We start from the raw sequence: 225,133 nt of genomic DNA, 5'->3' as shown, positions 1-225,133 counted from the left end.
TTAAAAAAAAATACCAAGAGTATTTTTCTCAGAACAAGAAGAAATAATCCCACAATTTGTATAGAAACACAAAAGACCCCAAATAGCCAAAACAATCTTGAGAAAGAAGAATAGAGCTGGAGGTATTACACTCCCTGACTTCAGACTATACTACAGTATACTACTAAAGCTACAGTAATCAAAACAGTATGATACTGGCACAGAAACAGACACATAGCTCAATGGAACAGAATAGAGAGCCCAGAAATAAACCTATGCACTTATGGTCATTTAATCTACGACAAAGGAGACAAGAATATTCAGTTGAAAAGAGACAGTCTCTTCAATAAGTGATGCTGGGAAATCTGGATAGCTACATGTAAAAGAATGAAATTAGAACACCATACACAAAAATAAACTCAAAATGGATTAAAGACCTAAATATATGAGGAAAACATGCAGAACACTCTTTGATATAAATTGTAGCAATATTTTTGGGGATCTGTCTCCTAAAGCAAAGGAAATAAAAGCAAAAATAAACAAACGGGACCTAATTAGACTTAAAAGCTTTTGTACAGCAAAGGAAACCATTCACAAAAAGAAAAGACAATCTACAGACTAGGAGAAAATATTTGCTAATGATATGACCAATAAGGGATTAATATCCAGCATATATAAACAACTTATATAACTCAAGAAAACAAACAACCTGAATTTTAAAAAATGGGCAGAAGACTTGAATAGATGTTTTTCCAAAGAATACAATGCTCAACATTGCTAATCATCAGGGAAATGCAAATCAAAACCACAATGAGATGTTACCTCACACCTGTCAGAATGGCCATCATCAAAAGAACATAAATAACAAAGGTTGGCAAGGATGTGGAAAAAAGGGAACACTTGCACACTGTTGGTGGGAATGTAGATTGGTGCAGCCACTGTGGAAAACAGTATGGAGGTTTCTCAAAAAACTAAAAATAGAATTGCTATATGACCCAGCAATTCCACTCCTTGGTATTCAAAAACAAACCCCCAAAACCTTCATTCAGAAAGATACATGCACCCCAGTGTTCGTGGCAGCATTATTTACAATTGCCAACATATGGAAGCAACCTAAGTGTCCATCAAAAGATGAATGGATAAAGAAGATGTAGTATAAATAAATACACTATAATACTACTCAGCCATAAAAAGGAATGAAATATTTCCATTTGCAACAACATGGATGGACTTGGAGGATATTATGTTAAGTGAAATAAGTCAGAGAAAGACAAATACTGTATGATTATCACTTATATGTGGAATGTAAAAAATAAAACTAGTGAATGTAACAATAAAGAAACAGAATCACAGATACAGAGAACAAACTAATGACTACCAGTGGGGAGAGGAAAGGAGGAAGGGGCAAGATAGGGGTAGGGGATTAAGAGTTACAAACTAGTATGTATAAAATAAATAAGCCACAACAATATATTGTACAACATGGGTAATATAGCCAATATTTTATAATAACTGTAAATGGAATATAGTCTTTAAAAATTGTGGATTACTACCTTGTACACCTGAAACTTATGTAATATTGTACATGACCTACACCTCAATTTAAAAAACCATATACATACTTAGATTAGGTCCTTGATAGATATTGTTATCGCAAATTTCTGAACTTTTATTTTTGTTGTCATGGTTGTTCCTCTGCTTTGCTGGTGCCCTGAGGACAGTTTTGTCTGCAGTCGAGTAATGGAACTTATATTTGAGCTGTTTGGTTAACAATTACACCAAGGTCATTGTCCCCATAGCCTGTCACCATGGCAGGGTAACTAGATAAGGGAAGGTTTGCTGCCTCAGCTACACAAGGCCTCACATCTTCCTGTAATTTGAATCCAGAATAAATGTAGTCTAATGTAGATAGTGTCCTATCTCTCTCTGGAGCTCCCCAGAATGGCTCCAACATACACCTGGTTGAACGGGTGTGTTTATTAACAGCCTCCCATTTCATTCTCAAAAGTGTCTTGGTTTGGATAATAGGTCATCTTAAAAGCCACCTCAGCTGTGGGTTTGAAGTCCCATGAGCAAGGAAACCCTTCAGTCCTGGACAAATCATGATAGTTGGTCTCCACTTATACAGCAGTAACAAAGACCACCTGGGTCCTGGTGCTGGGTCCAGCCCATCTTCATTCCTGGTCAGCTCCTGGTCACCTTGGGAGGCTATGGTGTCTTTTCTACCCAGCCCTCAATCAGGATTACCCTTATCCATCATAAAGCTTCTAACACTGCTGGCTCTCAAGGAGGCAGGGCCAGAGTCTCCATCCTCCTCTCCCCGGTGCATGTGGCCTCTTTGAAAAGTTTCTACCAGGTCCTGTGAAGGGCAAGCTGGGTCAGACAGAAAAACAGTCCTTCTATTCCCTTCCCTCAGGGCAATGGGAGCCTACCCACTTCATGTGTATCCACTCTGAGGGGGTAAGCAGTGATCCTTCTGAAAGTCAAATTATGACCTGTGGTGACCCTCTCTTTCCCACACTAGATATAGAAGGAGCCAGCTCCTTTTTCAAAATGAATAGATGAACCAATATATAAATAGTTTACATTCCTTCTAACCTGATGCTGCACTATATACAAAACTGTGCCTTTTGTCTTATTTTTATCTGCTTTGTGTCTGTCTCTCGATCCCCCAACTTGAATGTGAGTTCCTTGAGTGCAAAGACTGCCTTGTTCACTGCTGTGCTGAGTGTGACCCACTGTCCTGATTTGCCTGAGGCCAAGCAGTTTCCCAGGACATGGGATTTCAGTGCTAAAACCAGGACAGTTCCAGGTAGACCTCGGCAGTTGTAACTAACTGTATCCCCAATCCAAAAGCGATGGCCAGTATGTAGCAGGTGTTCAATAAACAATAACTATGATCTAACTTTATCTTATATATTTGGCTTATTTTCAGTCATTTTACCACGTTTCCCATTTATTTCAATCTTCTCTGCTATTCTGAGCACCAGCATGCCTTTCTCTCTCTTAATTTCCTCTGAGGAACCATTCTGCCACTTCAGTGCTCTAAATAAAAAGCTGAGATGTCCTCAAAGTTCAAAGTTGCATCACGGGCATAATTCTCCTTGTAGTATAGCTATGTAATCAAATTGTTCCTTTACCAACATGGATCAGATTTCATAGTTTAGCATACACAGGCTGAAACTCTTTAGTTTCCTGCATTTATTAAAACCAGAAATTAAAATATCTATTATTTTTTAATGAGAATGCTAAAATTATCTGGCTGACATGTTAAAATACCCAGGACACACTTCATTCATGGGGGGTACAATATCCATTTCCCTAATGCCGAGGCTGAAAACTGGTGTCACCTTTGGGTCATCTTTTTCAACCCCTCGTATTCAATCACCAAATGCTACAGAGCTAAAGAAAGTATTTAAAAAAGCAACCTCTACGTCTGTACTCTCACTGGCCTAGTCCTCAAAGCATCCAAGATGGGAGCATAGATTCACTTGCTTCTAACTCATCCTACAACTGCCCTTGGATCTACTTTCCTAATAACTACTTTCTGAGTAATAAAATTGTTAGGTATTTTTCTGATCATCTCACTTAATCCTTCAACTATAAACAGCACAGGTAATGACTATTAAATGGTTACCAGTTGCCTGACACTCCTCTAAGGCTTTACATGTTTTATTCATTAAACCTTTTAAAAATCTTAGAAAGTAGGAATTGTTACTATTCTTACCTTACATGTGAGGAAACAGGCACAGGGTGATTAAGTAACTTTCCCAATGCTCCCCACACCTTCTAGGTAGCAAAACCAGGATTTGGACTCAGATGTTTGACTGTAGAGCACACACTCTTTACCTCAACATCCTACTGCCCCCCCATGGAGTCATGTTTTTTCCCCACTCAACAGATAATGAAGTGGGCTTTCAGCAGGTAGGAAACCTTCCTGAAGTTCCATGTGTAAGAGCCACTGCAGCACACTGCCTTTCTTCTATGGTACTCCCCAGGTCAGAAATTTTCATTAGAAAAAATTATTTCCTATGGCAATGTTTCCCAAAGTGCATCTTCCAATTATCATAGACATTACGGAAAATGTGGATTTTGTGGATAAACTGGATTTGGAAACTTTACACTCTTTAATCCCCTTTTGGAAATACAGATATCATTCAATGCAGCATATTAAAGGTTCTGAGAAAATCAGGAACGAAGAAGCCTACTGAATTTAGTTTAAACCACTGTTTCTCAAACTAGTTTGACTGTGAAATTACATCTTTATGTATCCTCTATTAGCATACGTCTCAAAACATACTGTGGAAAATGGTGTGCAATAGATTCACATCTAAACACCTTGGCTTCATTTTCAAAGTCTTACATAGTGTACTCCCTTCTTCACCTGTCCGAAGTCACTTCTCATTTGAGAATCAAAAATAAATGTAATTCAATATATCAACAAGTTAAAGAAGAAAAATTATGTGACCATATTGATGGACACAGAAAAATCATTTGATAAAAAAATGTAACACCCACCCACAATAAAAGCCATGAGTTAGAAATGGAGGGGAATTACCTCAACTTGATCAAGATCATCTGCAAAGAACCCGTAGCCAGGACTGAATGCTCTCCTCTTAAGACTGGGGAAAAAGTAAGGAGGTCTGCTTGAACCATTGCTGTACAACATAGTACTAGATGTTCCAGCCACTGTAATAAAGCAAGAAAAAGAAATAAAAGGCATACAGATAGGGAAGGAAGACATAAAACTAGGCCAAACTGCAGAGGACATGATTGTTTATGTAGCAAACTCAAGAAATCTACAAAATCTTCTAGAACTAATAAGTGAGTTCAGTAAGTTTGCAGTATACAAGATCAACACCCCAAAATCAACTGTATTTCTATATACTAATAATAATCATAGGGAAACTAAAATTTAAAACATAATACCATTTATAATCACTCCAAATAAAATAAAAGACTTAGGTGTCTGGTATATTTCTACCATGGGATACTACTCAACAATAAAAAAGATCAAACTATTGATATATGCAAAAACTTGGATAAATCTGCAGGGAATCATGCTGAGTAAAAAAAAGCCAGTCTCAAAGGTTTCATAGTGAATGTATTCCATTTATACAACATTCTTGAAATGACAAAATTTTTTAAATTTAGAAATTTTAGAAAAGATTAGAAGTTGCCAGGGGTTAAAAATGGGGAGTGATGTGGGAAAGAAATATTTGTCATAACAGGCAACACAAAGGATCCTCACGATGTTGGAACTGTTTTGTATCTTGACTGTGGTGGGAGATATGCAGATTTACACAGGGCACAACACTGTAGAGATCTTAATATAATTAATGCAATTATTCTTGTATTAACATGATATACTTATGCATCTTATACAGCTTAATACACTAGAACTTAAAACACACATGCACCCACACACAAATGAGTACAAGTAAAACTGGGGAAAGCTGAATACTGTAGGTGGATTGCACCAATGTCAATGTCCTGGCTGTGATATTGTACTCTATTTTGTAAGATGATACCATTGGGGGAAACTGGGTAAAAATATATGGAGTCTCTCTGTATTATTTCTTACAATTGCATGTGAATCTACAATTATCTCAATGAAATTTCAATGAAAATAAAGAGAGAAGGCAATAACATAACATTTATGGTTCTTTGGTGCCCCACTGCCAGGAATCTTCTGTGAAGAGTCAGAACTGGGGACTCATTCACCTTTTAGGTGCCATCAAGAAGGGTATTTAGATTGGTTCAAGATGGCAGAGTAGAAGGACGTGCTCTCACTCCCTCTTGCGAAAGCACCGGAATCAAAACTAACTGCTGAACAATCATAGACAGGAAGACACTGGAACTCACCAAAGAAGATACACCACATCCAAAGACAAAGGAGAACTCACGATGAGATGGTAGGAGGGGCGCAATCACAATAAAATCAAATCCCATAACTGCTGAGTGGGTGACTCACAAACTGGAGAAAACGTATACCACAGAAGTCCACCCACTGGAGTGAAGCCCCACTTCAGGCTTCCCAACCTGGGGGTCTGGCAAAAGGGAGGAGGAATTCCTGGAAAATAAGACTTTGAAGGCTAGCTGGATTTGACTGCAGGACTTTGACAGGACTGGGGGAAACAGAGACTCCATTCTTGGAGGGCACACACAAAGTAGTGTGCGCATCAGGACCCAGGGGAAGGAGCAGCTACCCCCACAGGAGACAGAACCAGACTTACCTGCTAGTGTTGGAGGGTCTCCAGCAGAGGCAGGGGTTGGCTGTGTCTCACCGTGAGGACAAGGACACTGGCAGCAGAAATTCTGGGAAGTACTCTTTGGCATGAGTCCTCCCAGAGTCCACCATTAGCCCCCAAAACAGCTTGTAGGCTCCAGTGCTGGGTTGCCTCAGGTGAAACAACAAACAGGGAGGGAACCCAGCGCCACCAATCAGCACACAAGTGGATTAAAGTTTTACTGAGCTCTGTCCAGCAGAGAAACACCTAGTTCTATCCACAACCAGTCCCTCCCATCAGGAAGCTTGCACAAGCCTCTTAGATAGCCTCATTTACCAGAGGGCAGACAGCAGAAGCAAGAAGAACAACAATCCTGCAGCCTCTGGAACAAAAACCACATTCATAGAAAGATAGACGAGATGAAAAGGCAGAGGGCTATGTACCAGATGAAGGAACAAGATAAAACCCCAGAAAAACAACTAAATGAAGTGGAGATACGCAACTTTCCAGAAAGAGAATTCAGAATAACGATAGTGAAGATGATCCAGGACCTAGGAAATAGAATGGAGACAAAGATCGAGAAGATGCAAGAAATGTTTAACAAAGACCTAGAAGAATTAAAGAACAAACAAACAGAGATGAACAATACAATGACTGAAATAAAAAATACATTAGAAGGAATCAATAGCAGAATAACTGAGGCAGAAGAACGGATAAGTGACCTGGAAGACAGAATGGTGGAATTCACTGCAGTGGAACAGACTAAAGAAAAAAGAATGAAAAGAAATGAAGACAGCCTAAGAGACCACTGGGACAACATTAAATGCAACAACATTCACATTATAGGGGTCCCAGAAGGAGGAGGAGGAGAGAGAGAGAAAGGACTCAAGAAAATATTTGAAGAGATTATAGTTGAAAACTTTCCTAACATGGGAAAGGAAATAGCCAGCCAAGTACAGGAAGCACAGAGAGTCCCATACAGGATAAACCCAAGAGGAAACATGCTAAGACACATAGTAATCAAACTGGCAAAAATTAAAGACAAAGAAAAATTATTGAAAGCAGCAAGGGAAAAATGACAAATAACATACAAGGGAACTCCCATAAGGTTAACAGCTGATTTCTCAGCAGAAACTCTACAAGCCAGAAGGGAGTGGCAGGACATATTTAAAGTGATGAAAGGGAAGAACCTACAGCCAAGATTACTCTACCAAGCAAGGATTACTCTACCAATCTCATTCAGATTCAATGCAGAAATCAGAAGCATTACAGACAAGCAAAAGCTAAGAGAATTCAGCACCACCAAACCAGCTCTATAACAAATGCTAAAAGAACTTCTCTAAGTGGGAAACACAAGAGAAGAAAAGGACCTACAAAAACAAACCCAAAACAATTAAGAAAATGGTCATAGGAACATACATATCAATAATTACCTTAAATGTGAATGGATTAAATGCTCCAACCAAAAGACACAGGCTTGCTGAATGGATATAAAAACAAGACACATATATAGGCTGTCTACAAGAGACCCACTTCAAACCTAGGGACACATATAGACTGAAAGTGAGGGGATGGAAAAAGATGTTCCATGCAAATGGAAATCAAAAGAAAGCTGGAGTAGCAATACTCATATCAGATAAAATAGACTTTAAAATAAAGAATGTTACAAGAGACAAGGAAGGACACTGCACAATGATCAAGGGATCAATCCAAGAAGAAGATATAACAATTATAAATATATATGCACCCGACATAGGAGCACCTCAATACATAAGGCAACTGCTAACAGCACTAAAAGAGGAAATCGACAGTAACACAATAATAGTGGGGGACTTTAACACCTCACTTACACTAATGGACAGATCATCCAAACAGAAAATTAATAAGGAAACACAAGCTTTAAATGACACAATAGACCAGATAGATTTAATTGATATTTATAGGACATTTGATCCAAAAACAGCAGCTTACACTTTCTTCTCAAGTACGCACGGAACATTCTACAGGATAGATCACATCTTGGGTCACAAATCAAACCTCAGTAAATTTAAGAAAATTGAAATCAAATCAAGCATCTTTTCTGACCAAAACGCTATGAAATTAGAAATCAATTACAGGGGAAAAAACGTAAAGAACACAAACACAGTGAGGAAAGACAATACATTACAAAATAACCAAGAGATCACTGAAGAAATCAAAGAGGAAATCAAAAAATACCTAGACACAAATGACAATGAAAACACGACAATCCAAAACCTATCAGATGCAGCAAAAGCAGCTCTAAGAGGGAAGTTTATAGCAATACAATCCTACCTCAAGAAACAACAAACATCTCAAATAAACAATCTAACCTTAAACCTCAAAGAAGTAGAGAAAGAAGAACAAACAAAACTCAAAGTTACTAAAAGGAGGGAAATCAGAAAGATCAAAGCAGAAATAAATGAAATAGAAACGAAGAAAACAATAGCAAAGATGAATAAAACTAAAATCTGGTTCTTTGAGAAGATAAACAAAATTGATAAACCATTATCCAGACTCATCATAAAAAACAAGGAGAGGACTCAAATCAATGAAAGCAGAAATGAAAAAGAAGTTGCAACAGACACCACAGAAATAGGAAGCATCCTAACAGACTACTACAAGCAACTCTATGCTAATAAAATGGACAACCTGGAAGAAGTGGACAAATTCTTAGAAATGTATAGGCTTCCAAAGACTGAACCAGGCAGAAATAGAAAACATCAACAGACCAATCACAAGTAAGGAAATTGAAATTGTGATTAGAAATCGTCCAACAAACAAATATCCAGGACTAGATGCCTTCACAGGTGAATTCTATCAAACATTTAGAGAAGAGCTAAAACTCATCCTTCTCAAAGTCTTCCAAAAAATTGCAGAGGAAGGAATAGTCCCAAACTCACTCCATGAGGCCACCATCACCCTGATACCAAAGCCAGACAAAGATACTACAAAAAAAGAAAATTACACACCAGTATCACTGATGAATATAGGTGCAAAAATCCTCAGCAAAATACTAGGAAACAGAATCCATCAACACATTAAAAGATCATACACCATGATCAAGTGGGATTTATCCCAGGGATGAAAGGATTCTTCAATATACGCAAATCAATCAATGTGATACACCATATTAACAAATTGAAGAATAAAAACCATATGATCATCTCAATAGATGCAGAAAAAGCTTTTGACAGAATTCAACACCAATTTATGATAAAAACTCTCCAGAAAGTGGGCATAGAGGGAACCTACCTCAACATAATAAAGGTCACATAGGACAAACCCACAGCAAACATCATTCTCAATAGTGAAAAACTGAAAGCATTTCCTCTAAGATCAGGAGCAAGACAAAGATGTCCACTCTCACCACTATTATTCAACATAGTTTTGGAAGTCCTAGCCATGGCAATCAGACAAGAAAAAGAAAAAAAAGGAATAGAAATTGGAAGAGAAGTGAAATTGTCACTGTTTGCAGAGGACATGATACTATGCATAGAGAATCCTAAAGATGACACCAGAAAACTACTAGAGCTAATCTATGAATTTGGTAAAGTTGCAGGATACAAAATTAATGCACAGAAATCTCTTGCATTCCTATACACTAACGATGAAAAATCTGAAAGTGAAATCAAGAAAACACTCCCATTTACCATTGCAACAAAAAGAATAAAATACCTAGGAATAAACCTACCTAGGGAGACAAAAGACCTGTAGGCAGAAAACTATAAGACACTGATGAAAGAAATTAAAGAAGATACAAACAGATGGAGAGATATACCATGTTCTTGGAGTGGAAGAATCAATATTGTGAAAATGACTATACTACCCAAAGCAATCTACAGATTCAATGCAATCCCTATCAAATTACCAATGGCATTTTTTACAGAACTAGAACAAAAAATCTTAAAATTTGTATGGAGACACAAAAGACCCTGAATAGCCAAAGCAGTCTTGAGGGGAAAAAAAAGGAGCTGGAGGAATCAGACTCCCTGACTTCAGACTATATGACAAAGCTACAGTAATCAAGAAAATATGGTACTGGCACAAAAACAGAAGTATAGATCAATGGCACAGAATAGAAAGCCCAGAGATAAACCCATGCACCTATGGTCAACTAATCTATGACAAAGGAGGCAAGGATATACAATGGAGAAAAGACAGTCTCTTCAATAAGTGGTGCTGGAAAAACTGGACAGCTACATGGAAAAGTATGATATTAGAACACTCCCTAACACCATACACAAAAATAACTCACAATGGATTAGAGACCTAAATGTAAGACCAGACACTATAAAACTCTTAGAGGAAAACATAGGAAGGACACTCTTTGACATAAATCACAGCAAGATCTTTTTTGATCCACCTCCTAGAGTAATGGAAATAAAAACAAAAATAAACAAATGGGACCTAATGAAACTTAAAAAGCTTTTGCACAGCAAAGGAAACCATAAACAAGATGAAAAGACAACCCTCAGAATGGGAGAAAATATTTGGAAGTGAATCAACGGACAAAGGATTAATCTCCAAAATATATACACAGCTCATGAAGTTCAATATTAAAAAAACAAACCACCCAATGCAAAAAGGGCAGAAGACCTAAATAGACATTTCTCCAAAGAAGATATACAGATGGCCAAGAAGCACATGAAAAACTGCTCAACATCACTAATTATTAGAGAAATACAAATCAAAACTACAATGAGGTTTCACCTCACACCAGTTAGAATGGGCATCACCACAAAATCTACAAACAACAAATGCTGGAGAGGGTGTGGAGAAAAGGGAACCCTCTTGCACTGTTGGTGGGAATGTAAATTGATACAACCACTATAGAGAACATATGGAGGTTCCTTAAAAAACTAAAAATAGAATTACCATATGACCCAGCAATCCCATCACTGGGCATTTACCCAGAGAAAACCATAATTCAAAAAAACACAAGCACCTCAATGTTCATTGCAGCACTATTTACAATGTCCAGGTCATGGAAGCAACCTAAATGCCCATCGGCAGATGAATGGATAAAGAAGATGTGGTATATATATGCAGTGGACTATTACTCAGCCATAAAAAGGAACGAAATTGGGTCATTTGTAGAGGCGTGGATGGATCTAGAGACTGTCATACAGAGTGAAGTAAGTCAGAAAAAGAAAACCAAATATTGTATATTAAAGCATATATGTGGAATCTAGAAAAATGGTACAGATGAACTGGTTTGCAGGGCAGAAATTGAGACATAGATGCATAGAACAAACATATGGACACCAAAGGGGAAAAGCAGCGGGGTGGTGGTGGTGGTGTGATGAGTTAGGTGGTTGGGATTGACATGTATACACTGATGTGTATAAAACTGATGACTAATAAGAACCTGCTGTATAAAAAAACAAATAATATAAAATTTTTTAAAAAAAGGGTATTTAACTTGGGTTTTTGACAGTTACAATTCATGCACTGCCTGTGATTTTCCCCCCTCTAACAGACTGTGATATAGATATAAAGTAGCATAGGAAATACTAAACATTGCAGTTCCCTCTTCCCCATAACTTTAAGGTAAGTAGGGGAATTATCTAGGCAGCATACAGGAGCTTAGGTAATACTAACAGGTGAAAGAAGACGCCACACCAGGTTGTAAAACAGTGGCAAGGGTCTAATTTTCTTCCTTTATGCTTAGAAAGAATAGAGTAGGAGGGAGAACAGGAGTGATATTTTCTTTTTTCTCTACCATATGAGCATGGTTTCATTTGATAAAGGAGGAATTATTTTTTTAATGAATGTGCCATTGTTCCTGTCACTAGGGAATTACTTTATTGGGGGATTAAATAAATGAAAATGATACCACAGTGTAAATGGCAGTGGTTATATGGGTTGGTGCCTTAAAGGCAATCTTTATATTTTTATTCATGAACCTCTTTATTTTACATATTTCATATGAAAACGTATTATTATTATCAGACAAGAACGTTTTAAATGAAAAAGGCAATGAATGATTATTTATTGAATGGATTAATAAGTGCTGCAGTCAAACCTTGTATAAGCTACTACAGTAAAACAATCCACGAAAATATGGACAAACTCTTCAATAAGTATTGATTGACCTGAATATGTTCTGAATGAAAATAGGTGAGCACAAAAAAGTATATGAATGTGCTTGATTCTTAGGAAGAGAAAGTCATTGTTAAAGTCAATTTGAGAGAGATAAAAATGCATTGAAAGCAGTTTATTTAGACCACGGGACTCTGAACACAGGTCCCACACAGAGCAGACACTCTCATTTGAGTCTGTGCTCTGCAAATGGCGTACGGTGTCGTTCACAATTTGTCCACAATGGATCTTTATGAATTTCCAAATTACACACTCCAGTCACATTCATAGCAGTTAATTTCAAGCTGTTCTTCAAACAAAGCATTCTCTTTCAACCTCTGTGCTTTTACATTGAAACGGGCCTCCCCTCTGGGTTTAGTGAACTGCTTCTCCCTCAGGATGAGGAGAGAGACACAGGTGCTGGAAGTGGGCAGCTGTCAGTGACCTGGAAACTGTCTATCGCAGCTACAGGACTCAGGGGAGCTGGGGGAATGTGGGCCAGAAGTTAGGCATCTCCTACAGCAGCTCTGGGGAGAAAGGCCTCACATACACTCCTGGGACCGGTGGGGTGGGGCGGAGGACAAGGCGGTACCCCAACAAAGGAATTTAGAAGGAGCCAACAAACTGTGTCTGCATTTACGCTTTGATCTGGAAATTCTACTTCTAGGAGTTTGCTCTGAACAGACACCTCTACAAGTACAAAACAACATAGGAACAGCTTTTTAATAATTGTGGCATTATTCATAATAGCAAAACATCGGGAACAACTTGATACTCATTCACGAGAAACTGGTTGAATCAAGTATGGTACATCTATATACTGGAGTACCAAGAATGAGGAAGAGCCCTCTGAACTCATGCAGAATGACTTCCAGGATACATTTTAAGTGAAAAAAAAGTACAAAAGAGTGTGTATAGCATGCTGTCCTTTCTGTAAGAAAGAAGGAATAATTTTATATATATATATATATATATATATATACTGCAAAAAGAAATACAGAAGGGATAAGTTATAAACCAGGGATGACAGTTATATGTAGGGTTGGTGGGAAGCAGCTGGAGGCAAATGGATAGGAATGAGACCTCTCTGGCTCTTCCTCTTTATATGATTTTGACTTTTGAGTTATGTATGCTTTACATATTCCAAAGAAAACAATTAAATGAAAGGATTAAAAAAATCGAACTAAAATTGACTACAAAAAAATTAACCTAAGTGTACTTCTAATATATAACCACACAGAAGAAGAAGAATTAATTCCAGCCACTTTGGAACTCAGTTCTCTGACTATAAACTTTAATACTAAGGCTATATTCTAAACACAAAATAATTGCAGTTGCAAAAAAAACCCCAAAATATTTGAACTTTACTAAGCAGTAAAGTAGGACCAACTTGTTGCTGGTGGTATCACTCATGTAGTGATTCTGAAACTATTTTGCTGGGGTTGGAGGATAGAGGAACTGAGTAGATATATTCATTCTGATGTTGTAGGGAACCAGGGTTCTCACTGTGAAAAAGAGATATACAAATATGGAATGGGAAAAGGAGAACAACTCTGTGTTCCTAAGTTAATATTAAAGTTATCAGTGTAAACTCATGAAATTTAAAAATAAGTTTTCTGGCTCTGTCCACCGAAAGGGTCTAGAAGCAGTGACAGCTGATTGGCCAAGCACAAGCCTATCTACCCCCGTCAGCTTGGTTTCTAGATCTCATTCCCTATAGTATTTTGGACAGCTATGAATATACTAGCAACATTATAGATCTGATGACACAATTGGGCACTGAGGCGCCTTTTATTTTAGCCACCAGCAGAATGAGGTCAGGTCAGTTTTCTGAATCTAATGATCTAAGGCCCTTGAAGAGGAAGCGGGAGTGGAAAGTAAAGAAGGGACCACTTCTGAGAGTGTTGTAGGTGGAGCCATCACAAAGCACACTCAGTTATGCTGTAATTTTGACAAGGTCAGTGGATATGAAAGAGCAAAACCGTAGTCTGTTGAAAATTTGGAAACATTTTTAGAAGAGATAAACATGAGCTTCTAGTAGGATATTTTATTCTTTTTCAAAGCCAATCATTTATCTCTTTATTATTCCTTAATTACCATACTTATAAAATTTTTTGTATAAGAACACCAAAAATTTCCCCATATGACCTTGCACGATCCTCTGCGGTCTGCACATGTCCTGCCGAGACTGTCAATATCCTTGGTTGTGTGACTGCTGTCATGTCAGCTTGAACAAACTGCAGTTACAGTGACAAAGAGGAACTGTTAACCACCGGATGATTCCACAATGTAGTGCATGGAATGTGGAGGAAACTTTAATTCCTCTTGGACAGGCGGCCACTTAGATCTAAAAGGACCTGAGAAATCAGGCCGATAGGGAGGCATATGGATAGTGAGAAGGAACAGTAAGAGTGAGACGAGGGTTTACAAGCAGAGCCAGGGTCTTCCCAGCAGAGGTAATAACTGAAGTTAGAGGGGTGATATGACATCTTGGGGAAAGTACACAGGAGAAAGAGCTGAAGAATGTTTATAGTAAAACTAAAGCAAAAATAACACCAATCAAACCCTAAACCTTACATTTCTAAAGGGTCCTTGAAAGATCAGAAGACAGATTTTATTGTGGGTTCAAATTCTCAGAAGTGAGAACTAGCTCATCACTGAGTAGAGGTAAAAGTGAAACATAAGTCCTTGCCACAAGTGTTTTCAACTTAGTGATCATCCTATAGCTAACAATAAATAATAACATTTCTATTCTATAAAATAGAGCACCAACAAGGTGTGCTAAATAAGAAGGAGGTCTGAAGACTAAATAAGAAAAGTTTAGCCATCTTAAGATGCTAGAAGGAGAATATTAGGGGTCCCCAAGACACACGCACACATACTGAATTCAGATATATGAAATGTCGTACCTACTAATCGAGCAGAGGGAAGGAAATTAGTGGCTGTTGCCCGAGAACTTGGGATACACGATTCTCTAAGTATGGAATAAAAGCAGACTAGCAGTTGTTTTCTTTTCAATTTAACAAGTGTATTAAACTGATCTGTGCTTGTATCAGCTCTAAGCAGAGAGGAGACAGACCTTTAACTTCACTGGATTGGAGAACGATAGCACATAATTCACATGCTTCAGGGAGTGAGGCTGGTGACCACTGTTTGGCATCCAAATGTAAAATTAGGTGAAGGATCACTGTATAGTCAGAAATACCCATGTGTGGGAGCCAGTGGACGTTCAGGCTGGAGGTGGGTGGAGCACCGCGCAGAGCAAGGTGACAGGACCCGAGATCAGGGCAGCCCTCCCGTGGCCTTGGAGCCCGAGCCCCGTGGGGTAGCTTTGGCACAGCAACACAGCCCCGCCCAGCACAGGGCATCCAAGCCCAAGCAACGCTGGAGCCTGAACGGGGTGTTCAGTAGTCAATTGGAAGATGTTTGTGTTGCTTGGTGTCACTCTCTCTCTGTTTCTAGGTATCTTCTCCAAACTCTAATATATATGCCCATGATGTGTGTGTGTGTGTGTGTGTGTGTGTGTGTGTGTGTGTGTGTGTTGTGTTGTGTTGTGTTGTGCAAGGCAGAGCTCTACTTTCTCCTGCCCTAGAGGATACTGGGGGTCAAATCCACATATTTCCAAGTCCATCCAGAGCAAACCTCTCCTTTGGGATTGAAGTACTTTTAGGACTTTTGTGGATTGTGTCTGAATACGAGTTCAAATTATACTACTTTTCTAATTTCAGAAGTAACCAGAAGGCAACCATGAGCTGAGCTAGTTTTAAGATGCCCCACGAGATCAGCACTGACTATAAGTGCCATCTTCAGCACCAGTGGTCTGGGGCAGGTGAAGTTAGCTGCCTCATCGGCTGGACTCTAGGAGCACCGTGCTCTTATTTGGTCATGTCACCTGGCAGTTCATGTGTGTATATGTTTGTCTCTGCCCTGAGGGCTGGGAGCTGCTTAACCAGAAGCTCTGTGTTTCATATCAGGGTATCCAGGCCTGGAACATAGTAAGTGTTGGATAAATGTGAGTTAAGACAAGTCTACACCGGGGGAAATGTACAGTGGCCTAGTACATAGCATTTTTCTTTTTTGAGATTTTAGATAATGATGCTCAGAAATCCAGGTATGCTTTCATGACAGCGAAATCTGAGAGGTTCTTTCTAAATTACGGCAATAGGTTAAAGGCATTTTTAAACTTTTCAATTAAAAAATGTTGGCAATTAGAGCCCTTCTTTAAGAAGCATACAGTTTCCATTTTTCTTGTTCTACCAATTTATTTCTCAGTTTGTTTCCAAGTCCTGCATCAAATAACGCTTTTCTCCTATGTTATTCATACATAACCAGAATAAGAGATAGAGCAGTCTTAAGTTGAATAGTATACCAAACAGACTTGCAAAACATATGAATGTGTATTATCAAGTTTCGTTCTGTGCATTTGTGACATGAACTTTTAAAAACCCATCATACAACATTATATAGCTTGAAACGTAAACTGAGGGATCGATTCTACAAAATCAATGAAATAAAAAGCTCCAAGTGACTACTTTTACAGTTGACAGTTTAAAAGAATAAGAAAAACTTCCACTCTCAGTGCACACATCAAATCTCACCCCAAAATCCTGGGCAGCCCATGTGGAGAAGGGGAAGGGGTACATGATCAGCAAAGTTTGAGTCATGCCTCCTATAACCACCAGAATCAATATTGCTTTCAGCAAAGGAGGTTGGGAAAACTAGATATCCACATGCAAACTATGTTCCCTCTATACTACCTTTGTTGAGTTTTTATCATGAACGGATGCTGGATTTTGCCAAAAGCTTCTTCTGCATCTATTAAGATGATCATGTCATTTTTTTAATCCTTCTTTTCGTTAATGTGTTGTATCATGTTGATTGATTTGCAGATACTAAACCATCATTGCATCCCTGGAATAAATCTCACTTGATCACAATGTACGATCCTTTTAATGTATTGCTGAATTTGGTTTGCTAATATTGTGTTGAAGATTTTCACATCTATGTTCATCAGGGATATTGCCTGTAATTTTCTTCCTTTGTAGTGTCTTTGTCCCGTTTTGGTTTCACGGTTATGCCGGTCTTATATAGAATGAGTCTGGAAATGTTCCCTCCTTTTCAATGTTTTGGAATAGTTTGAGAAGGCTAGGTATTAACTCTTCTTTAAATGTTTGGTAGACTCCCCCTGTGAAGCCATCTGATCCTGGTCTTTCGTTTATGGAAAGTTTTTTGATTAATGATTCAATTTCATTGCTAGTAATTGGTCTGTTTAGATTTTCTATTTCTTCCTGATTCAGTCTTGGAAGATTATATGTTTCTAGGAATTTATTCATTTCTTCTAGGTTGTTCAATTTATTGGCATGTAACTGTTCATAGTATTCTTAAGATTGTATTTCTGTGACACCGGTTGTAACTTCTCTTTCATTTCTAGTTTTATTTATTTGGGCCCCTGTCTCTTTTTTTCTTGATGAGTCTGAGTTAAGGTTTATCAATTTGGTTTATCTTTTAAACAGATCTTTTCATTGACCTTTTCTATTATTATTGATGGTGGTGGTGGTGGTCTCTCATTTATTTCTACTTTCTTTCTTTCCTTCCTTCTGCTAACTTTGGGCTCTGTTTGTTCTTCTTTTTCTAATTCCCTTAGGTGGAAATTTAGGTTGTTTATTTGGGATTTTTCTTGTTTCTTGAGTAGGCTTGTATCACTATAAACCTTCCTTTTAGAATTGCTTTTGCTCTGTCCCATAGATTTTGGAAAGTTACGCTTGTATTTTCATTTGTCTCAAGGTATTTAAAAATTTTTCTCTTTGATTTCTTTGTTGACCCATTGGATTTTTAGTAGCATGTTGGTTAGTCTCCACATGTTTGTGTTTTACTCCAGTGTTCTTCTTGTAATTGATTTCTAGTTTCATACCTTGTGGTCAGAAAATGATACTTGATATAATTTCAATTTTCTCAAATTTATTGAGACTTCTTTTGTGGCCTACCATGTGACCTGGGGAAAGTTCCATGTGCACTTGAAAAGAATGTGTATTGTTTTTGTATGGAATGTTCTGTAACTATCTGTGAATTCTAAATGGTCTAACGTGTCATTTAAGGCCACTCTTTCCTTATTGATTTTCTGTCTGATCTATCAACATTCATTGATGTAAGTAGGGTATTAAAGTCCCCTATTATTAATGTATTACTACCAATCTCTCCCTTTATGTCTGTTAATATTTGCTTTATATATTTAGATGCTCCTATGTTAGGTGCATGTGTTTATGAACATTATATATCTTCTTCTTGCATTGACTCCTTTATCATTATGTAATGCCCTGCTTTGTCTTTTGTCATAGACTTTGTTTTAAAGTCTATTTTGTTTGATAGGAGTATTGCTACCCCAGTTTTCTTTTCATTTCCATTTGCATGGAATATCTTTCTCCATCCTTTCATTTTCATCTGTGTGTATCTCTAGCTCTAAAGTGTGTCTCTTGTAGGCAGCATATATATGGGTCTTGTTCTTGTTTGTTTGTTATTATTCATTCAGTCACTCTACATCTTTTAATTGTAGAGTTACCTTTAAAACGATTTTAAAGGTAAAACGATTTACCTTTAAAACGATTATTGATAAGCATGTACTTATTGTCATTTTGTCACTTATTTTCTGGTTGTTTTGTAGTTCTTTCCTTAAAGTTCTTAATTTTTATATATTAAAATTTATCAATCTTATCATTATATTCAATGCTTTTTAAAATTTAGTCAAAAACAATTTTTCCTAACCATGTTCATGCTTTGGCTTTTACATATTAGTCCTTAATCATTTGGAATTGATTTTTACATATGTTGTGAAGAAGGAATACAACTTCATCTTTTCCCATATGGACAACATTTTCTCTTCTCCTATTAATCAAATTGTCTCTCCCTTCTCCATTATCTGTCATGCCACTTTGGTCATATACCAAACATGTTTTGCTTATCTCTGCACCATGTCAGACAGTTTTAATTACCATAATTTCATAAGAAATCCTGCTGCTTGGTAAGGTAAATCCCCTCCTCCTGCTATCGTTCTTCAAAAATGTCCTGGCTATCTCATTATTGTTTCATGTAGACTTCAGCATAATCTCATCAAATTCTACCAGGAATACCTTGTTGAAATTTTGGGTGGAATTGTATTAAATCTACCCGTTAATTTGAGAAGAACTGACATTTAATGATATAAAACCACCACCATTTTGTTGGTCAGAAATACGTGGGTCAGGATTCCGAGGAAGCACAGCAGAGACGGTTCTTCACCTACCGTGACATCTGGCCTCAGGTGGGAAGATGGAAAGACTGAAGGGGACTCAGTAGCTCACAGCAGGACTCGTCTGAAGGCTCCTTCATTCACATGTCTGGCTGTTGAAGCCAGCTGTCTGCTGGAAACTCAGCTGTGGCTGTCATTCAGAACATCCACTTATGGCCTCTCCATGTGGCTGCCTGGCTTTCTCACAGCACAGTGGCTTGGTTCCCGGAGAACCAAGAGGAAGCTGTATCACCTTTCACGGTCTAACCTGGGAAGTTATGTAGTATCACTTCCAGCCTAGAATCATAAACCCATTTCTGGAGGGAGAAATACCAGTCACTTTCTAAGAAAGTAGATGGGATAGTAAATACTGCTGTGGCTATCTTTGGAAAACACAGTCTGCCGCATAAGTCTCCCTGTCTATTCACATGGTATCGCTCATTTTTATGTGTTTATAATTATGACTTAATAAACATTTCTAATTTTCCCTGTAGAGATAGTGCATGTTTAGCTAGATTTACTACTCAGTACATTATATGCTCCATAACTATTGTTAATGATGGCTTCTTATTAAATGTGTTTTTAGTTGCTTGTGATGTAAAAAATGCAACTGCTTTTGAATCCAGCCACCTTGCTAAACTCCCAACTCCTAAAGTAATTTATTTAAAATTGTTTTGACTTTTTAATGTGATTATATCATCTGCAAATAATGATACTTTTATTTCTCCTTCCTAATCTTTATGATTCCAGTCAGTATTTTTTTTTTTTTTTTTTGCGGTACGCGGGCCTCTCACTGTTGTGGCCTCTCCCATTGCGGAGCACAGGCTCTGGACGTGCAGGCTCAGCGGCCATGGCTCACGGGCCCAGCCGCTCCGCGGTATGTGGGATCTTCCCGGACCGGGGCACGAACCCGTGTCCCCTGCATCGGCAGGCGGACTCTCAACCACTGCGCCACCAGGGAAGCCCAGTCAGTATTTTTTTAACCTCATTACACTGCATAGAACTTCCAATAAAATTTCAGTAGAAGTGATAATAGCAAGCCTCCTTGTGGCATTTTTTAATTGTAAGGGAATAAATACAGTCATCCCTCGATATCCACAGGGTATTGGTTACAGGACCCACACGGATACCAAAAATCCACAGATACACAAGTCTCATATAAAATGGCTTAGTATTTACATATGGACATACTCCCTCACAATTTAAATCATCTCTGGATTACTTATGACATCTAATGCTATGTAAATAACTGTAAATACAATGTAATTAGTTGCTGGTGTGTAGCAAATCAAGTTCTGCTTTTGGAATTTTCTGGAATTCTTTTTCCTAATATTTTTGATCCGCAGTTGGTTGAATCTGAGAACGCAGAACTGCAGATATGGCAGGCCAACTGTACTTCTACTGTTTCCACATTTAGAATGCTGGTGCTCTGGTTTTTAAACATACTCTTTATTGTTTAAGGTATTGCCTTCTACTTCTGATTCACTAAGAGATTTTGACATTAATTAGAATACTATCAAGTACTTTTTCTACATGTACTAAGAGAAACATATAGATATTTTTCTTTTTTTATATACAATGTCTACTTGATTTGCTAGTAACATTGTTTAGGATTTTTGTCTCTGTTCATGAGATAAGTGGCCTATACTTTTCCATTCTCATACTGTTCTGGTTTGGTTTTGGTAGCATAGTTATACTGGCTTTTTAGAATGAATTGGTATTCTTCCTTCTTTTCCTATAACTCTTGCTAAGAGTTTGAATAAAATTGGGATTGTATTGTCCTTAGAATGTTTATTAAAACTTGCCTATAAAACCATTTGTCTCGTGTTTTCTTTGTGGGAAGATGATAATCACTACTTCAGTTTCTTTAATAGCTATAGGGCTCCTAAAGTCTATTATTTTTCAGGTCAATTCTAGTAAATATTTTTCCAAGAATTTGTCCATTTATGCTTTCAAATTTGCTAGCATAGAATTGTTGATCATATTCCAGTAGTAACTCTTTATTCTACTTTATCTGTACTTATGTCCCCCTTTATATTCATTATAGCATTTGTGTTCTTCTGCTCTTTCAGTTGATCATTTATGGCAGAAATTTGTCTACTGTTTCTTTTCAAAGATCCAGTTTTTGCTTTGTTGATTTTCTACATTGTAATACCTTTGATTCTATTTCATTAACTTCTGCTCTTTTTACTATCTCTTCAACTTAATTTAGGTTTATTCTGTCATTATTTTTCTAATTCTTAAGATATACACATGGCTTATTCATTTTGAGGCCTTCTTTTAGACAGATTTAAAGCTAAAAATTTCTCAAGGATTAAAAAAGTGAGAGAACTTTCACTTTTGCTGCATCTCACAGGTCTTTTTGTATAGTTTTCATTATCATTCAGTAACTTTCCATTGGGGTTTCTTTTCATTGTGAGTTATTTAGAAGTTTGTCTTTTAATTTCCAAATACACAAAGATATCCTCCTTGTCTTTTTGTTATTAAATTTTAACTCAATTACACAGTGGCAAGAGTTCCTTCTATATGGACCTATTCTTTGAAATTTATTGGGGCTTTTTCACCTGATACTTGAATCAACTGTAAATACTTCACATGGACTGAGGAAAAAATGTGTCTTTTCTAATTCTTGGTTGCAGAATTCTGTATATATCCATTAGATTAAGGTTATCAATTTTGTTATTCAGATTTTCTATATCTTTTCTGAGTTATTGCCAACTTATCGAAAGTCAAGAGCATGGGTTGAAAGCTACTTCTGCAATACCAGGTAACCATTTTATCCTTACAGTTCTGCCACCTTGGGGTTCAAGTATTTTGAGGTTATTTTGCTAGATACATGTATTAAAATTGCCACATCTTCAGGGTTTCCCCGGTGGTGCAGTGGTTGAGAATCTGCCTGCCAATGCAGGGGACAGGGGTTCGATCCCTGGTCCCAGAAGATCCCACATGCCGCAGAGCAACTAAGCCCGCGTGCCACAACTACTGAGCCTGCGCTCTGGAGCCTGCATTCCCCTCTCAATAACAATATAGCATTCTTCTACTTGCTTTGTTCTTCTCCTCACTAATGTCCATCATGTTGATATTATCTAAACTTCTTTTCTTTCAGGTGTCTTATTGAAGTATAATATACATATAGTAACAGGTACACTTTTAAGGCTTTTTACATATGCATACACCTGTGTTACCACACCCTGGATCAAGGAATAAAATGTTATAGATCAAGACACAGAAGCCAGATGCTTGCTTTGTGCCTTTGCAGTTAACACACCCCAAAAGACTACCGTTATTATAAACTCCTGTCACCAGAGGTTAGTTCTACCTGGTATTTAACTTCATATAAGTGGAATCAACCAGTATGTTCTCTTTTGTGTCAGGCTTCTTTTGCCCAGCTTAACGTTTCTGACGTTTATCCACGATGTTGTGTTTATCAGTATTTTGTTAGTTTTTATTGCTGGGCAATACTTCATTGCATAAATACAGCACAATAGTTTTTAGCTTCTCTTGTTGACGGGCATTTAGGTTGTTTCCAGATTGGGGTTATTATCATTTTTATTGGGTTGTTTGGGGTGTTTTTGTCTTTGATATTCTTAGATTTCTGCAATGAGTGTATATATATATTTTTTCTTCCCTCTCTTCTTTGGCTTTCTATGAGCTGTTTAAGGATAAACTTTATCTTCTCTTTTTAGTATTAGGAAATTTACCGCCACATTTCTTCAAGTACTTATTTTCTTTTTATTCTTTTCCATTTCTGAGACTTCTGCCATCCAGATGTGAGCACTTCTACTTCTATTCTCCTAGTTTTTATATTTCTATTTTGTATTTCCTTACTTACTGTTGTTTTCTTCCTTCTCAAAGATTTCCTCAATCGTGTTTTCTGAGTCATTAATTCATAACTCAGCTGGATCCATTCTACTTGTCCTACCTATTGTTGTCTTTCTTTCAACCTTTATATTTGTTGTACATACTTTTTTGTACATTTTAAATGTTTTCTCATTTGGGTCTTATAGTTTTAATTTCTTTCCTTATCTCTTTAAATTTGGCTAATTTAAAATTCCTGGTTCATCTGTTTTAACATTTCTGCTTCTTTGGAAAATGTATTTCCAGCATGTGATTTTCCTTCTGAAGCGGTCGTATTCCTCTAATGTCTTGTTATTTTGACCAGTGAGCTCACTTCCTGTGGGAATGTCGGACAAGTACCGTGAAAGGTGGTGCGCTCATCTGTAGGGCCCACGTCAGCTCAAGGGGTGGAGAGTGCGGGTCCAGGGCACCCATGGATCAGGCACTTCCACACTCCAAAAACCAACCCCTGCTTGGTGAGAAGCAGCGTTAGGAAGAGACGCTTTTCCGCTGCAGTGCCCAGGCCTGGGGCTCTGAAGCGGCAGGGCACAGCAGGGCCTGATGGAGATCAGTGAGCTCCACCTGTTTTCTCAGCCCCTCGCCACTGCAGGGGTTCTGTGTTGTGGCCTTGAGTTTGCTCATGTGCACCCTAGGCCCAGAGATGTGAACGGAGGGGCAGGCACTGGTTCCCTCAAGGCAATGGCTGGTGGGAGCGAGAACAGACCCCCCATGTGTGCTTTCCCTCACACAGCCCTGCGGGGCTGTCTGCTGCCCATGACCAAAGACACGGCCTCCCCCTACACACAGCAGCTCCAAGAGCTGCCCCGTGACACCAGGGTTTGCTCACCGTTCTCGCTCTCCATCCTGGGAGTGAATTTGGGAGGAGGGACCAGCAGTCCTGATGGTTCAGCATCATTGTTAGTACCAGCCCCCGTCTCCTTGACAACTTCAAATCTTTAAATCAGACAGAGCAAATGCCATATACATTGGATCTACCAGTTCTTTTGTTTTTACGCGGGCCTCTCACTGTTGTGGGCTCTCCCGTTGCGGAGCACAGGCTCCGGACGCGCAGGCTCAGCAGCCATGGCTCATGGGCCCAGCCGCTCCGCAGCACGTGGGATCTTCCCAGACTGGGGCATGAACCCGTGTTCCCTGCATCAGCAGGCGGACTCTCAACCACTGTGCCACCAGCGAAGCCCGGATCTACCAGCTTTGAATCAGACTCTGTACACTTAAAGCTTCCCCGTTTGGGTCAAAACTCAAAATCACTGTGCAGGAGCTGTAGTATTATCCTCACCTTGCAAATGGAACTGTGTATTATCAGCTGTGGATAGGAAATATGCATGAAAAATGTAAAGTGATGCAATCACAGACTTCATTCCCTATTGCAATGGTACCAAGAGATTAAGCATTTTCCCCAATTTTAAGTCAAGTATTGAAAGCTTCCTTTCGGCCTTTACTGCTGCCCCTCCTCTCTTTCTGTGCAAAGTGGTGTCACGTTTATTTTAGTCAGGTTCTCACAGTGCCTGCTGCTGCCAAATGTGGGCACTAAGAAACAGGAACTGGAAGGAAGCTGACAGGTTATCTGTTGATTTGTGCTTTTTACACAGCATGGGTAATGCAAACTGGCTTCTTCTGTTTGTTCCACACTGCTGGGGTTGCAGCTTATATAACTTTCAGAATTTAAGGTTCTATTTGCAAAAAGCTGATACCTACATCCTGCCTCCCAAAAAGAATAGCCCAAATAAGATTCTTAGTAAGCAATGGATCTTGCAAGTTTAGACTAGAATCTTTGTTCCATGTCAGTGCTGGTTATATTTTCAAATCATATCTAAAATATTGAGGTTTTATTCCTACTCTGCTAAACTAAAAAAATATTCTAAGGATTTTAAAGTGTTTTTAAGCAGTGCTTTTTGGTTTCATTCTTTATTTTTAGAACCTAACAAAAATCTATTCTCATAAAAAACTACTTATAGTAGTGGCATTTTGACAGTCTACAGAATTTTAGCCTAATTTACATTATGAAATTCTGTAGCTTTTGTTAATAAAGTATTTTCCATATTCATCCACTCATTCATTCATTCATGTAAATAAATATAAACTGAACACCTGCTTTGTGAGGCATTGTGGGAGGCATGGAGTCACAAGCTGAGTCAGAAGTCCTGTTTTGAAGCAGACAGTGGGAACAATGACTTTATGCAAGTGAGTATAATACAAGGTGAAAAGCACTAAATGATTTAAAACTGAAAAGAAAAAAAAAAAAAAAAATGACTAAAATTGGTGTGGAAACTCAAAGAGTAAAGACTTTCCTGCCAGCTGGGGAACCTGACACAGCTTCACGGGAGACGTGACATTTGATCTTAGCCTTTTAAAGCAGGCAGAAATGGAAACATAAAGGTGGGTGGAGGAAAGTTAGAGAATTCAATCAAAGAGGCAGGAGAAGAAAGGGCACGGATAAACAAGCCAGAGAATGTGAAGAAGGTACAAGGTAAGTTGAGAATAATGTCCAACAAGGACCCATGTCCTTTATCCTCTGGCCTTCTTTGTGTCTAATACAGGGAGCCAGGCAAGGATTAGCCACAAAAACAAACAAGAGGATGTTCAAAGTTTCAAGAAATCTTAGAAGCTCATAGTATAACCTCTCTTTATTGGCCACCAGAGAACGGATTTGCTAAGCTTAAACAATTCTCTCCATTTTCCCAATAAACATACCGGCCAACCAACGCCAGAGCACATGAGCACAGGGGCGAGTGGACCTCCCTCCAGCACAGGCTCCTCTGGCTTCCACTCGGCGAGTTTCATACTGACCAGGATCTGGCTGTACTTGTTCCTAAAACATCTGTACCGCTTGGACTCCTTACTGTAATTATAGAATTTGGTTAAATACTAAGGACAGCGGTAAGATGAAAAATAATTATTTCTATAAGAGCTAAGTTGGATGCTTTGCAAAGAATTAGAAACAAGGAGTCACAAATTGCTATTGAATCTGGTGAGGTGAATTAACTACAAAAGAAAGTCAGAAATAATAGAAATTTGGAAGAATTCTTGGATAAAATGGTAAAGAAAAATCTGGAAGAGGTTGAGGTTTAGATCGCTAAGTGTCTTAGTTTTTGCTCCGCTTCCAGAAACTGAAACTGGAAATTGTCCAGAGATGTGATTTATGCCCCAAAACATAACATCAGTGAAGGAACTACCTTCAAAAAAGGCCTCAGCCCTTATTAAGAGACTGGGTAATGAACACATATTTACATACTTGAAATAAATGGTAAAAGTACATATATTTTTTAATCTTCCAATTAATTTTTTGATTAATTAAACTATCACTGAGAATGCTGGTATCTGCTCAGACCAACTACTCTGTCTTCACAGCCATATTTCTCTACGATAAGCAGTGGGTTCTGACAACTGAAGGCTTTCATGTCATGGGAATAAACCCACACCAGGAAGTGATCTTACTTTATTCTCCGACAGTACTATCTCCAGTTCTAAATGCAACTAGACTTAATCACAAAGTCTAAACGCAGATCGAATAAATTCAGTAAGCATCTAACCTCTTATTTTTAATTTGGGAACATAATACTTTAACTTCTAGTTGTATCATGTTTTTCTCTTAAATCAGCTAGAACGTTGGCCAGTGGGGCAGGGATTGGTGGTTGCCTAACTGAACCCCTTGTTCCTTTCTGCCCGGCAGAGGCCTGTGTTACTAAATGTGCAGTGAGCCCCGCTGAAGGACTACAACCCCTTCGCTTCCGTTGTAGTCAACACACTGTTCTGTCCAAGGACCTAAGGGCAAGTTGTTAGACTGCTCTTTTGGGAAGCCTTCTGAAAGGGGCAATAGACAGCTGGGGGAGTTCTTTTCCTTCCAGATGTCCACGTGGCAACTTGCCGAAGGAAGAATGCATCAAAGAAGGATGGGCACTTGAGCCCCTGAGGACACTGTCAGCCAAGGACTGCACCCCACCCCAGGGTGGCGATGGGGAGCTTGCTGGCTGTGGAAAAAACCAAAAAACAGAAAAAGAAACTCCTCTCTCACTGAAGCCATTATTATTTTGGACTTTCTACTCTGCAATCATGGCTTTTCCTAAGAGATATAAGAGGTAACTTTTAATAAGAGGTATCATATCCATATACTGATTCTTTGCGATCCAATCTTTACAAATAACACCAGAAAACGATTAAAAATAGTTTTCCTCTTTATAATCTGTCTCTTCCCAGGGTAAGCCAAGGGAAGAATGTTCTAACAGAGTATCTGAGGAAGTCATGTTTCCAGAACTGCAAGCAATCTGCTACCAGAACACCAAGCATTGCTGCCCAGATGAATGAACCAAATGGGATGCAGACGCTCCAAAGGCACGGCTGCGGGCACGGGTAAGGCCACAGGGAAAGAGACGTCATTGGAAAAGAAGAAATGCATGAAAGAATTTTTCCCTTGGAGTCTACATTAAAGCACATACATTTCTCTTGGCTTTCATGTGAAATTAGTTAAAAAGAAATTTACTGAACGTTACCATATGGATCTTTTATGAAACACCGGTTTTTAAAAAAAGCAGATTTTTTTTTCTGAAGCAGATTTCCCAAATGCAGAAGGAGCAAATGAAACACAAAGATGAACGTTGTTGGGAACAGTTAAAACAGTATCTTGCCGAGCCCCTCGTGTCTCGCTGCCAAACCTCAGAATCCCAGGTCTTGGCGTGGTCTTCCCTACATCCTGAGCCCATGTATGAGGCTTGTTACCTGAGTTTTATAAGGAATTTCCTTGAGGAATAACTTCAGACTTAAGAAAAATAAGCTCTAAGTTCCCCAAAACTAAGTTTCCTAATTCACAATGGCCTTTTATCATCCATTCCCCTAATTTCCTGGATCACACAGGCCAACAACAGGTGGCAAGAGGAAAAGGTCTGCTCCCAAACTGATGGATTCTGTAAGCTAAGATTTTCTTCCGGCTGCTAAGGTTATAATTTCTTGTATTTTCCATTTTCACAATTCAAATGGAGAAAGGGCAATATTTCACCAACTGACATTCAATCAAGACAACCTGTTGAGCCGAAGAAGAAAAAGCATCAGGTCACCCAGGTGTTTAGAGGTATTTAGCACCTCTACGCAGTGCTTTGCAAGACTTAGATGACTTGCTCTAAGAGGTATTTAGAAGAAGAAAAAGCATCAGGTCACCCAGGTATTTAGAGGTATTTAGCACCTCTATGCAGTGCTTTGCAAGACTTAGATGACTTGCTCTAAGAGGTATTTAGAAGAAGAAAAAGCATCAGGTCACCCAGGTATTTAGAGGTATTTAGCACCTCTATGCAGTGCTTTGCAAGACTTAGACGACTTGCTCAATGTCTGTGCCTTTAGCGACCTCAGGACTGTGGATGTGCACTTCCACCAGAAACGGATGATCTTTTTGGAATGTGGGAGCCTTAGTTCTGACAACAAAACTCACTTTCCAGCACATCCCCCTCCCCAAAGGGAGAGAAGCATTGCAAGGACACAGAAGAGTTAATGCTTTAATAAAAGAGAGATACATTTCTGAGACTGTAAGAATAATCAATCACTGATAACATCTAATAGACAATGAGCTATGTACCAGGTACACAGAGAGGACTGGGCACTCAATCCTCTCCCCAACTTTACAAGGTAGGTATACTTATCCCCAGTGACAGCGGGAGATATGGCCTGGAGGCTGTCCCAGGTCCCTGCAGCTGTGCAGGGTGAGGCCAGGGCTGGCCCCAGGTCCATATGACTCCAGAGCCCTATGCCCTTAACCACTTCGCCACGTTCCCCGAAAGAACTGTGGTCACACCTCGTATGGCAGGAACAGGAATGCCAGTCATTATTCTTACTCATCAATCTGCCGAATTTAAGAAACATCATGGGTCAAGCAGCAGATCCCAGGAAATGGGGGTAGACAAGGTGCAGCCACAAGACTAATGATGGAAAATATACTCATCATCTGTAGTAATTTAACACTACAAAGGAAAACTGGTGGCCTGCAATTAAATGGTCAAATTCTAGTTTTCACTCCATTATTTACAGAATACCAAAGAAAAGTACTTCCAGCTATTCACTTCTGAAAAAGATTTTAGGAAGAGTGGGGAAAGGCTCCAACTAGGTCAGCTAATTATTCTACTTGTTTCCTGTTTTCAAAACCAGGGGCTGCCTCGTCCCCCAGACTGCTCAAGGCCCTAAATACAGACACTTCAGGATCAATGTCTGCCTGCAACCTCAACTTCCCTCTTCATCACCCACAAACGGATCACCTAGCCACTGCACTCACTCACCTCTAACACAGGTACAACGGCAGTATTTTAGAGAAAGACAGATTAAACAATAAATGTTTGGAGAATAGTGCCTGTGACACAGAAAGAGCTCTTTAAACGGAAGTTACAGCGAAATCTGTTCTATCAGTCATCAATGGGGGCTTCAAGGTGATACCAAGAAAATGACATAGAGTACAAGAAACCAGGAAAAAAGGAAGAAACAATTCCTAAGATTCCTGCTCTTAGAATTCTTCAGAATACTGGCATGTCCATTGCTTCAAATTAATTTGGGCTATCCAGAAACTTCTGAACTTCCTAGACCTATTTTTCAGATCTCTAATGAATAACTTTCAGAAACCACCAATTTATCTGCTTCTATTTCAGCATTAACACATATTTTGTCCCCATGCTTCTAGCGTAAATAACATCCCATGGCTTATTTGATTAATGATAGCAATTTGCTAACAGTACTTAATAAAAAAAAGGTTTTTTTTCTTTTTCTTGTTAATCATAGTTTAATTAGAAAACTTGTTCCTAAATATGAGTGTGTATATATGTGTGTGGTGTATGTGTATGTATATGCAGGATCTTAGTTCCCCGATGAGGGACTGAACCTGGGCCACAGCAATGAAAGCGCCAAGTCCTAACCACTGGACCACCAGGGAACTCCCAATCGTAAGTTCTGAGTTCAGAACTACATGTTGGTTAAGAGTTATGTGAGGAGGTCTTGACAGAGTTGTTCCTGCTAGATTTGTCACATTCCTGTTCTTCATGATGTTCTGAGCTGAGACAGAATCTGAACCCAGGCCACGGTACATGACCATAAACACTATTTCTCCCTTTTTTATTACACAACATTTCAGAGGTTGAAAGGTGAAAATAATAAAATATAACACATTTATAAATCATATGGAAAGGAATTACTATCACTAAAATTTGCAAAAAGAAGCTAATCACAAAATTATACACACTTACTACAAATATTCCTTCACTGATGTGTATGCTTTGAAAAATAAGGATTTGTATGGATGAGCCAAATTTCACGTAAAAATTTTTTTAAAAAAGGAAATCAGAGCACAATGTCTTCTTTCCATTCCTAAAATTTATATTCACGAGACTGCCAAAAGCCTGTAAGCAGCAATTATTAGTCAATTTTCAGTTGCTAAAAATATTTTATTTTATTAAATAACTGATAAATAGGATTTTTACAAAACACATTGCATAGAAAAAAAAGAGTTTGTGTTCCCAGGACTCTCTATGCCCTTTGATGCAGAGGCTTAGCACGTCTTCAGGGACAGGTCTACACACAACTTGCTTCAAGGTTGGCTCACCTGTCCGGTGGCCGCTGGCTTCGGGGCAAAGCATCTCAGAGCGCTCATGAAGAGTTAAGTTGCTGCACAAGGTTTTCAAGACATTTCAAATAATAGGCATTTAGAGGAGTTTCTTCTGAGTTTAAGAAAGCTGAGACAGAAAAATGAGAGCACAGAAGAGCAATTTATTAAACTTCAGCACTGCACTGAACAGTAGACACTCACACAAACACACGTGAATAGGATTATCTGTGACAAAGTTCTATTCCAGTTCTTGAGTGCTAGCATTATAAGAATATTTTTTAATATTTAAAATATTAAACATTTTAAAAATTAAGAAGTTACGGAATTTATTACTGGTTTAGCCACAGAGTATAAACAAAAATCAATATGCCTCCATAATGGACACTATTACCTACGATCCCAAATGAATGCCTTGCTCTTTTTACGGACCACCCCTCCTACCACATAAATTCAAACATTCACTGCCTCTAGAAACTCATGGTCATAGCTAGAAACAAACCGAAGGGGGGGGGGGAACCCCAAACCAAACCACTTACAAATAAATTACACTATAAAAACATAAAAATTAATAGCCAACAGACACAGAACAGTACCGGAAAGACACAGTTCAGTACCTTAGCGGAAAAAAGGTTTAGAGAATAATGCTCACTGAAAACTGGTATCACTTAAAATGAAAAATGCACTCTGAGAGGAAAACCCTGCCTCATATCATGGTCACATCACAGGACCGAGTGGATGCAGGGGCAATGGGATCTATTCTTGGAAGACTGTAATTCAACTCCCTGAAGTTAGATCAACATTTTCTGTTCAAGGTCAGTTCTAATTGGGCCTAGTTCTTATCATGTAAGAACATACTTCAGCACAGTGGTGGCCACCGGCAAAAAGAAATGTGATACAAAAAAATGAGTTGGAGGAAGATCACTGACACGTCAAGAAAATACTGTATCTCAAACATTCATCTATTAGAACATTTTATTATTTAAAAAAATGTTACAATGAAAAACATGGACCAAGTACTGGCACACTTTACAATGCCTCAGCACAAAAGCTCCTCAAACTCAGTGTAGAACATCAGTGTAGAAAACTGCCATTTTGCTGTGAACTGTCCAAATGTATCATTAATCAGAGAATTCAGTGAACAGCTTCCAAGTTGAACTATAATCTCTTTAATAATAAAACTTACTTTTCTTTGCTGTGGAATATGCTTCATCCACTCTTCTTTTTATTGATGGATTTTTCAAAGTTGTTTTTGCCTAGGATAATATAGAGCAATCCATCAATTAGATTTATTCCCATGTGTTTAATTACCAGGATAGCACAATACTAAGTCTGCACTTGTTGACTACGCTATTAAACAGGACGCTACAGAAGAGGATAATGTAGCTGGAGATTCTACACTGCTCCAGCCCACTGTGCCACCGCCCACATCCTTCCCTATCTGACTTGATTTTTACTCTACTGTCCCATGTTCTTCCTTCCCTGCCCTTTTCCCCCTTCTCCCCCGATCTCAATTTGCTATTTTAAACTATGCCATCTCAGTTTCAGTATTTCATTATTTCCTCAAACCTCAGATTTCAGATCAAGGATACACAATACTAGCAGTCGGTCAGTTGGTCAACAAGTATTTACTGAGCGATTCCGAAGTGCATAACCCTGTGCTGAGCCCTGGGGGTACAGGGGTGACAGTGACAAGAGCAGCCTCTGTCCTCACAAGTGCTGACACCAGCCAGTGCGCACCAGGGACGGCCAGCTGCATGAGCACCGTTTGGGGATGGCCATCTATCCTAACACTGTCACCTGGCCACTACTCAGCCACTAGGTACATACAGGTATTTCTCTCAGGAGTGAGACATCTGCAATCAAAGAGAAGGCCAGAGGCCAGAGAGAGCAGGTGCAAGTCCCACCTGCTGGCCGTTCCCCTGGGGCCGGCCCTGTGTCACAGCCTTACAAGGACTGAGCTGACTTCAAAGTTCAGTGATGACGTGTCCTAGAGAAAGGCGAATCTCGCAACTGGATAAAACTTCATTGTTCGGCCTGATTTCAAGATGAGTTTTTCCTTGACACGTCTTTTAGAAGAAACAGTTCATACTAGCATTGTACCAATATGGCAAATCAAGTTATATTCACAGGGAGAATTCACTCGAGAGAGAAACACTTGGAACTGAGACACCTCCTATTGAAATGATTACATGAAAGACTTTGACAGATAGTTTACTAATGGTTTGAACGCACAAAGGCAACACTATCTTTGACTCTGATTTTTTCCTTTCTGACAGTCCCCTGACTTCCGGACAGCCTTGGTGTTTGCCCCCTAGGGACAACAACGATTTTAAAAACTGACCTTTTGGTAATTGTGAATCAAAGCCCAAAGCGCAGCTGCTCCAATCCTCTGAGCATTTTGATTCTCACTTTCCAGACAGGAAGCTAGCACACTAATGACTTTTTCTAATAATAAGCACATTAAAAGAAAAAGTTCAGTCCCAGACAATACATTGTATTCATATCTTAGACTGGTCAGATAACCCCTTTTTACCCACCAAACAAATAAAAAGTTGGCAAAAGCAATCTTTTATAACACGTGGTATGTGGGAGAACCACCTGGAAACAAATTGTTTTCACAGCAGGCACAGAACTGTCAGGGAAGCCACGGCTGCTTAACTTTTTAGGCCCTAATTCAACAAAGGCACATTCATTTAAAGACAACGATAGAGCAGAAGTAAGCCACTACACAATGAGTTTATCAATGAGCCGTTCAATCATATCTCACATTTTCACATGCAGGAAAATAGGACTTGCTCTTATGATAAATTATAAAGACATTATACAAACATATCAATAGCATGGGCTACTATATAAAACAATAATCAAGAAATACCATATTAGTTAAGCCTTGTAAAAAAGGACTAAACATTTCAAAGGCATGTTTGTGTGTGTGTGTGAGAGAGAGAGAGAGGAAAATGTTTTTTAAAGGCGTAACAACACACAAGATACAGCCCCTCTGTGCAAAGCTGGCCAGAGGATGAAAGACTTACAAATTATCTGCAGCAGCCTACTCATGTTAAAGTACAGATGTCTAGCCCCAAGGAGATCGTCCAAGTGTTTCAGAACAATACACGAACCTATTTTACTACTTAACTGTATGGATCATTCAATTCTATCCAATTATTTTCCCTCTAAAATGTGTGATTTTAAAAACACGTTGCATTCTTAGGGGTGAAACACTTGTTATTGGGAACTCTCTCTATGCATTATCCCCACCTCAATGAATGCACCTAATGAAACTGTAACCTAGCTGAGGGTACACTCTGTGTGTCTGCTCACTGATGAATATTCACATTGCAAGTTTATTGTAGGGGCTCAAAAAATACTAGTTGGATGAAAGATTCCATAACTAAAGCAAACAAAAATGATTTCAAGTAATCTTATTTAGCATTTTTCAAGAAATTTTAAGAAATTTAAAATCTTTTACAGAAAAAAAAAAAAAGCGGCTCCATAAAGTTAACTGTGCAGCAGAGGGACAGACAGCGTGGAAGTGAGGTGTGGGTGCTGCAACTTTCTGCCGACTACCCCCTCCTGCCTCACCACCTGCTCTGCACTCCCCGCCACCTCTGTGTCATAACCTACCCAGACCCAGGCTATATATATACAACTGTTACCTGATGCAATTCATCATGTGAGGTGATGGGTGGCAGCTGGTACTCTTAGGGACCATCATCAAATGGGAGGGTGATTTCTGTGTTCTCCAGCTGAGTATCATCCAGGCATGTTTCCACACTTTTTATCAGACACTCAGAACATATAACCCATGATCTAAATAAGTTTATATAACTCCTTCAACCAGTTACTATCTCTTAACATTTTTAATAAAGTACTGTATAGGTACTGTATAATGTATGGGTCACTTAATGTAGTGTCCCCTCTGATAATGCAAGTGGATCAATTTTTTTAAAACACATTTTATTGTGAAATATAATTTGTATACAAAAAAGCATGTAAACATGTTTAAGTTTAACAAATAGGTATGAACTGAACTTGCACAGAAACATAGAAATAACCTCGAGAACAGACGTGCATTTATTTTTATTTATCTGCTCGAAATTATCTGAGTCTCCTGAATCTATGGATTAGTGTCTGACGAAAACAGTTCTTAAAATGTTTAGCTGTCCTCGCTTACATTTCCTCTCTTCTCCTCTCCTTTGAGGACTTCAATTAAACATGCAATTAGACTGTCCCAATGTATCTGCTATGTCACTTACCTTTTTTTTAAATTTTTAAACCCTTTATTCTTTTAATCCTTTCTCATCTTTTTTAGCTGTCTGTGCTGCATTCTGGATATTGTTTTTCTGATCTATCTTCTAATGCCTAAGTTTTCTCCTCCACTGCACCTAACTTGCTGCCAGACATGTAAACTGAGTGTTTAATTTTGGCTATTGAAGTTCTAGAATAGTGCTGTCTAATAGCACTTCCTACAGTGATGGAAATATTTATATGTATGTGGTCTAATAAGATAGCCAATAGCCACATGTAGCTAGAACTGAATATCTCATTTACACTTAAACACCTATCAGTGGCCAACTGAGTATCAGACTCAACAGTGAAGCTCTGCTTGGTTCTTTTTCTAAATCTTTCAATTTTTCAGTTTCCTATTCCCAGCAAATACTTTCAAGTTTGTCATTTATTTATCTAAATACTGTATAAATAAAGTCATTTCAAATCTCTGTTTTAGAATTCCAACATCTGAAATCTAGGCAGATAAGTTGGTATTTTTCCCCCTGCTATTTCTCACTCATATTGCCATTTCTCCTGACAAGCTTGGTCATCTTTAACTGTATACTGGCTGATGCTTTTGAAAAATTATTTGTGGAGGTTCCCTGAGGCCTAGTCCAAACTTGTTCTCCATCCATCAGAGGGCAGTTTGCTTCTGCTCAGCCCCCAGCGGCACTGTCAATCGAGGATCAGCTCCAACCAAGGTCATGGGACACTTGTCTATGTGTGTCTGGGGTGCAGAGCTGTGAGGGGCAGTCCGTGGTGCCCATTCTCACACTTGTTTTTCTTTTCTTTCTAGTCGCCTGCATGAGGTCTGGGGCACCAATTTAATTCTGATTCATCCTCTTCTAAGAGGTTAGTTCTTTGGGATTCCAACTCAATACCTGCAGGATGGTCCATAAGACTCCAGAGATTCCTGGCGTCTGTCCCCTCCCCTCTTGGCACTCCTGGACAAAAGCCCCAGCACACAAAGCTGGCAAATGTCCTGGGAGCTAAAGAGCCTTCTACAAACTTCTCGCCTCTCTGGGCACACACTTTCAATCAAAATTGGCCTAGAAGTTTCCCACTATGTTTTCAGTTCTTTCATTTTTTAAGGTGAATTTTAATATATTTTATCTAGCATGTTCTTGTTGTTTTCAGAGAGGAGACCTACCCTGACATGACCAGAAACAAGGAGTACTCTGGATCTGTTTAAACAGCAAAGTCAAGCCCCACTGCCCACTCTACTCCTGGCCATCTAAACTGGATGTTTGGGTGCTACTATCAGAGTTACGCAGCCTTGCTGGGAAGATTTTCAAGCTGCCTGACCCTGCCAAGCATCCCCTCTGGATCCCCAAGTGGAGACGGAGGCAGTGCCTGCGACACATCCATGTAGAAACGGCACAGTTGCTGCTTCCTACCCTGCCTTGAAGGCCCCTGATCTCACATCTGTGGGGCTGGGGAAAGCTACTTCTTTAAGCTAATGAAGGAGAGAGCACATTACTGATACAAGGAAATGTTTAAAAATAAATCCTGAGTGATCCAGCCTTTTGGCTCTCTGAGCAGCACCCCGGCAGTCAGCAGTAGCAAGCATCTTATGAAAGGCAGCAAAAAGGGAGCCAAGAAGAAAGCAGCTGACCAATTTTCTAAGAAAGATTGGTATGATGTGAAAGTACCAGCTATGTTCAATATAAGAGATATTGGGAAAATACTGGTCACGAGAACTCAAGGAACCAAAATCACATCTGATGGCCTCAAGGGTCGTGTGTTTGAAGCGAGCCCTGCTGATCTGCAGAATGATGAAGCTGCATTTAGAAAATTCAAGCTAATTACTGAGGACGTTCAGGGCAAAAACCGCCTGACCCATTTCCACGGCATGGATCTCACGCGTGACAAAATGTGCTCCATGGTCAAAAAATGGCAGACCATGATTGAAGCTCACGTTGATGTCAAGACTACCGACGGTTATTTGCTTCGTCTCTTCTGTGTGGGTTTTACTAAAAAATGTAAATCAGATTCGGGAAGACCTCTTATGCCCGGCACTAGCAAGTCCACCAGATCCACAAGAAGGTGATGGAAATCATGACCGGAGAGGAGCAGACAAATGACTTGAAAAAGGTGGTCAATAAACTGATTCCAGACAGCACTGGAAAAGACACAGAAAAGGTCCATGATGTTTTTGTTAGAAAAGTAAAAATGCTGAAGAAGCCCAAGTTTGAACTGGGAAAACTCACGGAGCTACAGGGTGAAGGTAGTAGTCCTGGAAAAGCTATTGGGGATGAGACAGGTGCTAAAGTTGAATGAGCTAATGGAAATGAGCCACCAGTCTAAGAATCTGTTTAAAATTCAGACTTTTAATGGGGACAAATAAAAGATCTTATTTGTGGAAAAATAAACACAAAACCTTGAGTGATCCAGAAATGGAAAATGCAGACTTTTCCTTCAGCTCCCTAAAGCCTGACCTTTTCCCAACTCTCTCAATAATAAAATTGCAGTTAGCAGTCCCTAAAGAAAACACTTATTCTGAGAAAGGTGAATGCTAACAGGTGATGGCAGGAAGAGGAACAGACGCCTCACACAGGCCGTCTCACTGCCCTCTGAGGTAAGGCCCTAACGTCACCCTCATTTCACAAACGTAAGGACTGAGGGAGACACAGCGAAGGAGGATGGAAACCTGGAAACAAGTCGTTGGAGCCCCCCCCAGCCCCTCCCCCATGGCAGCTACACAGAGTCAGCAGAGGGGCCACGGGAAAGGAGAGCATCGTTCATTTAGGTAAGTTAAAGGCTGGCTGAGCTTCTAAAATCTTCCCCTGCATTTCTAGCAATTCAATAATTATTATCAGAAAAATAGAATCATGACTATACACAACAGAATATAAGCAGAATCCTTTCCACTTGGAAAACTCCGCGTTTCATAGAAAAACACCCCTAAGAAAAGTTTAAGTGAAAAACATGAATGGAAAGAGAATTAATACATCTGGAGCATCTACCATGTACCACAAACAGTGCCAGGCAGTTTATGTGTTAACAACTGATTTCTACCGAAGTCAAGAAAGGAGACACCATTTTCTAGATGAAGAAAGTGGACCCGGAGAAGCCGCCCCAGGCGACGCTGCGGGAGCACACGAGGGCCTGGCATCCGGCACCAGGTACGTGGGAGACTAGAGCCCACTCTTGTCTTTTCATGATAACACAGCTCCTCATAAAACTTGAAATCACACACCCTCACAGGAACAGCACATGGCTGCACAAACAGATGTTGCCACTTCGCTCCTTCTGTTCCAAAATTTTTCTGAATCCTCACCGATCCTCGCCTCCATCTGTCCTGAGATCAGAGAATGGAGTCGCTGTGAAGCTACTGTCACCATGTGCTGTTGGGTCCTGAACTCTGCTGACTACTCAGTGTGGCTCTCAAGCTCACACACCCACTGGGCACCCACTAGTGACGGGCGTGAGTCTAGCTGCTCCAGATAAACGTGAACAAAAGAGGCAGAAACCTCTTGACGTGTAAGAGCTTATGTTCCGGTGCAGGCAGACGAGGAACGCACAGATATACACTGAAAACGCAGTGTAGCAGCTGGTGGTAGTGCTATGGGGAAACGTAAAACAGGGGAGAGGGCAGAGGGTGAGAGGGCGGGGAGGCAGGAGGAAGAGGTGGGGTTACCACGTGGACAGGCTGGTCTGGGCAGGCTCCACGGACAGGGCAGTGCCCGCTCAAAGGCGTGGAGGAGTCAGAGGACCAGGACGAGGGATGGGAGGAGGGAGGTGGGGCCCAGGCCCACCTCGGTGCCACCTCCTGGATCCAGCCTGGCTGTTGTGCGGCGACTTGTTAACCCAGGAGACTCGGTGGCAACTCAGGAGCGGGAATCACACCCGCTTCAATTCGTCCCTACAGCGGCAGCCTCCCACAGTGCCTTGAACGTGGCGCGTGACGAATAAGCACCTGGCACGTTATTTGTAAACTATCCTGTGTTTTCACCTGAATAACCACACGTATAAATGGATGCAGGTGGTGTACAGGCAGAATACTCACCATTAGCCAGGATCTTGGGCTTATTGGCAGGGCTGAAGCAAATGTTATGAAAAATAAGAAGAGGTAAATAAGGGCTGCTCTTATGCTTGAATTTGCTCATCTCTGTAAGTAAGTCTAAACAGCCATCGAGCCTCAGGATCATTTGCTGCCCATCTTCTCCAAACGATATGTTCAGGAGTAACTTCAACCAAAGAATGGTCAGATTACTGAGATGTTTATTTCCTCCTTTTGGCAATGTTAGAGACAGGAAGTTCTGTAAGAAGTTACTCTGTGGATAAAGAGAGAGAATATTATTTTCCTCTTGAGTCTTTTCATTATTTTCCTAGTCCCTCAGAGATCACGTACTAGTATTCTGCTCCTCTTTTCCCCAACTTTAATTTCTCCTTCCTCCCAATACCTTCCAAATACTCCATCTATACTGTTTCCAGGTATAAGTGAAAAGGTTAAGGAGTGCTTAAATTTTAATTTAAATTTCAAGTGCTCAAATTTCAATTCTCACTAATCCTTTCCTGATGATGGATACAGTAACTAGTCAACTCCTAGTTATTTAGGGTCGATCATTCAGTTTGGGGATTATTTCAGGCTTCCTGAGTTTTCTCTTCCTGTCTGCCTTCTGGCAATTTTGCTACCCATTTAAAGCGATCCTACAGGAAAGAAAAAGAAACAAAACCTCAGTCAGTCTTGGACACCAGTTAACAACTGTGGTAGTACCAAGGACAAGTGTTTTTTAAAAAAAACCTGTGGGTACATCTTATATTCACTCTACCCCAGCTGCTCATCGTTACAGATGATTTCTCGTGGCTACATGTCATTCTTGTAAACTTATAGATGAGAAAGCTCCATTACTTAACTGTAAGAGTCATTTCAACCTCCAAATAAAACCCCTTCTATAAAACCACACCGAACCCTGAACTATGTGAAAGACAATAACTTATTGCCTAGAATAATCTGTATGCAAACAAGGACAGAAAGCATAAAAGTATTAGATCGAGAAGCAGCCCAGGACAGCATGGGAACCACAGGCATTTGCATCAGGGCGCAGAAGTACAATCGCTTAACTTTCACAACTCTCCAGAGTAGCTCATCTTTCTTCCCGTTTAACAACCTATTCTGGCTTATTTCTTGGGTTCCCCTACACCTAAATCAAAATGTTGGCTTGAATCTATAAAATAAACTTGGCACTTTTACATAAAAGAACTGAGTACAAGAACGAAACGAGCTACAGGAACATTAGCAACACCACCCAAGCAACAGGTAAACTGCAGACCTGCATCCCACTCTGCCCTGCCCTTGCCATCACTCACATCTCTTCCCACCTCTCAGCCCAAATTAGTGCTTTTTAGATTCATCCCTTGTCTTTCCCATTCAGCTAGATTCTGCCATGATCTTGGAGATCTGGAGTTGACAACAGTGATAAAATATATGATAGTACTTTAAATTGTAAATATGCTCTGGGCAGTCCTTCTTTTTGCTGGGCCTAAAGACGTTTTTAGACGATTTCCTGCACTGGGTAGAATGCAGAGAAATATGCCATGGTAGAGAGAACAGAGGTTATTTTAGAATTGTAGCTGTACAATAGCATCAGCTACATTTTCTAGTAACTACAGATGAGTTATGGGAGGTGTAGCTGAAAGTGTCCAGGGCTCGTTATAACAATGAGCAGAGGAAGGCTCGGAGGATTCCTAATTAGAGCAGAGGAAAAATAACCTGACTGATCTGCACCTGAAATGGAAATCCGATGAAATGGAGTCCGATCACACTTATATCAAAATACGCTTAAGGGGACTTCCCCGGTGGCACAGTGGATAGGACTCTGCGCTTCCAATGCAGGGGGCCTGGGTTCGATCCCTGGTCAGGGAACTAGATCCCACACGCATGCCGCAACTAAGGAGCCCGCCTGCCGCCACTAAGAGCTGGCGCAATCAAATTAATATATATTTTTTTTAAAAAAAGGAGAAAAACAAAATATGCTTAAGTACCTTACCAAAATCATAGATTGGGGGTTGAAATATCTTAGAGATCATTTTGTTTAACCTAAAATTTTTTTGAATAAAGAAACTGAAGCTTAAAAAGAATAAGCGTCAGCTCAGTCACTCATCTGATCCAAGATTAGCATTTATATTCCACTTGGGAATTCCTACTCTGCTTCCTACCAGCGTGCTCTCCATAAGGAAGTGGCAGAAAGCACTGTCCCCCCCACCCCCGCCCAACAAAATCCAGTTGCGGATGACTTCACACACACACACACACACACACACACACACACACACACACACACAGCAAATATCCAGCCATGTGCTGAGGTGAGAGTAGTAGGTTTCTGATGTGCATGGCATGAATATTCCCACCATGGCTGATTTCAAGATACCACCAAGATGTCAGCTGGCTTGCAAAATTCCTGAAAATTAACAAAAACACTCATGAACCAGCGTGAGTTAGCTCCAACATACCACTGAGAAGATCTTTGTTTAGTAAGACTGCTATTTATTTAGAGATTGCACTCAAAGTGTGTTTGTTTTTGGAGCGGGTGGTGGCTGGGGAGATGATACAATAGAGGAAAAGGAGACTCAATTCTTATGAATGTGGTCAACTTTTGCAATTTACCTTGGCCTTCATGTAAATGAAAGGGAAGCATTCAAATTACTATGTACTAGTAAGTAACAGATAATCTGATCATATTCAAATTTTAAGGAATCTTCCAAATTAGGGATCCTGTTTACACGCACCTAAATACAGCCTAAGGGAACACGTGTACTGGGTTTGCTTAAGCCAACTGTCCCTCTTAAAGAGCCCAAGCTGAAACCAGCGGCAGGAAGTCACGTTCTGGCACAGGAGTTTCAGGGACTGAAAAGTCACCTGTGTGCCATGAAGAACTTAGGTCTAACTTGAGGAGGGGCCGTCATTTCAGAAACCATTTGACAATGTAAGTTGAACTAGAATTGTTATGCTCAATTTGGTCTGTTTTTTGTTTGTTTGTTTGTTTAAAGACCAATATATCGCTTTTATGATCTCAAATAAATGTAACACAGCTGTCTTTCTAAAACCGTCATCTTTTTTTTTCTTTTTTTTTGCGGTGCGCAGGCCTCTCACTGTCGTGGCCTCTCCTGTTGCGGAGCACAGGCTCCAGACGCGCAGGCCCAGTGGCCATGGCTCACGGACCCAGCCGCTCTGTGGCATGTGGGATCTTCCCAGACCGGGGCACGAACCCGTGTCCCTTGCATCGGCAGGCAGACTCTCAACCACTGCGCCACCAGGGAAGCCCTAAAACCATCATCTCTGAGAGAGAGAAAATACAGTCCAAAAGCTAAGAAGACAAACTAAAAGGGAATGGTGTGATCATATTCTAGCTTCTGTCACTTTTCATGTATCATCTATCAACAGGCTTTAAACAAAGTGAACCTCCTGATCCTTTTACAATCCTTTAAAATAAAATGCCTTAAAATCAGAATAATTAATCCTAGAAACTGAGTTCTAGACTTTTCACACATGTCCTCGGTTGAAAGGATTATTTTACTGAGTCTCTTTTTTAATGACAGGAAGGAGAGTTTCAGTACTCACTTTTTGAATTACCCCTTTACAGTCATGAGACAAGGCCAGGTTTGAAAGAAACGTGAAAACCATCTGCTGGACTGCAGTATTCTCGAGAGGAACCTGGGAAGCCATCTTCAGGATATACAGCATCAGGGAGCTGCCAGGGGCCCCTCGATGTGCAGTTTGAACAGGATACTGTCCGTAACTTGACCAACAGAGAGAACTGCAACCTTGAAAAACAACAGTCCATCACAACGTCGTCTCAGCTCCACGCTTTAGTTCAACAACCTGAGTGGTAAAGCATGTCTGTCTATCAAAGGACTCGGCCATTAGCCTGTGAACTGCAATGGCACTGAAGGCTGGTGCTGATATGTCTGCATCTGATCTAATGGACTGAGGGCCTAATGACTTCAATGAAGCATTTAAAAACACTGTGGTCTAATGCCTCCATTTTCCAGAAGAAAAAAATGAGGACCACGATAACCCTGGGGTGGGAGGACAGGACAAACGCCACCAGCCATGTACGCTAAATGGCATCTCGGGGCTCAGAGGTGTCAGTGACTTGCTCAAGGTCACACAGCTCACAAGCAGCGAGCACCAGCAGTAGCATCAACTGGTTTTCCAGAGTCCAGTGTTTACTCAGTAATTTAAACAACCATATGGGATTTATCAAAGGAGAAAAATAATCATAAAAGAATTAGAAATGCATTTTACTGTATTGTAACGTAAGCCTAAGGTGTGATTAGCTTGTGAAAGTCCATGCGAGGAGGCCAGCTTAAGTACAACTAGATCTGAATCAAATACATTCTGCAAAATAAACTCATAAAAGTAAACACAAATAAATAGAGTGATCTTTCCTGTATTCACACTACATAGCAGGATCCAAATACCAAGGTTTCCGTTCATGTTACACAAAACTATCACTAAATGATTCAGGTTTGCTTGGAAACAAACAAGACAGGAAAATAAAAAGGTTCTTCCTCAATTAGAACCACATTCTAATATCTGCATCAACTTTAAGTATGTAAGTAACATAGATTACAGTTTCAAAGATTTATCGTAAAGTATTGGGTTGGTCAAAAGTTCGTTTGGGTTTTTCTGTAGCATCTTATGGAACAACCCCAAACTTTTTAGCCAACCCAATATATGTTTCTTTTGCTCAGTATTTTGCAACGGATTCTTTTCTTCCCCTAAGCACACTTCCCTAAACCCTAAATTAAGGAGTGAAGGGTTGGGTAAAGAAGGATGGTGTGCAGAGACCACACTTCAGAGACCGCCGTGCCCCTCCGGTCACACTGCGAGAGGCCGTGAGCTGGGGTGGGGGGCAGTGAGAGCAGAAGTGGGGACGGGAAAGTCAACAGCAGCGGCCTGTAAACAAGGACGACGCTGCCCTGCAGTGCTCTCCATACACCACAGAGCCCGAGGCTCTGTTCCCGCCAGCTCACACGGCCAGAGGCACGCGGAGTGGGCGACAGGACAGGCGGCTCCAGGGTGGAGGAAAAAGCCACCCCCAGCACACAGCAGTGTCAAGATGGCTGTGAAGTGTTCTCAGTTCCGGTCCTTTCTCTGTCTGTCTTTTGATACCGGGAGAATCCAATTGCTACGCTGCTGACTGTTGCTAGAAGAAGCACGAGAACCTTAAACTTGCTGACTGAACCTTAAATCTGTGACCCTAAGTTTACATGGGAAATTCACACTGCCCGCAGTGCCCCCCACTTCCTTCCCCTCAAACAGCTACCTCACACATTCTCCTCTCTTCCCAAGTCACCTCCCCGCTTGCTCTGCTCTCTCTTAGTTGTTGGCCTCTAACAATGCAGGGCCCTGGGAGGCTCTCAATAAAAAGTCTGTCGTATGCAGGAATGAAAGAGGCACCCCAATGATACCAACTGTCGCCAAGCCAACCGAACCCAGAGCTACCTTTCACCACGCCAGCCTCCTGTTCTAGAATCTCTTAAAGTTTTAACCTTAACCTGTTTTTAAGGTCTTCCATCATAATTTTCACTCTCAATTTTCCTCTTAAATTCAACGTTCCGCTGCCATATAATTGCGACAGCTTCTCCCTCTCTATCCCTGAGCTGTCTAGTGACTCTTCTGTCTCATCAAACACATACTAACGTAACCGCTTGTTCTTATAATACCTGTGAGAAAGCATACCTCTAACCAACATACCCTCAAATAAGTGGAAGAAACACTTCAAAATGTATATTCATTTCTCCACTTTAACAACATTACCTAAGATTAGTATTGTAGTATATTTTTGAAAGGCAGTGTTGGGTTCCATTTACCATTTGGAAAATTTGCAGTATAGACACAAAGCAGCTGCAGGGCAGTTTGCATCAGTGAATCATCCATCAAAAGCCAAGGCCAGAGAGAGTGCAAGACAGGGACAAGATGAGCTTCCAGGGCTGCCTCCTGCAGCAGGAAGGAAACAAGGGCAGCATTAGTCTGAATAATGAAGATATAAATTAAAATCAAAGCCAAAAAACTTGTCACCAACATGATACAAAAACTGAATTGATTTTTGTTCTGATTAGAGAAAGGAATCCGATGGACAGATTCAGCACCTTGCAACCCGGACTGCCCTGACCACAAGCCTGACCAGTCTCAGAAGTCCCTGCAACACTGGGGTGACCAGGATACGCAGCTTAGGTCAGAAATGTAGAAAAACAGCTTCTGAACATGTAAATTAAGCAAGACAGTGATATCTTGCAACATTAAATAAACTCTTATAAATGCTATGATATGGTTAAGAAAAGGGATTTTCTGGTTAAGGAAACATTCTGATCAATTCTGAGTTCTCCCCTCCCCACCCCCGTGTGCATGTATATGTATATATATCTAATATGTGTAGCTAGACAGATAGATCAGAAGTAGATTACTGTTTTTAAATAAGTTGAATATGATAAACGTCAGTCAAAATATTATGCTAAATCAATAATTCTTAAGTAACTCAGTTTTTATTACAAAGATCAGCTACCGCTGGGAAAACATTATGGATAAAATATAACTATCGGCAGTAAATGCAACAATTTTTTTAATGAACAGAGTTACTAGGCAATTTGTAGACCCATGTGCACACATGTGGGCCTTCATATAATGCCCTACACAATTTTATGGAGTATCAATACTCCGTAAGAGCGGGCAAGGTTAGAGGGGGTGAATGTGCTGGTGCAGCAAGAGGTGATGAGACCGTAGCCGGGCAGGGAGGGCGGGGAAGGAGGGAGGGGAGCAAATGCGAGAGACTGAGGAGAAAGAAGAGACATGTAGAACGACGTCCAGGCTCAAGTCTACCGCAGGCGAGCCTAGCAGAGCGGCCTGTACTAATACTCCGTAAAGAGAGTGGGCGGGTTATTCCCAATGTTACTCCCCACTCTCCATAGGCTTGGAGCACAGCCCTACGACGGCCGCAGACGACCCTGCTTACTGTTTCACACAGAAGACAGACACGATGAGGTACAGGCTCCTGCTCTACTCCGCCGTTCCGCCCACACGGTTGATCTGTGTATCCCTGCACTTGCCCTTCCTGCCTGGCAGTGAGGAACAGGTGCTCTTTGGGCAGAGACTGATCCACCCATCTGTGTTCTGGAACACAGCCCCGCGTGCCTCCTCAGGGATCTTTACCCATCTATTAGTTCTTCCCTTCCTGTCTCTTTAATAACTAGGCCCCGATTTGCTCATTTCTGTTTATATTTAAGCACTTTACATGTTAGGAGTAAACATACAGACTAGCTTCCTTTGATGCTATATTCCTAAATTATAACTGCTGCTTTTCAGAACCAAGCTTCTAGGAAGAGTACTCCTAATGCTGTCATTTCCCAGCTATTATTTAATCTTCAGCTTTACTTCAATTTCTTTTCTGAACTGATGAGGCTGGTAAAATCGCTCCTACCTTTATGGCTGTCAAACCCGCAGGCACTGTGGCAACTATTAAGGGCTCTTTGTTCTCTGTCTCCATGCAGTCCCTCTATCCTAGATCACCTCCAAACTCTCTCCAGCATTCCCTTCTCAGCTGTTTTCTGTCTCCTCTCCAATAGTTATATTTTCTGAGGACATGACCTAGGCTTTCACTACATGCCCTCTTGGGAAATGTCAACAATAGTCACGGCTACAAACACCTCTATGCACTGCTAGCTCCTAAGATCCCCAGCCTGCACCACCCCTCAGAGTCCCAGAGCCGTGTAATCCGCCGACTACCAGCCATTTCCCACCCCGAGAGCCTGAAGACACTTTACACTGCGATGTGCGAACCCAATGTGAGGATCCCTCACAGCTACAGGCCGCTCTGCTAGGCTCGCCTGCGGTAGACTTGAGCCTGGACGTCGTTCTACATGTCTCTTCTTTCTCCTCAGTCTCTCGCATTTGCTCCCCTCCCTCCTTCCCCGCCCTCCCTGCCCGGCTACGGTCTCATCACCTCTTGCTGCACCAGCACATTCACCCCCTCTAACCTTGCCCGCTCTTCGTTCCATCTACCTCACAGCCCCGGTGACCTTTCCGGTATGGAAACTCCTCCGTGTCATACATATAGACAGCGGGGTGGGGTGGGCGTGGGTGACTTGGTGAATCACCACAAGAGTGACCAACAGTTAGCGATGGGAGTGTGTCACACACCTCAGGTAAGCTGGAACAGGGAAAGAAATTAAGAATCTTTGCCCCCTAGAACTATGTCTATTCTCAAGAGTAATCTAAATATTCTTCTTTGGATTTATTCCTTATTAAACAACTTGGAAATGCAGAAACACGTGACTTATGGAGAGATTACACTTTCATAGTGGGCTGATGTGTTACAAATGTGAACACTACACTTACAACCAGTACTCAGGCGAGCATCTCGGAAATCCACAGGCAGATCCTACTGGGAAAGTGTGCTGGCATGTTGCCTGAGCGAGGTGTCACAGATGCATACTAACTGCACCCAGTCACAAGGACCCTAACAAACTTAGTAAATGACGCCTTTATTTGGAGTAAAAAGTTTGTACCATTGGGAATCTTAATGAAATCTATCAATGCCTAATTCCCATCAAAATTGCTTTGAAATGTAAATTGTTAGTCATGTGTCTTGAACAAATTATTTTACACAGTTTAAGGGATATGTGTTCAAGATGTGCATTTCCTAGATATAGTATATATTTTCCAGTTTTATCACAACTAAAAACAAAAAAGGTAAGAAATTTTTTTAAAAAACAAAACTTCTGTAATTTATCTTCATCTTACTCATTTTCCATAGTAATTCTGTGTGGAAGTTAGTTCTTCAAAAGTGTCGTATCACTATGACCAAGCAAATCAAATTGTTCCAGACACTATATCCTGTATAACAGCACCAATGGCTGTGTTAAATGACAGCATCAATGCTCACAGACAGAGCAAAACAACAGAGGGGCTGCCGCAGAGCTGGGAGTGAAGAACCTCCTGGACGTCAACAGGCCCACACTCGGCAATAGCAGTAAGCGATTTCTCCTCTGAAGTGGGAGACACCCTCATCTTCTTTCCTATGGATGCAGACACCTCTACTTATCCCCTTGGACAGTTGTCTAACAACCACCTTTGAAAAAATTCTGCCTTAAGATACATACATAGCCGTGGGACTTCCCTGGTGGCACAGTGGTTAAGAATCCGCCTGCCAATGCAGGGGACATGGGTTCGAGCCCTGGTCTGGGAAGATTACCACATGCTGTGGAGCAACTAAGCCCGTGCGCCACAACTACTGAGCCCACGCTCTAGAGCCTGCGAGCCACAACTACTGAGCCCACGTGCCACAACTACTGAAGCCCGCATACCTAGAGCCCGTGCTCCGCAACAAAGAGAAGCCACCACAATGAGAAGCCCACACACTGCAACGAAGAGTAGCCTCCGCTCGCCACAACTAGAGAAAAGCCTGCGTGCAGCAACAAAGACCCAACGCAGCCAAAAAAAAAAAAAAAAAGACATACACAGCCATTCATTCCATCTTAGTCAAAAAAAAAAATAAAACAACCGAAATGGCTACCAGTAGAAAAAAAAGAGGCTCAAGTTTGCTTTAGCTGCCTTAAGTTAAAGTTTCAGTGATAAAGTTAAAACGCCAACATAAGAAATGTCATCAGGGTTGAGAAATTATGATAAGATTAGGTGCATCCATTTCTGAGAATGAACACTGAGCTTACAAACCAATCAACCATGCATCAAAAAAAAAAATTCGAAGAGTTTTCCCAAATTATCTCATATAAAATTTAAACTGTTTAATAACAGCACTATCAAAATTTTGAAAAAAAGCTCTACTTACTTTACATTCTTCATTTTGATAAAGACAATTTCTTAGGAGCTGCATGGCAATGCTTAACTCTTTAATAAAACCATCCTCCTGTTTAAACAAAAAGCAGTTGAAAAATGTGAACAACAGCGTATTCCACTTTTTACATACAGTAATTCCTTCTCCCCTGGGTCACATTACAATGCAGCTATGCTCTCACTGAGCCTGGCCACCATAGCTTTGAGGGAACTGACAGGCTAATGATCTCTGAAAGATGACCATATCTCGAGAAGCACATCCACCAAGAAAAAGCTATTTCTGTTCTATCAAGCACAGAGGAACTGAGATATATAATAAGCTCCACGTTTCATCTCGATAAAGTGAAGCAGGTACTGACTGGTTTTCAGTCATATCAGGTGTTGGCTGACACTCTCAATCATGAAGTAAAGGGCCTCTGCCTGAGAGGAAAAAGGAAAAGAGGCAAGAAAAGAAACTGACAAACATATAAGCCCCTGGACCCATGAAATTATCAAATATGGCTTTTTCTTGGTTTCTTATCAAAGGCAGCAGAAACTAGTTATTACACAGACTGCTGTAATAATGGTCTTAGATCTGTGTATATATTATATATATATATATATATAAATATAATAGATATACTTATAAACATATACACATATTCATTTTCTCGATAAGCCTGTGTGGCAGATCTTTTTAACCACAGTTATTAGTATTAACCATTGCTATTATATAAAAACTGTGTTATTTCCAATAGTCCAGATATAGAAGCAACCTAAGTGACCACTGACAGATGAATGGATTAAAAACGTGTATATATCCAATGGAATATCACTCAGACACACACACACACACACACACATAATCCTGCCATTTGCAGTGACACAGATGGACCTTGAGGGCACTATGCTAAGTTAAAGAAGTCAGACAGAGAAAGACAAATGCTGCACGATTACACCCACATGTGCAATATAAAAAACAAACCCCAAATAAATGAACCAACCAAACCAAATAAAAACAAACACGGAGATACGGAGACCAGAGCAGTGGTTACCAAAAAGGGAAGGGGTGAGGAGGAGGCAAAAAAGGGTAAAGGGAGTCAGCTCTACAGTGGCAGATGGAAACTAAACTTGGTGATGAGTATGGTGTAGCGCATACAGAAATAGCAATATAATGTTATAAACCAATGTTATCTCAGTATAAAATATAATTTTTTTAAAAACCTGTGTTACTTCAAGTTTACAGTGAAAATGCAGCTTGAACATGAGTCCAGCAGACTCAACGCTTAAAAGAGACATTCAGAAGTCACGGAAGGAAATAAACACGATTAGGAATACGAGCTCTGCCACCACCCAGATACGGGGCAAACAGTGGCTTTATCCATTATCAGTTATGTGACTGTGGTGTCATGAGTGTGCAGGGGATAATAAATATGAAATGTTTAGAATAGTGCCTACCACATAGAAAACACTTAGGAAGTTATCTCATTCCTAGTGAACCTATGAGAGATTTTCTTTTTGTAGTATAAAAATGTATCATGCACACTCCAAAATGCTTATAACAACAACATATAAATACATGAATCTCATTAAAAGATTTTCAAGTGAGAACTAAGAGACACACACACACACACACACACACACACACACACACACCCCGAACGCAAACCTGCTAATGTAGAAATCCCACTAATTTATTTGGCTGTACCTTTCTTCTAAAACAGACACTCATTTCAACCAAACATTGGTGTCATCTATAAGCACAAGGATACTGGAGGGACGGTCTCTACGTATGGCCACTCCTGCCTCCCAGAATTTGAGAATTCAGTCACCTTTTTCTTCAGTGCTGCCCTCCCAGGCCTCAGAGATTCCAGGTTCAGCTGTGCATGAACGTGCTTCATCTGCTCCACGCAACTGTCTATTAGATGGGCTGAGAGGGAAAATCCAAAACAATCAAAAGGATATTCCATTTCCAAAAAAGTTAAAACTACACATAACAAACTCTCAAAAAAATAACATTTTCTATTTCCAACCAACTTCATTTCTGCACTTTCAGTGAGACGTTAATGAATCAGAGGATAAAAACGTAAGAGAACTAAAATGCTAAAGCCCACTTGTTTTCAATTTAGTATGATACCACCCACGTCTCATTTACGTTGGAGGCGTGCAGAGTTTGTTTCAGTAGCAAAGTCACAACTCAAATTAGTGGGCTCGATGTTGCTGCTTGATGTTCTCTTTCATCTCTAAGACCTGTGTTCCCTGATTCCAGATGAGAAATTATGACACACAAGAGGGGAAATTTCTATGAAAATATAGGATCATCTAATGCAGTTGTTACTACTATCAAAAGTACGTGATTTCTTCACGTGTGCAATACGTGCTTGTAGTTAGTATTATGAAATTGAGTGATGTGCTACTTTGAAAAGCTTCTCTAATATTTAGATATAGATTCTCTGGAGTCAGAATCATTACACAAAAAATAATCTACGTGTGTAATCTTTTTATTTTAAAAGTAATGCATGTTTACTATGTTTCTGTACAGGGAAAATAAAACCTATAATTTTTTAGTGACACTAAAGTCCTTTACACTTTGAGTCCAAAGAAAATTAAAATGAACAGGCAGTAAAATATACGAATTGAAAGCATGCCATAAAAGGAGCTGATGTGCCAGGTGGCTCACCCTTCAGAGCGTGTTTCTGTGCTCTTCTACTGACGGCCAGAAGCGACATCAGTGCATTCACAGCGACTCTTTTCAGGACATCTCTGGAGGATTTTACTTCATAACACTGCAAAGAACATATATCAAACGGCCTTCGAGAAAAACTTAAGCTGGAGCAAAATGGTTGTGAATAAAAGATGCATTCCATTTAAAAGCTATGGTTAGTTTTCAACTATTCCATGAAATTCACTGGAATCTGATAAATTATTAAGATTTGAGAATGCTCTGTGTGGATAAGACTGAATAAGAAATTTATAATATGGAAACGACCAAAAATCATTCTCAAAGACTCATCATCTAAAGAAAAAAGCTACGTTTAGTACTAACACATAGCAAGTTTATACACTTAAATTCACCAGGGAATATATGAACACGTGTAATTTATTTAAAAGGGCCCTTGGAAAACTGGAATTGGAGAACTGTTATCAAATTCCTCCTGTCTTCTCCTTGAGACACATTCCCCTCCCTCAATTTCTACTCAATGCACCCCTGTATCTCAGGTGATTTGGTTCTTTCCATCTTTCATTTTATAGCAACATTAACCTATCGTGTGGCATGTTTTTCAAAAAAAAATTACTTAATTTTTTTACTCTGACATAAATGAAAAAAATCACTTGTACTTTTGAAAATGCTGATATTTTGGTATATTTCCTTTATACATTTGAATTTATGAGTTAAAAATCTTTCATTATAAAAAATTCAAGTATGTGTAAGAGTAGAAAAAACAGGATAACAAACACTCATACTCTTTTAAAACACTTTTGGCTGAAGTATTTTAAAGTAAACAGTAGATATCATAAAATGGCACACTCCAGTATACATAACCATAAACCCATTATCATGCCTAAACTACTTATCAATCATTTCTTGGAATCAGCTAATATGCAGTCAAAATTCAGATTTTCTCTTTTGTCTCAAAAACGTCTTCTCACAGTTGGCTTATTGGAATCGGGACCCAATGGAGCGTTCACATCGTATCTGTACATTATATCTCCTACGATCACCTGCCTCTTCCCCCCACCCCACCCCACCCACCAGGGTTTTTCACTGTTGTTGTTGAGAAGCTGAATAAACCAGATCAGTCATCCTACAGAATGGCTCGCATTATGGAACAGTCTGTTTGCTTCCTTGTAATGTTTTAATTTGTCTTCTCTCCTCTGTTATTTCCCATTTACTGGGTGTTTTAGCTCTAAAGGGTTGACTAGATTCAGCTGAATTTTTCATGGTAAGATTCTCATGTGGATATATGAGTACATTTTTATTACAAGTTCAAGGGGTTCATAAGCTCAAGTTGAAGAATCTAGAAGTTCTTCATTTGGTTTATAAATATTAGATATCATTCAAATTCATAACTTTTCCTTCTACCAGTAATTTAAAAATGATCCAGCCTTACAGTATTATTAAAATTAAGCTTAAATGACATAACTTTACATAAAATACAGCACAGCATAATTATACAGGTACAACTCCATTTACAATTCCAGCCCGGCCTACACTTGGCAGCATAACACTGGAGGAGCCTGCAGAGTTGGGGGGCCTCCCAGCCCTCCCACCAGGGGCAGTGATTCCATCTTAAATATCTCACTGAGGTCGCTGCCTCGAACCAGGCAGGTCCTGTCTGGCCAATGTTAGATATTAAATGGCCAGGCCAGGGATGCTTGATAAAGACCATGCTGAGTGTGACCATGAGAAAGGGGTGAAAAGGCAGTGAAGTGTTATAGGATGATGAATATCTATGGAGTATGATCATTATAGTTAACTATGAGAATCCCAATTTGTCTATAAACAAACTTCACCATTAATAGGAAAACTGCTCTCACAAACACATCCTTATTGAACTTGTACATATTAGTGATTTGAGAAAAACAAAACTGAGCTCACTGAAAAACACTACTCATCTACTATCTGTAGCAATGAGGGAAAAAAGGAGGTAAGACTTCGAGGGAAAGAGTTGTGCACACAGATGTGCCTTTTATTCTCTCGTGAAATCTCATCAAAATGAGAGAAATGGGATTAAACACACACACACGTGCACGTGCAAGTTTGGAAACTAGAAAGTCGATGGATGAATGGCCAATCCATTCGCAGGCTTGAGAATTCTAAGCGGTGAGTGAGAAAAACTGAGTATCACCCCAGTCCATACACTGAATTGACAACGGCTGAGGAAACTTAGTACCATGTACCCCGGGAAGTGAGAGTCAAGGAGGACTGTTTGAAAAATCTCTGAGAAGCAGTTACATGGGACCAGATTCTTCCCATCAGGCTCTGTGCAGCCAAGCCACTCTTCCTCCCCAATCCTTGTAAAAATCTGGAGGTTTAGTCACTGGAGAGGATGAGTTAGAAGGATTCTAAACTGGCAGAGATTTGGCACCTGTGTAGGTGAGGGTGTTCTACTGAAAACAACGAAGGATTAAGTGAAACTGTTCAAATTAAATTCTAAGAGCCCAGCTCTCTCCAACTTTGCTGCAAAACAGTTGGCAGGTGGGTTTTCAACCCCAGGCAGGAGGTCGGAAGATTCTGCTCTCGGGAATGTGACAAGCTCACCGAGACAGGGTCACAAAATGACCCAGCCAGATCCCTCCCGCACAGAGCCTGCAGCTCACCAGCGCCGCTCACAGGCTCAGAGCATCCACCTGCTTTACGTCTCGCAGTTTGAAATATAGCAGACAACCAAGATTACCAGACATCTGACAAAAGCTCCCACAGCAGGGGATAGAAAACAAAATAATGAGAGGAAAAAGAAGAAAAGAGAGATTATGTAGGAAGAAGAAAACAACAAAAGTTCCCAGCACACAGAGCCTATAAAGTGGAGGGAATGTCAATGAAGTAATTAAAAAACAGGAGTTTACAGATGAAAAGAACCCCCGAGAAAGCCCAGCACAACAGAAAAAAGAGATCCACACCTAGGTACTTCATCAGGAAAATGCAGAATATTAGGGACAAAAAAAAAATTCTAAAAACTTCCAGGAGATACCAGGAATCACAATGACTTCAGAATTCTCTACAGTAACATGAAAAGTTAAAGGAAATAGACGAATGCTTTTAAAACTCTGAAGTGAATGTTTTCCAGTCTAGCATTCTCACTTGGCTAAACTATAAATTAAATGGAAGCATGGCTAGATTTCAAAAAAGCCTCCTATGCACCTTTTCTCTGGAAGCTGCTGGAAAAGAGACTCTACCAAAAGAAGGCACGGGGCACAGAGGGTCACAGGAAAAGGCAGAGAGGTGAAGGAATTCCCCAGGAAGGAGGTGAATGGAGACCCCAGGATGACACTGGGCACCAAGCAGGTCAGAAGGAATTGGGAGTGATTTCTTCCAGAAGATGAAGCTGATATAAGTTCTGACATTTCTGAATACACTAGGAAGACATTCAGTGGCTGTCAAAGAACAAGGGGCTTTCCAGTGATAAGAGAAAACTCATCAAATGAAAAATAATACAATTACCTCTAAGGAAAAAGGAAGCTGTGCAGGAAAAGAAAGGTGAACACTGCAACATGGTTCAATTGTGTATAACGTTTTCACAGTTTAACACTACACCCTGCCTAATCCTAGTCAACGTGAAGCTATATAATACTGGGGGAATGAGAGGGGAACTCACTGCAGTTGGGCAGGTAGGTGGGACATGGAAAGAGAGTTAAAAGTCTCATTTTCCACACCAGAAAATCAACAGAGTCCAAAACTGAATAATCAAGATAAAGAAATACAAGCATGTTATTTAGAGACACAGAAGGGAAACTATAAAATAATAAGCTAGGGCTCCCCTGGTGGCGCAGTGGTTGAGAGTCCGCCTGCCGATGCAGGGGACATGGGTTCGTGCCCTGGTCTGGGAAGATCCCACATGCCGCGGAGCGGCTGGGCCCATGAGCCATGGCCGCTGGGCCTGCGCCTCTGGAGCCTGTGCTCTGCAACGGGAGAGGCCACAACAGTGAGAGGCCCGCGTACCGTGCAAAAAAAAAAAAATTAATAATAATAATAAGCTAAAGAGGTACAAGGAGTCACCTCTGAGAAGAAGGAAATGAGAGAAGGTGGCAGAAGTTCCTACTTTGGGTAAAAAACCTTACAAAACTGGCACTCTAAAATGTGTAGGTGGTAAAACTGGTATGAAAACCCAAAACTTAAAAAAAAAAAAGAAAGAAAGAAAGAGAGAACTAACCTCTAGTAAATCCACACACTTTTCAACATAGACCGAAGGCCAGAGCACAGGATTTAATTTGGTCTCCCACTTAGCTCTTACTGCAGACTGACAAGGAGCTGCAGCATCAGAGTAGGACACCCTGTAAGGGTGAGGAGCCGGGCGCAGGAGGGGAGGCTAAGATTCCACATACGACAGGTGAAGCGACAGACGACTAGCTACTGGATGATGCAGACATGCAAAACAAGAGGATACAGAGCGAAACACCATAGGCAGAAAGAAAATAAGGGGACTCAATGTAATTTGTTTAAATGTTACGCAGTTTTTGATATAACTCTTTCTATGTACTAGGTGATCTAGGCTTTTTGCTTTCTTTCCACAAGGTACTAAAGTAGAGAAAAGCCTTTTTAATTACAGTGAACATTCACTGACACAGCAGAATCTCAAATATATAACAAGTCTTCTCTCCAACAGATTTACTGTTGAATTTTACCACTCACTAAGCAGTAGTGCAAAACATAACTCCTAAAATGTGACATAAGAGTTTGCTGTTTCCTTGCATTACTATCCTTAGATATCATATCAAATAAAAAGAGTAAAAATAATCCAACATATCAGTTACAGACAAAACCTATTATAGAGACAGCTTTTACTAATCTTGTTATCTATATGTATTTGCAAATGAAACATACTGAGTATCTCACTAGAGAAGGCAAAATCTCCATTAAGTCAAATGTGTTCAATATTTTATGTTCAAAAGACAGCTAACAGTTTCTGAACCTGAAAGCACCTCAAAACAGAATTACAAAAATTATGGAAAAATAAACATACGTGATTTAAGAGATGAGTACCAAATGCAAACTTTCAACATGTACCACCTGTAGGATACTGCTGTAAAGCAGCCATTACAAAAGATTCTCTGTCAAGACATTTTAATTGAAGTTACAACAATATAATAATTTATCAGGAGATGGAAAATTTTAGAGCCAGCAGAAACTGAGCAATCATGTAATACAATCCAACCATTTGCACTGAAGAACCGAATCAGAAAAGGTTAAGTGATATGCCTACGGTCACACGTCTAATATTTTTTGAGTACAGTTTTACAGAAAATTTAAATACGCCTTTGAAGGGCAATTTCAGAATACTATTTTTTCTGATAATTTAAAGACTATAGTTTACTTTGCTTCATATAATTCCTGGCACAATTCATGGCTCACATGGATATATATTAAGAAACATATGTGATGTATTATAATGTATCGCTGCTTAATGCATTCTAACAATATTTTAATTCACATATCATCTTTATGCAGGCACTGTAAAGAAAACACAGTATCTGCAGCTTAACAAGTTCATTAATAAGTGCCCCATCTCACGTCAGGCATACGTTTTTCTCATAAACTGTCATAGGTACAATTCCTTTCTCTCCTTTGTCTTAAATTTCTGTGCCCTCCTAACAAAAGTCACATATTCATATTCTACTGTTTACATGAGCAAGAAAAGTATGATTTATTAGGAAACACGATTTAAATAACTGGTTAACATATCCATATCCACACAGATCTTATATCTTTTGTAATGTGGAAGAAATGGGGAGGAAAGTTAGCTAATCATCAGGAAAACCACTGAGATACCCTCTGTTTCCCTGAAGAGGAAAACATGTTGGCACGAGCAAAGGCCCCTCGCCCAGGAGAAGAGTGTTCTGCCAAAGCCAAAGTTGGGAAACTAGTAATGATTTCCGATCGGGGCTGGGGAAGAACTTCGGTAAAGTGTAAGTTTTAGTTTACTGCTTATAACACAGTGGTCCTTTGGTATCCACAGAGGATTGGTTCCAGGATCCCCGTGAATCCCCAAATCTGCGGAGGGTCAAGTCCCTCACATGAAATGGCGAAGTATTTGCATATCACCGAGGCACATCCTCCCATTTGCGCTAAGTCATCTCTAGATTACTTCTAATACCTACTACAATGTAAACGCTATGGAAATAGTTGCTGGGCATACAGCAAATTCAAGTTTTGCGTTTTGGAACTTTCTGAAAATTTTTTTAAAAACATTTTCAATCCACATTTGGTTGACTCCACGGAGGCAGGACCCGCAGATACAGAGAGCCAACCATATTCCTTAAAGTGCAAAATCGGACTCAGTTAATCATGGGGGAATAAAGCCTATTGTTGGATGGTGACTGAGACAATCAGAACAGTGTCCAGTTTGGGTTCTAAACTAAGAAAAATCGAGTGGAATGAGTGAGGGAGGAGCTACAGGAAGTGGTGGCTTCCCAAGAATAGGTGTCTTTGAGGAATACTTTGGGGACCTGTCCCCTAGAGCTCCAGCTCCTGAGGAAGCTGCTGAGACAGAAGATGAAGTGTCGGGGAGTCCCTACCAGGCTCCTTCCTGTGCCGTGAAGACCACTAGAGTCCTCTGGGTGAGGGAGACAGAAGTCCCCGTGGAGCCCACGAGCCCCTCCACGGGCAGCTCAGGCGGGGCCAGGGGCTGCCCCTGCCTCGGCCACCTCGGTACCCCAACACAATCAGGCTGTCATGCCAAACACACAAGGGGCCATACCAGAAGAACCTGCGCGACCACAGCCCTCCTGGGCATGGGAGGAGCAAAGATCCCAGAACCCTAGGCCCCAGGGACGGCAGCAAGTGGGCAGAACACACGCTGACTGGGAAACGCGGCTGGCTGCCCGGGAAGCAGGAGCAAAACCTTCAATGCGCCCACCCACCACTGACCCACCTTTCAGTGAGAAGACAAAAATCATAAAACCGTATGATGATTTAATTTTAACTTTATTATAGTTGGTTTATTAAATGTGATTATTAAAAAGGATTCTTAATACTGAAAAATCTAGTAATATTCCTATTTGTAAAAAGCTGTGCAACTCAGGAAACACTTCCCGTTTTTTTTTTAACTGTTAATCTATATATAAAATAACAATACTTCAGCGGCTTTAGAAAGTTTTCAATGAAACAAAATTCTTGGTTCATATTTTAGGATTGCAAAAAATAAGTTTACAAGATAAAGTAGGCAGCAGGGTTTGGAAAGGGGGCATTTTCTCAGAAATATGCCAACCACGTCCACCTACCTCCACGGACATACACCTTAAATATATAGCTCATTTACAGTAGAAGCCAAATGCCATTGAGGTAAAAATATTTTCAAAGATGTAAACATGTCTTGAAAGTGGCGATAAATTATGAATTATAGCTGTATTCCTGAAACGTGATCATTCTGGTCATGATCCGGCAAACTGTTTTGATAAACAGCCAGATTTAAATTACTAATGTTTCATTTTGAATTTTTACATCACGTGTATTAAAGAAACCGGTCAGCATCAGAGGAATGAGACTGGAGAGGAGATGGTTAATTTAACTTTATATATTTTTCTATTATTTAAATGGTCATAATGAGCATTGTTTTTAATTCAAATGATTGAAAAAAATTCTTACGAGACCAAGACTGAAAGTCAATTCATTTAAAAACTAAACCAAATCTTGAAAAATTAAGAAATCACATACCTGAAGAATTACTTCATTAAGTTGTTCTAGAGATTTCTGACTTTCCTGGGTTTTATCAAGAAGTGAAGCCATCATTGGACTGTGGCATAAACTTGTTTTATCCTTATCCTGGAGATACCTTTTTGCTTCTTCAGTCAGGAGAATAGAAAGGAATTGCAGGCTGGCAGTACACAGAGTGGGGCAGGTGCTAGACAAACCCACACATTTGCAGAACATATCTGAAAGAGAGAATAATTCCATATGTAAATGACTGAAAACTTCTTCAAAATTAAAGAAGTTAATCAGATTTATTTGAGTAATGAAGTTTATAGTTTTTTAATTTCTAACGAAGTAAAGCTTATTAGCACACGAATAACCATAGTGTTTAAAGGTAAGTTAAACAGTACTAAGACAACCTACTGATGAAGGAATCTAATTTTCATTTTGTTCTTTTTATATAGGTTCTTTTTTTTTTTTTTTTTTTTTTTTTTTTGCGGTACGCGGGCCTCTCACTGTTGTGGCCTCTCCCGTTGCGGAGCACAGGCTCCAGATGCTCAGGCTCAGCGGCCATGGCTCACGGGTCCAGCCGCTCCGCGGCATATGGGATCTTCCCGGACCGGGGCACGAACCCGTGTCCCCTGCATCGGCAGGCGGACTCTCAACCACTGCGCCACCAGGGAAGCCCTATATAGGTTCTTTTTTATATGAATGTGAGTGTGTGTGTACAAGTGTACATATACACAATATCTGCTAAGATCTAAAATAAGAGGATTATATATAAATGAGTACTGATCCCCTGGGGTCTACTGGGGGACCCAAAAACACTCTAGAGTTTTTGAGTTTTTATTTCAGTGCTAACCTTAAAAAATAGTTAATGTAACTATACTCTGGATTATCTAGATTACTATTTTACAAATAAGTGTGATTGTTTTTCTGTTTTCAAACAAGTTGATGCTAAACAGTACTTAAAACAAGACCCAGTTTGCAGTGTCGGCATAATGTAGGGACAAAGGTTTCAAAGTAGTTCAGAGAGAGAACAAGAGTGATTATGAAGTGATCTGCAAGTATAACAGAGAGGAAAGAATAGGCAAACAAACTCAAAAGAATCTAGACTAAAGCAGTCATTATTAATTTCCTGTTGTGAGCACTGATTTAAATTTAATCAAAAGAATGTCTGCTATATTACATTAATTTTATTAATTTGATTGCACTGGTTTATAATTTTGTTGTGTTTTATTTTTATATTATTTTGGATTTATACTTGTCCAAGAGTTATAACCATAAGAACTTCTACCTAGATTCAGGCTTACAGAAATTCTTATGTTCTTAAGTAACATAAGAAAAGAAATTTAGTCAGCAGGTTTCATGGGAATCATTTAAATGATGTCTAAATATTAGTCAGATTTGAGAAAAAACTGTTATAGATAACTTAAGTTACAAAGTGACTTAATATTTTTAAATGTATATGGGCACGTGGGAAGGAAAATTATAAGAGAAACAGAAAACAGACAAAAACAACCCCTCAGTAAGGAATATCAATGATCATTCTTATTAGTTATATTTTCATCAACACTGCGACTATCAAAGCTAACAGTATATGTAGTATGTTGTTTTTTATTAGCACCATTATTATATAAAACCACGTGTATATTTTGTAGAAAGACTGTGAATTTAACATGTCTTTATTTTATCACTAGGGAAATAGTGTCAGGTACACAGGCTTAAATCACGGGTCAGCAAACTTTTTCTGCAAAGCGTCAAAGGGTAACTAGGTATTTCATGCTTTGCAGGTCATGGGCCTTTGTCACAAATATTCACCTCTCTACCGCTGTAGCAGGAAAGCAGCCACGGGCAATAAGAAAATGAATAAGTGTGGCTGTGTTCCAGTAGGATTTTATTTACCAGATCAGGCAGTGGCCAGATTTGACCAGCTGGCCTAGGTGCCCCATATGAGTGCCATAAAGCATGCTGCTCTGTACTACTGGTGATTCAGATGATAAAGTAGTTTCCCCCCTGCCCCACACCATGGACGCAAGAGGAAAATATTAATCACTCACTTGGTCAATCTCTTTCAATTTTTATTTCTTTTAACAAAATAATAATCCCTAAATGGACATTATTCCCCTTAGGGTAAACTCAGAACTCCTATATCCAGATAACTAACAATTCTGTTTCTTGCTGAACATGTACTTCCCCATAACCTTTCTTCAAAGCTATCACTCTGGTGACAAAATGTACCATACATGTAAGTTTACAGAATGACCAAATGATAAAATGAAATGTGAAAAAATAAGTCAATTGAATTAGTGGAAACTTAAAAGAACTCAATTTTGAATACATTTTAACTGGCTATTTTTAAAAGGTAACAAATGTCATTTATATACATTTACGTTAAAAAAGGCTCTTGCTATGCTAAAATTTAGAAGAGACTTTATGAAAAATTAAAGACAGCAGTAATATTAAAAACAATCATTTGTTTATTGTAGTAGGCAACTACTATATGGAAAACATCTTGCAAAAATAATTAACTACACTATACCCTTGGCTATCAGAAAATCCTCATGTCTCAAGACAAGACACCATTTTTATTATAACTTTCTAAGTTATCATGTAAGCAGGATATTATATAGGCAGCTTTACCCACTCACAATGCATATGTGTGAGAAAAGAGGTGGGCTTCTACATCAACAGAAGAAAATCTATCTCATTGTTTTATAATCACATCATACATGTCTTCATAACGCCACAGGCTTTTCTTACTTGTTTTTATAGTACCTTGACACGTTTCATTTTTTTTTAAATGCATTTTTTGGGTTCCTAAAGAGCATTGCAAATTTCTCAAAGCAAGTACCTTGTTCCTCTTTCATATACCATGCCATAACTACTTAATTTTAGAGAATACATATAAATTATATATAAAATCAGAAATAAGGGATTATCTTAATTTTTATTAGCAGAACAACCCCAAACCCAGCGAGACTATCTTCTTACCGACCATCGTCGCCCAGTACCTGGCCAGACCCATCGTAATAGATGGGAAAGAGGCAGGGCCAGCTTTCCTCAGGAGTGTGGCCAGAAGGTTAAATAAATGTGTCCATGTCTGATAAAAAGCCGATATTAACTCTATATCTATAAAATTAATCAAAACATTTCAAGTTATTAACACAAAGAAGAAAAACCTCACCAACACTTCATTACACATAAAATAAGAGGTATGTATTCATCAAATGAAGACAAATGTAATTCAGCATGATCCAAAATTTATTTCAATTAATTTCTCCTTTTCATTGCTTCTTAAAGATCTCTCTTCCACCCACCCTCCTACAGATAAATGAATACACACTCACACATCCTCCTCTTATTAAAGCATATTCAACAATAAGCAGAAACTGGCAAATTGAATATTAAGCCATAGCCTCAGAACTACATATTGGGCACATCATAAAAACATGTCATTGCTTGTGCTACTTCTATAAAAGTGAAGTTTCTCCTGTTTTCTTTATCCCCTCTAGCAGCTTTGTGTAGGGGTGAAAGGGGAAAACATAATGGCCAAGGTCACAGCAGTAAAGAAAGGAAACTTCTTTGAAGAACAGAAAAGAGTATTTCCCCAAAAGGAAAACTGTGATACAAAAGAGGATTCTGCAGCTTTGCCTATGTATGGCTAAGGGTGCAGCAATTAACCTTCTAGAGGAAAAACAGCTTTTCCCTTCTCTTTACTAGGCAAATGGGAGCTGGAGGGCAGTAGCTACCTTAGGACAGTCATCTGTGGCCACACCACCAGCAGTTATCTGCCAACTGTGTCAAACTCATTACAAGGAACTGAAGGCTCCCCGCTCAAGTGTTCTTCAGCACCCATGAGGCGCTGGGAAAGAGCATCTTCCAGGGAGTTTGGATTGTAGCAACCTTTGGTGTTTCTCAACCTTTTTGTCATTATCAGCTCTATAAATAGGAGTCTTTTTAATCATATGTCACCTTATCACAACCCCCATGAAATATTAACTTCACAGATACCATATATCTGTTTATGTAATATCTATATATTTGTACTTTACACATAAAAAGACTAAATATAAAGCTTGCTAGCTTTATTTAATATAGGCTTAAGATGGTCAAATAAAATATTTAAGTTGAAAGTTAAATTAAAAACTAAAAAGCTATTCACATTTAACTTTATAACTGTGCTTGCTAATTTTAATGTAATTTATTTACACATATAAATTAATATATATAAAATTATATATGAAAATCATCAAATCATACAAATATATACCAGAAGTATAATCAATGTTTTATAAAATCATTCAAAACTGTTATTTTTCCAGGAAAAAAATTTAATTTCTTAAAAATTAATTATTTTAGTTAATGTTTAATGTTTGAAAGATATGAGAAAATAACTTTTAACTTAACCACCTGCTAAATATACATTCAGATATTACTGACATTTTTTCTTTTCAGCACTTGGCGTAATTAATTATGGGTTAAATAACTTTCATACACTTAGATATTAAAATATATACCATTTTTGTTTCATTTTCAAAGCCCCAAATCAAAGCAAGGAAATCAATAAAACATCCACAAGGCAGCTGGTGGCAGCCAAAACATGCAGGCCACCTCTTGTCATGTGACTTTGGGATCAAGCGTTAGATCAAAAGCACTCCAGTCACAGCCATGCTCGCACCAGCTTTTTAGCACTGATCTTGCATATTTCTCATACATGTTCCATGAGCTCAAGGTCAAAGCTTCTCAACTGATACCTAACAAGAGAAACTAAATACTAAGGAATAAGATTTTATTGAGTAGAGTTGAGCTTTTGAGGGCCACAAACCACTCTAACAGCTAAGATTTTTCTCCCCCATCCCTTTCCCTCAAGAATCACTTTTTGCTCCTTGTAGGGAGACATCACCCTCGTAGAGAACGCATGGTGTAACCTAATTAGCTTAGTCAGGACATCACTGCCACTTGTAAAATTTCCACGTAAGTAATTACTGCTGCTCTAGCACTGGGATAACTTAGTACTGATGAGACACTGAGGACCAGCTTTGCTGGGCATCATAAACCACTTCACTTACCAGACCTAAACCTTGCAAATCCATAAATTCAAAGGACTAAATAAGAATGAATTGATGGGCAAAGAGAATTATCACATGATCTACTACTTCATTATAAACTATTTTAGACAATTATCATATCTTAATTTTGACAACGAACCTTGTTGTTTTAATTTTCTCCGCTACTAAGCTCTATGTTCAACGTTTCATCAAAGTATGTTTTTTTAAGAATTCCAGGACTTCCCTTGTGGTACAGTGGTTAAGAATCCACCTGCTAATGCAGGGGACACGGGTTCGAGTCCTGGTCCGGGAAGATCCCACATGCCGTGGAGCAACTAAGCCCGTGTGCCACTACTGAGCCTGTGCTCTAGAGCCCATGAGCCACAACTACCGAGCCCGTGTGCCACAACTACTGAAGCCCGTGTGCCCTAGAGCCAGCACGCCGCAACTACTGAGCCCACGCACCACAACTACTGAGCCCGCGTGCTGCAACTACTGAAGCCCACAGGCCCAGAGCCCGTGCTCTGCAACAAGAGAAGCCACTGCGATGCGAAGCCCGCGCACCGCAACGCAGAGTAGCTCGCGCTCGCTGCAACTAGAGAAAGCCCGCGCACAGCAACAAAGGCCCAACACAGCCAAAAAATAAAAAAAAAATTCCAGACCTTAGGAAATTTCTGATACTGTATTCTAGACTTGCTTAAACTTGTTATTTAGCCATAGACTATAAGAATAATTACTATCTAATACTTAGTGCACTTTCTAACATTTCATAAAGAACTTTACCCTCATTTAAAATGACAGCACAGGGAATGGTCCTTTATTATACTACATAATTGCCTCAAATGGTCTCCTGCAACCACTTAAAATATCCAAACTATAAAACACATTATAAAAGGCTTCCAAAATACTGGCAAAGAACAACCCAAAATGTGACCTTGATCTGAATACCTGGTGCAAGGTAAGATATTCTTCCTCAGTATTATTTACTTTCATCCTAAACTAAAATAATAAAGCTTACCTGATATATCTTTGGTGCATATGGTGAGAACTCTGATGATGTTTGTGATAAGAGGTTTCAGAAGCTCATCCTGAATCACAAGGTCAGGATCTACCAATAAACATGACTGAAGAAGCCTGGACAAAGAGGACAGGTACTCTAGGAGAAAGGATACCTATTCGAAAAAGGATATAAAGTAAGACAAAGCATGTCATATGAAAAGCCCATCTCAGTGATAAAGTATTTTAGTTCTCTATGCATTACAAGAAGTCACTTCTTTGTAACATAAGTTAATAAAAAAGTAATAAAATATTCATCATAATTTAAAGACTACAATGAATACACAGAAAGCATTATTTTTCTCATAAGCTTGTCATTAATGGCCACCTTAACACTGTCAATTATAATAATACCAAACAAAGCAGTATTTCCAAAACCAAATTCTGAATTCTATTTAGAGAAAGAAAGTCTTCATATTTTTCAAGTAGCTAAATTGTAGAATCAATACTCTGGAAGAAGCAAAAATGGCAGTCCAAAATCATAAAATCTATAATTTTGTAAAGAAAGATTATAAAATACTCTTTAAAGTGTACAACTGAGGGGTGGGAAAAGCCAGCTTAATAGCCTAGTTATTGCTACAAATAAAATGCAAACATGTCCAATGTTTGGCCTCAACTATCCTTCAGCATAAAAATACTATTCTTAGTTACAAAAGAAAAATTAAATCTTCCCCCAAATTACCAATAAAAACATCTCTGGAATGTTGCTTGATACATACTAATACCATAAGAAGTATTAACTGGCAAAAGTACTTTAAAAAAATTCTCTGGATATGTAATAATTTAAGAATAAACTGTGAGGGCTCATTTGTCCACTATCCCCAGGCAATGAGACAGCCCATATAAATGAACTTTACAGAGATATTCTGAAGCCTCTGTCTCGTTCTGTACACACGTGTGCACACGCACACACACACACACGCACACACACACACGCACACACACACGCACACGCACACGCACACACACACACACACACACACTCTCACAGTTTTTCCTCCCACCTTATTCGGCTGCTGTTGTGAGAGCAGGGACCATTGGGCGTTTGTGGAGGCATAGTGCCTCTATGGTAAATGGCCTCAGACTATTTCCAAATAGTTCTTCTGTCCTACTGCTCTTGATGAAACGTACTCCCTTTATCTAATCTGCAGATATATTTTACATAAAAGTATAGGTGGTGCTACGCTTTTCCTGTTGGGTAGAACGCAAGCAGTTTGTGAAATTTAATTTCCTTATTGCTGTGAAGTATTTTTTGATCCCTTCATAGACTACACTACTGAAGTTACAGCGAGTCTGCCCTCTCCAGGTATGGTGTAACCATAAATAGATAAACCATGGGAGGTGAGGAAGCATTAGAGAGAGAGAACAACTGAGCTGTCAAAGATTCTTTTGTAAATTACCGTACTGAAGATGTAATCAGCTATTGATATGGTAGTTCACAAAGTAACTCTTTTTTTATGTTTGAAACTCCTTCTTCAAATAAATAGACCAACCAACCGACCCCATGCTTCAGAACCCTCGTACCTTGGCTGCCTGCAGGCTCGCCGTGCAGAGTCCTGCCCACACACTCTGCCCACGACCCACGGCGTGTTTCCTCACCTCCGAGGCATCTGCTCCCATCTCACCTCCAGGAGGCCTTCTCTGACCACCACACAAGAAAAACATCAACCTGTCTCCCCTTTACCCATCCTCATTTATTTTTTCCACACCATCGTCACCATCCGATAAAACAGTTAAATTTTATTTAGTGTTTACTGTCTGTCTCCTGTACCGAGGACACAGACTTCATGTGGGCAGGGGTATGTGTCTGCTTTGTTCACAGATGCGTCACTAGCACCTACAACACAATGTGGCAAAGCATATGCTCCAAAATTTTTCTGGAATGAATGATCTTATATAAGGACAAAAAGGCAAGAACATTTAGTCTACATAAGGCCAGGTAGTGCAACAGTAAGAGCGTGGCTTCTAGAACCAGCCTGCGTGGGCTGGAATCTTGGCTCTGCCCCTTACTGTGTGAGTGACCCTGGGCAAGTTACTCATCTCTGGGCTCCAGTCACTTCCTTTATAAAACAGGGCCGCTAACGGTACTTCATGTGATTGATGTGAGGATTACATAAATTCACACAAACAAGCACACATGAAGGTTTGTTACTGTTATTATTCATTCATTCCACAGGGACTGAATGAGCACCTGCCATGGGAAGGGCACTGTGCCCGACACTCAGGACACAATGGCATGAAACAGGAAGGCCCTGCCTTCATGGAGCCCTGAACCCTCTAGCCCCATCTCCGCCTCGCAGATTCTGCTCTGGCCACTGCTTTCTGCTTCTTGAATAGGCCAGCCCTCAGGGGCCCTGCTATGTCCCATAGGACCAGCTTCCTCACTAAGTTCAGGCCACACGTCACTGTCTGAAAGCCCCTCCCTGACCACCCTATGCGGAAAAGCCCTGCCCCCCCCCCCACTCTGACCTCACTTCCTGTCCCTGCTTTAGTTTTTCTTCTTCGACATCTAAGACATCATCAGGCACATATGTAGTTGCTCACTATCTACTCTCCCAACTTGAGGGAAAGGGTCTTTGCTTTATTCATTTAGGGAAGATCCTGGTGCGCAGTAGGCCCTTAATAAAGATTTGCTGGATGGACAGACAGAAAAATGGAGGCGATGGCCATTATGCAAATAAGCACACTGACAAATGAAAACACTGCAATGGGACAGTGTTTGGAAGATGAGACACAGTGTTACCCAACCTTGTCCTGGGGTCCACCTTATTCAGAAAGCTCAAAGGAGACAGCACGCAGCAACAGAGACTGCTCGTCCACCTGTAATTACCTCTCACCCCAAATAAATCGTGTAGCCCTTCTTACAAAATCTGATTTTACGGTAACGTTTCTATTAGCAGCAACTACACTAAATATCTGTGAAGGAACAAACATAAATTTATTCTTATTAGACTGAGTTTTGAATATGCACAGAATTTAGTCACTAAGTATTTCACAACTTCAATTTAGGTGGATGACAGAGACAGCCTAAAATCACAGAAGGGGAGGGTGGGCTACACAACATCCCCTTTTTCTAATACAGTGCTCAAAGATACCCGGATCCTTGATTAAACATTTCTAGCTGGTTAATGATGGAACCAGGAATACAATCTAGGTCTTCAAATCCCACTGCTCTTTTCTACCATCTATTAAGTAACCTATTTCAAATAACCTCGTCATACCACGTATATCCTGAGAGATTTTCAACCTTCTCCTGTGGTTAGTATAGCAGCAGAATTTACGTTTCTGGCATTTAAGGGTAAACGAACGCACATGCAGACGCAGGCACCTACCTGAGCCTGAGTGTGTTCAACAGGAGGTGACACGGGCAGCAGGGCCTGGAGCTCCTGAACGCTTGTCTCTATGAGGGTGGCATCTGCGATGCTGTGAAGGACAGAGAAGGAACACCCTTCAGATGATCAGTATGCTTATTCCTGAAGACTAATTCGTGAGAATTTAAAGTTCGGATATAACCATGAACAGAATTCAAGAAAAAGGATTTTTATAAAATAACGGAAATAATTGTTTATAAAAAGTTACCCTACAGTATTTCAAAACACAGGAAAAGATCTCATCAGATAAATGTGGGAAACAAGGAATTCTAAGAAAAATATCTAATGAAACCTATTAAAAGCAGAATAAAATATCATAAAGCCCTTTCAGAAGGAAAAGAAACAAGAGCAAGACCTTGGTGGTTACGTGCCTATTTAAAACAGGAAAAACATTTGCCAGGAAATAAGTTCTGATTTAGAAAGTAAAAAATAAAATAATGAAAAACAAACAGGAAAAAAAAATTAAATCAGAAATGAAGAAGAGGGATCGAAATATAAGCCTTTGCCAAGAAAGAGTCTTTAATACCTCTGTGCCCTCAGTGTCACAACAGACTCTTAACTGACTCTGGAGAAGCAAGAATATTCCTAAAGCCCCATTCTGACCCTTTTTGAGGCAGGAAACATTCAAGAAGGAAAGACAATCAACTAGCAGTTTCCTTTTTTCAACTCTAGTAGGCATCAAAGTAGAAAAGATGACAAATGAATGTAAACAGAACAAACTCACACCCTGCTGCTTATTATAAGGGCAGAGTAAAGGAGTAATCACAACTGAGTGAAGGGAAGCAAGGCAGACTTCTTTCTTTTTAGACTGTTCTTATCCCAGAAAGAAAGCGAAAGCATTGTGATTTGGCAAAGAGGAGGAAGACATTTCAGACAGTGAATGTTCAAAGGGCAGAGACAGAGAAATGCAAATGAATATGTGGTGAACAGGAGGTAGGTACACTTGGCTAGAATAAACATATGTGAGGAGAAAAGGAACACTTAAGAGAGTATCCTAGACAACATCACTTTTAATCCTAACAGTAACCCCATTAACTAGGTGTTTATTAATGACACTTCAGAGATTAAAGTTACTTTCCCAAGGCTCGGGAAAGTTACTTTCCCGAGTGAGAGAATGAACTCTAATTAGGACTTAAGTCAGACTGAATTCAATATCCTTGGCCTTTTTAACTATACCATATAGCCAATCAGAAAATCAGAAAAAGCTATGTCAGACACTGATTAATATTAGGTAAATGAAAGAACCAAATCATGATTTCCCTAAATTTTATCAGACTACTTTCTGATAAAACTCTCAGGCTCCCATAACTAAGTAACTCCAAATGAACTTTAAAAATGACTTTTCAAACCAAGGACATTATTCTGATATGACTGCTAGGGAGATGAACCCCAAAACTCCTTCTTCCATTCTGAATGACCAAGGAGACTTGCATCATGTTCCCTGAATGTGGCAGAGGACAAATAAGGTTTCAGAACTTCGGAGTTTAAAAAAAATCAGGACGGGGAGCTGGGGAAGCTTAATAGTCAACATAACAAACCCATCCAAGTGCTTTAACATATCTAAAATAAAAACTGTCGAGACAGTTCTGGCAAAAGCAAAAACCTGCAGTCTACACGCCTCTCTGGGAGTATTTATCTCTTACCTACAAAGAAGCTCTATGAGACGAGCTTGTCGAAAAGCATTTGCAGTGTCGCCTGGAGTCGTTGCCAAGAGGCTGTCTAGGAGGCTGCACATCGCGGAAAGAAGAGGCGGAGTGACAAAAACACACTGTCTGGGCAGAGGAGCAGAAAGGGATGAATCATGAGGAAGCCGTGGAGATGCAGTTTCATGCTGACCTATTATTGAAATAAGTGTGAAAATTATCACCATTTTGTTTACCTTGTGGTTATGTACAATATTCACAAGTTTTGATAATCAGAGGAAGTTCCTAAAATTGCCAAAGAGAGATGGCTGGGAAATTCCCTTAACTGCTCAACACACCTCAACCCCGAGGCCAGGGAGTCAGACGTCCAACTCCTCCAGAGTGTGAGTGTGTGTGTGTGTGTGTGTGTGTGTGTGTGTGTGTGTGTGTGTACCTTGGGTGACAGTGTACTAGCCAAGACAAGAAGGGCAGGGCATGGTTTTGTGTCCCAAGCATTCAGACACTGAGGAACAAACAGATGCTCCACAATCCTTTTTTTTGAAACTCTGGGGGTCAGAAGTGTTTCAGAATTCAAAATATTTTTAGATTTTAGAAAAGTATTAAGGTACATGTACCATATATTAATTAACACTTCCAATGGAATCTTGGGCATCAGCCCATAAGGATAGAAATGTTTCTGCAATGTAGCAGACACGTAATCACAGCAAGCAGGATGAATACATAAGCAAATACAACCTCAAACTAGAATTGGTCAGATTTTGCAGCCAACTATATGCAGGTAAGGGCAAGTTTTCCTGCCACCTGTGATCTGAGAAAACTTTCCATTTTCAGAGATTCTGGATCTTAGAATTGAAGATATGAGGGAACTTTCCTAGAAGACTCAGCAGGGTACTGCTAACAAGAAAGCTTAACCTGCCTCAAGATTCCCTCAGGACCTTCGTTTCTTATTTCTTTTTAAAAGAAATATTATATTTTGAATAAATCAAACTTACGGAAAAGTACAAGAGTACAAAAATTCCCAATATACCTTCACCCAGATCTCTAAATATTAGTATTTTACATTTTATCTACCTACCTACCTACCTTCTTATGAACTGTGAGCTGCACACAAATGCCCCTTTAATCCTAAGTTAACTTCCTAAAAACAGGACTTTGTCTTTTATAACCACAGTACAATTATCAAAACCAGGAAATTAACATTGATGCAGTGGTACTATCTAATCATAGACCTTTTCCAAATTTTGCACTGTCCCACCAACATCCTTTACAGCAAAAGGAAAAAGTTCTTTTTCTTGTTTGGATCCAATTTGAGATCTGCTTTTCCTTTAGTTCTCATGTCTCTGGGTTTTGAACTGGAAGGGTTCCTCAGTCTTGCTTTGTTTTTCAGGACCCAGACATTTTGTGAAGAACACAAGCTAGTTCCCTTGTAGAGTGTCTGATGTTTGATGTTCCCTCATAATTAGATCTTCAGGACATTATATCAGAAGAAACATGATTCCTATTAGGCCCATTATGGGTGGTGTTAACTTTGGCCATTTGATGGATTAAGGTGGTGTCTACTAGGTTTCTCCATTATAAAGTTATAATATTTTCCTTTGTAATTAACTAATTCCTTGGAGGAGGCACTTTGGAACTATTTACTGTCAAGACAGATTTGATATTTTAAACTAAATTGGGAAAATTAAATTTAGGGAATTCCACAGAAATAGTTCAACTGCTTTTAAGGGAAAATTTTATATATTCACAGAAGATGTACTACATGTCTTCAGGACTTCTAGAGCAGCATACAGAAGAAAAGAATACCAATAAAATAGGAGGGGCTTAACATTTAAGAAATTCAAAATCATTCAATATATTTTTTAAAGTTTAGTATTTTATCTGGAGAGAACTATCTCAGTTATTTATATTTGTAATACTCAAATATACTAACATTTTTATTTTGTAATGATTCTTTTCAACTTTGTAGATCAAATGTACGCTTATAGATCATGAGACTCTGTTAAAGCCTTTCTTAAAAGATAAAAGGATTTTTCTTTTACAAAAGTTAGAAGCTAAACTTAGGAATGAGAAGTTGGACATCTAAAGTGGCCCTAATGTACATGATAGGGAAAGTTCTTGTCATCCTGCTCTAAACCACTTTGGGGCACAGTAATTCCCTGGTTAATCACGAATTAACAGAACAAGAAATAAAAGGACTAACCAGCTTCATGGAGAAATCCTTCACTGAGAATTCCAGCTGAGGGAACTATAATCTCATTATCACTAAAAAAATTTTATCTTAACACTAACTATTTTAAAGAGATGGAATTTAGAAAGATATGTAACAACAAAATTGCTTTAGTCTTAAGGCTCACTGACAAAAGATATTTAATGCTTTCCAGTACTATTCAAAGATTCGTTGACAGATTCAACAAAAAGGAGTAAAATACTGTTTTGTCAAATACATACACTGAAGTAATTGGCAAACAGTAAAACTGTGCATGGGGGGCTTCCCTGGTGGCGCAGCGGTTGAGAGTCCGCCTGCCGATGCAGGGGACACGGGCTCGTGCCCCGGTCCGGGAGGATCCCACGTGCCGCGGAGCGGCTGGGCCCGTGAGCCGTGGCCGCTGAGCCTGCGCGTCCGGAGCCTGTGCTCCGCAGCGGGAGAGGCCGCAGCGGTGAGAGGCCCGCGTACCGCAAAAAAAAAAAACTGTGCATGAATATATATTCTAAGCACAATCCTCGAAAATAAATCCAAGTCAAGAATAATGAAATCAAAAAACAAACAGGGCTTCCCTGGTGGCGCAGTGGTTGAGAGTCTGCCTGCCAATGCAGGGGACACGGGTTCAAGCCCTGGTCTGGGAAGATCCCACGTGCCACGGAGCAGCTGGGCCCGTGAGCTACAAATACTGAGCTCTGCGCGTCTGGAGCCTGTGCTCCGCAGCAAGAGAGGCCGCGACAGTGAGAGGCCCGCGCACCGCGATGAAGAGTGACCCCCGCTTGCCACAACTAGAGAAAGCCCTCGCACAGAAACGAAGACCCAACACAGCCAAAAATAAATAAATGAATAAATAAATTAAAAAAAAAAAAAAAAACAAACAAAAACCGCACAACTGTATGTTCACAGAAAAACCTGTATGACTGTTTGCAGCATTATTATTCATAAAAGCCAAAAAGTGGAAAAAAATCCAAATGTCCTTCAACTGATGAATGCGTAAATGAAATGCAGTATATCCATATATATCCATATAGTATATCCACATAGTGGAATATCATTCAGTAATAAAAATTGAATCACTGATACAGACTACGACACGGATGAATCTTAAAAATATTATGCTGAGTGAAAGAAGCCAGACACAAAAGAACACATATCGTATGATTCCATTTTTATGAAATTCCAAAACAGGCAAATCTATAAAGAGGGAAAGTAGATTAGTGATTGCCTCAGGCTGGGGAGAATGGGGGAGATCAGGAGTGATTGCTCATGGGAACAAGGTTTCTTTTTGGGGTGATGAAAATGTTCTAAAACTGACTGTGGTAATGATTGCACAACTCTGTGAATATATTAAAAAACCATGAATTGTACACTTAAAATGGGTGAACTGTATGAATGTGAATTATACCTCAATAAAGCTGTTTTAAAAATAGTAACATAACACACTCTTAGAAATAAATATTCATGAAATTCATTATCAAATTTCATTTCATGCTCTGTGTCCTTAGCTACTTAAAACAACCTGAGTTTGCTCCTTTTGTTCTTAAGAGGATCAAATGAGTACTTTCTATAATTAAACTCTTTTGTATATTGTTAACATAAATTACTAAAAACCAAAACGAGACATTGTTTAGGAAGTTATGGAACAAACACTGTAATGAAAATTCAGAGTAAAGTCTTCCTTAAGCTATTATCTCTAAAGTTTTAGAAAGCATTTTCTCTGCACATGCTTATATTTCAGTGTTTAAAATTACCTTTTTTTTAGGTAGTATATTCCATATAGGTTAGGAATTTAATGCTACCGAATAAAAGGTCTATCTACTGTCTTAGAAGAAACAAAAGTTAGGTTGTAATCTATATAAATATATAAAGCGTAAAGCATAATAAAGTTGGAGGCAGTGCCTAACACAAAGAGCAAAATCGATATATTGTCATTAATAAAAATTAATCCTAGGCTACTCATCACACATTTCTAACAAAATAAAGACTCAAAACACTTTGTGTGCTTTCAAATGAAAGCATAGGCTTTGCAAAATACTTATGACCCCATTCTCATCGCTTTCAAGTGGATTACTGTGGTAAATTGAGGTGTTTTCCCAAAAGGGGAAAAAAATGAAGCTAATTAATATTCATTAGTTCCTCGATTCAAACACCAAATATCTATTCTTACCTAATAGGAAACGATATGGCAATCAGACTGTTTATTTGATGGCCAAATTCCCATTTATTAGTTAAGAGTATTTGTTTTGTTAATTTCTGATATATTTATTCTATCATGTTCTGTGATATTTCGTTTTGTTCTTATCTAGACAGTTTATTCTGTGACTTATTTAATTTGGTTCTTATCTAAACATTTACTTTCAACATATCTGCCTGGACCAACTTATCATTTTTATTTTTGAAAGTAGAATGTCTTCCTAAAAGGATACCTTGAGCCACAAACTGGTCATGTGAGGCTTCAGGGAGAGGCGCCGTGCAGGGCACTAGCGGCTGAAATTCAGCACTTGCCGACGAAGCTGCCACCTGGGGATCAGTAAAGAAAATCATTCTATACTCGGAACAGTCACTCGTTAACATTACTAATTGGAAAATGAAACACGAGCAACATATATACAAGATATCCTTGAACAAAAAGGTATATTACAAAAATACACTAGTTCGCATAACTGGAAAATACTCCATATCTCAAGAGTTAAAACAGTGTTTTGAATGGCATTTTCTACTTCTTCTTATAGGACCTGTTACAGTTTATACAAATCAGTAACTCAAAGGAGCACAGTTTTGATCTGAAGCCCATCTAGAGTTTAAGGTCCTGATAAAGCCTCTTCCCACTTACGCTCAAATGTTGAAAGGCTAAAAAAAAAAACTACTTTATAATTTTTTGTGTCCTTCGAGATATTTTGCACTTCTTAATTCATAATAAAAGGGTTTTTTAAAGTTTCAAATGGCACACACAAATTGTAATAGTGCCTCTAAAAGAATCAGCAGAAGTATTAAAAGATTGTTCTCTACCTCTCCCCATGTCACAAATGAACTGTTTTTAAAAATTAGGCAATATCTGACATTGTTCTTCAGAATACATTTTTTGGAAACATTAGACGTAACAGAAATTCTGTAGAAAACAAACACAATTTCACACACAGGTTTACCAATGAGCAGGCTGTAAAAGCCTTAAAACTGAAAAAGCCCAAACTGATGTCAAGTAACTCATATGTGGAAAATACTGTATCTTCCCATCAATTTTCTTTTCTCTGAGACAGCATGAACTTTCCATACTTGGATAAGCTCCAGGCCCGTGCATGTACACAGGTAAGCTGTCAAAAGAACTTATGAATCAACCCTACCACAAACCCAGATACTGTACAGCTCACGATATTTGCGTATTGATTACATATCTATTCTAACGCTTAAAGTAGGTACCTTAGACTTGATATAACAGGATGAAAACAAAACCCAAGGTTATTTTCATTTGCAGTTTCTGACAGTAAAGAGAATATAAATTTGAAGAAAATGGCACACGAAATTAACATACAGTTTTAAAAAATCCCTCTTTCAACTTAGGACCTCAATCGCCTCCACCACTTCAAATATGACATTACAGTAATAAGAAATAAGTGACAGAAGCTGTAGCCAAAAAAGCAAGCTAAGCACGTGAAGTCATCTAAAAATGAAGGCTGGATAAATTTCAGTCTAAAGAAATCACTCATAAATAAGCATGTATAAAATGCCTTATTTGATATAACATTAGATCTACATAACAGGGAAAAAAACCTAAAGACATTTTAAAAATTATATTTACCTACAATTGGTTATAAGAGATGTGTTTAAAAAAAAAAAACAGTTCCTGTCAATAGACATCCAGATAACTTTTAGCGTGTGAAGCAACAAGCACACACGGAGACTGACATCACAACCATGCAGGAGCTGATGAACGAGCCTGGCTCCTGCCACAAGCTCCCTCGGTTACACAAGAAAATTTAAGAGGACAAGGATGCCGGAATCCTTTATCTTTTCACTGAACACCCTTTCAGTTGGCAAACACTCAAGCAGTCCCCACTACTGATGAAAACAGAGATAGCATTCACTGCAGGAAAAGAGCTTCTGAGGGCCGCTAAATACCTGGCTCATGAGAACGCTAAGCTGCCATTCGTGACCAAGGTCAGGCATTAAACACCATGACCGTCCTCTGTATAGTCCAAGGAAGGGACACACAAAGTTTGAAAATATGGTTTTAGAAAGCATCTAATGGCTGCATTATAACTTACCCCATATGGCTGAGAAAACACAAGAACTTCTTTCTATAGCAATATACTGTGTTTTAAAAATTGATTAGGGGTGATTTATATTTCCACTAGCCTATCTATATTTTTTAAATTTGCTATATTAACATATTACTATTTTAATAAATAAAGGTAAAAAAGTATTAAGCTGACTTGTTCTACTACTATGCTCAAATCCTGTTTGCTTGAAAATAATCTTCAATGGACACTCATTTGATTATATTTAATAATACACATCAATACATAAATGTATTGTCATCCTGTTCTATAAAATAACTTTTAACTACCACCAAATAAATGTAATTCATCTTTCTCTAATGTCCTTTGTAATGCTTCCTGACATTTTACTTTGCTGAAATGTCTTTATATCTTTACAGCTGTTATCTCTTATCTCTTCAAATCCAAAACCGGACTTGGCTCTCCTGGCTAACCCCACCTGGTTACATCAGGAATCAAACTTCAGCCTTCTTCCCACCCTCAAAACAACCCCATCTTGCATCTTCTGAATATCTAAGGCATTCAGTACCACACAGCTTGGCATTCAGCTATTTCCTAATTATGCTTTATGTTCTCAAGTAGACTTTCAAACCTCAGAAGTGGGTACTGAATTCTAAGACATATTTTAGTATCTTTTTAGTTCCTTGCAAATGTGTACATAATACAAAAAAGGGATTGATCCTTTAAAGCCCATTTCAATTGCCACTTCTTACACAAAATCACTGCCTATTTCATCATTCCTTCTAATCTAAGCTCACTGCACCCTGACTGTAACATCTATTTCGGGACTGATCACATCTTGCTCTGTAGTGAAGGAGCAAAACATCATGGCCAACGACCTGGGCCCTAGAGCCAAACACAATTCTGGATTCAAATAACGCTCCACCAGTTAGCAGCGCTGGAACCTTACACAAGACACTTATTCATTCCATGCCTTAATCTCTTCTTCTGTAAAACAGTAAAATGATTATCAATTTTTTAAAGACTAAGAGGACCCATGAGGAAAATTTCTCTATAAATGTTTAAATAAACTTAAAGTAAAATCAGTTTTCCTTAAATTAGTGCTCAAGGAAGTTTGAAAGAATCACATATTTCACAAAGAAAAGCTCAAAAGCAAATGACCCACATTTCCTCTTTTTTGATAACTGATAAAACAGATTTTAAAAAATACAGACATAATTCTGCTCAAGAGCAGCAGAAAAGATCAAATTTTGTTCTTAAAGCTGTTGCTACAAACTGGTTTGTCCTAGGGCGTAAACACCTATCTAGTTTGGGTATTTCTGACAAGTAGAAATGTGATCTCAGGAGGAAAAACAACTGATTCCTGACCCCTCCCCTGGGGAAGGAGACACTGAGTTGAGGGAAGCCATCTCTGAAAAGGCATTTATTTACCAGGGCAACACCCCCAAGGTAACAATGACACTCCTTACTCTACCTATAATTTACAAAACATACAAGTCACAATCAACTAAACTAATATTCATTAGATAACACCATTAAAGTCCCTAATGTGGCATTAACAACGCAGAAAAGATAATGATCCAGCAACAGCACACTGGATGATACGACCCATATCAAAAGACAGTGCTTTCCTCAGAAAGACAAAGTGGAAAGACAAACCAATCAACAAATTGTATCTTTTCTCAATTCTGGGAGACATACAAAATAATGATATTAATAACAAGATAAACTCATTAGCAAGATTTACATCCACTCAACTGATACCTCAATTTGTAACTTCAACATTTTCTTATACCTGAGAAAGTATTAGTTGGTCTGGGTACTGACAGTTTAGGTTTAAAGTAATACTGGTATAAGGGCTTCCCTGGTGGTGCAGTGGTTAAGAATCCGCCTGCCAATGCAGGGGACACAGGTTTGATCCCTGGTCCAGGAAGGTCCCACATGCTGCGGAGCAACTATGCCCATGTGCCACAACTACTGAGCCTGCACTCTAGAGCCCGTGAGCCACAACTACTGGGCCCGCAAGCCACAACTACTGAGCCCGAGCACCACAACTATTGAAGCCCGTGAGCCTAGAGCCCATGCTCCACAACAAGAAAAGCCGCTGCAATGAGAAGCCTGCACACCATGACAAAGAGTAGCCCCCGCTCGCCGCAACTAGGGAAAGCCCGCACACAGCAACAAAGACCCAATGCAGCCAAAAATAAAGAAAGAAAAAAAGAAATTTAAAGTAATGGTATAAGGAATAAACTCTCCATATTTGTCTCCTGCTGGAAAAAAGATACATAGTATATCTGATATGGTAAAGAAAACATGACAATTCGTAGAACTGGGGTAATTAGATTAATTTTTGTGAATAAAAGTCACCAATTCAGTGAGTAATTCACCAATACCAAAACTCTTCTGTTTGGAAACCAAAAAAGAAAGAAAAAAGTTGACTGTAAAAATTCTAACAGGTAATACTAATCTTTTGAGGAACTACAAGAAGGTAAATCTTACATAAGACTATATATATGAATTCTTAAAAAAAAAAAAACAGATTTCACTGGTATGTATTTCTAAAAGTCTATGTGATATCCTAACATAAACAAGTTAAAGACTTTTGCATTAATAGATGTGCTTCTATTTTAATAATGATTATAATAAGTGACATATTTACAAAGTGTTTCTTGGAAAATCTAGTAGCTTAATCTGTAAGGTTTATATATTATTATAAAATAGAGAAATGCAAAAGTTTGATTTGCTTTTGTTTTTTGTACGTAAGTTTCCTTGTATAGAATAAATATAACTTGGGGACTTCCCTGGTGGTGCAGCGGTTAAGGATCCGCCTGCCAATGCAGGGGACATGGGTTTGAGCCCTGGTCCAGGAAGATCCCACATGCCGCGGAGCAACTAAGCCCGTGTGCCACAACTACTGAGCCTGCACTCTAGAGCCCGTAAGCCACAACTACTGAGCCCACGTGCCACAACTACTGAAGCCCGCGCTCCGTAACAAGAGAAGCCACCGCAATGAGAAGCCCACACATTGCAACGAAGGGTAGCTCCCACTCGCCGCAACTAGAGAAAGCCCGCGCGCAGCAACAAAGACCCAACACAGCCAAAAGTTAATTAAAAAATAAATGTAACTTGATATCTACAAAATAGCTAACTCAAAAGTTATTTACAGCAATTACTATTTACTGCATACCTACTATAAGCAAAGAACTGAAGAATGTACAAAGATTTCAAAGTTAGTCTACAGCCCTTTAAACAAACAGGGTAACCTAAGAAGAATTATTTTTAAGCACATATTAATGCTGTACTTCTGTGAACTAAATAACCAATTAATACAATCCCCTTTAGCATTGAATCATATAATTATTTCTCTTATTGAGACAAAGATACACACTATTTCTAGCTTGCAAAAGAAAGCATGACATCTAGTGGAACTGGAGTAATTATTCTGTTTTTCTAAATAAAGGTTCAATTTAGCACTAAACATAAACTCTTCTGAGTCTAGAGGGAAAAAAAAAAAGTCTCTTAAAACTTAGCAAAAAGTACCAGTCTCTTGAGAAACTGTAGGAAGTGAATCTTATTAATGCCTGTTTAATTATTTAATTCTCATATTATTTTTGCTCCTGGAAGCAGTGGGGTCGAGGCTCTGCCTTCCTAATAGGTTCTACAACACAGTATATTGTTCCAAAAATACATTGCAATGCTTTCCAGTTGAGAATGATTTTGTATGCTTATAAAACAAATGAAACCTAGCATGTCATTATTTAGAGATAATTAGTGTCTCAAACTTTTTAGAACAAAGCACCTTATAAATAAAAAAAAAAAGGAAGAAAGGCAGGCAGGTGTACATAAATTTCAGGTATTTCAGATAATCAAGACAAGCTTCTATTTGATGCAAGCATTTAGAAATGTGTTTAAAATCATTAGTGCCACACTGGAATCATCTGAATGGATCAACATTCTTCAAACTGCCTTGTCCTTAAGCAAAATTTCAGGGTAATCAAGCATTACTAATCATACGGGATTTGTTCTCTTTTTCTACTACTACTGATAAACATTTTAAAACTTTTGAACTTCCGGTTCTATCAAAAAAGGTAGGAAAGAGGTTGAAAATTCATCTAAAAGGATATTCAGTGCACTTATTTGAGCAAAACAGACACTAGTTCTGCTATAGACGGCACTTTAAATAAATCACAGTTGTTGTGGTCATAACCTTATATTTCACATCCATTCTTATCCCTCCACTATGTAAATTCAAATTTTTTCAGAAATTCAAAATGCAGCACTTATGCGTTCTTTGGAAGTACCATTGTTTCCAAAGTGGAGAGAGAACTTGGATCTCGATCTTGACTGGACATCCGAGATGGAGCCCTCCAAAACTTGAATGAGTCATCTAAACCTGTGACAACAAGAAAACTGTCAACGTGAATAGCCTTCTGGGCACTGAAACGATTAACAGAAAGAATACTCCTTACATAAAACCAATCCAGAACTAAAGAAGTGTGAAGGAAGTGTGCCTAATTTTTATTATTCTTAATTAATTTATATATACAGCATGCTTCACAAAAAAATTTAAAACAATTAGTTGACTGCGCTTTAGTTTAATCTAACACAATTTAGCAAAAGCACCAGCTCCCAAACTTCAAAGTGCAGAAGAATCATAAAGGGCTTGTTAAAGTGGTTTCCTGAATCCTATTCCCAGAGATTCCATTCCCCAAGTCAAGGTCGGGGGTGGAGTAAATCTGCATTTCTAACAAGCTGGAAGCAGATGTCAGTGCTGCTGGTTCAAGGGCCATGCTTCCAGTAACACAGATACAGAGAAATCCAAACAATTAAAGTGGTCACTTTCCTCACAGGGACATTTGTTTAGAATGTTCAAAAACGTCATTAAATGTCATTCTCCTCTTAATGCCTCCAAGAAGCGAGCAGAAAAGTGAACTAGAAATTTACATTTAAGTATTTCAGGGTAAGGGAACTTCATGTTTGCAGTTTACTCTTAAATGGCTCAGAAAAAAAATGTATATATGCATATAAATAAATATATTTCACATACGCACATACATACACATGGTATAGGAGGGCAAATATAGTAAAATGTTAACATTTGGAAATTCTTTGTTCTATTCTTGTACCTTTTCTGTGGGAAATTATGTCAAGATTTTTTAACATTACTTTAAAAATTTTAAATTTTTATTATATTTATGTTAAAATTATTTTTATTCTATTAAATTATCATTTATTATTATGAGACATAATTATCATTTATATGCGCTAAGATCTTATACTTAGGAAATCCAAGAGAATCTACAAACAAGTAGAAATGAAAAGATTTCAGCATATATTTTGATAAATGAGTAACATTCCAAAAGACAAATAGCTTTTCAATATATTAGCAAAACAAATTAGAAAATTTAGTAGGAAAGGTCTCATTCTTGTTTGCCTGGGAAGAACCTTCCAAAAATAGAGGAAAAAACTGTAAAACTTTACTAAAGGGCATGAAATAACTTATGAAACATTAGTAAGATGTCAAAAACGGTTTCCATGAAGAATTTATAAAATAGAAAAATGTTTAGGCAATGTTTAGTGAAAGGAGGAAATACAAAAATGTACATAAGATATGAACACAATTATGTAAAACAAACAAGAGCTATACAGAGAAAGAAGACTGGAAGAAAATACACTGTAAGGTAACAAAGGCAACCTCTGGGTAATGGGACTAGAGAATGTTTTCCTGTGTACTTTTCATTATTTTTCAAATATTTTGTAACAAACACATAGGTTTTTAACAGTTTAAGAAATGTTACATTTTATTAAAAATATAAATATAATATTCTTACCATTTAAGTCATTGCCTTCAGAAGTTCCATTAAGAGCAGAACAATTCAAATCAAACGTATACCGTCCCAGGTAACAATGTTTTACCATCTGATTCAAATGTTCATAAAAATGGCAGTGGTACAAAAGAGCCTGAAGGGCAGGTTTTCCTATGAGCGACAGGCCAGAGTCCTCATCATGGACACAGGGGCCCTGTAGGAAAAGAGGGGGAGACAGTGATTTATCACTTAATTTCTTCAAAAAGACCCACGTCTCCCCACATTCCCCTCAACGAAACAAATGGGTCCCAGATGTGACCATTCTCCTTTCACCTGCCCGTCTTTCCCCACATATACCAGCCTGACCCAGGCAGAGGATTTCACAGGACTCCAGGTCTCTGCTGCCTAAAAATCCACTGAAGGCAGAAGGCTGATCTAGTCGCTCTCTTGAGGGGCTAGAATGAAAAGCCTGATATCCACAGTAAAATCTGTTTGCCACTTTACTTCCCACTGAATTAACCCTTCTTCCAAGGGAATTCCTTGCATACATGCATGCATGCGTGCAAACACACACACACATACACACCTTCCAGCAGGAGGCTGAGAAGGATCTGCCATTGCAAAATTTTAATCTCTTTGCACTTTTTTTCAAATAATTTTTTGCACTGTCACTACTTTTCCTGGAATATCCAAATGGCAAAAATCAAGCAAGCCATTAAAAGTATGCAAAGGATTGGTTTAAAGTATGCAAATAATCACATCATTAGTTTATAAATATTTCTCTTTTTGGAAAATGATAATCAATATAGTTAAGACTTTTCAAACAGACCATAATAGAGAGAAAAATAAAAGACAGAAAATCGAAATCTAAGTGCCAACAGGAAAGGTCTGGTCAAAGCCTATTCAAAGTTTACCATTAACTGAAATTTGCATACGTGCCCCTTCTCTCATGCCTCCTGGTCACCAAGGAAAGATGGATATTAAAACTTACTATCCAGGAAGATAAAGTAATAGTTAAACGTATAATTACAGTTAAAGATATAATTACATTAAGAAGATTATTTCCATTAACCCTTCTCTTTAAGAATATTATTAAAATTAAATGTCTTACTTCAATATTAAATACTTTTTATTTTTATGAATTTGTTATTGTTGTGTTCTAATAAACCTACCCAACACTGTGAGCTTTACTCTTTACAAATAGAGCAATTTACTTGTCCAAGAAGGAATAAGACTCTTTAATGAGCAGTCACAGACGCTGGTCACCGTGTTAACTTTAAATCCGGAGCTTGAGAAGCGGCAGGCGAAACAGAGAGGAGTACACGAACAGGGTCACGTGGCTCCTGTTTGTGAACCAGGTGCACATTTCAGGCAATGTGGCCCTTTTGTGCATTACTTTATTTAAATATCTAGGACAAAGTAATTCATCCAAAGCCACAGAGCCAATCCTAACATTCAAAATGTTCTATCTTTTAAGCAACTTATAGCATTCATAAATGTAAAAAGCACACGTGAGATCTGCAATAGTTGCTTAACATCACAAATTAAAGCCCCCATTACATTGATTCCAGGAAGGACCAACAACCAAGAGGAGAATTAAAAATAATTCAGCAAAGGTTACTAGCTTAATTGCAGCTGTGTAACATACCCCAATAAATCAATAAAATAAAATTATTAAACAAAGTACCATAAACACTATTTTTTAATTTATTTCATAATAATACTAAGAATAATTTTCAAATATTTTATTATACATATTATATAAAATTATTCAAAATTTTTTCTTGTGCAAAATTGTGTCTATATAATTGTTTCCTGGATGAGTTAACAGCCACAGTCCAAATTAACAAAGGTTTAGCCAAAAATACATGAAGGAATGTAAACTGTATAAACGCTGAAAACAAGTTCCTCAAGAGTTCTTAAATCTGCTGATTCTTTATTCGGTAAAGGCCCACTGAGGCTGATGGTTTCACCACGTGCTAGAAGGAGAAGTGTTACAAACCCACTGTCTTCTAAAATCCATCTTTTCTTTAGTTATAAATATTTTCAAAGTGAGAAATTACACACGTAAATATGATGCAGAACTATAGTAGTTATTCTATAAATATGTATAATTATCATGGTATATAATTGACATAATATTCACCCTTTAATTAATATATTTTAAAAATTCATTTTTTTCTCTAGTTCTTACTAATATAAAAAGAAAAAAGATTTAGAAAATAAAGATAACAAAAGAAGTCATAAAAGACATAAATTTAAATCAACCTAGTAAAGTTTAGAACCTGACTTCTTTTCTTCGCCTATAAGTCACAGTGAAAATTATTTGGCCTACCAAGATTGAAAAAGTTAAACTAATTCTGATATGAACAAAAAAATTAATATCCCAGAATTTAAAGACCAGGAGATAGAAAAGATAAGGAGCAGAATATTAATTCAAGAGGCCTAATATAAGACTCATATAATTTCTAGAAAAATAAAGAAAAAGTCATTTTTAAAATAAATAAATATGAAAAAAATTGTCAGAGCCAAAAGAAATAGAATATCTATGTCTCCAAATTAAGGAGCTTAATAAATATCAAGCAAGAGAAATGAAAAAAAGACATAGAATCATAAAATTCTAGAACATTAAAGACAAAGTGAAGATAGTAAAAGAAAAAGTCATCCATAAAGAGGTAAAAAGAATCAGATGGAAAAATTCTGAAGAGTGCCGGCATGCGCTCCCTCTTTCGTTTTGCCTCGTTGCAGCCGAGAAAGCAACATGGGTCACCAGCAGCTCTACAGGAGCCATCTGAGAAAATTCGGCCAGGGTTCTCACTCTTGCTGCGTTTGCTTAAACTAGCACAGTCTGATCCAGAAACATGGCCTCAATAAGTGCCGCCAGTGTTTCCCAGTATGCGAAGGACATCGGCTTCATTAAGTTGGACTAAGTGTGAACTTCTTGAATGGGGTCATCAAGCATATCTACTTTCCTCAGAAACAATACTAACTCTCTGTATATAAATAAAAATGTTAAAACTTAAAAAAAAAAAAAAGAATCAGATGGGTATCCAACTTCTCATCCGTAGCACGAGATGTTAGAAGACAGTGGAGCAAAATTCTTATGAGGAATGATTTCAGCCTAATACCTAGTAGCCCAAACTATCAATCCAGTGCAATTTAAATACATTTTCAAACAAACAAGAACTCAGAAGTTTGTCACTCATGCATTTGTTTTTAGGTAGGAATACAATTATTTTGAGGATGATTACTAGGAAAGGGGATTCTAACTGAAGAGAAAGGATGATTAAGAGCTTAGAAAAACTTGAGCTATGATACGGACTCACAATGCAAGAAAAAAAATTAACAGAAACTCCAAGGGCAAAAAAATCACCCAACGCCCAAATCAAGTTTTTAAATCACACACACACACACACACACACACACACACACACACACAAATACCAGGAAAGTTTTCCTCTGAGTGCCAGAGGGGTCATAGCCCTGGAAGCATAGATAAGGAAGTGTAACAACAGCCCAACAAATAATGGCTCTGTAGCAAATTACTAGTTTTCACTTTTTAGAATCAACTTATAGATATAAGGAGGCTGTAGAAGAGAATCTAACCATAATCAGCCTTCACAAAGTAAAAGTAGAGATGAAACTAGCAAAGATTGGCAGTAGAAGTGGGGGATGAGATACCAGTAAAAGGAACAACTTAGCCACATCTTACCTTCTAAATGGGGGTGGGCAAGAGATATGACCCATAGGTAAGGAGACCAGAAACAGCAGGGGTGACCAGGGGAGAAACTAAGACCACTAACAGAACTATATTGGCAGGACATTGTTTAAGTGAGCTAAATCCTGGGTATTGACACAGTAAAGGAACAAACATACTGTATTACTGCAAACACACTATTTAGAGACAGGAAGGTAACTACCTGAAGAATTAAAATCAGTAGGAGGTAAAGCTGTCTCTGTGAATGAAGAAGGTAAAGAATTTCAGCATAAGCTGTATTAGCTTTTTTAACCATATATATTCATTACTTGAAAAAAATAATTTCTTCTAAAAATTCAAACATTTCACTCAAAATATTTTTAAATTTCTCAAACAAAACCAGATGATCTGGAATATGTACATATTACATACCATTATTTATTTTTTATTTGATTTATTTTAGCTAAGCATTTAGCCTGAATCCCCAATCTCCACGTGCCAGAGCTTCCTAGTAGCAATGGCACATTATCAACAGAGCTTTAATCACAGCAGTGAAGCCAAGTCCAGCATAAGCACAAAAGATGGTGTGGCTCAGGCTTTCCACACATGACTAATGTACAAGGGCCAGAACAATGAAGCCTTTCACGCATGTACTAGGCTTCGCTCCATAGATTCATCAGTAATTGATGGGGCTGTCTTCTGGTAAAGCGGGGAAATCAGCACAGTCTAATTGCTCTGTCTCAGGACGTCTATATCCTTACCAGCCTTGCCCTCAGGTGAGCGCTCGGGCTGCCAGATCATCTGCAAAATTGCCAGGGAGAGCTGAGAAGGGCAGTATGCAAAGAAAGAAAACTCTTCAAATCACCAAGAGCCATAACAAATAAGTTTGCAAAGAAAACAGCAATTATGTCATAGAATACTCCGATTAATTTGAAAATATTGATCTCAAGGATGCAATAAGCTACAATATTACATTTAAGACATTTTACTCCTAGTGTCACAGTACTAACATACCCATTAGCTATGATTCAAAAGCAAACAAAATTGCATGTAAGAAGAATGGAGAATATTTTCAAGAAGAAAAAGGAATTATTTTGATACATAACAAATTTTTAAAATGCTATAATGTAATGCAGAGACTGAAAAAAATGACCCTAGTAACATAAGAAATCCCTAACTGCATATAAATTATGAATATAGTTAAAATGGTATTGTTTCTCTGACACCAAGTACTTAGCATTTTGTGAAATCAATACTCATAATGATCCATGATGAACACATTAGAAGATGAAAAACATGCATTGATAATTATAACATCACATATGAAAACGATACATACTACAGCTATAAATGAGTCGGCCATCTCTCTACAACACATATAAACACATATGCAGACAGTCTAGCTATGTCCACTGCGAGTGTATAGAAGCAAAGACCCCTCCCTCGGAGCAACGAGCATATCTAGAACTCATTTCTATATACGTTCTCCATTGAAAGAAATCAGGGCTCTTTGAGCAAATATCTGATTCCAGGGTGGTGCTGGGAAAGTCAAGAACATCTTGCTATGCCAGGAAGTAAACAAGTACTCAAAGGTTGATAAAGACATGCTAAAAGGATATAGGAGTCTTTGTGAAGGAAGTCCTCCTAGCCAAATCTGAAACAATTTGAACATCTAAATAAATAATGATAGAAAGAGATCATAATCCATGAAACATACTAAGAATCCTTGAGTCCATACTGGTGTAAATAAATAAGTGAATAAATAAATAAGAAAGGAAGGCTCTTCCCTACAGTAAAATGTAATTAATGTGGAAGAAATAATGGAATTAGAAAATCATCATTTGGCAACCATTCTGTAATAACTGCTTCAGACAAGAAGCACAAATGGAAGTTAAAACTAATAAAAGTTGATGAGAAATAGATATTTTACAGTCTCAAAGCACCTCCTGGCAAAAGGAAAAATTTTAAGTCCACAATGGAGAAAACAGACCAACTCTACCTTAACCAAGTAAGCAAGGTTAATATCACCAGCAATGGGACAAAGAGATAGCCTATCTGCTGATATAATATAAGAAGCACAGAGCACTTCTGTGGCTTTTCTGCCAAAAATGCATAACCTGAATCAAATTCTGAGGAAACAGACAAACCTAATTAAAGAATATTACAAAAACTAAATAGGCTATGCTCTTCAAAAATGCCAAGGTCATAAATGTTAAAGATTTAGGAACTATTTTAGATGAAAGAAACTAAATAGACATGACAGCTATATGCAACATGTATTCCTAAATTGGATCCTAGATCCTGACTGTCTGCTTTTTGTTTGTTTTCTATGAAGGACAGTAGTGGGACAATTGGAAAAATTTGAATACTTTCCACATTTTGGTAATTATTATAGTGATTCTGTAAGAGAATGTCCTTGTTTTTAGGAAACTCACAATTAACTATTTAGGGAAAATAGAAGTATATGTCTGCAACTCTCAAATAGTTCAGAAAAAAGACACTAGGTAGAGCTAAAGCAAATATGTTAAAATTATAACATTTGGGGAATCTGGGTGAAGGGGATATAAAAACTGCTATACTGTTTCTGCAACTTGCATTTAAGTCTAATTTTTTTTCAAAATAAAATTTAAAAAATAAAATAAAATATATGTGCCAACTCCTCTCACAAACATGGAAAGGAATGAAAGCATTAACAAGTGTATTTACACCACAAACTGACATCTCATTATATTACTTAAGTGCATGAAATTACCTTTACATTTAAATCTGTGACACCATTTTCAAGGGAAAGAACAACTTTAATATTGTAAAAAGTACACATAGCTACCATGAGCATATATAAAACACTGTAGTAATGTTCTCTTGGTAGAACACTGTCTTCCCCCCACAGGCCACAAGCCCCAGAGCACTAAGTCAGATCATCTGTGAATCCCCAACATTTAAATACTCAACAAACATTTAGAGAAATGAACTGAAACAAACTACACAGATAATCCCTATCTAACAGATTTCTTGTTATAATCAACTCTAAGATTCCATTCTGGTTGTTAAAGTTGCTGGGATATGGATTTGTGACATTAGTTCTCAAACTGAACCCAGAAACAGAATCTTCCACATCCAGGAATACTAAATCCAAGTCAGACTCTAGGAAACCAGTTTACAAGACGCTGCACAGCTGGGAACACAACATAGTTGAGGGTCCCCTGGACACTAATTCTGTTTTCCCTCCCTAAGAGAGGAATGTAGCCTTGAACAAAGAAAGGCCATTATTATAAACGCTGCTGTTAAAAAACAGAATAGAAAAGGTCTGTGATGCCCCGAGGACCGACGCACCAGGAACGGGGCCCTATGAGGGCTGCTGGGCGCCCGGGGAAGCTGCGCTGAGAGGCTCTTTACCTGTTCCTACTCCTCGTGACCGCCCACTCCCAGTGTGCTTCTGTATCCATGGAAATCCAAATGGGAATTTCACTACAAAAAGTAAGACCTGATTTTCAACTTTATTTACTTAGCAACATCAAGAAGACTAATGGGATAAATGGAATGATTTGCACATCTCTACGCATTAGCAAAGACGGATAGAGGACCACTCTCTGTGGATGGGGCTGGGAGAAACATTTTTTTTTAATATTAAAAACATGGTCCTGAAATACACATTCCACCTAGGAAGATTAAGTTAAATAGTAAGAAATATGCAAGGCAGTAAAGGTAATATATGAGAAGAACCTAATTTAATGGTATAGACATTAAATGCTAGTATCTTTCAGAGAAGAGGAAGATTAAGATGGATTGTAGCAGTTGGTGAAAGTATTTTTTAAAAAATACTTTCTTTAAATTAAAAAAAGTTTTATTGTACAACACACGGAATATAGCCAATATTTTATAATAACTATAAATATAATATAAGCTCTAAAAACTGTGGATTACTATGTTGTACACCTGAAACTTATATTGTATATCAACTATACCTCAATTTAAAAAAAGAAAAAATAGTTTGCAAATGAAGTAAACGTTATCCAAAAGCACCTTGAAAACACTGCTAAATTTTGGTAGCCTTATAAATAGACTAAGAAAAAGAAAAATTATAAGCTAAATCTTAAAACTTAAGGAAGAACTAAATTTTTATAAAATTTATAACTTTAATAAATTAAATATTCCTTTCAAACCCCCCCAAAATGTTTTAAGTGACTTATGCCTTACCTTGTTCCAGAAAAGATTTAAGCCCTATTACAAGGAAAGGTAAATTATAACATGAAAAGTACACCAGAAATGAAAGAAAAACAAAAGGTATGTAAACAGTGGAACCAGCTAAAAAGTATCTACCACATTTGATAAGAGAGCACTAAACTTAACAACAAAAGGAAACCCGGCCAGTTATATAACTCATAATTTATTTATGCAAATGATTCCCACTCAGAAGTACAATTTCAATACTAACATGAAATAGAAATCTAGACCTGCTGTGTGGGGAAAGAATTGGGACAGAGGTAATAATCTTAAAGCAAACACTGCAGAACACCCAGTGGAACAAGAGTGTAAAGGGCATCAACTCAGACTTCAGGCACCAAGACAAAGTGCAAAGCAGTAAAAGCAGTTCTCTTTGTAAAATATTATTAATCAAACATCTACCTCAACCAAAATAAAATATTTACAAAGCTTCTATATACTAGTGCTACTTCCTGCTCTATCCTCCCAAACACTGCAAAACGTACACCAAGGCAAGTAAATGAAACATCTTATTGAATAAGATTATTACTCATCGTTCTACCAAAGACAGTTTTAATTTTAAATTACTGAAAAAGTAGCACCTTCTTTCTGGCTGTAGTAAACTGGCAAAGGTCACAACTTCTTGGAGATCATAAAATTCCATTATCTAGGCTTCCCTGGTGGCGCAGTGGTTGAGAGTCCGCCTGCCGATGCAGGGGACATGGGTTCGTGCCCCGGTCCGGGAAGATCCCACATGCCGCGGAGCGGCTGGGCCCGTGAGCCATGGCCGCTGAGCCTGCACGTCTGGAGCCTGTGCTCCGCAACAGGACAGCCCACAACAGTGAGAGGCCCGTGTACCGCAAAAAAAAAAAAAAAAAATTCCATTATCTATATTTGAAGAATATCTTCCTCCCTTACTAGAGCAGCTGTTTCCACTTTGGGATTTAAAGTACCACTAAACTTTTTAAAAATTGGGGGACATATACTAGATTACCAACTATTTTATACTACCAAGTGAGGTCACTTAAAAAATAATAAGCAAAAACAAATTTAAAAAAGAGAGGAAGAAAATGTGAGTTTATTAAAAATACACAAAAAAATAGACTGACTTCCCTAATTTTGCTTAAGACTAGTAGAAGTTTCATCATCAAGTACTATTTTGGATTAGAGCAGCTCTCAAATATTTTTGATTATGGCCAACATAGGTGAAGCAAAAGACTCTAAAAGCGTACTTAAACCACTGTTTTCAACTTTTTTAGTAGAAAATTAATTCTGTGATGAAGAACTGGAAAATAACAAAATCAAAAAGCTGCACTAAGCATGTCACCAGTAGCAAAAAGGAGCTGTATACTATTTAACTTACTAGAAAAAAATGTGAACTTCTACACATGGTTTTATATTATAATGTCCCAAGAGCTTTAATAGAACCCAGAAAACTTATCACTCTTGCCTTTATATTTATTTCAATAATTTAAAAAAAACTCACTGGCAGTACATCACAAAGGTTATATAGTATACAAATGTCACTACTTCAACAATGGGAGTAGAGATCATTTGCATTTGAGCCAAAAATAACATTTTTAAATGCAGTTATTGGATAACAGGCATCAAAACCACTACACTGTTAATATAAATATTAATCCTGTGTAGACTTTTCTAATTTGTCTCCTATGGTTTTATTACAACACAGACTGTGAATAACAACCATCATCAGAAGGCACGTTAAACAAATTAAAGGAGCCAGTGGACAAGCAGCCTGGGATTTTCAATAATTGGCAGCATTAAACTGGGTTTGCAAAGTTTGGAAAAGTGAAGCTTCCAAGAGATAAATGAGATCCAGGCCTTAACGACCACCAGGATTCAGGCTCTAGGTGACTGCCCCAAAAGCTGCCCTCACTACAGCTCAACTAGATTCAGTAACTCCTCCAAATATATTCTAACGAAAACTTAAAAAGAAACCTTAGATCTTATCTAAGATCCTGGGGGATGAGATGCAACAGTGTGATAAATATGCACGTATAGGATGAGGACATATGGATAAAGACATGGGTAGAAAAAAAGCATGTCTCATTTGCCCCACTTTTCTATCCTCCAAATCACCTAAAAAGCAGTAGGCTATAGAAAAAGGTTAGGTAAAACTATCTACTGACTTGTCGTTCAGAACATGATACAAAAAATTAATCTAATAGAAAGCAAAGAAAGATAAATTATGACTCAGTGTACTTACCCAGAAAAGAAAAAAAGAAGTTAACATCAATGCATATTTAACTACAAACAAATTTGTTTATTATTATTAAATTAGAGAGACAATAAGGTGAGTGCGAAAGGGAAACTGCCTGGACTGAAAGCAAAAGGGTGTGATTTAGGGCCAACTACTTAAACCTGCTGTGCTAAATTTTCTTAATCTAAAAAATGAGGATAATAATGGTTCATAACTCAAACCATTACACAAGCTGATATTTGTTATGTTTCTAGACGAGTGCCTAGTACATAGTAAACATGTCAGTGATTATTATTTCTGTTTAAAATTATTTTTAACACCACAGAGAAGAATTTGTAAATCTGATCAAGCATAAAAAAAAGTCTACATTCTCTTTCAAGAGGTCCTGTTGGCTTGTATAAAGTTTCATCAGTAAGGAAATATATACATATATAAAATATATATATATATGCTGAAACTTTATCATCACTTAATCTCAAATATCTACTAGGTTGATAATTGTTTAAAGTCACCTACCTGCCAAGTATAACCCTTTATGATTTCTGAAGGCATCGGAATTACAAGGAGATTTTGAAAAATAAATGCAGCCTGAAATTAAAGGAAAAAAATGTCAATACTGCCATCTTGTTGTCATGTCTGAAATAACCAATATAGTGTTATTTAATAACAAAAAAGCATATCCCTGGTCAGCTGCACATGCTGAGAGGTCATTATGAGAACTCCCCACTGCCCTTCCTGTTAGGTGATGACATAGCAGTGGGGGAAACTACTTCACCAGGAAAGATATTTTTTCCTATTTCAGAATTTTGTCTTTCCAAAAATGATCTGTAAACCATAAACTGTTCTGGTAGTATTTAAGAAATCTACTTCATGTTTCTATTATCCTCCTACAGATCATATACACACACCTTTCTCCCCATCTCTTTCTTCCTCTCTCATACAAGCTCCTCCCAATAAAAAACTGCTAACTAGAAATACAAACCACAAATGTCCAACTTAACCTCCTAGGTCCTGAAGATGGTCAAATTAAAAAATCATACTAATTATGAACACTGATTATCTATTTAGTGAAAGATTATAACGGGAGAATAACCAGAGTAAGAGAGGGGATCCAAAGGGAGTGAAATTTCCAACCACCTTAACTGGAAGCCAGTAGACAGTCTTTAAAGTTGGTAAATCAAGAGGAAGCTACAAGTTTAAGCATTATTATTAAAAACAAACAAACAAATAATAAGAAAACTACAGCCTTTGGATTTTGAAACTGGAAACTGGCTAATGGTGGGCCCAGGAGCTGCTGTTTTCTTTACAAGCCTCTAAGCATTATTTGATTACTGTTCTTAAAATGGTCTGCATCAATCATCACTTTGATAAAAGCAGCAGTAAAGAAAATAACAAACTATTTAGAAAGAATTAAAATAGCATTTACTTTTCCTCTTACATGTTATATAATAAATACTACAGAGTATTTTGACAGCCCCTTATCTTAAGTAAAGCTTTATAAACTTAAATACTGAGATCATATAAAAGTAATTTCTTTTCCCGTGAACTACTTTTCAATGTGTAATAAAATAGAAGAGTCCATTTAAAATGCACTGAATTCTGCTTTGATCTTTCAGAGTAAAGGACTCCTGTTCTGACTGTGAATCAATACCATTTTGTTCTCTATAACCATTTCATTTCAGTTGTTCGCAGGTCAAAGAGACAACAGTCAGTGGTGAGCCCACGGTGTTGAACAGGGAGTATGGTTCCTAAGAACTACCACAACAGGTCTCTGAGGGAAAACGGGTGGGGCTAAACAGACAGGCCTACCTCCCGGCGTACCATGCTACACTCCGACTGGTCCAGAAGAATGTTCACCACGGTTCCCCAGAGCCCACCAGAAATGTTTTGACAACTGTTTGCTAAGGCCACACAGCCAGTTTCAAGGGTAGTCAGTGCCGATCCTAATCCCAGTGAAGTGAACCTCACCTGTTCAAATTAGAGAAAACGTTGTGAAACCAAAGAACCCGATTTCACAACATGAATTCTCAATTTTTCTGGTACATAAAATATCACATTTGGGCTTCCCTGGTGGCGCAGTGGTTGAGAGTCCGCCTGCCGATGCAGGGGACACGGGTTCGTGCCCCGGTCTGGGAGGATCCCACATGCCGCGGAGCGGCTGGGCCCGTGAGCCATGGCCGCTGAGCCTGCGCGTCCGGAGCCTGTCCTCCGCAACGGGAGAGGCCACAACAGTGAGAGGCCCGCGTAACGCATAAAAAAAAAAAAAAAAAAAAAATCACATTTTTATGACACTGTCTTGACGATCCTGAATTATAAGATACTTAAAGAATACTGTCCTATAAGTTTATAAGCGAATAAAACTCCTATTCCATGATTTAAGAAAAGTAATAATATAGGTTATAAAAGCTAAATAAAAGCAAATGTCACAAAAAGTCAAAACCAGCTATAAGACTAAAAATTATAGTTAGAAAGTCTTTTTCTAGGGAAAGCATAGGGTGCTTACGTATCTTTCATGAACATGATTCTTGTTTATTTCTCATTTTTAAGAGGATACTATTATTTTGTTCCACCTTCCTTAACTTTTCAGTGTTTCTTTCAAACAAATGGTTTTAAATTCTTTGAAACTTCTTTTCAAAGAGAAGTAATTGAATTATCTTTTTATAAGGTACTTAGTATTTTCCCCAAAATTCTTTTAAAAGAAAAATGTTTCAAAAGAGATTGACATGGTGTAATGTTTGCCATAGTACCCCCACTGCTCAAGCTACGTATCGGGTGAACTTGTGAATTTTGATTTCAGAACAGAGTTTCACCCTGTTACCACAGGGTAACAAACAGCAATGCAGTCATAAGGCAGTCAAGCACCAAGTCCAAGTCCAAGTCCAAGTCCAAGTCCAATGTGGCTCGAGAATGTATTTCTAGCTGTTAACAGCACTATATTATATACACAAAAATTTGCTAAGAGGGTAGATCTTATAGTAAGTGTTCGAATCACAAAAACAAGCAGTAAGAGGACAGAAGAAGCTTCTGTAGGTGAAGGATATGTTTATGGCATTCAATCTGGTGATGTATATTTCAGGGCTGTATACTTATCTCCAAATTCATGAAGTTGTACACATTAAATAGGTACAGCTTTTTGTATGTCAATCATATCTCAATAAAGTGGTTTAAAAAAATCAAATCAGTAGACAAACGGCTAAAAGTGGAAAATTCATTAATATAAAATGCTGCACTGAAATGATACTATTCTATTACGTGACACTCAAAAGTCACTCGGCCGCTATCCTTCTAAACTGTTTAAAAATGGCTGGACTTCTCCAGTAATATTTTGCTGTTCTTTATAAAACGGATAGATTCTATAATAGTTCCTTTCTTACTATTTTTAATCTGTACTCTGAATCTGACTGAATAGGGGGTGCCATGAACTGAATTATGTACCCCCAAAATTCATATGTTGAAGCCCTAACTCCTAATGTATTTGAGGAGAGAGCTTTTAGAAGATAATTAAGGTTAAATGAGACCATGAGGATTGGGTCCTAATCTGATAGGATTGGTGGCCTTATAAGAAGAGGAGGAGAGAAAAGGTCATATGAGCATGCAATGAAAAGGGAAACATCTGAAAGCCAGAAAGAGTCCTCACCAAACTTGACCACGTAGGTGGGCACTCTGATCTTCACGTCCAGCCTCCAGACGTGTGAGAAAATAAATTTCTTTGTTCAAGCTGCCTAGTCTATGGTGATTTATTATGTAGCCCAAACTGACCAAGACAGGGGGTAAATATAGCTTAAGGTATAGCACTAAAATAACCTCATTTTGGAAAATATGAACAAGTATATGCATACATGTTTTGTTTCATTTGTTCGTTAATCTACACATAATGGACTCGATTTTCCTTCACACTGACCTCTGGGTCTCGGTCAACCCACAATGGAATCAACCAAGCCAACCCCTGTTGAGTGGTAGCATGTTCTTCACTGTGACTACCCAAAGGCAAGAACCAAAGTGACATCCACTCCTAGAATGAAAAAAAGGGAACAGAAACACATCAGGTACATTTCTAAGGATAAAACAGAGTTCAAAATAACTGAATTTTTAATAATCAAAACAAAGTAAAAATATGCTTAAGACTTGGTTTTAATTCATGCCAACACAAGGCAACCAACAATCTCAGCTCCTCCTTAAAAAGTTATACATAACAATTTTTCTTCAGAACAGCTACTTTCCCCATGATTTAGATAAAGCATAGTTCTCTAGTGCATGCAGATTTCAATCAAAATAAATTTAAAATAAAATTCAGATTTGTGTAATATACAGCTTCTAAGAAACATCTTTGACAAAAATCATTTTTGTCTCCTAAAAAGACAAGTCAAAAGACATTTTCCTAGAGTAAACATATAGGCTTGAAACGTGTTAGACACAGCACATTCCCTTTCTAGCAACTGTGGGAAGACAGACAGCTTTGAAAGCTCTCACCGAGCTCTGGGCCTGGGCCATCATCTCATGGGATAAGTGAAGCAAGCAGAGAACCGTGCTCTTTGTGACACCTTTTCCCATGAAGGACATAGCATTTCCTCCACGCTCCACATAAAAAGAAGTAATGACCTGAAAAACAAATGCAAACAATTTTGTGGCAGCTTTACTCTTAGTGGCTAAATATATACCTTTCTACTGACTTGTCTGAATTGAAACCTAACCACAAAAAGTATATTATAATATTCTTAGTTTATACATTTAAAAGTGGTTAAGAAGGTAAATTTTATGTTATGTGTATTTCACCACAATTAAAACAAACATTCTTAGTTTAAATTGTTTTCCTTTGGAATTTGTACAAAGAATGTGTAGTATCCTCCTAGAAGATTTTGTGATTTAAAATATGCTCGTAACATTCTTCAAATGTTATAGTATCCTTTAAGTAAAAGAGTTTATTTTATAAATACCTTGTTGAAAAGTATACTTAGAAATTGCTAGCTATATAAAACTCTTACTAACTACCAGATTTAGGCTAAGTTTTCTGGAAGTATGGTTTGAATGTAAATGGACATTTACATTTCTAAGCGATCTTAGATTTCTACTCCATATTTAAGCATATATTTATTACTTAAATCATTGCCTGTCAACTTTTTCTCTCCCACATACCTGAGAGCTTTAACACATTTCCATCAGTAACAACAAAAGAACTGTCTCTTATCTGAAGCTATTATGCCCTTATCTGAGAAGCTGAAACAGAATGAACATGGGGAGTTAGGACACAGCAGTTTGAGAAAAAGTCCTTTCACCTGATTTAGAAAATCCTTTAAAATATGTGACAAACTCTTCTGGAAAATTTCTGTGTAGATCACATATTGTCCCCCATATAGGGGTTCAATAAATATTTGTTGACACTGAATAACAAGCATCATTACAGCTTTCAACTCAAAATAAAAAATTTAAAGTGACAAAAGATCACTTTATAATTCACAAAGTTTTAATTAAAAAAAAGAATGCTAACTATATTTAGGTGCCAATACATTATGAAGGAAAAACTTGTGAATCAAAGCGATCAAAACCACATGTTATCTAATACAGCAGAAAGTATTTCAATTCATCCACCCAAGGACTCAATGCTTTTATTCAGCACAGTAAGCCATTTTGTCTTATAACAGAGACTACTTTTTAGTTCGGATTCTTTTTAGCTCATGCAGCAAAGAAGATTAGTCTAAAAAAAATGGCATAAATATAAATCACATTAGGCACATCTTATTTAACAAAAGCAATTTATTCGTAAGATAACTTGGGGATTTTGACTTAAATTAGAATTTTCATAAACCAAATAACTGTATAGTATGTCTGAAAATGAAACAGTTTGGCCAGGGGTTAACAACTACAGGTGACTGCTACAGGAGCCCTGCTCTACTATTCTTTCTGCCTATGTATATGTTTAAGGTTTTTATAATTAAAAGTTTAAAACTTTAAGGGACTATTTTAGAAGAGATCCAAATGATCAAGTCTTTATTATCTTCCTATATGTCACTGGAGAGAGCTATATTGTCATGGTTTAGGTTCTAGCTTAAAAGGGATAAGTCAAGAACGTTGATATTATCTCCTTTCAACTTACCGTCAGATCCCTGGAATTATACTTCATATATAATTTTTAAGGCTTTATTTATCATAGTTTATTCACCTATCATAATGAATCATGCTTAGTCTAAAAGTCTCATTTCCCAACCACAAAAGGCAAATACTGCATTCAAATTTCACTGTGCAGAAACAAAATATCTAATAATGAATTACAACTCCCATCTGAAAAGGAATCAGCTTTAATTACTGAGAAACTATGAAGCAAATCATTTGGACCAACAATGGCTTGTTTCAATGTCCAGTTACATGAGCATTACTTTATTCTCTAAAAGGTCAATTTAGCCAGTAGTAAAATAAAGAAACCTGTTTAAGTAAGCAGAAGGACCCAAGTAAGATTTAATAGGACTCCAACACAATTTCTAAGAAAAGTGAAAGATTTTTTTATATTATTTTCCTGTCATTTAATGTAAAGACATAAAGATTTTCTTCCCAAGATGTTATATGAAGCATAATATGTACTCCTCTGTTTATACCAAATAAAGATTTGTTATCAGGTTTTCGTAACAGTGAAACATTATAAAACAAGCATCACACTTTATATCTATTCCTTAGCTAATAAACTGTATTGATTTTTATTACCTCAAAGACAACTGAGCTTAAAATGACAGTATTGTCTTTTTCCCCCCCGACTTCTTACTGAGAACTAAGCCTTTTTGTTCTCCAATAACATAGAAAGCTCATTTTAATTTCAGGTATTTGAAACACAGGTGTGATCTGAAGTCTCTCCTGTTACACAATTTTACAAACAAAAGTACTTCTGAGGGTTTCTAAATATAAACAATGTAACACTTTTTCAATTACTGCTGTAGTAGGTCCTCACATATCCCTGATCTGAAACAGATAAAAATCACTTAATAGAGGAGATGTGTTCCAAAAGGTTTATAAATGGAGTATTTATAAATCACATTACAAATAATGCTATAAATTAGGTACTTGTAGACTGAATTATATTAAATGCATTGGAGGAGCTTATTTCTTAAAAAACATTATGGTAAGTTTTTAGCTAATACATCTATTCTAAAAAATTCATATTATTTCTGATCATGGACACCTTGAAGCATGAGATAATTAATTTACTGACAGTTTGCTCTTTTTCAGTATTTACAAGTATTCAAGATAAAAAAATATTTCATTAGAGTGACTACACTAAAATTCATATTAAATTTTATAGTACAGCTGAGAGTATTTAGAATTTTTAAATATTTTTTAAAAAACAAGATGTACTTTTGGAAACAAATCCTAGGTAATATCATCTGAAGCATGATTTACAGCTGAATATATAAACATCACCTAAAGTATGATTTAATAATGAAAATACAAAAATTAAACACACATCATTCACTTACATCACATTTCCAGTTATTCAAACTTTATTCTAATTTAAAAATCATAGATAAGATACAACTAAATTATTCACTATCTGTCCACTATGTACAAATCACTGTCCTAGGCCAGTGGGGAGCTGGGGGTAGTGGAAATGGTTGGTCCACAGATGATTCTCACAAGCTCACAGTCTAACAGATCAAAGCATAAAGCAAAATAAAAAAACAATGTATTAAGTGCCATAATAGTGGCATATATAAACTGCTTGAGGTACATAACCTGTAGAAGAGATCAGTCAGTCAAGTAATACTTACTGGGTGACTATGTGTGAAAGAATACAAAAAGGCTTACTAAAGGAAGGCAAATGAACAAGTGAGATCTTCAACTTTGTGTAGAGAGTGCCACCCAAAGAGAAAAGAAGCTATATAAAAGAAAGACATTTTTTTTTTTTTTTTGCGGTACGCGGGCCTCTCACTGTTGTGGCCTTTCCCGTTGCGGAACACAAGCTCTGGACGCGCAGGCTCAGCGGCCATGGCTCACGGGCCCAGCCGCTCCGCGGCACGTGGGATCCTCCCGGACCGGGGCACGAACCCGTGTCCCCTGCATCGGCAGGCGGACTCTCAACCACTGTGCCACCAGGGAGGCCCAAGAAACAGACTTTTTAAGCATGCTTTTTTATATAATGAGAAGAGCCACATATAACTGAAACTTCAAGAGATGTGGGGAAAATTTTAAACAGAGATAAGACTCGAAATGCTAGATTATAATGAGCCTTATGCACTTGAAAAAGGAGATTGGGAGTGAAAGGTTTCTGTTTTGAAGAATGATCTGGTGGTGGGTAGAGACCAGTGGCAAGTAGAAACGTGCAGCACAAAAAGGAATAGGAAGTTACGGACACGATTTGGTCAAAACATTCCATGTCTAGAAAGCCCATCACTTCTGATCAGTTTATTCATCTTCCAAACCTCTCTCTACACTGCTTCCTACAGGAGCCTTGCCTGAATTCCTAACAGTTAAAGATGCCAACCTCTGTAACTGAACCTTTCAAGGCAAGCAATGCTGGCAGACTTGGTCACTAAGCAAACAGTGATCCATTTATAGATCTAGACAGTTTATTACTTACATAAAAAGCATAAGCAAGAGTAGGCAAAGGTGCCAGCTCTCAGTGTCCCTTTTACAGGGTGACACTGAAACAAAGGGGCCAGATGACAGCAGTGCAATGGCAGCGCACTCTTGCTGAGGAGCTCAGGCCAAGCTGCAGCTGAGCCATCTATAGCCTGCTGCCGTACCCCAAGGGAGCGAGGCAGAAAGCCCGCGAGTGCATCAGAACCCAGGAGGTGATAAAAACAGGCCCGTGACACACTTCCTAAGAGAAAGTGAAGTGAATGAGCAACGGCCTTGTAGCAGTTCCTTACAGGCTTCTCACGTTCCAAAAGGATCACAGGAAGTTCTGCCAGAGCTTAGATCAGCCGCACCTAAGCCCTGCCTACGTGGCCCATGTGCAAACACACAAAGCTGCCAGGGTACCGTGGCAAAGCTGTTCTCGTACAGAAACCTATCGCTGCTCTATTCACTGCAACATTCTTAAAATATACTGGACTAAATGATGATGAAAACAAGGCATAAAGTTAAGGCCATGATTGGAAGGTGATTAGAGCTAAAAAGATATTTTTGAGAAAATAAAAAAAAATCAGTGAAATACGGCTCTACCTTAAAAAGGTAGGAAAAAGCCATAAATTAAACCAAAATAAGAAGGATATAAATACAGGCAGAAATTAATAAAAGAGGGAAAAAAACATTAAAGGGGGATAAACAAAGCCAAAGATTCATTCTTTGAAAAGACTAATAAAACATACAAACCACTAGTAAGGCCAATCAACAAAACTGGAGAGAAGGAAAAATCAATGTCTGGAATGAAATGGGACCTCACTACAGATCTGACAGATATTTTAAAAACAAGATGATGTGATGAACAATTTTAGGGCAATGAATTTGAAAATTCAGATAAAATTCAGTAAAACATAGCTTACTAAGATTGACACACAAAAAATACGAAATCTGAGCAATTCTAGATCTACTTTAAAAATTTACTTCATCTATAATCTTCCCAAAAAGAAAATTCCAGTCCCAGATTGCTATACTGTCAACTTAACATTTAAGGAAGAAATAACACCAATTCAAGCCAACTATTCCAAAGAAGAAAAAAGAGGAAGTTACATAAAGGAAAAGAGAAAATTATATAAGGATGGACTTATTTTGATATTAAAAAACTGACAAAAGTTTTATGAGAAAGAAGATAGATATAGTAATTCTAGAAACTTTTTTTGCCAATGAAAATAGGTAGAATAAATCTAAAACATTAACAAACTCAATCTGTTTATATATAAAAAGAATAATACATCACAAACTAGTTGAAATATTTCCAGAAATGTAAGGTTGTTTACCATTTTTAAATCAACCAATGTAATCCATCATCTTATGGAATACAAAAAAAAACCATATGATTATCTTAAAAGATACAGAAAAAGCAATACACACTTATGATTAAAAAAATTGTTAGCAAAGTAAGACTAAAAGAAAATGTCCTTAATCTGACTTTTCTTTAAGTAATTGAAAAAAGACTACCACAAATAGCTTACTAAAAGATAAAACATTAAAGGCCTTTCCTTTGAGTTTGGAAACAAGGACTGCTGGGTACACAATTAACATATAAAAACTGAATATATTTCCATACATCAGCAATAGTTAGAAAATAAAATTTCACAGAAGATATAATATACTCATTTTCAACACAAGTGTACAGTGGCAGTATCTAAAATTGCCCTAAACAGGAAGAAAAAGACAAGCCAAATTGTCCTTCAGCATTGTAGTAGAGAGAATACTACACAAAAATGAAATTAAACTCCACCTACAGGAAGCAAAATGAGTTAACTCTCATAAGCATAATGTTAAAAAGAAATACAATTCCATTTAACAAAATCAAGAGAATGAGAAATTATTGTATATATGGACACATAATTAAGTGGTAAAACCATCAAGAAATGCAAAGAAGTTATTACCATAAAAATCAAAATAACAACTACCTTCAGAGGAGGAGTAGAGACTGGAAGTGGTTATGGTGAAAGCTTCTAGGGTGGTGGCTACTCTCTATTTTAGGATCAGGGTGGTGACATGTGTGTTCATTATGTGATAATCAATGAACTATGTATTTACATTTTGTGTATTTTCTGTATGTGTTGTATTTTACAACAAAAGGGTTAATAAATGCAAAATAAGTTACCCAAATAAAGGGGCTTAATGAAGTGTAAGCCTTACTTTTCTTGAAAATGAGCTTATTCATAAAAGTAATCTTACTTATATATTTGCTAATAAAAATCATTAACACATTTAACCATTAATGAGCCATAAACACTGAATAATAATCTACATTAAATATAATAACACATACAATGCACCTAATATTGTGCCTGGTACACACTGAGTGGTCAGTAAATAGTAAATAGCTATCATTTGGGGGTTTGTAAATAGCTATCATTTAGGGGTTTTATTATTGCTGTTTATAGTTATTGACTATTTTTACTTACTTCGAGGAGACCTGACAAGTACTTCACACAAATTTCTAGTGGCTTTGTGAAAGGAGAGTGTGAGCTCCATCCCGGAAATGCTGTAAGGTGGGCCATCCCTCGTAAGGTCCTCTCAAGGGACGGCAGGCCGTAGAAGCGAGGAGCGTCCGTGACTCTCAGACACTGGAGCAGTTTCAGAGCCAGCTGCGTTTGGAAAACGTAAAGAAGTTCCAAGCATTTCCTATGTATGTAAAGGAGGGGAAAAAATCAACCACGGAACAAACGTAACTGGCTTAATGGGCTTTCTTGGTGGTGGTGGAGGGTTACTAGCAACTTACTGTATCAAAAAAGTATGAACTAGTGGAAATGGCGGGAAATGGCAGAAAATACTCCCTCTTAAAACAAGATTTTTTAAGAAAAACATAGTTAATATACCATCCAGAGTATATGATGTAAAATATAAGTAACAATTACGTTGAAAAATGTATAAATGGGTATTATTATTGCCAACCAATAATGAAATTAGAAGTTAACATAGAGTTACCACACGAACCAGCAATTCCAGTCCTAGGTATATACTCAAGAAATGAAAACATATGTCCACACAGAAATTTGCATATGAATGTTCATAACATCACTCTTCACAACAGTGAAAGGTAGAAACAACTCATATGTCCCCCAACAGATGAATGGATAAGCAAAATGTGGCATATCCATACATGGACTATTATTTAGTCACTGTCATCTGCTACAACATACATGGACCTTGAAAACATGACGTTAAATGAAAACAGCCAGACACAAAAGGTCACATACTGTTTCACTCCATTTATATGAAGTGTCCAGAATACACAAATTCACAGAGAAAGAAAGAAGATTAATGGTTACCAGGGGCTTGGGTAAAGGCCAAATGGGGAGAGACTGCTTAATGGGTACAAAGTTTCTTTTGGGGGTAATGGAAATGTTCTGGAATTAAACAGTGATAGTTGTACAACACTGTATATATACCAAAACCCACTCAACTGTACATTTTAAAATGGTTAAAATTGTGAATTTAAAATTTTTAAGTCAGAGCTACAGATATACAATTGAAAATCATCCATGCAAAAATAGTTGTACAGTCATAGAAATGGGTATGACTGCTCAGGCAGATGTGCAGAAAATTAAGAGAGAACCAAGAACTAAAACCTAGAGACAACAAAATACTGTGTGTGTGTGTGTGTAATTACAATCAGGCTATATCAGAAATTGAACTGAACTAAAAAACAAACCACCACAACTGATTTTTACTGAAGTCTTTTCTCCTCTTAATTTGAAACTAATGAAAAGTAAGACCCTTTAGAAATCAAAAGAAAACTAGGTTCTGTGTGAAGTCCCCAGACCTCCAATAATACAAACGGTACCTGTCGGTAAGTGCCACGGAACCGAGCAGCAGGGTGTTGAAGAGAGCGACCAGTTCTTTCTGGAGCTGCTGCCGGACGGCGGTGCGGATGTCATCTGCTTCCTCTCGCGCCTGGGACTCTGTCAGAAGCAGCAGCTCCAATAGTGGGTTTGGACTCTAAAAAATGGAATTTGTAAAACATATATTTACCCTCTAATGGAGCTGTATGTTGTTTCCCATAAAGGTTTTTCTTGCTAATCACGTTCTGGAGTAACTAAGTTATAGCGCCTAAATCGTAGGTTTCTACGGCATTAGTAGAGATGTTCTCAACTCAAAAGGTGCTTCATATGCTATCTCAAGAAAAGGAAAGCATATCCATTACAGAAAACTGAGGAAAATAGAGAGAAGCACAATGAGAAAAACAAAAACCACCCATAATCACACCTCACAGAGGTAGCTGTTATTAGTATGTTGGTACATACTATTCTTTTTACGTGAGGGCAAACAGAATTATAATTCGATATTTTTAACAAAACTGAGATCAAGTGAAAAAATCCACTACTGTGACCATGTTTTTAAACAATGTTATTACCAATATTTCTTCAAAAACATTACTTTAGTATCTGACTGTTATTCAGCCGTAAGGGTTTACCACAACCACTGGATAATCCGTGATTTCTAGTTTCACTGAGCTGCAGCAGCATGCCCAACTCTGATTATACCCTATGTATGAATTCTAAGCAATGAAATCACTAAATCAAAACATTGTAATAGTTTTAATGCTTTCAATGTATACTGCCAAATTGTCCCTGCAAACAATCTACCAGTACATATGATTAAGGCCCACAGCACCCAAGCCAACGTTGAGTATTATTACTGTTGTAATCTTTGCCAATTTGACAGGCTGATAAACAAAAGAAACTAGTACTACTTAAATTTCAACCGGTTTTCCAACTTAAAAAAAATAGCTAAAGGATGTATTAGATGATTTCTAGTAATATTGAGAGAGCAGAAAATGTTACATTAACCAACAGCATTAAAAATAGATGGAATATTTATCTATCATCTATAATGTCATAGGCACTGTGCTAAAAAAAAAGAGAGAGAGAAAGAAAATAAGATTTTATTTAACTTTTGAGTTAAACTAGAAGATCTGCATTTTCATATTTTATAGATGGGCAAACAGAGGTTCATGAAGAGGGTAGGTAACTTAACTAAAGTCATATGAATGAGCAGAGCAAGAATTCAACCTCAGGACCATCTTACATCAGAGATAGTTAACATTCCACCCCCGGCATTATGTCACATCAATAGTGCATATTACAACGTTCAAAAAGAGATAAAATCAAAATGTAATTAATGTTCTCATGGCATCCTTCACCTAAAGAATTCAATTCAAAAATAACTACATTCTTCTTAAGAAAAAGAAATTTTTTAAATGGGAAGAAAATTCCAAGTTGTTTACATTATGTAGTATGTACAGTATACTTCTACCAGGTACGAAGAATTAAAAATAATCTAATTGAGAGCTTTTGGAAAATACTGAGGAGAGATGCTTTACCTTTAACTTACTTTACTATGTTTCACACCTAAGCAGCACTTTTTTTCAGCTTTTCCTTTCATCTTGAACAAGAAGTGTCTCACTTGGTTCAAGTAAAATTACATAAAAAAAAACTACAATTTCTAAGTTTCATACATGAATAACTAGACACACATTTAATAAAATCATAAAAATATATATTCTATAGTATTCTTAGCCCCAAATAACCAAAGGCTTACACCCACACTCCCTCTAAATCATAAATACTGACTAAATGAGCGAGCTGTTTTTAATGCAAACCCCATCTTGGTAAAATGTAATTTTACCATCAGCAATTATTAATTCTGACATACATATAAAAATTAAGTAGAAGCTACTGATTAACATATTAATATATTGAAGCAGTATGTAAATACCTAAAACTAAGACCCTTCCAAAGAATCTCATCCTATTAATAACTTATTTTTGCAGGTAAATTGCTGAGACTTTTTCCCTTTATAACATATCTTGGATTGACATGTTAACATTAAGATTCAGTGAACCTCAGCAACACCACTTCTAAAATATGGGATTTATTACTATTCCTCAAGTACAAGAGGAAATAGATGTCTCTATTGATGCTTATTGATCTCAAGTACTTAATCATATCTGAAGGTTTTGTCTTTAGACATTAGTATTCAATCCTAATTTTAAACCAACTACGTGGGCCATTACTTCATCAGTGCTGACCTCCAAAAGGCAACAGTTTCTGCAATGATGGTTCATTATCTTTACCTGCAGAGTTACCACTCATCATATCCAATTTTCCATCCATCAGCAACCTACAATAGTAGGATGGACAACACCCTCTGTGAACTCTGAGTGCACATGAGCCAGTGGAAGTCTGACAACAGATAGACACGTGCTGTGTAGTTCTGAATGGTCCCCCCGAAAAAGTATGGCCCCACTTCGATAAACTTCTATCAAAAACTCATTCTGAAAAGAAATGCATTCAAATTCAGCACTTCTCAGTTATTTTATATACTAACAAAATATCAATACACTAAAATATAAATTAGTAGTACAAAAAATTCCTTAAGTACATAAAATGCTTGTAATAAATGAAAGTTTTGATAAAACATGTAGACAAAACTTTCACAAGATAAACTTTCCGTATCTTCCCTTGGTAAGTTAGCTGATTTTTCTTTATATATCTTTTAGGCATTCTTCTGCTTGATCAGGTATTCATTTCTGTCTAATTTTCTTTTTGCCACCATCACTTTTGCACATCTTCATATATTATGTCCATACATTCAAAACAATTCCTTTGGAAATGCTATTTTACTGACCTTCTTAAGCCATTTCTCATTTATTTTACCCATTTCAGATGATAAACTTAGTAAAAGTCACTTTTTGACTTTCTATTTTCATGCTTCTTTTATTTTGAACATTGGTTGTTACATACACTAAATAATTTAATCCTCGTACCATGATATTTAGAGAGTAAACTCTCCTGATAGTGGATGCTTAAGTCCACTTTACTCACCCTTAAAAGTATTACTATTATTTATAACACTAGTGATGATAATATATGAGACAAGGTAAAAGCTCTCCAAAGACAGCTTTGATACCATACAAAGTCAAACAAACTAATTATACCAAAAATCCTTTCCTAAAACTGCATTAAAATTACAGTACAATCATCTAGAGTCCTGTAGAAATTTCATTTTAATTTCAAAACTATGAATAAATTATGCAATATGTATCAGCATTCATGACATACTACAAAATTCATAATCGTTTAAATGTAAAGTTTTAACTACCTATTTATAGTTACACAGTTTAGGTACGCATATTTTAATTTTTCTATTGTTATATACTATTTACAGTCATATGCAAACGTTTAACTATTGCACAGATTTTCAAGAAAAGATTCTAAAACTAAAGCCCACCATATATCTGCTATTTTCACAAACCAAAGCAACCACAGCTCCCAGTGTACAAGAACTCTAAACGAAGAAGGAGACTGTTTTAGAGGTTATTCTTTTTTTAAAATGAGTAAAAAGATTATGAAGTTATAAAAAATTTACAGATCAAAAATCAATTTATCAAAAACCTCATTCAGAGGAAAAGCTTCATGGACATTATTTTAATAATCTTTTAATGTCTAATCTATAAAATATTTAAGCAGGACTAAAAGCTGAAAGAACTATGACAATAGGTTTTCCTGTTCACTTTATTAAAAATATCCAGAAAAAAACTGCCTGAATGCTTCCTTAATTTTTTTAATAATTAAAAAATAAGAGAAAATAGAAGTAAATACAGTACTTTGAAATCATCCTTGGGAAAGTAACAGAAGAGCAAACTTTACTGAACAATAAATCTATGTACCCTGGAAGTGCAATCATCTTAATAAGGACTCAAAAATTATAATTTAAGGAAATTAGTATGTTGTCTCTCATTTGTGTTATAAATAATTTTCTCAGTTTATCATGTCTTTTTAACTATGCTTAAGGTATTTCTTGCCATACATACAGAAACCAATAAAATTCACATATAAATGCCCTCTTACTGGACAAATGTTCTGTCATGTTTCACAAAATGAAAATAGAAGTGAAACAGCCAGAGAGCGCTTCCTTGGTGGCGCAGTGGTTGAGAGTCCGCCTGCCGATGCAGGGGACACGGGTTCGTGCCCTGGTCCGGGAAGATCCCACATGCCTCAGAGCGGCTGGGCCCGTGAGCCATGGCCGCTGAGCCTGTGTGTCCGGAGCCTGTGCTCCGCAACGGGAGAGGCCACAACAGTGAGAGGCCCACACACCGCAAAAAAAAAAAAAAAAAAAAAAAAGCCAGAGAAAAATATAAAAAATAAATTTTATTAAGGAAAAATTTGCTATGATAATTTTAAAATGTAGTTCTTCAGAAAAATACAGGCATATCAAAGGAACATAATACAACATTCAAACAAAGTCATGCATATATAGGAAATCAGTTTCTGGTTTTAAAAAATGGTGCCAATTCAAATCATGGGTAGACATGACATGAGAAAATTGCTAACCATTAAAAAAAAAAATCTACATCATAAGAAATTCCAGATGAATAAAGATGTAAACAAAAATAAAACCTTAAGTATCATAAAAGAAAACATGAGAGTGTTTTCTCAAACTCTGGAAAACAGATCTTTCCAAGAAGACACATAATTTAGAAACTATAAAAAAAACCTATGACTACACAAAAATAACATGGCAGTGAATGAAACAAACAACATAACCTGTCTTCCCACTGCCCACATTCTAGTGGGGTGGGGTGGGGTAGAAAGAAAATGAACAAAGATATTCTGCAAGTGGGAGCGATAAGTACAATGAAGAAATGTAAAATAGGATTAAGAAGGCACAGAGTCAGGCACAGAGAAATGCTACATTATGATGATAAGGATGACTAACATCTGAACAGAGCACTGACTCAAGTGCAGTAGTCAGCTGTATACATATCTAGGGGAAGAACATTCCAGCCAGAGAGAAAAAGAAATGCAAAGGGAGCTATGAGTGCGGTGTTTGAAAAACAACCAGAGGCCAATGTGGCTGGAAAAGAAGGAGTGGAGTACAGTGGTAGGAGGGACGATCAGAAAGATACTCAGAATCAAGCTCAAATAGAGCCTTGTAGCCTATGGAGCTTAATCTGAATGAGAGGAAGCTGGTGGAGGATTTTGAGAACAGGGACATGATGTGACAAGTTTAAGATCCCTGTGGCAGCTGTCTTGAGAACCACAGGCAGCATGGGTGGAGGCTGGAAGACCTAACAATAACCTGGGAGAAGGGCGGTGATGGCTCGGCCTAGAGTGATAACGGTCGAGGTGGTGAGAAGTCAGGTTTTTCACACACACACACACACACACACACACACACACACACCTGTAGCACTATACCTAAATGTGGAAATTATGATTGATCATGGAACACAATTAAGTACTATAAAAGATGAAAAGTAGAAACAACATAACTAACAAAAGCTACGGGATGAAAGGGGTAGACAAAATAGGAAAATAAGTCCAAAATACAGTAAGGTCAGAAGACTAATGACAAAAAAAAACATTTGCAACTCATATCACAGATAAAGGGCTAATCTTTCTAATTTATGAAGGGCTCCTCTGTTACCAAAAAAAAAAGAGAGAGAGAGCGAGCGTGTTTGAGCACACACGTGCGAGAGAAAACTAATAACCCAATTGTGGGGCAAAACTAGCAAGGGCATCAAGGGACAATTCACAGAAAACAAAAAAACCCCAATCATGAAAATCATCGTATCATTCAAAATAAGAGCTACCTATTTAAAAAAAAAAAAAACTCAATACAAACACATATACACATGTATCTCTGCAACTTGTAACTGACTCAGCAATTACAGTTTTAGGAATTTATAGTTTCCATTTGTTGTATTTTAACATGTTACAAAATTAAGGTTATGTGCGTTTCTTGTAATTAACTACATAGCTTCCTTAAAGTGATATGTTTACTAGTGAGTTAATAAATGTTTATTGAGAGCTCACTATGTGCAAGGCACTATGGTAGACGCTGGGTATGCAACGGTGAACGAAACGGTCCCTATTTTCACCAATCCACAATAAGGTAGAAAATAATAAACATCTAAACAAGCTTTATACACATATAAACATTCATATACATATTTTTTAAATCTCTAAATAATTTTAAAAGTATTCTCAATTAGAATTTCTAACTTACATTATATTAGCTCCTTGCATTTTTATAGAAAATCACGTCTTTAAATGAGCTTTGCAAATGTATTAACATATAATGAAATATATTTGTTTTATAAGGTCTATTATCTTCTTTTTCAGTTTAGGCCCTTTTTTCTAATTTTAATGTGTTTTTTTCGTGATTGTTTGTGCGAAGGTTTATCTTTACCAGATTAAGTAAATCCATATAGTATTTGCAAAAAAAAAAAAAAAAATACAGGCCAACGATAAAAAAACAAGCTAGCTTCCTGGGTTCTTGGCAAGTTTCTCAGAACACAGTCAGCTACAAAAAGTAGAGTAGTGGGGGGCAAACACGGGTAAACACTACAGTAAACTTACATGAAGCCTGAGCACAGTCTGACTGAGTCCTTCCAACCTCACCTCACTACCCCTCCACATCCCTACTTGAACTCCCCCACTCCAAGATTCTCACTTAATACAGCTGCTGCTGAAAGCTCACATATACAACAGGTTTCGTTAAACGCCAAGACTGAAGGTTCCATTTAGGCTACGGACTTTTAACTTAAACCTAGTAACAATCACGTCAGGAAGGCATATTGCTAAAAGCCATCTATTACAACATAAGGACTACTTGGCTAAACACGGGCTATGTAAAAATTATACTTTTCCATATTTTCATATACAGTATTAATGATTTTTACAAATATATCATTTGCCAAACCTAAAATTCAAATTCCTTAACAACACTTACATGTCTAAGAAGTAATTCGAGAAGCCAGTTTAGAAGTTCTACGGATACATTTTTTCTTTGTTCCTTCAATAACTTATTTAGAAAATGTATGATATCTATTAGCAGTTTCTCATCTTCGGTGCAAGCAGGAAGTACTTGTAAAAATCTACAATAAAGAAGACAGTAATCATGGTTTCTAGTTCTTTAAAGTAAGTTGCGTGCGGATAAGTATTTAACAACCTGCTGAGAAGTGGGGTGCTGATTTGCTGTGTTTGCCAATTTCCATAGTGTAAATACCCCGCCATGGCTGACTGCAATCCTCCAATCTACCACACAGATGTGGAGACAGGCACTGCAGCACGCCATTATACAGCATTTCCACAGCACAGACAGAATCCATATAAATAACACCGAGAGCACAGATAACAGGAAAATGTTGTAAAATACTTAGGAAGCCATGACTCTGCATAACCATTACCTTTATTTTTAATATAATTTATTTAATTGTAAGTTTACAAAGTTCAATTTTAAGAGTGGTTGTGTTTAACAACTAACTTGCAAAAATCCAGATAATTTAACCATCACCTCTCTTACAGGGCAGTCCTAGCTGGCGACAGCACACCACTGAAAAAGGTGAACTAGATATCCGAATTGTGAGCGCTACACTAAATAAGAGCCCACGTTTTAGAAACTCAGATAACCTTGCATTTTGAAAATGGCACACTTTCCGTTTAATAGAGTTATACATTTTATACTAAAGTCACATGAAGACGAAAATGTAAAACTGCTGGCAACGGCTGCTTATCAGTCTTGTTTCAAAGGCAGCCATCTGCTACCAGTTAAACGTGTTAAATTTACAAGCCAGGGCCTTCCCAAAAACCACTAAAGGACCTCCACATGGCTATCAACTCCATGAAATTCAGAGGAAAAAGAAAAATGAGATAATTTACTTAAGAACAGACCGAAAGAAAGCAAAACAAAACAGCCAGAGTTACCAAGCCTTTAATCAGTTCCCTGATGTCTCAGCTCATTTATTGATATAATATGGACAGGAATAAACATTCAGTTTGTTTACCCATGTCTTACCCTAATCATTTACTTCTGTGAGATAAAAAATATGTTAGGATATAAAAATATAATAATTATAATATTTGTAAAAATTATAACAATTTATTAATAATTCCAAAATGCAGTAATTATGTTAAAATTTTCTCTTTTGCTATTATTAGACCTGTATTACAGATAATAAAAATCCTTAAATTTTTCTTTCTAAAAAGCATTTCTCTCATGATACCAACAATGAGAACACACGCTCCTAACTTCAAACACGTGGAGATGAACCCAAATACAATTCCATCCAGGCCTCTGAAACCAGCAGGCTTGAGCTGATACTGACCTGTTTAGTGTGGTGTGCCAAGACAAGGACTTCAAGGTAATCCCACATGGGCCAGTGCCACCCTTGAAAGACAACCTGTCATTCAGAAGATAAAAACTCATCCTTGTGAGAGCAGCCCTCACGCCCCTGTGGGCTGCAGCCTGAACAATGGAGCGGAGGCAGTCCTTCAGCCCGCTCGCTGTGTGCGTCATCTTCAGAGCAAGGGTGTCCTCAGTGGATAACTTCAATGTATCTAGAAATCTAAACAAGAAGAAAAGAAGAAAGAGCAATACAAAGCTATTAAAGAAAAGCTCACAGTTATTTTTATTATAAACTGTCTCCCCCAAATTCTGTTTTGTTTCCTTTTAAGGGTGACTCACAGCCAAAAGAAAATCTGATGTGTATCTGTCAATATTAGGGTTTCACACCAGCATGGGGATGTTTATATTGACATTTTCCTGCTTACAGAAATATAATTTGCTTTCAAATGAGAAAGTACTGACAGATTAGAATACTGAGGTATTTAAAAGTCATCGTCATCGTCATCACCCCAGTGACGATAACGCAATTCACGTATGTATTTACTAAGCTTCTACCCTAACCCAGAGCACTTTTCCTAGTGAATTACATCTGTTAACTAACCAAACTTTATATAATCTCCAAAACAGCATAGAGCACAATGCTTTTTAATTTAAATTTCTTTGTGTGATAGTTTTTAAAAAGTAATGAACGACATGTAATCTTTAAAACAAAGTAAAAATTATAATCTTCAGTGAGAAAGCAGGGTCAGACGATAAAAAGAAAGCTACTTGACCTAAAGGAAAAATAAGGCCTAGCTAATTAATCATAATTACGTAGATGTGAATGCTTTTCTACTACATGTAACAACTTACTCTTGGATTTTAGTTTCAGAGTTCATTTGCTTCAACAGATTATCACTCCCATGATACCATGATAGGTTCCAAGCTATTCTCAGCATATCTGAGACCGGCTTCAAGGCCAAACACTCAGCAGATAACGGCAAAACTATGGAGTAAGGACTCACAGCATGGTGGCCAAGTACATGTACTGGTAGATGATACCTATAGAAAATGTAGAAAAATAATTACATACTTTTAAATTCTTAAGTGCTACTCAAAAGAATGAGCCACAAATGAGGGCTAGTTCTACGCCTCCCATTCTATAGCAATACAAAGATCTCTCACGCGGTCCCAGTTTTGAACAGTTACCAGGCTTTATTCCTTTGCCATCCTCTAAACTTTCAAAAACACCTGATTAAACTTCTTTCCTGAGGACTTACCATACTCTGTGTTGTATTAGGGTTGTTTGCAGAGATGACTGACGCCCCTTGAAGTCGAGGCCCCCCATGGCTACAGTAACCACACACACAAGGTGTTCAGCCGAAACACAAATGTCTACTTTATGCTACAAACTGTACGTTATCTACCTTTCATTGACAGTTACCTGGCATGGCACCATGAAATCCATTTTACAGATGATCAAAATGAGTCTTAAAGATGCTAAATGAATTGCTTATGTTCACAGGGGTCACTAAGTGACAGAATCACAACTTACTATTTTCACTTGAGAACACAGTTGCACCGTCAATAAGCTCAGTCACTGTGTGTCACCAAGAGAACCCAGAAATACTTTTAGATCTAAGGAAAGATTCAATAGCAGTATCTCTTAAACTAGTTAATGTTCATTTAATAGTGTTTAGCAGGACTGCAATGCCTAGCATCTCAAATGTTAAAGAATGATTTTCCTTATAAAACATATCCCAAACCCCTAATTCATGTATTGGTAACTAATATTAGAGAAACACAATTGGGTAGGATTTTTAAGGGGAAATTTAGTGTGCTTTTGCATTTCATGCATCTCAAAAAAAAGAGGCTAAGGTAGAGTTCTGTATATAAATGAAGCTGAATAATTTTTTAAAAGATAATAAATTTTAAAAATTGGAATTTTCCTTAGAAGTAACCAGGGCTCCTTAGAGAGATGGCTAATGCTAGGTCTGAAATAGGGAAATCAAAGGTGAACTGTGGACATCTCTTCATGCCAGAAAGCAAGAATGTACTAAAAGGCTTGTGAAGCCATGTCAAAATGACACAAGAGCCTCCTTGAAAGGACTCGCACTAAATGAAAAGAGTTAAGGCTGTGAATCAATGGTCAAGCTTTCAATAAGTTATAAAATGTACTGCAAATTACACCTGAAGAACACAGAAGGAAGAAAATAATAAAAAGCAAAGGGTATTACATCAGGACCGGTTTGAGAAACCACTACACATCCACCATGTGGACAATTTTTAAAATGACATTACTATGTGTAAAGAAATTACTGTTGATATTTCTTCTGTATGGACAACCTTGATCTTGAGGTAACTCTCTGACCCTTTTCCCCAGGACAACCAAATAGATACGGAATGTCAACAATTTTACTAAACCGCTTTGCTTATGGCGACAATAACTCCCTGCATCTGGACTGGGAGGTGTGGAAACAACCCACACCTGTGTGCAAATGTACAGTGGGAAGCCACAGCTCTGAGTATCCCTGAGTGCTGTGGCTCTCATACATGATGTGCCTTGCGGGGACCTGGACGTTATGCCCATGGCATGCTTCCTAGAGATCACATTTTCTATTGGGACGTGGGTCTCCTATGCCAAGACAGCCCCCAGCACCCACACAGGTAATCACATTTCAAGCATGACCTACTGTTGTGTGTGTTTTATTATTTAGCCAAACCTAAAGACCATAAAGAATGTGATGTCTACAACTAAAGAATTTCATTCCTAAGGATATATCCAAGAGGAACTATTGGACACATATCCCAGGAGATACATATAATAATGTTTACAGGGATGTATACAGGAGCAAAAACCCAGAATCAACCCAAATACCCCACGACAGGAGAATGAATACTCTGTGGTATCGTCTAACAAGAGTATTACACAGCAGTGAAAATGATTATACTACATGTAATAATATCTAGCAAGCTATAAAATGTTATTTTTAAATTAATCATAGTTTTATTAAGATATAACTTTCTTACCCTTAAAATACACAGATTTTAAGTGTATAGCCTGATGAATTTTTATATATGTGTTCATTTGTGTAACCACCACCCAGAATAAAACACAGAACATTTCCATCCCCTCAGAAAGTTTCTTTGTTCCCTTTTCTTGTCAATTACTCTCCTAGCCCTCCTCCAAGAGGTAACTATTATTGTTACCTATTCTGATTTCTCTCACCAGAGATCAACTTTGTTGGTGAACTTTAAATAAATGGAATATACAGTATATACTCTCTTGTGGCTGTTTTCACATTATGTCTATGATTATGTCATAAACCCTATGTCTATGAGACGCATGTTTTTGTGTAAAAAGTAGTTTTTAAATGTTGTATAGTGTTTCACTGTGTGAGTATAGCACAGGTCATTTATCAATTCTTGCTGTTGGACATTTGGGATGTTTCACGCTTTTGGTTACTATACATAAAGCTGTTATGAACATTCATTCACATATATATGTATATAAAAGGATAGTGGGTGATGTCAATACCAAGAGCTGGAGAGGGTGTGCAGCATCTGGGACCACTACACTGCTGCAGGAATGTAAACCAGTACACCACTCTGGAATACTGCTTGGTAGCATCTACTAAAGCTAAACATATAAATATCCTCTGATCCATATGTGTTCAAGAAGATGCTTAGCGGTCATTATTCATAATAGCCCCGAACAGAAAACAAACCAGATGTCCATCAGTGATAGAATGGTAACTACACGGCTGAATATTCTTACACAGAATACTACACAAAAATGAAAATAAGTCAAATACTGCTAAGGCAACATAATCTGTACCCTGTACCCAAGTTGAGCAAAAGAAGGCAAATGCAAGAATATAAAGTTCAAGAACAATGTATAATAACAGGAATGAAAACTGAATTATCTTTGTGGGCACTGGAAGGTAATAAGGAAGGACACAAGTGGTTTCTGGCATGCTAGTGATATTTTGTACCTTAATCTACATGTTAGTTACATGGGTGTATTTATCTGGAAAAATTCAGGATTTGTAAACTTTATGTATCTTATACTTCAATGAAAACAATTTACTTTTTAAAAAGTCTAGAGAGACATGAAAACCAAATGTAATTCATAACCTTGACTGGATCCTGCATTTAAAAAAAAAATCTATAGAAGATATTTGGGATGTAATTGGAGAAACTGGATCATGTTACAGAATTATTTTTAATTTTCTTAGATGTGACCATTCATGGTACAGTGGTTATGTAGGATAATGTCCTTAATTTAAGGAGGTACATGCTGGAATAATTGGGAGGGAAGTAAAATTATGTCTGAAACTTATATTTAAATGGGTTGGGGATAAAGATTACGTAAAAATAAATAAATGTATTGAGAGAGAGAGAGAAAGACAGAAAAGCAGACCCATGTGTTAACAGTTGCTGAATCTAGGCTGAAGGGTATGCAAGTGTTCACTATATAGTTCTTTCAAGTTTTGTGTAGACTTGAACAATATCAAAACAAAAACTTGGCGACAGGGATGTACACTTACTGAACTTTCAGAAGCACCAGCATGAAGGAAAGATTAAAGCATTACAAGTCATGTGATGAAACGCTAGATGAAAACTTTAACAAATCATTGATTTTGATTTCCCTTTCTGTAACAGTATTCTATCTTTGAGAAAATCAAAGAAATAAATTCTTTACCTTCTAGAAACTGAAACAGGCAAACTGAAGACTGATGGTGAAGAAGGTTTATTGGAAAGATTATCAGACCTATTTCACAAAAGAAACACAAAAGGAAAGAAACAACTGAGCAGAGCATCGTTTTGTCTAAGAAACACAACTTGCTTCGCTTCCTTGACTGAAACTCAAATCAAGAGCTGCATTTGGTTCTATCATTTAGTATAGTTACAACATGGTGCCACTACCCGGATTTGCTTTTGAAGAGAAAATTATGCTTTTCTTTAAGAAGTCCATATAATAAATGACCCATACAATGCAGACACTGTACTGGCAGGTGGCCTCTGTGTCTCTCTCCCACTGATCCTGCTCAGGGTCAGTGTTAAATCAGATATTACATCATAAACATCTTCCCCAAGGTTTTTTAAAATTAAATATTAAAGAAAAAACACACAAAATTGAGTGTATATACCAAAAAACGTATTAATGACAAAACTTATTATAGTAATTATCAAATTTTGTACTTAGTAATGTTGAACAATAAAAGTTCAGGGTGACTTTTTGAGCCAATGTGCATAATTCTGCTACTCAAACCAAAAATCATACCATGTATATCTACCATAGAAAGCAGAAGCTTCCTAAGTCAGAAATGTCCATGCACTGCTATAAGACTGCCTGAGAAACTCAGACAATTCAGAGTAAAAACCTTTTAAAACTCTTATAGCTCACCACATATCCATTCTTGATACTTCATCAAATAACAGAAGACAAAATAATGCTCCAACTTCAGTCACGATGGTACAATCTTCATGAAATATCAAGGAAACTGTAAGTAAAAAGAAGCATAACTTTATAAAATATTTTTACCTCTAGAAAGAATGAACTTCAAATTTAAAATATCTTAACTCGAAAAGAAGAGATGCCATTCTCAGAGAAATGCGATGTTAACCCAGATAAACTGACATCATTAAAACAGTGGCTCTCAACTTTCAAATCTATGCAAATCTCTGCAGGGCTTGTTAAAACAGAGTTTCTGATCTGGTAGGTTTGGAGGATACAGACACTACTGGCCTAGCACATAGTATGCACTCAATAAATGTTTGCTGAGGAATTAATTTTCCTTGTTGAGTACCTAGTTAAAAAACTAACTTTGCCCTAAATTCATTAATGAGAGATATTATAATTCATTTTCAGGCTCACTTAAGTAATTTTTGGAAACATCAATGAGATCGAGAAAGTATTAAAAGGGTACAGATTATGTTAGCTTAGAAAATGCCTTTGAATCTAGTAGGTGCTCATAATTGATTGCTTGAATAATTTAAATCAAAATCATAAATGTAAAGGTAAACTAGGAACTAAATTCTACTGAATGAGGTTAACAGGAAGACAATTATTATTTTTTTTTTTTTTTTAAATAAATTTATTTATTTATTTTTTTTTTTTAAACATCTTTATTGGGGTATAATTGCTTTACAATGGTGTGTTAGTTTCTGCTTTACAACAAAGTGAATCAGCTATACATATACATATGTTCCCATATGTCTTCACTCTTGCGTCTCCCTCCCTCCCACTCTCCCCATCCCACCCTTCCAGGCTGTCACAAAGCACCGAGCTAATATCCCTGTGCCTTGCGGCTGCTTCCCCCCAGCTATCTACCTTACTACGTTTGTTAGTGTGTATATGTCCATGACTCTCTCTCGCCCTGTCAAAACTCACCCTTCCCCCTCCCCATATCCTTAAGTCCGTTCTCCAGTAGGTCTGCGTCTCTATTCCTATCTTACCCCTAGGTTCTTCATGACATTTTTTTCCCTTAAATTCCATATATATGTGTTAGCATACGGTATTTGTCTTTTTCTTTCTGACTTACTTCACTCTGTATGACAGATTCTAGGTCTATCCATCTCATTACAAATAGCTCAATTTCATTTCTTTTTAAGGCTGAGTAATATTCCATTGTGTATATGTGCCACATCTTCTTTATCCATTCATCCAATGATGGGCGCTTAGGTTGTTTCCATGTCCTGGCTATTGTAAATAGAGCTGCAATGAACATTTTGGTACATGACTCTCTTTGAATTTTGGTTTTCTCAGGGTATATTCCAAGTAGTGGGATTGCTGGGTCATATGGTAATTCTATTTGTAGTTTTTTAAGGAACCTCCATACTGTTCTCCACAGTGGCTGAACCAATTCACATTCCCACCAGCAGTGCAAGAGTGTCCCCTTTTCTCCACACCCTCTCCAGCATTTATTGTTTCTAGATTTTTTGATGATGGCCATTCTGACTGGTGTGAGATGATATCTCATTGTAGTTTTGATTTGCATTTCTCTAATGATTAATGATGTTGAGCATTCTTTCATGTGTTTGTTGGCAGTCTGTATATCTTCTTTGGAGAAATGTCTATTTAGGTCTTCTGCCCATTTTTGGATGGGGTTGTTTGTTTTTTTGTTATTGAGCTGCATGAGCTGCTTGTAAATTTTGGAGATTAATCCTTTGTCAGTTGCTTCATTTGCAAATGTTTTCTCCCATTCTGAGGGTTGTCTTTTGGTCTTGGTTATGGTTTCCTTTGCTGTGCAAAAGCTTTGAAGTTTCATTAGGTCCCATTTGTTTATTTTTGTTTTTATTTCCATTACTCTAGGAGGTGGGTCAGAAAGGATCTTGCTGTGATTTATGTCATAGAGTGTTCTTCCTATGTTTTCTTCTAAGAGTTTGATAGTTTCTGGCCTTACATTTAGGTCTTTAATCCATTTTGAGCTTATTTTTGTGTATGGTGTTAGGGAGTGATCTAATCTCATACTTTTACATGTACCTGTCCAGTTTTCCCAGCACCATTTATTGAAGAGGCTGTCCTTTCTCCACTGTACATTCCTGCCTCCTTTATCAAAGATAAGGTGTCCATATGTGCGTGGGTTTATCTCTGGGCTTTCTATCCTGTTCCACTGATCTATCTTTCTGTTTTTGTGCCAGTACCATGGAAGACAATTATTAACAGGATAAAAGAAAACTAGAGATCCATAACTGTTACTCTTGCACATCAATCTATAAAAAAACTTATAAAATTTTACACACTATTCAAAATTTATGAAGCCGAACACATTGACTCTCTTTAGAACTTTACCTGGTTTGAACCTTTATCAATGCTACTTAAACTGTGTCCTATACACTTGGCAAGCAGAAGCCATTAGAAGAGAAGAAAACGCTAAAATAAAATGACTCATAATATTTTGAACATAAATATCATTAATCTCTTACATGCCTGATAATTGACAAGGTTAGGCATATTGAGACATTTGATCAAGATGTCTCTTGTAGAATATTTAAAAGCAATGGCCTACATTTCTAGGAAAGAAAATAGCACAGAATGTTACCAAGCTCTCTATTGAGAACAGTCAGAAAAGAAGAGAAAAAAATAACATGGAATTTTTCCACCTAAATACATTACTCAATTACAACCAAACTGAAAAAGGTTAAAAAAAAAATCACACTTTAGAAAATGTAGTAAGTTAATGTTCAGAGTCATTCAGGATGGTCTAGTTCCCACTCCCCACAAGTTGAGTCTATACACTCTGAATGCCAGTTCAAGGACATAATCAGTTATAACAGCAAAGCATCAGATCTAAAGGCACAAACAAAACAAGAATGAAGAAAACAGACACTGGAAAGAGGCAATAGTGACAGCAGCTGCAGCGCTCTCTCTCTCTCTCTACAGGTAACAACTGACCATCTGAGCACCAAACGACAGCTACATCAAGGTGCAGAGAGTGATCAGAGGCTTCAGCCCTTCTCAGCCCTAAGGTCTACTCTGTAACAGGATTTTAAGAAAATTCCCACAAAAGTGTTAAACGTTTTCCACTGCGATGGGTTTTTTCAGTGGCATATTCACTAATAAACTTTGTTATTGTGTTAGTAAAGCGGAAAGAAAATGTTACCTACAGTTAAAGAATAAACAGTTAAAGCTGAAGATTGCTCTCATTACTGTCAGAATGTATTTTATTTACCTCTGAACAGCAGGGTCAAGAGAGAAGGTTGTTGGGAGAGGGAAACACGCAGGACTGGGTCAGCACAGAGAACCTTCCTCAGGAGCGTGAGGCTTGGCTGTACTAGACACTCTATTACCTGGCCAGCAGGGGAAAACACAGTTATTTATTTTTATCAATTCTAAGGTGAGATAAAATATACTATAACATCGTCTTATTCTAAATGTCATGCTTTTTCATCAAAATCATGTGAAACTAAAATGCAAATATTAAGATTTTCCACTGAAAGTACGTTTTGTATATACTTCTGCTTATACATCTAATAGAAATGTTAAGGTTTTCCTTTAGAGATCTCACTTTTAGAAATTAAAAAAAATGAACAAGGATGTTACTCAAGACTGAAACTCCAAATACTCATCCAAATCCAGCTGAATTCATTTCAAATTTAATTGATAAAAAAAACCAATCTGTAAAAATATGTCTTACCTCTCCATCCTGACTCACACATTTATTTAAATACTCAATTATCTTGTCAGTTAAGCATAATTTTTTCACCACAGCATGCATTTTAATATCTGTAGACCAAAAGAAAAAGTTACTAAAAGTTAAAGAACATTTTCTATAGTTTTAAAAATAGAATAGACAGCCACACAACTTTCAAACTTTTAAAAATAATTACACCTAGTGTTGAAAATTAGAGGATGACACTTTAAACTTTTTACTTTATACACATCTGAACAATTTGAAAACTTTTAAGTAACAAGCACATCTTACTTCTGTAATATAAAAAAAAAAGCTATTTAAGAAGAATAATTAAATGAACTAGCTCAGATTCTGAAAAGGACTAGAATTTTAAATATACAAATGAACACTTTTATTTGTACATGGAAAATTATTTTATGCTCTTTCATGGACATTTCTTCTCTTTTCCAAATCCATCACCTCAAAATGTTTAGAATTCTCCACAAGCTAATATGTAAATATGACTTGCATTTTTCTATCAATATTAATACAAGATCTTTAACCTCAAACTATTAATAGCAAATATAAAAGAAAGGGTCTGTAACACACTCTACACATTTCTAGAGAATATGACCTCTTTTTTTTAATAAACATATACATGCGGGTGTGTGTGTGTGTACACTGCCGCAGTCTAAATGTTTGTCCCCGCAGAACTCACACGCTTGAAACCTAATCCCCAGTGCGGCTGTACGTGGAGGTGGGGCCTTTGGGAGGTGATGAGGTCATGAGGGTGGAGCCCTCCTGAATGAGATCGATGTCCTTATAAAAAGAGGAGAGCTTTGTTGCCCCTTTTTCATGTGAGGACACAGGGAGAAGACAGCCACCTATGAACCAAGAAGCAGGCCCTCGCCAGACACTGAATCTGCGGCACCTTAATCTTGGACTTCAAGCCTCCAGAACTGTGCGAATAAATTTCTGTTGTTTATAAGCCACCCAGTCTATGGTATTCTATTATAGCAGGCCAAACAGACTAGGACACACACACATACAAACACACACACACACACACACACATACTAGCTATCACTAGCACCAAAAACTCTAGTTTCTTATAGATTAGTGACAAGTATTTCACAACTTGCAGACAAATTTTCTTAGTTTGTATTCCTATATTCTCATTGAGAAAGACGTACAAATATAAAGTTGATATTTAATTTGTAGCTTTCACTGTGACTACCTTTAGCTGCCACTTTAAAAAGGTTAGTTTCCACTACCCTCCAATATAGTGCATACCCAAATCATAAGCTTCATTTTTGAAATGTTAAACAATACTGAAAGAATACCCTCTAAAAGTTTTCTTTAATCTTCTTAGCCAAGGCTCTCCACATTTGATTGAGCCTTATTTTCTGTAGTCTCTATTATTGTTATTAAAAGCACAAATATGTTGAATATGATCTTTCAAATTACTCTCTCATCCCAGTTTCCACTAATGTCAGGATGGGAATATCCATCATACCCCCCTTCCAAGTTAAAAAAATATTTTTATGTAAATGCAAAATTACTTCTCTCAAACATTAAATTACATACATCACATATAGGAAAAAATTAAAAACTCAAAGAATAATAACACTACACACAAAGCTAAGAGTAAATTTTACTAGTTATTTTTAAAAATAAACTTTTAAAGAAAATACATAGTTACAGTGCATTATTTTTATCTTACCTACTCACAAAGTACAATTTGATTGATTTCTCTAAGCCAGATGGAACAAACTGAAATATCATATACTAGGTAAACTGAGACAGGAACAAGCAATTTACTGTTAGAATTATATCAACATTTCAGAAGAAAGATAATTTTATCAAATGACATTCCACAGGTCAAACAACAATAATCTAGACCAGGGGTCAGCAAACTTTTGCTTTAAGGAACTAGATAGTAAATGTGTTGGGCTTTGCTGGCCGCATATGGCCTTTGTCGCATATTCTTTGTTAAAAATGTAAAAACCATCCTTAACTTGAAGGCTGCAAAAGAAAAACAGGCCACAGGCCAGACTGGCCTACAAACCATAGTTTGCCAACCCCCAGTACTACTACACACAGCAATCTAAAATTCCATTCTCAGCAGCATTTTCCTTAAAAGACATTACCTTGCATAATCACAGCTAACTGTTCTGCGGCTGACTTTCTCAAAATAAGATCAATATCGTCTGAGATAAAGATGTCATATACCTTTTCAACAGTCTCCAACTGAAAAAAAAAAAATTTTTTTTCATCTACTTCCAATTCTCCAGTAAAAGTCTACAGTTATAAAAACAAAAGCTCGAAGGCCAACTTATTTAAGTAACTGATATATTTACATTTGCAACAATGATGTGCTAGGTCAGAGAGGGAGTTAGGATCTAAAACAAAGATCCATCATGTCAAATAAGCCTCTCCTCTTACCGTACATTTCCGCTAGGAAGCATTCATGACCCATTAACCATCCAAGTTACACAGCATCACTACGGGTAGTTCCAGGCTAGCCTGAGAACAGCAACCCCAGACACGTGACTTGGGATTTCTCTGCTGCTCCCCGAAACCACCAGCTGGAATTCCCTTGGCCCTCTCCACTTCCCCCTCTTAGGGACCCCAAAGCGGACAGCTCTCTGGGGCTTGCTGCCCAGCACTCTGACCAAGCCCCCCACCAGCAGTCCCTGACTGTCACTTCCTGCCGGGACAGTCTGAGGAGGCAAAACACAACAGGAAAGGTGGGGAGAAAAGGACCGAGAGCACACCCCTCCTTTCTCCCCCCCACTGCCACCTGCAGCTCTCATGTGGACTTAGGAAAGAAAGTTCTAGAAACCCACTCCACCTTCCTCCACGTGACACACAGGGCGCAGTAGTGATACCAGTGACTCAGTACGCAGGAATTCCCCAACAGGACGTGGTATGTGGCCCATGGAAGGTTCTCCAATCCTCCTGCCAGGGCCATCAGACGGCCCCGAACACTTAGGTTAGAAGAACACTGAATGTGTTTCCCTGTTTTAAAAAATCCATTGTGTTGCATGTGGCTCTACCACAGGCCTCGGGGTCTGGTCTAAACTTGAAGAAAACTGCCAGACTGCACAGTTGGAGTCACAGGAGAAGCTATAAAACACAGGAATGAAGCAATGAAGATAACGGACAGCTTGCTTTATCTGATCCTACATCAGTCCGCGATGATTTGGGGTGCAGTTCTGGGCAGTCAGGGAGATGAAGGCTACACCTCTTAAAAGGGGGAAAAAGCCAAAGATTTAGAAAAGAGATTAACAAAAAAAATCTCAGAACCACTGTAACATTTAAAAGAAATTGCCCTTGCCTTCTATATTATTTTTCCTGTAATGAAGAGGCTGAAAACTTTTATCATAATATTTTCTGTTTTAGTATTACAGGCAATTTCCAACAGAAGAAAAAGGAGAATAATTTTATGTCAGTGATGTTTGTTTTTAAGAGTCATCAGAGAATTTCTTTCCACTAGATTAGCCTTATGTTGTATTTAAGATACCATTCAAACTAATTTGCATTTCCAGCGTATATTCTGAATGAAAAGGGACACGATGGCTGGCATATAGTAGGCACTCAAGAATTATTTGTTCAATAAATAAATGTATCCAGGAGCCAGAAAAAGCCAGGACACAACTTCACACTAGGCAGGAAAAACCACAGGTGAAGCCACCATTTCTCTCCCTCTCCCGTACATAACACAAATTGAAAAATGTAACATAAGATATATCAAATAACCACACAGTTATGAATAAATAAACTTGAAAGTTATGATCACCTTAATAATCAGCTCTCTTCTGTCATCCAATTTGAGTTCAATAGGCTTTTTCACAATAAATAAATCAGTAACTCTGGAGAGAACTCTGGCATCGATTGAAGGGCGCTTGGTATCCGCCCCCTCTTCCCTTGTAAGGTGACTTGCTAAAAGCTTTAATGCCAGCACCCGGACCCTGAAGAAACAAAGTCTTTAAGTCAACATTTTGTAATATACAAATGTATAGAAATTATAAAGGCCCATAACACAAAGAATTATTACAAATCAACACAATAATTAGCTATGCTCATACTGACGTTACTGATGACATTTTACCTTTTCTATTAAAATACTTAGGGTATAACCACTGTTATTCCTGCATTTTACATTTATGAATAAGCAGCAGAAATAAAGAATTATCAATAATTACAAGGGAAGGTGCAGATTCACTGAGGCTGCAAACTTCACTGTCAATATCACCTCAGCTCCAGTAAATCGGTCTGCAAATTAAAAATCCTAGCTCCTGACTCCAAGTCTAGTGATGTAACTCAATCATAAAAACTATCACAGACCCATGAGCAGAGCCCAAACAACAGGTCGAACCTCCAGGAGAGTAATCACACTAACAGCTAAAGCGAGATATTGGGCGTGAAATAGATGCCCTCAGATATGAAAATACAAATACTTTTGGTTCCCATCAAAATTCTATTTTATCTAGAATGGATTAGCATCAAGGTCAGTTGAGCGCTGAGTGGGGAGGTAGAAGATTTCAAGAAAAGGTTAAATACTGCATGCACGAGACAATGAAATGGAAAAATAGAAAACACCATTGAGTGGACACACAGCAATGAGTTACTGAGACAGGTTCTGGAACTACATGGACACTGGGCAAATTTTAAGCAGTAATGTAAGTTCCAGGTTTTAGGTACTACTTGTGAGACTATGATTAAAACCTGCACACTCGGGGAGGCATCCCTACCACAGCAAAGGCTGTGTCCTGACCCCTGAAGTCCCCCATCATAACACTGATCTCGCTGTATTACAATTAATAATAAAGTATAACTGGTAAGATCTCTCTTCTCAATTACATGCCCAATTCTGGAAGGGCAGCGTCATGTCTGTGTCGTGTGCTGCTAGGTTCCATTGCCCACCACGGTTCTCAAGTGCTTACCAAATCTAGAGAAAGCAGGCATTTAGTGTATTACTAATAGATATCATCTGTGGAGGGCAAATATTTACTCCAACATGGTGTGGGAGTCAGGCAAACCTCCCTCTCCCATCTGCTGTGACCTCATGAAAGCTCAGAACAGCCAGACACCCACACGATGCTCTTCCTTTGTGCCAGCACTCTCTGTATTAACATCTTGGGTCGTCAGTGGAGAGACAGCCACCACCCCCAGGCAAGAGCCCAGAGTGGGGTATGTAAAGCCTGCTGTTCTTAACGCATCTCCTCCTCCGGCAGATAAACTCAGCCGTTTCTCTAGGTTTAGTATGAGCACCATGGTGCGATTATTTCTCTATACTTACTTCTTTCAACAAATACATTTTGAGCATATTTATGCCCAAGGTACTCAATGAAGTTCTGAGGATGTAAAGATTAGCCAATGGATGGGGTTCCTGCCTAATGGAGTTTATGGTCTGGTGAGATGGGGTAGAACTAGTCAAATGATGAAAACAAATATGTAATTTAGACTGCTTTAAGTTCTGTGTAATTGAGAATTACCTTACCCAAAGGGAGGTCTGGCCTTGCCCTTGGCTCCTGGGAGGGGATCTCTAAGTCCTTAGAATGTCCTGCCTGATAAGACTGTTTTTGTTTACCCGGAGACTCTGGGCCCCCAAAGGTGAACCAAACATATACACCTATTGTGTTACATTACCAAATTTGGGGTACGGAATACTACACTAGCACATTAATAAAGACACTGCCGAGGGTCAACGGGAACATTTGCAGAAGCCAATCCCCGAGGAGCACAAACACACTCACCCCATATGCCCCTCTGCTTCCTGCATCACCCACAACTTTCCTCTCTGCACGATGCATGAGCCCTTACAATCTCCTCTGACTTTCCTCTTTCCGTTCTCTTAACGTTTTAGTTTATTTCACCTACTTCCTTAATTTTTAGTCTGATCATCTGTTTATAAATAAGCCACTGCATTATCCTGATGTAAGTATGGGGAAAACAATATTATCCATTGTCAAAAGAACATCTGTCTGTTTCTCCTAGCCTTTCCAACCGACACTTTCTCTTCATCACTGCTTATCCATCTTTACTCTAAGCTTTTTTTCTCTTCTCAGTGAGAGAAAATCTAACCACTGTTACCTAAAGAGAGTAACACAAGATTCATGTTGCACTGACAGAGAGGGAAGGAAGACAATCTTTCTCTCCTTCTTTTCTTTTAGTTAAAATGACACTTACACTAATGGTAGAGGAAAGGACACTTTTTCAGTTTCCCAAAAAAGAGGACAAGCTAAACAAGATTAAAATACATGCATACCCTGGTATGTGAGGCAACTGGTCCACTACACTTTCATGAAAAACTTTAATTTTCAGAACAAGTATTTAATTAGAAAAGGTGCACTCCAGGCGGCTAACAATTTCTAACGAGCAGACAGTGCGAACGCCCTATGGTGTTGGCAATCTGTTTCTCTCCACGGCTCCCCACCCTGCCTGCAGCAGCACTATGAACAGCGCTGAGGGCAGCGATGCCGTAACGTAGGCTGATCTGACAGCAAGGCTGGAGGATGGACAGAGCGTCTTAGAAAGTGTCCAAAAGACCTTTACCGGGTTAGTTTCAGCCATTAGCTCCCCGTCTCTGTCTAGTAAGAGAATCACTTTCCTTAACCTCCTTTGGTTCTATACTGTTTGATACAATCACTACCCTTTCCTAGAACATTCCCGTCATCTTTCACATTCAGTAGACTCTGCTGTACTTACGATGGCTTTTTCACCAGCAGGAGCCGCAGTATGGACTTTAACCAGGTGGTACAGGGGAGCATCCCTTCACCAGCCTCGGAACTCGCTTTGCTTAGGAGGAGAATGCAGTTACCCAAAGGATCCTCTGTGTCAGCATAGCCCTACCAGATTTCATAAAGAGAGAAATGACCATCTGATTGTATGCACATACTGCTTAATTTTTTAACTTGGAATAAGAATTGTGTTGACCTGTCAGGCAACTCACAAATTTCTTTCAATTCAGTTGAATGTGACTTTTCAAAATAACCTACATGAGGTAAGAAGCCTACATACAACTGTATTTGAAAAATAATACTGGAGAACTTCAGGAAAATTTGCCAACCCTCCTGACACTTGCTAATTTTTCTACTTTCCAAGATTCTAGTAGTGGCACTGCCCCTAGATGAGGCCCCTCCCAGATCTTCAGACCTGTGCCCTCACTACAAAGGTGGAGTGCTGCCGGTGCGCCTGCAAGGAACTGAGCTGTGCAAGCGGCAGGGCCTGAGGCCCAGCTCTCTCTTCTAAGAGGACTGTTCCTATGATGGTGTTTCCCATCTCCACCTTCTCATGCAAGGGAGGGAAGGCCCTGCACTTACCTCCCTCCTTACCTAAGCCCAGAAGGACTGCTAAAAAAGCTTTGTTTCTAAGAGTTCATTAATCAAAGTATCAGGCTAATCCATATATGCACAGATAGAACTCATGAAGCCAGTTTCATTACATAAAGTCTGTTTAGAAAGCACTGTTAGCTTTGGCTAAAAGCCTTTATATAAGGCTGAGCTCTATTTTTCACAGTCAATGCTAAATGCCTGCGCCTCACTTCTTAACCTCCCACCCGGTGTACACAGACAAATTCGCTAGCCTGCTTTAACCTTCTGCCAGAAACAAGACAGCCGCCCACTTCCTGTTCCCTTATCCACAGCACCTTCGTGGCTTCACTTCATTTCTCCCACAGCATGATGGTTCTACTGCTTGCGTGCGTTTAACTCAATCACACTCACTAAAGAGAAACGGTAGCGTAAGCAGGTGAGCACAGAGTACCTGTAGCACTGGGATGACAGGACACAGGGACTCGATAAACTTGTTCCAGGTCAGTGCTGTCATCCTCAGTCGCCCCTGCAGCAGATGCATCAGGATGGCCTTGGCAGTGGCATTCACCTGCTCAACAATACGGGGGAAACAATCCAAGAGGAGGTGGCCTGTTAAGTCATCTTACATACCTGTAATACTTCATAAAATCTGGAAAGGTAATTAGCATCTCTTCCTTCAAACGTTCCTATTTCCACAGCATGATCTTACATTCTGTTCTCAACCAGTCCTTCCCCCTTAATGATTTCCTTTTTTTTTTTAACCTTTAAAGTATGTTTTTCCATTGAATAAAAATGTTCCTTAAGGAAATACTCTGCTTATTATAACTACTGCATCATTCCTACACCTAACATGAAAAACTTAAGTTAACAGTTTGATCTGAATTCTCTGAGAACAAGTATGTCCTGTATTTTGAGCCTCATTTTTTTTTAACATTTCTTTTTAGTTAAACAACAACTTAACTGAACCCATACATCAAAGACAAGTTTCTTTTTAGTTTCTCATACTACCTTGTGACATTAGAATATTATCTTGATTTAGCTGAGTATCTAAAGAATCAGAGTAGTCTTTTGTACTTCCTTCTAACATGCCATACCTCATTTTTGGGCTCTTGAATACCAAACGCAGAGATTTCATACAGAACTTTTGGGTGAAGTAGAAAATGAATTCCATTACAAAGGGAAGACACAGGTTTACTGACATTATGGACACCTAAACATTCCTGCAAAATAATACAAAAAGTTTTTAAAAATTAGTGACAGTGATTTTTCCAAAGCATTCCTCTTTCTTCTGTTTATAATTCAAATCCAATTTTAGTACTTATGTCACTGAAACTTTTCTTTAAACCGGCAGAACACAAAAAAAGATTCTCTTAACTAACGGTTTCTGAGTTTGCATGAGATACCTATTACATTTCTTTCAGCCAACAAGAGTGGTGTTGACAAATTAAATAACCAAACTGCTGAGACAACCATAATCTTTTAAAGTTGTTCATAATAACAGACATAAAGGAAATAAACAACACCATAAACTTATCCTAAGGGATCTGTATTTTGCTTACTGAGGTTTGACAAAGAGAAAATTCAAATCAAAACAGACTTAAGTTTCTGGGTGAGGGGGAGGACAACATATATGTGGGATTTTTCTTATCAACGCAGTGATGCACCTGCATATAAGTAATGACTCTGTATCATCTCTTCGACAAAATTAGCACAAATTCCACTCTGGATATGCACCCAAAAAAACTGAAAGTAGAAACTGAAGCAGGTATATTTGTATACCTGAAGCACTGTTCACAGTAGCCAAAAGGTGGAAACAACCCAAATGTCCACTAACACATGAACGGGTAATAAAGTGTGGTATATATACAACAGAACATTATTCATCCTTAAAAAGGAATGCAACTCTGATATAGACTAAACATGGATGCTAAGTGATATAAACCAGACACAAAAAAGACAATTATATGATTCCACAAGTATGAGGTACCTAGAACAGTCAAATTCAGAAAGTAGAATGGCGGTTGTCAGGATCTGGGGGGGTTGGAGGGTAATAGCGAGTTATTTTTTAATGGGTACAGAGTTTCAATTTAGGAAGATGGAAAAGTTCTAGAGATGGATAATGTTGACGATTGCACAATGTGAATGCACTTAATGCCACCAAAAACTTAAAAATGGTTAAAATGGTAAATTTTACGTTATGTGTATTTTACCACAATTTTTAAAAAGCAAATTAGACATCGTTGAGCAAAGAATTAGTGTACTGAATGACAGTACTGAGCAATTCTATCCAAACAGAACAAAAAAAGATCAAATATAAAAGAGGGCTTAAATGACACAAAGGGTAAAATAAGAAGATCTACCATGATCTAATGAGAGTTCCACTTGGAGAGAACAGCAAAGATAAGGGAAACAATAATGACTGAGAATTATCCAGAAGTGAAGGCAGACATGAGTTTTCAAACTGAAGCATGCTAAAAAAGATACATTAAAAAAAAAAAGTGTATACAAAGTTACATTGTAATGAAACTGCAGAACTCCAGAGCTAAGGAAAAGATCTTAAAAGCAACTAGAAGAAAAAAAATACAAAGAAATTATAATTTAACTGACAGCAGCCTTCTCCACAATGATAAAAGCCTACCAAGAGCAAAGTAGTACTGGTGAAGTGCTGAGGAAAAATGGCACTCAATCTAGAACTCTATAGAATTCTACAGAATTCTACAATTCCAGCTAATCTATCATTCAAGAGTAAGGTGAAATCCAGACATCTTCAAACACACGCACTATCAGTTACAGACTGTCATTGAAAATACTGAAAAACGTAGCTCAGCAAAAAGCAGACTGAACCTAAATACTTACCAATAAGTAGAAGAAAGTATATTCAAAGTAAAGAGCAGTTAAGATGAATCCACTAGGTAGATCTTAAACCTTACTATTAAAGGAAAAGAACAGGCAGCAAAAATGTGTACGGTATGAAATTATATACTTTTTTAAAGAGACAAAAACAGTAATGATTTATAGAGATATGCATATATAAAACATATGCATGGGAAGGAAAAACAAAAACTTTGTAAGAGTGGTTATCTTGGTGGCATAAAAAAAGGGAAAGAGAAAAGAAAGAAGCTTCAGTTATAACTAATATTTTTATTTCTCTGAAAAAAAGGATCATAAGTAAAAAATGGCAAAATGTAAACATTATATCTAGATAGTACTTATAAGAGTACTGAATACAAGAGGACATTTCAAGAGTAAACAGGAATATATATATTTTTCTATACTGTCCTATGTACAGTACTCTTTTCAATATTGAAATAGTTAATATTTATGTACTATTCTATGCTGAAATATTTTATAATTTAAAAATGCAGGAAATAAAAGAAGAATATTACTAAGAAAACAGATCTGAAACTATAAAATTTAAGCCATAATAAGCTAAAACTTTTCCTGAGCATAGAAATCACCTTTGAATACTTGATAGAAGTCAACTTTTCCTTACAATTTTTCCATCATTAAATAACACAACATAAATGTAATTCTTATTAAAACTGCTAATAAGGCAATTCAGTCGCTAGACTTACTAAGGGAATTCAATAGTATAAATTTCTTAAGAGTTGACTAATAACTACCATCTATTTTTATGGTAATAACTCTTATATCATATCCAAAAGGTCAAGTAATTTAATTTTGGAGTTATAATCAGAAAATCCACTGTTCATGCTCCCCAAAAAAAACCAAAAAAACCTACCTTAACAATTTCCAGACAACAGTGGTAAGTTTTAACTTTCACTTGTGGCAAAGGGTGAGACAACATACGTAGAAACACCTTCTGACTTTCTCCTTGTAATAACGGACTGGCCTGTGCAGATTTCCAGCTGGTAAAAAGGTAAACATACAAGACATCTAAGGCAAGTAAGGTACTAAACATGAGACTAAAAAGCACAGAGAAAGGGGTTTCTTCCTACTCCAGTTCCTACAACTGAGATCTTGTTTAACCCAGAATTAATATTTACTCAAGCATTTATTTGTTTCAAGGCAGGGAATATTCTCTCTTAAAGAATACAAAACAACAAAATGTCTTTAGAAACCTATATTTAGACTGTAAAATGGTACAACCATTATGGAAAACAGTATGGAGGTTCCTCAAAAAAATAAAAACAGATTTACCATATGACCCAGCAATTCCACTTTTAGGTATGTAACCAAAGAAAATGAAATCAGTACCTCAAACAGATATATGTACTCCCATATTCATTCCAGAATTATTCACAATAGCCAATACATGAAAACAATGTGTCAGTTGATAGATGAATGGATTTTAAAAAATGTGGTATGTATGTGTATGTGTATATATATATATTATATATATATAATATATATATAATGGAATATTATTCAGCCTTAAAAAAGAAGGAAATCTTATCATTTGTGACAATATGGATGAAGCTGAAGGACATGCTAAGTGGCATAAGCCAGGGTACAGAAAAACAAATACTGCATGATCTAACTTATATGTGGAATCTAAAACTCTTAGAAGCAGAGAGCAGAATTGGTGGTTGCCAGGGGCTGGAGGAAATGCAGAGATGTTGGTCAAAGGGTACAAAGTTTCAGTTATGCAGGATAGGTAGTTCTGGTGACTATGGTTAATAATGCTGTACTGTATACTTGATATGTGTTAAGAGAGTAGATCTTCAATGTTCTCACCACAAAAAAAAAGGTAATTATGTGAGATGATTGACAGATAGATAGATAGATAGACAGAAAGAAAAATAAATCCCATATTTAATGGATATTTATCACCATGGAATTTACTCTTTCCAAAAGCAATGAAAATACTAAGTTTTAAAGAAAAATCTGTTCCAATGTCCCCCAAAGAAATTAACCAATGCATGATGCTTTTCAAAAATCCATATAAAAGGTAGGAATAATGAAATTTACATTTAAAAAATCCTCAATTCAAGTTATTAATTAAAATGTTAAAGATAAATAAACAAATGTGCTTGAATACTTGTTTGGAAAGACACCAAAACAAATGTATAAAAATCCAAGGATAATTCTTGTTGATTATAGCCATGACATTTTTAAAGCTTACTCTTGAATAAAACAGTTAACTGTCCTAATGCTACTATATATATACAGTTTAAAGGTCAAAACATATAAAAGCAGTTTAAACTAAAAAATAACAGATTTAAGACAAGTTTCATTTTCATTGCTCCTAAACTTACACACACACACACACACAAAACCTATAATAATATAATCATATTAAGAAAAAAAATATTACATCTTTGAACAAATACAGATGATTTCCTTTATTAGGGGGAAATGCTGATGATAGGAAAAGCTATGTAAGGCTTGGTCTGCCAGCTCCACTAATTCTAAGAGATTCTTCTCTCCCTAAAAAAAGAAGAGAATGGAACAGTAAATGTCAAGGTCATGTACAATAAAATTCTCAACAGCTAACAAAGCAGCTTCAAGAAATTAGATCATCCAGAGGCCCTGAGACTGTTCACATTCGCTTAAGTCAACCTGCTCAACAAGCAAACCAAAAACGTCAGCCTAGGAGGAAAAATGTGGGGAAAATGCCTAACTCAACGCCGCTTAAGACTTTATGTTATTTACCTCTGAGTCGCATGGTTCTTTGACTGCTCAGTTGTGGCCTTATCCCCCTACCAACTGCAGCTCAAGGCAGGACTCATGTATTTTAAGATCCACCTCCCACTTCTAACATCCTGATTGGTTCTAGGGAAAATAGGGGGTGATCAATACCTGGGTGATTAACTGACCATGCAGAATGCCACAGAAATAATTCAAATAAAAGGCAGTTCAAAATTCTATCATGGAGGAGACAAGATACAGTGGCATAAAGATGTGGGGAAAAGAAAATAAAAATAAACAATAGTGGGTAAATAAGGAAAATTTAAAATATGAAGTTCAAAAAACTCCCCTGTAGGGGCCAAATGGAATAAAATTTTGCTCCTAATTTTTCAAGATCTTCAGGACCCATTTTGGTATTTTCAAACAGTAAACAACTATTGTAGTCAATGTCTATTTTAAGACTCATTAACCCTTTAATTGATAACATACTAAATAATATCCTAAAAGGGATAAATAACAAATACATAATTATTGCTATAACATGGTATTGAAAGTCATCCTACTACCTTACAATCTAGTTCATGGCTTTATTTAATAAAAAATCAGGCTCTTTCTGTGAATACATAAAGGTCTATAAAGGGAAAAAATGTGTCTACAAATAAGCACTAAAATGGCCCTTATAATTGTTTACATCAATTGTCACTCTGTTCACCCACAGTAAGCCACTTCAAAGAGGAACTCACTAATAAAGATATTGATAATAATTATTGTTGTTTTTTAAACCACTGGTCTCATGTATACCATTCATTAATCTAAATCTCCATTTTACTTTTATATAAATCATACCCTTACTTTAATCTTATAATTGGGACATTCAGTAACAATGGATCCTACCCCTAAGAATTCAACTGTTAAATGTCCATCAATTTGAAAACTATAGGTTAAATTTTCTAAATATTTTATCAAAGGAATTTTAAAGAGATATTAACAAAACTTTTTACCTCCTTCCCAACATCAGACAGGAAGTTACAGGTACACTCAAGTGAATAAACAGCCTCTGCAGTTCGTTTATAAATACTGTAGTTTTCAGAATTCAGCTGTTCCAAATAGGCCACAACAGCTTCATGAATATTTGGATATTCCAAAGAAACAGGCATGTCCAAAGAAACTAGAAATAATGCTGCTGACATAGGCTCTGGTAAAAAGTGGCTTGCCTTGATAAATTAAAAAAAAAAAATTAACCATTTTTAGATAAATATAGTAAACTATAATATTAATGTAGTTGAACATTTTTAGTAATTCTCTATCACAAAGTCTATGCTTTTCCAAAGAAAATTCTATTCCCCAACACATCATTTATCTACACCTAGGTTCACTGCAATTTTTCTCTGCCCAAAATATCCCAAGTCCAAATTTCAACTCCTTCCCAAAGCCTGGGATTCAGGATACCTCCTCTTCCCCACATCAACACCCAGAACTGCTCTCCCTCTGGGCCCACACCTCGTTTATGCCTCTGCTACTGAACTGAAGGTACCAGGCCTTTTTCTCTAAGTTTTTCGTGCAGGTGCACACAAATCTCCAGAAAAATGCAATAAACCCCTGAGGATACAGCCTAAGGCTTATTAACTACATATTGAATTGAGTATCACTAAATCAAGTACAGCTATAGACTGATTCGAACAGAAATTAATTTTTATTTGGTTTTGTTTGTTTTAGAGGTGAAAGGAGAAATTCAACATATTTAAAATAGTTCTAGAACACTCACAAAAGACTGACCTTTAATTAGTATAAAATCAAGGGGCCCAAATGAAATAGTGTATGTTTTATAACTTAAATCAATTGATTTAAGACTAAAAAAACCCTTTGCTGGGTTTTGTTTCTTTTAATGATTCTAGCTTTGTAATAGGATTTTATGCATGGATTATGAAAATGAAAAGGCCTGAAAATTCAATGTTCAGAGAAAACCATTTGGCAGGGTTTACTACTACGGCTGAAATGCTGCCTTTATTAAAGTAGGTTTGGTCATAATTTTTTCATGGATAACCTATTTTAAGGATAATCATTAACTGCCTGAACGTCTAAGAACTAAATCTGCTAAACAATGCTTTTTTTTTTTTTAGAATTACTGTTCTTTATTATTTTTAATTTATTTTTGGCTGCATTAGGTTTTCTTTGCTGCACGTGGGCTTTCTTTAGTTGCATCAAGCAGGGGCTACTCTTCGTTGCGGTGCACAGGCTTCTCATTGTGGTGGCTTCTCTTGTTGCAAAGCATGGTCTCTAGGCACATGGGTTTCAGCGGTTGTGGCAGGTGGGCTCAGTAGTTGTGGCACACGGACTTAGCTGCTCCCCGGCATGTGGGATCCTCCCAGACCAGGGCTTGAACCCGTGTCCCCTTCACTGGCAGGCGGATTCTTAACCACTGTGCCACCAGGGAAGCCCTAAACAATGCTTTTAAATGAAATACAGTTGCCAAATGAATATCAAAAGCTAAAGGAATCAAAATTTTACGTTACTAAGCATGAAAAAAAAAACAACTATTAAGACAGCAGCTATTATAAAGTCGAGAGAAATTTCTCTTATTCTGTAAAGAACTCTCCTAGTGGGGAAAAAAGAGAGAGCGAGAAACTAAATTACCTAGTCACCAATTCTTTGCTCACTCAGCAAATACTCACTGGGCCCCTACCGTAGGCCAGGCACCATTCCAGATGCTAGGGACACAGCAGGAAATAAAACAGAACCTCTGCCCTCACGAAGTTAACACTCCAGTGGAGAAAGCATAGAGTAAACCATACTTGTCCAGTGTGGCTAGGAGTGCTAAGAAAATTTTAAAAACAGGGGATAGGAAAGATGGAGAAGAATAGAGAAGTTACAGGTGGAAGCAGAGGAAGGCCTCTCTGATAAGGTAACATCTAAGCAGAGAACTGGAGGAGTGGATATCTGAGGGAAAAGCACTCACAGAAGAGGGAACAGCAAGTACAGAGGCTCGGACACAGAGTATATTTGACAGCAAGGAGGCCACTGGAGCTAGTGCTGAGGGATGGAGTCAGGGGGCAGTGGTGCCAGATCAGGTAAGGCCTTGGGTCATTATAAGGACGTGTCCTCAGAAGGAGCATTGGAAGGTTTTGAGCAAGCCTCAGGATGAGTCTGGAGAGAACAGATGGAAAAGAGCAAGGGTGGAAGCTGAGAGACCAAGGAGGAGGTTACTGCAATAATCCAGGCGAGACAGGATGGTGGCTTAAACTCAGGTAGCAGCAGTGGGAGTGGTGAGAAGTGTTCAGGTTCTGGATAGACGTTCAAAGGAGAAATAACACATTTTGCTTAGGGATTGGATCTAAGTGTGTGTGAAAGACAGGAATCAAGGATGACTCTAAGGTTTTTTCCTGATCAACAATCAACTAGAATGAAGGTGCCATTTACTGAGCTAGGGAAGACTAGAGGAAGAACACATTTGTGCAGGGAAGTAAGGCTTGGGGCATGTTCAGTCGGAGATATCAGCTGTCAAGTGAAGATGTCAAAAAGGATATTGGATATATACTTATGAGTTTGTGGTTCAGGTGACACGTGTTGTCTGAAAATATAAGTTTGGGAGGTGTCCGCAAATAGATGGCACTTAAAGACCAAAATGGGATGGTATCTCATGAGGGCCAGGGCCAGTCCTGGGGTTCCACCCCTTTAAGAGGTTAGGAAGATAGAGAGGAATTAGCAAAGGAGACTCAGTGAGTGGGGCTCTGCGCTAAGATAGTAAATCCTAGTGGGTCTAACTCCAAAGGCACTGTGTTTTAGTTTAAAGGCGCTTTCTCTGACTCTAGGCAGAAAAATAAGAATAGCTGATGTGAGGATTAAATAAGCACTGGGCAGATGTCTGGCATATCACATTCAATAAGTACTGATTTCCTTTCTTTCCTCTTTTCATCCCATCATTAAGGAATTCTGACATTTTCACTCTGCATACCTACATCTGAAACTCCTCTCAGCAACTCAAAGCACCAAGGTAAGGTCATACGTTTAATCCTTGCATGGCCAATGGACCCATCACAGTTTACACCCCAGACTGAAGACGGTGGTCCTACATACATAAGCATTAGTCTCGTGTCAGTTGGGACTAAAAGTGATGACATTTCAGTGGAAAGCCATTACCAGTATTAGAAAAGAGTCAACATCGTCATCTCGTGCGTGCTAGAGGAGGAGGGGTATAATACTGTTTCCTCTAAACCTGCCACTCAGAGCAGCCAGGGCGTTATCCTGGCATGGCCTGTCAGAAGTACGGATTCTTAGGCCCTATCCAGACCTTACAGACCAGAACATGCAAGATCGGATTAACAAGATCTCTGAGTGATCTGGGTGCACATTACACTTTGAGAAATGCTGCTCTGAATCAATCAGCTACACCCAATTATTAGATTTTATATACCTCACTAAAAAAGTCAAAATCCTGTGGTATAAATTCTTCCTTACCTTCAGTCTGCTTGGCTGAGAAAGGGTCACAGGGGTTCCTAGGATGCTCTGGGATCTTGCTTCTGGCACAGGACCAGTATTTTTAGCTCTTATTTCCCAGATGGTTCCCCCATATGAAGTTAACTTCATTTGTCTTCCCAATTTGATTTACCCAACCAGAACACTTTTAACTTTAATTTATAACATTGGTAATAACATTTACCAATGCATCATTTTAACCTATACATGGGTATTCTCCAAATTCATTTAAAATCAGCAATTATCAATTTCAGAAAAGGTCTTCAGGGCATTTTGTCAAAACATTCAAATTCAGGAAATCTCTACATAGATTCATACTATATCATTTTCCAACTTCAAAATTACATATTTGGTAGGTGGCAACTCAAACATTTAAAAGCCACTTTTCAGGTAGAAAGTTTCAGAGTCCAAATTCCACTTCTATGTTTGGTGGGCCAGCAACAGGCAGAGGGCAGCATAGCCTTGCATTCATATAAACTGAAGGAAGAGCATGTTTGTTTAGATCTCATTTTAAAGTTCTTAGTTAAGCAATCAAAGCAGTTATAACCATCTATAAGCTGATACCTTAATTACAATCTCTTCCATGAGCCCACTTACTGTTCTAATGAAGTTCCAAGCTACATATTTAAAAGAGCTCCCCAAAATGACAGATACTGATTTGCCTTCAAAAACAAAAAATAGCTACCTTAAAAAAAGACATGGAGAGTTGGCTTTACATTATTCTAACACTAAAGTAAGTCAAATAGAATAAATTATTGGCTTCTATTTTGATTCCTGCCCAAATAAGCATATAGATGAAAAAAACTCTATAATCAAAAAAGCAATAAATAAGCTCTACGGTACAACTGACAAGTAACTTTTCCAAAAATACCTCAACCTATACATAGATTGATCATTTGTAATACTTAGTAACAAGTTATTGTAGCACTACTAATTTTTCAGTTATATAACATTATCATGTAAAGTTGAGACACCTATATTTTAAATGCAATTCCAGTCTTATATGACTGAAATTCTTCAATTTATAATGTTTATGCCTTGGAAAATTATCACTCTTTAACACAGAGTGTTATTCAGAAACATAACAATTAATAAAAAAGTTAAAAATTAAAATTAACAGAAATGTTATTTTCCCTGAAGGAAAATACTATATTTAAAATTTAATGTTCTAGTCTTATTTTTCCAGATGACCTGATACTATTTTGCATATATTGCATATGTGTTATTAAAAACTGGAGTTTAGGGCTTCCCTGGTGGCGCAGTGGTTGAGAGTCTGCCTGCCGATGCAGGGGATATGGGTTCGTGCCCTGGTCCAGGAAGATCCCACATGCCACGGAGGGGCTGGGCCCGTGAGCCATGGCCGCTGAGCCTGCGTGTCCGGAGCCTGTGCTCCGCAACAGGAGAGGCCACAACAGTGAGAGGCCCACGTACCGCAAAAAAAAAAAAAAAATGGAGTTTAGACTACATGCTCTGCAAAATTCTACGGAGCAAAAGGGCAAGTGGCTATAACAAAGGACAACAAAATGCACAGGAAATGGTTCTTTAGCTGCAGTAATTTTTCCCATACCTTCAGTTAAGCACGATGCTACACCTTTCTTTTTGCAATAAGTTCACTACACAACACTTGCATATGAGTCATTTGAGATATTTTTACCACCAACGTTCAAATTCAGAGATATAACCTCCACTTTAAAGTACAGTCAATAAGATGATTTAAAAGAAATGTTTACACCTATTAAAATCACCTTTAACATACAGTCACATAATGGAATAGTATTTTGCAATAAAAATTAACAAACAACTGCTACAAGCAACAACAAAAATGAATCTCAAAAAAAAAAATCTTGAGCAATTACATACTTTATACATCTATTTATATAAAGCTCAAAAACAGAAAAACCCCTCTATGGTGACAGAAGTCAGAAAGGAGTTTAGCTTGCAGGGGTGGGGAGAGGAGAGGTTAAGCAACGGGAAGCGGCCTTGAAAGGCTGGTCATGTTCTACTTCATGTTTTGGGGGGTGGTCACTTTCTAAACACAGATATATTCACTTAGTAAAAATGCACTGAACTGTGCACCTTTCTCAACATATTACACCACAGTTTTTAAAAGTTATCTTAAAAAATTAGTATTTTTTTCTATCATTTGTCAAAACTAATAAAAAATGTTAGCCATTTCTCAATTTCTGCATTTCCAATATAATCTTTGTATACCATGAAATGATCAGAAGGAATTTACAACAGAACAGTGATTGTAACACCCAGTAAACTACAACAAAGCCACGCTACCTGCCTTACCTTTTCAACAGGGAGAAGCGTCTGCAGCAGTCGGACTGCAAACAGCGAAATGCTGACAAAGGCCATCCTGTGGTGCACCAGCACCGCCTCTGGTTGTTCCAAACTGATGTTGCTTTTATGGTAGCACATGCTGTCTCCAAGGGACCCCAACACCATGAGCAGTTTCTTTTTCTGCAAACATTTAAACACAAAACAGAAGAAAACAATCAATTTTAGGGGCTCATATAGAAATATCATGGAGAACAATATAAAATGTTATCATTAAATAATATAAATGTATTCCTCCCTATAAGAATAACCAATACATGCTGAGATACTTTTAACGATAGGAAAGAATGATAAGTATACCTAAATTTTTTAAAAAGCTAACAATTTTTAAGTATTTAATATGAATTCTAACTAATAATAAATAAAAATAAACAAAATACAAAAACTTAATGATCCATTAGTTCCTCCTAGTTTCTAGTGCTTAATTGTTCCAACTTTGAACACTGCATGTAAATCTCTCATCCAATATTTATTGGACTTAGTGTATGCTTAACACAGTGGCAGGTATATGGGGGAAAATGCATTAATTCAAGAGACATGATCCCTGCCCTCAAAGTGATCCCAAAGTTACTAAAGAAATGAAACAGGGGAAGTCAAATAATTAAAAAACAATGCAATATTAAATTGTATAATCTCTCTTCAGGTAATAAGGTGGTTTCAGAGCAAATGTTCCACCATCATGAATTTCTAGATACCTTACTACTTAAATAGAAGTTATATCTTTTAAATTGAAAGGTATGCATAAAACATGAAAACTAAAATACAGTAGACTAACTGGCAAGTAATAACAACATAGACCAAAATATATCCTAGATATGTTGACATAACCCTATAAACTAGCTGCTGAAAGGACAGTATCAGAAAAAGGGTAGAACAAAAAAAGCACTGGGGTTCTCACTCTCAACTTTCCATGGAAAATTTATGAAAATTAAAATGAGAAATTACCAGTAAACTAAAGACAAAAATATAATGTGTGTCAGAAATTTTTTAATTCAAGGATAAACACAAAATAAAACTAAAAGACATGGGGCCTATAAAAGTTACATAAAGTATCAAAGCCACAAGAGATACACTTCACATCCATTAGGATGGACATTATCAAAAATAATAGGAAATAACAAATGTTGACAAGGATGTGGAGAAACTGGAGCACCTGTGCATTGCTGGTGGAAATGTAAAAGGTTCAGTCACTGTGGAAATAGTATGGCAGTTCCTCAAAACATTAAACATAGAATTACCACATGATCCAGCAATGTCACTTCTGAGTATATGGCCAAAAGAATCGAAAGCAGGGATTTCAAACACTTATTTTGTACATCAATGTTCACAGCAACATTATTCACAACAGCCAAAAGGTAGAAATGTGTCTATCAACATATGAATGGATAAACAATATGCAGTAGCTGGTATACATACAATGAAATATTCAGCCTTAAAAGGGAATGACATTTTGACACATGCTACAACAAGATGACTCTTGAAAACATTATGTTAAGTAAAATAAGCCAGATACAAAAAGACAAGTACTGTATGATTCCTCTTATATGAGGCACCTAAAATATACAAATTCATAAAGAAACAAGGTAGAATAGTGGTTATCAGGGACTGGGGGAAGAGGAGAGTGGGGAGTTATTGTTTAGTGGGTGTGGAGTTTCACTCTGAGATGATGAAAAAGTTTTGGAGACCGATAATGGTGACAATTGTACAGCAATGTGAGTGTGCCTAATGCCACTGAATTATACACTCAAAAAGAGTTAAATGGTAAATTTCATGTTATGTATATTTTACAAAATTTAAACAATTATATAAAGGAGTAAACATTTTTTTGTTACTTACATGGATCATTTGAAAAATTTAAAGATAAACACAAATAACATTAAAACTATGATACTTCCCAAATCACTACAGAAGTAAAAGGAAGATAAAAAAATCTATAGAGTAAAAAAAAAAAAGGAAACAAAAGAGGTAGCAAGACTTCTGCATGAAGACCAAGTATAATAACTGTACTAAAAAAGGTTAAATTTCCCTGTACGTGAAATATGATTTCATACTGAAGTAAAAATCAAAAATAATCTACACATACAAAAAAGACATTACCTTTGTATATAAAAGGTTAAAAATTAGTGTAGTGAGAAAAATCTCAAAAAAACAATCTAACCTTACACCTAAAGGAACTAGAGAAAGTACAAACAAAACCCAAAGTTAGTAGAAGGAAAGAAATCATAAAGATCAGAGCAGAAATAAACGAAATAGAAACAAAGAAAACAATAGCAAAGATCAATAAAACTAAAAGTTGGTTCTTTGAGAAGATAAACAAAATTGATAAACCTTTAGCCAGACTCATCAAGAAAAAGAGGGAGAGGACTCAAATCAGTAATATTAGAAATGAAAAAGGAGATGTTACAACAGACACCGCAAAAATACAAAGCATCCTAAGAGACTACTACAAGCACCTCTATCCCAATAAAATGGACAACCTGGAAGAAATGGACAAACTCTTAGAAAGGTAATAACCTTCCAAGACTAAACAGGAAGAAATAGAAAATATGAACAGACCAATCATAAGTAATGAAATCGAAACTGTGATTAAAAATCTTCCAACAAACAAAAAGTCCAGGACCAGATGGCTTCACAGGTGAATTCTATCAAACATTTAGATAAGAGCTAACACCCATCCTTCTAAAACTCTTCCAAAAAATTGCAGAGGAAGGAACACTCCCAAACTCTTTCTATGAGGCCACCATCACCCTGATACCCAAACCAGACAAAGATACTACAAAAAAAGAAAATTACAGACCAATAGCACTGATGAATATAGATGCAAAAATCCTCAACAAAATACTAGCAAACAGAATCCAACAACACATTAAAAGGATCATACACCATGATCAAGTGGGATTTATCCCAGGGATGCAAAGATTCTTCAATATATGCAAGTCAATCAATGTGATACACCATATTAACAAACTGAAGAATAAAAACCATATGATCATCTCAATAGATGTAGAAAAAACTTCTGACAAAATCAACACCCATTTATGATGAAAACTCTCCAGAAAGGGGGTATGGAGGGAACCTACCTCAACAAAATAAAGAACATATACAACAAACCCACAGCAGACATCATCCTCAATGGTGAAAAACTGAAAGCATTTCTTCGAAGATCAGGAATAAGACAAGGATGTCCACTCTCACCACTAATATTCAACATAGTTTTGGAAGTCCTAGTCACAGCAATCAGAGAAGAAAAATAAATAAAAGGTATACAAATTGGAAAAGAAGAAGTAAAACTGTCACTGTTTGCAGATTACATGATACTATACATAGAGAATCCTAAAGATGCTACCAGAAAACTACTAGAGCTAATCAACAAATTTGGTAAAGTTGCAGGATACAAAATTAATGCACAGAAATCTCTTGCATTCCTATACTAATGATGAAAAATGTGAAAGCTAAATTAAGGAAACAATCCCATTCACCACTGCAAAAAAAAGAATAAAACACCTAGGAATAAACCTATCTAAGGAGGTAAAAGACTGTACTCAGAGAACTATAAGACACTGATGAAAGAAACCAAAGATGACACAAACAGATAGAGAGATATACCACGTTCTTGGATTGGAAGAATCAACATTGTGAAAATGACCATACTACCAAAAGCAATCTACAAATTCAGTGCAATCCCTATCACACTACCAATGGCATTTTTTACAGAACTAGAACAAAAAATTTCACAATTTGTATGGAAACACAAAAGATTCCGAATAGCCAAAGCAATCTTGAGAAAGAAAAACAGAGCTGGAGGAATCAGACTCTCTGACTTCAGACTATACTACAAAGCTACAGTAATCAAGAAAATAGGGTACTGGCACAAAAACAGAAATATAGATAAATGGTACAAGATAGAAAGCCTAGAGATAAACGCATGCACCTATGGTCAACTAATCTATGACAAAGGAGGCAAGGATATAAAATGGAGAAAAGACAGTCTCTTCAAGAAGTGGTGCTGGGAAAACTGGACAGCTACATGTAAAAGAATGAAATTAGAACACTCCCTAACACCATACACAAAAATAAACTCAAAAGGATTAAAGACCTAAATGTAAGGCTGGACACTAGAAAAGTCTTAGAGGAAAACATAGGAAGAACACTCTTTGACATAAATCACAGCAAGATCCTTTTTGACCCACCTCCTAGAGTAATGGAAATAAAAACAAAAATAAACAAACAGGACCTAATGAAACTTAAAAGCTTTTGCAAAGCAAAGAAAACTACGAACAAAACGAAAAGACAACCCTCAGAACGGGAGAAAATATTTGCAAATGAATCAACAAAGGATTAATCTCCAAAATATATAAACAGCTCAAGTAGCTCAATATAAAACAAACAACCCAATCCAAAAATGGGCAGAAGACCTAAACAGACATTTCTCCAGAGAAGATATACAGATTGCCAACAAACACATGAAAGGATGCTCAACGTCACTAATTATTAGGGAAGTGCAAATCAAAACTACAATGAGGTATCACCTCACACCAACCAGTGAGAATGGGCATCATCAAAAAATCTACAAACAATAAATGCTGGAGAGGGTGTGGAGAAAAGGGAACCCTCTTGCACTGTTGGTGGGAATGTAAATTGATACAGCCACTATGGAGAACAGTATGGAGGTCCCTTAAAAAACTAAATATAGAATGACCATATGACCCAGCAATCCCACTATGGGGCATATACCCAGAGAAAATCATAATTCAAAAAGACACATGCACCCCAATGTTCACTGCAGTACTGTTTACAATTGCCAGGACATGGAAGCAACCTGAATGCCCATCGACAGACGAATGCATAAAGAAGATGTGGTCCATATATACAATGGAATATTACTCAGCCATAAAAAGGAACGAAATTGGGTCATTTGTAGAGACATGGATGGATCTAGAGACTGTCATACAGAGTGAAGTAAGTCAGAAAGAGAAAAACAAGTATCGTATGTTAGCTCATATATGTGGAACCTAGAAAAATGGTACAGATGAACCAGTTTGCAGGGCAGAAATAGAGACACAGATGTAGAGAACAAACGTATGGACACCAAGGGGGGAAGTGGCGGGGTGGGGGTGGTGGTGGGATGAACTGGGAGATTGGGATTGACATGTATACACTGATGTGTATAAAACTGATGACTAATAAGGACCTGCTGTATAAAAAAATACATAAAATAAAATTCAAAAATTCAAAAAAAACTAGTGTAGTGAAATATGAACAAAAATGTATGAAATATAAATAATGAATAATTCAGAACAAAAAAATTAGATAAATTAGGTAATTTTCTATCGATGAAGTGCATAATAGAGAGTAAAGACCCAACATGAATGAGTCATTGTGGTCTGAATAACATAAATATGAAGCAAAACGTGAAGTTGGATTTAAAGGTTTTAACTCAGTCTTTTTTACCTTAATTAATAAATTAAACAGATATAAACTTTGAACATTTCAAAGACTACAACTCCTCGAGTTTCCAAGGAACACTGACTAAAACTAGCCATTTACTTAATCGCAAAAAATGGTCAATGTATATTTAAGACTATGTTCTTTGAGCCCACGGAAATAAAACTAAAAGTTAAAAATTTCAACCAAACGTAGGGCCACCCTTACAAAATTAAAATAGAAAATTTTAATAGCACTTATATTAATAACCACTGGTCTAGAGAAAACAAATTAGAAACACAGTGACAGTCTTATTACATGGACAGGCAATTTTTCACCCAGTGCTTCTCCATTAAAATACTTTTTTACGTCTACAAACAACATATCTCTGTTATTCAAGACTAACTTTGACAATTTACAATTTAAATCAATGAACACATTTAAGACTTCAGTATTGCAAGGCTTTTTGTAAAAATCTATTTACTTGTGAAATTGTTTCAAATAACCTTGCTAATTCTAATGATGAATTGACGTACTTCTCAAAATAGTATAAAAAGGAAGTATTAAATACTGTAAGAATCAGTCTTGCAGCTTTTACTATTTCCAACACTTCTTCCAAGCCAAAAAAAAAAAAAAGTGTTTTTTTTTTGTTTTTTTTTTTTGCGGTACACGGGCCTCTCACTGTTGTGGCCTCTCCCGTTGCGGAGCACAGGCTCCGGACGCGCAGGCTCGGCAGCCATGGCTCATGGGCCCAGCCGCTCCACGGCATGTGGGATCTTCCCGGACCAGGGCACGAACCTGCATCCCCTGCATCGGCAGGCGGACTCTCAACCAATGCACCACCAGGGAAGCCCAGTGTTTCGTTTTTAATGTTTTAAGAAAAGAAAGGATTTTAAAACAATACTGTCTGGTCCACAGTTTTAATTTGCTGGGCTAAAGATATTTAAACAGCTGTAAAGTAGTTGATGCAGAAAAAAAAAAAAGAGCCAGTTTTCAGAGGATAGTCAAAGCTTTTACAAAATTACAGACTTAAAATATCAGATGAACAAAATATTCTAAATATTCCCAATAAAACAGAATTTATAGTGCAAACACAATATCTCCACTATCTGCACAATATAAAACAGGTTTTGGATTCCGTAAAGCATCTGAAATAAGTGACTCTCCCCCATATGCTCCCAGCCTCACACTCCCCACTCCCCTTCTACAAGGCAGCCAATTACTGTTCTGCATGCAAGTCTCACCAGGCACTTCTATGTTTAAGAGCAAGCTCATCCTGCCTGCAGAATGACAGCCAAACTACTTAGCAGCACGTCAAAAGCCTTCTGTGAGCAGACCCCACCTGAACCCTCCAGCCTCTCTCCCACCACATCCACCTCACGTTTTATGCTCTGGTTGCTTGCACTCCTCCCAATAGCCCTAGCCTTGACCACCAATCAGCACTATTCATTCCTCACCATCATTCTCTTCCCCTCCGCCAGACAAAAAGCCCTACCTTTACTTTCTTAGCCAAATCGTATTCGTAATTTAAACTCAGCTCAGCCACAATTTACACAAAGCCCTCCCCGAGATTCTCGGCTGGGAGTGTTTTCAAAGCACCCTTGGCACATGAGAAGATACTCAACATTACTAGTCAGAGAAATGCAAATCAGAACAACAGTGAGATATCACCTCACACCTATCAGAATGGCTATCAACAAAAAGACCACTAATACAAATGTTGACAAGGATGTGGAGAAAAGGGATCCCCTGTACACTGTTGGTGGGAATGTAAATCGATGCAGCCGCCATAGAAAAAAGCATGGAGATTCCTCAAAAAACTAAAACGAGAATTACTGTATAATCCAACAATTCCACTCCTGGGTTTATATCCAAAAAAAATGAAAACACCAGTTCAAAGAGACGTGCCCCCCAACGTTTAGAGCAGCTCTATTTACAACAGCCAAGATATGGAAACAACCTAAGTGACCATCGACAGACGAATGGATAAAGAAGATGTGGCACATATGTACACAAACACATACACACATATACATACAATGGAATATTAATCAGCCATAAAAAAGAATGAAATATTGCCAGTTGTGACAACACAGATGGACCCAGAAAGTATTATGCTAAGTGAAATAAGGCAGATAAAGACAAAAAACATATGATTTCACTTATATTTGGAATCTAAAAAACAAATGAACAAACTTCAAAACAGAAACAGACTCATAGACACAGAGAACGAACAGGTAGCTGCCAGAGGGGAAGAGGGGGGGGAATGAGTGAAATAGGTGAGAGAGATTAAGAGGTACAAACTGCAAATTTCAAAATAAATGAGGAATGGGGATGAAATGTACAGCATGCGGAATACAGTCAATTTTTTATCTAACTCCCACAAGAGTGAAAAGAATTGCTGCTTATTCATCTTGCGCCCCCAGGGCCCAGGGTTGACTAAAAATTTATTCACAACCTAAAAGTTGAGAGTTATGTTTTATTCAGCAGGAATTTTTAGGACTTCAAGCCCAGGAGGCCACATGTCAAGTAACCCTGAGAGAACTGCTCCATGGAGGCGAGGTGGGGAGCCAGGATACATGGGAGTTTTGTAACAAAGGGCATGGAGTCTGAATGTCAAAAGATTACTGTTAATTAAAGAGAACCAGATATCTCAAGTTAAGGAATTTAGCGTTTTTCTGTGCACGGGAAGATGCAAGAGTCTGGGCTCACTGAAATCATTGCAGTCTGATGGCTGCTAGATGGCAGGTATTCTTTCCCTTCCTGAGTTTCCTCACGGCTCACCAGGTCACCATTGGAGGTGGCTGCAATCACTGATGACTGTGACATCCTTTGTTTACTGATACGGCAGGCAGTATTCCGTTTATCACTAGCATATAATGAGCAATCAAAGAATGTTTGGTGAACTAAAACACCTGTCTCTGGACCGGCGGCAGTAGCAGGAAAAGCATATGCTAGTTAGAGATTCCACTCAGCCAACTATAAATTCACAATCTGGTTCAATTCCCCTTCTTGAGCCCTTACTGGATACCAAGCCCTTCTCTCTAGAAACTTTCATAATCCTCTCCGCTTCACTTGAACTTCAACGAGCAATTCTTCCAACATGCCTGGAAATCTAAGTTACCAGCTCACAGCAGGTCAGATGGGAGTTTAGAAGGAATGAGTCATAAAGAAGGAGAAAACACTGCTTTTCGTGACACTGAGTGACAGCAGTGACAGAAAGAAGAAAGGCAAAAAACGAACAGAAAACAGCCCCAAGAGTCTGGGGTTATCTGGCATGAGGAAAAGAGCCTTACTCCCGTGAACCTAACTTACCATGTGAATAAGGAAAAAACAAACTTAATTTCATAGGTAGGCAAAAAAAGGATGACATACTTCAGGTCATCCTAACTTTTACAAGTGCTTACCAAAAAAATTTTTTATTTTAACAAAATATAATTTCAGTGAAAATATTTTTTCTTTTATTTATTTCGACTGAAATAAAAATATTCCAATTTATGGAGAAAAAATTTCTTTGACTATGCTTACATAAACTGAGTTATGGAATTCCAGACATGAATGCTATTAGCACTATTTGGAAAGATCTAGAGAATTGATTACATATCTACATGCATTTAATTACTGAATTGGTCAACACTTATTACTTCGTTCCTTTAATGACACGACAAAAATATGCTTCTGCCTTCTGTGTAAACCTCATAAAAGTAGGGACATTAAGGAATTCTACTTAATTGTCTGCTTCTATTAATATATAGCCCAAAGGGATGAGATTTTTCCTAGGAAGCATTTATTCTTTTAAATAAGTAAGTCAAATATAATTTCCAGCAGTACTATTTAACATTTCTAACATACCAATTGGCACTTGGACAACAGATTTAACCTTTAAAGTAAAAATAATTCATTGAATCATAAAAGATCAGCAGCCAAAAGTTAAAAATGAATGACTAACTTTTACAGATAAATGTTCTGGCCAAGAAACTTGAGCTATTTTAAGAAGCAACTGATAAAACATTCTTCACACTTCTCAAGGAAAACTCACTTGTTGAAAACCTTCAATATGTGAAAACCTTCTAAAAGTACTACAGAATAATGTGATAACCTTAAGGATGAACAAAAAACTAAGATAAGAACTATTATCCCTATTTTATAAATAAATTGTAGGACTTGAAACAATATATTACACCTACTGTAAAATGTTTCAGTTGTGTTTCTTTTCAAAAGATTTGTGTAGATAAAAAAAATTGGGGGAGGGCTTCCCTGGTGGCACAGGGGTTAAGAATCCGCCTGCCAATGCAGGGGACACAGGTTCAAGCCCTGGTCCGGGAAGATCCCACATGCCACGGAGCAACTAAGCCCGTGCGCCACAACTACTGAGCCTGCACTCTAGAGCCCGCGAACCACAACTACTGAAGCCCACGTGCCACAACTACTGAAGCCTGCACACCATAGAGCCCGTGCTCTGCAACAAGAGAAGCCACCGCAATGAGAAGCCCACACAATGCAACGAAGAGTAGCCCCCGCTCACCACAACTAGAGAAAGCCCGTGCACGGCAACAAAAACCCAACGCAGCCAAAAATAAATTAATTAATTTTAAAAAACGCACATTACTCATTTCACATTTTTGTTAGCAATTATGTCTATCAATGTGTTTATTGAGTGAATAAATACACAGTGAAGCAGTCGCAGCCTGTAAAAAAGAATGAAGATCTTCACATATGAACATGGAATAATCTCCATGCCTACGTTTATATCCATCCATCTATCCAGGATGCATTATTTTCTCTTCCAGTTTTATTGAGATATAGTTGACATATAGCACTGTATAAGTTTAAAGTGCAGAGCTTAACGATTTGACTTACATACATCATGAAATGATGACTACGTTAAGTTTGGTGAACATCCATCATCTCATATAGAAACAAAATTAGAGAGATAGAAAAAGTTTCCTTTCCTTGTGATGAGACCCTCAGGATTCACTCTCTTAGCAACTTTCATACATAACACACAGCAGTTGTGCATTACATCCTAGTACTTATTCATCTTAAAACTGGAAATCTGTACCTTTGATCACCTCCCTTCAATTCCCCCTCTCCCTACTTCCCACCTCTGTTAATCACAAATCTGATCCTTTTTTTCTCTGAGTTCGTTTCTTTGCTTGTTTTTGAAGAATAACTGACTTACACAACATAGTGATTCAATATTTCTATACATAATGGTCACAACAATAAGTCTAATTACTATACAGGATTTACTCTTACGTTGTAAAAACAAGGTATGAAACTGTATATGATATACCACCTTTTATGTAACATGTGAGAGGGGGAATAAGAATCTACGTACTTATTTTCTTACATTTGCAAAAACTAAAATAAAAATGGAAAAAATAAACTAGAAAACTGGATGGCAGGGAGACACCCCTGAGTTACGTTTTTATGAAGAGAAAACAATTCCCAAAAATGAAAACAAATTGAAACAAAAATCTAACTATATACTGAATTGGTAACAGAGAAAATAATTCTTTTGAGTGACTTTAAGGCACAGAATTTTGACTTTATATACTTAGTGAGATTTAGTCTAAGTCAAAAAGAACTGCAAGAAAATCCTGAACTTTATTAGTTATTGACCACAGTGATACTAATACTGCTACTGTGAAATTACTTACTTTATGCTGAAGGTTAAAACTAATAAGCAATTATGTTGATGTTGCTAAGAATCTATGAAGGACAATGAAGTCCAAGCAAAGAAATACAAGTTGAAGCTCAGAAGTAGCAGAGTCTGAATTCATGAGTTTCTTTTAAATACAGATTTCCTAGTTCTATTACTGAAGGGAAAGAATGATATCACTGTAACTACAAGCAGCCCTAATGGCCTGTTTTGGGTCTTGATATACATTTCCCCCATTAGAAGTAACCAGAATCTCTGGAGAAATGGCCTATTCCAGACTATACACAAAATAAGCCTGGGATCTATTGTGTCTAAAACAAAGAAAGTTTTCAAAGACTAATGAGACAATGAAACCAGCTTAAAAGGACCAAGATAAAATAAAATACTAATATTATTACCCACATCCAAGGAAAACCTTGATTCTCACCATATCTATAGCAAAAAGACTGCTGTCATCCCAGATATCTGCTGAAATCGCTTCACCAATAAGTACCATATCCTCTGCAAGCAATTCCAGAACTCTTATTATCATCTGTCTACTACCTAGGAATACAAATAGGAGAGAGAGAGAAGAAAAATAAAGTTAATTCAAATAAAGCTGAATATCATATTGCTCAATCCTCTGGTTAGCTAATGCCCCCAAGTTCCTATTTCTCTTTTTATTTTTTGATGTTTTTAGAATTGTTTAAAAGAGACGAATAGGGAAGTCACAATATACAATCACCATTAGACTTCTGTTTCAATCATAACACTATTTAACTACAAAAAATCAAATGTGCTTTTAAGTGGGAAAGATACTCAGGAAGAGTATAACAATAATCTAACTAAAAGCACTGTGAGATAGATAAAAATAACTTTTCAGATTCAGAGACCATCCATGTTACATGTAATAGGTGACAAAGCACAGGTTTAGTTGAGAAGATGCAGTCTAATAAATTTCCCACTTAGGACTAGAAGGTTTAAGCCTTGTCATGAATTAGTATTTCCTACACAGGAGTTGCCTGGGAAACCTACACTCACCTTAAACTCTAAAAACATTCCGGAGGAAACTGTGCTGTCAGAGTCACACCCACCTGAGCAATCTCCCTTCTCCACAGAGATAGAATAACAAAGGAATTCCACCACCCATAATTCTAAGTAAGGTGAATGTTCAATCAAGACTTTCCTGTCCCACATACCAAAGGTCAATTTCTACTGAATAAAAGTAAAACAAGCTACCAGATCATAAGGGTCTAGATTAATTGTTTCATGAGAACAGCTGGAGCAAATTCTCTTACGACACTGAACAAATGCAAATTATGCAATAATTTTCCACAAAAGGGCAAGAGAACATTTAGAAAATTTTATGTACCATGATACAGCTCTATAATTATCAATCTGACTTTTTACAGCAAATTAAGAAAAGGTTAAATGCAAAATCATTAAATCTAAAACTGTTCTGCTCAGTACACCATGCAGACAAACATATACACTTGATGATGCCAAAGTTCAGATCTTCCTTCATGTCACATTATTAGTACATGAATTAATATGTATTCCTCACTCCTGGAAGCAGAGTTCTTCAGTCAGTGAGAAGTTAAGGTATAGAGTTTTCTTCGGAATAAAAAAAATTGTTCATGTTCCCAAATATACACCTACCTCCGGCCTTCGTCCCTATCACTTCCAAGCAGGCAAAAAATAGCCATAGGACTTAAAGAACCATCAGCATGGGATAGATTTTTTTACTCAGCCAGTATAAACGAAAAAAAGCAAAACCTGTTTATCAAGTTTATCAACTACTTAAAATGTATATATTTAGAGAATAAAAATCATTATTTATTCCAAACCTTTCTCCACCTTGCAAAATGCATGGACTTTGGTCTCAGACCCGTAGTTGAAGCCTCTGTTCTTCACTGTTGGACTTTGGATAAGTTTCTAAAGCACTCTAAACCTCAGCTTCCTCATTGTAAAACAGGGAGAAGAGCAGTAATTACCACTAAGGGATGTATAAAATGGGTTGGTGTGAGGAGCGCATAGAATAATGTGCACACGACCGCATCCGGAAGCCGAGCACAGCAGGTACTCAATGCGTGGTGACTTGTTTGATTACTAGGCTCTGTTGGACACTGGCCATATTGTTATCCTTCTTATCACTCTCCACTAAAATCACAACGACATCCCAGTGTACACTGCAGTACATCTTTGCAAACTTACCCAGCACATTTGAGAGAAAATGTAACTCCAGAACGTTTGGGTTTTCTGAGTTTTGTTTTGTTTTTTAAGAAAAAGAAATCACTGCAAAGGTACAAATCCAGTGTTGGGTCTGTTACGGTTTTTAACATGTTTCATAGCTCAAGTAAAAACTGAGTAGGAGGAGTGAACAACTGAAAGCAACTCAAAAAATTTCTAAAGAGTTTTTTATTCTGGTCTATTCCTGCCAATCCATCTTCTCTAACTTACTCCAGTTGCATTGTTTTTTCAGTGCTTACCTTTAAAATAGCCACACACAAACAGAAGTCTGAGCAATAAAAGGCCAGCAATGGAAGGGGATACTCTATCTGAAAGGTGCTCCATGGCATCCACGTTTAATTAAGGGATAATAAAGACCTTACTAAGTTCTTAGGAATTTGTACCCCAAAAGATAAGTAAATCCAGATTTTAAAGGTCCTAAGACAGATAGAAAGCAAAAACGAGAAAAATTAGAGTCCTAGAAAATAGACAAAACAAACACAAAGTATACAAAAGGAACTCTGACTTCAAGCACAACCAACCTGTTCTTAAGAGAGGAACGGCACACTCCAGGATGGAGACGCAGAGCTGGGGCAGGCTCAGCTGCTGGAACTGCAGCTCTAGCGTGTCCTCAGCCTCCAGCTCTGGCAGGTCCAGGTGCACCATGTCCAAAGGGGAAGGGATGGAGACCCTTGAGTTGACATGAGCGTGACTACTACTTCCACTGTAAAGTAGACAAGGATAATAATAAACCTTGAGTATGGAAACAGCCCACAAGCAGATTTCCTGCAGAGCTGCTGCCTGGAATATTAGGAGACTCATACCGTGCACAATTATATTGCTCCATGAAACAATTCTGGTCAGATTTACAGAAACCTTGACAAATTTATGAGATTAAATTCCATAAAGATGGCTCAAAATTGTAAGTGAAACCAAGAATGTTTTTTTTATATGTTGCTTTTCAAACTGATGTTCTCCAAACCTGTCAACATTCCTATAGCAGCAATCAACATGAACCCTGATAACCCATCCATTTCTAAAGGAAAGCAAACAGATCCACAGCAAAGTTCTTCCGTAACTTATAAAGGCAAAACTAAATAGTTCGTATGGTTTCCTAGATTTTCTGTGATTTTCACCAAATGTTCTAAGTAAGCCAATGTTAGCAACTGAAGAATGCTAGAAAATGCCAGAAAAACACGATGAGAAATGGATTACTTTATTTAGTATAGTCAACATCACATGATTTTGAAAATGTACCCCAAAATGGAACATCCTTTCTTGGCTTACTTTATAAAAAAAATTTTACCTTGGGTGTAAAGGAGTGGGGTGGGGATAAAAGTGCTATAGAAAGGCTTGAACTTCCCATTTACAAAGCACCTCAAAATGTTGACTTTTGATGTTAGCCACAACTGAAGCTGAATCACAGAGATGCACTAACACTACTGAACATGTAAAACTCCCCAATTTTAATACATTTTGTCATTTCTTCAATTCCAATATACCAAGCATCCCAAAATATGGAAATGAGCTGGGCTTCTCTCAAACTCTGAAAGGGCCCAGGAGGACGTTCACTCAGGAGTGAAAATCTACAAGCATGTAGCGCACTAGATATATCTCAGAGAATGAGGTAAAGAGAAAAACCACACCTGATCGACAGCAGCCACCCGGTAAGGACGAGGAGCACAGGCTCCCGGACCATGTACTGCCCACACCCCTGCCCCCCTCTTCACCAACTGTATAAACTGGGGCTTGGCTCCCAGCCTCTCCAAACCTCAGGCTTTTCTATAAATGATGATAATAATACCAATTCTATTATAGGACTGTTACAAGGACTACCGCAGGAGGCAAAGCACATGAAGCACTTGACGTAACACCAAACACACAGCAAGCCTGAGTCAGTGTTAGCCTGGAGCAGCAGTAGCCACGTCACAAGAAAATAATCAAGCCAACAGACGAGTGCTGGTCTCACTGAGCATTTAGCAGAATGACACTAAAGAAAAGACTTAAAAAGAGCTTTTTAAGAGCTTCTCTGGTGGCACAGTGGTTAAGAATCCGCCTGCCAATGCAGGGGAAACGGGTTCCAGCCCTGGTCCGGAAAGATCCCACATGCCGCGAGCAACGAAGCCCATGAGCCACAACTACTGATCCTGCGCTCTAGAGCCCGCAAGCCACAACTACTGAAGACCACACACCTAGAGCCCGTGCTCCAGAATAAGAGAAGCCACCGCGACGAGAAGCCTGCACACCACAAACAAAAAGTAGCCCCTGCTCGCCGCAACTAGAGAAAGCCCACACACAGCAATGAAGACCCAATGCAGCCAAAAATAAATAAAAATAAAATAAATAAATGGAAAAAAAAGAGGTTTTAAGATGCTTCGAGCCTAATGAGGTAACACACAAATACCACGCCAATCCCTTTAAGAAAACTAGATACATAAATATCTTTCTTTACACCAACGAATAAAATACCATAACTGTGCACCTTGAAGGGGACTTTGTTTTATAGATTCTCCAATCATTCCCTTTAATAGTAAACACCAATGCATTTAAATTATGATTAAACTTACAAAAATGGGCTTAAAATGTTATCAAAAAGTATATAGCATTTAAAACTATGCTTTTAAACTAGATAACACTCCATTTGTGGCTGCTAAAAACAATTCAGTGGGTCAGAATCACCATTTTTTTGATGAAACAGAAATGCACTGTGTAACACAGAATGAGAGAACCATTTTGTGAACATTTTTTCAGTGGACACACACAGATGCACACGCACACATACACAGAGTATATGTCTGTGTACTGAGTACCGAGTTGCAGTATAATACTTGTTTCTTACTAGGGGTCACGGTCAAAAAAGTATGAAAGTCACTGGTTTAACACAAGGCCAATACCTGTGTTAATGTTTCAAAAGAAAAGACTAAAGAGTAAAACAACAGCAAAACAACAATCTCCCTCTAAAACTGAAACACACAAACAAGTTAACCTGGCTTTCCTACAGTCACCTGGAAGACACGGCGTCCCAATCCTGGCCGTCTCCTCTGGGTCGCTGGCCTGTGCGTCCCACTACGGAAGGCCGAGGGCTGCTGCTTCCTGGAGAAGGATTCTGGGAATGATGAGTGACTCTTGCTTCATGACAATAAGACAGAGAAGAATTTTGGGAAACTGTATCTGGGGGAAAAACAAAAGAATAAAATTATTCCTTGGTAGAGACAGATTACTGATTATGTAGTTCTTGTCATTCTTCAGGAAAAAAATTAACAAAATTAAGATAGTAGAAATGCTTCTATGAGGTAAAAGTAAAAGTCAACCTTTTCTGCAATACTCCCTTAGCACACTTAAGTTCATGTCTAATTGACCTGATTACACGGAACCTTTTAGCCAACACTGTTCACTTACAACATTAGAGACCGAATCATGCACTCTCCCGCTTAAAACCCTCCCAGAGACCCTACCTCAAACCTTGTGCAAAAATTAATTCAAAATGGATCGACAACCTAAATATGAGTTAAAACTGTAAAGCTCTCAGCAGAAAACATAGGGGTGGGTCATCATGACCTTGGATTCGGCAATGAATTTTTAGATATGACACCAAAAACACAAACCACCAAAGAAAACAGAGATAAATTGGACTTCAACAAAGTTTAAAACTTTCATGCATCAAAGGACATTAACAAGAAAGTAACAACCCGGACTTCCCTGGTGGCCCAGTGGTAAAGAATCTGCCTTATAATGCAGGGGACGCAGGTTCGACCCCTAGTCCAGGAGCTAAGATCCCACATGCCACAGGGCAAATAAGCCCACACGCCACGACTACTGAGCTCACGCCCCTCAACTAGAGAGCCTGCGTGCCGCAAACTACAGAGCCCGCGGGCCCTGGAGCCCACGCACCACTGCTAGAGAGAGAAAACCGGCATGCCACTGCTAGAGGAGAGAAAACCTGCACGCCACAACTAAAGAGAAGCCTGCACGCCACAACAAAAGATCCCGCATGCCTCAACGAAGATCCCATGTGCCGCGACGAAGACCCGACGCACCCAAAAATAAATAAAATAAATAAATAATAAATAGATCTTCAAAAAAAAAAAAAAGTAACAATCTACAGAACGGGAGAAAATATCTGCAAATCATATACCTGATAAGGTTTTAGTATCCAGGATATATAAATAACTCCCAAAACTCAACAAAAACAAGAAGTCAACCATCCCAATTTAACAATGGGCAAAAAACTTTAATAGACATTTCTCCAAAGATATACGAATGGCCAGTTAACACATGAAAAGTCACTAGAGAGTCACTAGTCATTAGGGAAATGCAAATCAAAATCACAATGAGATACCACTTCACACCTACTAGAAGGATTACAGTTAACAAAAAAGAAACAAGTTTTGGTGAGGCTCTGGCGAAACTGGAAGCCTCATACGCTGCTAGTGGGAATGTCAAACGGCGCAGCCGCCGTGGGACATGTTTGGCGGTCCCTCAGAAAGCTAAACGTAGAATCAACGTATGGCCCAGCGGTTCTGCTCTGGTACACACCCAAAGAATCGAAAGCAGGGGCTCGAATGGATATGCCAGCGTTCACCGCAGCATCACTCGTAACAGTCAAAAGGTGAGAACAAGCCCTACGTCCACCAACAGATGAATACATAAATATAATGTGGTGTGTACATACAGTGGAATGTCATTCGGCCATAAAAATGAAGTTATAACACGTGCTACAACATAGGTGAACTCTGAAAACATTACGCTAAGTGAGATAAGCCAGATAAATACTGTACAATCCCGCTCTCAGTCTAGGGACCTAGACAGAAAATAGATGAGAGATTACCAGGGGCTGCAGAGGGAAGGGGAAATGGGGAGAGCTGCTTAATGGTTACAGGGCTTCCACTTAGGATGACAAAGGTTTGGGAACATGTTGGTGAGGGTCGCACAATACTGGGAATATACTGATCAAACCCTTACAAAGGTCTGCCAGTGCCATTGCACCCTGGCCCCGGGCCACCTCTCTGACCTCACCCCATTCCCCTCTCTGTACCCCCAGCCCACTTACTACGCTCCACCCACACCAGCCTGATTTTCGTTCCTCAAGCGTGTGGCCCTCAGGGCTGAGGCCTCTGACCTTCCTGGAGTACTCTTCCTGCCGCTTTTCAAGCAGAGGTTCCTTCTCACCCTTCAGCTTGCCTCCTGTCAGATACCTTCCCTGACCATCCTATCCAAGAAAGCCACATCCCCAGTCACATTCTATCACATCACCCTTCTTATTCCCTTTGAGCACTTCATATCTAAAAACTTGTTTGTTTACTACCTGTCCCAACCTTCTACAATACAAGCTCATAAAGGCGGGAACCTTATCTGTTTTGTTCAGTGTTATACCCCTTAGAGTATCGGTTGGCACAGAGTAGGTGATAAATAAATATTTATTTAATACACGAGTAAGTCTTCTGATTTATCCACTATTTTTACCCACATTATAACTCTTTTTCTGATGAAATATGGGGTACTCACAAGCTCTCAAGAATGTTAATGAGAAAACCCCATGCCCCCTGAGGTCTATAATAAAGCTAACATAAAGGATAAATATTCAAGTAGCACAGGGATCAGTGAAACTCTCAACAAAACAGGGCTTAACTATGAAGCATGATGACAAATCACTATAATTTAATATTCGACTTTCAATATATATTGTATTATATAAGTGCACAGAAATCCTAAATTGTAAATGCTAGTTTGACAAGGCCAGCCTAGTACTCTATTTGGCCATTAGGTGGTGCTTCTTCCCTGAAAAGTCTGGCACTGCTATCACATAATATCTGCCTACATCACAAGTTGCAGAAAAATAGTTTTCATAAAATACAAATAGGTATTTTTCAAACCAAACAATTTCTTAACACAACATATAACCTGCTAAAATGCCCGAAGTCCCACATGAATAGCTGCACTCAGAATCCTGGTCCTCAGCTCCCAACAACACTCAGCATACGTGGGAGAAAAACACCTTGCAAATGTCTCTTATCAAAAAAAAAGAGGATGGGATCATGAGTGCTTCTGTCATTCATACAGTTTGTTTTCAAAGATGATAATTTGATTACAGGCAGGAACGGGGAATTCATGTTGTGAAAATGTATACACAATAACCCTGACAGTAAATATAATGGGGAGTTCTTGGAAGAACCTACAAATACCACCAGTGACCAAGGAATATACAAACATAGTACCTTGTTTACTAGAGAAGAAACTTGGATCTCGGTGAAAGTTAAGTCTGTTTCTTAAATACGTGCACAGCTGCTGCAAGCAGGACACTGACTGCAATGCCAGGCGATGTTTTCCATCTCCTCCAAAGGCCAGTTTCAACAGAGATAAAAGGCTCTGCAATAAAGAAGAGCTATAAAAATTATCGAGGGAACAAAGTGCTCGACTTTCAAAGAAGGATGTGGAGCTTAAGTGAGGTTAAATGAACAGTCAAAGGAATTAAGATAAGGTGCAAATATTTATAAAACATAAGAAACAGAAACAGGCAAAAATGACTTGGCATAAGGCACGAAGATGGGTCAAAGTAAGATAAAATTTGAATACAACAGTCAGCGTTTCTCATATCTGAACTGTTAGTTGAGTACCTATCGTGAAGAACACAGGAATTATTCCCCATTCGGGACACTAAGTTACACAGTACTTTTTAAAAACCACAAGAAGCCTCTTACATCTCAAAGAGCTAAATCATTTTGCATGTTCTGGTAATTTACAGCTTTCCCTCTGCTATCACTCATAGCTGGGACGGTATGAAGTAATAGCTGCCACTCACTGGCACCCATCTCAGCCCCGTGATGGCAGAGCAAGGGTACCAAGCCTTACCAGGTGCCGTGGACACACCCCAATCCCAGCCCGGGATCCCAGTCTCTCTGCTATACACGTATGCAGTAAACTGCACTGCAAAGAATCCACCCACATTGCTCACCTCTGCCGTATTTCCACAGCATCCAGCACCGTGCCTTAAACACCCAGATACCAAAAGTGATGCAATTCTAACTATTAAGATTGGTCACTGCTGCCCAACCTCAGTTTCCCAGGTCTAGTCTCCCCAAGTGATCCACAAATGGTTAAGTTCAAGGTCATCAAACTGGACTGCATGTGTCAAACGAGACTACTTCCTATCAGGAGAACAACCACTATCTAAGTAAGTTAGAGAGTAAGTGGTCTAAATAACCAAATACTTCATTATTTAACTATGGTAGTGCAAATTTCCTTCCCAAGGACTCCTACTTTGCAAAATGTGTTTCATTGCAAAAACTTCCCTGTTTCAAAATCTAAAACTATTACAGAGGAAACGCACCTGAACAATTTTTGGCCTTTGAAGGAAAATCTCAGCAGGAAAATCTTGCATGATAACATCTTTCAACAGCTCACAGGTGTTCCAGATTAAAGTGTGGTTACTACTTCTTAAAGAGCTACAAAATATACAAAATGCAGTATTATTTATTTTTAAGAAGAATTTACCTATACCAGATTCTAAGTAACCTATTCACAATCCTTCAGGTCTCAGCCAAGACACCTTGCCCTGGGAAGCCTTCCCAAATCTCCTCCCTAATCAATGAACAACCCTGGGGTAGGTGTGTTCTTTCATGTGCCCATAACCTGTGCTACGAAACTGCCTGTTGACTTCGTAGCCCCACTAGACCCTCCTCAAGAGCAGGGACTACACAGTATCCACCACTGTATACCCAAAGGCTATCACAATGCCATGAAATGAGATCAATGAAATCTGCTAAATGAATCAGGAAATAAGGCAGAGGAGATCATACTAAGTACAGAGTTAAATTCCAGGAATTAGATTCCTTACTGCTCTTCCCTACTCGAGGGGAATGAAGCTGGTACTCCTCTCTTATCTCATGGAGAGGACACCTCTGAACTTCTCTGACAATATGTGCCCTCCTAGGGATGTCACAGTCGTTCACCTCTCACCCCAAGAAACCAAACCTGCTCTCAGCCCAGCTCCAGTCCACCCACAGTTCACCACCCACAGGCACCCAATGGAGACCATACCTCCTCCTTAGCGACCGACTCAGAAGTGACAGATCAACACCACCCCTGCCCCATCCCCGTGTGCACGCTACCTCTTCAATATGTTATTCCAAGAGAATTTACTGACGCCCATCAGTAAAAAGGGCCATCATCCAAAGCCATTTCATAGCATCCCCCTGTATTGGGCCCTAACTCTAGAAGTTGGTCTTTATTTTTCAGATTCTCACCAAAAAAAGGCAGACAACTCATTTGATGTGGCATTCACTGAAATTACGTTTCAGCAAAAAGTGAAACTAGACATTAAAACAGTCTCCGAACTTCTAGATATTGGCTCTCTACTTTTGGGGGTGATGATCAAATAAAATCCAATACATCAGATCAGATCAGTGGTCCCCAACCTTCTCCTAACAGAGTCCACGTTTTGAAATACATTGTCTACTAAAAAGACTGCATTTATGTTTAATTTCTCCATTTTTATTCACCAAGGGCGTAAGCAATGGCCACCAATCTGGTTGATAAGAGATGACTCATATCACCAAGGAGTGCACAGGATTCTAAGCAGAAAAAAGAAACGACGTGAAGCCTGATTCAGAGGCAAATAGGAATTTTCTGGCTTGTTTTTCGAAATACTGAAAATCATTCATACATTCCCACTGCTACCTATCACAGCCACTCAGGATCTTTTTTCCTGATGAAAATGTACAGTAATAACTCTCAGACTTCAGGGTTATAAATATCAATACCAAAAGCCAAAACACCTGAAATACATCAGGTACCGTACCTTTCATTAGAGGAGAGAACATGCCTATCAGCTGTGGTCAGGGGGAGCCAAGGGAAGGTAGAAAACTTCAAACACTTCGCGGTCCGATTTGCTGCTAACGGAAGAGCAAAACTTAAGGCATCAAAGGAGACAATGCTGACAGATGCACAATGTTCAGAATAAGGCTTCACCTTTAAAACAAGTCCTCAAATAGAGGCGCAGCCTACAGTGCCCTAAATACAGAATAAATAACAGAGCTCTCTTCTCATAATTTAAACAGAACTCATATATTATTATTAGAAGGGTATTAAACACAAACCAATATTGAATGACATTTAGAGCATCAATTAAATTTTCTGTTTCACCATGTGGCTAACCAGAACATAGAACATAAACAAAAAAGGAACTGGCATTTGGAGATCTCTAACTGTAGAAATTAAAAACGATATAAACGTAATCATATACTATATTTAATTAGTCATGTTCAAATATCCTAAATCGTGTTAGATATTTAAACCTCTTTGAAGATGACTTGAAGACCATAAGATTAAAGTTCAAATATCAGTGCTCAGACAAGATTAAAAGATATCTGAGAAACCAAATGCAATTTTATACTACCTTCCTTCAAATTATTTTTAAACCCATAGTGTACAGGTTAAGGTGGCAACACATAAGCCCTTCCAAACGGGCAACAGTCTTTCTGCAAAATGCTCTGAAAAGAGCATGGAGTTGTTAAATTCAGATAATAGTATTATTAAATTCTCAAACATAGCAGTTGCTTCCTTCAAAAGTGCTAACATAAAAGCAGGGTTTACTTTCTAAGGGAAAAACAAGAGGTGGGTGGAGGGAAGGACAGGCTTATACGGCACACATAAAGATGTGTCCAAAATAAGCCACACCATCAATCCACAAACTGCAACTCACATAAAAATGTTACCATCTCAATCTTCCTGAATGTTTCAACCGCTTCACTCAAATACCCATGATTCCCAGCCCTGAAGACCCGCCCTTCAGATGTCTCTCGTTGTCACTCAATTAAGCCTCTCAACCACAAACACAAAGAACTACCATGTCAAAACCAAAGCTCCCGGGGCTTCCCTGGTGGCGCAGTGGTTGAGAATCTGCCTGCTAATGCAGGGGACATAGGTTTGAGCCCTGGTCTAGGAGGATCCCACATGCCACGGAGCAACTAGGCCCGTGAGCCACAACTACTGAGCCTGTGCGTCTGGAGCCTGCGCTCTGCAATAAGGCCGCGATAGTGAGAGGCCCGCGCACCGTGATGAAGAATGGCTTCCGCTTGCCACAACTAGAGAAAGCCCTCGCACAGAAACGAAGACGCAACACAGCAAAAATTAATTAATTAATTAATAAACTCCTACCCCCAACATCTAAAAAAACAAAACAAACAAAAAAAATTGGTTGAAAAAATAAACGCTAAAAAAAAAGACCAAAGCTCCCTATAAGCCTAACAAAACTTTGAAAGGTAAAGTATTTTAACAGCTGAACAAGTTTTCTGTTCTTTCTTATGCTGTACTCAACCTGAGAGTTTCTACGAAATCGTTTTTATAACAGAGGGCCTCCAAACTGAGTTACATTGGATGCTTGACGTCCGCATATATATCCTTGGAAGCAGCCTTTTAATTTCAACCATGCAGGCAGTAAGATGTGAAGTACATGCTTACTTAACCATGCCCTAACTGTGTCACCTAGTACAAAGGTGACTTATCCTTTCTAAGCCCCAGTGTTCTCAACAGTAAGATGGCATTAATAATAATATCAACCTCACTGGGACTCCATGAAGATTCATTCATTCCTTCAAGAAATACATACTGAGTGCCTAATACATTTCTGGCACTGTTCCCCACACCCACACAGGTAAAGCAGTATTTGCAGCTGTCATTAAGCTTATAATGAGGGAGACAAACAGGAAGTAAATGAATACATAATTTAATAAATACATATAGGAAGAAAACCAAATGTAGATAAAGAGTGATCACTCGCTAGAGTCCTCGGGAAGGTCTCTTTGAGGAGGCGGCATATGACTGACCAGAGGCCAGACGCAAAAAGACCTGGATGACATTCCTGAGAGAGGCTCTAAATCAGAACCCTTCAGTCAACTGAACGTTGGAGTAAAGATAAATGAGGAAACAAATTTGATCCTGAGCCTCTGGCTTGAGTCACTGGGTCGACAGTACCGCTTAGTGAGCTGGAGAATTAATGAGGTGGTGTGTACAGTACACAGCTCAGCTCTTGACAAAGACTCCCGGCTCGATAAGCACCAAGTACCACGGCCACCATTACCACCGCCTACAGAGCTGGTCAAAGGCACTTAGAATAATACACAGTTTCACCATTTAGACTCTATATCCTCATCTAACTTGAGGGAACAAACTTTCAGTTTGGTGCTTAAACATTTAAGTCTGACCACAATATGTCTTCACAACAATGAGGGAAAGTACATTAATTTCCAATTTCCCAGGTAGACAGGACCTACGTCCCTGTAGATACACACCCACAGGTCTTGGAGGCACTTCCATCTGCTGGAAAGTACCTTTGTCTTGAGGAAAATATCCCGTTAAGATTTCAGGTTGCTGTGGCAATTCTGAAAAGAAAATATATATTACTGTGTTACTGATGCATTATTTGCTGAAAGTGAAACTTGCTCTTTTCAAATACAAATGGTTTATCTTAAGTTTTTGAATCACTTTAAAAACTAGAAAAATAATCCAGTTATGGTTCTCTGAATAATCTGTCCTCCTAAAGAGGAAAAAAATGTAGATGCCGAGTCAATTTTGAATTGAGGAGTTTTTTTCCTCTCTCTTTTACTGTTATGTAACTACAATTATTTCTTAGAATGAAAACATCCACAATGTACATAAAGAATCTGTTACAAGGTATTTATTCAAGAACTGTTCATCTCAGCTTCTTAGTCCATCTCTCTCTTCTCCCTTACTCTACATATTTCCTGATCACTTCGATCTTCATGTTTTTTAAGAAAAAGTTGTCAAAAGCAAGAGTCAGACACTATCTTTCAAAAACTCTGACGATCCCCTATCATACATGATTACATATTCAGCACTTCAGTTGTCATGAGATTGAGAATGAAGAAAAGGCTAAAACCAAATTTTGTCATTTTCTGTTTGAAGTTTTCATGCCAGTAGTTCTAATGTTAATACAGAAAACTAAAAATTAGCCCTAGACCATACCTCTAAACTCACCTGCAAGGAACTAGGTTGAAAATTCATGATTTAAGATTCTACTTTATTTGTTATAGCTTAGACAGAAATTGCAAAATACACTGTTAAAAATCACAATCACACAAGAAACTCAGTAAATGGCAGCTGCTATTGTTGTTCTTGTTAACAGCAGGACCGAGGGTCACAGCAGTGGCAGTACAGCACTGGCATAGAGAAGAATAGGGTCTAACAGATTAAATGAGCAAAAACAGTTTTTTATACTTTTACTACTCAATCATATAAATTTCAAGAGCATTTTCTTTCCTTCAAATCAATTTAAATGCTTTCCATGAGCAAGGCACTAGACTGGACATCAAATAATAACAAGAACAACAAGTAACAGTAGCAGACAAGGATTCTGTGCTTCATATACACCGGGCCCTATGCTGAGCACCGTCCAGACATTGCCCCACTTAATCCTTACAAAAATCCTATAAGATGTTCTTGCTTATTGTACCAATTTTTGGATGAGAAAACTAAAGCCTGGAGGGATTAAGTACCTTAGCCAAGGTCACCCAACTAGTGGCAGAACTGGGACTTAAATCCATGTCTCTTTGACTCTGATCTTAGCCAGTATACCATGTGTAGCTCATTTTGATTGGACCCCGTAACAAAATCATAAGCAGGGCAGACATCCTCCCTATATGAAGAACACAGCCCCAAAATGCAAGTATAAAATATTTAAAACAACGTCTGGCACATAGTAAAGAGTGCTCAATGAAAATCTGTTGTTATTGCTAAAAAAGATAATCTGTCAAACTAGTCTCACAAAAAGAAAGTCACTTCATCTTTTATGCCCCTTGACCAAAACAAAAACACACAAGTATCCTCCTCTCTGTAACATTAGAGGAGGGGAATTACGATCAAATTCATGTAAGTTAACATAAGAAAAATAAGAGTTGCAGGGGGGGAGAGGAGGAGGATTGTTTGTTTTTTTAATCTAAGGTTCCTTTCCTTAGAATTAACCATTAGAACCAATATATTATATTTTAACAAACTGATTGACTGATCGATTTCATCAGAGTGATTCCAAAGAGTTACCAGTTTGACTGGTTTGGTAAGATGCAGAATGTAGTTCAGGAACTTCTGAAGGAAGAATAAAAAGTCCATCCAGAATGCCATCAATTTCAGCCTGTAGATTCGGCTCCACATTAGAACGAAGTTTAGATAAGAATTCGACTGCACCAAGGTCAACCAAATGCTGGACTGCTGGGGGATACTGAAATAAGAAAAGGAGTGTCTTGAGAACAACTATAAATATCAAAATCTCCAGACTTTATTTTACAGCAATCAAAACATGACATTATTTTTGGTATACCAGGTGTTCATTCTTAAAACATAATTTTTGCGGTGATATACATAAGACGTAGATTTACAGAGACATACGTAAAACATTTAATAACACTTATGAGAGAAAAGCCCAGACACTGAACACTAGAAATGCACACTATCCATTCCTACTTTTATTTATTAAATTGATTATTTCTCTTCCCTGACACTCACTGTATCCTCTTCTACCTCCAGTCACTCAAAGGATGCCAAAGTAATAAGTATCTCCTACAACTGCATAATGATTTACAGTTTGGAAAAGTTAAACCTGCCACTTTGATATCTGACCCTGACAGCTAACTACTCTCAAGACAGACTGAGAAACATAAATCTGAAAAACAGATATGGGAAAAACAGTTTAACACACTTGTGCTGTTTAGTATCATGGTCTGTAACTTTATCTTTAAATGTGTTCTCTTTTATACAAAGACATCTCATTTTAACATGTAAATAACAGAACCATAAGGGAAAACAGAATGACAAGTATTAACCTCCAACGATGATCCCCCAAATCAGAACATACCTGAACTCAGAAACTGTGTTACTTCAGAACACAGCAGAGACAACGTGAGATTCAACATCACAAATAAGAGAAAAGGAGGATGGAGCACTATATACCCAAATGAATTAAAATTCAACGTTCACACGTGTTTTTTAAAAAATTAATAATTTAAATTTTCAACAAATGCTACAATTAAATGACTATGAAATACTCACTTGTTTGATTATTTTATTTCAAAATGATCCTACCTTAACCAATCTGTTCAACAGACTCAGAACCTCTTCTTTCATTGGAACGGACGGGAAATTGAACCATTCCAGCAAATGGAGAAAAAGGAGCCTCTCCTGAACCAGATCAGCACAGCAGATTAAACTGTGCTCAATCTTGCAGAGAATATTCTTGAGAGCGCGTGCCCTGATCTCGGCCAGCTGATGACCTGTCAAAGAAGACAGCACAGAGCTATTTCCCGACTCCAAAGAGACGCCCACAGGGAATTTACCCTAAAACTTCGTTATCTACGCTGGGGGCGGGAACGCGGTGAAGAAGTAAATAAAGAAACCAGCTTTTTCCACACGCAGGACGCTGGTGCATTCACGACGCGAACTGCGGAGTTTACACAAAGTCCGAGGTGGGCCCCCGGGGGCTGCCCTGCCGAAGCCCGGACGAGACAGGAAGCCGTCGCGGGGCGGCCCGGCCTCGGAAACGTGACACAGCCATTCTCAGCAAGCGGCCACGACGGGTGGGCGACCCGGGCGAGGGGCAACTCAGACTGTTACCCAGTTTCCTGATGAGCCCCGTCAGGACCATCTCGTCCCGCTCAACCAGCCGCCGCCGGAAAATTAAACTGCCGCGCCACAGCGTCCGACCACAATTACTGTCCCCCTAGAAACCCGGCAAGTCCGAAAGCGAGTTCCTCAACGCCTGAGCGAAGGACCCAAAGAGTGAGAGGCATTCCGTGAGATGTTCCGGTCCCCGCGCCAACAGAGAAGCTTACAGTCTCGCTATAGTGACTACTATGCAGTTCCTAGACAGCGTACTCCGTCGTAAGAACTGGAAAGAATGAGGAGTCAAGCAGGGATAGAACGCGTTTTGGCCGCCGTGCACGTCGGGAGTTGTAGTCTTCGCCAGTTCGTGCTCTCCTCCCGGAATTCCGGACCCGCCACCGCTCCCGCCTGCCTGGGGTTCCGGCGTCCAAGCGCGGGCTGCGGCGCGGGCTGCAGAGGCTCGCGCAGAAGCCCAAGTCGGCCCTGCACCCTCCAGCTGAGTGGGGTTCGTTTATGACCCTGCCAGTCTGAATTCTCAGCTCCCAGAACTTTACAACTTAGAGTGCAGCGTTTTGTTAGGATGACCTACCGCGTTCCACCCCTACCTCCCTGCCGTTACTAAATGACTTAACCTCTTTAACTGTGAGATGCACCTGCACAGTCATGCAATGACCTTGGATACCTGGGTTCAGAGTAAACAAGCCGAAAAAGAAATGAGAGCGGCGGCGGGGGGCGAGGGGCGGAATAGCTTAACAGGAGAGAAAAGGGGGGCAGTAGAAAGAAAAGGGGGTGAGTAGGAATTTGAATTCGTATTTGAATGCCACTAAAGTTGCCTTGTGCACTGTGATCGGTCTGAACTGATAGAAAAAAATCTAAGCAATGGTAAGAGCAACCACAACAGAACTAAATTTGTAAAGTGATTTGCATTTTAGAGAACATTTTATCTCACGGATTTTTTCATCCCTGGAGAAAGGATGTCAAGGCAGCAATTCCCATTCCTATTTTGCAGAAGAAAAAAAAAGGGGGGGGGGGGACTACGTAAAATCGGAGAAGTACCTGGCCCACAGCAGCTAGTAAGTGGCTGATTGAGGACCCGACCTTATGTTTCTTTGTCCCATTGTTCGGACTTTGCTGCCTCTACAAGTGTGTAGGTAAAAGAGTGGTGACATTTGAGCTAGAGCTTGAGGGATAAGTAGGAGTTTGTTTGCCAGGCAAAGAAATGGAGTAAAGGAATTTCTGCCAAAGAAAACAGTACATGCAAAGGCAAGAATTCGGAGTGAGTCTGTCAAAGTCAGGCAAAATGAGAAAGTCTGTGTGGCCAGATTACCTCTGGGAGGAAGAGAAGAAGGGGAAGGGGCAGCTAGCATGCTGGTTATTCTCCATGTGGCCCTCCAGTGGCTCCTTCCCACTCTGCCAGCCTCTGCAGGTAACTGACTTGTACACAGGAAAAGGCTGCACCACCCAGGCCCTGGCCCTCAGGCATCCAGTTGACTGTGGCTAATGGGAGAAACCAGAAAGAACTCAGACGGGGGAAGAAAGAGACTGTGGATATTTAACCAAGACTCTGACAGCCCATACCTAAGCCTGCCTGGCCAAGAGTGTAACAGGGCTGCCTTGCTCAACCCTAGGACAATAGTTCCTGATGCATAAGTGTCCCAAATGGACCAAAAACTGGAAACTGTGGAGGCACTTATACCAACTGCGAAGTATCTGTAGTTATACAGGTATGAAGGATTTAGCTGTAGATTTGAAATGTCAAGGTCAAAAGGCACAAAACAGTTCAGAGGAATAAGAGAAATAATTTTTCAATGATATTTCTAAGTTGATATTTCTAAGTTGAACAGTCTTAGGTGATAATAAACTGAGGATGTCGGTGGGTATGGGGCGATGATACTGTGGGAGAAAAATAATTTAAAGCAGCCATTTTGTAAGTAAAATGGGGGATCAAACTATGAAATGATATAGTTTACATTGCTTTTATATTCTAACTTATTGTTGAGCATATATTGCTTTTTAATTAGACAAAAATAATTAAGTCCCGCTTATTACATTCAAAGCAAAACAGTTATCCATCATTTTCCTATTAGACTAAGTATTGATTTGCCAATTTTTCCTCAAAATATCAACCTTCAATTTATTAATTCTACTGTTAAAAAAACATGCCTAGGGACTTCCCTGGTTGCCCAGTGGTTAGGACTCTGTGCTTCCACTGCAGGGGCAAGGGTTAGATCCCTGGTCAGGGAACCAAGATCCCGCATGCCAAAAAAAAATATATATATATATCCTAATGTATTAACTGTACTTTTATTTAATATCAGTTACTTTCTCCTTCCTTCCTTAGGTTTGTTTTGCCATTCCTTTTCTAACTTCTTGAGGTTAAGCTTTTGTTGCTATACTTTTATTCTTTCTTATTTAGTTATAGTGAATTTTAAGTCCATGAATCGGCACCTAAGAAAATCATCAATCATATATCATGAATTCAGATTTATAATATTCTGTTATTATTCTCAACCATACTGAAACTGCTGTTTTGATATTTCCTATTTCACCCAAGATCTATTTAGAAGGGTGGTTGCTGTCTTTGTTGCATATACTTTAGTTATTAATGTCTACTTTTTTATATCCCAGTCAACAGCTGGGGCTTTTGTAATTTTGAACTTCAAGGTCAAATATTTTAAGTGATGCCCAAATACTTGAAAAAAATGGACAATAGGTATCTGCATAGATGTATGGAGAACTGTATGTGTATGTATCTTTGTAATTTTCTATGTGTACTCACAACAGTTTTTGTTATATTTATTTGAGTGCAAACAAAATAAATACACATTGAATTTTACATGATGGTAAATGGCAATCATTCAACTGGCAGTACATATGTGGATCAGGAAAGGGGTGAAGGATGAAGATCTTATGTGTTGAGGTCTGCTTATCAGCACAAGCCATGCAACATTATGGAGAACCACATGTGGACCCAGAGCACAGGTCAAATTCTACTAATTACTCCCGAGATCCACTTAATTCTCAATTGTTCTTCAACCTTACTGTCATACCCATAAATCAGTCATTGCCTCAGTCTGCTATATCAGATCATTCAGATTAGATGAAGATATTTACACAGGAAATATTCAGTTGCCCTCCTAAGAACTCATATGACTACTATCTATGGTGATTTATTCTAGGAGAAAAAGAAATGCTTAATTTTGTTTTCTCAAAGAGATGTGCAGTTTTGCTCTCCTCACAATTTGGACATGAATTTTAACACTTGGGGTTATGTACAGTAGGTCTGCCGGTTGTGAACCTGAGTCTTTCATACACTTTATTCCTGCTACTTGACTCACTTGAAATATCTGGCTCAGAGCTGTATAACCAAAGTATTGCATAGAGCACAAACTTTAGAGCCAGACAGGCAGAGATTTAAAACCAGCTTTGCAACATTAGCTGCATAATTGTGGATAAACTTATGGTTGCAAACGACAAAACTCTAACTCGAACAAGTAAGCAAAAATGAGTTTTTATTATCTCACTATAGAAAAGGATCTGGCCTCAGAGACTCAAAAATATCACGATTCTTTTTCTCAATCTCTTTGCTATGCTTCTCTCAGTGTGTTTCATTCTCTTATATTACTGGGAAAATTCTCCAAAAAATGTAGGAAAGGCAAGGATTGTGGTCCAGGCTTCCATCTTTCCATGTAATGACTCTAGGAGAAAAGGAAACCTTCTCCCTCAACATCTGGATATCAAATCCATGATAAGAACTTCATCAGAATCATTATTATGAGATTACCTGATCCTAGGTTACTTGTTCACACTCTCTGAACAGTAGGGCAGGATATTTTAACTGGATCTAATAACAAGATACTATATTAGGGTCACAAGGAGGTGGGCAGAAGACTTCCACTAAGGAAAAGGATGGTATTAACAGAAAATGGGGGGAAAGAATTTTGGGTAGGGGGAAAAACAACCTGATGACTCTCTAACCTCAACTTCTACAAGTAGATATTGGGATTAATAATAGTACCTACTGATAAGACTGTTTGAGGACCAAAGGAGATAACTCAGAGAAAGCACTTATCCCAGGACCTCCATAAGAGGTAGTTACAACTAATAAACATTTGAGCAGCTGTCAAAGTGAAGGATGCCTTTTTGCTATGGACTGAATGTCTTGCCCCTATCCATCACCAAAAAAAATTCATGTTAAAATCTAATCCCCATTTGTGATAATATTAGGAATTGGGACCTTTGGAAGGTGATTGGGTCCTGAGAGTAGACTCCTCATGAGTGGGATTTCTGGTTTTGTAAAAGAGGCTTCAGAGAGTTCCCTCCTCCCTTCTTGCATGTGAGGACACAGAAGAAAAGAAACCACCTATGAATCAGGAAGCAGGTCCTCACCAGACACTGAATCTGCTGGTGCCTTGATCTTGGGCTTTCCAGCCTCCAGAACTGTGAGAAATAAATTTGTTTCTTACAAACCATCCAGTCTATTTTGTTATAGTAGCCCAAAAGGACTGAAATAATCCTCTTTCTAGGAATCAAATGCAATGTCAGACCATATCCCAGTGTTACCTGCAGGTATAACCACAGGGTAGGAGCTCCCTTCATAAGAGGGGGCCTGGGCCCCAGAAACGACCTTGCTGCTCAGCGAGGGAGGCTTCAATGATTGGAGGTCACAACCTCAACCATTTGTACAGCCATATCAAGGCGAAATTTCCAGAAAAAAAAAAAACAGTGCTCTGACCCCTTTTCCTCATTTTTCAGAGAGAAGAAATTTATTGGCCCAAAGGGGCAATCCTTTTATAGGCTACTTTTATATTAATTGGGATACTAATTTATTTATGAAGACAATGCGAGCGGGGATTCCTAAACAAAAGGGCTCTAACCAATAGCTGTGCAGAAGTAATTCACAGTCCCCCAGGGCAGCAAACATTCTGTGTGCCTTCCAGGAAAGTCACCTGGACCCCAGCCTGCCTTATTTAAGAATAAAGCTCACGGGCTTCCCTGGTGGCTCAGTGGTTGAGAGTCTGCCTGCCGATGCAGGGGACACGGGTTCGTACCCGGGTCGGGAAGATCCCACATGCCGCGGAGCGGCTGGGCCCGTGAGCCATGGCCGCTGAGCCTGCGTGTCCGGAGCCTGTGCTCCGCAACGGGAGAGGCCACAGCAGTGAGAGGCCCGCGTACGGCAAAAAAAAAAAAAAAAAAAAAGAATAAAGCTCACGATTTGTTAATAATTCTGATCTCTAAGAGGAAAAAATGGTTGAGGCCTGAGGTTTCATCCCCCTCTCATGAATTTTCCTAATCATGCCCCGTAACTTTGTCCTATGAATTTACATAATATTTACTTTTAAGGGGATTGTCAAATTCTAATTTATCCTCCCAATACCAAGATAGAAAGTTAATAAATAGTTTATGCCCTTTTAAAATGGAAGGATGGAACCAAGATATATTCATGTTCCACTTCAAATAGCAAAGCAACATAAATTTGAACTATGCCTTTTTTGCACAATTTAATAAATATGGGTCTTCATTATACATGTGGCAAAGCAGACAAGGATGTCTGCTATCACCATTTCTGTTCAATATTGTACTGGAAGTTTTATTTAGGGTAATTGGGCAAGGAAAAGAAAAGTCATTCAGATTAGAAAGGAAGAGTACATCTATTTCGGTTTGCTATTGACGTGATCTTATATAGAGAAAATCCCAAGGAATCCACAGAGAAACTATTAGATGAAAATAGACCTTAGCAAGTTTAGAGAATACAAAATAAATACACCAAATCAATTCTATATCTATATACTAGCAATAAACAATCCAAAAATTAAATTAAGAAAATTATTCCACTGCTGTACAACAGAGATTGGCACATTGTAAATCAACTATACTTCAATTTAAAACAATGAAGAGGAAAAAATTATTCCATTTACAATAACATCAAAAAGAATAAAATACTTAGAGATAAATTTAACACAATAAATGTAAGACTTCTATACTGAAAACTATAAAATATCATTGAAAGAAATTAAAGAAGACCTAATAAATAGAAAGACAACCTGTGTCATTGATTGGAAGATTTACTATTGTTAAGATGGCAATACTCCCGAAATGAGCTACAGATTCACAGCAATTTCTATCAAATATGCGACTGCCTTTCTAGTAAAAATTGACAACCTTATCGTATGAAAATAATAGTCACGTGGAAATCAGACTGACCAAAATAATCTCAGAAAGAGCAAAGTTGAAGGACTTATACTTCCCAATTTCAAAGCTTACTACAAAGCTACAGTATTCAAGAATGTTTGGTACTGACATAAGGACAGACATATACTCTAATGGAATAGAATTGAAAGTTCAGAAATAATCATTCACATATATGGTCAACTGATTCCAAGACAATTCAATGAGGAAAGAATAATTTTTTTCTGCAAATGGGACAGGATACCCACATGCAAAACAACGAATTTGGATTCATACCTCACACCAGTAACAAAATTAACTCAAAATAGATCAAAGTCCTAAATACAAGAGCTAAAACTATAAAATTTGCAGATGAGAACATAAGCATAAATCTTCAGGAGTGTGAATTAGGCAATAGCTTCTTAGATGTGACAGCAAAAACACAAGCAAAAAAAAATAGATAAATTAGACATCATCAAAATTTTAAACTTTTGTGCTTCTAGGGACACTACCAAGAAAGTGAAAAGACAACCTGAGAGTGGAAGAAAATATTTGTAACTCATATATCCAATAAGGATCTATTAATCAAAATATGTAAAGAACTTTTACAACTCCACAATGAAAGGACAAATAACCCAATTTTAACATGGACAAAGGCTATGAATACGCACATCTTCAAAGAAGATGTATAAATGGCCAATAAACAAATGAAACAATCCTACACGTCATCAGTCATCCAAGAAATGCAAATCAAAATACAGAATGAGATACTACTTCATACCCTCTAAGATGCCTATAATCAAAATTGGGGGCAGTAACGTTGTTGGCAAGGATGTGGAGAAACTGGAAACCACATACATTGCTGGTGGAAGTGCAGAATGGTACGGCCACTGTGGAAAACACCCTGGCAGTTTTTGAAAAAGGTAAGCACAGAATCAACATATGACCCAGCAATTCTACTCCTAGATTTATACCCCAAAGTATTGAAAACAGGTATTCAAGCAAATACTTGCACGTGTGTTCATAGCAGCACTATTTACAATAGCCAAAGGTGAAGAGAACTCCCATGTCCATAAATGGAGGAACGGATAAACAAAATATAGTATATCCATACTATTGAATAATATTCAGCCATAAGAAGGCATGAAGTAGTGATACATGCTACAATATGGATGAACTTTGAAAACATTCAATTAAGTAAGAGAAGCCAGTAACAAAAGTCCACATATTTTATGATTCCATTTATCTGTGTGTTAGTCTGCTCGAGCTGACATAACAAAATGCTACAGGCCGAGGGGCCTAAACAACAGAAATTTATTTTCACACAGTTCTGGAGGCAAGAAGTCCAAGATCAAGGTGCCTGAAAATTTGGTTTCTGGTGAGGCCTCTCTTGCTGGCTCGAAGACGGGAGGGGGGAATAGGGAGTAACTGATAAATGGCTACAGAGTCTTCTCTTGGGAGTAATGAAGATGTTTTGGACCTAGATAAAAATGATGGTCGCACAACCTTGTGAATGTACTAAATGCTACTGAATCGTACACTTTAAAATGTTAATGGTATGTGAATTTTCCCTCAATAAAACAACTAATTGAAACTTTTATAAAAGGTCAGAGAAAAACAAGTTTCCGCAAGGATGTGGAGAAATCAGAACCCTTATACAGTACGCTGCTGGTGAAATGTAAAATGTTGCAGCAACTCTGAAAAATAGTCAACAGTCTCTCAAAAGGTTAAATATGGAGTTACTATATGACCCAGCCGTTCTGCTTTTAGGTATTATACCCCCTCATGAATGTTGGCAGCAGCATTAATTCATAAGAGCCAAAAGGTAGAAACAACCCAAATGTCCATCAATTCATGAAAAGAGAAACAATGAGTGTATGGAATGGATAAATCATATCTATAACAATAAAACATTATATAGCTAAAAACAGGAATGAAGGATTGAGACATGTCATAACATGGATGAACCTTGGAAACATGACGCCGAGTGAAAGAAGTCAGACACAAAAGACCACGTATTATAAGATCTCATTTATATGAAACGTCCAGAATAGGCAAGTCTATAGAGACAGAAAGTGATTTCATGCTTCCTTAGATTTGGGGAACGTTGGGGCATAGAGTGGTAATAGCTAAGGGGTGAGGGGTTTCTTTTATGAAATGATAAAAATGTTCTAAAATTGCTTGTGATGGTTGCACACATCTGTGAATATATTAAAAGCCATGGAAATGCACTCTTTAAATTGGTGAATGATATGGCAATGAATTATATCTCAAGAAAGTGTTATAAAAAGAAAAGCAATAAGAAGACATTAAATTGAGAGCAAGAATTTATTTTATAAAGGACTTATTTTGTAAAGACACCAAAATAGATTGCTGAGGAAAATCACAGAATGTCCTTTCCTGTGAATTTGTGAGAGTGTTTTTCCCCTGTATCTGGTGACATTTAGATGCAGCCCTTCGAAAGTGATAGATTAGAGATGGGTGGTCCTCCCGTGAACCTTTGAGATTCATTACATTTATCACCTACATTATTCGGTAAATGCAAGACATACCTGCCCCGTTTCCCCACTTCCTTTCAGTTGGGGTAACTGCCTATCATTTAACTTCCCCAGAACATTCTCTTTGGTAAAATGAGGTAAGTATACACTTTCATTTCCAAACTGTGAGATTTAATTAGCTAAAGTCCTTGGATGAAGAGTGCAGGGGAAGCTCAAAGTAATATTGTGGTTATGTTTAGATATTTTTTTCAATGTGTAAAGTCACATAACCTCATTATTGCAGTCAGATATATGATGCTGGGCAAGTGTTACTTCCAGGAAAATGTAATAAAACCCAGCTCCTTTGAGATCCAGCACAGCGATACATTTTCCTGTAATCTTCAGGTGATTCCCATGTGGGTAACCTCCCTCAACTCAACTTTAATAATAATGACCTCCGTTTGTGCTCCAGCCGAAAGTAATCTATTTAATTGACAATCAGAAAATGACCCTGACTTTCAGGCCTGCCTTGCCAGTGATACAGCTGTGCTGAACTTATCTAGGACCTGCAAATAAAATACTGATTCCAGTCGCTGCTACAGAATGCGCATTGATACCGTGGATATTTTCCAGGACTGGCTCCATTTTAAAGTTAGGTATCTCTACGGGAAAGTGGGATATCAGTTAAGACGAAAAGGTAATCCAGAGCTAACCCTGGTAATTTTTTTTAATGTTTTTGGTCTTTTAATTTGGGAAGGTAACCTTGTATAGCAATCAGGTAGATTAAACACTGTGTCATTTTGACTTCCAAATGAAGACAAGAGTCTTGGAATTCTGAAGGACATGTCTCATAAGGCAGGTGTCCACAATCAATAGACTTTTTTTTAATTTTATTTTTCTATACAGCAGGTCCTTATTAGTCATCAATTTTATACACATCAGTGTATACATGTCAATCCCAATCTCCCAATTCATCACACCACCACCACCACCACCCCTCCCTGCTTTCCCCACGTGGTGTCCATACGTTTGTTCTCTACATCTACATCTGTGTCTCTATTTCTGCCTTGCAAACCAGTTCATCTGTACCATTTTTCTAGATTCCACATATATGTGTTAATATACGATATTTGTTTTCTCTTTCTGACTTACTTCACTTTGTATGACAGACTCTAGGTCCATCCACGTCTCTACAAATGACCCAATTTCTTTCCTTTTTATGGCTGAGTAATATTCCATTGTATATATGTGCCACATCTTCTTTATCCATTTGTCTGTCCATGGGTGTTTAGGTTGCTTCCATCACCTGGCTATTGTAAATAGTGCTGCAGTGAACATTGGGGTGCATTTTGAATTAGTTTTCTCAAGGTATATGCCCCATAGTGGGATTACTGGGTCATATGGTCATTCTATTTTTAGTTTTTTAAGGAACCTCCATACTGTTCTCCATAGTGGGTATCACTTTACATTCCCACCCGCAGTGCAAGAGGGTTCCCTTTTCTCCACACCCACTCCAGCATTTGTTGTTTGTAGATTTTATGACGATGCCCATCCTAAAATAGATTTTTTACCTATAGTATTTTAGGACACCTCGTATGGCTCAGGGCAGGGTCTCAAAGGGGCCTGTGGTTGACTGCTCAAAAACTTCTCCATCTTTGCATTTCTGTAGGAATCTAGCCCACATTATCTGCTTAATAAATATTCTGATTGAATAAATGAATGAACTTCCAGATAATGCTTTAGATCATTGTGCTGGTAGTTTCTGACCTAAATTTGTTCATCATCAGTGTTCCCCCTTCTAGAAGTTTTTTGTTCTGGTATGTGCCTGGTAGTCAGAATAATGTTCCCCCCAAAGACATCCACATACTAATCCCTGGAACCTATGAATACATTATTTTACATGGCAAAGGAGAATTCGGATTCCTAATCAGGTGCCTTTTAGAATAAGGAGATTATCCTAGATCATCTGAGTGGGCTCTGTATGGTTACAAGGGGCTTTAAAGGTGGGAAAGGAGGGCTTCTCTGGTGGCACAGTGGTTAAGAATCTGCCTGCCAATGCAGGGGACACGGGTTCAAGCCCTGGTCCGGGAAGATCCCACATGCTGAGAGCAACTAAGCCCACGCACCGCAACTACTGAGGCTGCACTCTAGAACCCGTGTCACAACTACTGAAGCCTGAGCACCTAGAGCCCGTGCTCCGCAACAAAAGAAGCCACTGCAAGGAGAAACCTGTGCACCACAACGAAGGGTAGCCCCTGCTCACCACAACTAGAGAAAGCCCGCATGCAGCAACAAAGACCCAACGCAGCCAAAAATAAATAAATAAAATAAATAAATTTATTTAAATAAGTAAAAAATAAAGTGCACAGTTCAGTGATTTTAAAAAAAGAAAAAGTGGAAAAGGAAGATAGAAAAGGAGGTCAGCGTGAGGCAGTGTGAGAAAGATTCACATGCTGTTGTGCTGGCTTTGAGGATGGAGGAAGGGGCCATGAGCCCAGGAATGCTGGCAGCTCTAGAAGCTGGAAAAAAAAGGCAAAGAGAGAGATTCTCCTCTAGAGTCTGCAGAGTATACGGAACCCTGCAGACACTTTAATTTTAGCCCAGTGAGACCCATGTCAGGCTTGCAACCTACAAAACTGTGAGGTGTAAATTTGTGTTGTTTCAAGCCACCAAGTGTGTGGTTATCCGTTATAGCAGCAAACAGAAAATGAGTACCGTTCCCTATCTTTTTCTTGTCAACTGACTAGAGTTCCTTATATAGTCTAGATACTGATCTATGTACTCGTTTTGCACATTGAAAATAACTTTTGATCTTCTGTCACTCATTTAGCATGTTCTATGTTGTCCTTCATTCAACAAAAATCCTTACTTAATTTTTATGTACTCAAATCTCTCTCATTGTGAGTCCCTGTGGGTGGTACTTTTTGAGGTCTTATTTAAAACACCTCCTCCACCCCAAGTTTCAAAGACATTTTTCTTACCTTCCTTGGTTAGTGTCATGGCTTAACCATGTCCACTAGGCTTCCAGTTCACAGGGGTGGAGTTTATCTTGTAAGAGGTGTGAAGTAGATCTCTGTTGGTTGGGATATTGGCTCAGCTGTCCTAACAGAGCCCAAACTATCTGTGGCTTAAGAAAGAGAGAATTTTATTTCCTTCTCACAACAGTCCAGATATCAGGAGGCAATACAGATGTGTAGGGCCTGTACGTGTGCCTTCCACTTCAGAGGCCAAGTGGCTGTTCTAGTACATGTTTTATCTCAAAGGACAAGGAAGATTTTGATTCTCATTTGCTTTCTGATCAATGTATCCAAAGACATAAACTTACATTATTCTGCTCTAGATTTGTCCCCAAATTTTTGGCATGTAATGCTTTAAGTGTCATTTATCTCTGAGTATTTTATAATTTTCCAAGGGATTTCTATTAACACTTGGCAGATTTAGCCAGTTTTCCTGTTTTCATTACATTGCCTGGCATGTAACAATATTCTGTGAAATCTTTGTCTTTTAGTTTCAGTGTTACATCATGGTGTAATTTTTTTGAAGACATTTAGTTAATAATTAGTGATCCAAGTATTAATTAAAATTTAACCCTGTGGGGCTTCCCTGGTGGCGCAGTGGTTAAGAATCCTCCTGCCACTGCAGGAGACATGGGTTTGAGCCCTGGTCCGGGAAGATCCCACATGCCACGGAGCAACTAAGCCCGTGCACCACAACTACTGAGCCTGCATGCTGTAATTACTGAAGCCCATGCGCCAGAGCCTGTGCTTCGCAACAAGAGAAGCCACTGCAATGGGAAGCCCATGTACCGCAATGAAGAGTAACCCCCTCTCGCTGCAACTAGAGAAAGCCCACACATAGCAACGAAGCCCCAACACAGCCAAAAATTGAAATTAAATAAATAAATAAATAAAATTTATAAAGAAAAATTTAACCCTGTGAAATGGTACCAGTGGAAATAATTAAGCTAATCTGCTAGATGCATAGAGTCTTCAAAGTGTGTCTACATTAGTAGGTGGGTAGACACTGAGAATTATGTTATAATTGAGAGTAGGCAAGTTTCTTTTGATGCTTATTTTTTAGATTCATTTCAATTTTAGGAACATAAATGCAACAACAGTAATAAGAGAAAACTAAGAAATTGTTCCTCTTGTTTTTACACTCAAAACTACCACACAATTAAATTACGTGTGTTTTTAGTGCCACCAACTGAGCAAAAATCTAAGACAGAGAAAGAAAGGGGAATAAAGCATAGAAAAAAATATAAATGTATGAGTTAAAAAGAGAGAAATGAATAGACGTTTCTCCAAAGAAATACAAATGGCAAATAAACACATGAAAAGAAGCTCGAGATCACTAATCACTAGGGAAAGTCAAATCAAAACCACAATGAGATACTACCTCACGTCCACTAGGATGGCTACTCTAAAGAAACAAAAACCAAAAAATAACAAGTGATAACAAGTGCTGGCGAAGAGATGGAGAAATTGGAATGCTTGTGCACTGTTGGTGGGAATGTATAATGTTAGCGCTGCTACAGAAAATAGGATGGCAGTTCCTCCAAAGATTAAAAACTGAATTATCATTCTACTTCTGGGTACATACCTCCAAATAAGTGAAAACAAGTACTCAAACAGACATTCGTACACACCTGATCATAGCAGCACTATTCACAATAGCCAACATGCAGAAGCCACCCAAGTGTCCCTCAACAGATGAATAGATAAACAAAATATGGCTCAAGTATACAATGATATATTATTTAACCTTACAACGGAATAGAATTCTGATACATGTTACAACATGGATGAACCTCGGGGACATTATGATAAGTAAAATAAGCCAGACACAGGACAAATACTATATGATTCCGGTTATATGAAATACCTAGAGTAGTCAAATTTAAAAAGAAAGTAGAATGGTGGTTGCCAGGAGCTGGAGGAATGAGGAGTTATTGTTTACTGAGTACAGAGTTCAATTTCGGATGATAAAGAAAGTTCTGGAAATGGATAATGATGATGGTTGCAAAACAATGCAAATCTCTTTCTGCCAATGAGCAGTACAGTTAAAAATGGTGAAGATGGTAAACTTTATCTGATGTATATTTTACCACAACTTAAAAAATAATTTTTAAAAAAGAGAGAGAGAAAGTTCAAAAGTGAAAAGAAACGGCCAATGATAGGGTCCTGTAGTGTCTCATCACAGTTTCATAATTTTGCCAAAAGGTGTCCCTTTACAGTTAACTCATGGGAAAACGAACATGTGACAACATAACACAGAAATGAGGCATGAGGGACACGTGAGTGCTGAGGACATTCCAGGCAGGTCAAGAACGTGGAAGGAGGAGGCTGGAACCGCAGAATGTGAGATGTCAAAACACAAACTTAGAGATTGTGTCTCTGGTTTTGTTTGTTTGCTTCTTTATTTTAACCTAGTGGCCTTGGCCCTCCAGGGTGTCAGTCAATCCCTAACTTTTTATCATTTTTCTTATTTGTACACATGCACTGTTTAAAGAGAAAGTCCGTGGCTTTCATCAGATTCCCAAAGCGTTGATCAACTTGCAGGAAATAAAGAAAGAGATCCAGTTCACTCTCACCCTTTTCAGGTGTGGAAACTGAAATGTGAAGAAATGAGGCTTCAAGCCCAAGGTCACAGAGTTCGTTATAGGAGATGCTGCTTCTTTTTGCTCAGGTGCTTTTGAGTTTCAGGTGATTTCCCCTGTGGGAGTATTTCCGTCTTTAAGCCAGCTCTGCTGGAACCAGCTGTCCTGGAACAAAGGGACAGATGGTAGCACAAACCCTGACTTTGCTGGCCCTGCCCCTACTGATTCCAATGGGAGTCCTTTAATGAGGGAGGGAGGAGGGTGACCAGAAAGAGGAACAGAGGGACGGACAGTATTTGCTGACAGCCATGGGGGAGGGGGAGGTGCAGCATGTAACTCTTTGGCCGTCCTTTGACCCAAATGACTCCCCTGAGAAGGTGGCAGGAAATAGAACCATTGTGCCCATATCACGGCACAATCTCGCTGCCGGGCTGGGCACAGCACGATCCAGCTTCCGGGAGGGAGGATGGAAAGTGATTCCTAGCAGCACCTTCCCAGAACAAAAGGAGAAGGAAGGAATTTGGGCTGAACACAACAAAGACCAAACAAGCAGTCTGATCAAGCATCGAGCCGGCCAAAGAAACGTAAGTCCTCTTTTTGGCAAGAACGAACTATGTTTTAGTAATAAGATCCTTTCTCAGGAAAGCAGGTGCTTTGTAGACAACTGGTCATAAGGAGCGCACATCAGTAGGTCTGGCTGAACACCTCATAATACCAAAGAACGGAAGGGTTAAATCAACTAAGGAAGGTGCCATACTGGTTCAGTAAATGAAGGCACACTGCCTGGAAACTGTACACTTGTCCATTAAGTCTCAAAAATGTCTCTGCAAGGGACACAATACTCAAAAGAAGTTAAATTAGCAGATTAGAATGATCAACTAATTAAATTATGGGGCACAGTCTTTCCAGCATGAAGTCAGCAGCGAAGAACCTATTGCGATTAGCTAGGGAGCAATGGCATTCACAGGATAAAGAGCAGCTCAGACAGTGCTTACCTGTGCTCCAGCCTCTGCACAGCATCAGCTCAGAGGATTCACTCAGTGCTGGTGAGAGACAAGTTTTACGAATGGGGAAGATTCAAGTAATTAATCATTTTCCTGTGCACGACTAAATCTGCTTCAGGCAATGTGGACAGCAAATATAAGAGATGCTGGTTTGTTTTTTTCTTGTATGCATGAAATGACCAGTCAGGAGGTCTGAGGACTGTCGTGATAATGGCCTGTATGCTGCAGTCAGAATCTGAATCATTTACCCCATGGAAAATAAAAATCATTTCCTGTGATGTCAAATGCACAATTTGCTGCTCATAACCTTTTTTTAAACAACATACACTAACTATTGAGCTATGTAAGGATTCTCTACGGTAATATATAGCATGAATAAGATTCAATGAAGAATAAAAAAGAAACTGAAAACCTATTTGGCAAAAAAAACCCTGATAAGTAGAAAACAGAAATGATTTACACCTAAACAGTATATAAATGAAGGCTACAGGAGCTACTTAGCATTAGAAATTGCAAAAAATATATATATAATTAACTAGTGTCAATTTGACATCAAATACAACAACTTTATTTTGAGCATTGTAAAAACAAACATGCAATAAAACTCTCAAAAAGGATGTATAGTCCTTTGTATAGTTTAGTCTGGGTATTTCCACTACCCAAATAATTCTATATCACTGGATTTTTAAAATTATATATTTGGAGTTTTCACTATAATCATTGTCATTAAAGACATGTTTGAAATTGCAAAAAGGTAGAAAAAGAGAAAAATTACATTTTACTTTTACTTTAGGATTTCTATGTACAAATTTATTTACTTAATAAACTAAATGTATGAACTAAAACCATAAAATTCTTAGATGATAACTGGTCTGAATCTTTATGACCTTGAATTAGGCAATGGTTTCTTAGATATGACACCAAAAGTGAAAGCAACCAAGGAAAAATAATCCAGACTTCAAAATTTAAGATTTCTGTGTGTCAAAGGGTACTATCAAGAAACAAAAAGACAGTCTACAGAATGGGAGGAAATATTTGAAAATTAAATAAATGTCTAGTACCAGAGTACATAAAGAACTCTTACAACTCAACAATAGAAAGACTAATAAACCAATTGAAAAATGAAAATAGATTTGAATAGATTTGCTCATGTTTTCAAAAAGATGACTAATCAACACATGAAAAGATACCCAATATCATTAGCATTTAAGGAACTGCAAATCAAATTACAATGTGCTCCACTTATGATAAAAAACCCGCCAGAAAGTAGGCGTAGAGGGAACTTACCTCAACATAATAAAGGCCATATATGACAAACCCACAGTCAACATCGTTCTCGATGGTGAAAAACTGAAACCATTTCCTCTAAGATCAGGAACAAGACAAGGTTGTCCACTCTCACCACTATTATTCAACATAGTTTTGGAAGTTTTAGCCACAGCAATCAGAGAAGAAAAAGAAATAACAGGAACACAAATTGGAAAAGAAGTAAAGCTGTCACTGTTTGCAGATGACATGATACTATACATAGAGAGTCCTAAAGATGCTACCAGAAAACTACTAGAGCTAATCATTGAAGTTTGTAAAGTAGCAGGATACAAAATTAATGCACAGAAATCTCTTGCATTCCTATACACTAATGATGAAAAATCTGAAAGAGAAATTAAGGAAACACTCTCATTTACCATTGCAACAAAAAGAATAAAATACCTAGGAATAAACCTACCTAAGGAGGCAAAAGACCCATATGCAGAAAACTATAAGACACTGATGAAAGAAATCAAAGATGACACAAACAGATGGAGACATATACCATGTTCACGGACTGGAAGAATCAACATTGTGAAAATGACTCTACTACCCAAAGCAATCTACAGATTCAATGCAATCCCTATCAAACTACCAACGGCCTTTTTCACAGAACTAGAACAAAAAATTTCACAATTTGTATGGAGACACAAAAGACCCCGAATAGCCAAAGCAATCTTGAGAAACAAAAAAAGAAGCTGGAGGAATCAGGCTCCCTGACTTCAGACGATACTACAAAGCTACAGTAATCAAGACAATATGGTACTGGCACAAAAACAGAAATATAGATCAATGGAACAGGCTAAAAAACCTAGAGATAAACCCACACACATATGGTCACCTTATCTTTGATAAAGGAGGCAAAAATATACAATGGAGAAAAGACAGCCTCTTCATTAAGTGGTGCTGGGAAAACTGGACAGCTACATGTAAAAGAATGAAATTAGAACACTCCCTAACACCATACACAAAAATAAACTCAAAATGGATTAAAGACCTAAATGTAAGGCCAGACACTATCAAACTCTTAGAGGAAAACTTAGGCAGAACCCTCTATGACATAAATCACAGCAAGATCCTTTTTGACCCACCTCCTAGAGAAATGGAAATAAAAACAAAAATAAACAAATGGGACCTAATGAAACTTCAAAGCTTTTGCACAGCAAAGGAAACCATAAACAAGACGAAAATACAGCCCTGAGAATGGGAGAAAATATTTGCAAATGAAGCAACTGACAAAGGATTAATCTCCAAAATTTACAAGCAGCTGATGCAGCTCAATATCCAAAAAACAAACAACCCAACCAAAAAATGGGCAGAAGACCTAAATAGACATTTCTCCAAAGAAGATATACAGATTGCCAATAAACACATGAAAGGATGCTCAACATCACTAATCATTAGAGAAATGCAAATCAAAACAACAATGAGGTATCACCTCACACCAGTCAGAATGGCCATCATCAAAAAATCTAGAAACAATAAATGCTGGCGAGGGTGTGGAGAAAAGGGAACCCTCTTGCACTGTTGGTGGGAATGTGAATTGGTACAGCCACTATGGAGAAAAGTATGGAGGTTCCTTAAAAAACTGAAAATAGAACTACCATACGACCCAGCAATCCCACTATTGGTCATATACCCTGAGAAAACCAGAATTCAAGAGTCATGTACCCCAATGTTCATTGCAGCACTATTTACAATAGCCAGGACATGGAAGCAACCTAAGTGTCCATTGACAGATGAATGGATAAAGAAGATGTGGTACATATTTATAATGGAATATTACTCAGCCATAAAAAGAAACGTAATTGAGTTATTTGTAGTGAGGTGGATGGACCTAAAGTCTATCACGCAGTATGAAGTAAGTCAGAAAGAGAAAAACAAATATTGTATGCTAACACATACATATGGAATCTAAAAAAATGGTTCTGAAGAACGTAACGGCAGGACAGGAATAAAGACGCAGACATAGAGAATGGACTTGAGGACACGGGGATGGGGAAGGGTAAGCTGGGACGAAGTGAGAGAGTGGCAAGGACATATATACACTACCAAATGTAAAATAGATAGCTAGTGGGAAGAAGCCACGTAGCACAGGGAGATCAGCTCGGTGCTTTGTGACCACCTAAAGGGGTGGGATAGGGAGGGTGGGAGGGAGACGCAAGAGGGAGGAGATATTGGGATATATGTATATGTAAAGCTGATTCACTTTGCTATACAGCAGAAGCTAACACACCATTGTAAATCAATTATACTCCAACAAAGATGTTAAAAAAAATTACAATGTGTTTATATTTACACTTCATACCCATTATGATGGCTATACAACAACAACAACAAAAAGGGAAATAACAAGTACTGATTGATAAGAGTGTGGAGAGATTGGAAATCTCATACATTGCTTGTGGGAATGTAAAATGGTGCTGCCACAGTGGAAGACAGTTTAGTGGCCCCTCAAAATGCTACATATAGAATTACCATATGACTTAGAAATTCCACTCTTAGGTGTACACCCAAGAGAAGTGAAAACCTGTTCATGTAGAAATCAGTACACAAATATGTACAGCAGCAGTATTCTTAACATCCAAAAAAAATGATACAGTGCAAACATCCATCAACTGATGAGTGAATGAACAAATAAAGTATGATATATCCATTCAGTGGAATATTATTTAGCTGTTAAAAAAAGAGAGGAAAGAAAGAATACTAATATATGCTACAGCATAGTTGTATCTTGAAAACTTCTTGCTAAGTGAAAGAAACCAGGTACAAAACACCACATATTTATGATTTCATTGATATGAAGGGTTCAGAATGTTCAGGTCTATGGAGACAGAAAGTAGAGTATCGGTTGCCAGGGTGTAGGAGGATTTGGGGGGGATGGGTTGGTGAGAGAATGGGGAGTTGCTGCTAATGAGTATGGAGTTTCTTTTGGGGGTGATAATGTTCTGCAATTACGTCGTGGTAATGGTTACAGGACCTTGTATATACACTAAAAATAAGTGAATTGTACTATTTTTAAAAAGTGATTTTATGGCACGTGAATTATATCTCAGTAAGAACAATTGATCTTAAAACATTTTTAAATGGGTGTGGTGGTTACTTTTTTGTGCCAATTTGGCTAGGCCACAGTACCCAGATATTTGGTCATACCTGAGTCTAGATGTATCTGTGAAGGAATTTTTTAGATGAAATTAACATTTAAATTGGTAGACCTTGAGTAAAGTAGATTAAGCTTCATAGTATGGGTGGGCCACATCCAATCCGTTGAAGACCTTAAGAGAAAAACAATGAGGTCCCTCAAGGAAGAAGGAACTCTGCCTACAGACTACCTTAGACGCAAGCTGAAATATCAACTCTTCCCTGGGTCTCCAGCCTACCAGTCAACCCCGCAGAATTTGGACTTGTCTGCCTCCACAGTACTATGAGCCACTTCCCTAGTCTCTCTCTCTCTCTTTCTCCATGTACACACACACACACACACACACACGCACACGCACACACACACGCACACGCACACACACACACACACACACACACACACACACGCACACGCACACACACACACACACACACACGCACACGCACACACACACGCACACGCACACACACACACACACACACACACACACACACACACCCTCTCTGTCTTTATATCTATATATCACATAAACGCACCCTTTTGGTTCTGTTTCTCTGGAGAACCCTAACTAATACAATGGACAAAGGATTTGCATAGACATTTCTCTGAAGAAGATTAGTGGTCAATAAGCACATGAAAAGATGCTCAGTATCATTAGTCACTACAGAAATGCAAATCAAAACCACTTCACACCCGCTAGAATTGCTATAATCAAAACTCTCTCTCTCTCTCTCTCTCTCTCTGTCTCTCTGTCTCTCTGTCTCTCTCTCTCTCTCTCATAGTTATAAGCACTAGAGTTGAAGTTAAGCAGTAAGTGCCTGGGATCAGTAACATGCACTTCCGCCATTAGAACATAGAGCCATGGACACCTGGCCTCCGCTATAGCTTGCCCATTGGCCGGCTGAACCACCAAGATACTGACTACTAGAACACAAATGGGGCCAGCAGGATGGGTCCAAATGAGTAGCCAACTTAGGGATGACTAGCTCTCGATCTGGAAAGGACGTGGTCCTACCTTAGGACTTGATCGTTCTCTTATTTTTCTTTCTATAAAACAAACAAGTGTTCTGGTTTCATTCTGTTCATCATATGCCTCTAGAATGTTATACACTATCTATATTTAACATATGAATTCTGCTTATGTTTCTCAAGCTACTTGTTGACTCATTTTCCATCTTTAACACATCCTATGAGTTCTACCTATAACACGTAAGCTACTAGCTTATTTATTAGCTGTGCTTAACACCCATGAGTTTCATCCATCCTATTTATGATGGCTAATTTTATGTGTCAGCTTGAGTTGGCTACAGGATGCCCACGTAGCCAGGAAAACATTAGTTCTGGATGTGTTTGCAAGGGTGTCTCTGAAAAGATTAGCATTTGAATCAGTAGACTGAGTAAAACAGATCCACCTTTACCAACGGGGCGGGCATCATCCAATCCACTGAGAGCCCAAATAAAACAAGAAGGCAGAGGAAGGGCAAATTTGCTCTCTCTGCTTACCTGGGACCTCCATCTTCTCCTGCCCTCAAGCAGCAACATCAGTGTTCCTGGCTTTCCGGCCTTCAGACTCAGGCAGGGACTTACAACCCCGATCCTCAGACCATTGGTCTCCAGCTGAACTGTATCACCAATTTCCTGGTTGTCTGCTTGCAGATGGCTGTTCCTGGGCCTTCTTGGCCTCAATAACTATGTGATCCAAATTTCTACTTTATACACACACACACACACACACACACACACACACACGCACACACACAACTCCTATTGGCTCTGTTTCTCTGAAGAACCTTGACTAATACGCCACCTTCTTTCTTGCCTTCTGTAGCAGAATTAAATATTCAATAAAGATACAGCAAAATCATATTACAACAACTGAGAAAAACCATCGGATCTGGTCAATTTTTAGAGTACTTTCACATTACTCCCTCTTAATAAAATATTATAAAATTTAGCCATTTGACCTTCCAAGTAAATGTGGACCTCTGTAAAGTATTGAATACCAGCCCTATTAGATGACTGATTTTTCTAGTTGAATTCTTTTCACCCCTTTCCTCCAAATACAATTGTATCAGTCAAGAGACAGAAATAATGTGTTATTTTAACATAGAGAATTTAGGATAAAGAAATGTTTGAAGCACTGAAAAGGTAAAAAAGAGACCACTTACCCTCCACCGTGGTAACAAGTGTAGGAAGAAGATGGCCCCTCCTCTTTGAAGAATGAAAGAGAATCTTGGAGGAAAGGTCCCAGACCCCTAAGAGGCGTTGCTCTTTGGCAACTGGAACCAAGACTTCTGGTCAATGCTGGGGTATCGTTTTTATATATATATATATATTTTTATATATATATACATCTTTATTGGAGTATAATTGCTTCACAACGCCGTGTTAGTTTCTGTTGTACAACAAAGTGAATCAGCCATATGCATACATGTGTCCCCGTATCCCCTCCCTCTTGAGCCTCCCTCCCACCCTCCCTATCCCACCCCCCTAGGTCATCGCAAAGCACCGAGCTGATCCCCCTGTGCAATGCTGCTGCTTCCCACTAGCTGTCTATTTTACATGTGGTAGTGTATATACATCAGTGCTACTCTCACTTCCTGCCAGCCTACCCTTCCCCCACCCCATGTCCTCAAGTCCATTCTCTATGTCTGCGTCTTTATTCCTGCCCTGCCACTAGGTTTATCAGTACCATTTTTTTTAGATTCCATATATATATATATATATTCGTTAGCAGCTACATGTAAAAGAATGAAATTAGAACACTCCCTAACACCATACACAAAAATAAACTCCAAATGGATTAAAGACCTAAATGTAAGACCAGACACTATAAAACTCTTAGAGGAAAACATAGGAAAAAACACTCTTTGACATAAACCACAGCAAGGTCTTTTTTGACCCACCTCCTAGAGTAATGAAAATAAAAAGTAAAATAAACAAATGGGACCTAATGAAACTTAAAAGCTTTTGCACAGCAAAGGATGCTGGTGCATCTGAGGAGGTACATTGAGTCTAGTCCTTCATGGATTAGAAGAGCTGCAAACTGGTTCATCTTCTGCTCTCATAATCAGCTGTTGTTCCTGGGGTGGGGCTCAGAGCAACAGGACTAGACAGGAAGCCCACAGGAAGGAGAACCCTCTTCCCCAGCCTGGCAGTATGCCTCCAGCCCGACTCCATAGTCAGGACTCACAGGGTCCTAGCTTGTTACTAGGACAGAAACAAGCCACAAGGAGGGAACACCAACCCAAACTAATATGGAAAGTTTACTAAGCCTTCACTTAATGATGCTACCAGGCAGGGGGGCTTGCTTCGCCTGGAATTATAATAACTGATTAAGGACAACAGAAATATTACTTGTTTCAAACAATAAAAGTCATTTTGCTGACATTCCATAAAATCGCCAGTTAAGTTCAGTTAAGAGGCTTTTAAAAAAAATATTCTAGACCTAGTAAAGGGCCTCCATTCATAAAATTAAACATCCAAGATTAGATTGAGACAATTTCATACTGATGCGCTCCCTACTACAGGGAGTCAGTAGGCAGGGCTGAAATGTGGTTTGCAGAGACGCCAGCCCCCATGTCACAAAGCTCAGAGAGAGGGTAGTTCAGAGCTGAGAGCTGATGACTCGGTAACTGGCACAACCATCCTATCCAATGCAGTTAGATAATTTGTTACATGTTATTATTACTAAAAAGCAGGCAGCAATTCCTCACTGACATCAGAGCTATGTATGGACTGAAGCCACAAGGGCCGGTCTTTATTTCTGTGTGTGATAAACTGGTATGCTATTCTGGGTGAAGCCTAAGAGTAGGTCCGCAAAGGAGTAACATACCTTTCCTCTCTCGAATGGGGAAACTGTCATGAATTGTCAGCTAATGGTCAATTCTTTATCCTCCTGAATGTTTAATTTATAACCTGTATTACTTTCAAGGCTTCAGAAAGGTTTATTTGGTGGCTCCTGCTAGGATATAATGGTAAGATATTTCTAAGCATTAAACCTCTAGTAATTGCCCCCATTTTCCACAAATCTATAAAGGGTCACTCTCAATTGCCCTGTGAATTTTTATCTCTGTCCCATGGGTATTAAATCTGGCTGTAAATTCTTTCCTCAGCGTCATCCTTCTACTGAAATACTTAAGCTATAATTCAAAAGGAGCTCCATTTGAGGTGTATCATTACACCAGTTATGTTTAGTTATTTCCTTCTGTAGTGCAAAGCTCAGTGTAACTATCGAGAGAGTTACACCAATATCAATAATCAGAGATCTGCAGCTTGAATTGTTTTCGAATATCAGTAGAAATTCAAGACTATATTGAAATTTTAATAATTAATCAGAAATATGCAATGTTAATGAAGCCCCATATACTCTGCATGACTTCTTATAACACAGCATGGGCATAGAAAAATATACATCATATTTAAATGAGACCACAGAGTTGGGGGAAAAAAACCAATGAAAAAAACAATTTATTGAGGTAACATCTTCCTTGTTTTAATTTTAAGCAAGTTTGCATCATATTATTGAAAGCAGAGTAAAATCAAACCTGGGGTTTGCCTCAAAGAGCTATTAACTGGGGCTTCCGTGGCGGCGCAGTGGTTGAGAGTCCGCCTGCCAATGCAGGGGACACGGGCTCGTGTCCCGGTCCGGGAAGATCCCACGTGCCGCAGAGCGGCTGGGCCAGTGAGCCATGGCCGCTGAGCCTGCGCGTCCGGAGCCTGGGCTCCACAATGGGAGAAGCCACAACAGTGAGAGGCCCGCGTACCGCAAAAAAAAAAAAAAAAAGAGCTATTAACTGCATACTCCACATACCATAAATGTTTTCAAAGTAATGTTAGTCATGTCAATAATAATACTCTGGGACTTCCCTGGTGGCGTAGTGGTTAAGAATCTGCCTGCCAATGCAGGGGACACAGGTTCGTTCCCTGGTCCGGGAAGATCCCATATGCCACGGAGCAACTAAGCCCATGTGCCACAACTGCTGAGCCTGTGTGCCACAACTACTTGAAGCCCGAAGCCCGCACGCCTAGAGCCCGTGCTCTGCAACAAGAGAAGCCACCACAATAAGCCCACGCACCGCAACGAAGAGTAGTCCGCGCTCGCTGCAACTAGAGAAATCCCGCGTGCAGCAACGAAGACCGAACGCAGCCAAAAATAAATAAATAGATAAATAGAAGTCCATAAATATAAAAAAGTAAATAACTAACTTATTAATAAAAGATACTCTTCTTTAGTTTTATATATCTGTCAACTAAAATAATAATGATTTATCACCTCTGTCATGAAATAGAAGAATATGCAAGAATTGTGCACTATAGCAAGAGATATTGTCTTCATGAAGAATATTGTTTTACTAATGATAAATGTAGTGTCAGTTGTGAAAATATTTTTTGAAAGATACATGTCCAGATTTTGACCATTTTAGGGAATTCCCTGGCAGTCCAGTGGTTAGGACTTTGCACTTCCAATGCTGGGTGCATGGGTTCGATCCCTGGCTGGGGAAGTAAGATCCTGCATGCCGAGCGGCAAAAAAAAAAAAAAAGATTTTAAACATTTTATATATTTGAAGTAACAATTATCATGTATTTATCAACTGTCCATTAGAAATATCTTTTTTGTAGAGATACAAAAATAATGTTACTGCCCTTGCCCCAACGGAACTTGGAGTTCAGTAAGATCTAGGATTTTAGGTCTATCCTTCATGTACATTCATCTTTCTTCTGCAATCTTTGAATCCAATTATTGGCTTGAGAAAGTACCTGGTTTCAGATCGAGATGTAATATTCGCAAATTTTGTCACAATGGTACTCATCCGGTCTAGTCTCTGCATCCTGCTTTAGTGAGCAAGTGCCTGTGATATGTTATCTATTTAATTAACATCTTCAACCACTGTTTATAGAATATACATGGGGTTATAGAAAAGGTTAAAGCGCTTTTTCAGACAAGTAAAGTCAAACAAGAATTTTTTGTCAGATTGTATCATTGATCAAACTCACCAGATCATAGTCACTAGATAATCTACAGTTTTCTCCTCTGCTTAAACCATTGAAATTAGTTTTTTGTTGGTGTGGTTGCAGTAGGAACTTTTAAGAGCTTGTTATTGCTGATTGCAGTAACTGAATTTAAGTTTTAGCTTAAAAACATAAACATAGACGATGATTGTGCCAACAGATGAAAGGGTTTTATTTAGGATACTTTAAAGACTGTACCTCCTTTACAATCAGAAATTCCTTACAATTTTTAGATGACTGATGGGCGTGCAGGTTGCTCAACCATAGCAGTGCAGTGAGTAAACCTGAATATATTTAGTTCAGTAGCTGGACTTTAGGATTTCAAGAAGATTATGGAATGATTAATAAGATCACAGAAGGACTCTCCAGTTTGAAAGTGCTTGTTTTTAATAATAATTATGACTTAAAGTGAATATATGTGTGTCCACGATTTAATCCCTCATTTAATCTCCACGATTTTATGAGGAGATTGTTTACACATGAGGAGAATGTGTTAAAAAGCTTAAAGACATTAGTCTAGGATTACATAACTAATAAGTGACACAGTTTCACTCTTCTCATAAAAGTGCCTAAGAGCTGGCATTCCTTAGAACAATTTTTTTTTTCCCACAGTTTCAAGGGGACAAACTCACAACTGTGTAAAACTCTGGAACTTGCCAGGAGCAAGAGAACCTCTCGGTCCAAAGTCTGACATTGGCCTCATGTTGAGAACCTACAAGACCAAACCAAGTCATGGTTTTTTATTTGGCATCTCCAGGGACAGGAACTCCATTCACTTGTACCTGTAACCAATCACCATCCCGACAGTGTGCAACCCAGCCTCATGCTGGAGGTCTTTCCATAGAAGTTTCCTCTGTGCTCCTCAAATTCTGAAAGTGAATCTTGAAATCCAATTCCCTCTTCAGGTGTCAACCTCATCTCTGCTGAGGTATCAACTGATATTGTCAAGTATGTTTATCATTAGCTCACGAAAGGATCTCCACTAGTACCTGACACAGAGTAGAATGTGTTGAATGGATGCATAAATAAATGAATAAGTGAATGAATGAAAGTGTGTCCCAATGACTAGGGAGAAGTTATCATTTTGGAATTTACTCTAAGGTTGGCTTGGCAACCAAGGCTAGAGACAGAAGCAACATCTCTACTGCACTGGAATTATCCATCTCCTTTTGGTCATCTGCTCTTTTTTTTTCCTGCTGAAGCTCTAAGACAAAAACACAACTCTCAGCTCTCTCTCTTTTACCCACTCTCCCCAGCAGACATACCTTTCTAATTAGCGAGTTAGCATAAAAATCAGTACATCGGGCTTCCCTGGTGGCGCAGTGGTTGAGAGTCCGCCTCCCGATGCAGGGGACGCGGGTTCGTGCCCCGGTCTGGGAAGATCCCGCATGTCGCGGGGCGACTGGGCCCGTGAGGCATGGCCGCTGAGCCTGCGCGTCCGGAGCCTGTGCTCCGCAACGGGAGAGGCCACGACGGTGAGAGGCCTGCATACCACACACACACACACACACAAAAATCAGTACATCACTTCTAGTCAGTGGTGGGTGGGAAAATGCTGAACAACTGGCTTGGGGTGGCAAGGCACGGTGAGGTCGGTTCAGACTGCCGAAGACTCCTGAGAGAATGCAAGAGTCTAACATTCTAGAACTGAAAGCCCTTTGGAAGTTATATAATCCAATGCCTTCTCTATTTTACAAGAAAAACCTGAGACCCAGCAAGAAGTAACTCCTGAAGGAAGGTGGCAGAGTTAGTGACAGAGGGAGGGCTATAAACGAGGTCCCGCATCCCTCACCCCTGTGGGTGGTTCGCAAGTGCTGGTCTACGGATATCGTACACTGGCCTCATCTTTCCACAGCATATCAAAAAAAAAGATAAGTGTGTTCACTTATTTTCACTTATTTAACGCTTCTCTTGTTCATAAACAACATAAAATGAAGATGCCCCAGCCTCTTCACGTTGCCACGTACTCTAATTCCATGCCACCCTGTAGCATGCCTATCGTTATGCTTTTAATTAAAGTGACTACTAGGTCTGAGGTCAAAGTCAATTGCCTAGATGGAAAAGGAATAAACACCACCAGTGTCTGGTACTAGTATCTTTCCGTAACTTTAAGTAATCTAAGGGGGGGCCCATCCATGATATTTTTCAAGACTCTAAGATAGCTTTCATGCCAAAAGACGCTCAACATCACTAATCATTAGAGAAATGCAAATCAAAACTACAATGAGGTATCACCTCACACTGGTCAGAATGGCCATCATCAAAAAATCTACAAACAATAAATGCTGGAGAGGGTGTGGAGAAAAGCGAACCCTCTTGCACTGTTGGTGGGAATGTAAATTGATACAGCCACTATGGAGAACAGTATGGAGGTCCCTTAAAACACAAAAATAGAACTACCATATGACCCAGCAATCCCACTACTGGGCATACACTCTGAGGAAACCAGAATTCAAAAAGACACATAATAGTTAATAATACCATTAATACAATTTTAGAAAAAAGAAAAATTTAAAGTTAAAAGCAATGACTTGTTTGAAAAACACACACAAAAATTCAGGTGGTCCCTCATAGTTTATTATAAGAGGAATATACAGTATTCCATCATTTTTAGAAATAACAAATAAATATCCTAGGGAATATTTTTATGAAGGCAGCTCTTAGATAAGTTGATCATATATATCACAGAAGCCTAAGATAACTGGACACGAACCTTTCCAAAGATGGTATGCTTATTGTTAAGTTCATCTGCTAGACCCAGTGTAATAGTTCATTGCAGCACTATTACAATAGCCAGGACATGGAAGCAACCTAAGTGTCCATCAACAGAGGAATGGATAAAGAAGATGTGGTATGTATATACAATGGAATATTACTCAGCCATAAAAAAGAACAAAATTGGGTTATTTGTAAAGATGTGGATGGACCTAGAGACTGTCATACAGAGTGAAATAAATCAGAAAGAGAAAAACAAGTATTATATATTAAAACATATATGTGAAATCTAGAAAAATAGTATAGATGATCTCATTTGCAAAGCAGAAATAGAGACACAGATGTAGAGAACAAATGTATGGATACCAATGGGGAAAGGGAGGGTGGGATGAATTGGAGGTTGGGATTGACATATATACCCTCTTGATACTATGTATAAAATAGATAACTAATGAGAACCTACTGTATAGCTCAGGGAACTCTACTCAGTGCTCTGTGGTGACCGAAATGGGAAGGAAATCCAAAAAAGAGTGGATATATGTATACATATAGCTGATTCATTTTACACCTGAAACTAACACAACATAGTAAAGCAACTATACTCCAATAAAAAGTAATTTTAAAAAAAGAAAAAAAAAACCAAGATTGTTTTCATGCCTTCACAGAGAAAGTAAGGATCAGACTACATATCAAGAGTAGGTATGAGAGTTCCCAAAGTTATCTCATTACCTTCCCCAGCAATCATTTACAGATTTAGGAAAGAAACCTAAACGTTTACTTTTGGTATTTATGCCAACATTCCTTCTGGTCTGATGCACATTCACTAATTCAAAAAGAACAGTTTACTGAGGTCAAAAGATCTGAATTCAATGTCTAGCTCTGCCATGGCTGGGTTGGGACACTCGATCTCTGGAGCTCCACCTCCATCTGTAGAGTGGAAATGATATGAACACTTCTTTATTTTTCAGTGTTATGGAAATCAAAAGTGGTGATGTATGAGAAAAGGCCTGGTAAATATATTGCTTTAGCATTTACCAATATATCTTCCAGAGAGGAAAAGTAATATATTTAAAAGAGATCTGCCTTTAGAAAATAAATCAAAACAGTTTTGTCGATAACCTCCTTGTGAAGCATGCTAATTTCCAATTTTGAAAATTGATCATCACAGAGAAGATAAGCAAAATTTGATATATTTACCCAAATCAGAGATCAACGTTAGATGAATTTACTCCCATTTTGTCAAATAGAGGCAAATAGTAGTAAATTCCTTAGAAGTTTCTGAATTTCACAAAGATCCTACAAAAAATAAGTTTATGAAGAATTGCAGTGTGGTTAATTTATTGCTTTTCCCACAGTTATTATATTTTTAGACTTGAAAAAAATCACAGAAAACATCCAGGAAATAAAAAATGACATTAAAATTTTTTAAACTCTGAGTAACTTTGTCTTGAATAATGCATAAGTTCCTCTGCAGTAGTTTACTCAGCATCTTTACATTAGGGAACTGAAATGGCTGTATTTCCCAAATCACAGTCACTAAAATTCTGTGGCTATTTTCAAGTTAAGTTTTACATCGTTTATTCACTTTTCTCCATACATAGTAATAAGGTAATGAACAAGTGTTGTTCTTAATTGAAAAACTGCCTCTGAAAACAGTATTGAAATCAATGTCTATCAAGTATTTGAGGAAGGATTCATCTTTTTTAAGTTTCAATGATCCCATTCGTTTCATTTAAACTAGGTTTTCCACTTGGAAGTATTTATCAGTTTGGTCAGGGAAATCTATTGTGCTGGCGTGTTTATTTTACTGCAGAAAAAGACACCTTCCAGTTGGAAATTGTTAGCCTTTTTCCTGAAGCAATCTAAATTGGATAACACGTGGTTTTGTGGAGTTCACCAGGTGTGAGGATGCTGTCACATAAGACGTAATCACCATATATTTTAACAGCCTGTTCTTATTTTCTCTACTCTGCGACATACATAAGTGCCAAAGTGCCTAGCTAATAAATATCCCCAATATGTTTGAGTGAATATCAATGCTGACTAGTCTCTGTTTTAAAAAAATAGAGAGAGGTAGTTTCTTTTACCCAGATGAAAGAATTGTGTAAACCATTGTGACAAAATCTCTTGGGAACCACCTACACCACTGACAGCTGTGCTACCCTGGGGATGGTGCTTAGTGTCAGACCTTTTCATGGGGCCAGTGAATAACACTCACTGTGCATTTTATTCCTTGGGTGTATTCAATCATCAAGGAGATGAGCCCGTCCCAGTCCTGGGTAGGGGTGAACCTCCTTTGCTCATTTCGATGGCAGGTGATAGAATACCAACCAATGAGACAGGAAGGGGGACTCCACAGGGGACCCATTCTAAAAACAGGACATGAGAGGGAAGGTGCTCTTCACTGCCCATCCAGCTCCTGGATACTCTCGTGTGAGCATGTGATGTTGGAAGCTTATTGCAGCCAACTTGCAACCGAAGGGACTGGCAAGAGGTACCTCCATGCTGTAATGAAGGCAGAGCAGAGAGATGAAAACTTTATCCTCTGTGATGTCTTGAGCCTCTGATTTAATGACCCAGGGAGCCACCCTCTCTCCAGACCGCTCCTAATGGAAGAATTTCTCCTTAGCTTTCCACCTGGGTGTTCTGTTACCCGCAGGCAACATTATCATAGCTGATACTTGATACAGCCGACAGTCAATGAGTCAACAGATGGATTTTTGGAGTTGAGTACCAGCAGGCTCAGAATCTAATTTTTTTTTTTTTAGGACTTTTTTGATGTGGACCATTTTTAAACGCTTTATTGAATTTGTTACAAGATTGCTTCTGGTTTTTTTTTTTTTTTTTTTTTTTTTGCGGTACGCGGGCCTCTCACTGTTGTGGCCTCTCCCGTTGCGGAGTACAGGCTCCGGACGCACAGGCTCAATGGCCATGGCTCACGGGCCCAACCGCTCCGCGGCATGTGGGATCTTCCCGCACTGGGGCACGAACCCGTGTCCCCTGCATCGGCAGGCGGACTCTCAACCACTGCGCCACCAGGGAAGCCCAAGATTGCTTCTGTTTTATGTTTTTGGTTTTTTTTGGCTGTGAGGCATGTGGGATCGGGATCAAACCCACGCCCCCTGCACTGGAAAGCGAGGTCTTAACCACTGGACCGCCAGGGAAGTCCCTCAGAACCTAACTTAATAATAAATCGTTACCCTGTTCTGGTTCAAGCTCTAACAGAACATCAAACTAACATCAAGGGCGGTGGGAGGTTTTTGGTTTTTGGTTTTCTCTTTCTGCAGTTCATTCTAGACAGACATACACCAAGAGCCTTCACCACGCAGGTAAGTAGAGGGAGAAACAAGTCTGCCAAGCATCCCCTGCCTCTCCTGCAAACCCTTCGGTCCTTCACACAAGCGCCTTGGGTACCTGGAGTGTGCTGACAAGCCCACTGCTTCTCGAGAAGGGAAACCAGGCGCTGCTTACCTCCGGGTGCTGAGGGGAGGCCCCTCCTGCTGTCCGCCCATTTCCGTTTCCCGCACCATCACAGCCCTGATCCTACCGATGGAGTGAATTCATATATCAGGATGCACAAAACGGGGGCGCCCCAGTGGCCCGGCCCATGTCACAAATCTAAACCAAAGTCAGCCTGCACTTAGGCGCGACTTCTGTCAAGGGAACCTAACGAATACCAATCACAGTCCTCCAGCTTAGCTTTACTGGCTCACCTTACCCTGGAAAATAGGACCTGCTGCCTTAGAAGGAAATCCCCTACCTCCTAGCCAATCACGCCCTGTTTCTGAGTTGCCTCTTCTAAAGCTCCATAAAACCCATCCTTGCCCCAAACCTCTCAGGAAGTGTGCTCCACTGCTCGTGGGGCACTGGGCTCCCCAAGTCCGTGGCTTGCATTCCCTTGAGTAAAGGACATCAGACTCATCACTACATCGTCTTAGTTTTCTCTTTTGACATAATTCATCTTCCCCTTGTTTCAGATGGAAATCCTGAGTGGACCTAGCATCTGGCTGACCTCGCTTACATTGTGTGTAGGAAATTGTCACTTTACCTCTTTTATCTGGATTCGATTTCTGCTCAGATCCTGATAACAGGGACTAACCAGGGCAGGTGAAGGAATTTGAAGTCATTAAATGGGATGAAAAGCCACGGGATGGCTTTCCACGGGGAACCTGACACAGGGAGCAGCTGACCCCCGGGGCTGCTCGTCTTCTCCACTCAAGTTGGTTTCTGTCACTTACCTGACAGGTCCCTGAGGCTTTGGAGCTCGTGACTCCTGGTGCAGGACGAAGCAGGGCTGGGGAGTCAAACCCTCAGTCAAATGCTTGCTTTGAAGCTCACTGGCTGTAAGCAATCTGGGCAAAATTACTTCATGTCTTTCAGCCACAGTCCCGTTTAAATCAGATGGGGATGGAAGGGAAGTCTAGGCAGAGGAAGGAAACCAAACCACAGAATCTTCCATTCCCATTCCTAATAAAAAGTGAGTGGAAAAACTAGTGAAAAGAAAAGGGCAAAACACACCCGCAGGGCTTCCCTGGTGGCGCAGTGGTTGAGGGTCCGCCTGCCGATGCAGGGGACACGGGTTCGTGCCCTGGTCCGGGAAGATCCCACATGTCACGGATCGGCTAGGCCCGTGAGCCATGGCCGCTGAGCCTGCGCGTCCGGAGCCTGTGCTCCGCAACGGGAGAGGCCACAACAGTGAGAGACCCGCATACCGCAAAAAGAAAAAACAAAACAAAAAATAACACACCCGCAGCGATCAAAAAGAGCATGACTTCATGCAAAAGGGTAGCAGTTTAGTTAATAAGCAAGTCCTGGAGAGACTCCCACCATGAAACTCGGTGGAAATTTCATGAATATATGTCCATCACAGAGAAATACATTCCGGGAATATGTTTATCTTTCCTCTGCTGTGTGTATCTCTGTGGGAGTGACTGTTAAGAGGAACTTCTAAAATAGTGCAATGGAAGGAGAGGTCCTGTTCTCTTCGCCTGAAGCAGAGCCTCAGGTTGTCGAGCTAGATTGGGCAACCATCTGAATCCCAGGGGCATCTCCCCATGGGCTCAGCGTACATTCTGCCTGCTCCCTCTGGGTAAAAGGAACAAGTGGATATCGGCAAAATCTGATAAGAGAGAGTGAAACTCTGTAAATTCAGTTTGTAAAGCATTCCATTTGGCCATCTTAAATAACCCCAACATGGGAGGGGGAAAAACAAGTGGAATCTGAGATAAAAATCTCTTTGAAGGGCGTGTTCAATAAATGAGTGATGGTCTTTGGCAAGGACGATTTCTATTTGAACATTTATAGCCGTTTCCAACCACTGCACTTTCATTCGAATAAACAAGAAATGACTCTTCCTTCATTCTAGCTTTATGTAATTGCTTAAACACCAAGAGCATCATTACTCAATGGTAAGATTGTATAACAAGGAAAAACTGATAGCACATCCTGCATACTTTGCAAAGGTGTGTCTCTCTGAGTAAAAACTAGCTAGGGTGTGGTGGAGCCCACAGTTCACATGGAGTTAAAGACTTATAAAAACAGAAGCAACAGAGGACACCTAATTCACAGACAACGAAGGCTCACAAATCAGTGTGCTGCTTACTCCAACGTTCAGACAGAAGCCAGAAACCAACAAAACTGACAAAAAGGTCTTGTTGAAAGTTCTGAAGTAATTCTTTTCAAAAAGGCATTTTTTTTCTGTTTACCAATGATATATTTCTTTACACAAATTTGTAGGGCATTACAATGCAAGGCAAAACATTGACCGAGCTTGCAGGAATTACAAATCATTGCTTCGATTTGTGTGAAGACCAATAATTAACAGTGAATATCAGCAAATAACATTGTTTGCTAACTTGGGCACGCAGGAAAGCTTAACGGAATCTGCCTCATAATTGTAAGAGGAACTGCCCTATTTACCTTTCCCATCTCCAGAAACAAAAGATCCACACGTGATTTAACTGTGCTTACAAATAAAATATTGGGTGCTTTATTTCTTTCTCAAAATTATTTTTCTCAAAATTTAATTACAATGGTGCATAAGACAAAGGTCTACAGCATAATATTCACTCCCTTTCACACTAGCAAAGAATTAAAAACAGAAAAAAAGACTACCCAGGAATTTCTGACAACGTTTCGGGGGGAAAAATGTGACATTTTTTGAGTAGCAATGGAATGTTTTTTTAGCGGGTGGAAACAGTAACAACAGACACTCAGAAACATAATACTTTATTTTTTTATTTAACGGAAAAATACTTTTCAAGCACACTGCAGTTTATCTATTAAAAAAAATCAGGGTACAGAAAAGTGAAATGTATTGAAAAGTGAAATAATTTTCAGAATCATAAAAATCAGACAAAAACTTAAGAACCTTTATTTACATGGAGAATGTATCAAAACCTTTAACGTAAAGAAATATTTTTTTAAAATAGTCATTGTGTTAAGGTGGTCAGGTAATTAGTGCTTTTCTTTGTTTTTACAAATATTCCAATATAGATAGATACATACATACAAAAAGATAGAGATATATAGAGACAAAAAGGAACCAATTTATATCAGTTTCTCATATGTATATTTTAAGTATAAGAGAACATTTAGAACAGAATCATTTATTCAACTTAAAGCTGTATTGCATCTTTTACAGCAGTGCTTAGGATCACAGGTAGATTGTTGAGATAATTATCAATACCTATTAAACGTCCACAGTATTCTGTAAAACAACTACTCAGACACTGTTATGCCCATAATGCATTAAATTAAAAAAACTATGAATTCCAAGCTTACCATTTCCTTTTTGCAACACCCACGTTCCCATAACGTCATACAGGAAGACTTCTGCAAAATTTCTTTCATCTGGCCATGCAGCCTTTGCTATAATTCCTATCACAGCCAATATTCCAACACTCTGATGAGAGGAGAACCCAGAAATTAGATAGCTGCCAGTGGTTCCGTGTCTAGATGGACATCGGAATTACACCGGGAGCTGTTTTCGGAAGTCATTATAAAGCCATGAAAAGTATAGAATTGTAAGAACTAAAAATTAGAAGTCCCCACTCTTTTCCTTCTCCCCACAAACCATTTCCTAGAGATAACCCTGTTAACAGTACAATGTATATTTTTCCAGATATTGTGTATGCCTATATAAACATATAGGAGGTATGTGGAAATAGAATGTGGGCACACTGATTTTTAGATAACTTGAATCCTATTGTACATATTAAATACTTGTTTCCTCCCTTCATCTGTGGCAAAGACTGGAGGTTTATTCATTGAATACACTGAAGTAGAGGGTTCTGGACTACAGATTTATGGCACAGCCAAAAGTATATCAGGCTGGGTCTTGGCAGGAAACAGATGCACACTTTCCCCTGTACTGGGAAGTGGGGGGGATAAGTGAAAATCCTCATCATGGAAAGTGTGTCCTCTGTCCCCTTCCCCAGAATGCAGGCAGCCATGTCTTCCTTTCTGAGGAAACTGACCAGTGAAAAAAGAGACTACAAACACACAGACAAACAAAAAACAAACCTTAAAGACACATCTGTGTCTCAGTAGACCGACATGACACAAGACAAAAAAGCCCTGCTCAAACACACAGAGCTTCCGAATAAGTCTTTTAGAGCCTCATTTTAAAATAGTAATAGACCAGGAGGGACCATTAGACATCTGAAGAAACTCAGAAATGAAAGAACAAAGCAAAAACACAACATTGTAAAACAACTATACCGCCCCCCCACAAAGAAAAAAGAACAAAGAAAAGAAAATTGCAAAGGACAGAGAAAGTTTGGGAAGCAGAGGGAAAAAAATAGATTCTCAAAGTTATACAAGAATATATTTCCTCCATGAAACAAAGCCTGATCTTACAGCAAGGGGAGCATGCAGAAAACGAAAACAGCTGTGGGAAATTAATATTATGATAGCAGAAATAAAACATGCAATAGAAGGATTGAGAGATAAAGCTGAGCACATCTCTCAGAGAATTAAAAGGAGAAGAGAGAGAAAATATGAGAAAAAGCATGAAAAAATAAGGTTACAACAGAGACCCATCATTCAACTGGTAAGAATTCTGGAAGAGACCAGAGAAAATAGACATATCAAAGGTATAACATGAGAACATCCCCACAAACTGAAAAGTAAGAATGTTTGGAATAAAAGTCCCTATCAAGGGCATAACACAATGAATGGGAAAAGACCAATGACAAAGAATATCTTTGTGAAATTTTAAAGCAACAGGGATAAAAGGAAGATCCTGATTGCTCCTTGAAGGAAAAAAACAGGTCATATGTAAAGGCAGAGGAACAAATAACTTGAAGACCATGGGGCCGTGCGGTCACACTTTTGAGGAAAAATTCCAGCCCAGAATTATAAACCTACCCCAAACTCAATTAAGAATGAAACCATGATGGTTAATTTTATGTCTCTATTTGACTGGGCTAAGAGGTTCCTTGGTGAAACATTGTATCTAGGTGAGTCTCTGAGGGTGTTTCTGGGAACAGGTGCGAGGGTGTTTCCTGGAAGAGATTAGCATTTGAATCGGTAGATTAAGTAAAGAAGATTGCCCTTGCTTTGGGAGGTGGGCATCCTCCAATACATGGAAGGCCTGAACATGACAAAAAGGCAGAGGAAGGGTGAATTTGCTCTTTGCTTGAGCTGGGACATCCACCTCCTTCTGCCTTCAGACATCAGCTATCCTGGTTCTTAAGACTCTGGACTTGAACTTCAGTTTACGCCATCAGCTTTCCTGGTTCTCCAAGTTGTACATGACTATGGGACTTTTCGTTTCTGTAATCACATGAGCCAATTCTTGTAATAAATCCCACCCCACCCCACCTCTCTCTCTCTCTCTCTCTCTCTCTCTCTCTCTCTCTCTCTCTCTCTCTCTCTCTCGGTTCTATTGGTTCTTCTTCTATGGAAAACACTGACTACCAAAAAAATAGTTAATAGATCTTCGCAGGCTCTCAGTCACCTCCCGCATATAATCTGTAAGATGTAGCAAACCTCCCGATGGCCAGTGACAAAGTACATATTTGATCTCCAGAGCAATGTTCTTATCTCCTGTTTTCCCTTTGGCTCATAACCTGCTACTTCCTAGGAGTTCAGGATCTTGCAACCGTGGCTTCATATTAGAATTACCCAGGCAGCTTTTAAAGTATATGATCCCCAGAATCCAATAGATCTAGGTTTGCATCCTGGCTCTGCCTTTTACAAACTGTGTGACCTTGGGCACATCCCTTAACCTCTTCTTAAACTTGGGCATTAATACCATTATGGGACTTCCCTGGTGGCGCAGTGGTTAAGAATCTGCCTGCTGATGGAGGGGACACAGGTTCGAGCCCTGGTCTGGGAAGATCCCACATGCCACAGAGCAACTAAGCTCGTGCATTACAACGACTAAGCCTGTACTCTAGAGCCTGTGAACCACAACTACTGAGCCCACGTGTCACAACTACTGAAACCCACGTGCCTAGAGCCCGTGCTCCACAACAAGAGAAGCCACCGCAATGAGAAGCCCACACACCACAACGAAGAGTAGCCCCTGCTCGCCGCAACTAGAGAAAGCTCACGCACAGCAACAAAGACCCAACACAGCCAAAAATAAATAAATAAATATATAAATTTATTTTTAAAAATACCGTTATGTACTCACTTAAATTTTGTAAGCATTAGATGGGATAATATATATGAAGTACTATAGTGCCTGAGTAAATACTTAAAAAAAAAAAACTTGTGTTTTAAAAATTGTTGTTTTTGCTAAATCATTTAACCCCTCTATACCTCATTATTGTTATCTGTAAATAAGAATAATAATAGATTCTACCTCATAGGGTTTTCCTAAGGAAATAAAGTATTCACAACATTATGGCTAGCATAGAGTGAATACTCAAAAAAGTTTGTTGGGCTTCCCTGGTGGCACGGTGGTTGAGAGTCCGCCTGCCAATGCAGGGGAGGCGGGTTCGTGCCCCGGTCCGGGAAGATCCCACATGCCGTGGAGCGGCTGGGCCCGTGAGCCATGGCCGCTGAGCCTGCGCGTCCGGAGCCTGTGCTCCGCAACGGGAGAGGCCACAACAGTGAGAAGCCCGCGTACCGCAAAAAAAAAAAAAAAAGAAAAAGAAAAGTTTGTGGTTGTGATTACTCATAAGTTTACGAAAAGCGGTAAAACACCTGTCTTGTCTACCCTGCTGTGTTTTGTAATATTCAAATTAGTTCATGTGAGTGAAAAGCACTGTTCTTAAAAATATAAATACTGTACACATGTAAGATACGTGCATATGAAACGTGTACATATATGTGTGTGTATATATGCATAATGTATTTATAACAGCTGTGGAAATCCCTTCCTGTTGTTGACTGTATAATTGCCCACCCCAAAGATTCACATCCTAGCTCTCCGGACATGTGACTATGTGATCTTACATGGTTAAAGGGATTCAGATGTGGTTAAATCAAGGCTTCTGAGAGCGAGATTATCCTGGATTCCCTGAATGAGCCCAATGTAATCACTAGGGTCATATAGAGGACGCAGGGTGATCAGAGTAGCAGGTCACGTGATGATGGAGCAAGAGATGGGGGTGATGTGAAGAGGAGGTCATGAGCCAAGGAGTGCAAGGGGCCTCTAGCAGCTGAAAAAGTAGGAAAATGCCTTCTCCCCTGAAGCCCCCAGACGGAACCAGCCCTGCAGACACCTTGAATTTAGCCACATAAGATTCATTTTGGACTTCTGACCTGCAGAACTGTAAGAGAATAAACTTGTCTTGTTTTAAGCCACTGAGTTTGCTTAATTTATTACAGCAGTAATTGGAAACTACTACATTTCCCTTGAAGTCAAGGACAATGGGAAGTAAAAATTAAGATGGGTGATCTGATGATTATTTTTAGACACAGTATGTTCGTGATCTGTATTTACTGGTATTTTACTGCTCTTCTGAAGTAGGGACATGAACTGATTTAAAAGACAGTTTTTAACTCTTCTAAGAAAGAAGAAAATTGCAGATCAATTAAACAAATATTTGTCTAAGACAGATATGCAAAGTTTTGTGTACTTGTTATCTGATGGATATGAAATTAGATAGCAAGTATTACATGGTTTTACACAATGAAAAGTTGGAAAGATAGAACATGATTCTCTCAACAGCAAGAACAAAAGCGAAAGTCAACACTGTGTCCTGGTACCACTAATAATGTTATTCAAGACTATATATAGATAAGGCTATTTATATTTTATAGATAAAGAAATTTGATAAGACTTATCTAATTCCAATAACATAATTACTTTCAAAATTATAAAAAGTATATTTTAAAAGGTATTCATGGTTAATAAAGGAAAGCCTTGTTGATAGCAGACAATTGTGTCATTATTTTGACTTTGTATGTAGTTGTATATACGTATGTACCCAGGATTGCCAGGCTTAGCAAATAAAAATACAGAGCACCCAGTTAAATTTGAATTTCAGATAATGAATATTCTTAGTACAAATATGTCCCAAATATTGGATGTGTACTTATATACAAAATTATTTGTTTTCCTGAAATTTAAATTTAATGGGGCCTTCTATATTTTATCTTGTAACCCTAGTTGTACGGTTATTGGTAAAACCGGCTTAACATATATGCAATCCCTACTTTTTACTCTAGTACATTTATGAAAATCACATCAGAGAATTGTCAAATAAAGATCATTCTAATCTTCCTAAACATAAGCTTTTACTTAACCAGAAACCACCATGTATATTATCAGATACACTATACATTGATCAATTAAAATGCAAATTGAGGTTATTTTTCCTGATGAACATACTTCAGACATGGCTAAAACTCATGAATAACTGATTAAGGGTGAAAAATGATACATGGGTTTTAATGGCACAGTTAGATAAGTTAATCAGTGAAATTGGGAGCAGGAAAAGGAATAAATAATTATAAGATGCTCTGTGGATTATACAACAGCAAGCCATCTCCTTAGGGGAAGTTGGTCCACAGAGCTATTTCTAGGAGGTATTGGGGCACGCATAATCATATTATATGCTTCCTTCTCTCCCTAACTATCAATTTTGTCCAGCTGGAATCTAGTTAAATAAATTTCGGTCTCCCTTGAGGAAAAAGAGAGGCACAAAAAGGCAGATGTGGGAAGAGATTCCTCTTTTGCTTCAGAAATTTGGTGCGGAGCACGCTGAGCGAGTATATGTGCCGGTCAATTCAGTCGTGATCAATGCGAAGAAGACGTGAGAAAGATCGAGCCAACTTCTTTCTTTCCTCCAGCACTTCTCCAAGAGTGAGCCCTTCGAAGACAGAGAACTGATGCCATCCATGGTCTAGGTATGACTTCCAACATGATATCAAGAAACTGCAAACTGTGGGGAATTCTCTGGTGGTCCAGTGGGTTAGGAGTCTGTGCTTTCAGTGTTGTGGGTTCAATCCCTGGTCGGGGAACAAACATCCCGTAAGAGGCGGGGTGAGGCCAAAGAAAGAAAGAAAGAAAGAAACTGCAACTATGGCCAGCTATCAGTTAAAACTGAGATGTCAGAGTTCCAGGAGTTATAGATTTCAGGGTGAAAGAGAAAAGTCATTCGGCACTCAAAAATTATAGACGTATCTTGACCATCAACCATGGTGCAAAAGAATCATCCCCACGATGTATGCATTCACCAGTGTGTGAAATGCACTAGTTCTCCTGGCTTTTCGAGGTTGTCTCCTAATCCTGTCTTTCTGTGCCCTAACACCCTGGCCTCAGACACAGCAGCGCAGACAGCCCTTATCACTGCCGGGTCACAGCCCTTATCACTCCCGGGTCACAGCCCTTATCTGGAGTCTGCTCTTCTGAACCCAGGCACATGTTCGACGCCTTCTGTCTCATTCACCACCCACAGGACCGAGAATCTAGACCTGGTTCCCATCTTTCCACACTTCTCACCCTCATTTTTTCACCATTCTTCTCCATAAGAATTAATTTTGCTCTGGCCTGTGACTCTATGAGACAGAGGTCAAGTCTATTATATGAAAGTTCTGTTCTGAGTAAAAATTAGAATGTAACAATTGGTCTTGTAATTTTGATATACTGATCATCAATTTTCAGGTTTGGGAAATCATCTAATATTTAAACGGTCTTAGATTTATGAAAATAAAATTTACTTCCTTCCCATTGATAGAGAAAATGTATGAAGATTAACAATTCAGAGAGAAGCCAAAGTATAGAAAAAGCAAAGCTCTGTCAGTGGTGAAGAGCTGTAATAACATCACAGGTGACTGCCGTGTGACCACAGTTTATTACACTTGGTTCTGAAAATAAAACAAGAGTAGAGTCAGATTTATGTAACATAGGCCATGTAACTGATACTTTCCCCTAATGAGTTTTTCTTTTTTTGCTAGTTCAAAAACAATCTGACTTATTAAAAACTTGAAATTGATTTTACTTAAGATGAACTTATATAACAGTCGTTTCTCTGACAAAACCAAAGTGGTTTTTTTTTTTTTTTGCAGTACGCGGGCCTCTCACTATTGTGGCCTCTCGCCCACGGCATGTGGGATTTTCCCAGACTGCAGCACGAACCCATGTCCCCTGCATTGGCAGGCATACTCTCCACCACTGCGCCACCAGGGAAGCCCCGAAGTGTGGTTTTAAAATAAGTGTTATAGCAGGAAGTAATCTGTGGGTTGATGATTTGATACCATATGAATACCTCGCTCCTCACCAACCTTTCTCTCCCTGGTTTTAGAATCCATTGATTATCCTTGCCCAAGGCAGTGATTTCAGTCATAGTTGTAAAGTGGTAACTTGATAATTCCATCAATCCTTCTACATTTATAAGCTAACATTGATATGCAGGAAGAGCTTTTCCTCTTCTATACGGAGGATGGTCAGTGTTCCCCCTTTGGACAACACAGGAGTCTAATCCTTCTTTTCCTGGCCATCCTTCAAATGTTTTAAAGCCTTGATTTTAGATTCCTGCAGTCTTCTGGTCTCCCAATTAAACACCCCCATTTCTTTAGCTGTTTCCCATATCACACGCTTTGGAATTCCTTCACCGTTCTGGTCACTTTCTTTTGAACAAGCTCCCATTTGCACACAGATAATATAATTCCCAAGTGGGGTCTGGTTGAGTGGATTGAAACAATTGCCTTCTTCACTCTGGACGTTATAGTTCTGGTAATGCAGCTCAAGGTCAATGTAGCTTTGCTAAGGTCACATCATACGGTTGATCCATATTTTCACTAAAATCGCTGAGATAAATTTCCTCCAATCACACTTGTTCAAAAAAGTTTTACAACCCAAGGTCAAGAAGTTATTGTGCTAAATTCCATTTTTGTAAATTCAATCCAATTGTCCAGATCATTCTATTCAGTTTTTTATACTAGCTGTAAATCTAAGGGGCTCTACATTTTTATCTAAGCCATTAATAAATTCGATCAGCAAAGGACCAAGGACAAAGCTTGCCCTTGACAATGATCGTTTGACATTTCTTGATGGTGATCATTCATCCAGAGCTCTAACTAGCAATCTGTCCTTGCCTCTAGCTAACATTTCTCTATCTAATCCTCAAAGATATCATGTGAGAGAACTTAGATGCTTTGCTGAAGTCCAGATACTCGGGTCTACAGCATGCCCTTTAACTTCCCCTTTAGTCACACTGCCTAAAAAAGAAATAAGGTTAGTGAGACATCACTTGTTTTTAGTGAAACCGTGACATAGCCTTATGATCCTGGCTTTCTTTCCAAGCAGTTCACAAACTGCTGGATATCAAGCAACTCATTCATCAATGTAACAAAAGATGCTTTTAAAAAGTGAACATGAAACATGCTTAGGGAGAATTATCTTAAAATTCAGATAAAATATTAAGTTGCAACACTTGATTATTTAGAATTTTCTAAATTTCTACTGTGCTCTGACCATGGAAGAATTTTGTAAAAGCATGAAAATATAATCAATGGCAATAAGTGTGTGATTAATTTCAAGAGAAAGCTTTTCATGTATGTTTTTGATGCACTGTATTATGTTTAATTGTTTAATTTAAGTTTAATATGTTTTTAACAAGTTCTCATTATTTTCAAGTGGTTGCAATTTTCTAAGGAAAAAAAATGTTAAAGCCAGTCCTATTCTCTAAACCTGCTTTTAAATTTTAACATCATAGTTTGTAACACTGGCTGTGCAGCCTCATTAAATAACATTTCTACATTACTGGCTTTATGTAATGTTTAATAGGTCTACAAATCTATCTAAACAGAGAGAAGAAATCAGTTAACAGGGTCCAACCAAAGGGATCAATCAGTAATTTCATGGCAGACAATTCTGCAGATAGATTGGTCTGTATTAAAGTTTTAACATTGCAGTTATATTCTGGAGTAGAAATTCGGGCAGTAGAGTCAACCTAACATTCCCTCATAAAGTTAGAATATGAGTGAGAAAAAGTCCAATGATTATTTTTGTATAGACCTAAAATACTATAGACGTGTTTCTGGCAACAACATTTCCTAGACTTAAACCACCATCTTTGTCTTTGAATTCGTGTAGGAAAATCAGTCAGTAGTGCAACACCCAAAATTTCTCTTGTAATTTAGTGATGCTGAAACCAACAGAGTGAGGAACGTGGTCAAAATTTTAGAGACATATAAATACACTCACGCTGATGCACTTAAATGTTTGTTCTGCTTATTTTAAGATGTTAAGACAGTTAAAGAGCTAACATCCATGTGTAAGGTATCAGGAATTGAAAGTGAATATATAAATAACTTTAATATGAACTAGAATGCTAGGCATCTAATACAAGAAAAATAATATGCTTAATATTATCACAAAATGTGAAAGGATCATTTCAATGTTACAAAATAGAAAATACTGAAATCAACTTATATCAGTTCAAAAGGAATAGAAAAAATCAATCTTATTTAAAAGAGGATAATTTAATTACTCTGTTTTCCTGAAAAGGAAAGTAGCACTTCACCTTTAATTTATGTATTGGAATTCCACTAGGAGTTCTGTATCTAAACATTACTTGGTAATTTTCATCTATTGTTGAAATATTAATCTTTTCTTTTTTTTCCAAAATGTCCAATAACTGCTCCATTAATCAAGGAATAAAATGCATAAGGCAGATGATCCCTTCCTTTCTCTCCACATTGAAAACAGAACAGAAATTGCTTCTTTTTCAGTGATTTTTCTAAATCTAGGTAATGAATATTTTTTGGTATCATTGTTGATCATACTAGCCTATATTTTAAAGAATTGTGGAATATGTATCATACAAATAAACTCAATTTGTTAGTGGTAAATTATACAAAATATATTTCACTGTGGAAAGTTTAATGTTAATTTCAGATGCCCTTGCTATGAATTTATTTCTCTCCCCTTCCCTCAGCCCATCAAAACAAACTCTGTGTTAATTATAAACTTAGTTCTGGCTCGGTACTGACCATGCTTCACACCTATTTGTAGTGAGCTCCCCAGGACTATAAAATTAATGGAATAGAACACTGTCCAGGTTCGGGGCCAATCACTTTTAAAATAAACATCTTTTAACTAAAGTGATCACTGTGCCAATATACGTATTTGATTTAGAAAATAATTTTTAAAGTTAGAAAAAATTCTTGGTTTAGTTTCTGTAACAGTCTAACATTACCCAACTCCATTATCCCCTTCAGATTGATGAGTTCCATTGTGGATGGCACTCAATTAAATAAGAGAATGCATGTTCTCGTTAATATGAATGGTCTTCCTTATCTCTTAAGAGGAAGTTCACACAGTAAAAAAATTGGTTGCATTAAATAATATTTTTCAGGCTGGTGAATAGAAAAGATATTTAAAGTATAATTTTTTCCAAATAATTATTGTGCTATACTTAGTTAACTTCATAAATTGACAAATTAAGATTCTACTTTTGCTCTCTTACCTTCCTTTATGAAATAAACAAGAGGTCTTATGATTCTTAGATATGCTGGTCATGTTTATTACACTTACCTTCATAAAAACCAATTTTTCCCTTTTTTAATATAAAAATATTTGGATACAATCCACAATAATCCATAAAAGCAAAGATGTTCATAAAAAAGAAAGTCCCAAAATAATTTGTTCTGAATGTTATTACCTAATATCGTGTCACATTTTCTACCAGATGTGGGTATCAGACAATGAATAAACTCTATGCATTAGAGTCCTAACTTTGAAGAATAAATTCCAAAATAAGAAAGAAACTAGGAATGTAGCCACATCTAGAATTTTTTCTTAGTATACTAATTAGGACCCTTTGTTTCTTACACACACAAAAAACATGGATGACATAACAAGTTTCAAATATGTGGAAAAAAATTCTATAAGAAGAATATGGAAACTGTTCCTGTGATTGCAAAGAATGTCACAATCAGAAATGTGTTCACATGGAGGGATTTTTATTGGCCCAATAAAAGAAGGTCTTTACCTTCCACTGATAAAACATGGAATGAAAGGATGCTGCTTCCTAGGAGTAGTTTAATAAAAGAATAAATAACACCCATTTTCTGACAAATTTAGACATGCATAAACTAAAGAGAAACAAGGCAAGAGAGAAAGAATGGGATTAATACAGATAAATGAAACGTACAGATCATTTCAAATTTAAAAGTTAATGATTTTTAAAATATTTTTGAAAAACCTAATAACACAATAGTTTGAGAAGTGTGAAAAATAGCTAATTTGAATTTTATTTTAATTTCCAAATCTTAGCTTCTGTGAGGATGCTAATGGCCTCAAATCAGGCATCCAGACTGATGTTAATTAGTTAATTACGTTCTCAAAGAGAATACAATCTCACAGTGCTATTTCTAAGATATTTTAGAACGTAATGAGGCTCTGAAGTAAGAGTTGAAATGGTGTTAATAGAGAGATAAATAACAGAAAGTATTTGAACATCTAATGTACATATGGGAAGATAAAAGAATTGTTGTGTAAATATGTGAGGGGTTTTACCAGAGAAGCAGAACCACTATATATATATATATTCTTGATTATTCAAATATTGATATGTTATAAAGATTGACCTCACACAATCTTGGGAACTATAATTAGTTAGGCAGTCTCTGTAAGGCTGCAGTTTTTTCTGCCTGGTGTTTGGCCTTCAGTCTGCAGGGCCACAGGCAGAAAGGGAAGAAGGTATAAGGTTGGAGAACAGGAAAAGGAACTGGGTGTGTGAACTTGAGCTGGAACCCGCAAAGACAGACTGGGACCTGGCACTTTTCATCTTAGAGCTAAACACACACACCTGGCGCAGGCATCACAGACATGAAAAGGAGGAGGTGGGTGGTGATGGCACAGCTGCAGGGCTCAGGTACTGCTTACATCCACTGGGTGACCCAGCAGGTAAATGACACCAGGAGGGAGCTGCCACATAACCTGTGCCTCTCTACCGATCTTCTGAGCATAAGAGTAATATAAGTGCTACTTCACTTCCCCTTCTCAAATGTCATTGTAGCCCCCGCCCTAACCAGAAATATACAGGGACGAGAATTCCGGGAAATGTTGGCTAGCTCAGCCAGGTTAGCATATTGCCAGGCCACCAGAGGATGCTTAGGGATTATCCAGAAAATGAAATGTCAGCATGGTTCTAAGATGTATGCTCCAACAAAACTCCTCCAAGCTACAAAGCTGAACTGCAGCCATTGAGAAGAGGTGCTGTATCACTCCAGAGTGCTGGCAAAACATAAGGCAGACCCAAAAGGTTTAACCAAACAAAGCATAAGTAAGGAAGAGTACACAGAGTGGTGAGCACAGGTAAGGACTAACATGGGAAGATGACACCCAGGAACTAGCCAAGGTGGGAAGTCCATTACCACCCAAAATGGCAAGTGGAGGGAACAGCCCCTGTGAGCGAGGGAGTGGTGGCTGAGAAGCATGTCTACAAGACCTAGAGCCAAGGAAGGCAGGCTCTGTCCACACTCCAGCCCCGCTAGGACGGACCAGGGGAACAAGCACAGGAATTCTCTCTGCTCCGGGTCTCCACTCATACTCTTTCCTAACGTTGCTGGACCTACTTGGACACCAGGGGGCAAGGAAGCCCAGGGGATGGGGCCAGAGTGGGCAGCTTCCTACCGCGAGCGCAGACAGAAGGGTGAGCACGGATTTCAGTGGAAAAGAGAGCAAGCAGCACAAGTGATCAGTCTAAACCAAAATGGCCTCTTTCATAAGCAAATATCTACATCTATATCTATATAGACATTTGCTTATCCTACTGAAGTTACAGTCCATAACAGACTTGTGCAAATATTACTAAGGTTGACAAATTCCTGGGAAATACTAAATTGCTCAAAAGATATTTGTTCCTAAGGGTCTGTTTCTCTACCATCACGGTGTTTCTTATTTGCTCTTTGATATTATGCTCCCTCAGGTACCAGGACACTTGAAGAGCAAGTGCAGACCCTCACGGCTGCCCCTACTTGGTGCGAGTGCAAGTCACCGACTGTTGGGCCCCCGCTACCTCTCCAATCCCTCCACCCCTCACCCTCGACCATGTCAAACCAACGCGCCTCGCCCGCATTGCCGGGCGGTGGAGGCAGCATCTCTCCTGCCCGTTGGTCTGCTGCCTCTACCCAAGGCCAATGGTATTGCAACTTCCGCTGAGGGACGCGCTAGGTACCTGGAAGGAGGGAGGGCAAGCGCCTCGTCCTGCCTGTCATCCAGGATGAGACAAGGTGCTGCCGGCCCAAGGTGAGCCACGCCCCATGCCGAGGCGGTGCGCATGCGCTTCTGGCCCGGTCCCTGAGCGAATCAGCGCTCAGGTGGACCCTAGGCAGGGACCAGGCGGGGGTGAACAGATGGGCCTGGAGCCGAGCTCATGGAGCAGGTGACTTAGAACTCGACGGGAAGGCAGGGGAGCTGGACTACGTGTGAGCTGAGGCTCCAAGCCTCCAGAGCATGCTCCGCTTAAGAAAACTCAAATTCAAAAAGAAAGCCATTCAAAATTCCTCCGCAGAGCCTTAACCCACAGCTGTGGGACCCTCTGCCTGTGGGACGCCGGGCAGCAGCGCTGGTCCCAAGCCCATGAAGCGAGCCCAGGGAGGGTTTTAGAGTATTTTTTTTCCTAGAAATTCTCTCAGGGATTTTAACCATGGTTCAAATGAAGCCAGTTTCCTGAAGCGATCTTTTGTGTCTGGAACATCTTACAAAAATATTCATGAAGCGAGGCATAATTGTTGAATTGTTGAATGCCTTAGACCTTGAGGTAAAGTTTTTCTGTTCTTTTTTTCCCTCTAATTTGGTGATGGGGTTTTCTATTTATTAATTATTCCATTAAGTGATGTTTTCTTATAATCTGGCTATATTTTCAGTAACAAGAAATTTTTAATACTGACGTAGGATGAAGAGAATTTTATTTTGAAAGACACTCAGGATTCTTGTGAACCCAGGGTAGCTTTGATAAGCAGTTAGAAGATATTTTACAGAGCTACAATTTTAATTCCCACTTCTTAAAAAAAATCACTATTTTGTTTCTTTCTAGATGTTAAGATTTTGGATTGTTTATTCTTTCACTGATAAAGTGCATTACTACTCTTGGACAAATATTTGAATCTTTTTTTATAGAAACATGAAAAATAGAAGATCTTGTGCAAGCATTTCTACAACCTACCTGAGTTTCTCAAAGCTGAGCTATTGGTATCAATTAATTTAATTAGAACTGAATGTCAGTTTCAGTGTGTCTATTTCCACTGATTTGATAAACTGAAAGGAACTGTTAAAATTTTTCCTAGTGTTCTTCAATTTTTAGTTAGTTTAAAAAATTAACAGGGGGCTTCCCTGGTGGCATAGTAGTTGAGAGTCCGCCTGCCGATGCAGGGGACACGGGTTCATGCCCCGGTCAGGGAAGATCCCACATGCCGCGGAGCGGCTGGGCCCGTGAGCCATGGCCGCTGAGCCTGCGCGTCCGGAGCCTGTGCTATGCAACAGGAGAGGCCACAACAGTGAGAGGCCCCCGTACTGCAAAAAAAAAAAAATTAACAGGAAATCTCTGATCTTGCCTTATAAAGTATGAATTAGCGTAAAATAATTTGAAATTTTTTCTTTCCTCTCTTGGAAATTACTTAGGAAATAAGTAATAATAACTATTACTTAGGAAATACTAAATAATTACTTAGGAAATACTTCATTCTTGTAATTCAGTCTTGAATTACAAGATTGGATTTTATATATATCTCAGGCAACTGATTTAAAAGCCTCTGATGTAGGAGACTAAAAGGTATAAATAAGATTAGAGAGGAAAATGCCTTTTGGATTCTTCTATACACATTTAAAATAAAACAAAATTAAAATTCAACCAAAATATTTTGAAACAATGAGTCATTTTAAATGGGCAGCATTCATGTTAAAATATTTAATCAGAGTGTTTCTGAAAATTAGCTGTTATTTAAACCTGCATTTGCATTTCTTAATTTTTACTATATGGATCCTCACCTCCCCTTTCAAAATGAGAAGGTACACTAAAGTGGATAATCAACAAGAAGAGGTAAAGAAGTTTAGAAAATATAAAGAGAATTTATTTCATGTCGTAGAAAATGTCTGAGTTTTGTATTGCTTTACAAGTGTGTTGGGGTAAAAGTTTTTGCCATGTTAAAGCACGACTTTGAACTATGGGGCTTCCATTACTTGTCAGGATGACAGAGCAGAGGTAAGATTGTTAAGGGTTATTTTGACCCTGCCCTCAAGAAGGCCCTGGGACAACCTGGTGGCCAAGGTAGGAAGAATCTTCTATTTAGCTCTATCCTCATTTGCTCCCTCAACTTTCCGCTGTGTGTGTCTAGCCTGGCCTCAACATGTCCAAAAGTTAAGCCTATTTCTCTGCTCCAGTGAGAAATAAAGACTTAAATACACGCCAGCCACTTGCTGGGAATAAAATCTTTATCCCGCTCCCTCTCAAACTTAGCAGCAATGAAGTTGAGAGATGTATCTGTGGCGGTGACCTGTCAGGGCTCCAGTGAGTCCTCTGGAAAGAAGCGCTAAGTAGTTGGACTGCTATTGTTTGCTGCACCGTCCCAGGAGGATTGGTTCAAACAAAACTGAACCTGAAAATAGTCAGTGACAGAAGGAAGTCTGAGTCACACTGATGTTTCCTTAATAGCTCCCCAGGTCTTCTGTTGCTTTCTCTTTTCAAGTTAAATCCTTGAGGTGCCAGATTTTTCCTGAGTTTACACACACTCAGCAGTATTTTAAAGGGAGAGCCTGTGAGGAAACTATTCCCAGAGATCTGTCAAAATTATTCATTGACTATTTTTTTTTTAATTATTTATATATTTATTTATTTTTTGGCTGAGTCGGGTGTTAGTTGCGGCAGGTGGGATCTTCATTGTGGTGTGCAGGCTCTTTGTTGCGGCACTCGGCCTCTCTAGTTGAGGCGTGCGGGCTCAGCAGTTGTGGCGCGCAGGCTTAGTTGCCCCGTGGCATGTGGGATCTTGGTTTCCCGACCAGAGATCAAACCTGCATCCCCTGCATTAGAAGGCGGATTCCTTACCACTGGACCACCGGGGAAGTCCCTCATTGACTGTTTTTAAAAGGCGTTAGTTTGCTACTATCATAAAGTACACACTGTATGCTAATGAAAATATAATATTCAAATAGGTATTTATTGCTAGACATTTACGTAGTTCCTTACGTAATGAAGAATTTTTTGCCAAGTGCTTTTCTTAAGTGAGTGCACTGCCTTCTCTACTTCTGGGTTTCATCTGAAGTGATACTTTTTCATCATGACCACCAAAGAGTAAGAAAGGGAGAGAGGAAAGAAGTGCACAGGTGGCTGACCTAGCATTTACCTTGTTGTGATCATTATTAATATATAACTACACGTTAACTCTCCTGTCAGTTATTCCCAACGCCTCGTGATCAAAAGTTTAGCAGTGAGATGACATTGACACCTGGTTTTTCCGTATCATTGTTGCATCATTTCTTCCCTACAAAATATGGTCACCATGGGAACGGCAAGGGGAGGATCCTGATGTCAAGAGTAAAGAGAAAACAGGGAGAGAGATTAGAACAAGAGCACGGTCAGGGTGTGCCTTTTTTCTTTTCGTTTTTAATGAGAACATGCGGTTAAGTAAGCAGTTTATATATTTTGAACCCTCACGAGTGGATGTTGAATGCTATTTTCTTAAAATGTTCATATTTCATTGGGTTATTTAAATTAAACATCCAGTCTATTACAAATTAAATTTTATAACCCAGGTTCATATGAATGGAGAAGGGAGGTAAATCAAGGTAAAAGAAATATATTCCCTCCACAAAAATTTTTTTCAATGAAAAGAGCACAGAAGAATCTTTATTATAAAATATTCAGTCATTATCAGCTTCTGAATATGTTCAAATACATGCAAAGCCTTGATGGTTAAAAACTAATCAGTATTTTCTTCTCTAAAAAATAAAGTTTATTTGGGCTTCCCTGGTGGCGCAGTGGTTGAGAGTCCGCCTGCCGATGCAGGGGACACGGGTTTGTGCCCCGGTCCGGGAAGATCCCACATGCCACGGAACGGCTGGGCCCATGAGCCATGGCCGCTGAGCCTGCACGTCCAGAGCCTGTGCTCCGCAACAGGAGAGGCCACAACAGTGAGAGGCCCACGTACCGCAAAAAAATAAATAAATAAATAAAAAATAATAATAAAGTTTATTTAAAATTCTGAAAAAAATCATATAATACAATAGTATCATTGGGATATTCAGGTACCTATTGGCCACTTAGAAATCCTATTCATCCCCAAGGCGAACATCACACTTCACTTTCTTTCAGTGGCAGAGAGATTGTATGTAATGGTTAAGGAAGGGTGCTAAACCATATTATCCCAGTTTCTTTGGGTCAAGGATTCAGAAACAGCTTAGCTGGGTAATTCTGGTTTGGGGTCTCTTATGAAGTTGCAGTCAAGGTGTGGGCTGGGCTTCAGTCATTCAAAGGCTCGTCCGGGACTAGGGTTCCCAATAAAGCTTGCTCATGTGGTGCTTGTTTTGGGTAGGAGGCCTCTGTTCTTGCCCAACTTGGGCTGCTTCTCCTCGGGTTGCTTGAGTCTCCTCACAAGACGGTGATGGTTTAGCAAGAATCCCTCTGCCCTTCATGATTCCTCTTAGTAATTTTCCATCCACTGACCCCCTTCACCCTGCTTGTTATAAATAAATCCCTATAAATTCCTGGCTGTCTTTACTGTTTCCAGAGTTAAGTCCCATCACTTTCCCCTATTGCTATAGTCTTGACCCTACCAAAATAAAGTCTTCTTTACCATGATAACAAGTGTCAGAGTACTTTCTTCTTTAATACCCTTTAGGACAGGAAGAAGTCCTTCGGGAATTTCCTGGTTCCAGCTCGCATCTCCAGGTCCACAAAGCCCACGGGTGGCTCCCTTGTCCTTGGCCTGCCATGCTTGGTTGGGGGGGTGGTCTTGTCTCTTCTTTCTGCTGCTGGGTCAGGGCAGCTCTGGTCAGGCTATACTCTTCAGCATTTTCCTGTGAGGGTCTGACATCAGGTCCTCCACAGCTCAAATTCCGAGGGCATAGGTCAAACCCTCTGGTTTTCTTGAAGCTTTCCATTACTTGGCTTAAAATGGGGAGGAAACAACTCCTTCCCTCCCTCATTGGAGGATGGGACACACAGCCTCTTCTCTTCTGTACCCTGAAGTTAGGTAGGTTGGCAAATTCAGGCAAAACAGGTTTTGAAGCCACTCCTTTTGCTAGTCTGGCATAGATTAGCCCTTAATGTCAGGGTGTTTAGCACCTATGGTTCCCATCCCCGCCAAAACTCAAGGTCAAGGGGGCATGAAAATGGATCCTGTTGGAAAGCCATTCACTGGAAACACTTCTATGGCATGTACCGTTTCAAAAAGAGTGCCTTTTGGTCTCAAGTTCTTTGCCAGCCAGTGCTAAGATGTGACTAAGGATAAGAAATGTATGCATTACCAGTTACAGATATGTTCATTATTGTTCTGTGACAAGGCATTTGAATAACAGATATTTTTTCTTGCCCTAGGAGAAATCTCACACTTTTTAAATATGTCTGCTGTTAATTGAAGAGAGTAAAATTAGTTCAATATAAACTATAGGTGAATGGGGAAACAGATATGAAAAGTTAAAAATGATGCAAGAATCAAGTAACAATGTGATAGCAATATATAGGTCACAGAGTAATGAACAACTGATGACGTCTAAAAGTGCTATTACTTCTAGGGAGCTATTTGTGCTTTTTTTTTCCGGCAGTGTCTAACCGCTGGGCCACCAGGGAATTCCCAATATTTGTTCTTTAATAACTCCAAATCTAAAGGAACAAAGCTCTAATATAGAATTTTAATCCATGCCATAGAAGGTACAGTAGTTTTTTCATTTTTACAGATTGTCAGGTCTTCCTAATGCTTTAGAATCACAAACATGGGTAGAAGTTTCCTTTTCTGTAAAATCCTACTTTGGATTTCTAGCTATTGAATGCAGAGAGTTATCTTGCTGTAGAGAAGGGTTCTTTAAGAAATGGGATTCTACCCAGCTAGAAGTCTCAAAGCGAGGGAAAGTAGTGACGGTATTTCAAGACCACCCTGAACTTGGCCTTAGGAGTTCTGACTCTCTGCCCATTAGGGAAGAATTCTGATTCTTTCTTCCATTGTTGGGTTAATTGTGAGGGTGGGGGTGTCTATTGTGTTATTCTCTACTACGGGACCTACGCACGCCATCAACTCCTCATAATAATGGATATTTGCTAGATTTTTTTTTTGCACTAAATCAACAGGGTTACCTTACAGAGTGAAAGACCCCCTAAGCAGTCAGTGGGGCTCTGGATCCTGGAAGTGGAAAGGGCAGGCATGAGTGAGGTACTTCTTTTAATTGTCTACAAGTAGGAATCTCTGATCCTAAATGGAGAATAATGGGAAGCTGAGTGTACGAGGGACTCTTACCATGTAGGAATGATATTTTGCTGAAGTACTACCTTTCTCAGCAAAGAAACATGTACTCAAGTACCTTCTGCCAGGTCTTAAAAACCCTCAGAATCCCTTGTTCTGAGAGGTAGGCACCATTCCTTTGCTGTCAGCATGTCCCCAGCGAGCAGAATCTAGCTGCTGATTGAAACAGCCCAGACATTTTCCCTTAATAATTGTCGACTGAAGAAAATTGCGCAACCTAAAAGTTGAGAATTATGTTTTATTCGGTGGCCTACTGAGGACTACAGCCTGAGGTTCAGCCTCTCAGATAGCTCTGAGGAACTGCAGCAGAGTTAAGGGAGGAGCCAGGATATATAGGAGTTTTTGCTGCAAAAACCTGTAGTTGAACATCAAAAGATTACTGCTAATCACACCGAAACACCCAGACATCCTAAGATGCTGATTTTAGTGCCTTTCTGTATATGGGAAGATGCAAGTGGCTGGACGCATTGAAGGTATTCCTTTG

General features: G+C 38.4%; 1 protein-coding gene and 2 pseudogenes across 3 annotated transcripts; 2 read left to right on the top strand and 1 right to left on the bottom strand.

Annotated features, from left to right (window-relative positions):
* Positions 1–4,586: 4,586 nt before the first annotated feature.
* Positions 4,587–170,413, bottom strand: RTTN (rotatin). 3 transcript variants are annotated; one of them, XM_032603244.1, is made up of 52 exons: positions 170,374–170,413; positions 169,846–170,033; positions 168,808–168,985; positions 167,043–167,132; positions 164,552–164,645; positions 163,082–163,196; positions 161,970–162,120; positions 158,760–158,925; positions 156,297–156,478; positions 153,974–154,089; positions 142,410–142,580; positions 136,643–136,855; positions 135,328–135,440; positions 133,792–133,918; positions 131,144–131,269; positions 130,501–130,617; positions 129,445–129,584; positions 126,533–126,704; positions 124,881–124,980; positions 122,755–122,843; positions 122,290–122,407; positions 119,022–119,118; positions 118,317–118,385; positions 114,485–114,673; positions 113,613–113,852; positions 112,238–112,382; positions 105,282–105,436; positions 103,900–104,119; positions 97,349–97,477; positions 96,780–96,890; positions 94,688–94,846; positions 93,395–93,466; positions 90,652–90,675; positions 82,782–82,971; positions 81,252–81,343; positions 75,142–75,235; positions 70,516–70,708; positions 68,834–68,924; positions 67,026–67,142; positions 65,464–65,617; positions 62,389–62,526; positions 59,419–59,636; positions 51,727–51,832; positions 50,879–50,976; positions 49,063–49,140; positions 45,092–45,218; positions 42,834–43,036; positions 39,276–39,543; positions 33,339–33,442; positions 32,181–32,250; positions 30,995–31,124; positions 4,587–4,668 (listed from the first exon to the last, which is right to left on the bottom strand). In XM_032603244.1, exons 1-51 carry the CDS (start codon positions 170,402–170,404, stop codon positions 31,039–31,041), a joined length of 6,834 nt encoding a protein of 2,277 aa, XP_032459135.1. In that variant the 5' UTR covers positions 170,405–170,413; the 3' UTR covers positions 4,587–4,668; positions 30,995–31,038. The 3 variants fall into 3 exon arrangements, with proteins under 3 accessions (XP_032459135.1, XP_032459137.1, XP_032459136.1); XM_032603246.1 differs by lacking the exons at positions 4,587–4,668; positions 67,026–67,142; positions 90,652–90,675 and having other exon boundaries at positions 30,541–31,124; positions 164,552–164,642; XM_032603245.1 differs by lacking the exons at positions 4,587–4,668; positions 67,026–67,142; positions 90,652–90,675 and having other exon boundaries at positions 30,826–31,124.
* LOC116739125 lies at positions 35,221–37,585 on the top strand (annotated as a pseudogene).
* On the top strand, positions 85,470–85,738 carry LOC116739126 (annotated as a pseudogene).
* Positions 170,414–225,133: the final 54,720 nt, after the last annotated feature.

Source organism: Phocoena sinus, chromosome 14, assembly GCF_008692025.1.
Source record: "Phocoena sinus isolate mPhoSin1 chromosome 14, mPhoSin1.pri, whole genome shotgun sequence".
Lineage (NCBI taxonomy): Eukaryota > Metazoa > Chordata > Mammalia > Artiodactyla > Phocoenidae > Phocoena > Phocoena sinus.
Note: the sequence above shows the minus strand (reverse complement) of the source record. Positions and strands in the feature narration are given on the sequence as shown.

Coding starts and splice junctions, on each gene's coding strand:
- RTTN (XM_032603244.1), bottom strand. CDS start 170,404: ATGGTCCTGACGGGGCTCATCAGGAAACTGG. Junction 142,581..153,973: donor GTCTTTTTGCTATAGATATG/GTGAGAATCAAG, acceptor AAATGTTTGCAG/AAAAAGAAACTGCTCATGGT. Junction 119,119..122,289: donor CTTGACCCTGCTGTTCAGAG/GTAAATAAAATA, acceptor TTTTACTTACAG/TTTCCTTGATATTTCATGAA.